This window comes from Neolamprologus multifasciatus, chromosome 16 (assembly GCF_963576455.1).
Source record: "Neolamprologus multifasciatus chromosome 16, fNeoMul1.2, whole genome shotgun sequence".
NCBI classification, from domain to species: Eukaryota; Metazoa; Chordata; class Actinopteri; order Cichliformes; family Cichlidae; genus Neolamprologus; species Neolamprologus multifasciatus.
This window is the reverse complement of record NC_140454.1, coordinates 30,694,190-30,982,547: the sequence shown is the minus strand read 5'-3', so window position 1 is coordinate 30,982,547 and position 288,358 is coordinate 30,694,190. Positions and strand designations below refer to the sequence as shown.

Genomic DNA, 288,358 nt, shown 5'->3' with positions numbered 1-288,358 from the left:
CATGTAATGTAGGTCCTTTGTCTGCCTTAGATAAATCAAGACAATCCTTAGCTGGGCGGTGGCAGCTTTCATTTTCCTTGGGATATCTGTCGCAGCTGCTTTAAGCCAAAAAAAACGTGTGAGGAAAAACAAATCCCCTGGGAGAACTAGAACACACAATTAATACAAATACAGCTCGGCAACCACACATATATTCAGGAGTAAGATAAAAAAAACAAAACAGAGGCTGATTATCTGGGAACCATCTTCTACTATTGTTTACTGTCATTAACATCTTGTTTTTCAGTGAGTACGTGGGGGGACAAAGAGTTCTGCTTGAATCGTTGAGTGTTTGTGGTTCATTACAATCAATTACTGATTCAAATGTAATTTCTCAGATTTGCAATTATATCTTGTGTTTGTATTATTCTTCAGTTTAAAATTGACAGAAGTTCTTGAATAACTGGTTGAACATCAAGTCCACGTCACATGTCCTTTTTCTGCCAGTAACTTACAAAAATAAAATAAAATAAAAACTTGCATATCTGTCTTTTAGCATATGAATCAACTCTCTGAATACCCGAGTGTAAAATAAAAATGAAGAAACCATGTCTGGTGAGCAGAATATTCAACTTTGACTGCCTTCAAACCCAGACTAATGATCTGACCTGATTTTTGCTGAAACCTCTTGAGACCATCTCGCTCTCTTTTCTTCATTTTTTTCTGGTTTTTATTTTAATATGTCCATTTCCATTTAGAGACATTTATGCATTTTTGTTTTGATGATTTTGCTGCAAAAAAACACAGAACCAGAATGTGCACAAGATGTGTAAATAGTACCCTCTCCTTGCTTTTTCTGTGTACTACGTGGGTGAATGAGATGAATGCCCACATTACACACAGAGTGTTGACAAGTTGCAGTAGTTTTGGCAAATGACAATAATGAATCATGCTGCTGTGATAATGATCAGAGGGAGCTGGTGGGGATAGCATTTTGTCAATAATGTGCTTCCTTTATTCTGAAAAGCCTCGTTATGGACATAAATACACACCACTGCTTTTTAATGGGTTAATTAAGACTATATCATTGGCAGCAGATGATACCATGAACACAGCCATCAGTCTAATTTAAATTCTTGAAACCTTGCATTTGCCAGTCTAATCACACCAGTGTTATTGGTTTTTGCAGCATTTCTGCTGAGCACTCCAGTGTTTGTTCTGTTGATGTTTAAATCTTCATCCTCCCATTCTTATTACTGTTTTGGGAATCTATTATTCCAGCCATGGTATACATTTCTGTCAGTTTTATAACCCAATTCAGCATGAGAAGATGAAAATAATTGTGCACCGTAATACAGTCATAAACTGCATCCAAGCTGATATATTGCACTGATTTGGGAGTTGTTTTTCTAAATCCTTTTTCTCCCCTCAAAAAATGCACAGCTTGCTTGACTGCATTTAAGGCAAACAGTAACTCAGTAACTTGGAGAGGGAGAAAAGCAGACAATGTTCCTCATCAGAAAATAAACATTTTATGATGTAGTGCAGATTATTTTTAAAGTGCCTGAATATATCAGTGCACCATGGTGTGGCATGTCACAGTCACACTAAAATATTCTCCATGACATTCTAACAAAATTCAAAAGTTAAAAATTGCATTGCAGCTTTTAATTGTACTGCACTACAGTAAAGCAAGTGTTGATAACATCAGGTTGGTGATTAGTTTTGTCCTGTTAATGACAACAACTTCAATTCAGATGACTTCAGTTAAGAATAACTGCAAACATGGGCATTGCTGCCCGACCAGTACCCTGTTTCAGTTTAACCCAACATTCGTGGCAGATGGCCGCCCCTCTCTGAGCCTGGTGGAAAGGTAAAATACAAAAACTAAATATAAATATTCAAAGGCACTGTAACATTTTGACATGTAACAGCATGGCCATAAGCAGCTATAAGTCTCGGCCTAAGTAACAAATGTGATGAATCAATGTGTGACACTCTAAATGGCTTTTACTTTGAAAAGACTACAGGAAATCTAGGTTATGGCCTACGCTGGGGTGCGAGAAACAAAAACAACAAAAACAGCCGAACTAAAAAATGAAAGCAAAAATCCAAATCAATATTTCAAACAGAAAAAAACAAACAAGACACAACCAAAGAGCCAAAACATGTAGTGTCCACACTTTAACATCCAGAGACATGCATATGTTAAAGAAGAAGAGCACTCAGACAGTGCAACTCCCCTCGCAGAGCAAGGACAATATGCTTGTTATGGCATCATCGTGACTCCGTAGGCTGTTATATTTAAAAATAAAAGGTGTGTTGTACATATATATTATTATATTATGATTTCTTGAAAATCTTTTTCAACTTCGACCTGTGACACTAACAATGAAGGTCGAGGTCAAATTCTTAGCCAACCAAAATACTCATGTTTATACTCACAAGACCTAGTGTATTCTTGTGAAGTGTGAAATTGATGTATGAAAAATTGTGGGTAACATAAAGTTTTTACTGATTTTCACATTTGTTGTTGGTATCTACCATCACACAATATGATATCTTGAAAACTGTGCAGGCTAGACAACTAACGAACACACAGAGAAACAAACAAACGCAACAGGTTACATATTCTCTCCCTTCGGAAATCAGAAAAAAATAAAACAAAAACTCAGCGTTTCAACGTCAAACGCAGGATTTCTGGCAGAAAAGTTATTAAGCCTGGTGGTTGCAACTGGTGATGGAGGCGAAAGGTTAGGGTGGGTTAATGTTTCAGCGCATCCACCCAGTATTGCTTTTGCTAATTGTGTGCTGTAAGTTGAACAGCAGTATAGGTACAGCTGTTTCCACCTCTGTGCAGATACAGTTGGTTAGACACCGGGGAGTGTATTTTTCACTTCTAGCATTAAAGGAGAGGTTATGGGCTATCAGTGAGAGAGCACCAAATTATGTCTCGGTCACATACAGAGATGCATGATTTAAACTACAGTAATTATTAGTCAACATAAATGGTTTGCCAATTTAAATCATGAACATTTTTCTTATTATAATGTCTTTAGCATAACATAACCTTTTTTCATTTTCACCTTCTTCAGTGGTTTGTTCGAGCTGTTATGTATAATTGACTCTAACAGCAAGCTAACAAGATGCATTAGCTTAGTGGTTGTTCATGCTATTTAAAGAAAAGTGGCATAAAATGAAACCCTTCTGTGCAGCATCAAGTAATAAGATTCTTACCGCAAACTCAAACTCAGTCGAGTAAATCATCTTTAACTCGCTCTGTGGAAAATTATCTGTCTTCTTTATTTCTCGAAAGAAAAAATGATACTGTCCAAAATAGGACAAATATACATATCAATAGCTCTCATCTCCCTTCTCTAAGAGTTGCCGAGACTAAAACTCACTTTCAAAGACTTGCAGAATTTTTTATGGATAACTTTTGTGCTCCACCCTTGACTCAACATGCCTTTTTTCTCCTTAAGTAAAATTCACCCAACCTCTGGGAAAGGGCAAAATGAAACTTAGAAAGCTCCAAGTCAAATAGAAGAGGGAGGGAATGAATTGACTGAATTTTGACATGAATATCTTTTTCATTTGCAGACGTCTTCGGAGCATTTAAACAGAGTGTGAACAGAATCTCAAGAAACATCTTCAGTGTTTAGTTTTTTAAGTTAGACAGTCCTTGAGCAGAAAAAAAAAACCCTTTCATCCAGCAAATGTCAAAAGTTGACAGCATTTTCCTCAGCGTTTGACAGGAGGTTACCGTTATGGAGCACAAATGCCCCAAATCCTCACAGAAATATTTGTGATCTCTCTTCCAGCTCTCCTGGTGGGTAAAAAAGCTTCTGGCATTCCACATTCTCTGTGCGGTATTTTGAATAATAACAACACTCTCCACCATCCTGTGGCCATCTGCTCACAGAGGCAAAGAAACAGGTTTTTCTCTGTCCAGGCGGTAAATGCCATTCAATATCAGTTATGACCAAAGAGTGGCAGGTTGAATCCGGTCCTCCCGAGTGACCATGTGCTGGTAATTACATGGAAACTCCAGCCTCTGCGCTCTCAGCTGTGACATTTGCCATGAAAATAATGATGATAATAATACCTTTGTTTGTATCACACTTTCTTTATTTAAACAGTTACAAAGTGCTTCACAGTTTAGATAGAACTTACATTAGAGAAGCGTACATTTACCCCGGTACATACAAACACAGCTAAATCCCTAACATCAAGTCACTGATGTCGGCACTTTACCTGCAGGAATAAGAACAAGGCAATGCTTCCTGTTGTTTTTCATAGTTCTTTTTATTGACACTATTCTTGTGCCTCTTTAAAGCCATATTTACCCCTTGCCATTGAAAATGTAGTTGTATTTCATCTTAAATATACAGCCATCCATTCATTCATACACAGATTTTCCTACACACATTAGATGTGAACTATAGCCAAGATTAATGAGTGAAATGTTCAGGAAAAGCTGAAGAGTTTTCAGCGCCCGTTTAAAATAAAGCACGTATTTAGTCGACCTCATGTGGAAGACTGTTCCAAAGTTTAAGTATTACAAGCTCAAAAGTGTTTTCACATCTGGATTAAAATAAAAGCATGGGACTGTTCAAAGTCCCCGGTCAGACGATTGGAGGGGCCCAATGCTTGAATAACGTCTTAACATGTTTGCTATGTATTTAAAAATAAATGTTATCAGTAAAACTGTTCATATAAAGCTGAAAAGAGTCTTTTCAAACTCTTTCCAAACCAGCTGCTGCTCCCTTCCCTCCTTATTTGAAGCCATCTTTCTTCTAATTGGCTACCACTGGAAAACAGAAGGTTTGAACAGCTGGGTGGGCTTTTTGTGCTCACAGCTGTGTGCCTGAGGTGACCGTGTTGGGGGACATAGAGTCTCACTAATATCATTCAGTACAGAGCCAAAATTAGAAGCAGCTACCCGAAGAAGCACTTTGAAACTTGGGTTTCTGGGTAGTAGAGACTGCTTGTACATACCCCAATTGCCTTCTCTTCTCATTCTTTTGGCAGCTACTGGATGCTAACCAAAGCTACCTTAGCATCCTCCTGCATGTCCTCTAACTTCATTATTTTAAAGGTACGAAAAGCATCATACATTTCTATTCATTTCCTGTTCATTAGTGTTATTTATGCAAGAATTATATATCAAATTTCACTCTTTTAAAACCCATTTTCTAACATTTTGGAGTGGTCCTCCCATGCTCAGCTATCACTGCTAATTGTCTCAACCCCCTGTTGAGAATTTAAATCACCAAATGTCTCCTCTGACACACATGGAGTCACAAGCTGTGAGTTTGACCAGCCAGTGGGGAATTTCACCAAGAAAGTAAAAACACAGGCAGAGTTATTATCCCCCAACCTGCTCTGCACAGCCATGCCCAGTATGAGCCATGAATGAAGCCCTCACTTGGTTCCCACAGGTGAACGCTGTTAGTTGTGTATGAGAGAGCACCAGTAGGAAGAAATGCCCATTGCTAGTGTTTTGACATGCATGCTAATTAATTGTAATGTCTCTTTTGCAGGAAAAAGCAGTATGCTGTGGGTTCTCCGGGCAGTGCTTGGCAATGCTCAGACTGCAGGGAAAGAAAAATTTGGAGCTATTTACCAAGTCCAAATCCTAAGAAAGCTACATTGCGTGCTTAGGATTTGTTTTAAAGTGTGTAACAGCTTGAGCAGCAAAACTACTTTACCAAGAAGAGAATAACTGAAAGAAAACCTTATCACTACAAAGGATGTAACATTTTTAAATGGCAGGTAATTCAAAATGCAACATTTCTTACAGCTCAACAAATATCAGCAAACACACAAACTGTTTCTGTGCAGTCTGGACCACGGTATGTTTGCTGGCTAAAGTTATAGTTGCTTTCATTTCCCAGCGAGATAAAAGAATCAGAGATAACTTCACTTCAAAGATGTAGGAAAAAGAGAAAAATGAGGGAAGATCTTTCTTAAAGGACTGCTCAGTGACCTTTGATAAACTGGAAATTTATAGTTTGCATGTACTGCCATCGTTTTATTTGAGATATTTTAATGTGATATTCCATGAAAATACCAGACTGATTCGTTTGCAGTACTGTGGTGAATTTGCACAGGGTCAGAGCAGATCTGTTCATCAGATCAGTTTGAATTTAAAGCTGATGATGCTTAGATTCATCCACTGAATTCCACCTTTATGCAAACAGTATACTGTACTTGAAATATATGCGCATATCTTGATGAACTGCATGAATACACAAAGAGCAGTAAACCTCAGAGTAGCGGGAGCAGCAGATGTCAATTGATCACAGTCTGTACAGAAAGAAAATCTACTGCAGCTCTCAATAGAAAATATAGTGACTTAATTCTTTCACCCATGCTGCAGCACTAGAACAAATCTTAGGATTCCTACACGTGACAAAAGTCATTTTAAACCATTACAATACTATATGTGGGGTTAAAGTTATGCATTTATGATAAAGGGAACAGCAAATAGAGATAAAAAAATTTTAATCTTAGTTTTTCTCTGTTCATGGTTTATATTAAATATATTCAAGTCAAGTAAATACATTGTAATTCGAATTTTTGGTGGGTAAACATAAAGGCTGCATTCCTGTGAGTCCTGTCAGGCTTTACAAACCAATGGCTCTCTTCCTGGTGGATACATCCATCTTTTATTTTAATTCAAGTTTGATTTCCAAGTTGCTGTCCATATAATATATTTGAAACAACTGCCGTTTGGCTAAAGTTCAGCAGTGATGCAGTGAGTAAAATGTAGTGGTTGTAACTGTATGCTGAACTAACACTCTGCCTTGGAGACACTGAAACATCTTCATTTTAAGAAATGAAGTGTGCAGAGAAGCTCAGAGGGGGTTTTATCCACTCCCAATCTGTAACCCTTGAAAATGTCATCAACTGGCACAGCCTTAAAGGCTCACGGGATGGGGTGTTTTCCTCCAAATAACTGAATAAATGAGTCAACACAGTGTGTCTGTTAGGAATAACACTGAAATATCAGACTTCTGCTAACCATGTGAGAAAGTGAGAGGACATTTAAACATCCTCTCTTGGGCCTGAAACAGAGGAACATGCTCACTCTACAAGGAGTCAAAATGTTTTTGGCTCACACATTTTTGTCATTGTTTTTTCTTGAGCTGGAATAAGAAAACACCTGACAATAGATGGACACTGCTTTCACAAGCCAGGCACAGGCTGTAACCAACTCGTTACAGTATCCAGACCCAAAATCTTTCATTCAGTAACTCTATCCTGAATCATTCCTTCCATTTGTTTTTTGGGGGTTTTATGCATAAGCAATTTTGTTAGAACAATTACTATAGAGGTAGAGTCTTAGCATGCACTCCATAATATGTACTTTATTTAGTTTTGTATGTTTTAGTGCTGTTTACATGCCTTCATCTCCTCATTTCTCACATGTGGCATGTCCTGCTTCAAACAAATAACTGGCTCCAGATTCTGCAGAACTCAGGCTTTCGCCAAAATCCAAGAGAAGTGACTGCATCATAACTGTTTCAGTGTCTTTGTACCATCTTCCAGAGTATTTGAGTGGACTTTAAGAGCTTACTTTTAGGTAATCTACGGCTTGTGTTCATACTATTTGAAATCTGAGTCGAATACAAGCTCATATGTGGCCTGACATCGTCGGGCAGAGGTTTTAAGGAGCTATGAAGCTAAGAAAAGTTGCTTGAGGCAATGAGGTTAACAGAGTCAGTGACCCCTTTCAAATCTTATTTCCTATATACAGCATTTTAATGCTGTTATTTCTCAATTTAAATGCTTCTTCAGATGAATTTTATCGATACTGCTTATCTTCTTCAGGGATACTTTTATGATCTGCTTGTTTGTGGCTTTCATAAAGAACTCCTATGACAGCTAATCATTAAACCAACAATAGATGCCACCTCGGTCACAACCTGTGGTTACAATTCACCATTTTCTGTGATAAATTCTCAAAGTAGTTAACCCCAAAATGCCATACATAGGCTAAGCACTTCCTAATCTCCCAAATTAATCACCGTAATCAGATTCTCTTCTTCTGTGACCCCGGCTTTTATTTTACTCATTGTGCGCTTAACCTTTGTAATTAATTTCACCATAATTTGTCTTGAAATCCTCTCCGACATGCCCTATTTCACTTGCAAATAATTGTCTGCTTGTCAGACTGTGATGGTGAGTCGAACGCTCTCCTTTCTAAAATCTCTCCCTCCTTCTCTGTGTGCATATTATTATGAGGTCCATTTCGTTTTAACTGGCTGATGCTGTCAGCAGACTGCTTTGTGATACACACAAAGTTAAAATTCCCCAAACAGGCTTTGTATTTCAGCATGGAACAAAACAAGTATGACCAACTGGGGTGATAATAACTGTCCAACCGCTTTAGCTTGAGTTGTTTCTGCACTTGGCAAACGGACTCAAACTAATGAGAAGCCAAGTCATTATGTTGGCTAGTTCCAGAATAATGCTAATGAGAGTTTTGAGCAAGGCTGTATTCTAAAAGGTCAGGCACAGGAAAATTGAGGAAAAAAAAGTACATTTAGTGTTAACATCATAAAAAAGTAGGTCTTTTCTCCCAAGATGGGTTATGCTATTCGAACAGGAATGCATCACACCAGTCTGTCAGTCTGCTTGATGTGTTATGATAATGGCGTCTACTCTGAATAGAGATCACACAACTGCATGGTAACAGAGGTCAAAAAATCTTTTTTTTGTTTCAAACAAAGGATGGCCAGCTAATGCTCCAATGTTCTCACCTACAGGGACATTTGTAATGATGTGGACATAAAAAACCTGGAAGATGAAAGATTGTGCTTTCGTGAGCCATATGCCGTGTAATTCCAGTTTAAAACATAACCTTAGTTAATCACGTTCGGAAACCTATTAATGATGTTGGAAATGAATGCAATTACACTCTGACATCTGGTGCAGCTTGCTTTTAACCACCACATACATTTGTCTGGCTGAAATTTGCTCACGGTTACACACGAAAATGAAATGTTACAAAGACCTTATTAGAAATCTGAGCTTCAACGGCACCTCAAGGAGTTTTCTGTTTCAGTTTGCACTTTATAAAATAGAAATGAAAACAAAATCGCACGATGTCACTTGTTGTAAAATCTCTGAACTCTGCTCTAGGCACAAACACTGGTTAAAATTCTCCAAAGACTTCTGTATCTACAAAAAAAAGTCAAGATATTAATTTTTCAGTAAGGTACTGTACCCCTACAAAAAGTGTCTCTCTCTCTCCTTCTATTGAATTAATTTACCAGTATCTCAAGACTGAAGGATCATTTAACAAATCCTCCTTTGATTCTAAGTAGCTCCTTAATGCATTGGTCCTTTCTTGGTGCAGCCATTTCCAATTAATCCTCCTGCATTATGCATGATTACATTAAACAATCCAATAAATTGATATGGACTCTCTGGCTATGGAGGGACTCTGTTAATGGATATTAAATGGAGTCTGGGATAAATTCGTTATTTCACTTATTGTTCCAAAAGGTAACATGCAAGGTCTGGGTGACACTTTATTCTTGCTTGGCCATTTCACCATACACCTCCACCTTTGTGTTTGTGTCCATTAAGACTCAATGGTGGAATTAAATTACATGCATGGTGCACAATGAACTCTATTAACACCATATATATCAATCACGTCAAGCTGTAACGACGTAACCTGTGTAACGATATGTATCAAAGAAAGTTAAACAAGGAAATTACTGATAATGCAATGAAAACTTCAAGACCTACACTATCAGCAGCTGCATCTCTCGAATGCTGATTCATTATCTCCCCAAAGTCATTTCACACTTACTCAGACAGAGAGGGCTGTATAAAAAAGAAATGAAAGGACATGAAAACAGAAGATGTGGCAAGAACTGATGTAAGGACAGCATGGGGCTTTTGATCCCTCTGATAGGGTCTGACTGGACACTCCAAAATTATAATAGGTAATGCTCAGTGGGGTGGTGTTCACTCAACCTTGGGCCACAACTTTGAATGACACATACTTTGACATACTTTTCCTTGTTCATGTTCCCAGAAAACTAAAGGAACAGTTTAGCAACCATCCTTATGGTTTAAAGTTTTTATCATATTGTGAAAAAAAAACCATCATTCCTACTCTGAAAAATAATTATGGTATTACGCACTCCAGAAACAGAAAGCAGAAAGCTTCCATTAAATATTGCCATCATGACTTTATCATGTTAATGATTCATTAAAAATAGTTTTCATCTGTAAAAATTTGTTAATACATAATAAGTAAATCCATGTCTAAATAACAAGGTGATTTAAATGTGTAGCAAGTACAGCATATATATATATATATATATATATATATATATATATATATATATATATATATATATATATATATATATGCAGTTCAAAACTTCAGTTTACAAGAGCCAGCTAATCAGGAAAAAAAAGTTGTTTTAAAGAGGCACTAAAGGTAATAGGTTGTATGAATCAGAAGATGAAGAGAAGGACTGTACCAAAAAACAAACATGGAGCTGCCAATCAACATACTGTTTCTCATTCAAAAGGTCTTGTCACTTGCAGTAGCCTGACACAGTCATAGCTTGTTTATCATACTTTTTTTATGATCATGCCTAACACAGCACTTTGCAATACATTATCATCATCAGCCTGTTTTAGCTATATTTGTATCAAGTATGGCGATGTTGCTATTGACCCATGAATTCAACATAAGAAGTCTGAGAGTGTAGGTGGACTAAAAAAAGAAACAAACAAACCAAAACAAACTAATGACAATGTTCAAGACAACACTAAAAGCAATGGCTTGTCCTATGATTTGAACTCCAAAGGTTAGCAATTTCCAACAGACCTCCATGTTAAAAAGGTAGACTTTACAAAATATAGATAATGTCCTGTTTTATGGCAGTTGTACTAAAAGGGGGGGGGGGGCGGGGAGTTAACCACTGGCATCTATGTCTGTGCCATGAATGGATGCACCTGCTCATCAAGCTGGCTCATTCAAATATGGCCACCTCTAGTTCCAAAACCCCCTAGATGTTAGTAGGAGAAATGTTAAACTCAAGGCTCCAACACATGCACACTAACGGGTAATGTTAAGATTGTCATGTCTATCATTTATTTATTAAAGTCTATGACTTTCACATTGGATATTTCTGGTCCTTCTTTTTTTTTTTTTTTTTTTTTTTCTCTTTTTTTTTTCTTTTTTTTTTTCTTTCTTTTTTTTTTCCTTTTTTTTTTTTTCCATTTCTGGTCCTTCTTAATATCTCGTCTGTTATAACTAGATTAAAAATTATTCCTACTTAACCCCAAAACCTTAATGGTTTGATCCAAACCATGTTTTGTTTTTGTTTTTTTCTTAAACCTAACCAAGACATTTTTGTAAAAAACCTTTAAAAAAGTTTTTTTGGTGCTGATTGAATCCATTAAATCCAGTCCTGTGTTTTGCACTCATATATGAATATTGGGACCAATGGAAAAAGATAAGATAAGATAAGATAAAACTTTATTAATCCCTCAGGTGGGTTCCTCTGGGAAATTCGGTTTCCAAAAGCACAGCACTGACAGAAGTTACAGAGCGTGAGCAGAATATTATATATATACACACACACACATATATAAATACAGAGACATATATAAATAAAATATACGAAGGGGATAAATAGAATAAATAGGAATAAAAATAAAAATACAAGTGAATTGCACATTTAAAGTATTGAGGTCTATTGCACGGTTGACTATTAACAAAAGTTTTGCACAAAAGGTAATTGCACAGTGAAGTGAAGAGGCACTACAGCTTAGTTGTTCCCCCCTCCTTTGTCCTCCTGTTTCCCCTCCCTCTCCCCTCCAGAGAGGCGTTTAACAGTCTGATGGCGTGTGGGACAAAGGAGTTTTTAAGTCTGTTGGTTCTTGTCTTTGGGAGAAGCAACCTGTCACTGAACAGACTCTTCTGGTTGTTTATGGCCGTGTGCAGAGGATGACCAGCATTGTCCATAATGTCCAGCAGTTTTTTTAGTGTCCTTTTCTCTACCACTGTCACCAGAGTGTCCAGCTTCATGCCGACCACAGAGCCAGCCTTCCTGATCAGTTTCTCCAGCCTGAAAAAAAAACAAGTCCTTCCTAAAAGAGAAAAAAAAAGCATATTTTGACTTGTTCTAGCATTAGGATAACAAAAAAACAAACATATTAATTGCTAAATGCTTACAGAAAAAGGTCACAAATGTTCAAATGTTTGTATTGCCGTCAACAACTTTCAGCATGTCACTTATTTATTTCTCACTGTCTTCAGTTGACGTGAACGGAGTCTCATTATACTGTTTTCTTATAAAAACATTATTGTGATATTAACCAAAAAATGCAGAAAGTGTAATAAAATACAGACTGCAACAACTGTGTAGAGACTTGACTAGCACAAAGCCTCCCCTCCAGGCCGTCATCATGAGCACTCCTGCTGTCTCTCCTCTCATTATACAGCCCCTTTCTCTGTCTTCACCCTCTCCGCCTCTTCCTCTAGGATTGTCAATGTCCTCCTTTGTTGCACATAGGCTATTAGGGCCTCATAACTGTCAAGAAACCTGTGGTTTGCCTGGAGCCTTATACAGTGCTGTACCCCTTGTGGTGAATCTAACTCGGTTCCAGCTGCTCTGAAGATATACTGTGAGCAAAAATTTTGAAGGAGAGTCAGTGAGATGGTGCATGAATAACTACTTATACTACAAGTTAGACTCACCAGAGATGGAAAATTGCATCCATGTGAATATAATTCCAAACAAAGCAACAGAACATAGCATGGCCATTCTTTATGGTTATTATTTGTGTATGTGTTTGTGTATCTGAGTGTTGCAGTGTTGTGCCATTACTTTAATACTGTTGTCCTGTTTTATTTTGTTAATTATTTCCTTTGTGCATCTTTGGTTTCTTTTGCCTTCTTGTTTTCCACCATTAGTTTTCCCATCTCCATGACTGCCTGCTCTGTATATGCCCACCCAGATCTTGTCACCCTCCTCCTCCGGTGTGTACATATTGTCCTGTTTCAACCTTTGCTCTCTGTCTATTTACCTTCCTGCTTGTCTCCTACCTGTGTTGGTTTAACTTTTTGATTTAGTCTTGGTTGTTTTTTTGTTTAACTTTATCCTTGTTAGTGGCTTCTGGTCATTTCCTGAGCTCTTCAGAAGCCTTTTGTAAAGACGTTCTCAGGTTAGGCGTTTTCACCATGCAATCATAAATCTAACATAAGAAATTCATTTTACATATCAGGACATAATAAAATTAATCTAGTCTTCACCACGTCTTAAAATTAGGGAAATGCTACTTCAGATGGACAATAAATGGCACATCACACTGTATCATTATTGGTTTAACAATAAACTGAACCTAAATGCAGAAGCAATGAAAAAAGTTTATCCCTTGATTCAGTGGCTTGTAGCACCACTTTTAGTAGAAAAACTTGAAGTACCTTCAGGTCTCTTCGGGTCCCACCACAGTGAGTTGGGGTCTGGACTTGATTGCATCACTGCAACACCTTGATTCCAGTCTTTTTTTAGCCACTTCAGCTAATACTTGGGATCATTGTCTTGCTGCATTGTCCTGACCCAATGTCATATCTGACACAATGGCTGTAATGAACCCAAGTCCTTTCACTGCAGAACACACCCAAATCATCACTTCTCCAACACCAGGCTTTACAGTTGGTGGTGATATCCTGTGTTTGGTCTTCACCACACAGATGGTGTGCATTATAGCCAAACATCTCCACTTTGGTCTTGTCTGTGCAAAGAACATTGTTCCAGATGGATTATGGATTGTTTAGATGCAACTTTGCAAACCTAAGCCAAGCTGCCTTGCTATAAGGAGACTTTCTCCCAGTAACACTTCTAACAAGCCATCGTCTTTTTATAATTGGAACTATAATTGAGAGGGTAAGTAGCAGGCAGGTCCTGCTAACCTTTCTTGCTTGTTGAATATTAAAGGTTCATTTTTTTGGCAGTAAATAATAACAATAACTTCATGTTTTGTAGTTCATCTGAGGTTTTAAGACCTCCTAAGGACCAGATCGACTTTATTATGTCCAGATACGTAAAACCTTAGAACATGACTGTATCTTCATGGCTGATAATGCATATCCAATTCTTCCTGTTCTGTTCACTAGCTGTTGTTTAAGAATGCAAAAAGTTAAACCATAATCAGACAATATCCAGTGGCTTTTCTGATTGCATTCCAACAGCGAGCTCAAACACGACTCCTCAACACTATCAGAGTACAAAGTGTACCGTGGACTACAAATGGACCACATAAAGATTTCTATCCCATAGATCTTGTCCCTTGCATATTGGATATTGGATAGTCATATAGATATTCACATATTTATTTACAGAAATAGCAGCAACCACTGAAATGGGATGGACGAACTGCTTCAAACAGAAAAAAACAAAATATCTGACAACTGACCGTCCACTAACCAAGTCATGAATGACTCAGCCAATTAGTCAGGCACTATGTCACCTCTATCTAAACCTCCAACAACAGCCAGTCTTGAATGTTAAAAAGAATAAGAAGAATAACTGGGCAGCCTGCCTCGGAAAATGTGAAATGTTTGGAACAGCTGATTCCACTGAGAATCAAAAATCCAACCCTGCAGATTGTTCAGCTTTCCGTCTCTTTCATGTCAGTGTTTTGGTGTGTTAGTTGAACTATAAAAGCTCCCATGTACACCAAAAGAAGCAGTTTTAGCACACAACCTCAAAAGCTCTTTGTGACCTACGCTATGTGAAATAACTGTGGGTAAAATGAGATTTAAACTTCAACCAAACCAGGGACCCAGGCATACTTCTCAAACCACAGTGGCTCAAACTGAGGTAAAAAAAATATATATATATATATATAAAGAACATATAAAGTAATTCCCATTAGCATTTCTGCTGATAGTTATAATCATTCACATGCACACACACATACATATTCCCACTTGTCTTCGGTTTTGTGCGCTTTCAATAAGCCCTGAACTGAAGAAAGAATGAAAAGAGTTGCACTTGAATGAGCTGAATGTGGCTTTTAGTGATTCTCAGGAACCCACAGCTCAGTTTTTCTTCAGTGTTACAGCTCAGCACAAGGTTCATGAGCTGGTCAACCATGACAGCCCTGTCCTTTTGTTTCCATCATTTCACAGCTTCTGGAGCTTTATTAAGAAATCATATCAACTGCATCAGTCTACAGTTTTGAATAATAGACAGTGTGCGAAAAAGAGAAATGCAAGGAACAGCTCTCCGTGGCCTGGTTGTGTATTCTGAATGTGTATGAAATATCATCTGACAGTCTCACTCAAATGTCCACACTGAAGGTTTCATTTTGTTTATCTTGTCTGTCTTTGTATTCACTGATCTATCCATCTATCTATGGTTTTAATGGCCTGTCTGAGTATGTTTAGTTAACCATCCATCTGGCCTGACAGGCTGTGATGCACGCGTTTGCGGGTTGATTCATTACTATGCATTTGAAAGATCATGTCCACCTAGATGTGCGCTGAAGGAGAAGTATCAGCGTCAGAGAAAGATGAAACAAAGATGATCTGAAAATGTATATTTTTATAGTTTGTGACTCTTTCTCTCACGTGAAATAAACTGTTCCAAACCTTCCTTTCACATTTTTTTCACACTTTGTATAAATAATGGTCAGATTCAATTATTCAGCCCATGAAAACAGTTTCAGCTGCCTGGGTTTTTCCCTTTTTATTGACTTGAAGCATATCTGGGCTAATTTTTCTCATTAATTTTACACAAAGAGGTCACATGCCATAATTAAAGAATGTAGATTTTAGTCCCATCTGGCACAACACTTAAGATACTTACATGACGTGTGTCCTCAAGGGACTAATCCTTTCAACATGACTTTATTACATTGCTAATTATCCAGTCTGTTTGAGCTGATTTTCACTCCATTATTGCAAAAGAGCATATTGTTATTTATCCTACACTTTGCACAGAATTACTTATGAGATCCTAAAAAAAAACTACCTTTTATCAAATATTTTCACCATGGACAGTCCCAAGCCTGGCTGCAAAAGGAGTAGGGTGGAGTGACTGTTGCTGTTGGGCTCCCATAGCTGAACTCATAGCTGGACTGGCCATTGGGCATACCGGGCATTTGCCCGATGGGCCGATGGTGATTTTTCGTTTTTATGGGCCGATGTTTTTGTTTTGTTTTGTTTTTGTAAAGGTATAAACAATGAAAGATGGTGGATTGGCCAGATGCTGGCCGATGTGCAAAAATAACTCAGTTGTTTGGTGGTTTCTACGGCGGAGCTTCCACAGAGGCCAGCAGGTGGATGAGGGAAAGGGGAGGCAGGAGGAGGAGAGCCCCGAGGCGGCCGCCGGTCCGAGTGTCAGGTGAACTGAACTTCAGGTAATGAGCAGTCTATCTGGGTCAGATATAAACCAAGTTTAGGTGGAGTTTATTTTCATTGTGCTGACTTTTTACAGCCAGTTACAATAACTCGTACTGCGTACTAGCTAGCATGACGGAGTTTCTATACAGCTGGGTGGGTGCTATGATGCTACTGATAGTGAACTTTATTTTATACATAAGTTTAGTTAGTAGAGTTGCCAACCGTCCCATAAAAAACGGAATTGTCCCGTATTCAGAGAAAATATTATGCGTTTCATATTGCGCCGAAAAGGAACAGTTTGTCCCGAACTACAGCTAGAATGGAAAAAGACACAAAACACGCAAGTCCCGTCTCTTTTGCTTGTTTATCGCCCACTTTGCGCCAGAAAGAGGAAACCAGCGGATGTCGCTAAACAACAGCAGCACGTTTAAGCTTGATTAGCTGTTGTTAGAATTTATTTAATATTACTTTCTAGTATCAGCTGATGTTTGCTGGAGCCACAGCTGTAAAAGCTGCTGGTCATGATGTTGGTTTGTATATCTGGTGAGAGGGAAACATGAGGATGAAACCAGGAGATGTCCTTACTGAATCATCAGAGCTGTGATGGAGAAACAGGTTTACCTTTTAGGTGACATGAATGAGTTGAAGGGAAGTTATGAACTGTTTCTGAGACACAGATAACACCAGGGTCCTTTTTTAGGTAGCTGACAGCTGGTAACTGTGCAGGGGCGGGTCTAGCAAAGTTTTGCCAGGGGGGCCAGGTAGGGCATTAACAGGGAAAGGGGGGCACAAAGAAATACTTTTCTGTCTTGTACTCATTTAAAATGTCTCGATTTTAATAGATAACTATCTGAATCTTACAACAAAAGTTTTTATCTGATGTAAAATGTATAGAAATCATACATATACCAACAAGACAGTGTACATCACTGTCACAACAGCGTTTGTTTTCATTCAAAGGCTTTATGGCTTTTCCTACAATAGCTGGTGGGCTGGTCTCTAGTCAAAATGCCTAGGCCGATTTCTTGTCCCAGTCCAGCCCCGAGTGAACTGAATCATTTTACCAGAAGTCATAAAGCTTTTGGCAGTGACTGAAACAATGCAGATGTGCATGAGAACATTAAACACCTTATCCGGACTCCTTCGAGTCAGGCTATAGTGCTTGGACTTTTGCAGAGAGCCTGAGAGTAAAATCTCCTCCAGTCAGGACTCAGTTGAGGTTGGTTTTGGTGTATCCAGGATGTCTCCCTCTCAAGATTTCCTGAAAAATTCCAACTGTGAAAGATCCGAAGCATGCTTGCAGATTATTTCTTGCGGCTTGGCAGTATCTTGTGACCTGGAGTACTTTTGTTCATTCAGCTGACAGCACGACAGCCACCATCACCCAGGCCAAGCAGCAGCAGAAAATGAATGCAGAAGCAAACACCTCATGACACATGCACAGTGTATGAACAGACAGCATCGTTGAACAGGCACCAGCCTTGTTTTCCAAATTTCTACCTGCGTTTCCTCCTTGTTGGACAAATTTGGTAGCATGCAAAGGGCCAAGAGAGCTTCATCTAATCTTTACTGTGTACTGTATATGCATAGTGTGTAAGTATGAGCAATTTAAATGAGGCCATGATGAAGAACCGGTACCAAAAGGTCTGTAAGTTGATTCAGTTGCATAATATAGTCAAAAATATAGCTACAGTTCATATATTAATATTTTTAATATGTGTGAATAACTTGAATATGTCACCAAATAATGTTTTTTTTTATTCAATATGTAAAATGTCAGCTGTGATATCCTGATATCAAAGTTTCGTTTTTTGAGCGAACCTGTGAATCAAGTGAGAAAAGAGCACCTGCCAAAAAGGGGAATTAACATTTCAATTCAGCAACACACAGCAGACTTCTACTTAAGTATATTAATAATAGTAGTAATGTTAATAATGAAAGCGAATTAAATGGGCCCTTAGGATCTGCTTTTGATTACGTGTAATGAATTCTGTGGCATCGGGGCCATTGTTCTGCTTAATGAAAAGAGAATGACTGTGGATGGGCAGGAGCACAGAATAGATTAATAGATCACACAGAATTGAACTCAATTTTGAAAGCCATAATGAGCTGTCAGTTTTCTGTGCAGCACCGTGTGAGAGACTTTTAACTTTTGCATTCAATTCAAGTCGTGGTTGATGGACGAAGGCAGAGGCTAATGGAGAAAAAAGGCAAAAAAGTGACAGGAGAAGACAGAAAATGTCCATCTGGAGGTCAAAATCATTTAATGAGCACTATTGTCAGAATAATAACAACATTTGCGGGCTAATGATGTAACTAGTCATTGAATGTATTTTTACTTTTCCAATTAAAAGATGCATTTGAACTTGTTTTCATTCTTTTATGACCAGTCATAAAATGATGAAGCCAAAAGAATAGGCAGTACTTGTCTTTTTAAAAGCTTTATAAATAAACCACCTGCATTGTCTTTTTTCCCCCTTAGGTAGTTTAGGAAAAGTGAACGTGCAACTAATGAACCAATTTCAGTTTCAGCTACCTTTTTTTAGATTTTATATTAGATTTTCAGAAATGTACAAAGCCATCTTGTTCACTAACATTTGATATATTATCATATTTGATTTACTGTTACACGTACTGGCCATAATAAAGTGACAGTACACTGTTGTCAAGGTATCACTTCATAAAGATGCACACATGCAAGGTATTCATTAATTAATAATAACTGCAATACTCTGAGTACCTGTCCGAAAAGAAGAAGCCCACCTCACGCACTGTGACAGCTGGAATAGCTATCATAGGGACAAGCTTTTTCCCAAAGCATACAGGAGTTAATAAATATAGTATATGACTGCAATACGTGCCATAAAGCATGATGTTATAAAAATAGTGTTTTGTTTTCTTTGTTTTTTCACAGCTTTATGTCAACCGTCTCCTAGACTGACCAACTCCCAGGTTGAATGTATGATACCCTTTCTGCGGTTTGGACTCGTTCCTTCCCCTAAACCACAGTCTTCTTTAGCATAAGCATTGTGTAAAATGAGAATTCACCTCAGACAAGGCCACTGAGCTAAGTACATCATTTATGTAATGCAATTTATCCCTATCACATTCTAGGCATGGCTAATTAAACCACATACCCTCCATTCTGAAAACGAAGAAGGTCAGGGAGAACTCGAAAGTCATCCAAGAATGACTTTTGAAAAAGCAGCATGCTGAATAACTTGAATACCACAGTCCAACACATTTTTCACATGTATACACCTGTCTGCAAAATCCTGATTAGCACCTGTTTATTATAAATGACATTTTCAACCTGAAACTCAAGAAAGTAGAAACAGATGTTCAACAGCTGTTCCAATGTAAAATGTCAGTCTGTTTTTTTCTGAGGTTATGAGAAAAGTTTATTGATGATGTAAGATATTTTGAGCAGCTACATTTAAGTGGATTGAGGCCATCTGTCTGTAGGCTAAGTGTTAAGTTATGAGTCAAGAAACTGCCAGGCATTTATGATGTGGACTTCATGATTCCTTACACAAATGGAAAGCTTTCTACTTTATTGTAAAAGACATATTAAAATATGAAGAAAGCAACAAAAACTGATATATGTGTTGATAACAGTCTCCTCTATTGAACAGATTAAGTGTAAGAGAAAGAATAAGCTGGCCCATGTCAAAGTCTGTGTAATTAAAAGGATGCAACATAAATCCAGGGCAGCGTATGTGTGCGTGGTCCTCTTTTACAGGTCTCATTTATTAAGAGTGTCCATAATCCTGTTTTCGACTGCTCTTTAATCATGAGTTAAACTCTTCCATATTTTGTCATTTGCATATAAAATAGCAAATGATAATGGCGAAAATAACAGCAAGAAAGAGTTATGCTTTCTCTGAATTTAAAGTAAGACACTCATCAGTCAAATGAAGACAAGGAAATGTGTTTTAGTTATCCCAGTTCTGGTATCAGGAACAGAGAAAAAAACAGATGCTATCAATTCTTTAAGTCGAAAAAGGTCACAGGGGTTAAAAAAGACAGTGTCAGTTTTGGCCGGCAATCAAAGGTCCCGTTCCAATAATATGATGCAAGACTGGAATAAAATGTATCCATAGACTGGAAAACTTTATTAAAGAAGGTACAAGTTAACACAGCACAAACACCAACACCACCTAAAAGCAAAATGGCTTCTTTCATTCCCTACCTAATGAGGTAAGCATCCAGACTAGCCCAAGTATGGGGATTAACCAATCAAAATGAAAACATAACCTTCCACACAAACAAACATACAATAACATTCGAACACATAACAAACATATACGTATTTCCAACACATACTATAACAAATCAATAACATAAGCTTCAACCACTACTATCTGAATTAAAAACCCTTCTTAACCATACTCCCCTAACCTGGCACACTGGTTTGCTCCAGGAGCTCATAAGCAAGCGATCGAGCTGCTTTTTCCCTTTTGCTCCACATCCTGCGATAAGCAACCAGGGCAGGTGAGTGCTGTTACAAATTCTCTTTTTACACATACGCAAAGTTTAGGACACAGACAAACGGTTAAATGTGGAAAGCTTTAATTTCGGCTCTTTTCTGACACATGGCCAATCCCCTTGTCTATTCCCCTTTACAAGCTGTCACTTATATCCTAAATCAAATAAACCTAATAAAGAATCCATAAGGACAAATGTCTTTTTTCTTTATTGTATTGTTTTTAATTCCCAGTCATTTAATCAATTAATAAAAATATAAGTAAAGGCACATCCTAATGCATGCAAAAGCAAACCAAAAAAAAGTCTGATAAGAAATATTGACAATCCCATTTTTAAATTATACAACTTCACGAGATTACGCTGTAGAAATGTTTTTGTACAGAGCCTCATGTATACATCTTTATTTTTATTTTATTTTTGCACTAAAAAAAAGTGGGAAACTGACTTCAGCATATCGTCCATGAAATGTACTGTAAACAAAGTCATGTTCACTTACTGTTGTACTGTATGCAGTGGATTAACTTTGAACAGATTTTTGATTTCCAGCCCTGTTTGCAAATACATACTAATTAAAATATGCCACTAAAGTTAAAAGACCAGAAGGGGTGTGTGTCCACTTTGCTTCTCATTCATCTCAGCTCCACCACACAACCAGTAAACCCAATTATATCCCATGATGTCGAAGTGTCACAACAGTCCTGTTTCTTACCCCGCATTGTTATCATATTATATTTTTTTGGTCATAGTAGTCATCTGCACAGAAAATAAATCTCAAGTCAATTAATGGAGGAATGGTACACAGTTCCTTCTCATTTTTCATTTGCAGCACTTTGCTGCAGCAATTAGTAACTCTTATATCCAGAACATTACCGTACCAGCTGCTCTTTGCCATTCTGACAGGCTAATTGGAAGCTCATAGCATATTGTTCAAAGAGACTTTCAAGAAAGACAGTTTCTCCATTTTCTTATAATGATTTCCTCTATATGCGAAGATGTGGGAGCTGCTTTGGGCATATCAAACTTTGAGCAGTTTATCTTATTTAAACCGAGTGCTGTCTCAGCTTTGTTTAATATGTGTTTTTGGGAATAATGGATGTTCGGCAGTTCTAGGCTTTTTCCGTTGATCTTATTGATGACTTTTCTGTGGGTGGTTGTAAACTGTGTTCAGTGAGGAAACATTGCTCTTTTTTTCTTCCTTTATTGGATCAAATGAACCCTTAGCAGGTTTTGGGGAGCAGATTAGTATATTTCTTTTCCACTGGGGATTACCCTAAATGTTCTTAAATTTGGCAGCTATTTAGATAGAGAAGGGCCTATTCTGGTAAGCCTTTTAGATAATCTGCCAAAAATGAAAGAAACAAAGCCAAGGAACAGATTGAGCTATATGTCGTTCGTTTCTTTTGTGGCTTGTGGAGGTTTTAGCGTTTCCATGTTTCGCTTTAAAGAAACATGGAAACACTTTAAAATCATTCATTCATGCATGGATTGTTTCACATCGATTGCTCACAAAAAAGATGCTCTCAAATGCAAATTTCCTATTACTATCATAAATAAAATGTATGAACTGCATTTGTACTTGGGGATTAATGATTAATTAAACTTGTATGATGAACTTTTCTGACATTCAGCAGTTATTTTCTTGCCTCCAGGGATTAGCTCAGACATAGCTGTTTTCAGCGTGATCAATAACAGATGCATCTCACTCCCACACGCCATGGTTTCTGAGTATGACTCAAAGCAATGCATAAGTAAACCTTGGTGTAAGTGTCAAAGACAAGGTTGAGCTCACCGTCATTGTGGCTGTGGGCAGCTCCCTAGCACGTATTTTCTCACTCTCTCTGCTGGTGTCTGTTTAATGTTATCACTCGTATATGTTTATGAGTCATATAGAAATGTTTTATACAAGCCCTACATGTGAGATTTGCTATAGCTTAGATCTGCAGCCTTAGAGAAAGGTGGAATCATTGCTTTTACTTTATCCAACCGACTGGACTTTTTAAAGTCTCATAAAGCGTGGCACTTATAGAGGTCAGACATATTCTCTATACTCAGACAGTGCAAGCCCACTGCAAGTAATAAGTTTCAGACTGTATTGATGTTTCACACTCCAGGAGGTGATATTTAGCACGTATGAGTGGCATATTTCCTTATTTGAGATTTATTGTGCGTGTTGTTTGTGTCATATATTCACAGCTACAATGGTGAATGCTCAGGCTTCAGACTACTCCAAGTGCTTAGTTTTTGACAGTTTTTTTTTTCTACTCTTGAGATTTCTTTGATCTCAATGAGGGATATATCCTCAATATTGTCATCTTCAGCACACAGCTTTGGCTGTGAGCTCAGAAGCCCAATCCACCTGATAGTCTTCTGTTTATGAGAGGCAGCCAGTCAGAAGGAAGTTGTCTTGAATAGATGTTGGCCTTAAAGAAGAACGAGTTAACTTTTTCTTTGAGCGAGTGGAACAACCAAGAGACTGCCTCAAAGTAGTATAACATAAATGGAAAGCTATTCAGACCAAAAATAAACAAATACATCTGGGAACCAAGTTTTACTCTCAGCGAAACAACACTTAGTAGATAGTAGATGCGCTAGCTGATTGGATTTTGTAAATTTTCCATTTATTATCTGCCAAGTTGGAAACGGCAATCATTTACGAACACCTGGTATGTGTTGGCTGCTCTTCCACTATAACCTGCAGCTGTTCATAATAATACTCTCAAAATAAATAAAATCACAAAAGAATTTCTGCCAGTTCTTGAAGTAATTCTTGCCTGTACACACCTTATTGTTGTAAGGTGTTTATGTGATCTGAATCTGAAAGACCACAGTTCTTTCTTCATGAACAAAATGTATCATAACCATACGTTACATATACTGGTAACAAATGATTGTTAGGGAAAGGTATTTATTCAGCGAGTGGTTGCTGGAGGTTGCTGATTGTCGCTGTGAAATCGATTACAAAACCCTTTGTCACACTGGAAGTTGCTAGGTTGAAAGCGGTCACAAAGTGTGATGCACCCAGATCCTCTGGGTAAGTCCTGATTTATTCAGAGGTTTTGGATGCACCAAAAATCTTCTTGCTATTGCTTTGGTTGCTAGCAGGTTGCTGTGCTTGTCACTAGTTCGCGACCCTTCCAACCTCCAGGAAACAACGGATATAAACACATTTTCCCTAGCAAGGTTACCAAGGGGTCACCAGCAGAGATGGGAAGTAACGCGTTACTTGTAACGCGTTACTTCCCATTACAGTAACGCGGATTACAGTAACGCGTTACTTGTAACGCGTTACTGTAATCCGATTACTTTTTTCAAGTAACGAGTAAAGTAAGGGATTACTATTGCAAAAACGGTAATTAGATTACCGTTACTTTCCCGTAGGAACGCTGCGTTACTGCGTTACTAAAACCGTGATTTTCTTGAGAATGTCTCATGACAGTGACGTAAGCGAGTGTGATGTTCCTGACAACAGCTGTGTGCAGATCAACAATGGATCATATATCGAGTGCGGGAGAGAGTATGAGCGTGCAGCGTTTAAAGCGTGGAAGTACTGACCTTATTTTGAGTTTGATTCCGTAAAAAGTGACAAAAACATTAGTGTCCGTTGTGCGTGGGAAGAAAACTTCTTTTTACAGCGAAAAAAAACCCCCTAAACTTCCAAGCAAGCACCGAGTAGCTACGTCGTAATGAGAAACTCACAGAGAAACTGCGGTATCCTTCCACTGACCGCTGCGGCACACCTGCACCAGGATAAACCTCCGCCTACTCTACTCCTGCTTTACAGGTGAAAATAGAGCAAAAGGACCGCTAGTCTTTGACTTTATTTATTTTCTGCTGTGTTTTACTTGCATCTGAAAGAGTGAGTGTAAACACAAAAAATAAATAAATAAATTATATATATATATATAGGTTTAAATATTAAACTAATTTCCTTCAGTCAGAGAATGGTGCATATAATTAAAATTTTGCTTCATGCATAAAGTTAAAAGATTAAAACTAACAAAACAAGTTTTCAAAAGAGACTTTTCCATTTGATTACATTTTGTATGATGGATTATGTAGAAAAAGTAGAATTGGGCTGAAAGATCTATCGCTTTATCACCTATTCAGGTTGTAAATCATGTTTTTAAAAAGTAACTAAGTAATTAATTACTTTTGAAAATAAGTAATCAGTAAAGTAACGGGATTACTTTTTTGGGGAAGTAATCAGTAATTAATTACTGATTACTTTTTTCAAGTAACTTGACCAACACTGGTCACCAGCCAGTCTCTTAGCCTCAGTGATTGAAACCTTAGGGAGGAGGTTGGGGTGTATGATGGGTTGACAAAGAATCAGACTTACCTAACAGGTAAGTTAAAGTTTATTAGTCTTGTGTATCCATGAAGATTTCACCACTGTCTTGTTTGTCTGAGCTCGCAGCCATGATTTTGGAAATCATCTATTTTAGGTAAACTGAAATTTTTCCATCAATATAGTATATTATTTTTATTTTTCATTTATTTTCATTTGTTTTACTCAGTTTCCCATTTAAGTATAAACCTGCCTAAACTTCTACATGCAAATAAAGCTTTACTAAATTAAAAAGGAGACTTTCTTTTTCCAATGTCACCAAAGGCACTTACTCAGTGTGTTTAATAAGGTAATTGAAAATACATTTATTTTTTTGCATTAGCAGTTTGTTTATTGTTGTGACAGACTTTTTGTTTCAACAGTACACAAAAAATAAGAAATAATGTGTGAATATAAAATGTTATATACCAAATCTGAACATGACACTAAAAATTCTGTCACAACATTTCACATATGTCTGTTATAAACAAACCATGTGTGTCAAATCACTTTTTAACCCCCATCATTCCAACTCGGATCTGAAAAGACGGCAGAGGTATATTTTTCATCATATTTCATGGGTTTGTGACTGATTGCTCCTCTAGTACGCTCATTTGTGTGCTATAACTGCCTGTAGTGTGTTATTAGCTCTAGTATTTTTTTCTACTGCCTGTGCAACTGGGTTCACATAACCTCAATCCTGGTAGGTGATGCCCTTTGTCACTGATTCTGTTAACTTTTATGGTCAAAATTTCTAGTTCCAGCCAAGGGGTCAGGGTGGAGGGCAGAGGTTGTCAATCGACTCAAGATCTCATCTCTGCTTTTTACAGATGAAGTGCTTCTTTTGGCTTGCAAACCACCTTCAGTTTACACTGGGGTGGTCTGCTGCAACTGAGTGTGAAGCATCTGGCATGAGAATTAGCACCTCCAAATCTGAGGCCGTGGTTCTCATCCAGAAAAGGGTGGAGTGGTCAGGGATGACTTGTTGCCCCGAGTGGAGGAGTTTAAGCATCTCGGGTTCTTGTTAATGGGTGAGAGGAGAATGGAGGAGAGGGCTGACGGACAGATTGGTGCACGTGCTATACTGCTCTGTTTTGCTAAGAGAGCTCAGCATGAAAGCAAAGCTCTCAATTTAAAAGTTGATTTACATTCTTAAACACACCTATGGTCACAGCTATGGTCACAGTTACTGAAAGAATGAGATACAAGCAAGGGGAATTGGTTTCCTCTGAAGGGTGCCTGTGCTCAGCCTTAGAGTTAGAGTGGTGAGCTTAGTAATTCAGGAGGGGCTCAGAGTAGTGTTGCTGCTGCTCTTCATTGAAAGGAGCCAGCTGAGGTGGTTTGGGCATCTAACCAGGATGCCTCCTAGGTGTGGTGTTCTCAGCATGACCTACCAGGAGGAGGCCCTGGGACACATGGAGAGATTAGGCTCCATCTCTGGGCTGCCTGTTGTTTCTTTTTTGTGTGTGCATTTATTTAAGTGCCTTGTATCAGGTTCAAAATGACCCTTACTGCTTTCATTATATAAATCTGACAAAAATAATGTTCAGTTTAAATTACTGAAAACCCAGCGATACACGGATCAAAGGATGGTTAATAAGCTTGTAAGTAATAATGTGTTTGAACAAGTTATAAGTTGTATTTTAAGATAAATACAAAAAATGTGCAAATTAATTGTAAATCTGCAATAATAACAACAATGCTCTTTTTAGGCTGTAATTGTCCAACTAATTTAACACTGAAAAGAAACAAGTTTTGCTATTATTGTTATTTTGCTATTACATTTGCTCCTAACAGAAATGTATTCTTGTGGTCCCCAGGGACCCCAGCAGGTATTCCATGTACATTAAATGTATTGGTAGGATGAGAGCTGAATTGTGGCTCTCATCTCTATGCTGAGATGTTGCCCACTAGCAGCGTGAGCAATAGCCAGCAGTAAACAAGTCCCATCCCCAGCCAGATAATAGTCTTCCCAGCTGTGTCGATCTTACAGCTTTCGGGAACAGACTCTGTTCCTTGCTGTGCCAGTTGGACTATTCTGCTAGTAGTTTCCTGCTCAAACTCTCCACAGAATCCCAACATTATTCCTTTTGCAAACACATCATCCAACACCCCTGCTGCACAAAACCCCAGCCTGTCTTTTATTCTGCTTACCCACGAGATGCACACGACTGTACTTACCACTACCATTCACAGGAAAAATGATCAGAAACAGCTTCCATAAATACCTCGTTTGCATGTTCACAGTTTTCATTGACTTTTATCTCCTGCTCCACCATCGCACTCTGTTTTTAAAATGAGATTGAAAGGAAAGAGGACTGAGAGCAACAAAGCAATTATGAAAGAGGAAGCAGAATGTCATTCTATCACTCTGTCTCTCTATGTGGAGGCGCCCTACATGCAGTCATATTCACACTCATTCAGACGTCACATAGACAAACATTCTAAGAAAAGTGTTATCCCAATTGCTTGGCTCTTCACTTAATTGTCTGGCTACAGCTTCCGCCTGCATTCATTTTGCTCCTCGTGTTTATGAGAGCTCCCAATGAACTGATGTCACAACGACCTCAATCAGGCTACATTAGGCCAATGGGCCCTCAACACAACTGTTAGAGTCCTGTGAACGTCTGGAAGAATGTGAGAGTGATTATCAAACAGCAGGGGTGGGAGAAGGAACCTCAAAATGATATCAGGATATTTGTAAGGAAATTTGCAATAAAGATATTTTGATGTTGTAGAAAAAAGTGAACACTTTATGAGTGACTGCAGTTTGTAGGCACCAGCATTAAACAACAAAAAAAAATCATTTTCAATCTTTCTTTTTCAGCGAGCCACTGTCACTGATGACAGACTACCTACTTCAAAGTGTGAATCTATTGCCACAATGTGCAAGCAGTAACACCAGCAGCTTTATTAAATTGCAATAGTAGTGACATAGCAATGAATACAATGAAACAACCAAGTCAAACTTGAGCATAAATAGAGCCTCGGTCATACTTTCAGAGGAAATTTCAAGGAAAAGTACAACATTAAATTTTTTACCACAATGGAACATTTTCAATAATTCTCATCCACTGTTTGTTCTTCATATCATATGGCCCAGTGCAGTTAGTGTGCTCCGGAAGCTCAGTTGAGTCATGTTTGAGTCTCTCCACATCACCAACTGTTAGTGTCTCTCCTTTGTAGCTTGGCTGTACTTGCTGGTGTGTTTTGTGCCTCAAGTGGGAAAACAAATTTGAGTTTTCCACCTTTAGCAGGAATATTTTTCATGCATATTTTGCAAAGTATTGTGCTTTGCTTGAAGTTGATGAAGTAGCTGCTTTTTATTACTGAATGGTTGTCAGATGCTGACACACAGCTCTCACTGTCAGTCATGTCTGAGCTTGTCCAGTTAGTGCATGCAGGGAATGTAAATTCTTAATATTGCTATGTCCCTGATATCACGATATGACATGTTTATATAACATAAAAATGTATACAGCTATTATCATGGGCAATATGATATGGCACAGTCCTGTTAAAGAGCAGCCTGGATAAGAAACTGGGAAACACCACATTGCAAAAAGGCAGTGTGTTAGATTGTTCAAGTCTGTTAATCTCTAATTACCAATTACAACAATTAAAGCAGAGATTCATTTTAATTGTTCAAGGCTTTAGATGTACATGATGTGTGTTATCCATGACCCAGAAGAAGATTTTTTTCCCCTCTAATTTGCTGGTAGAAGGTATCAGATGAAGTTAATGCCGTACACCCAAACAATATAACTTACAAACCAAAGAACTATTTAAAAATTGTTTTGAAGAAGAACTTCTTTACCAAATCCATGTATCACTGCACAGTGGTCAAGGAATCACATAGTACTGAAAGTACCAGTGCTCGGTTAGGATCTCGTAATTTTTTTAATGTGCTTCCGAATTCGAATTCGACAGATTGCTCGGGTCATCACTAACCAAGCCGATGTTTCCCTTTTCACCTTCCTTATTCATGCCATAAATGATGGTTTGCTCCTAAAAACAGTGCTAAGGGTGTATGTAAGACTGCAGGTAAGAATGCAGGTTTGTTGCAGAGGATCCGGATGAAATATAATGAAGCTATGAAGTTGACCTACTTTTTCTACTACTACTGTGACTTTAATATCAGTAAAATGCATATATGATTAACTTGATCAGTGAATACAGGGCTCTACACTAGTTTCATGTTATATGATGTGGATGAATAAACAGAAAAAGAGTGTAACCTCTGCTTACTAATTTACATATAATATTATGCAAATTCTTTAATCGTATGCTTTAATATATCTATATACAGCTGTAAAATACATTTGCCAGCACCGTTTTTAACAACAAAAAGTGTGTGACTTCGAGATGGGAGAACATTGTCTTTTTGTCTTTTCATGCCAATAGTCAGCCTGTTTCCTTTTAACCATGACTATGATCTTTCTCCAAGCTTAAAATGTTTGACATTTTTGGGAAACGCACTTGCTGTCTTGCAGAAAATTAGATTTGAAGATCAATACCCTTTTTTTTTTATGTCTGTTGAATAAAAAGCTACAGCCAGCAGCTGGATGGCTTAGCTCGGCAAACACACTGAAAACATGAAGAAAAAGCTAAAGTGTCCAAAAGTAAACAAAAATAGCCCACTATGACTTGTGACGCTCACCTTAATGAGAAATTATATCTTGTTTCATTTTATATTTTTTCAATCTTTCTACAGACTGAAAACTTAATTTAATTTTAAGTTTGGAAATTTCAGGGCTACTTATTTCCTCCTTTATTGGTAAGAACACAAATAAGAATACTTTCCCTCTTTATATTCCTTATAAGATTACATTTATTCTTTTGCTTTGAGTCTGACCATCACTGACTATTATGTAGAACAAGTCTGTGGAGATACTAGCGGGTGGATAGATCTGGAGCTGGCAATATCAGATTTATGAAAGTGGGAATTGACAATTATGGGATGATGATCTTAACAATGCCCCGACCAATTCAATTCAATTGCAATTAAATACAACTTTATTGATTCTGAAGGTTGACCCCGAAGGAAATTGGGTAACCACACTGATTTCAGAACCTTACAGTGGCTTTATGGTTGTTTACACTTTTATTTTTTGACCCTTGTAGAGTAGCTTTGTGTCACCGACAGTCAAAATAATGCTTATTTATCTTACGACTGACACTTGTGCTGTCATGCCAGTTTAAGGCCAACTTTCTTCTGATTGGCTAAACAGCAGGTTGGGGTTTCTGTGCCCCACCCACCCCAACCCCATTTTAGTGACATCATAAAGATGCAAGAGCAGAAAAAGTTGTCTGGAATGGACAATCAGTTTGAGGCCTGATATGTGAATTACTTGCATTGAACTAATTATTTAAAACTGCTGTATAGACAGTTTTACTGTGGTTACAACTTGTATATATGATTTATAACAGAAAATACAGAAAATTATAATAAACATAAAAACACAATCATCCCATAAGAAAGAAAAACATCCCTAAGTGGTGTAGAACCAAATCTACACCACTGTGTTATCACAACACAAAACGTATTGTTTATGTGATACGTAATTGGTTTGGCACTGCCAAATGAAGCTATTCCGCTGATATGGGGTGTCGCGGCAGAAAAGGCTCATATACTTAGCTATCATAGACTTTTTGAGATCTTGTAGTCCTGAAACATTAGATGTGTAACTGACGACCAGAGGCAAAACAAAGAGACATAAAAAAACACACACACCAAAAAAAAGGCACAATGACGACTGATTTTTAAAAGCTAGTGTAGGAGGTGCTGTCAAATGGGTTCACTGGAGCCATCTTAAATAGATTTAATGGAGTGCTTTGTGTTAGAAATGAGACTAAGCTGCATCTTTGTCGCAGCCTGATGTGGTAAACAGAAGGAAAACAGAATGCTTTATATCCCTTACACAACATTTGCATATGAAAGCACGCCATGTTTTTATATCATTATAGTGTTTGAAGTATGCAAGTGTGGTGGGATTATTTCATAAGCAAATCATCGGGACTTTAATTGGAAAAATCTGATGTCAGGTATTTTCGATTTTCTCTGGTCCTAAACACATGTTGCGATGTACATTTGCATCACAATAGCTCCAAATGTCAAACAAAGTGGCTCATTAGAATTCAGGTTGCAAGAGCCAGTTTAGTGGGTGATCATGTGGGGAGATGCTCTTTCAACTCGTAAATAAATAAATCACTGCAAGAATTCACATGGCATTACTAAACCAGCTGAATCAGTGCTGGAATTTGACAGAATCCTTACTGAGGATCAAAAGCGCTACAGTAAGAGCAGTGAATATTTCACTTGTGTGACAGGCATGGTATACCAGCTGCCAAGGGTATTGGTAGATTATCACATATACATGGCTTATCTACACAGCCATGTTTGTGGTTGACACGAAAAAGGAAAGAAAGAGAGATTGTGGTTAAACCAGCTTTCAGTTACATTCTTATTTAACATAATGTATATGTTTGTCTCAAGTGTCTTTTTCCTTAACGTTTTTCATCCCTTTTAAAACTGTATTCCTCAGACTTGTATAATTCTGGCTTGAGAACTTAAGTAAACAAGCCTTTGAGAGTTCACTCAACTCATTATATTAGCATTTAATACTCCCTAGACAGTCATGGGACAAAACTGATGTGAAGACGTAGAAGTGTTGAGATACTATACATTTGGTGAATTTCTGGAAGACATATGATGAGTAAACTAATTTTGGTTTTACTGTTGCTGAGAGGTTAGAGTTCAGACTGGCTCTGAAGTCATTGGGGAGAATGTGAGTGAGTGGACACTAATTGGGGCGATCGTGGCTCAGGGGGTTGGGGAGCGCATCTGTCACCAGAAGGTCGCCGGTCGATCCCCGGGCTCTCTGTCCTGGTCGTTGTGTCCTTGGGCAAGACACTTTACCCTACTGCCTACTGGTGTTGGCCAGAGGGGCCGATGGCAGCCTCGCTTCTGTCAGTCTGCCCCAAGGCAGCTGTGGCTACAACCGTAGCTTGCCTCAACCAGTGTGTGAATGTGAGAGTGAATGAATAATGGCATTGTAAAGCGCTTTGGGTGCCTTGAAAAGCGCTATATAAATCCAATCCATTAATGTAAACAGTGTGAGTAACGGGCACAGTGTGAGCATGGTATGCTTCATGTAAATGCCATAACAGAACTAAGGGAAATAAAATTGCCAAAAGGAGAATGGAGTTATGTCTCGCAGTGTCATTTCGTAAATTAAAGCATGAGTGGAACAGGAATGCAGTATAGAAAATTGTTATCGCTATGGACTTCGGAACATTTTTTTTAAAGGAGATTTGTAAGAATCATAGTTTCTAAGTTGTAAGACCTTTTGTGAGTTTTCAACAAATAAAATGTTAACTTGTCTTTGAAAACCTTGGAGGATGCAACCTAAATTTTAATGGATTGTTAGCATAACCCAAGAATTCATTCAGAACTTTCTGAGCTATCATGTTTGAAGACAGACTGGATGACACACATGCAGAAGCTACCAAAAACATAACCTCTGTATAAGAGATAATACTTTTTAAAATATTTTCTTTACTTTTTAACTTTTCATTGTTGTTGTTGCTTCAGTCTTAAGTTCTTTTCCATTAGTACCTACGCAGATTGACTCGCCACGGTTCACCATGACTCGACTCAGATTGACTGATTTTCAATTAATAATCGAGTACCACTTAATGTACGTGGTCATCGAAATAGCAACGTGTCCCTCGACCCTCGGCCGATATAGGTGACGATATACCTGTTGCTTGGTCTGTGGCTTTTCATCAGACTCAGGGACCACCATGCTGTTTTTTTGTAGTCATTTCCCTCATTACTGGTTTTCAAAAATGGTGGTTTTGATTTTCGTGAACTATACACTCTCATGACTCCTCGAGTGATGCCACTGACCAGCCAATCAGCGGGATGCAGTCTGACGACGTCACATTTTAGCACCTGGTCAGATCGTTTGGAACCCCGTGCGAGAAGGTACTATTTTAATACCTGGTATCAGGTACAATGACCTAATGGAAAACCCTGAAACTCTTGGCGAACCACGGTGAGCTTTCACACATACAGAACAGAACTGGACTGGTTCTTGTACAGGAGATGTGGAAGCAGTTCAGTTAACTTAACTTATATAATTATTTTAATTTCAGAACTTAGAGATGGCTTTGACCTAAGAGTAACAGGTTTGACCTTTTGGTCTAATTAATTGTTCAGGTAATTAATGAATACACACCTACCAGAACTGTTAACCGCTGATTTTCTGTTGGCTGGAATGATCAGTGGCTCTCACGTCACTTTCAGCTTGTGTACTTTGTGTTTTTCTACAGATGGCATTTGAGTTTAGCAGCTTGCAGAAAAAGAATCACAAACTAACAGATAAGTGGACAGACTGCAGGTAATTCACTCAATAATAAGTCAGTGTTATGCCTCTTACAGTAATAATTCATAATCCAGTTGCTAATAACTAGAGTGGGTGGGTTGTTTGCGTCAATTACAGAGCATTATGTTAACACTTAACATTTTAAATTTTCGAAATAACACATGTCTGATGTGAAAACATTATGGTTAAGGTTTGAATGGAGATGCTCAAACAGGACACGGTAAACTTAGTGGTCTTGATCAGAGTCACAAGAAATCAAGAAGCGATGAAAGTGACATTTTGCTTAACAATCCAACCTCTCCAGCAGCTGTAATAATTTCACACTCTTTCCCAGTGCGTTTTCTGCTGTTAACCTTAACATATTATCATTTTTGGGGAACTGATAGATCAACAGAGGCTGTCATTTTACTTGTGATGATTTTGGAAACATTTATACCAGCCAGCAAATTCTGTCTGTTTATTTATTTATTTTATTTTATGCAAACGTCTTGTTCAGGTTTATCTTGCAAAAGAAGTACTGCCTCTGTAGGGCTTACCTGAATGAATAAAAATGGAGTGAAGAAAAAACATAAGCACTAAAATTTGTCCCGTTACACTGCAGAAATTACTTCTTCATATACTGCAGGCACTATTTGCCCTCGGGTCACTGCAGCAAGAACAATACTGCAATTATCAATCTTTTATCTCTTTCTCAACACAAGTTTATTTCTCGAGGCTCGCAGCGATTTTAAATCATGAACTCGGCTGAGATATTTGGCTAAAGCGCCTCTTGGATGTAGGCCAAATGCAGCGGAAATTGAACAGTTATTGAAAAATGTTATGTTCAGCGTGGGAGTTAGAGTGGATTTTTCACTCTCCAGCTTCGGCATGGGTTCACATTCCTTTGATTTGCACCTTGTGAACCAGAATAACAAAGAAGGCCTTGAGTAGAGGCTTTAACAGAGCCCTATTAATTTCACATTGTCTATAAACATTAATTAGGGCTGTGAGCAATTGTGTACAATTACTCAAAGTATCATTTTTCATCCTTGGTTGCGTGGTTTGCACATTGACACACCACTATTAAAGATCAGAGGCCGAATGAGTAAAAACAAGAAAGTTTACCCAGGAAGGTGACACAGCGTAGAAAAAGGTCTAAAATAAATATTTTGGGGGTCTGGAAATGATTTACAGTGATCAACAGAGAGACATGGACAATCTACACCAGCAGAGCCACATAATATGCATTTATACATATATTTGCTCTAAAGCTATGTAATTAAAGTAACTAAAAAAATGAAATGCACCAGGAACACCATATGAAAAACATAGTATGTGTGACTACACATAAAAAGAATTTATTACCTCCCCGTATGCAAAGCCTTTCCATTTCCATTTGCTTCTTGATAGGAGTTTAGGCCAAATGGAGCTCTGATGGGCAGAGGGCACAGACAGCAAACAAGACAGGAGAATGTATATGAGGAATGTCTAATGGGAGTATCTGTAAATAAACCTGGAGGCATGCTTTTTTTTTTTCTGCGGCTCCAGTGAGTAATTTAACCCAGACAGAAATCCATGAACCTGACAGATGAAAAAGCCAAATTTATTTTTTGTATTGATGAAGAATGATGCCTCCACCTCTATTAAAGCCCACGAACTCAAGCCTCTCCATATATCATCATGTTATGAGAAAAAACACAGAAAAGAAAAATGTCCATCAGAGAGAGAGCAGCAGCGTTAGCTAGTTGCAACATTTTAAAATATACACTGGATCTTTTACTTGAAGGCCTGACCCATAAACCCAAAACTACAATTTGTAATTTTTTTTTCTTTTTTGGGTGAAATGCATATCCACAGCTGGCCTTGCTTTAACAAAAGCGAAAGGACCTGGGCCCTGTGCCACTTACCCAGGTTATCGTTCTCTTCTCTGGTTAATTTAACATTGAATCAGAATAAGCGGCCACACGAAGCTGGTCTACTCAACAAGTCATCCCAGGGTTTCCCTTGAAAGAGGTGGTGTTTGCAACATTTGACAGCCACAGTTATGAATAAATGTAATGGCAGCAGAGCAGCAGATTTTCTAAAAGAATATTAGTGTGCATGACAGGAAAGGTTGTACAGCAGGTCAACATTAGAAGAGTTTTATGTATGGGTGAGTGTTTTGCCCAATAGGCTAGGAAAGATCTACTATACTGATAAAAAATTATTTGAAGTATTATTATTTAAGTATTTGAAGCCAGAAAAAAAAAAAAGAAAAAATTCTGTGTTAAGTTAGCAGACTTATCAAATAACACAACTCTGTTTTTAAGACGTGGGAAAATGTGATGGATTCTAATCCATTAAAATAATGTTTGTAGGACAGTTTTAGTTTTTATTCTTTTAACTGTGACCTCAGTGATGTTTAACAGCCTGAGTGGAAAGAATAATTATTTGGCTTGGTCGATAAGGTCAGGAATTATAAGTAGGTGTCTTATATCAATTCTTATGGAAAAATACAAATGTAAAATTATTTGCAGCCAACAGTTGAAAACATGAAGAATAAAGTAGGGTTTTTTTTCTGTATTTTAACACTAAAACTTTACGTGGTACTGAAAAACTTCAGACTGTGCACAGAGGTCCAAGGGGATGCTATTTTTGAGAGAACTAAGGTGGTTCATACCGGTTTGTCTCTAATCTGGAACCTAGCCCAGCGGTCCCCAACTTTTTTTGCGCCACGGACCGGTTTATGCCCGACAATATTTTCATGGACCGGCCTTTAAGGTGTCGCAGATAAATACAACAAAATAAAACTAGTACCGTACCGAAAAAAAGAAGCTTTATTCATAACACACGTGAAAAGACCAAGGAAAACTGAGTAAACGATAACAAAATAACGCTGAAAACCGATAAAACCCCTGAAAACCATACATTTCACACCTGAGCCTCAACTCTCGCGGCCCGGTACCAAACGACTCACGGACCGGTACCGGTCCAAGGCCCGGGGGTTGGGGACCGCTGACCTAGCCTACTCTGGAGAAGTTTATTTACAAAGACTATAGTTTAACTGAAGACTCAGAGCTAACCCTAAAGTTACCTGGATAAGACATAACTCGTAGTACAGTCCTCAGATTACAGTCAAAGTTACAGACAGAAAAGTTCTTCTGCATGGTGCTGTTACATTCAGGAGATACAACTACCAATAACATTTAGATTTTCTGTTACGTTATCTGCAAAGTTGCAACATGTTCACGCTGAGAAAAGGTCATAGTGAAGCCTCCTATTGTTTGTGATGATTATTTGTGCTATGAATGAATGTTAATTAAGCAAAACTCATTCAGTTATGATTGCCTGCCTGTGCAATCATCAAATTTGGATTCTAAAAACATCAGTGATTATTATGCTTGAATAATTAACCAAAACCTTGATTTTTCCCAAATGCTGTCCAAATTGATTATACCTAGCCACATCCAAGTATCAGTGCAGCCCCTCAGTTCATCCTCTTTCTGAAATGAGCTTGTTTAGCTTTGTTCCCCCTCCTCTTAAGCAAGCTTCTTTATTATTGGCAGCAGAAAGTCAAAAACAGAAAGTCTGAAAGTGGCAACCTACAGATCCAAAGGTAGAAAAAACTCTGAGCATTTTTACCATTGACTTTCTGCATGTTTGTATGTAGGTATGTCTGTCTGTATATCCATCTCCATATGTGTGTGTGTGCTGACTTTAACAGTCTGTGGTGTATGTGCGCAGTGTGGTTATAATCCAGGGGCGTCATTTATCAGGAGAATAAATGTAGAATGAGTAGCAGCACTATGAGTAAAACCTGGCAGTACACACAAGAAAACTTGTCTGAACTATAATTTATAGCTGTGCACCACCAGCAGTGATAAATCTAAAGTATTGTAAATGGCTGTGCTCATGTGTAGGCAATCAGTTTTATTTTCCAAGCAAGCACTTTTCACAGACAGGAGTCACAAAGTGCTTTTTAGTAGTCTATGAATTACAACAATTAAAACATTAATAATAAAAAAGAAAGGACATATTAAAGACCAAATGCAATTTAAACAATTGAAATCAGTAATCTACCATCATTCGAAGCTTAAATTGTGCAATGTATAAATCAGACTTTATATAAGAAGCAAAATAAAAACAAAAATGTGCATTTAATGACCGACTCAAGATGGAAAAAATTACTCTTAAAGAGTCATCAGGACAGACATGTGTCAAAGATAACCACAAGACAGAGCACTGAGACTCTTTCTGATAATTTAGGCCCCAAGTTTGGTGACTCAGTAAGAACCTGTGTCTTTTGCAAGTCAGATGTGAGAGGTCCCACTGGAGGCACCACAGGAGATTAAGAAGAATTAGGTACAAGTCTCTAACAGAGAGAGATGTTTCTGAGTCATTCTAATGCTGTACCTAAAATGCATGCCAATTATTTAGATAAACGCAGTTCATATAAAGAATATACTCATGGTCAGAAAATCTGGAGCATAAAGAAGAAAAAAAATATTTCACTGATAGCAAATTGGAGATTAACAACGTACACCGAGGAAGAATTAAGTGATAATTAAGTTCTTTGAACACAAAAAAGAAACTGCATTTACCCGTCACTCAGCCCGCTTTACCAAGCTGAGATTAGCATGCACATTGGCCACGGTACAAGACCAGCTGTGATTTTCACAGTATCATTTGTTGACATTAATTGACAACATCTTATGTGTGTGCAAGCAAAAGTCAAAATTAAAACAAAAACATTGATAGTCATGGACTAAGGGACTCACACACTTATTTGTAACCTCATTAATGTCACATCTCTTTAGTTTTGTTTTGTTTTTTACATAAACTCACTCTGGGTTTAAACAGCGTCACAGTACCGAGACCACGCTATTAAAAGTTTTTAATAACCTCCTTTTAAGTCTGTGAAGGTTCTCAGTCATCCAGGTCATCGTAGTCAAAGGAGCTTGCAAAGAAAAGCGTCTGGACTTCTTTAAGTTACTTGAAGACGTTTCACCTCTCATCCGAGAAGCTTCTTCAGTTCTAAGGTCAAATGGTGGGGAGTCCCAGATATAAACCTAGTGGGAGTTTCCCCCCACAGAGGGACAAAAGGGACAGAGGGATGATCCTCTAATCGCCTGAGCCAAGGTGTGAAACTGGGTGTGGGTCCCAATCAGCCAGAGTTTCGGGTGAGTTCATTGTGAAACCTGGCCCCACCTTATCATGCGAATTCCTGAGGTCAGATGGCCCAGGATGTGAGTGGGCGTTAAGGCGTCTGGGAAGGGATCTCAAAACTAGATTATAGATGGCAGAGAGTTGGTGTCGTAAACCACCGCCTCTGTTCAAAGATGGTCGCTCACAGTGGACATAGATGCTTCTTTCACTCCTCTTTCAAACCATCTGTCCTCTCTGTCCAAAATGTGAACATTGGCATCCTCGAAAGAGTGACCTTTATCCTTAAGATGCAGATGGACAGCTGAGTCTTGTCCTGTGGAGGTGGCTCTTCTGTGTTGTGCCATGCGCTTGTGAAGTGGCTGTTTGGTCTCTCCAATGTAGAGGTCTGGGCATTCCTCGCTGCACTGTACGGCATACACCACATTGTTAAGCCCAGACCTCTACATTGGAGAGACCAAACAGCCACTTCACAAGCGCATGGCACAACACAGAAGAGCCACCTCCACAGGACAAGACTCAGCTGTCCATCTGCATCTTAAGGATAAAGGACACTCTTTCGAGGATGCCAATGTTCACATTTTGGACAGAGAGGACAGATGGTTTGAAAGAGGAGTGAAAGAAGCCATCTATGTCCACTGTGAGCGACCATCTTTGAACAGAGGCGGTGGTTTACGACACCAACTCTTTGCCATCTATAATCTAGTTTTGAGATCCCTTCCCAGACGCCTTAACGCCCACTCACATCCTGGGCCATCTGACCTCAGGAATTTGCATGATAAGGTGGGGCCAGGTTTCACAATAAACTCACCCGAAACTCTGGCTGATTGGGACCCACACCCAGTTCCACACCTTGGCTCAGGCGATTAGAGGATCATCAGGGGGTCCTTTTGTCCCTCTGTGGGGGGACACTCCCACTAGGTTTATATCTGGGACTCTCCACCATTTGACCTTAGAACTGAAGAAGCTTCTCGGATGAGAGGTGAAACGTCTTCAAGTAACTTAAAGAAGTCCAGACGCTTTTCTTTGCAAGCTCCTTTGACGACCTCCTTTTAACTGCTGATTCGGGGCGCTCAGTGGTCCTAGTTTTATTAGACTTATACGGTTGATCATAATATTCTCCTCCAAGGCTAGAACATGTAGTTGGACTTAAAGGTAATGTCCTTTCATGGCTTAAATCATACTTATCCAAGAGGTCTTTGTCCATCACAATGGGGAAATACTCCTCCTCTTTCCGTTGTGTTGTGCCCCAGGGCTTGGTGCTAAGTCCTACGTTATTTTCTTTGTACATGCTGCCCTTGGGAGTCATTTTCAAAAAGCATGACATCTGGTTTCACTGCTATGCTGACGACATCCAAGTCTACTTCCTCCTGAATCAGGATGTCCAGTCCTCATTAGTGCCTTTGTTCAACTATCTGTGGGAAGTTAAAGATTGGCTATTACAAAACTCTCTAACCCTAAATGAAAATAAGACGGAAATTACATTTTTTGACAGTCCCATTCCCCTGGACCAGCTAACTAATACACTGGGGTCCTATGCCAGCCATCTCTCTTATACCGTTAGAAATCTTGGAGTGGTTCTGGACAGCTCGCTCAAGTTAGACAAACAAGTTGCCTCAGTTGTGAAAACAAGTTTTTACCAGCTATGTCAAATCTCCAAGGCAAATCCCGATATTCCACATAAAGACCTTTAAAAGCTTATCCATGCCTTCATTACTTCGAGACTAGACTATTGTAATTCTCTGTACACGGGCCTCCAATTCTCTCTCCTTCAGCGTTTGCAATTAGTTCAAAATGCCGCAGCATGCCTCTTAACTGGCACCAGAAGGCATGAGCACATCACCCCAGTTCTAGCCAATCTACACTGGCTCCCTGTGGTCATTTTTAAAATACATTTGTATGCTTTAAAAATTTTAAGTAACCTGGCACCCAGTTACCTAACAGACCTTCTCAACGTGTATAGCCCCAAGAGAGCACTCAGGTCCTCTAACCAACTGCTCTTAGTGCATCAAAGGCTCGAAAGACTAGAGGGGACCGAGCTTTTGTAATTGCTTTGTTGTAATCTGCTTTGCTACCTTGTGTGACGCACTTTGATGGACACTGTCCTTTTTAAATGTGATATAGAAATAAAATATTGATTGATTGAAAATCCAATTTAATATTGTATTTACAATAAACAGCATTTACCAAAATACATATATTTCAATATGAGTATTTAAGTATTTTCTGCAAAGCAAATTAAAATAAGTATAAGTCAGTGGTTAAACAAGTGGAACAATCCAACTGTGGAATAACACCAGAAATAGATTTTATTTTTTTTACTTTTTTCATCCTGTGTAACATAATTCATTTTTAGCATATTCTAGATGCTAAACAGGGTTTTACTCAATTATACTGTTCGGCTCAAGGAACTCTTGACCCATACTGACTGCTGTGCTCTGGCTAACAGAAGAGAACAGCAGGGCTGGGAACCTGGGATTTAGCAAAGGTCTGAACCCTGAGGCCCCCCAGGCAGCAGCTGGGTCCAGTACCTCCGAGGGTCTCCCTTCAATTAACACCCAGCTGTTTTCCACAGCAGTGTGGGGTTCAAGGCCTCCCTGGTATCTCCACTTATACTACATTACACACTGACACAGCTTAGTTAGACTTTGCAGCGGCATCTATGAAATGGTTCTACGGCTGAATTTGAGTACTCATTAGTGATAGGTAGCATTTCCCCCAAGGAGAAAAATCTGCAAGAAGAGACCACGACAGGAGCCGAACTGGAAACTCTGACCTTCAAAGCGGCTCCGGCAGGTGAGGCAGATTAGATCGTTGCTTTGTAAGACTTGTAGGTACGAAGCTGCAGGCATGCTGTAAGTGCTGAGGAGTGCCTGACGTAAGTGACAGATTTAATACCAATGTATATGCCCCGTTGCCAAGACTAGAAGCTTTCATATCTTCAAGGAGGGTAACAGGCAGAAACGGATGTGAAAAAAAAGTGAAGACTACAATGACTGCACTGATATGAGAGAGAGTGGTATTTCATCAGTTTAAGGCCAAACAAGAATCGCCGCAAAGTTAAAGCTGTTTTATATTATTGCATATCTGTAAAATGTTGAAAAAGAAACCTGTGTTTGTTACAGCTTTTTTATGGGAGCATATTATTCAAAATGCTTGATAAAGTTAACTATAATCTCATGTCATGTTAAAAATTAGCAATATACATTCATATAAGCGTGGTATACCGTCACAGTAAAAAGGATTTGGAAGAGGCAAAACTAGGAGAGGCTAATGCGAATGCTCACCAGTCTGAACAGCTAGATGAATAAACATGTCAATGTTTCTCATATGACTTTAAATGATCAGAATTTTAAATGATCATGATTATGTGTTACATCAGTTATATCAAGAACCTAATTATGCTGCCCCCAGTGCCACAGAAATAAAAAATCCTCTAATTGCTACCCACATGAGGCTCTGAGGCTTTCTTTAGGACCAAGTCAGTCCCTATTGACGCCAATGTAAAAATGCCCGACTGAAAGAAGTAAAAACCAAGTTTACAGCCTGGTACAACAAAAAACCTGTTTGTTTGTTTTTGGGTTTTTTTTAGCTTCCGTTTTTTATAACCACTGTGGAGTTATATTAGTAAGGCATTAGTAAGTTTCAGATTGTTACCGCTGTGATTGGGGGGTGTCCCAACAAAAACGATTAGATGACATCAGGGCAGCTATGTTGGTCTTTTATTTTGAGATTATGTTTTATACCGGTAACAAAAGCTGTTGACAGCATTAAGACACATTTGATAGACAGTGTTTAATATTTGAACCCAGTCCCAGCCAGTGCATGCTCTTCTTTGGCAGCTGTTACAGGTTGGATTTACTGAGATCGTGGGGCGCACACAATAAGACAGGCATGTCACTACAAGCCGGATAAGAAAAGAAAGGAAAGAATAATAATAATAATGGATTGCATTTATATAGCGCCTCAAAGCGCTTTACAATTCCACTATTCATTCACTCTCACATTCACACGCTGGTGGAGGCAGCTACAGTTGTAGCCACAGCTGCCCTGGGGCAGACTGACAGAAGCGAGGCTGCCACATCGCGCCATCGGCCCCTCTGGCCATCACCAGTAGGCGGTAGGGGAAGTGTCTTGCCCAAGGACACAACGACCGAGATTGTCCGAGCCGGGGCTCGAACCGGCAACCTTCCGATTACAAGACAAACTGCCAACTCCTGAGCCACAATCGAACACTGGAGTAGAGAGCAAACCAATACAATTTTAAAGTAAATAAACAAATAAAAACTAACTGATGATGAATAAATAAATGATCCCATTAAGGTCTGGGGTGGTCCAAGGTGTAACGCTCAGCAGTACTTTTGACAGGTTTTTCTGCACTTCATCAAATCCAGGTTGTTTTTATACTTTTGGGGTGGACCTAGCTCTCTTACCCCCTGCTGCCTTCCCCTTGGGCCTGTGTCCTGTAAGGAATCTGCCTGATTATTTGCAGACTTGCGAGTCTCTGCATGCCTTCCTCATCATTATATTTAACTCTTCTTATTGTATTGAAATCACAGTTTTATGCATGTTTGCATGCATCTAAATGTATCATTATTGTCACCGATACCTACAATTCAATCTTATCTTTTTTTACACTGAATCTGTTATTGAAATTGCTCGAACATGTATGCGGGTTTAACATGTGTTAATCAAATATTTACTCTCATTTGAGCATTATGGTGTGGCTGTGGTTATATCTGGCTTATTATTAGCTAAATATTCCCTTATTCCAAAACTGGATGATGTTGGTGTGATAGTTTGTAAATATTCATGTGATCCAAATGTGTCTGAAATTGATTTAGTATTTAATGTTCCAATTATTATTTTGTATTTGTGGCTAGTGAGTAGTGATGGGTCGTTCGCGAACGAAATGGCTCTTAGAGCCGGCTCTTTGAAGTGAACGATGCGAGCCGGCTCCTTATTGGGAGCCGTGAGGTTTTTTTTTTTTTTTCTCTCACCCTCTCTCTCGCCCTTTTTTCCGCTAAACTCCGCATGCGCGGCCTGTACTTTGCGCTGGGCAGAGGGGGGAGGGGCGTTAGTTACACTGGCAGTAGCACAGGAACAGAGCCAAAGAGAAAGAGAGCGAGGGACAACAACGTCACATTAGAAAGGTATAGTAATCATCCACTATTTTCAGTTGCAGATGATAAAGGATTCAGAAATCATGCAGGCCCATATGACAGAGAATGTGCATCTTCTTTTTGTTTTAATATTTTAATTTATATTTAATTGTGTTGTGGTTTGCAGTGTTTTGTGTTGTTTCACGTTAAATTTGTTTAAAAGGAAAAAGCTGAAAATTTAAATAGTTAAAAGTTTAAAATGTAGATTGTTGTTTTTTGTATTATATGATTTATTTATTACATTTTATGTGGAGTGAATAAATAAAGTATATTTATGGTGGACCTTAGAGACAAAGCACGTACAAACTCCAAAACACGTACAAACTCCTAAGCATGTACAAACTCCAAAACGCGTAAAAACTCCAAAACACGTAAAAACACGTAAAAACTCAGAAGCACGTACAAACTCCAAAACACGTAAAAACTCAGAAGCACGTACAAACTCCAAAACACGTAAAAACTCAGAAGCACGTACAAACTCCAAAACACGTAAAAACTCAGAAGCACGTACAAACTCCAAAACATGTAAAAACTCAGAAGCACGTACAAAAGACAACAGAAGTGCTCCAGGTTTCTAGGGCGCAGTGTTGAGCTTTTGTTACCTAGTGGCTACACAAGCCAGGAAGTATCAACAACCGGATTTGGTGTGTGGTAGTAACAGGTAAATGAACTTTTTTTTTTAATTATTTGAATAAATATGAGTGCTTGTCTATAAATACACAAACAATACACACATGTTTTCAATTGTGTAATTTAAGTGATCTGGGTAGCTCTGTTTTGGAAGTTCAGTAAACGCTAGAAATGTGTTTTGGAGTTTGTACGTGCTTTTTGGAGTTTGTATATGCTTTAGAGTTCGTACGTGCTTTGTCTCTAGGGGCCATATATAAACACATATAAATAAAACCACTTTTTTTACATTGGTAATTCCTTTTCTGCATAATTTTATATTATTGTTAATGATTAAATAATTAAAGCAACAAAACAACCTGAAGAGCCGGTTCGGAGCCGAAAGAGCCGGCTCCTTTTAGTGAGCCGAGCCGAAAGAGCCGGATCTCTAAAAAGAGCCGGAAATCCCATCACTACTAGTGAGCATGCTGTACTTTAAAGGAAGCTGCCTATTCTGACTGTGGGAAGTGACACAACTACCTCTAGTGGCACTTTTTCGGGTAAAGGAAAGGCTTTTAGAAGCAGCCTATCTGAAATCGGATTTAAAAGACCACATTCCTTTCTCTTCGTGTCATCCTTGCCTCTTTGTCTCATCTTAACAAGGATCAATAGGCGCTGCAACCGTACCCCAAATACGCTGGCAAATGTCTCGTTGGTAATTTTTAGCACAACCTGAAGATAAATGGGTGATCGTTTTATCACTGATGTCATCGTCAAACAGAAAATCAGCCTTCAGTGAGTTGCGCTGAGAGTTTTGACTGACAGGTGAGCCCAGCAGGGGTTTTGTCCTTAGGGCAGGATCTTTAATGTTCTCTCTAAATCTAGATTGTTCTTTGTTCAGATGCTGAGAGGAGGGAATCGCAGATAAAGGAAAAAAAAAGGCAAAGCACGGGGAAAAGAAATGTGTTCTGCATGACTAAATCCCATTTTGACATTTTTTCTTGACATAATTCTTTAAAATAGATAGCCTCATGTTTGGCTCATGATTGTTCTTAGTCATCTAAGTTGAAGTGTTTATTTGAAAATCATCGCCCAGCAGCTGTCAGAGCTGTGGTTTAGTATGTCATGCCTTTATTCAGTGTGGTTATCCAATTACTTAAGTGGATCCTGCAAATTCACCAGTTAATCACATGCTTCATCCTTAAACTGTAATACATGTTAGTACTTAAAATGAAATATCAACCAAGAAGACACTCTGTCATTACTTTTCACTTTTCAAATCAAACACACCATTAAGCTCTGTCTACAGGCAATAGATAACTTTCAGCAGCTTTTGTCCTTCCAGTGTCCACAAGGAGACAGTCAATGTTGTAGCTAGTGATGCAGGGTCACAAAAGACAAGACAAGTGCACTTTTCCTATTTTCTGCTTTTGCCTTTCTATGCTCCATTGGACAGTGTGGCTCTCACTGCGGAGCCCTGACACAGCTCTCATCCATCATTCTCACTTCATCTTTGACTTGGATCAGATATGCTTCCTTTAGTCTACTGTCCCAGACAGGAGACACCCCTTCCCTTGTCCCCTTTCCTGCTTTCACCTTGTTATTTGAAATGTCTTACTTTCAGGTGAACTTGAGGATTTGAGTTTTGTGTTAACAATCAAATGCCTGATATAAACGAGAAAGAAATATTCACACTCTGTTGGAATGTTTTGATTTTATATCGCTATAATTACAAGTTAAATTGTGAGGCCATTGGTTCACTAGTTTTGAATGTTATCAGCCCAGTGCATACTGCCAGTAGGTGGTCTCCTCCACCCCCTACAAAGTCATTATCACCTCATTCAATTGTGGATATTCCGCCTACCTCAGTGGGGTGGGGGGAGCAGTGGGTGGTATTTTCAGGTTAAAAAAAATTCAAAAACATTTTGCATGTGGAGTGCAGAGGAGTCCCAGAGGGACAGTGATCCTAGACATGCATTTAGATTTTACTTTTGTTTCATTTTGATGTTTACTTTTGGTTGTTTCACACATTTTTCTTGGGTTGTAGGATTACCAATAGAAAAAGGTTTAGATTAAAACATATGTTTTATGGCACAATCTGATGTCTATATATATAAACAATACAAATCATACTCTAACAGAAATTCAGAAATGAAATAACCACATTTGATTTGATCACAGGGTTGTCTTTATGTAATTTTTTTAACTATTCTAGGAACAGTGGGAAGAAACAGAATTACATTAGTTATTTAAATGTCGTAAGACTAAATACTGAATAAGTAAAAATGTGCAAAAAGACAAATTATTATAGTTATTATTAGTTTCACATTCATATCGCTATATAATGTGGGAATTTTGTGAGCAGACGTTGCTGAATCTGCACCCCAAGCAGGCAGAAAGTGTACTTTGAGGTCCCTCGTGTATTTGATTAATTTTGGATTTGGACAGCCTTCAGCACTCATGGGGATTTGCAGGGAATGTGGCCCAACCCGTAAGTTGGTGAATCTGCCATCCTCTGTAATAAGGTGAGATTTGGAAACAGCTACGAGGGCTTTGAAGTGGATCCGGGGGCTCATAGGGAGTTAACAAAGAACAGAGCGTTTATTTTGATATTTATTTATGCATTTTCATGAGCCACTGACTGCAAGGTGTTTCCTTTTGTATTGTGCCCAAGCAATTGCTTAAATAATTGATGTAGTATATAATTGAGTGATATACAATTACATACTGTTCAATCAAGTATTTGAACAAAGTAGTATAGTATACATGTTTAACAGGATGTTGGCCGTTGGTGTAACTTTAAAGTTAATTAAGTAACTAAATATAAACAGAAAACCAGACGTTAAGGCAGCACACCTCTGTTTACTAAGCTTTGAATGGTGGCTTGCGAAGCAGGTAATTGTGTAATAATGTAGCCAATAGCGATAAATATTCAAAATAGCAACTTCAGTCAGTGTTGCTACTTTTGCTTTGTGTCTGGCTCTTTCCCCAGATGCAACAGCTCACACAGTAAAGGTACAATTCAATTCAATTCAATTCAATTTTATTTATATAGCGCCAAATCACAACAAATGTCGCCTCAAGGCGGTTACAAGGATATTATTTATTTAAAAAACACAAAAGTTGTGCTGTCAAATAAATCTGCACCTCTTTTTTTTTTTTCCATTTGGACTTCTGCAAGCAAAACCGATCCATGCTATCACATTTATGCTAATAAGCCAGACTGATTAATTCTTCACCAAAGACGAATGGAAACACATGGATATAGTCGGCATGCTGCATGTGTGACTTATTTTCTCCTGGATATGTCATGCAAACAGTTGTTCCCATTTTTCGGTTAACTGACATCTCAACAGAAAATAACACAAAGCCAGCTGTTGTTGCAAGCAAGCCTTGCATTTACTTGACAACCACCAATAATCATGCAACTGGAACCAAATTTAATTATTCATTCAGTTTTATTTAGAACAAGCTGGAACATGCTGAACCAGTTTTCATGTATTAATTGCTCTGTCTGAAACTTAAACTTATCTCTTGCTTTTTCCTTCAGCAATCATTCCTTTTGGTTGGAACCATTCTGTATTTAGACATGTTAATACATAGTATGACTTACTGAAAGAGTCCCTTTGTCCTAAATTTTTGCTAACCCAGTGAAGGTTGATATAGGATGCATGAGAAATCAGTTTTGGTTATATATCATTAACATGTTGCCAGAAACAATAAAAATCTAACCTTTTAAAGCAAGCAACAGTGTGTGCAGTTGTACTTTTAATAAAGGCACAGCTGATCTTTACACGAGGTAACAATATGTTAGCATCAAGTTTTAAGAGGAAGGACACACAGTGTCACAGAAGAAACTCAGCCCAAAAAAAGAAAACTGTGTCAAGCAGTGTTGAAAACAAGCTGGATGTTGTGTCAGATAAGTCATAGTCCCTTTCCGATTTGGCAGGGACAGAGTTTTAGTGGTTATCTCAAGAATGGCCTGAAACTCTTCAAAGACGACCCCGTGGCCAGGCAGACAGTAATATATTGGCTCCTCGAAAAGAAGCTGACTTCAGACAGAGCGTAAAGAACCTGTCAGCCAAGGGAATGAAGGCCTGATTACACCTACATACCCACACCTGAGCCTTACAGCCTGGTACATACTGTGTAATATGGATAGATGCACACATTCAGACCCATGCTGGCAGAGCCCATGTGCATGGTGCACATGAGCACATATATATAAGATTCTGAAATCCCACCAAAGCATGTAAGCTTTCATGACATCTTTTGTAAAGTAGTCGATTGCTTTACAACCTTTATATATCCGCGCACACACAAATACACACACGTTTCCTCTGGCTTTCTGGAAGACATAATTTAAGATCCTCCGCACTTGCCTGCACACACAACAGTGCAACATTGTAATGTTTTTTTTTTCTCAGATGACGAAGATAATATCTGAAAAGTTTTTTTATTGTGTGCCCAACACAAGCAGCAGTAACTCCATTCGCTTGTCAAGATCTATATTGAATAGCCTGTTCCTGTACCAGGCTGGTGTTGGCATAGTGAATTTACCAATACCCAATTTCTAACACCTCAAGAAAACAAGATAAGTTTGCAGTTTTCCAAGAGCATTGTCTATTGGTACTTCCTGGATTGCACTTTTCTCATACCTGGTTTAAATCACACACTATTAGAGACATATCCTGTGCAGCACTATCAAACTAGAATCCAGAATATTTTTACAGAGGTGTGTAAATGATACACTAGTAGCTTAAGCGACTAAGAGAGAGAAATGTACTCAACCAGAAGATGGGAAGACAGCAACAGAAAAAAAATGTTTCTGTAATTAACAAATATTTCAGTAGGTGACAGTAAAATCACAATACTTCAATTTTTAATTCAAGTCAATTTTATTTATAGAGAACAATATCACAACAACTGTCACCTTAAGTGCTTTATATTGTAGAGTAAAGATACTACAAGAGAAATTCCAACAATCAGATCACCTTCTGTCAATCACTTGGTGACAGTGGAAAGGAAGAAACCTCCAGCTGAACCAGGTTTAGAGAGGGACAACCACCTACTGTGACCAGCTGAGCATGAGAGGTAAGTGAGATAGATATTATAACTGGTGTCATCATCTCATATTTCATGACTTTTCCTAAAATCGGCTCATTCACCTAGCCTTATACATCAAATACTGAATTTTGATGTGAGTGGGATCAAAAGTAAAAAAATATGACCAATTTTACCCAGTACCGCTGACGATGTTATTTTGACCCCCAGAGAAATTAATGTAAAACCACTGCTGTACCACTCCAGGTTGCTTAGCAGCAGGATTGTTTACACAGACTCTGATGTGAAGGGTACTATAAAGGGTACATCTTTTATTTACCCTATAAAGGGTAAATAAAAGATGAAGGATAGGAGGCTGTGCCGAGCAGCAGGAGAACTGTAGCTGAAGTGAATAAAGAGTCTGGTTTGTGGGGAACTAATCCAAGCAAATAAAGAGTGAAGTCTAGACGTGCAGCAGAAAAAAGGTTTCAGGCCTGAGCAGGAGAGCTGAGAGGTGACGCTTCAGACTGAGTTGTTTGGAAGCTGGATGAAAGACTGCATGTTTGCAGAATGTGGACGAGATGATAAATTTTGTTCAGTTCTGCTTTTACAATATTTATTTAAAATGTGTTTCTTACATTTTCATAGCTAGCTGTTTGGTCAGTTTTGAAGTGCAAGCAATCAGCTATTCAATCTGTTTCACAGTAACCATTCTATGTTTATGCTGTCTTTTTTTGAGCACAATTATTACCACACTTTATCCGAGATAATTTTTTACTATATTCATACTGTTAGTCTTATGCAAAAATTACTTGTTTTGGTTCTGGTTACATTCCTGCAGATTAACTAATTCATCTGTGACATCTGACATCATGGATAGATAAATCTGGGTGTCATCTGCATAGCAATGACAATGATGCTTTGTCTTCTAATAATACTGCCTAAGAGAAGCCTATATAACGGGCAGTGGGCTAGTTCTTATATAGCAGTTTTCTACTCTACATGAACACCCAAAGAGATTTATGCAACATGCTTCTTTCGCCCATTAATACCCAGCCATAAAAGCACTTTTTTCTATGCTTAAGTACTTTCTAGCTAATATTCACGCACATTCACACTCCGATAGATGAATCAGAGAGCAATGTGGAGTATAATACAAATACTGCCACCCTAATCGGTCCCATTACAAAACCCTGAGAAACTCCATAATAAACTGCAGTATATGAAGAAGACTCCCCATTTACATGAACAAATTGGAGTCTACTATCTAGGTATGGCTCAAACTACTGCAACGCAGTACCTTAATACCTACATCATCCTCTAGTCTCTATAATGAAATATTATGGTCACCACTACTGAAAACTCCCCTCATGTCTAGCAGGAAACAGAAGTTTGAACAGCAGATGAATAGAGTAGCTGTGTTTACAAACAAGAGTAAACGATAATTATTTGAAACATATTATTTTTATGATTGAACAATACAGCAGACAAAAAAGGAGAGAGAAAGAGGAATGGCCCAGGGCAGACTCAAACCCTAGCCCCTGCAGTTGCCTTTGATCATATGCATTGTCTGCAAACTTATACCAGCCCACAAATTTGGCCATATTTAAATTGAGCATTGCAAATCGCCATTCTAGCAATGCAGATATAATATGCAAAAACAATACAGCTCCATTGTATTATATTTTAAAAATAATACAATAGGGGAGAATACAGTGTTTGGGAATGATCTTAGCATAACTAACCAATGCAGTCAAGCAGTAGCTTCTGTTGGGGTGTGGTAACAAACCTCCCAATTAGATTATTTGTGTATCAGTATATTGGTGGGGACATTTTGAGCACATTTGAATAATTATTGTGGGGTTTAGGCAAAGTTTGATTTGCCAAGGGGTATCCACACATCCATGCCTCTGCTAAATTATTTTTTCTTCCCTGTGGGGATAAAAATGTATCTCCCATTTAAACTCTGCACTTGAAAACAGTCTGCAACAATAAAATCAGAAAATGATTTTCACTTTCAGTGCTCATAATTGTAGAGATGAAACTGTGATAAGGATAGTGTTCTATTCTAACTTTTCAGTATGCCACCCTGCGCGCTGTTTAGTGCAAAACACCGATAGGTGTTTAGTGCAAAACACTGAAAACTACAACTAAATAAATTCAAAATATGAAGGATTTTGAGCCTCAGATTTTATATGGATTCACAAAAACTCAAATATTCCTAATGCATATCAAATATATTTTTTTTTTTATCATTTACAGCTTATTATTTCAACTTGTTAAATCACAGTAATACACCAGGCCTTAACACTGGGGTAGTTAAAGGCTTTCCTGAAGAAATGTTACTCATACAAAATGTGTTAGCTTTAGAACCAATGTAGCAGCCACATTTCTGTTTGAAAATATTAGTCCTAACCTGACCTTCATTAACTGCATCCATCACAAGTAACAGCCTACACTGAAGAAAAATGCAGTGACGGGTGAAACACCACAGAAAGAAGCTCAGTTTGAACAAGAATACTTGACAAGAAAAACCATGTTAGAAACTTTGGTGGAGGAGATAAAGAAGACTGAACTCTAACTTGTTCCTGCTGATTATTGCTATGCTTGACCTGAAGATGTAACCTGTAATTTTTAAAATGACAGAAAATTGAAAGCCTTCAACTTCTGTTTAATTTCTGTGGTCACTTACTGGGGAAACCCCAACAATCAGACAATTGTGATTGCTGGGGGATTATCAGGAATACTATAGGCTCTTTACCTTACAGTACAATGCACTTTGAGGCAACTGTTATTGTGATCAATGTGACACAGCTAAAGAAACATTAGCTGGTGCCCTCCAAGAAGCTCAAATCTGATTTTGTAATCATAAGGTGATAAAGATATTATGATCTACTTATTAGCAGAACATTTGCTATCTGTATTCTGTAGATGAACATAAAGGCCATGACACAGTTTCAGCTGCAGCAGAAAGGAATGAAATGAAGGTAGAGTTTGAGGTAAGTTGACAAAATATCCAGTAGAGAATCCAGGGCCAGGCCCTCTGCTGATGAGAAAAAAAAACAAAACAAGTGGAAAGTTGGAGCAGCTCTCACACACATATGATCATTATGTTTTTTTTTGTTTGTTTGTTTGGTTTTTTTTGCCTCACAGTTACCATTTACAGAGTAAAAACCCATCAAGCATCAACATCTGTCCTCTGAGGTACTTTGAGACACAGGAGCTGTGTCAGAGACCAAAGATGTACTGCAGGACATTTTGTGTGAGAAATGAAGAACCATCACTGTGAGTGATTCAGGTAGAAGTTTTGATTTAAAAACACCAACCCAAGACTCACCCTTGATTCTTCAAATATTCATTTTATTCAAAGCAAGTACACACATTTCTGTTATTATCTAAAGTGAACAAAAATGCAACAATTCTGAATCAACAACAGTCTTACTTCAAGCATCCAGACAGATTCATTAGATGGTATCAGGTTCTGAGTTTAGAGAGTCTGACGGGATGCTGTTACCGGAATGTAGAGTGTAGCGGGGAAAGAATATATGTAGCAGCCCCACATAAGCATATCAGTAGAATAGGAAAAGGGTATGATTGTGTTTTTATTATTTGAGATAACACATTTTGGGCATTAGCTTGTCGGCTAAGCAGTTACAAATTATTGCATATCAGTATCAAAGCTCAGGTCCTCCAGAATAGGAATGTGTTTGGAATATAATGCAGGTACTCTTTTCATCAGCATCCCTGAAAGCATGATTCTCCTCAACAGAGTTTAGTTCACCTCAACTCAGCTGCTCTATGCTAACATTCAGCTTTCTGTTTACTTTTGGGGGGTTACTGCTGACTTCTGTTTACTTAAATGAACTAAATCCATCCAGCCGAGAGATATAATCTCTCCAACGTGTCCTTGATCTGCCTCTGGGCCTCCCCTGGGTGGGACATGCCCAGAACCTTGTCAGATGCCCAAACCACCTCAAATGAGTCCGTTCAATTTGGAGTCTCCTTGATGACCAGACTCCTCACCCTAGCCACCTTTTGGAGAAAGCTCATTTCCACCCCTTGTATCCGCAATTTTATGCTTTCGGTGATTACGCAAAGCTCCTGACCGTAGGTGAGGTTAGGAACATAAATTGACTGGTAAACCGAGAGCTTCTCTTTTACGTTCGACTCTCTCTTCACCACAACAGACTGGCACAGCGTCCGTATCACTGCAGTCGCAGCACCAATCCATCTGTCGATCTCCCGATCCCCTCTCCTCACTTGATCCCAAGATACTTAAACACCTTCACTTGGGGCAGTAACTCGTCCCTGACCATAAGTGGGCACTCTACACTTTTCTGGCTGAGGACCCTGGCCTCAGATATGGAGGTTCTGATTCTGATTCCCACCACTTCAGTGTGAGCTGAAGGCCACCATCCAATGAAGCCAACAGAACTACATCATCTGTGAAAAGCAGAGATTAGATTCTGAGACCTTCTGAAATTCTGTCCATAAAATTATGAATAGAATTGGTGACAAAGGGCAGCCCTGGCGGAGTCTGACACCCACTAGAAATGAATTACTACTCTATGCTGACCAATAGGGATTGAAGACATCCCATACTCCAATAGCACTTTCCACAGAAAACATTGAGGGACATCGTCGAATGCCTTCTCCAAGTGTACAAAACGCGTATAGAGTGGATGGGCAAAATCCCATGCCCCCTCAAGTATCTTGAAGAGAGTAAAGAGCTGGTCAAGTGTTCTGCGACTGGATGAAAAATGCATGGTTCCTCCTGCATCCGAGGTATGACTAATGGACAGACTCTTTTCTAGCATAGACATTCTCAAGGAGGCTAAGGAATGTGATCCCCTCATAGTTGGAGCACGCCTTCCTTCCCCCCTTCTTGAAGATTGGAACCCCTACCCTGATGGGTAGGCTAACTTTTAAAACAAAGGGACTCGTGTAGATGAAAGCCTTCAATCTGAGACAGGTCTGACACAACAAGACCTGCAGCATACAAGCTGGCCGTGTACTGCTAGGTTCATAGACTATATAAAACCGTGATGTTACTCACTGGCTGCTGAAGTCCCGGCTTTAATTCTCACACTGAACATCTTGATTTCCCCATTTTAGTGTTTTGAAACAAGAAGTGACAGCAAAGGGGTACCCACTCTTCATCTCCGAGCAACATTGTAGAGGTGTGTCAACCAAGACAGTCCTACAACATCCAGAGCCTTCAGGAACTCAGGATGAACCTCATACACCACAAGGGCCCTGCCACCAAGGAGTTGTTTAAATGCCTCAGTGACCTCACCCCCAGTGATTGAATAATCATCCCCCTCATCCTTAGATTCTGCTTCCTTGTGTCAGTGGGATTAAGGAAGGGCTCGAAGTATTTGTTCCTGACGCTCATCAATATCCTCAGTTGAAGTCAGCAGAGCTCCATCCAGACTAGATAGTGCAGGGAGAGCACCGCTTGCCCCTCCTGAATCAGCTAAGGGTTTCCCGGAATCTCTTTGAAGTCTGAAAGTCTTTTTCCATGGCCTGTCCAAACTCTCGAAGTAAAACTTTTGTGAGAGTGACACAAAAGGGAAAGCACTTTAGAGGTAACATTTCATTTCACAGAAAATGTGAAATATAAAGTATTTAAGTTTTAACATATAAACTTGACCTCTTTTTTTTGCTAAGCAAATTTAACCAGGGTCATCAATGCAGTTTCTAGATTAAAAAGCACAGATTAAAATACATTTTAAAATGCTAAATAAATGTCAGTAAAGCAGCCATAAAGTAACATCAATACTGTTCATTTTTCAAAAACTGAGCTTTCAGTGTTGTGCTCTAAGTGAGCAGGGTACCTCAAGCCTTTCCGGGTGTTTGTAATTGAGGAGGACAAGAGGAACGGAGTATGGCAGACATCAAGTATCTCTGCAACTCTCAGAAATGAGCAAATGAAATGCACACCCTCCTTTGTCAACACAGTTCGAGACAAGTCTTCTATTTTGAGTCAGGATGTAGTAAAAATGGTAGAAAGGTTATTATGACTGAGATTTGATACTTAGGGGTCATCTGAAGTGCAGTTTGCTTTCATTGCACTTAATTGTTTCTGGAAAGAGAGAAGGGACAAATGTGAGAGAACATTTAGAAAAAAGTAAACTGACAATTGCTACAAAGTACTGGCTTTACTGTGGTGCAAGTTGGTCAACAATAGAAACAGTCTCACAGATGTGTTATCAGTTTTGTGAATCACTTTTGTTGTAAGGTTTAAGGTTTAAGACATAAACCTGGCAAATTGATCCAATTTTGTAGTGGTAGTTGAACATGTTTATACTGTAGATTACACCACCAGGAATGAACAAATGGTGCACACTTCTTACTACCAACTTTTTTGTCTCTGTTTATAATCTGTAAGCACAGTTGGCAAGCAAATACTACACTATATATCTTACAGTACAAATACTTTGTTCCCGTTTTTCTGTAGAATTTTTAGGTACCTGCACTTTGATTCTGTATTTATTTTTCTAACTTTTTATTTTTTGTCCTTACAGGTTAACACAAAAATCTGTATTCTGTGTATCTATCTATGTATCTCTACTCTTTACACTTTTCACATATTGTTAAACGTCTTGTAAAACCAACTGAAGTTGAACATTATTCAAAGGTGGCAGTTTAGTGCAGGATAAACAGATTAGTTTGCTGTACTCTGATAAACTTAAAGTAAAATGCTGCACTTGTGCACGGTGGCTGTGTTGTTCATGGTCAATGTTAAAGTACATCAACTACGACAGAAATTAATCTGAATTTAGGCTGATTGTGCTTAGATTCATTCATTGAATTGAACTTTATACCAACTGTTGTATCATAGTGTTAATGTAGGGAATGAAAATTAGTCAAGGTAGTTTGTGAAACATCTGCTCACATCTTGTAGAATTCAGATGTGTAAATCCACAAAGAGCTGTAAACCTCAGAGCACCAGCAGCACAGGTCAGCTGATTAAAGCTTGAACACAAAGAAAATCTGCTGGAGCTCACAACCGACACGACTGAGTAAAGAACTTTGATTAGTGTATCAGATTTTATATTGTTTTAAACAGGATTATTCAGAGTATTTTTAACACAAATATATGTACTTCTGCTTATAGTAAAGAATTTATGTTTGCCATCTCTGTAGCTATGAGATCTTCAGATCCTCTTTAGGCAGCACAGAATATTTTTAAAGCCTTTTTCTTTCCTGCAGTTTCTAATTTACATAAAGATACCCACTCTGACTCTACACACAGATTCAAGCACACATACAAACAACTAATATTATTAAAGGTAATTGTAAATACACTCTATAAATAATATTCATAGCATTTGAATAAACACTAAAGGATACAAGATGCACACACTTAACACATATCTGTCATTCACACATACTGTGAGGCAATTTAGCCCAACCACACACACCCTCACACACAATCGCCCTACTACTATCTCTGTTGGTGTTCAAAATTCCCGTGGAGTTTATGCTTCCGGAACCCAATTATGCCTCCCTAGCAAATTAGCCACCATTAGCGAGGCACCAGCATGCATCTCCGGGGGAGAAAGAGAGGCCTTTATCTCGTCTTATGGCCTGCTTTCCTGCTCACCAAAATACTGATTAGCTCATAATTCACACTAATGCAAAGGCAATTGCACTTCAACTCTCCACACTCTCATAATAGTCAAGCGAGTGCTGGAGATATTAAGATATTAGATGGCTTACACCATTCTGTGTTGTTTTGGAGCGCGGTCAGTTCTTGAGTTAGCTTTCTTGTACATATATGATCAAGTGTCACATTATTTCAGGTTTTTCGAAATGCATGAGTGGAGTAAGATAGAGAGAGAGCGAGAGAAATAAATTTGTGAATAACTCCAGTGAAATACCTGTATTAGCTGAAGTTAATGTACCATGAATGTACTGAGAATCCACGGGACATTATCAGTATATGGCTATATGTTTGCAAAAAATATCAGATTACAGAAGTAATATTTACCACAAGCGCAATTCCTCTTTAGCTGTGCATGACGGGCCTTTTATAGACAAAAGCATAAATAATTATAGTTTTTTGGAAAAAGCTTTTACACTAATTCTAGATAATATGACACACGGACACGGGGATGCTAATGTCATTTTACTAAAAAGACTAAAAGCTTAGAAATATTTTCTTTGTTGGATTTTTGGGCACTGATAATAGTCTGCAAGACATCAACAAGAGTGTGTTATGCTTCAGTTTAAATGTGGAACCAAAGGCAAAAAGTTGACTTTATTTTAAAGCTAATAATAAAAGTGAAACGCAACAAAGGTGACTGAATCAAAAGGTACAAAACTAAAAGCCTCACAAGGAACAGGAAATGGGGTTATGGAAAGCTGACACAACGAAATACAGTAAAACAAACAGTCCAACGGAGACAAGGAGGAAGACAAAGAAGCAAAAGATACAAGTCAAAACTTCCTAAAGGTAATACAGTGTAACTAAAGCACAACATACTGGAATGACAATAAACCAGAAGCAAATGAAAGAAAGCGCTAATTTAAGGGAAAACCTCGTTCTAAAAAACAAAACCCAAGACTCAACATTTTCACAAGAATAAAATAAAATAATAATAAAATAATAATAAAAATAATAATAAAAAATATATGCCATGAGTGTTTTCAGAAACTTTTAAAACTCTATGCCCGTTCTCAATTACAACTCTTTACTTTGCTTAGTTTAAACAAATGCTTAATGCTTAAATAAATAACAACAAATAATAATAAAAAACAATCTATAGCCTTGCAAAACTAACCAAACCAAATATTTTTATATTCTAAACTTATTAAAAACTTACAAACTTTGGTTAAAATTACTGTGCAAAGCTGTTGTTTCTGTTATTTTGACTGTTCTGTTAAATTCCATAAAGCAAAGGCTCAGTGGCACTATTCCAGGGAGGAGGATTTTGTCAGCAAAAAATGGAATATAAAGCATCAGAGTTTGTGCTGCCAGCAGTGGTAGCTAACACAGCAGCCTAAAGCAGTGTATTGTGTTTTACCATAATTCTTGCTGTCCAGGATTTGCTGAGACTGTTCCTTTTTCTGCACTTTGGGAAGTAGGCTATTTTCCAAAACTGGAAATTCTGTAGTACTTTAGTATGTTGGCAGATCTGTGTCCATCTAACAGACGTGAGTCTAATGTTTACTCTCTTTCTTTGGTCTAGTCTCCACCAAATCAGAGGGAAAAGATGGCTCTTAGGTCGCTATTTGCTCTAATTTTGTGTGGTTTGACACTATGGCCATTCTGGGTAACAGAATTAACTATTAATGTAAAAAATATTAATTAGAACAGCTTTAAGCCAACTTGAAACTGTTAATTAATTTTGCTAAAGTTTTCAAGTTGGATTAATTAAGAAGTGCTGACTCATTTAAGTCATCACCGTTAACTTATTCTGCAAACAACGTGTGGTAATTTCCAAAGTAAGTTCCAAAATGCAACCTTTCTTTGCCTACATAAATATAGAAACAGCTGTACAGGTAGAGTTGACTTTAATCTCAAATGTATAAGGTGGAACAGAAAATACCCTTTCTTTAAATTCTACCATTTTAAGTACCAAGACATAAAATCAAGTCCTTAAAATTAGGTAAGTACAACTTCAGGTGAGCTACAAAAAATTACATATTACACAATGTCATTATTTACTCGACCAAAAGAAGGAAAAAAAAGCCAAAATCCAGAAGCAATATAGGAATAAAGAGGGTAAGTAACAGCTAAAAGCTGCTAATGAGATGCATGTGTTTCACTGATCATCAAGTGCGATCACCTCTACAGGGTGGGCCATTTATATAGATACACAGTAATAACATGGGAATGGTCATGAAAGAATAAAGTTATGTTGAAACCAAGCACACCATTGTTTTTCTTGTGACATTACCAATAAGTTTGATGTGTCACATGGCCCTCTTCCTATTGAAAAAACAAAAGTTGTATCCAAGATGGCCGACTTCTAAATGGACACCATGGTCACCACCCATCTTGAGGAGTTTGCCCCCTCACATATACTAATGTGCCACAAACAGGACTTTAAAATCACCAACCATTCCCATGTTATTACGGTGTATCCATATAAATGGCCCACCCTGTATAAAAGCAGAGGTTTATCAGTTTGCAGGTCAATCTATGGACTTGTTCAAACAATCTTAAGTTCATTATTCTGCAATGAGAAAGAAAAGACAGTCTTACCAGGAGTGAATGTCCCAGCAAAGTGACATGTCAGACCATGCAATGCACAGAGAAATTACAAAAAATCCAAGCTTGCGCTATATCTCAGACTCTACAGGCCTCAGTGAACATATTAAGTGTTGAAGTTGATGACAATAATACATTTAGGAAAAGACCGAACAAGTATGAATTGTTTGGAAAGATTTACAGGAGAATGTTTCTTCTCTCTATCTATAGGTCATGGCAGTGTTAGAGCTGAAAATGATGCTGTTTTTATTATTTTTCTATACACACAATGCAATGTGCTCATAAACGAGTTGGCGCTTTGTGTTTTGAGGGTCAAAAGCCACGTCCAGCGCTATGTTTGGGCTGAAATATTGACGTGGCATGCTTGAGGGTCTTTTTTGCTACGTGCTTACACATCACACTTGATAATGGTTAGAAGGATATTCTCTGGACCAAAGGGAGTCCAAACAGAATGTCCTGAACCAGATATATAGAATCAGTACTAGGATAATATTAAAATAATCAAGGCTAGTCCAGAAGGTGTTTTCATGTCTGTCTTTGGGAAAAAGGAGCAGATAACGAGGTTGGGGGTGAGCGAAGAGGAGACAAAATGGAGACATCAGGCTGGTTCTGGAAGAAGACAGACATAATAATAATTTGTTGTTGTTGGGTTATAAAACCTGTACAGGGTCATCCTTGGTGTGAAGACCGATGGCTGTGTTCACATCGAGGTCCAGCGCTGTAACTTGTAATTTCAACTGCCGAAGCAAGTTAAATCTTTTTAAGTAACCGATATTTCTCCTGTGCTTCCTTCTGAAGAAATGTGAACACAACAGCAGCACACTTTGGGTTTGCAAAATTGCATCTGAACAAACCATAAGACTTTTAAAACAGGGAGCAAAGTGTCAAATGTTTGACATATGGCAAAAAACAAACATAGCACTCCAAACATTTTATACCAGCTGTGAAACATGGAGGACTCTTGATTTAGGCTTGCATTGCAGCCACAGGTCCTGGGCACCTTGCTGTAACTAAGTCAGTCATGGCCTCTGTATACCAAAGTATACTACAATCAAATGTGACGCACTTTCTGTGTCAGTAACTTCAAGTTATTGCAGAAAAAGATGGTTTTCCAAGCTGAGGTGTACAGGTTTTTGGCATTTTCTGTATTTTTGATTCATTTTCTATCCATCCGACCCTAGACAGGGTGGATTAACACCAAAGCCATGTCCATACTAATACATTTTCGTTTGAAAACGCATCTTTTTCTCTCCGTTTTGGCCTTCCGTCCACACTGAGATGGCGTATTTGGTCAAGGAAAGCTGAGCTTTTTGAAAACGCTCTCCAGAGCGGATACATTTGAAAACGTCGCTTTCACGTGGCAGTGTGGACAGCGAAGCTGGAGCCTTTTTGAAAACAATAACTCATTTTAGTCATGTGTTGCAGTCATGTGACCAATTAAACTAAGATTACGGAGGGCATTATACAGCAGTTGTTTTGTTTGCTCTTAATTTTGACAGCCCTATCAAAGATTAATATCAGTTTGTTATATGCTCCACTAGGGCTGTTCGATATAACAATATATATTGGATGACGATATAAAAACGTCTATCGTTTCATTTTACGCTATTGTTTGTTTCGTGGTGTCGCAAAATAAACCGTTTACGGCAATATTTTTTCATTATTTTGATGGTCACTGTAGTGGCTATATTAATTTCTTAAAGTTCTCTCTTTCTCTTATATTTAATATAACCACACTACGGACAGACAAGTGTTTGTTTTTATGTGTTGTCGTTAGCAACAACGACGGTAAAACCACCGCGTGTCTGCTTGTTCCACATAAACCTTTCACAATAAAGCTCAAGATCCTGTTGAGACTTTTCAAAATAAACGGAATCACGTGAAAGATGCAGACTGTTTACGGATGAGAATTAAAAAAGAGCCGCCAGGTGCTAAAAAATAAACCTTAGACTCAAACGTGTAATAAATACTCACAAAGAAAACGGCGGCCGTTACAACTTATGTCTAAAAATGTATCGTTTCATGCATCGGTTAAAACACTCGACTCCAGGTACGCGACGCCCAGCTGGAAACACTTCACGCAAGTCGAGCTGCCCGAGAGTCACAGAATTTACAAAAAATGTTACATTTTTGTGATTTATATCGTTATCGGACGATAGATGTCTTAATATCGGGATATGAGATTTTGGTCATATTGCACAGCCCTATTAAAGATTAATATCAGTTTGTTATATGCTCCACATAGCTTTTCTTCAGATTCTTTAATTCTCACTCACTTTTGCAACTTTATACTTTTGTGTTAATCGCAGCAACAACTCCACCCTAATTGTCAATCCATTCAAAAAACTTGGTGCTTTTCCTCAACATTTTGCCGCAATGTTTCAAAGAGCCGGTGTTGTGCCAAAAAGTGATTGTCTGCCAAAAACTGATTTCCGGTATTTGCCAAAAAGCGATTGCTCATATTTAAAGTGCTATAAGTAACTTGTTGGGCTATAATATGTTAAACATATGTCAAATGCATCCCTTATGGATGACATAAAGTCATCTTGAGCCACAAACAACATTTGTGTAACAAGATAGAAGCCGCAATTAGTTTTTGGCAGTGACTTTTATATAACCTTTATTTAAATCTAATTAACATTAAAAATGTATTTTGTAAGAGTAAGTTGCCCAACAGGACAGCAGAAATGGCAGCAAATATTACAATAGTTCTGTAAAAATATTTTAAGTGGGGATAAAGGACCGGATTGGTTATAATGTAAGTACAAGTTGTAAAGATACTTAAAAAACAGATAATTTTTTAATTCTTTATGTAACCCCTTTGTATCCCCTGTTCACCGAAGTCTATTTACGAACATACGTAAAGATATTATACATAAAAAATACACAGAAACACTGGAAATCAGTTTTTGGCAGACAATCACTTTTTGGCACAACACCGGAAAGTAAATAAATGGCAGACAGAAATGACGCAGGTCTTACACTTCACCCATGCGCGATACAAGAACGTAACGTTTTCGATAGTTTCAGTCTGGATGAACAACTGTTTGGAAAAGCTTGAAAACGATAGTGTGGACGCGGAGTGTTTTTAGATGAAAAATTTCAAATGTATCTGGATTAGTGTAGACGTAGCCCAAGAGGCAGGGAATTGTTTGCACTCACATTCAGACCTATCAGCAATAGCCAATAGTGATGGGTCGTTCGCGAACGAAATGGCTCTTAGAGCCGACTCTTTGACGTGAACGACGCGAGCCGGCTCCTTATCGCGAGCCGTCACGTGGGTTTTCTTTTTTTTCTTTCTCTCAGCCTCTCTCTCGCACTTTTTTTCTGCTTCACTCCGCACGCGAGCCTTGTGCTTTATGCTGGGCAGAGGGGGGAGGGGCGAGGGGCGGTAGTTACACTCAGTAGCACAGGAACAGAGCCAGAGGGAGAGAAAGAAAGCCAGGGACAACAACGTCACATTAGAAAGGTATAGTAATCATCCACAACTATTTTCAGGTGCAGATGATAAAGGATTCAGAAAGTTTATTCATGCGGGCCCATATGACAGAGAATATGCATGTTATTTTTGTTTTCATATTTTAATTTATATTTAATTGTGTTGTGGTTTGCAGGGTTTTGTGTTGTTTCACTTTAAATTTGTAAAAGGAAAAAGCTGAAAATTTAAATAGTTAAAAGTTGAAATGTGAATAGTTGATTTTTTGTATTATATGATTTATTTATTACATTTTATGTGGAGTGAATAAATAAAAGTATATTTACGGTGGCCCCTAGAGACAAAGCACATACAAACTTCAAATCACGTACGAACTCTGAAGCACGTACAAACCCCGAAGCACGTACAAACTCCAAAACACGTAAAAACTCGAAAACATGTAAAAACACGTACAAACTCAGAAGCACATAAAAACTCAAAACACGTACAAAAGTCAACAGAAGTGCTCCAGAATGCTAGGTGCAGTGTTGAGCTTTTGTTACCTATGGCTACACAAGCCAGCAAGTACCAACGACCGGATTTGGTGTGTGGTAGTAACAGGTAAATGAACATTGTTTTTAAATTATTTGAATATATATGAGTGCCTGTGTATAAATACACAAACATGCTTTCAATTGTGTAATTTAAGTGATCTAGTAGCTCTGCTTTGGAAGTTCAGTTCATGCTAGAAATGTGTTTTGGAGTTTGTACATGTTTTGTCTCTAGGGGCCACCGCATATATTTATATATAAACATATATAAATAAAACCACTTTTTTACGTTAGTAATTCCTTTTGTGCATAATTTAATATTATTGTTAATAATAAATTAATTAAAGCAACAAAACAACCTGAAGAGCCGGTTCGGAGCCGAACTGAAAGAGCCGGATCTCTAAAAAGACCCGGAAATCCCATCACTAATAGCCAACCCCATTATCTACATGTCATTGAACTATGGGAGGAAGTTGAAGTACCTGGAGAGATTCCACTGTCAGCCCGTTCTCACTCCCGAGTCGTAACATGCCGACGTTTTGTCACGTCCCGCGGCGTTCCTGAGGAACGCAAAAGGAGACCTTCGGCGGTCTTATGGTACGCGGCGGGTTATGGCTGAAATCCAGTGCAATGATGCTCCCTCGGTAATAGATGTTCCAGCCCTAAACCTAACCTTATCCCTAGCCCTAACAATAACCTTTTTCCTGATCTTATCCAGGACTTTAATGATGTTAAATAGCGTGTTTCTAAGCGATTTGAAGAAAAAGAGCGAACATGTGTAGATTGAGTCCATACGGTTCTCATATTTCCTCATTTTTCCGAGGTCGTCATTTAGGAACGTGGTGGGTAGCCAAAAACGTAATATGTTGACAATTTGTCACCTAGCGTAAAATGTTATGCTTTGGGAGTGAGAACGTGTTGCCACTGTAGTTTTTGCTAAGTAAATAATTACACTGTGTTTTTTGGTCTGAGGCTGAATTTACCCCCTATTAAAGGATGCAAATGACTAGATGTTTTTAATATATTCTGTTATATAGAACCTTAGAATTAAAAGAGAGTATATTTTCTTTTTACCACCTTCTTCTACTCTCTGCTTCTATTATCAGAAATAATTGCCTTCTTTTGAATATAATTAAACTAAATAATATTTACCCTCAAAGCACCAAAAGTATAATAGGGAAACTCAGCAGTGGTGTGTCTCTCCAGAAATCACGACCTGGTAATTCAATAAAATCCAAACACTCTGCAGTGATCAGTTTCTTGTGGGTTTTCACTGTCCACATCTGCCAAAGACGCTCGCAGCTAACTAACTTTGCAGCTCAGTCAGAGGGGGCCCCGCTATTGTTTACATTCCGTTACACCATCACTAACAAGAGCCTCTTGTCACGGGCAGATGCAGAGTGATACAGCTAGTGGGTGTCGTTCAGTAGAAAGAAAATAGTTTCTGCATGAAACTGTTGACAAGGGCTGGCTCTTTTAGGCAGCACTATTGTCTTTTGTTTTGTTTTGTTTTTTCAGTTGCTGCTGAAGGTGTTCATTTTTTCTGGATGCACGCACAGCATGAACTCATAACCTGAGGAGTGGTGATGTACACAACTGACCTCCAATGCTCCTGTCACTCACTGAGGATTCTCCGCGGAGAAGAGACACCCTACTCGTCAGCACTACATGACAGAAAAACGTTAGTCAGAAGGATACAGAAATACTACATTACATTAAGCAGCTGTAAAATCAGCTGTTCCAGACATTTTTTTATAAGCAAGGAACCCAGTTTTTACTCATATACTCTGACAGACTACAAATTAATTACTTGTTAATCAAATTAGTGTTATTTTTGCATTCGATTTTTGATCTTTTATATCGCCATTAATTATGCACATAAACTTTCTCTAGTGCATTTGAATTTCATAGCCTTCACAAATATTCAGCTTGATGTGCAGTGGATTATATAGCAAGCTGTAAAAACCTTGATTTAGAGTAATTCTTTATTTTTCACTGAAGTTTTTGCCTCACAGAAGATAAACTCTCCAAAGCTAAAAATCCACCTCATACTATGCTGAATATTCCTCTGAAACACATCTGTCAGCATATGCGGACGACAGGAGCTCTCCTTTGATCAAGTGTCACGTTGGATGGCACTTGCTGTAATATGAAAATGGAACGAAAATTCAATTATCCGTGGCTTTGTTGTTGCATATTAATTATGCCTCAAAGTGGAAGTGGCAAAGAATTGTATGATGATGGATTTAAATAGATTCCAGAGCTATTGGGTGAATGTATTAAGAGTGCTGAGGGTGTTTGTATGCTTGTTAAGGAAAGTGAGGGTATACACGCATTTGTTTAAACAAAACTATGTATGCAGCCTAATGGAGATCAGTTACTGCGAAGGTCAACAAGGCTCTCAGGGGCTGGCGTCTCTTTGAAATCCAGAAAACATGAAGGGACTGTCATCATTTTAAATATACTACTTCTCTTACTTTAGTTACTGACTGTAATATACTACTTTAAGATAGGCTGTCGTCTCACACAAACCCACATAAAAGCCCTTTGGCTTCAGTGTCTTGACATACCTACTTGTGCCACCTCATCACATATGAATACTTGTGAAGGGACCCTGCGGCATCACATTTAATAAACACACTGGATCTTTTCAACATCCGATTTTTAAATCAAACCAAAATCTTTTCTTGGAATAAACCAAGTTCTAGTCCCCATAACCGAACACGTTGGTGAAACCGAAAGTATCTCTGCAGGGGCAAAATCCTCTAACAGACCACATTTGATATCTTGGCATTAGATTGCAGGGATTTAGAAAGGGGATAATTTAAAGCTATTAGTGAGAAAAAAAAACAGCTATCATGCACACATCTTTTATAGTTTTGTTTGTTTTGTTTAGTAATGACTTTCTGAATTGCATTTCGTCTGCCTGGTGGAACCTCCCTTCTACTGCAACGAAACAAACATTTGTCCCTTTGATACCTCAAGCACAGATACAGCAGATGAGCAAATACCCGCATTCGTCAGTTTTATAACTCTAATTAAATAAGTTACTCAAGGACATGCTCGGGAATAAACATATAAATTAAAACTTTTCATCCAGCTGAAATAAGAGGAAGACTGTTTTCCTGCAAGCTGTTGTCATAAAACTGAAACTAACATTTAGAGCTTCCGACTAATATTATTTGATATTATTGTTTTTCAGTTCCAGGAATTTATCCAATGGAAATTTTCACACTGCTCTCTCAGGAAATGTGCCATATGACCCATGTGAGTTCTATACAAAAGGGCATCAGCTGCAGTTTCTTTGAATTTCTGCAAACTTTCTCATTTGTCAGAGTGTAAGGGTTATGCTGACATACTCTCATTAATCTGAACGGGGATCATCAACAGAAAGCTTTGACAAAACTATCCAAAGGGCTTCTGGCTTGAACTGGCAAAGGTTGTCTTGAATGCTTATCAGATATGACTTTTCACAATATTCCCAGCTCGTATCTTTACAGACAGTTTGGGTTCTTCATGTTAGTTCTTTTGTAGTCCCTTTGAACACCAATTATCTTATTCCTAAAATATAAGAAGCAACACACTCCACTATCAGTCTATCAAGTTACGGTTCAAGTTTCCTAACCCCTATAAAGTTACACCCCAGTTTGCTGACTCTACATGGCTTTAGAAACCACTCATCAACTGTTATCAAAGGGCCTTAAGCATTTTCTCCTTTTTACCACCCACTTGCAGTGCTGTTTAAATTCATTAGATATGATGGAGTCTTTGAAGAGACTTTTCATCACTTTACATTGATGTGCTATTGCTTCCTTCCATAAGCATTTACTGTTCACCCCAGAGCCTTTCATGAGAAGCACACTAATCAATATCTGCTTCTATTCCCTCCCTCTCGCTGCAGATTTCAAGACAAGTTTAGGCTAAGGTGATATCAGGGATGGAACAAAGTCACTTGAAAGTAATTCAAACTTTGCCAGAGGCAACTAAACTGTCTGACATCTCGACTCTATGAAAGAGGCACGCTGCAAAAGAGAAGAAATATGCAGTGTTTCTTTAAGGTTAAAAAAGTAGCTCAAGCTAAACCTTGGTAAGTTTTGCAGTGTTGCATTGAGCAGCTGAGGTGTGCATAGTTCTGTGTCTGTCTGCAGCATTTTATCAGCAGTTTACTGAGATTCCCTTCTGTGCGTTTCTGAATGCATGCTCGACATCATGGTGCTGTGGGGTGTTCTTGCTGTTCCCATGGACCGTCAGGCTTACAAGTTTTAATTACATCCAACTTAACAAGACAAGACTTATGCCAATTGTAATTAGTACCTAACAGAACAGATCACCAAGGAGACGGCGAGTGTTGTAGATGTTAATGATAGAGCGCTTTATCTGCCTAAACACATAGATTGACTGATTAAACAAAAAAATATATATATACATATAAAAAAACCCTCCAACACTAGATGTCAAGCCACCTGACAAATGGCTGTGTTGCTGTTCGGTGGATAGGTTACATACACATGCTGGAATGTAATGCGTAACCCGACCTGCTCCATCGTTCAGATAAACATCGGCAAAAGTCGCGTTGCCTTAGGCTCGACTCCTGTGGAGGTCAGGTCCAGGCCTGCAGCTGTCTGGCTCCTGTGCCTCCTGAAAGTCTCAGTCGTGTGCCAAGATGTGAAAAAGCTGTCTTTCATCTTGTACCACTTAATTCTTTTAGGTTCCCTCCTCTCATTCCTTAAACTAATTTCATGGGTCTTATACTGTACATCTCATCTCACTGCAGAGTCTTTGCAGCCACTTGAGACAGACACGTCATGTCGCAGTTTAATTTGAAAAAGCAGACTCTGCTGAGTTCCAGGCTAACCATGGAAGAGGCAGTTTTTCCCCCTTTAATTCAATCTATTATTGCAATCATTCCAAAGCACAAACATGTGATATTCACTTGTCAACGTTTGGCGGCTGTAGAACTAACCTTATAATCTCTGTACGATTAAAAAGAAGGCATGTTTTACTTTCACTGGAAACAAAAGCCGTTGGTTGGTTGGAAAATATATATCCCAGACTTTTCACATGCTTCTGTGCACCTCAAAGAAGCGTAGTCCTGTCGAATTTTGAGTTCCTCTGTCTTTTGTCATGACTCTTCCATTCATGTTAACCAATCCTTGTGTAACTTTTTAGTCCGGCCTGCAGTCTGCTTTATTATTATACTTAATCATTGTCAATAATGCGTCCCATTCAAATGTGAGGTAAACCAGCAAGATTTCTCATCAACATTTTCTGCTTCACTCAGTATACTACAAGATTTTTCCACATATTAAGTTTGCTATTTCCTCAATGTCATCCCATGTGAAACAATTTTTATATAAACATATTATGGCCCCTGCTTTAAATAAAGGTTGAATTTAAACCAAGGAAGCTCTGTAATTTAGTGAAAGCAAGCTTAATATTATATATGTGGAGCAGGTTGTGTAACACATTTAGACATGCGCAGGCTTCAGTTCCTATTTAGTGGCTTAACAGTCACTGAACACTGTCCAAATACAAAAAAGGAAGTCCATATCAGAAAAGATTTGAATTTTTAAACTTGTTTTGGTGAAATATTTAATGTGGCTACCCAGCAACCACCGCTGTACAGCCAGTTATGCCTTGTAGAGCCCCTCAATTTATCTGTTGTCTGTTCCACTTCCTTTAAGTCATCTTTCTTTTCTGTCAGGAAGTTTGAATGACAGTTGGTAGGGCTTGTTTACTAGAACTGTGTGCTTGAGACAATCACGTTAAGAGAATTGTTTCTCTGACATCACACAGAGCCAGGAGCAGAGAAACAGCTCTTAAAGAGGATGCTAAGAGCACCCTGAAACCTAAGGTTTTTGTTCATAAGTATTAAATGCATATGTACTGACCTCTTTATTTAAAACTTTAAAACATGAACATCTGTAATTGCAACAATAAATGTATGACAGAAGAAAAAGAAAAGCACACTAGGTCTACTTTATTAGGCTTTTTTTTCCCTACAAGCCCCTGCAGTTCACTGGATACTAGAACGTTTGCTATTAGCTATCTGGAGCCTTTTCGCCTCAGATTCTGGTCCATATTGGTTCATTTCTCAAAGGTGCTCTTTTGGATTGATGTATGACGTCTGTGGAGGTCATTTGAGTACAGACAACTCATTGTCATGTTTAAGAAACCAGTTTGAGATGACTTGCCGTTGTGACTTGGGGACGTTTCCCATCAGAAGATGGCTTTATTGTTGTCATAAAGGAACGGGCATGGTCAGAAACAATACTCGAGTAGCATTTGGACTTTAAACAATACTCAGTTTGGCTCAAAGTGTTGCAAGAAAATATCCCCACACCATTATACAACTAACAGTCATAACTAGTCACAAAAAGCATGCCAAATATTGACAAGAGTAAAGAATTTTTCCAATCTTCTGTCATCTAGTTTTGGTGAGCCTGTATGAAGTGTCGGCTTAGTTTCCTGTTCTCAGCTGACAGGAGTGGTCTTCAGCCGCTGTCACCAATCTTCTTTGAGGTTTGATGTGTTGCTCATTCAGAGATGAAGTGGTTATTTGAGTTGCCCATCAGCTGCCTGGACATTCTCCACAATGTATTTTTCCCAAAAGAAGTGTTTTCGTTGGATATTTCCTCTTAAATCACTCACTGTAAAACATAAAGATGGTTTTGTGGCAAACCATCATATCACTAAGTAGATTAGCATTTTCTGAAATACTCAGACATCCAGTCTGGCACCAGCAACCATAACAAGCTCTAAATCCCTTAAATCATCTTTCTTCCTCATTGTGATTCTTAGTTTGAACTTCAGCAGGCTTTGTTCACCATGTGTACATGCTTAGATGCTTTGGGCTGCTGCTATGCTACTGACTAATTAGATATTTGCATTAACAAGCAGGTGAACAGCTCTACCAACTTGAGCATTAATTTAGTTTGTAGAAATGTGTCTTTTTTATTTTGGCAAAAAGAAAATAAGGTACTAAAACACATCCTCACTATATCTCACACAGATGGCTTTTTATAAAACCATGTGCACATTCGCGGGACAGGGGAAGTCCTCTAAACTTATTAGATTTCCTTCTCAATTAGATGCGAAAATTATTTTTATCAAGAATATCATATCACAAGAAACTAAATTGCTGCACTCATCAATCTAAGCTAATTCCTTCACAGTTCTACGTCATCAGTAGAAAGTTGTTTTTAGATTGTTTTCTGGTGGCTGGAAGTCTTATCTTCAAAATGAAAGTTCAATAGCAGACAAAGTAAAAAATGACCAGTACAGTCAACATTAGTGTTTTTTTTTTCTTCAACGAGTCTTTGGAAAAGAAAATGAATGTTAAGTACAAAATGTTTATTCTACTTTCTCATAGTGGTCAGTGTGTTTGCTGCCAAGGTGTCAGAAGAGTGAGAGGGGTTAAACCAGCGTTCAAGACCTCTGACTGCATTCACCCTAGAATCACATGCTGTTTAGCTCAGGAACACTAATTAAATTTAGAATCCAATTACAGGAATGGTAATGAAATTTCCAAATGGGGAAACTCGTAATCTGCTCATTGAGGTGTTTAATTACAAGCGGGTCTGTGCATCGGAGATATGTTACACCTCAGGATTTGGCGGACGGAGACATGGACACGAGTTAGATTGCACGAGCATGTTGAAGTAATGTAGTAGAAGAAATAAAATGTTTGAGCTTGTTATGCAGCTCATATGACCCTGCTTCTCTCTTATGTTCTTAAGATAAGTAACATACCCAGGTTCATCATCTCAGTCTGAGTCATTTGATTCTTAAGAGGTGTTTTTGAGATATTCTGTGTTTTTTCACTCATAATGATTTTTTCCTAAAAGCACTGTAAGTAATTAAACATATTCAATTCAGATAAGTAAACCTATTTTGAAATGAAAGCTCATCAGCGAGTGAGACTGGAATGTGTAAAAGAGTTGTTTAATTACATTTTCTCTGGAATGATACTCTTAGTAATACTGAGAACGGATAATCTATTAAAATTGTTCACATATTTGAGGAAACTTAATTTCAGATCAGTCACATCTTGCTTCGAGTAGATCCCACATGACTGTGATTTATCATAATAAGTGGACATAGTCAAGTTGACATCACATGTGAAGCTGAGAATTTTTTGGATCACAGCTTCAAGGTAGTTAAATGTCCTGGTGTACTGTTCTCCTGGACCCTAATGAGGAAAATGAGGAATAAGCCTAGAATACAGGAACTGACATTATCAACTCATCAGAAAAATGTTTACTGAGGACATGGGTGAAGGATGCTAAGAGCTGTTTTGCTATAGACATCTACACTTCTTTAAGCAATCACAGTTTTCAAACCCTGCTGACAATTAGGAAGAATCCAGGTTTTATGCACATCTGAATTGGCTTCATGTTCACTCTGTGAATGCTTTCGTATATTTTTATGCATCTGCCTTACACACACTCTCATCTGAGGATGATCTGATATCGTCGTGTTGGTGTTGTTCCCAGATCATCATGAAAATGTTGTTCCAGGTTTAACATTGCAAGTGACCAATCACATTGTTGTGACGTTATTCTTTTGCGCGCCAAGCCATTCCTGCATTTATGAAATTCCAATGTTGCAAGGACAATATCAATTCTGCTTACCGTTTATTAAAGGGTCAGGGTCCGTTGATCGGCGGACAGAGGCGGTTTCTCGCAGCTTAAGTACAGTTTTTTGTTTTACGGCGGTTTTTCCCGAAGTCGCAAAAGTATGACGTCACAACATTCTGATTGGTCACTTGCAATGTTGATCCTGGAACAACCTTTAGTATGATGATCTGGGAACAACACCAACACGACGATATCAGATCGTGCCTCATCTGAACATAGGTATGTTCAAATGATATGCTAGGATTTCCATGCTCCCTGGATTTGGTGAGGGTTTGGGTTTTGGAAAACTTAGTTAATTCTATGGAGTCCGATTTTCTCATTTTTCTTTTTTACATTTAAAGTTACTTGTCTCGTTTTACTTACTCCCCTGTGATTGGTTAGATTGTTTTCAACTGTGTCTTGATCCTCTGGCTGTCTTCACTTTCTTGAACACTTCCATTTAATTGATGTCATACTGTCTGTCTTCTCAATGTATTCCTAGTTTTGCTCGGATTCCTGTAAAGGATTTCTGTTTGTTTCTACTTTGGAATTCATATTTGATCTAATTCGTGATTTCTTTTTGCGGGCATTCTGCTTTTGGGTTCTGATGGTTACCTATGACCGTTGCAGTTATAGCTAAACGACTGAGGAAAGAATCAGTAAAATCGATAATAACATAAAAGCAAACTGTGATCTGTCTTGTATCAATGATACTTTTACAGCTTGTTTCTCTTGACTTTATCGCCTCCTTTTTAAACATGTCACTAAAGTAGTTTGTGCTCTAACCGCACTCAACAGTAGGTAAGAAAGCATTCTTTACAGGTACAGATGTAGCACAAAAGCTGCCGCTGCTCTGCTAATATAACACTTTCACAGCCTGTGTAAGAACTGGGTTGCAGCCTACCTTACTGCAAATTGGGTGCACTCTGTCTGATGTTGTCTGATGCTGGTAAGGGATATAAGTTGTAACATGCAGAATCATCTATTATGAGTGTAGTTGTTAAGGCTACTGAGCTGCTTAAACTGTGGCCACTCAAACTTCCACTCTTGTCCCAGTTATGACAAAAGAGCTGTGTATTATAATTACTCTTGTGTGTGTGCTGATAGATGGATGGATGGATAATGTCAGTCTGCCCCAGGGCAGCTGTGGCTGCAACTGTAGCTGCCTCCACCAGTGTGTGAATGTGAGAGTGAATGAATAGTGGAATTGTAAAGCACTTTGAGGGTCTCGAAAAGCGTTATATAAATGCAATCCATTATTATTATTATTATTATTATAGATAGATAGATAGCAGTATCTCTCTGAGCACAACACTCCAGAATCTGGATTTGCCCAGTATAGTTGAGTGAGCTCTGTAATAATCAGGTGTCTTATGTTTGATAGTACTGAGTTACTAACTTCTTTGACTCCTGTGTGATTATTTCTATCTCCTTCAAGTGTTACTCGTAAGCGTCTTAAGTGCAGCTCCAGCCACTACACCACCCTCCTTAGCAGTTCTGCTTGTTTTGGTAGCGGCCATTGGTTTTCATGAGTGGTCTCACTTGTGTTAATACCTGCTGGGTCACTATAAAAGGACCCAATTCAGTGGTGTCCAAACTCTGTCATTTTTTGAGCAACACAACTCTTTGCCTTAAAGCCGTACTGACTAAAATGTCACTTTTCCAACATAAAGCTGGTCCGACTGTCTTGAACTTGTCTCTGGACAGTCAAAGAGTGCGGGTACAAGTCCTTCTCTACACAGAACTCGGTGAAAAACACATAGGATGCACACTGAGACTTTATCTGAAGCAACAAGGTCTCTGCAGATGTGTAACCGTATTCATCCATAGACAACACAGAATTCAATATCTTCAAAGTCATTGTAAAAAAGTACAGAATGTTCTTTCAAGTATGTACTTCAGTCAGTCCATGGTGCCCCCCCTGTATACAGAGGATGAGCTATTTAGCAATTATCCATTGCACTAGCCGTTACTCTCAACACCAATGGGGTACAGAGAGCTACTTCACAATGACAGCCCATTACATCAATTCTGAGTGTGACATAAAACGTCCTGTTCTACAAACAGCACAAAACTAAAAGGGATAAAAGGAATAATAACAGAGACACCCCTAACCGTGATTCTGAAATGGTAGGAGGCACTATTTTATTAAATTAAACTCAACATGCAAGCTTTAACTTGGCTATTAGGGCTTTCACCATGAAGGTCATTGTTATAATGTCAGTACTCAAGAAAGCACTTTTGTACAAATTTGAGTTACTTATACCCGAACTGAATTTACTTTTTGTGCTTCTGCACATGAAAATCCACCAGTAATCCAATAATAATAACCAAACCATACCATATTCAGTGTCTATACTACTACGTTTGTAACACTATAATATCAAAGTGTTTTATAAATTGTGAATATTTTCCATTTTAAGCCATAGTATTTATACTTTAGCTTAAGTAAATGTTCTGAATACTTCTTCTATAGCTGAAAAATGCACATATCTACCATCATCTGAAAACAGTTCTGATCACATGAATGGTGCCTATTGTTAGAGAATGTTAAAAGGTCCCATCTGTTGTGACCTTGACATTATGTATGACATTAAGTATTGTTGACTGTTTTTATGTTAGTAAAGTAACCTGTTGAACAGGATTTTAAATACAGAGTCTATATACACTCATGATCATCAGAAATGCCAAGGCAATATCAGGCTTTCAAGGATTTCTCTTTAACTTGATCTTTTTAATGGGCAGATTTAGTGCATAACATACATCTACACAAGTAAAAAATTAAGCAAACACAAATTGTATTGTTGTGCAAGTCAAAAAAAAAAATTAGGGTCAAACACAAACATAAGTATGCATAACACCTAATATCTGGTTAAATATATTTAGCACCAAGAGTTTGGTATAATCCTGTTTAGGAGTTGGAACAATTTTCTAGGCAGAATTAGCAGCAAAGCAACTACAAAGAAAGATATTATCAATCCTAAGCTTCGTAGCGTGTGTAGTTTTCTTAGCTTTGGATGACTATTCTTTATTCTTCTTAACACACCACTGATTATTGTGTTTAGAAGAGTCAGTTTGTCACATCTGACCATAAAACTTTGATCCAGAAGGCTTTCGTTCTCCATGTTCTCAGATACAGACTTCAGTCAAGCTTGACTGCCTTGATTCTGAAGTACGAAGCATTAGGTTCCAGCTACGGCCAGAATTTTTTATTTATTTTGTGCCAAAATAAATAAAAAATCCCCAAATTCTTGAACTCAAAGAAAGTTTGTTTGTTGTGCAATCATTGAGACTCAGAAAAAAGAATGGCTCACAGAAATAACTGAAAGCCCAGTATAGCCAATATTCATGTCCATGAGGAGTGTGCATAAACTTTTAACTTGAAGTATAGTTATATAATACCGAAGCCCGAGTAATTCTATATTTCTGAGGCTCCTACCAATATCAATATTTGAGAGTTAGAAGCACTTGATATATAAGAATTCTTTGGACAAAACTTCTCACTCGTTCAAAATAGTCACAAACATTTTTTGAGTGTGTGTCAGCTTTCCTTGGATGCAGTTTCTCATTTCTTATCAGTAGGGTAGGGTACCGCATAGGCCAAGATAATTTAATGAGTTTAACTTGGCCAGTAATATTTTGCTTTATCCAAAGGTCCCCCAACTAAGTGGTTACAGCTGTCCAACTGACCTACATCAGTGTTTCCTGAAACAACATAGTGGAGGGTTTCATATTAAAAGGACCAAAAGAAGTCAACATTAGAGGGAAATGAGAAGGCAGAGGCATAAAAATACTTCAAAATGGAAGCGCTCACTGTTTTGCAAAAGGTGCAAAAACTAAAATTTGCATGTTAAAAGGTTAACAGGAGGACATTTTTCATCCAAATAAAATATTACATTTTATAGTCAGAAGCTATATTTCAAATTAGCTTTAAAATGTAGTTTATAATAGGAACATCAAGCATAAAGGACCCATGCTGTTGTATTCTGTGGGAGAACAGTCTTATTTCAATTGGACAAAAATCTGGTGAGTTTCAACTGCATATTTTGGGGAAACAAAATATATTTATTTGTCAAACACATGAGGGAAAGGCTGGTGGAGAGGGTGTGGGGGGGGGGAGAAAAAATGTTGTGAAGAAAATGAAACGGGGAGATGGCTGTGTGAAGTCGGTAGGCGGAGAGGCCGTGATGAGCAAGAGGTAAACATCAAACTGGGGTCGGAACAAAATCATTTGTTCCTTTGTTTCTGTTTTTGTTTCCTGGCCCTGTTAGAGCTCAGTCCTTTGATCACTGCCTCAAAGCTTGTAATAGTGCAAAGCACTGCATATGTCAGATTATTATGGAAGGGCTGCAGGGGCACACTCAGCTCCACTATCCCACAGAGCCAGCCTCAAAGTGTTCAGTTTCCTCTGAGAGATGATCTGTGTCACATTTCTGTCCACTGATTTGCATCTTTATTTTTAGGAGCAAGTGACAGTACGCAGTCTGGTTAAAAGACGTAGTGGCTCAGATCCTAAAAGTGCAAAGGAAAAATTAGCGCCCACGTTACCTCTATAGATTAAGGTGAGTGAGGACTGCAGACCATGTTTGAAAGACTGGAAGGTGAGTCAGAGTACAAGAGTCTCACTCTCTGACAGTCACAGCAGTGAAGAACACAACCCGTTTCGTGTGGTCATAGATTGTCAGCTTGATGAAGATACAAACGGAAGGGTTATTATTAATATTATTATTATTTCCACCAAGTTGTAACTAATTTACTGCACTCTGTTGATGAAAAAGACTCATTTTCAGTAATTGGACAGTGGATTGGTAGTTTTGTTTACCCTTGTTAAAAAGGAAGCTCTGAAATTTTGAAATGCATTTCAATTTATTTTACATCCTTTACAATTTGAAAAGACCAGGGTCTGATGATAACTGATAAATGCATCACATTATTGCTTCAGCCTCTCCATTTGTCACTTTGGCTGCTTAAATATTATGAACTGCGTCGCTTTGAATACACAAATCTCCAATGTAGATATGTATCTAAGCTGAAACTCAACCTGACAGCTACACAGTTAATCATCTTCTGTGAGTCATCTCACTCAACTTACTTGAGATAATTTACACCAAAGATAATCTTTACCTATCTCTTAAAGAGAAGGATTCATAGTATTTTCCCCTTCTGCAAATACTGTATGCCGATCATTCTTTGTGATCGATATCCTTACGTCTGTACACTCACCAGGCTACAGCCAGGGGAGGGTTAGCTTCACATAGATGATTTGATATATCATCAAAAATCCAAAGTGTGGGTTTTGCTTTGCACACCGGTCCTGATAAACTGCACTAATATGTCATCTCCTGGCATAGCATCTTACAAGAAACAAGAAAAGTGATCACATCACTCTGATTTTAACCCTTTAAAACCGGTAGGAGCGGGCATGCTTTGTTTTGCGTAACTACATTTAAATCCAGGTAGCTAGCGCAATAATTTTTTTTGCATATGAAACGGAGGAGTTGTACTTACATCTTATGCCATCAGCTTGTCCTCGATCACGGTTTCCTTCCACATATAACTTTGCAAAAACTGCATAAAAAGTGCTTGCAGCAACAAAAACATAATATTCCAGAAACACGCTTTGCTGATCCGATCAGCTGTTCATAACACTTCCTACGTCGGAATAGACGTCAGCGTGAACTATTGCATGTCCGCCATTACGTGGCTGAAACCGGAAGTGACGTCATTTTCGTGGAAATGTAGTTTTTTACCACCAGGGCCTTATGAGCCTATACTGGTGTTTTTAAAAGTTATGTTTGACTATATGACTTTCTGTGTCGTTTCTGGGATGCTTAGGACTCATATTGCACTGCTGGAAATAGTTTATTTTGATGCATATGCTGCTTTTTTGCAAATTTGCATTATAATATTTATTTTCGTTTTTCCTGTAGTATATAAAAATTGGTGTATTTCAAAAATAAAACTATGAAGACACTCAAAATAAATTTCCTGTGGTGGGAAACTATTTTGTGCAACTTTTTTGTATTTACAGTTTTGAGGGATAAGCCTCTTAAATTTGTCTAACTAGAAATATATGTTAAAAAAACAAAAACGATTTTCAATTTTTTTGTAGTTTATATCACTGTTTTGCAATTTATGTAATTATTATGCACTTAATGCATACATATTATTAAAATTTGGGCTATAATGGTTGTATTGATGTATAGCAACTTGAAATGCTCCCAAAACTGGCTCCACAGCATGTAAAAATATAATATAAGCTCTGGCGGACTTGGTTCTATGGTAGGTCTTAAAGGGTTAATGACCCTATGCTGGACGCCCATTTGTTTAAGAATTGATTTTGAGATTTTACTTATTACTTTTAATGCCCTTCAGGGCCTGAGCCAGAATATATATCCAAACCGCTGTCCACCGGCTAACTGGTGTTCAGCCAGAAGCCTGCTGACATTTCCCATGCTTAAACATGAAAAGGATGAGGTGTTTATCTTACGGTTCCTCCGATGTGGAATGGACTGCCTGAGCAACTCCAGCTCACTACATCTTTTATTTTGAAAGATGTATTTGCATCTGAAGATTTTTTTTTCCTTCTTTTTTTCTTGGCTTGATCACTTAATTCAAGGAGTCTACAGTGGTTGCTTGGGAAGTTTCAGGAAGCGACTCTACCTCAAAATAAATATTTCCACCTCTTAACCCTCCGTAAAATACCAACTTTTCAAACTTGGGATTTCATTGCAAATGAAACAAATGAGGCGGTGTGTTCAGTGAGGTTCAGATGTGCTGTGATTTTTATAGTATTCACCATACAGACGTGAGCAGGGCATGACTGTGACTATAGTGCCAGTTTCAGCAAAATATTTGTTTCCTAAAATCTTTCAAACACAATCAATCAGAACAAGTACTAAATGAACGTCTCCTCATTCATGCCCCAAATCAACTGCACCACCATATACAGCACAACCAAAATTTCTATCTTATTGACTTCTTCTGTGACTTATGGCCATTTCACTTTATGACAGCTTCACCACCCATTAAGCCAACCTGCGGTCACATTATGTCCCATTAGTCTCCTTCGAGCCATTTGTGAAAACTGCATTTAATTCAAGTTTCTAATTACTCTCCCCTCCTATCCCCAGTGGCTAGCCAAATCGGAGAGGAAGCCAAATGAACTCTGCCTAACCAATTAGCCGAGTGGGCTGCTCAAGCAAATGACATGACAGTCTGTGGCTGCTTCACTGCTACAGGAGGCCCTAAGGTCTGCAGGATCCCTCCCTCGCAGATGAGGAGATTTAAGAAAGATTTCAGTTCCTGAGCCAACTGCAGCGTTAATTACTTTAAGGGCCCTGGGAGTATGATGTACCTTCTCCGCCCTCTGGGGCCACAATTGAATTTCTTCAATTGACCTGTAGCAGAACATTTAAAGCAAACTGATGTTAAAAACGAGCACTACCAGAAGAGTTTGAAATGACCATGAGGACTGGCGAGAGATTGAAAAGCTTTTACTTATTGCTATATAATGATGCAATTCAGACTTATAATAGCTGCAATTTAGACCTCTGCTTAAGCACCAAGTAGATGAGCTTATTTCCTTTTATTATGAGATCTCTCCTCTTGCTGTGTTTTTGTAGCAGCCTCAGGTGGAGGGAAAAGTGGTCTCCAGAAGGTTCCAGAAATCAGTGTGAAGTTTGCTGTAAGTGAAGCAGGTGCCATAAAAGTGAAAACGCCAGACAAGTACTTCTGCATGAAAGTAGACTGTAAAGTACTTTTGGTAGATTAAAAATCCAATCAATTTTAGAAATGATCTATGCGCCAAAGATAAAGGATTTTTTTACATTAAATGCATAAATGTTAAGTGCTAAATGCACAATATCCTGGCAAAGACAAAGCTCTGCACATTAGTAACAGGTACCTGTCAGTTGGTTTATATTTAAAAGCAACTTCTAGTAGTAGTGTGATTAATAATGAGGTCACATCAATATTATAGCAGTTTCATTGTATTATAATTCAGTAGCTAATGACCTAACACCACAACATTAAGTTCGGGTATACTACACCACCACTACATGCTGATATTACAGATATTTTATCATGTGGTTGTGCTGCAAGTTTTGTCATTGTGCTCTCTTTTGCAGTTTAGGCTGGGACATTTCCAGATGGCCCGAGAGTCTTTTTGTCCCGTTGTGAACAGTCAGCTTGAACAGTGATAATATGACAGGCAGAAATGAGTTGACGGACCTCTCAGACCCATACGTGACTCTCACGCTCACCATAATGTGTGAAGGCGCCCAATGACACTCATAGGAGTGACTGTAAAGGGTGTCACTGGGCAAAATGAAGTGCACAGTTGCAAGAAAATGTTGAAAAGGCAGCTAAATGCTGCAACAGAAGTCACAGCAAGAGACAAGGTCAGTCAAAAACACTTATTCATACACATGCAATGTGTGTGTGTGAGGAGGGGTCTTTTTTATACTTTTGGCATGCTTGATGCCTTATAAGTGTGCTGTCTTGAGAAAGTGTCTGTATTTCTGTGTGAAACTTTTGAGTTGGAATTTAAAAGCTAAATTGTAGATGAACAAAATGTGGCTTACATGTAAAGTGTTGTCGTTGTTGCTTGAATAAAAGACATGCGCCCACATGTTGGGCACAGTATGAAGGCACCATAGATTTTTCATCCAGGTCCCAAAGGCCACAGAAAACTGGTGAGCAAGGTCTAAGCTTGACTGATGGAGGCTTATTTTCAGAATGACCCAACCTTTAAGCAAACTTGCACACACTGGATGTGTTGTCACTGAAGAATTTGCTCTAGGCCTGAGAGATGATTTCTAGTTTACACAAAATTCAGACTTGACTTCTTTTTTATTAAGCGATCCTTGCTTCCTTTTAAAAAAAATTCAATTATAAGGTTTACAATTAAGCTACTGTCGCAGGGGTTTATCTGGAAAGTGTAGTAAGCAGTGACTAAACACGTGGTCCTTGTGATGTGAACTGGCCGACCTGTTGCCTTTTTGTCGTTCTTTTTTCCTCTCACCTGCACCGAGCGTGGTTATCATTTTCTTCGTCACAAAATACTTCTGCTGCTTCCTTTTCCCAGTTTAAAATCACTTACAAAGTGACAGTAACTTCAGTCATGGTCATGCTGCACACCAGAGAGACCGTGCAATCTCAAATAAGGCCACGCAATTTCAAAGAAAGCAGCACCTACTGACAGCATTCACTTTAAGCCTTAAGGCATAAAAGCAAGTTTGTGTTGCCAAAAACAAATCAACCAGGTCAGCCCAGAAAATTAAGAGAAAATATTTTCCAACAACAGATCTTTCCTGCATCTGTCTGAAATGTAGCCTAGATAATATCTCAATATAGTTCTTTCCGTTGCCATTGGCTATTGCACTAATTTCTCATAACTGCATGCTGTCACTCACAGTGTCTGTGCCCTACAAACCTTATTAGAGAATATGCTGCAATGAAGGTACAACTACAAATCATTTCTAATAAAAACATTATTGTTCTTATTATCAATTTGATGCATTTGACCCAACACTTATTCACACTGCAGTACTCATTTATAACCTCGTCTTTTGCCTAAACAAAGCCAGATAAAGTTATTTTCTAAGTGACAAAACCCTTGTAACTGAAAGTGTCCTCTGTGATCACAGCCACTGGTATTGATTTTTGTTCACTCCTGTCCTCACTGACCTTTCAGGATTTTGTTTCAGAGCTGTGTCGAACGCTGACAAGGTTATCTTGGCAGATAACCAAATTTAAAAGTACAAAAACTCAAAAGTCATCAGTTATACAACCAGTATTTTTACCATTAAAAGCCAGCAACACAACCAGTTTGTTTACTGTCAGAAACCAGGAGGAATTCCCCACTCATAAAATAATTGATCCCACCCACCGTAATCCCCAATTTGTTTGACCTTATCTCTGCAGCCCTGGCATGGATAGCATTAACTGTCAGCACAAATAATTTGTGTCAGATCACTCTGGCAGAAACAGCCAAGGGTCACTTCAGGAGGACAAAGCTTACCTTTATATACATACTAATCTCCGGCATTGTAATTCATGATGAATTCTTCATTTATTGAGTTATTTTTATACAAGCAGACAAAGGTTATCATGATCACATTAACTGCATTAATCACTAAATGAAGGCAAACGTTTACTTGTTTGACAAATTGTTTATTTTTCTTGTAGCACTATAATATAACACAAGGGTAAATAAGCCATTGCCTGCCACAGACCATGTTCACAGCAGACATTTCGACTCATCGCAGCAGGGAAATGCACAGGTGGGTGACGGATCAAGTGTCCCAATAAGCCACGACAGTGAACCAGCATGCTCAAAGGCAGGACCTCTCTGAGTGAAACCCACCTGCGCTTACCCTGCTGAAAGAAGTCAAAACGTTCCTCATGTTTCATTGAGTAATAAAGATGCAAATGAAGAACGCTTTTTGCTTTTCTGTACTTGTTCTTATTGATGCTGAAAAACCACCGACGAAGCCAACAGTTGCATATTTTTGATGTGCTGTGGGGCACATTGATTTTAAGAACAACCAACTGTGGTTTTTATCCCCTCTGTCTTCACATATACACCAGGGTTGTACTTAAAGGCAGGCATTTGTCTCCTGCAGTGCATCGAGATTTACCTTCGGTGTAATTACAGCTGAATGAACTTCACACTCGACTGGATTTTGGACTGATACCGTACAAGCACTTTGCTAATGAATCCTACCATTACGAGTGATTGCGCATCAAATCTCATCATGTACGTTGCGCACACATCGTGTCTTTCCAGTCAGCCTCTCCGTCTCTCACAGGCGCATGCACGCGCAGTGTCAGTATCAGTACGTGCATCATGGCTTTTTGTTTCATTCACTTACCCTCTATGTTGCTTGTGGTTGCGTTTGTGCATCTTGTTGACATTTATCTGCGTTTGTCATGATGTCCTTTAAATTCCCTTTTGTTGCTGAAGAGCAAATCTCAAGCAAACAAATAAGGGCACAGACTGTGAGCTGAGTCTATTCTGCCTCATGGCTCTGATGCTCACACCGGCATTACCAGTGATATTTTCTTATCATACAAAACCACTTTGAGTATTAATGCATGACATTTTGCTTTGTTGTCACCCTTGCAGTTCCCTGACACATCGCAATGATGATTTAACAAATAGCTAGTTCATGAAAGCTTTAATATATACATATACAGTACTGTGCAAAAGTCTTGAGGCACCCCTTATTTCTTTATATATTGTTAGGAAATAGAAAATAGGTGCAGCAATTTATTGAAGCACATAAAAACAAAATAATAATTCATTTCAGTTGTGTTTGTTTTATATGGTGCCAATTCACAACAACAGTCACTACAATGGACTTCATACTGGAAGGTAAAGACTTTATAATCACCAACAATTACCCCCTATGCACAAGCAGATGGCGACAGTGGAAAGAAAAAACTCCCTTTTAACAGGAAGGAAGAAACAGGAAGAAACCTCTGATAGAACCAGGCTCAGGGATGGGCAGCCAACTGCCATGACCAGCTTTGGGGTGTGGGAAAAGAGAGAGATGGCAAAGAAGGCAAACTATAGGAGAGAGAGACAGAGTTTAATGATAACTGATGATTAAAAACATCAGTGATGTATAAACAGACAGATTGAAAAGCGATGAATGAAGAAATAGATGGCAAATGGCCTGTATTTGTATAGCTCCAAAGCGCTTTACACAACCAGTCATCCACACATTCACACACTGGTGATGGCAGCTACATTGTAGCCACAGCCACCCTGGGGCGCACTGACAGAGGCGCCTCTGACCACCACCAGTAGGCAACGGGTGAAGTGTCTTACCCAAGGACACAACGACCGAGACTGTCCAAGCCGGGGCTCGAACCGGCAACCTTCCGATTACAAGACGAACTCCCAACTCTTGAGCCGCGATCGCCCCGTAAATCGTGATGCTCAGTGTAAATGCCGGCAAAGCCACTTTACTTTGCGCTTTTATTGTGAAGAGTACATTAGCACTTCCTCTTTTATTGTGTCAGACTTCCTGTTCTGTTCTCAGCGAAACGACAAACACGTTGCTTCAGAGTGAGTAAAAAAGTTTATTTTTTGAAAATACTCGTGCAAACTATGTATTTTATTTATCTGTCACATGCTATAACTTTGAAAGTTTACTCAATGTGGTTGAATTCGTTTTTTATTGTATATGCATGTCATTTGTTTGTGGTGTGGAAAGACTGGCTAAGAGATGTGCATGGAGGAGGTTGGCTAGCTGGTTCAGCATGATTAGCACCCTTGGAAGCAGAAAGAGGTTGGTTTAATGATGCAAATGATTGTTTATGTATTTAAGAAACAAAGGTTGTTGTTAATTCATTTTATTAAATGCTGTAACATAAATAGTTTAAAAACTATTGATTTATGTCAATGTTACTATTTAAGTTAATCAAAATAATTTTCTATGGTAAAATGTGAACATTTCTGCACTTTTTACTTAAATGTTTAATGGTATTTGTTTGTGCATCTTTATAGTTTTCACGGTGCCATATTGTCGGTGGTTTAAAGAGGAGAGAATAAAGTTGCATCAGTCGAAGCTCTCTGCGTCACGAGTGGTAATTCCAAGTGGGCAGCTACACTCAGTGCATCATGGGAAACCCTCCAGCAGTTTAAGGGATGGTTCTGGGTCACCTGATCCAGGCTGAACTACAAGCTTTATTACAAAGGAAGTAGAGTATACGTGGCAATAATAGAGTTTGTAAAAGCCAAAGAGCTTGGAAGTCAATATTTATTATGACCACCTTTATTTGTTAAAATGAATTTGGGGTTAACACACCTCTGCTTTTCCACTTTTTGTCTGCATGTTTTTGAGAAATTGAGTTATGTTGTTGCTTAAATAAGAAGATTTGAGATCTGGCACCAGGCAAGCTTGGAGCCCAGAGGGATTTTTGACAGCTGCAGTGTTTTGGGGAACAAAGGTGAGCAATCAGATGACGGACTCATAAAAAAGTTCTGTATCTGTCTCTTTTCAGTGACGATACACAGTGATAATGTATTTAGTGTATAGAACTTGTGTGCATCTGCACAGACAGTGATTTATGTACTGAACAAAATTCAAATTCTGTGTTAATCACTTTGCCTCAAAAAAACAAACACAAAATTGTATTTCGCTTAATTGCCAATCAATTCCATCACCGCTTCATTAGCCGCTCCACTGTGTAGTATTGCCTATCAATAAACATTGATTTTTTTAAAAAAATTAAATTATGAAGCTGCTGATTTTCATGGAGTAATGAGTAACCTGATTCTTGCTGAGGAATTATTTCATGAAGATTGAAACTTCCGTCTTTAATTTGTGCGGCGGCTTACCGGTTGTTATTCCAAAGGAATCTGTGGATTCAAACAGAAGGTGACACACACTTGTACACAGATGCGGTGAGGACGGTGGAGAGTGCACGTTTATCCTTCACTTAGAGGAGCATGGCTGTCTGCAATCAGGAGAGACGAGCTGCTTAATGCCTTTTGTTCCGCTTCCCGGCACCTGCTCATTAAAATCGCTGTTCAGAGTGAGAGACACGGCCAGTTTTGGTTTGAGGCGGGCTGGCAGACTTTGTACTCGAGCTCCTGATGCACTAAGCCACATCCACATATGAGCACATCTGTCCTGATGTAATTACTGTGCAGTACATGCACATGCAAACACACCCAAAGATCAAAGATGTCTCAGGTGTAAGTATAATCCGCCCTGATTATATTTTTAAGTTGACCAACATGCACGCAAGCGTTACTTTAAAGTCGCGACTGTCATCTTGTGTATTTGAAGCATTAAAGTCAAACAAACACCAGTTAATGTGAATAAATTAAGGGATGGATATAATTATCATGTTTCTTATGCTGATGCTCGAGGAAACCTGAAAATTGGTGAGGCTCGTGCTTTTTTTTTTTTTGATTCACGCAACTTTTGTCAAGTGAGTTGTACACAGACTCTAAAATATTAAAAAATGATATTTGGAAAGTTAAGGAAAAGTGCAGCTTGTCCACTCACTGCAGGCAACATCAATTATGTGGTATGCACAACTATGTTGGCTGGAACTTATATTGCCAGAAGTGTCTGCACTACCAGTCGTGCCACCCATACTAAAAATGCATAAGAAGACCTGCACAGCTTTAGGTGCAAGTATCCACTAACTGATTCAGCCTCACTGTAAGAACTGTGCTGTAGCTGCATTTCTCCTCTACTGCAGGCTAATATCCTCAGGCTAACTCTATTAGTTCCCATGAGTGGGAAAGAGGAGAACTCTACTTCCTTATTCCCTTCAAAGATCCATCTGACTCAAAACACACTGGGATATTTCTGATGGATATTTTATGGACCGAACGATTTCACATCAGTTATGGATTCAGTCTGTTCTCTATTTATTCGTGCACAGAGTATAATTACTGGGATGAATTAAAGGATGTTTGATATGTTTAAGTTCTTTCTTGTCTGCTTAAACAACCCAAATTAAATTCTGCTCCAAGTGATTATCTCGCTCTCTTATAGAGAACAATGCTTGCCATTGTAGTTTTGGATTGTGCCCTGAAATCGGAAGTTACAGCACGGATGTCAAACATGTATCCCATGGGCCAGAACCTAATCTGTCCCTTTTGACTGGCTTTGGAAAGTGTGAAAATTGCTGTGGATTGGGTTGATTTGGGGGACTTTTTATTCTATTTTGCACCAGAGGCATTGTGCTGGCATTAAGAAGGGATCACGTCACGAGCGCGGTGTCCAAATTGTTAATTTTATCTAAGTCAACAGTCTGCATAATTGTCTGTTTCACATCATCACAGCTAAGTGACAAAGACATTACCCCCTGACCCGTTATACCACACTTAAGGTGGTTAAACCTGGAATCTGTGCTTAATGACAGGAGACTAACAGAAGTGGTCTTTTTTACATGAGACATCTAAACTCATTATCATCTGTTCTTTAAATGCAAACATTTTCAGACTGTTTCATACTTTTGATTAAACCTTAAAGCATATAGTATACGTGGTTATTATAAAATGTTTATTATTTTACTGCTCTGGCCACTTGAGATCACGTATCCCATGAACTAAAATGAATTTGACACCCCTGAGTTATGGTCTTCAGCCAGTGCCCTCAAGCTACTCACTCTCCTGCCAACCATGTCTCCCATTCAGCTAAACCCCATCCTGAATTATGTTTGGAGGGAAAAGTATTTTCTCAAAATACCTTAGAATCTAAAATGGTGACAAAGTCTGCAGGTGTTGGGTAGTGTCAGTCACACAATCCACAATACAAGAGAAACGGGTTACACACAGGTAGTCACAGGTGAGTTATATTAGACCATTTCACAGGTAAAAACATTTGCGCCATTTCCTGGGTTACCACTGTGTGGAGACCAATCCTGCTGAATATATCTTTGGCTGCCTGAGAGAGCAATAGAAGGCAAGCAAATACATGGCAAAAATACTGATTGAGTTTTTAGAGTTCTCTATTGATCCCTTCCATTTCTATGAGGAAAGGTATTCCTCTACCAAATATTTGTCAAAGTAGTGTGCAACAACCAGTGTTGGGGAGTAACGGAATACATGTACCGCCGTTACATATTTAAAATACAAAATATGAGTAACTGTATTCCGTTACAGTTACCGTTTTAAAAGGTGGTATTTAGAATACAGTTACTTTGTTGAAATAAATGGATTACACGGCGGTACTTCCCTGTTTCATATTGTGGCGGGTCAGGACTGTTTGGGTTTTGTTTGACAGCTACGTTCTGTTGTTCCAGGCGGCAGCGTTACGGTTGCCATGGTTACAGGGTGACGCCCTCTCTCTGTGTTTTTCCTGGGTGAGAGAGGCCTTTTTGTTGTTGTTGTTGTGCTAAGCTAATAGGCAGAGTGCTACCGGTATAGCTCTAAAGAATGTAGCATCATAGGCAGTGTAGTCCGTGCTGCAGGGAGAATGGACTGCCATACACGTTATGTGTCTGTGAGCGAGGGAGGGAGAAAAGGGAAAAGTACGAGCTGTCATCGAGCAAAAACGGGAGCTGGAAGCATGTAAATATAATAATAACCACTGCAGCCAAGAAGAGAGCCTGACGAGCCCAGTTGTAAGTAAGCTATTCAGACTCGACTGTTCGTGTTTTCCTCCAAAAACAATAAGTTCCTCTCTCTGTCTCTCGCTAGCAAAGTTGACCCAGACAACAAAGTAAAGCTAGTTTTCGGCTACGAGCCGTATTAGCCAGAAGTCCCTTTACTACGGTTTTGACCTGCGGACCTTCAGTAACAGTAATAAATCACAGCAATAGTACATTCATGTAGTTGTAAACAGCATGATAATATATTAAGTAATCCAAAGTATTCAGAATACGTTACTCTCATTGAGTAACGTAACGGAATACGTTACAGAATACATTTTGAGACATGTATTCTGTAATGGAATACATTTTAAAAGTAACCTTCCCAACACTGGCAACAACCAAACCCAAAAGACACCTCGGTGAAAATCTCCAAGCTGTCAAGTCCCAAATCTACAGGAAAATGTGTTTTGCCACCTGCTGGATGCCGGTTAAATGTCTGTGCAGAATGTAATACTTGAAGAATGAGTCCAAGTGCATTCGTTCAAATTGGCCCGTTTCCTGTAGTCACCATAAATCCCAGTTTTACTTACTGTAAGTTCATTACTTACATTCTTTTAGACCAGCGTGGGAACCCACTGGGTGGCATGGTGGTGCAGTGGTAAACAAGAGTCATGAGAAACATACATATTGAAAAGCAGGCACTTTAACTTCAAAGCTAACTGTTAAACCTATTTTCCTGTCATATATATTACAGTGGATGATACTTGTATTAAACATAGGCAAAGTTTCAAATGAGGTACGCACCAGTAATCCCAATGAGCATAAATCCCCAGGCTCTAGACTGGTCTAAGAGCTCAGTTAGCAATATTTTTAGAAACTCTTGGTTCTGTATGATTTCAAAGATATGAGTTTCCTCAATATCTCAGACACACAGCTCTGGTTATTAGCACAGCATCTCCACCCATCTGCTGTTCAAACATTTTGTTTAGGAGTGGCAGACAGTCAGAAGTAAGTCAGCTTAAGGGAAAAGTGACTTTGAAGGGAGAGGAGCAAAAACAGCTCATTTAAGAAAAAAGATGAACTGATTTCTTGTATGAGGCCAAGGTCCAGTGAGGTATATATGAAGAATTTTTAAGTGTAAGTCATGCAAAACTGCTCCAGGGAAAATACGCAGCTTAAAATTGACATAACGGATCCACTTTACAAAGAGAGTAGACAGAATTCTAAGAATTGCTGTATAACAAATTTGTAGAAACACTATATTAGATAAAAGATTAAACCAATCTGGGTTTCTTTTCCCATCTATGCAGATCAAACTCTCCAAATAAAACCGAAATAATCACAATTTCACAATTAAAGTTTGATAAGCAGAGAAAATCGCACAGAGTTGTGTTTCAATGATTTAAAGAAGAGCTGATTGCTAGTTATAAACACACACATGCACACAAATTCTTGGCAATCATGTCACAGGCTAACACAATTACATACATACACCCCTCTGTGCACTCTAACCTTTCAACTTTTGGTAAGGGTAACATACACCAGCGAATGTTTCCCATGACACAGTCAGGTCCTAGATTTACAAAAGAAATGGATGATTTATTAATACATCAAAGTAATTATGAGGTAAAAATCAATCATCAGATATCCGATACAGGGTTGAGTGTTATTCCAGAATGCTCTCTCAGGAGACGGTGTACATTTCAGCAAGTCAGAAATGTAATTAGCCTTTAGCCCACGGCTAGGCTGTGTTTAGGCCGACCTCCTCCTCACCAAGCCTGCATGGGTGTCACTGATACCACACCAGGTATTCAATCAGACTAATGCGCAGATAAATGAGTCAAAGACAGAGGAGGAAATGTTGTGGAAATTGCTGTTTAGTTGCAGTGCAAATTTTGTTAAAGCTGAGTTAAAACTTGAACTCTGTGTAAATTATGGAGCCAAACCTCAACTCGTGGATGAAACTAAAGAGGACTAAACTTTACCAATATGTTCTAAACTGAGCTGGAAAGACACTGCTCTGCTATTCTACTTTTGTTGGTGGAGCTGTGCTGGATAACAGTTTTGCCTTGAGCTAAACCAGCTGTTATAGACAGTTCATGTGACACCCTCCAAAACCTTGTGGGTAAAGTTTTGCACAAAGTTGGATTCAAGTGGGGCTAATATATATATTTTTTTTATTGGATTGGACTAAAGTGTGCTGTGGCTGCACACACTAGGCTTCTAAGAGAAACTCAAGGAGTTTATAAACAAGATCCTGATGACATATTAAAGAAAAAGAAACATTTGTTCATGCATTTCTTTCTCAAAACTCTGTGCTGGGTGGCCTTTCTGTGATCTGTGCACAGATAGTTTGCAGTGACTACTGGTGTAAATAATTTTCCCTCTAATGTCTGTAGAAAGAAAACTGGGCTGGCCAAAAACAAAGTGAAGCTCTAATCCCAGCACGTAACAAGACCAAACACACCAAATGTTCAGTTGTTTTCCCTGCAAGGACAAGAATGAAGGCCAGGACAAAGTGGGGTCTGGTATAAATTTACTCCTCGAGGAATGAACCAGAAACTGTGCGTGATTCAGTTGATAAATTTGAATTTCCAAGTTCTATTATGAACCCTGAAGTGCTTGTCCTGTCCTGCTTATGTTAGCACCGTCCACTAATCCGAGAGGTTTAAAGTACATGTTGTGTTTTGCTGCCACATCAGAAATAAAGAAATGTCTGCAAAGGTACCTAAGGAAGACAGATAGGTTAGTTGGACTTCAGCGAGAATGATATAGTGTGTGTGACAAATCGTCTGTTGGTCAACCATAAACTGGCCGAAAAAGCACTCTTAGAACTATTCCAGTCAAGACGCAACCTACTGCTGATGGCACAAAACTCTTCAGACAGGCCAGCAGCTAATGCTATTGCTGCCATCACTGTTGTTATTAACTCATCCATCATTGCCTTAGCTAGGTTTGTGAACATGTCTCTCTGGAGTAAAGCTTGCCCGTTTACAGACTCAAACCTGAAACCTGCTTTGTTGATCAGCAGTAAGTTTCACGATCAATTGCAAGAGGCAGAAGCAAAGATCTTTCTTTGGGAAATAGACTAGTGCATACAACATTAACTGTACCATGATATTTACTAGACAAACCAAATTGTTCATACTTTTACATCAGCTCACATTTTGCCAAGCTGTGCTGATATGTGCCACGTGTTAGATATCATGTTAGTCAATTAGGGAAGAGCTGTGTGGTTTGCTAATGGCTGTACTTTTCACTAAAGTCTGTGTTTGGTGTAAAATACTGGGTGGAAAATTATAGTTTTTTGACTTTCACAACATAAAAAATAAAAAAAAAGGGGGCTGAATGATCATTGGCAATTTTGGCATTTTTGCAGATTATATTTGAAAACAAAAATTTTAAAAAATCCAAATATTGTTCATTATGTTTGGAAGACTAGACTGCTTCCTTTTCATAAAACATGTTTTTCAAAACTTTATATTTATGCATATAATAAGAACACATAAATATGTGAATTTCCACTCAAAATATTTCATAAGATTAATTTCACTCTTTAATTAGCTTAAATAAATCAAAGCGGTGTTTTTCACTGCTATAGGTCGTAGACTGGTCTACCAGATGCAGTGTATTAATTACCTGCAAGTTTCTTTAATACAATGAATGATCATATTAAAACATAAGTTGTTTACAAAGACAAAGATTTATTATGAAGAAAACTAACTCATAACATGAAAGCAATAATTTGGGGTTTGACATTCAAGCACATTACTGCTGTACGGAGCTCAATTTCATTCAACAGGTTTTGAGGAAAGTATTGATCATTAGTTGACAGAGTCCTCAAAAATCTCGTGTCTGAAATATGATGTAAACAACCTTATAAGGCAAATATTAATTATTTGGTTTACATTCTCAGAGGTGTTTCTCATACATTGCTTTAGCATTAGCATAGCTTTGGTGGCTATCTGTTTAGCATACTGTTATCATATCAAGCAGCACAAAACAAACTTTAAGGATAGCGTGGTATGGAGAGCATATAAATGATGCGTATGTTTGTTTATGAGATCAATAGATGTGTTTCTGCTGCGTCCACTGATCTTTTGACCTTATCTGGGAGAGATCTGCCTCTCTGTGATTTCCAGGTCTTCCACTCGTGAATGCCACAGCTGAGTAGTATTTCCTTGTTCATGAAGCTGCACATTCAGCACCAAGCGCTCCTTTTTGTTTAATTCCTTGCCAAATCTAACAACCTCTGTTGGGGATTAGATTTAGGCTTACTTAGCATATCTTCAGCATGTTTCTTGCAAATGGCTGGAAAGCCTGTAACCTCTTGGCGGCTCACTACATGTTTTCTTTCATTTTATATTTTAATTACTTTTTTCTGTTTTGTGTCAACCCTCGGGTCAGGTCTAAGGAGTTTAAAAAAGAAATCAACGACACTTCTGCAAGTTTCTTTATGTTTTCGTGACGACGTTCTGTGAAACTTACAAGTCAAGTCACTTTCTTTACGAGCTCCTTAGATCACCAGGGCCTGGCTGATTCACACAGACACCTTGGGTACAGGTTTTGTAGGTTTTCTTGCTGCTTAGTTTTTGTTTCGTTCTTTTTGTCGGAAAGACTGGTTTATTGGTTTTGGCAGCATTGGAAACCCCAAAGCTTATTTGCTTTCTTTGGTTGTAGTTTTTTTTTCAGTTGTAGTTTAGTGAGAAACTTTCTTTTATGATAATTCATGTGCAACCCTGGACTCCAAGTATAAGTAAATCGATTTACTTAAACTGTTAAACAAGCTTTCACATATTGCATAGCAAACAATAGTTCTGTCAAGATCATTTTGTTACATTCATAGTTATATTTAACAAACTATTTACAAACATTTAACTATTTCAAAGCCCAAATCATATCCATCCATCCATCCATCCATCCATTCGCTTCCGCTTATCCTTTTCAGGGTCGCGGGGGGCGCTGGAGCCTATCCCAGCTGTCATAGGGCGAGAGGCGGGGTACACCCTGGACAGGTCGCCAGCCTGTCGCAGGGCCAACACACAGGGACAGACAACCATTCGCACTCACATTCATTCGCACATTCACACCTAGTGACAATTTGGATTATCCAATTAACCTATCCCCACTAAGTGCATGTCTTTGGATGGTGGGAGGAAGCCGGAGTACCCGGAGGGAACCCACGCAAACACGGGGAGAACATGCAAACTCCACACAGAAAGACCCCGGCCTGATGGTGGAATTGAACTCAGGACCTTCTTGCTGTGCGGCAACAGTGCTAACCACCGTGCCACCGTGCTGCCCCCAAATCATTTCCATAAAGCAAAAAATAAAATTGTTCTCTCATGGACATTTTGAATAACTTCAGATCTTTTCTGCACTTATCCCATTATCAATTCTGTAAAAAAAAAACAACAACAATGTATTTTTTCATCAGAGACCACATTTATAAAAGGAGTATTATTCATTAATTTAAAAGAAAAAGTCTAAAGTCTGCTTTTGTGTGTGGCACCACCTCCCGTGCCAGCAGGGCCAGACGCTGTCACAGTGGTCCAAACCCTTTGAGTCATTTTCTAAAAAGATTCCTCTTGGCGTTTTGACTCATCCTTACAGCCTAGCTGAAATTCTAGGCGCTAAAATCCTTTGATGCTTTGTTTATATCCTGCCAACAAAATGAAACTCTGATGAAAGAACCCACTCATATCTAAATCTAACGCCATCCTTACCTTTTCATTATTCACAATTTGATGGTAATAAAAATGTTAAATAGATTCTTAGTGTGTGTGTGTGTGTGTGTGTGTAATTTATGGTGAAAGTAAGTTTCACTATCATTAATGTAACCAAGGTCTACAGCTTCCTCTATAGAGTGTCGCTGTTGAAAAAGCACACACTTCATATGAAGGACTTGCTGTTGCTTTCTGAAAATTAGATCAAAGTGGTTTGACAAGCTCCATTACACTAAAACTGTCACATTTTACCCTTTGACACGTGGATTATATACCAGACCTTACTGGAAAGGAGCAATTGTACAGTGTGCCCGGATGCTCCAGTGAACATATACCGCTGGCAGCAAAATGAAAAGATAGAAACAAACAAAGATCCAAATTAGCTGAACCTGTCTTCATAAAGTCATATTTCTTCCAAACAACAGTCCCTTCCTGATTATGTTTGTAAGGCAACACATATTACCCCAAAATAAATTTAAAAGATGAACAAAATCCATATAAAGAACCTGAGAATTGGTGTTGAAGAATGCAGAAACATGACTCCAAATAAATGCCGGTGTCACTTCACAAACACACTCTGACTGCAATTTGTGAAACAGTCACGAAATGAATTTATTGATTGGTATTCATGATTTTCCTATTGGTTTGTGCAATGATTGCTCCACACTCTGAAAGATGTTTGCGATACACAGAATTGTCTATTAGTTCATTCTTTTGGAAAAAAAAAAGATTTCTGTGCTTATTTGGTGTTTTGAAAGAACAGAGTCCATAGTAGGAGGCAGAAGGTGTTGGCGGTGGCAAGAGTTACTCATTATTCCCTTATGTTTGAGTCCCACAGAGGACCAGTGGTTTTTATGTTTTTCATGCTTTGTATAGAGAACCAAACAATAAAGTGGTTTTCATTCATTTTTTGGTTATGTTTAAGATTCGTGTTGGCCTCGAAGCAAATACATCTTGAACAGTTTTACTGAAACAGAGAAGACTACAGAGCTGACTGAGTCTGCAGAGAAAAACACTGGCATAGTACTGTTGCACTGGAATAATGAGCAAGCGAAATACCATTAAAGCCTATTACAACTAGTTTCACAGTCCTAATCAATATCCTGTGTTTTACGCAGCATATTACTGCCAAACCGACCTTTCGCAGTCGTTGAGGTCTGCGTCGCTTGCTTAAAGTACAACAATTACTACTTGTTACAAACCTGCTTTTCTTTTCACTCACCTGTCCCTCTCAGAGGCACAGAACTCTCTTCAAAAGTTAAATGCGTTAACTGCCCTGAAAAAATGATAACAAGAATGTGTGTTGACAAAGAAACAGATCATTTGGTGACTATTTGGTGTTTTTCTCTTGAGAGCAGGAATGATTTTGCTGAATTACTCACTGTTTGGTAAAACAGCTGTGTTGGAAAAATCCAAAAATATGTGGACTATCTCAATGGCTTAATGGACTGACATCTATACTATCTATGGAGAAAATAACTTATACATTAAGAAATAAACTGGACAAGTTTTGGGCTATATGGTCAAAATTCTACAACTTTCTGGAGAACTGCAACATATACACTGTGGACTTAACAGCCTGAAACTCTAACTTGATTTGTATATCTGTCCTTCCCTTTTGTTATGGTTTGCTTTGTTTTTGTTTCTATTATTATGTTGTTTCTGTTGTTGTTGTGGTTTTGTTTTTGTTTATTTATTTTATTTTTATTTTTTTACTTTATTATTTATTTATTGTTTATTTTTATTTTATTCATTTATTTATTTTTTGCTCACGGTGCACCATGTAAAACCGGTTAAAACCAATAATTAGATTTTTTTTTTTAAAAAAACAGCTGTCAGCCTCAGAGGTCAGAATATGTCAGGTTTGTGTTTGCGGCTTGATTCAGCTGCCCCCTGTGGCCAGTAAAAGTGTTTGCTCATTTTAATATTTCATTTCTGTCTTTATTTATCAGCTTCTTGAGTCATTGTCATTCCCACCGCATCCCACACAGGTGCAGGTATCTGTGAAATAATCCCCTTTGTTTTTTCTTTTTTGTTTTTTTTGTTTTTTCATTGTGATGACCCAGAAGAACCCAAAAGTATCGAAGTTTCTGTATTTTGCATTTTGTTGTTTGTCGCAGATGTTCTTCAAGAAGCCCATCAGCAGAGGAAAAATGTAATGATCTTTAAGTAAGAATGAGGAGTTCATTTGTTTGCAAGCAACTGCAGCGTTCTCCAAATATCATGAAGCCAAACGTCTTCACAACTGTGACAGATCTTAACAGATACCCGCTTTGTTTGCTTTATGGGGCTTTTCCACGCGCGTGGCTTCCAATTTACTCGGTTCAAAGGGTGATCGTTCTCAGCCTGACGCTGGACTTAACCGCTCCAGCAGATGCTGTGCACTTTCTTTCATGACCAAAAGCACGTCAATTACCAGCTCCATTCCGCCCCGCCCTGCGTGACAGCAGTAGCTGCTATCCAAAAATATATGAATACTATTGAGGTCTCTGTGGATCGCCTGGAGGCAGAGACTCAGGAATAGCGTCAGTTTCGTTTCAAAGCGGAGCAATTATCCCAGGCCAGGCTGGACGAATCGATTCCTGCAGACACTAAATGCTCCTGGCCAATTATAAAGGCAGTGTGTCCTCCTTTATGCTGCCTATTCGTGGGGAAGCCATCAGCAAGCACCGGGACAAAGCCCGGACTACTTTGTTGTCTATCTTCATTCATTAAAAAAAAAATCTTTTATTTTCTTCCCTCTGTTATCGCGTGTTTTTATATTTTGCCTTTTCCACCAGTTACCCGTTCTAATTGTTACTGAGGGGCGCCCCCTTCCTCCTCGCATCATGCTCCACGTGATCACAGCCAGCTGCTGCTGAGAAAGCGAGAGAGAAAGAGGGGGAGAGAGAAACACCAACTCGCCGCGACTCTGAACGCACCGCACATACAAACTAAATCGGGAGGACCGCTGCTCGTTTCACCCGTGGATACTATTACACAAGTGCCGTCGTCTCCAAATCCTGCCCGTGGGATACTCTGGCTTCATCCTCTCTGCTGTGCAGTTTTATCACCTCCTTTTATATCACCCTCCTTTTCTCCCCCTTTGCCATCTTTCTCCCCTCTCCTCATCTTTGAGCATCTTCTCCTGCTCGCAAGTCTTCTCGCTTGCGTCGCTAACTTTTTTCCTCCATCCCACACAGCCTCCTCCATCGCCCACCAACCCCTCGGCAGTGCCCCCACTAGACCTCTTTTTCTCCTTCTCGCACTCTCGCTTGGATCGGGCGGAACCTATTTGGCCGGTCTACACGGGGCACTGCTACATGGGGCGCACGGTCTCGCACGGAAAATGTTCTGCTGTAGGTCTCTAGGCGCCCCGCTGAACCTGTTGGGATTGGAGTTGTCGGTGCGCGTCTGCGTCTCTTTCCCACCTCGCGTGTGCGGTCGGGGCCAGTGAGAGATGGGTCTGTCCGTGGCGGCTCAGGCACCTCTCGAGGAGCCCCGACGACCGCGCCGGTGGAGCGGGACAGCGGGGGGCTGGCTCAGGATCACACTCGTCTCGTTTCTCGCCACTTTACCTGTGGAGCAGCTGCGCGCCTTCCCTTCCTCCCTCAGCGACTGCCAGACGCCGACCGGCTGGAACTGCTCCGGTGAGAGTCATTTTATTCAATAGCAGCCTCGCTCCAGGTTATGTGCAGTAAATATCTAGACGCACATCGAAGTTAAACTCATGTGAGACTAGTGTTAGAAACCAGAGACTGAGCAGCACAACCAGATCAAAGTTTAGGAGTGCGCTTGCAACAGACGCCTCGCTGTAGTTTTGTAATTGTGTCCTGTCAGCATGCCCGGGGTCGGTGCTGGAGCCGTGGAGCACTCTGGCTGCAGATACCGACCGCAAAAGCCCGACGATGAGGGGATGCAGAGTTTTGGAGGGTGTTTGCTTGATGTGCATTTAGCCTCGCTGAGTTCGCCTCGGAGCTTGACAGCAAAGCATGCAGCGGCGAACATGTCACCGGGCAGGCGAGCGGGAGGGTCGATGATTTCGATCCGACACGAAGTGGAAGCAGCGACATTAAGGATAATTTTAACGAGAAATAGAGCGGGTGGGGAGGAGTTGGGGTCTGTGGGAAGCTTGTCCACGGAATAAGGCGGCGTGCGCCACAATAACACCAACACGGTTAGTTTGAGGTCGCAGAAATTCCGTTTGAGTTCAAACGGGCTTCTTTCGTGTGGTCTGCGAGTAACCCGAAGCAAAAACACATTCTAGTCAACTCTTGGGTGTTTTACCGCGCTCAGATTGAGCATTAACTTTAACCCAGCAAATTGATCGCAGCAGGAAATTACAGCCTAGTTTTATGGGCTTATTTGGCAGGCAAATTGTTTCATTAATTGACACCTTTAAATAATAATAAACAAAATGCTGTCGTTTCTTTAACAGACCACTGAGCTATAAACGTGTTTTCTCCCTTTTGTGCCCAAAACGATAAAAGAAGCGGAGCGGGCTGCAGAGCGCAGCGCCTCGCCTCCCTTTGTAAATCAGCCGACTGTGCCGCCATATATTTCCCCTGTCGCCTGTCTAAGTCTGAACCCTTAAAATAGCTCTAAGCCGGTTCCACACACTCATGGGCAGTAGCAGTATTGATATTATAGCTCATAACAGCCAGACATCAATATGAGAGTTATGACTGCTGTTTGCTGCTTGAAAAAAGGAGTATCAGTGTAGCCTGCTTGGATGACATCTCAATAAAAAGAAAGGGGAAGTCATAACTAATGCACATGTGACATGTATAGGAATGATATTAAGAAATGCTGCATGATAGATCTATATTTGATTCTACAAACTAGACTGCCAATCAGAAAGGGGGGGGGGGGGTGATGCTTAATTTGGATATGGATAAGTTTTAAAAATGAATTCGATTATGATAATGGGCTGATTAAGTCAGACTTAATTAAGTACACGTAAACAAGAAGCGATTGAACTCTATCGTATTACTGTAACCTGTCGAATGTTGCTGTCTTTATTCTAAGCATCTCTGGTATTCATAGGGTTGAGACCAAAACCGTGATGCAAACATCCGCAACATCAGACTGTGATTCTGTCTTCCTTTACCGTGATACCCATGTTGAAGTGCTAATGTTGAAGGATCACTGAGGTAATGAATGAACTGGAAATACATGAGGATAATTTTATGTCATTGATCCACTAATGACAAGCGATCAGGTGTGTGGTGCAAAGATTTTTTTCCTTGTTTTTGTTTTATTATTCATCCTGTAATAAAAAGCCCAGGTATGAAGTGAAACAGTGACCCAAGAATCTACAGTACATGCAGATGAAGTCATGAATGAGTTCATCTGAACAGTACTCTCCTCTGATCCAGGCTGATAATTGATCATATCTTTATTCAGATTACTGCATTGTAACCTACTGGAGGCTGGTTTTGTGCCGCCGCTGTTGATGGTGGTGATGATTTGCACGTAATCACTGATAATGGTACACATCCTGTCCCAATACACACTCGCCTGCCTCCCCACTTCCTGACACACTCTCATCTGCATTTCAGCGAAAGCTTTTATCCTGCACGCCTTGAGGAGGTTTAAGTGCATATGATAGAACAATGGACATGCACTCACATGCACCCAGCATCAGTTACAATTAATAGAGCACAACAAGTGACATGTAGTCCACCGCGAAAAGATAAGACCCTTTGAAAGATAATAAAAATAAGATAATGATATTAATAAACCCGCAGTAATGGCACAGGGCTTAATTATCCACTTCTTCCTAACAACACCACCAATGTGTGACAGTTTGCAGTGCAGGGAGAATGGCACTGACTGAAAAACAGTTTGGTGATGAGTCCAATGTCACTTCAGTGCTAAGAAACAGATAATTATGGGCAGTAGCATCAAGAAAACGAGTTGCCAGTTTCAACAGCGTCGCCTTTTAAAAAGCAATGAATTCGATTTTGTTTTATGGAATAAAAGGGAGTTAGAAAAAACTTGGTTTGACAAAGACTGCCATTCTGTTTGGCTTGCATCTGTTAATGGCTTGAGGAACTGCCAGCGAGGAGGCAGAACAGCTCAATCTCAATCCTAGAAGGGCACCAAGTGAATGTTTGAGTGCGAGTACAGACATAAAATTGTTCTTCAAATCCCTCGTGTCATCTTGTACTGGAGTATTTGTGAAAAGATTTGAATGTACGAGGTGGCTCTGTGAAGCTGCAGCAGAAAGAAATGTTTTCCACACTTGTTAAGGTCCTATATACTATATATTTCTTTAATTAATTATATTTGAGTTAGGCGCGTGGGAAGCTATAATCATTGCATACATTATGTGCCAAGATTTTTAAAAGGGATAACTGAACTGTGAAATGTTTTTTTAACACTTGCCACCATATTGACGGAGTAATGTTACAGAAAATGAAGAAGTTAACATGTTGACACATCACAATAGGTTAGGAGCAGTACGGTTATCAAGTTAACGAGTGCTGAATTCCATTTAGCTGCTTCAGTTTCTGATGCTGTGCATGTATTGCGCAGACTCCTTGTCACACTGTTATGACTTTCTAGGACACCTGAGTGTAACTGCATCGTTGTTAACGTAATTAAAAACACATGTTTTTTTTTCCTGCCACGACAAGTCATAATGACTGCTATAAAAAGGGCCCATTTGATCTGCGAGTCGGTCGATTTTCTATTGATTTGTGTTTATGCCTGTTGCTGCATCATTATTTGTCCAGTAAAAGGTTATCATTCTCAGGATGTAGAATTAGGGGATTCATTAAAAGCCATAAGAGAAAAGAGGGGATGCTTATTTTTCTTTATTGGTGTTTGTGTCACTTCATGATGACGTGTGAAGTAGTTGTGGCATTCAACAGGGTTCAGTGCTAGGGCCAATACTTTTTACCCTCGACATCCTTCATCTAGGCAATGTTATCAGAAAACAAGCAGTCATATGTAAAGAACACAGAGGTATTTCTAAATTTAAGTGAAACAAATCAGCTAAAATACCAGCACCTATTAAAGACATAAAGGCCCACATGGTATGTAATTTTCTGTCTGTGAAGTTAGACCTGGATTTTGCCCTACTTGCTATTGTAGACAGACTTAAAGATAAGAAAAGAGTAGCAACGACAAACAGACCATGATATGCCGATTAAAATTCAACATGTTATAGTATGACGTATTTGGTAATAACAAGTGAAAAAGAGTTAACAAGGTTTCAGATGTGAACTTGTTGTCTCACTTGGGGGCGTAGGATATGCGGAATATTCACTAGAGACTAAATGTCAGATATGTTAGGACTTGGACGTGGCTTTTGTTACTTTATAGTCATTTTTCCCTTGGAAAGGTCCTTTATCTAACAAATGAAACACACCCGTCTCCTGTTCAGTATCGTCAAAATCAGGAACATCTAGTTCCTAGATAATAGCTTGCTGGACACGGACCTTAAGTTGCACAATTTATTGCTGCCTGATCCTTTGATGATGTCGATCAGTGCAACAAGTTCATTGAGTTTTAAGATCCTAAAAGGCTCCCTATAGCCAAACTGAAGGCTCGCCTCACCTGTCATTTAATATTGCCTTAACACTACAGTAATGTGTTAACGTTACTACTGTCATGTTGGGACTCTTTGAAACAAATTTCTGTACAGATTTGTGCTGGGTAAAATTCTTTCCAGTGACAATTCACCTGCATGCACTCAAAAACTGCTGCTTTATCCAAGATGTCATACTCATCCAACGCAGTTAACTGCTGTTGGGACTGTTGGGTCGTCTCAGCCCAAAATACTTTGCATTTCGAAAGAAAATACTTGTACATAATTTAATTTCCTCATTTTTGATGAATACGGAGAATATTTTAACTGTAATTAGAATTTTGTGTAATTATCTCAATCAAACCTGCAATTTTTGGGCTTGTATTGCTTTAAACAAGCAAGTAACGTCTGTGTTATATACCGACTGCACATCAGCTGGCTGATAGACATCCTTAACAGATGTACTTGCAGACTTTTACACACGACCAGCTCAAAGCTTTCGGCTGTATTTGGTCATATTAAAACAAGTAGTAGAACAACGCATTCATAGGTTGCTGAAAGGAATTCAGTCCAATTCAGTTTTATCTTTATCACACATTTCTACTGTAACAATAAACTGTATGAATGACTGCTCACAATTTAATTATACCTTACATCTCCTGTGGGGACATTTCTGTGATAAAGACAATCTGTTCTTCAGTGAGTACTTTGCTATTGTTAACTTTAAAAGTCCACGTGATGCTTTGAGACTTATAGTGACAGGGATAAGTGTAGAATATGCAAAGCCTCCTGCAAATCCCATCAAGTGGAGGGAATTTAAGAGCATTCAGGGGATAACTGGCCATTTGCTTTCGAGATCTGTCAAGACAGAAGTCAGACATACTTGCATGCAGGTTTACAGCTCTGACAATAAACTGCAATGAGAGATGAATTATGAGATAAGCAATGCTGGCTTGGTTTAATCAAACCAATCTGAAGTTGATAATTGGTTCTATTAAAGTAGTGAAATGAAAGTTGGTCAACTAAGAATGCTTTGTTTTACTTTCTCATTTAAAAAAAAATCTTGAAAATGTGTTTAAAGTTTCAGGATGTTTTCACACCTGCATGGTTTAGACCATTTAAAGCAAAGTCTAGTGTAATTTCCCTCCTTGTTGCAGTTTGTCTGTGCAAACTGAACATAGATCACACTCAAAAACATCTGCATCAACATCCTTTGGAGGAGCTGGTCTCAGTCCAATTGCAAACAACTTCCAGAGCGGTTTGTTTATGACTAGAACGTGATCTTACCTCGAGCCAAGCTAGCTACCCGAAGTACACTGCAAGTTTGTGCTAAACATCTTCCCCTAGCTGTGGTATGTTTTGTATTCTGAGATGCGAAGAAGTACCATAGATGTGCAGAGTACACAAATTGTAACTGCTAGCTGTAAAATGAGCCGAGGTCTCAATAGTCCAGAACACAATACGTTCTTCCTGTATTTACGTTTGTTGCTCCTTCCACAGAAACATCTGGCCAGCAAGCAAACTGAATGCTGTAATGACAAATTTTGGATCACTTCAAGTTTTCTCTGTATAAAAAGAAACCAAACCACAAGAAAGAGCTACAAGTTTACAAACCCATCAGTTGCTTCAGACCAAACAAACTATGACTTGCTTTTGGTGTTCAGCATTCAATAATCTGATATAAAAAGACTAAACTGTAACTTCTCCCCTCACAAACATGTGAAAAAAAAAACCTGTTGCAAAGTTATAAAAAAAAAAGACCTCCAGTACGAGAAAGGTCAGGAGAAGATGTCTCACCACTGTGGTTGTTCAGCCTTCATTATTAATTTAGTCTGTTTAATTATTGATCAGCACAATGCTTAAAACCTGGGTGGAGAACTCTTTATTCTTCTTAGTGCATAGTTCTTAGTGCAGTGAAATTCCAGGTAGGTAGCAGGAGATGCATTTGGCTAACAAGTTCTCTCCTTTAGACAAGTAAGTGCTTCGCTTGGCATCTTAATCGTTAGCATATAAACATTACCTTCTCAATATTTGATGTTTGGCAGCTTGTTTTCGTTAATTATTCAGCTCACTGTAATCTCCTCCTGGAACGACAGGGCAGGAGCAGGAAGTATACGTTTTCCTGGACTCCGACACAGTGCAGCTCGGGCCGTGCGCGGAACTTGTATCAGTCGTGTCCCATTTACATTTGGTTGGGAATGAGGCACGAGAGCATGCAGCACACATAGCGACACATCCAAAGCAAACAATAACAGCTGGAATGATTTTATCATTGCATCTGTTTTCTGTTCTCTCCTTAAAGTTACCTTTGGTAAAGTTGGTGATGCTGGGTTTGGAGCAGGTCTATTTAAAGTTGTGGTTTTCACATTTTTATTGACTCAGTGCATGTTTAGGGAGCCAACAAATCATTGAAGGCTATACACAGCTACAGGAAATTGCTGCGCACAGGAAATGGCACACATCTGCACATTTCTGTTTATAATGTGTTATTTCAGAGTGGCAGTTTTATTAGTAATTGTAGTTTTTTTTTTTTTTTAAACAGTTTGTGAGGTGGTATTTATTTGCAGTAGTTATATGTTTCACTGTTAGGAAGGTTTAGTCTGCTGTGAGAAGCTGCAACATTAGCCCATTAGCAGCAATTTTAGAACCCTGGATTTAAAGTGTAAGGAAGAGAAGTGGTCCTAGCTTTTACAACCTGTGCTTTATGCAAAACATTCAATTTAAATTTTGGGGTAGGACCAGAATTACTCTGGCTCGCCTGCTGATTCATGAGCATTTGTTCTTGCTTGCTAACACATCTGATTTCTTTAGCTAAATGTCCTTAAGATTAGCTAACAGATAGCTAATTATCTGTTAATCAGTTGGTTACCAGATGTGACTAATACTAGACACTTTAATTTGGTCTTCATATCAGTTGGATGGTCTGCTACTGTGCCAAGTGTTAGCCATAACAGTTCTGCACATCAACCAAGCACAAATAAATTATAACAACTTTAACTGCAAATCCAGGCCCACATTTCTTTTGTTATATTCAGGCCTTATGTGCTATTTACCACATGAGCCAATTAAGGGTGACATCCAGACTACACATGTTGAGTGCATAATTTCTTAGCCATGGTGCACATGTAATTTCGGCACTGTTTGCTATTTAACACTTGAGGGTTATATCTTTTTGTTTTTTAGTTTGCCAGATCTATCTATCCATCCATCCATCCATCCAGGCATATATGTTGCGGGTATGAAAACAAAAAGAAAGGAAAAAAAGAAAAATGCTTGGGGGTCATATAAAATTATAAAATGGAATCATCATTTGTCCAGTACACAAGCTGGGCCTTTGTTGCTTACAATACTCAAATAAATGAAGCATAGTCTGCCTCACAGCTGAGCAGACAGTAATGTGGAGTCAAGTAGCACTTTTGCAGTAAGCTTTTAAAATTTCCAAAAATACATTGCTGGAAAGGTAATTAACAGGTCCCCACTTTTCAGTATAACTCGAACATGTAAAGAATCCACTGGTATTTTTTCTTTACTCCCTAAATGTGTTCGGTTCAAAAACGTAACTTCGTCAATGTCAAAACTAGTTTCAGAATTCATATTTTTTTGATCAAACTTGTCCTCTTGAGCTTGGCCAAACCAGGTATGTGAGGTACACTAACCCAAAATACATTTTTCCCCACTTTAGATTGAGCAGCTGTAAAATAGTGAATATATTATTCTGAGGATTCAGTTTTATCCATTTGATCTGATCTTATTCAGAACATCTGGATAAGCCATCAAATTACTTTACTTTACCCCCGTTCATGTGTGCCGCAAAGCAGCAGGAAGCCAGCCAACTCAACAGGAATCCTGGTTACGATTGGTTTAATGTGCTTATGGAGGGAGGACATTTACGAAAGATGTGTAGCTTTCATTTGAAAGAAAATTAGGTGATATCTTGTATTCAGTCATTCTTGATACATATACATTTTTTACAAAGTGTTTATGAGGTAAAGTATGTCACAGAAATGTTTCTGAAGTCTGTATGAACTTTATCAAACCAGTCTCACATTAGTAAAATAGAAATTCAACCTAAATGTTCTGTAAGCTACTGACTTTGAATCACATATTAGGCAATTACAATTATAATAATCCCACAGCATGTTACAATTTGTTTAGCTAATATCCACTGACTGAACATGTAGGTACTTGTACGGGATACTGACAACATTTTTAGTTGATAACAGTAATGCTTATCACTGTAATCCTGTTTCAGGTTCCTTAAAATTGATACATTTCAAACTTCCAACACCTCTATTTTTTTTTTTAATGTTTGCCAAACATGTGGGGTTGAATTTTTGAATTCAAAGCCGCTGCCACATAAGAGAATCTGAAACCAGATTACACCAAAAGGCAAAATGGTTTTATGATTAAAAAACAAAGGTGATGAATACTAACCTGTTGATTCTGTGTCATTTATCATTGTGTAAACAAAGACATTTTTCAAGTACCACCGCAGTAAATACCACTTGTAGGCAATCATTCTCAAATGACTGAGATTGGTGCCGTTTTTCCCTGCAGTCTAAACCCTTTTGGCCCCAGTGTCTCTGAAGATGTAAGAGAAGCAAGTATAAAACATAACATAATTTATGTCACATGATGATTGTTTTTCAGACATTTACAGCTATTACAAAAGCTGATATGCCACTCGCATCCTTGTAAACAGTTCACAGGAACAATCGTCTTTGATTCCAGTAGACGAAGCATCTTCATCTGCAAGTCTTGATTGCACTGTTGTTCATAAGATGATAAGAATGTCTCCAGCAGTAATGAATCCCTGTGAGTTATTGTTTACAAGTGATAGATGTATTCCTCTTGCTTCCTGGCTCCTGGGGATGTCCAAGCTTCGCATCTGTTTCTCGGTAAAGAAGACAGTTTAATGACTTGTGGAGGAGTCACTTTTTTTTTTTCATTTAAAATCGAGTTTCTGCTTTTTCCGCACCTTTGTTTTCCATAAGCCTGTTGCCCAGAGAACCTTGAAAAAAAAAGCTAAAATATCAAACTATGAAATTTGTAGCTTGGACTGATTTCACACACACAGATTTACGCTCACACACAAGAACATTTCCAATCTTTCAAAGACTTTGCTAGCTGGCTTGAAAATTATCTGATATTTTCCAATCATTTGTATGCACGTAGCCAGTTGTATGATTGTCATCCTAACAATGCTTCTCTCCAGTGAGTATCATCAACATGCCAGTTGCCTGGGTGCCAACTTTTTTAAATTTTTTAAATTGTTTTTGCGTGTGGTTTTCCAGACTGTCTTGTATGGCCCTTTTCAGGCTGAGGGCTTTGTTCCATCCGTGCACTCCAAGCTTGGAGACCTCTCAGGCCACTGTTCTTGGCTCAGTGATTGTATGTTTTCACAGAGAGCTTACACTTATGGTCATTCAGGACCTTGGCAAATAGCAGGTTCGTTTTAGCATGGACTTCTATTCCATGGGGTATTATTGCCTGATAGGTTGTTCTATGCCAAGAAGGGCTTTTCGAAGTGGAGAGGGTCACTGGTTATGACACGTTACAGGAGATACTGTGTCCAAGTGTCCATTATAATAAGATATCTATGAATAGAAAATAGCTTTGTAAGATATCTTGCCTGTAACATCCACAGACAGCCAGGCATTATGATGTGTATGAATATCACACGTGTCATTTCACATGGTAACTTTTTGCCGTTTTGTGAGATGAACGAGGCTGGCTCCTTACCTTTAATGCAATGTCGTGATAGCACGTTGGCAGTTTTGTGGTTGATAATGTTTTTTTTGTTTGTTTTTTTGCATACATTTAGTTTACAATGTTGCATTTAATGGAATCTAGTCAAATGACATTTACTTGATTTGGATACATTCACTAATACCAAGCATCTTTTCTCTAATGATTAGATATTTGAATGCATTTCTCTTTGATATTACTCAAAATTATTGCTTTAATTTTTTTAAGTCCACAGAAATAAAAAAAAAAAGAGTTTATTTTACTAATGTGTAGATTTCATCGTTTAAATTGTGTATTTCTTAATGTAGAGTTTGCTTGATTAACTTTTTGGGGGCTGATCGTAAAAGCCAGGCTAAATGAAAGTCAGAACACTCACTGGGGTAGTGGATAGTGTAATGTGCTCCCTGTAGGATGGTGTGGTAATAAAGAATATCTCTGTGAGAAAAGTTAAACACCCAATTAGGACGGTTTTTTTCATGCTCTAATTGTTTGATTAAATAAGGTTGATTAAAATAACCTAAAGTTTAATTTTATTGCTCTTAAGAGACATTTGATCCCAAAGAAATGTGCATTTTCCCTGGGGGCTTTCATAATGGTCGCAGATAAAAGAATATGTATGTGTTTTAATTGTTGTTTAAACCTAAATACTCAGCATCTTCATCGTATACTTGCTTCATCTGTGTCTCGTGTTTAAAAGAAAAAAATAGATAAAACGTCACCCGCCTATTTGCTTTTCCCTTAAGGCTGCAAAGTATAAACTGAGACATAAAAGAACAAAACCCACACTGTTCATCTTTGAACGTCAAATATGAATCCCTTTGATGTTCATATTTAGCTCCGAATTCCGATTTTGCCATGCCTTGTGGACCTTCTAACTGTGTTTTTCTTTTTAATGGTTAATTAAATATTTTAAAAATGCTTGCTAAACGACACTGAACTGCATCTTTTCTCCAGGTTTTAGTCGTGTATATAACGTGCTGTACCTAAATACTGTCATTCCACTAATCTATACTGTGTATGCAGTTCGTGGGAACTTTAGTTGAACTGATTTCCTTCCTTCTGAAAAGGTTTAGATTTATTTTCTTATTGTTAACTATCATGGGAATTCAAAACCACTAACTTCATGCTTTGGATGAAAATAGTCTGCTGCTTAAAATTCATCCTAAAATTTGACAATATCATATGAATTATTTATATTAGTCTGCTTTTTGTTATTTTGTTTTTCTGCCTTCTGTGCGCACCTACAGCTGATAAATGGACTGATAAATGGCGAAATGACATGATACGACTGCCTCCGTGTTTGCATTTGATGTTAAAAAAGTGTTGTGTTCTCATCAGAAAAACAATTATTTTGGCATAAGTCATAAAATCTGCAATCACAGTCTTTTTGTCCTGTTTGGGTGGAGTGGAAACAAGCTGTTCATGCAACCTTTTAAATGGAAACCGTGAAATAATGCGAAAAATGAACAGAGGTCTATTGTTCATTCATCTGGTGTGATGTTTGTGTTCATGACTCTAGATTTAGCATGCACTCTATATTAACTCTGCTTTTGGTCTCTAACAACTGCTCTGTTGATGTTCAGTACTCACCAGGAAAGGTACAGCAGATTATTAAAGCTTAACCTGACTGTTGTGGCTGAAAACAGCGTTAGGACCTCACTCTTTGCAGAGGGAGGATTAATATTCATTTAGTAATTAATGGCTCACAGGGATATTTTGCTAGAAAACACATAATTTCTTGAGAAAAAACATGTATACACCAGTAATATAGTAGACTGGACTTTAAGGGTTAAATGCAAATGTTTAGAGCAGGGGTTGGCAACTTGCGGCTCTTTAGTCCTTACACTGCGGCTCCGCGGGGTTTGGGAAAATAAATTACAAGTATTTAGCTGAAGTGTATTTTTTTTTGTATTAGTTCTTTTTAAACTTGTATTTCTAAATTGAAAGATTATTGTGATATTGAAATATAAAAATAAAATTCTATTTTATTCTTTTTTGTCGCTCAAAATAAGCGTCACACTCGCGGAAGCCGGTATACTCACCGAAACGCCGTGCATTTACCGAGACATTCAACCCCAGGTAGGTCAATTATGGACCTTCGGATCCACATTATGTCAGCAGCTATTCTCCACCGTGAACTATGTTAAAAACAAACACCGCTCCCGCCTCACAGATGACAGCTTACAGTCCTGCGTAAAGATGAAAGTGACTTCACTGTGTAATAAATAAATAAATAAATATTTGTGCAGAATTTTGCAAATATTTATTTTTCATTTTTTTAGTAGCATAGTGCTTTTTTCCAATTTAAAATTCAGGTCAAGGCTCTGCTATGCTCCAAAAGCCCAAAGGCGATATAAAGGTGGCGGCTCACAACAGTTTTTGTTTGCTACATGGATAATTTTAGCTTTGTCTTTCCCTTTTGTTATATTTCTTTAAGAGTTCAAAATGTGTTCATTACATAAATAAAATGTAATTTTCTCTGTAGCACTTCATGGATTTCATAAGCAACACACTTTAGTTGTTCACACACAGCATAAAGGTAGAAAAAAACAATATATACAGTGTTATCTTCATTTTAGATGCCAAAAAGTATTTGCGACTCCCAGTGTTTTCATTTGCGTGGAAATGAACCTTTAACACCCAAATGGCTCTTTGGGTGTTAAAGGTTGCTGACCCCTGGCTTAGAGCAATAGAAAGCAGCCTGTCAGTCATGAATGCAATTTCATTTTGCATATAAGACAATTTACTGACAAGTCTTTGATATGTCATATCTAATATATTCACTGATTCATGATGATGTAATACAATTTATAGCTGAATAAGGATGATAGACATGTCAATATAAACTTCTGTAGTGAGACTACAGTCTGACCTAGGCATCATGGCCATGTTTATATAATTTAGCCATTTGGTTCATAAATATTCTCAGCAAAAAGTTTTCAGATTGGTTTGTCTGACAAATATCTTAAGCTATAAAATTTTATTCAGTGATCTTTCAAAAAAAAGTTCAGCTTTTCAACTTTTAACTTGGAATGCATTAAAATAATCTTTGTGCAAATAGATACTGCACAATTGCCGGGTTTATGTCAGCTGGAATTTGGTGGAATACACTTTAAATGTATTTTGGAAAAAGCTTTCATGCACATGTTACGGCCTTTGTGCCCGTGGCCTTTTTTAAAAGCAGTCACTTCAGGTAAGCTAACAGCCCTGAGCTCAGTCTACAGTCTCAGGCCCATGTGACTCGCTGATTTGATTCAGAAAGCTATGTTGGAGTCATTTGAGCTCCCTAACGCAGCCTGAATCGGATAATAGCCCAGTTTTGCCTCTGCTGGACAACGCCCCAGGAGTTAGTCTTGTTGTACATAAACAAATATTAAAGAGAAATGAATGGGTGGAGAAACAGAACAAATATGTTGTGTAGGACACAAAATTATACGCCATGACCTCAGTAATGAACCTAAATGTCACCTCTATTAAACATCTGAGTGCTTTCTAAAACGATGTATTAAAGAGCACTATCTACCATTCAATATCTCCAGCATCATCAGAACATCATGTAATATACCATCATCAAAAAATCTTTTGTTCACCTTTCAGCAGCGACTACTGCCTTTTCATTTGATCATTCTGGCAGCTAAGGACAAGGATTGCACTAGCATTGTGTTTTTGCACAGTAGACCTATGTGTTCCAAGAGTGCAGCGTGCTGAGGGAGATATGACTAATGGCAGAGGTTCATTAGGAACGACCCTGAATGGGTTTCAGGTTAGAGTTGCTTGAAGGCTCGACAGAAAAGCACTTAGTCACTGTTGTCTCTTGTTGGCTTTGGTCCTCCAGGTTCCGATGACCGGGACACAGACCTGTTCTTGTGCGACACCAACACATGCAAGTTTGATGGGGAATGTCTAAGAATTGGGAACATGGTGACATGCATTTGCGATTTCAAGGTAAGATGTGACGTTTCTGTTACTGTTTCATTGTGTCTTTTTACTACAACGTTTTTCCTTTTCCTTTTCCAACAAAAAATGTAAGGCGGAGGTTTGATTTAATTGTATTATTTATACATTTGAAGAACTGTAATAGTGTCTGCCTTTCCAGCTTTTCCAAAATGTTGCCAATATTTATGCTAACATACAGAATAGTTAGCACATCTGCTAACTAGCTTACTACATATTTCATGCTATATTTTTTTCAGGGATTGTGCCCATTAATTACCATATGTTGACACATGTTGGTTAACTTTCCACTTTTGTCCTTGTCCAGATGGTAGCCATTAAAACAGGCGCTAGTTTCAAGGTTATAGCACCAATGCTACAGTCACACAAGGGAAAACAGTGTTTATAGACTGCGGCACAAACAAAATAATTACAACTCTGTGCAATGAACTTTTAATCTCTTTGAATTTGAAATAGTTGCTTCTAACACAGGGACCAGGTCTGCAACCACTTGTGGTTTTATAGAATGTGTTTATGATGAAACAGCAATTAACTGTAGTAAATCAGCAAAAAACTTGCATATCTGCTGCCTTTTGTACATGAGGACACTCACATTAAAAAGGAATTCACAGTAAAAGCTTAGAGCTGGCCAAAACCCTGTGGCAGATTGGCGAATAACAATTTTGTCCCAAGTAGTTTGCTGTCCTGTTTTGTTGTTTTGTTTTTCTAGCATGACTGAGACATTACCTGGCTGGCGCAATCTATGTTAAATCTATGTTAATTTTGACTATTCATTTTGTTACCGTGTGAATTTGTAGCACTTGAAGAAATGCTTCATTGGAACAAAAAAAAATAGTGTGCACTGTACACTATAATCCCTCAATCCAATTGCTGCATTTTATAAATGCACAAATGATCATTCTAAACATCTGAGTAGTGTTATGTAAAATGATGATTACTAAGCGTCTAAAATCTCAGTTCAGTACAGCTGCAACAGTCGTGAAAACCAGGGCCATTAGTCTAGCCTCCTTTATTTTAATATATTTAACAGTCAAAGGCCAGGAGTGGGTGTGTTTTCTTGCTTTCAGCACAATAAATCTAAATGATTTGAGGATCAAATGCTAAAACTAATTAAAATTGCACTTGTAAAAATGGCACGTATAAAGAAAAATAATAATGAAACACAGCAAAAAACACACTTGTGTTATTGGAAATATACACCTATAATAACTTGAAAGTTAATCTGTGATGCGTCTGAAGAAAGAATTTAAAGATTTATAGAATCGATTGGATCGAAGTCCATTGTCTCTATTAGACGATATTAGGCCCAAGGGGAGGTGCTCGCATACCATGAGCCCTGTTTATAGCTTGCTCTGAAAGTTGACATCGCTATCCTGGTATACTACACTCTCCACATTCATAAACAAGACTGTCACTGATGAGACCAGAGACTGAAAGGCCCTCGTTAACGGCATAAATCTAGGAAATTAGGCTGTTCTTGATAATGACTCATACTTAACTTTATGGCCAGACCTATAATAAAAAAGGAGCAAGCCAGTCAGCAGAGTATTGATTTTTGTATAACGTTTGCAAGCTTTGCCAATGAATATGCTATACAGAGCCCCTGATAATAGAAACCACTGGGATCTGAGGATGTGGCACGTGTTCTCATCTGTCGCTTTTATCAGAACGTCATCAGCGCGAGCAGGCACTAGGCAGGCTGACACTCGATTGGTCACCAGTTTTTATCTCAATTTCGTACTTCCCTGGGAGCAAACGTTAACAGAGGCCTGCAGATAAATGACATTACAGCTCCATTCCTCTTCAAGAGATCTCACACTGATACTGCTGTCGCTGTGCATTCAGGCGCTCTCTGTGCTCTCGGAAAAGAACAGGTCACACCACAATTTCTGCCTTAACATCATGAGTCAGATGGCAACTTCTTATGCATCTTTGTTTTGTTTGTGAGGAGGAGTTCCTGATGTCAGTCTCTTTATTTCATCAGTCAACATAAACATGACCCCCCTAGCCTAGCAGGCGATGCCATGCCCTGAAATAATCAGTCACTACTAATCACTGTCAAATAAATGGATCCAAGATTTTTCTGCTGTTGGCAGTTTGTTCAACCTTTCAGAGGGGAACGTTGCATAAATTCTCATCTTGGATGGATTTCCTTTGTTCCAGAGGAATCTATGTGTGCACACATTCGCGCACAAAAACCTCAAGCAAGAGACATGCAAGGGACTGTGAAAAGGAAGAGAGTTTGATGTGGTTGAATCAATGGATGCTATTCATTGCCAAGATGCATTAGATTCGCCTCACACTGACTCTATAAAGAACCAAGACTTTCTCTCGCTAACCCAAGTCAAACTGCTACACAGCAGCGTGCGCTCTTGTACCTGAAAATGAGTTACGTCTTGTCTTTGCTAATGCAATGCCCTGACTAATCACATAAAGTTTGCCGGTAATTCATCTCACAGCAGCTGCCGGGCAAAGCTATTGTTGCCGGTTTGGTTTTGTTAATGTCAGGTCACAGTGCTGATTCCCAAAGGGGTTGTCCAGTCTAAAAGTATGTGCGCTCACGGTGATGTGAAATACTTCAACTCAAACTGTCCACTAAAGGGTAACTGGAACAATTTATTGTTCTTAGTAATGGTTCTTTTTAACAGAAAAGTTGAGAGTTGCTGGAAAAATATCCAATAACTAGACACATAATTTACATATAGCTGTTCTCAGACTCCGAAAGATATAAGACATCATGAAAGCAAATAAAGGAGGTTTAAATATAGGCAGGAATGTCTGGTTTTTTTTGTTGCTTTGTTATGTTTGATTACTGGGCTTTTTTCCCCCAAAAAAATAATTTAATGAATTTTCATTTTATTTATTTATTTTTTAGTAGTAATTCCAACAGGAAAACACACTTTTAAGTCATCTATCCTAAACTGTCATGGCTAAAGATAAAAGATGGATGTGGCAGGTGATGCTGGAGTAGCCTACTGGGACCTTTGGGACTATTTCCCGTTTTAACTGTTGAGCAAATGAAATTAGATAAACATCAAGTTAATCTGCTTTAAAAGTAAGACTCATATTGCACCTTTTACAGCTTTGATATTGGAGCCTCTGGATGGATGCTATAACCTGAGGGAATCCCCGCCTATATCACTAAAGTTGGTCTAGCACATAAAGGATTAGATCGGTCATTTTATCATTGATATTTTCTCTACAAAAACTGGCAAGAGATTAGGAGTCTTTTAATTATTACTGAATCTCTCTTGTAAAACAAGAAATGCATCAGATAAACTCGAGTTTCGCATGTTAGGGCTATTTGTACAATTGAGTATAAGAAATGGCCAAAAATGTCATTAAAAATAAAAAATGCACTCCTTAAAAATCTTGCAGTTAAAGGTTTTCATATATTTTTGAGCAAGTGCTAATGAAATGTTCTGCTATGAATGAGGATGGTCAAGAAGTTAGTTAGCGAGGAGGACAAGACTGCCTGATAGGATACCGGGAAAAACAATGTTTATGAACCACATTAACTAAGTAGAAAAACCACACAAACCCACAGAGAACATGATAAATGGATCCTGCATGAAATCCAGATGTTCATACGCTTCCCATGTTTACATTGTAGATTGGAAGAAATCTATCACGTAAATTCAAATAAGATTAAAGGCTATTGAGCCAAGTCATCCATATTTTTTACAGCATTTCACATACATAAAGTCAAAGATACAAGCAGAATTATTAAATGAATAATTGATTAAAGTTGTTAAATCAATAGCTTGAAGGTATCCATGAAATTACAGCCGCATTCTGACTTTAATATCAATCAATACTGATGGATTTAATACTGGGGTGGGGGGTTTGCATAACTTAGTGTTGTTTAGGAGACTGATAAGAAACTAAAAGAAAAATTTTTTTAAACTTTTTATTTTGTACTTTTTCCAGTTTTATAGTACATGCAAACAAAAATATGAAAAAAGAACACAAAAGAAACAAACTAAAAGGAATAAAGGACACCTAATCTGTGGAAGAGGAAAAAAACAACAACGAGGAGAGGTCCCTGCCTTATGGGGCTGAGTGAGTCTTATAGGCTATCCATTTTGTCCACTGTTTTCAGTGTTTGTCAGATTTTAGTCTCAAAGTGTAAGTCATTTTCTCCATTATATATATGTCCTCGATTACATCAGTCCATTCTTCCAATTTTAAAGGGTCACTTTTCTTTTTGCTTGACAACAACATAATTTTAAACAAGTAATGGTCCTCCTTTCTTACATTTTCCCATATTCCAAAATACATTACTTGTGCCTCACACGGCACGTCATACCCCAGCACTTTCTTCATTGTTACTGCAATGCTTTCCCAGTAAGGTTTGATATTTTTACACTTCCAAAACACATGAGAATGATTGGCGTTCCCGTCTCCACATAATCTCCAGCATTGTTGGGGTGTTTTCAGCTGCTTGCTTTTGATATAAGGAGTAATAAAGAACCTAATCACATTTTTCCAGCCATATTCTCTCCATCGTCTAGAGCTGGTGGAATTATGCTGTGTGAGACATACGGATCGCCAGTCATCCTCTGACAACTCAAGATGTAATTCAGGTTCCCACTTTTGTTTGATATATAATGTTTCATTCCTATTCAAATTTTGCAGGCCATTATATAATTTCAATAAAATTCTTGATGGAGGATTTTTATATGCACCTGTTATTATTTCTATTATATGGCTTCCTTCTCTAAGGAACTTCTTCCTAATTTCTGTATTGTAAAAATGTCTTAATTGAAAATACCTAAATAAATCTGATTTATCCAGTCCAAATTGTCTCTGTAGATTCTCGAAGGATTTGAATGTTTTCCCGTCTATTATTATGCACATTGCTGTAATTCCTTTATTGACCCATCTTAAAAATGTACTATCCCATTGGCCATTTTGGAATTTTCGAGAATATGCAGGCCAAATCAGCAATTTACAGTCTTCTATAATTCTATATTTCTTCACTATAATCCACCAGAGTTTAATAGTGAATTCAGTAATGAGATTTGTGTTTGTAGACTGGATAGTTTCTTCTCCCAATCTTGCTTGTGGATGACATGATAAGCAATAATTTATCTCCATATGCTTCCATTTTGAGGTGTAATCCAGTGAACACCAGTAAACAATATATCTCAGCTGGGCTGCATAGAAATATTCCTTGAAATTCGGGAGGGCAAGTCCTCCTTTTTCTTTTCTTAATTGGAGTATTTTAAATCTTATTCTTGGCTTTGTCCCTTTCCAAATAAGTCTACTAACTAATTTATCCCATCTACCGAATTGTGCATCTGGTATATGGACTGGCAATGAAGTGAATAGATACAGTAGTCGAGGAAGCACATTAATTTTTATTACCTCTATTCTTGAGCTAAGGTCCATGACAAGTGGAGCCCATTTAATCAAATCTTTTTGGATTGTATTATTAATCTTTACATAATTTGCCTCGTATAGTGTACTTATTTCGCTAGTTAGATAGACACCTACATGTGGTATCGAGGCCAATACCGGTATTGGTGCATCCCTAATAGACACCTAAATATTTGATCTTATTTGAGTCCCATTTTAGTTTATATTCGTTTTGAATTGAATCTTTGGGGAAATAATTCAGACAAAGTACTTTAATCAACCGAGGAAAGGTTGTGTCAGGATCCTGTAGGTATATAATTATATCATCAGCAAAGAGACCTATTCGTTGTTCAATTTTAGAAACTAAAACCCCTTTTAAGTCTGCACTTTGCCGTATATACTGAGCCAAAGGCTTGATATACAGAGCAAAAAGGGCTGGACTCAGGCAGCAACCCTCCCTGGTTCCTCTGAAGAGCTCAAAACTGTCTGTCAGGTCCCCATTTATTTTAACTCTAGCCAATGGCCTGTGGTACAAGGATTGTATACACTCGATGAAGATACAGTTAAACCCCATTCTTTTCAAAACAGCAAAAAGAAATATCCAAGAGACTCTATCAAAGGCCTTTTCAGCATCTAAGCTCACTAAGGCTGTTGGGATTTTCTCTTTATTAACTTCATTAATTATATGCAATGTGCGTCATATATTATCTTGTGTCTGTCGCCCCTTAATGAACCCTGTCTGGTCTTCATCCACCAGATCTGGGAGAAACAGCTCTAAGCGTCTTGTGATTATGGATGTAAATAATTTATAATCCACATTTAAGATTAGATAAGAGGCGATAAGAATCAGTTTTCCTTGTTTTTACCTTCTTTTGGTAAGACTGATATAATCGTCTCTTTCCAAGAGGGTGGAGTTTTAGCGTGTTTTAATGTCCAGTTAAAGGAATCTATCAAAATAGGAGCCAAAACCTCTTTAAAAGTCTTATACCACTCATTGGGATACCCATCACTCCTTGGACTTTTATTAGATTTCAATCTCCTTATTGCCTTATCCAGTTCTTCCTTAGTGATTGGTTTAGTTAAAAATTCATTTTGAGTTGTCCCAATAGAAGGAAGGTCTAACTGATCCAAGTACTCTTCAATTTCTTGTCTGTTTTCTGGTTGGGTTGATTATACAATGTTTTATAATATTTTTGAAAAGCATTTTTTATCTGTTTTGGTTCATATAGTAGTTCCTTGGTGTTTGGATCTCTAATCTTATTAACTGCATTACTTATTTGTATTGATTTTAACAGTTTAGCCAGTACTTTGGTTGCTTTGGAACCAGACTCATAAAATGTTTGTTTTGTGAATCTCAGTTTCTTTTCTATTTCCTCCATAGACAGATCGCTTAGTTGTTTTCTTACATCTTTAATGCTTTCAGCCAAGTCAGCACTCAAATCTGTATGCCGTTTTTTTCTAAATCCCTTAATCGTTGTTCTAATTTGAATTGTGTGAGTTTTTTCATTTTTTTGATATGGGTAGTCCTTGATATCAGATACCCTCGAATTACTGCTTTAACAGTATCCCAAATTATTGTTGGATCCATCTGTTCATCCTTGTTGTCAGCAATACAGAATTGTAATTCTTTTTTAATCTCTTGTACCACAGATTCATTGTTAAGAATACCAGTATTTAATTTCCACAATGATTTCTTATTCTGATTATATAAGTGAATAGTCAAGTGTATGGCATTGTGATCTGACAGATCAGCTATACCGATATTACAATCTATGACTCTATGTTTATCGCTTCTATTTATCAAAAAGACATCTATCCTTGAGTGTACCTTATAGGCTACTGAAAAATGTGTATAGTCCTTCTCCAGAGGGTGTAATTCTCTCCATACATCGCAACGATCCACTTCCTTCATAAGTAAATTAAGAGCCTTGGATTTATTATTTTTTCGTCTTTTTAAGCTTGTAGTATCTTTAGTATGATTTAATACACAGTTCCAGTCACCCCCACATATCACAGTCCCTTCACTAAAACTAATATTTTTTTCAGATAGTTTTTGATAGAATTTTGGGTTGCCCTCTGGAGGGGCATACACATTTATCAGAGATACCACATTATTATTAATCCTCCCTTTAACAGCAATGTATCTACTAGGGATGCACCGATACCGGTATCGGGTATCTGCCTCGATACCACATTTTCTAAAGTACTCGTACTCTTTAAAAGTCCCCCGATACCGGGGATCGATACCACGGTCTGAGACCTGTCTATGTTTGAGCGGCATGTAAGGGGTTAATCACAGGCGCTGAGTGGGCATTTTAAACCGCCTTAGCCTACTCCCGCCTCGAGGACATTCAGGGACAGCTCAACCAGCCAATAAAGAGACTGCAGCAGGACGTACAGACGCGCTGGAACAGCACGTATTATATGCTCCAGTCCCTCATTGAGCAAAAGCGAGTGCTGGGCGTGTCCGAGCATGAACTCCCTGACTATCTCACCGCTCACCAATGGGCTCTTATGGAGACGACTGTTGCCATCCTCACTCCCTTTGAGGAACTAACTAAAAAAGTGAGCAGCTACAACGCACTAGCCTCTGATGTTATCCCAGCTGTGACTGTGCTAGTGAGACTTCTAAACAGAGAAACAGACGAGTAAATACCTCTCAGCCCCATGTAGCAGTGTGGAAAGTGAAAGGCTTTTTAGCTCAGTGTCACACATTATAGATGAAAACAGAAACAGTCTGACTGCTGATAATGCAGAAAAGCTACTTTTCTTTTAAAAAAACCCTGCCACTCACTTTTTCTCTCCATTAAGTGAGTCATCTTAGACTTGATGTTAATACCTACCTCAGTTGCACTGACTGCCACAGTTCTATGTTGGTGGATGTTGTTAGTTTATTCAAATATTGTGCACTAAATAGCAAAGATGTTTATTAATGCCCCTTGTAAACTCTGCCACTTTGGACAACACGATAAACTGAAAACAATACTTGAGTTGCACTGTCACTGTTTAATTTTTTTTTCACAATTATTTATTCTGTAATATGTTGCATACAACATGCTTTTCGTTTTAAATAAATGTTCTTAATTCCAAACCAGTCCCTTGTTTTTTTTTTGGTTTTTTTTTTTGGTTTTTTTGTTAAATTATAGGACTAAAGCTTTTACCTGTAAATTTAAATCATGTTTTTATTAAGTACTCGGTATCGGCGAGTACTGAAATGCAAGTACTCGTACTCGTTTCCAAAAAAGTGGTATCGGTGCATCCCTAGTATCTACCATCCTTGTCACAGACTTCCTCTAACATTTCAAAATTTACCGTATTAGAAATTAAAGTTATAACTCCTCTTTGTCTGCTATTCTTACATGAGCTGTAAAAGTAATTTACATAGCCAAACTTTTTAAATTTTTCATGTTCTTCTTTTGACATATGAGTTTCTTGAATGAATATAATCTGCGCCTTGTGTCGTTTCAATTTAGATAACAACCTACTCCTTTTAACCGGATTCCCCAGACCGTTGATATTGATTGAGATAATGTTTATTTTACCTACACCACTCATGACTTGTACAATGTGCAGTAACCATCCCCTCAGATTTGAAAAAACAAAAAACAATATTACTAAACATAAAACAAAAAATAATCAAAAACTTGCGACTCCCAATTACTAGGAAAAAACAATCTCCCACCATGACCCCGTTGGTAGGTCTAGGGTAAAAACCTCCATAAAGGGAGGGCCCTATAAAAAGTTTGAAAACTGAAAATATTGTTCCCATCTTATAGTCCAACGTATTTACCTCCGGTGTTGCTCGTCCCGTTCTTTGAATTGATGAGGCAACCCTGTGGTATTCTGATCAGTGGAAGGGGAGAGATGTCCCCCGAACTAATCAACATTTCTCTGAAATTCCTCCAGCTTTTTTTTAGCTCTCTGCCCCGGGGAGGTAATTTGCTCTCGACGGGAAATTGGGACCCGTTTCCACTCTCCACACCTTCTAATTAGCGCGTCCTCCTCCTCAGATACCACCGGGATCTGTACATCATATCCCCGCCTCTGCAACTCCAAAGCCGCATCTCGTGCATTGCTGTAGTTTCTGACTCCGTCCTGCCAATGGATCCGCATGCTCATGTAGGGAGTTTGGAAGCGCACACCCGCGTCCTTTAATATCCATTTAACTTCTCTGTATTGTTTGCGCTTTTGGACAATATCTGATGCATAATCATGATCAAAATAAATCGTCTTGCCATTCACCTGGATTTTTCCTGGAAATTGATAAGAATCGGGCGTTGGAATTCTCCAGGGCGGGGTTTCTGTATGGGGATACGATGGGCCCGCTGGATCTTGAGTTCCAGCCCGTCTGGTATAGGTATTTCATGCTGTAGCAACTCCGAAACAAAGTCTTGGACGGATCTCCCCTCGGCACCTTCCTCCACTCCAAACATGCGTATGTTATTTCTGCGGGATCTTGACTCTAGATCCACCAGCTTGTTCTGAATAAATTTCTGTGCTTTCAAACTTTGGAGGAGCGCTTCAGTTAACTCCAATGTCATGTCTTCTATATTTCCCACTCGGCCCTCAGCTTCCCCCACTCTCTCCGACAGAGTTTTTATGTCCTCCTTTATCTTATCGAATGCCCAGTTCCTGCTGTAGCGTGTTGATGTCTTCTCTCAGCCTTTCGTTATCTTGTTTCATTTCAATGATTCGATAGCTTTTAATAGCTCGCCAGCCGAGTCGCTAATTATACTGTTCGGGGCTCGTGCAATCTTGTCCTGTTGCATTGTTAGCATTTGTTTTTGCAGCTTTGTCCTGTCCCCTTGGCATTTTGGCCTCCTTTTGCCTTATTCCTCACCAACTACGTTCGCCTTATTCAGTTGAGTTGTCTGTTAACGAGTTTTCGGTGTTTTCTATTCCTGATTGTAGGGAGCAGCCACCAAATGCGTCCACTCACTGCGCCATGACACCCTAACTTAAAGAAAAGTTTAAACTGAATTGTGCTGTCATTTATCCCGTTTTCTCCACCATAAAAATGGTTTGTAGCTTGAAGCTAGTGGCACATGATGTCTTAATGTATCAGCTCTTACATGTTCAATAGATTCTTAGAAAAATACAGGAATCAGATAAAGTGTTGTTGTTTTTTTTATATCTGTAATCAGATAAAGTTAGAACAAAGTGCTACAGTGTTTGGTAGGTTAGAATAAAATAGGAAATAGTTTTTCCCCACAAGTAATTAATTAATAGTATAAGTATGCATAGCATACCTTCATGAGTCTCTTCCAAACACAATAGCAAGGTTTTTGGGTCAATAATGAATGCAGTAATATTCTTCAGAGAAAGTTCAAAATCTGTCATAGCCTACAGCAGGAACAAATTCAGGAACAGTTATGCTCTTGTTCCTGCTGAAAACAGCGTTAACATTATAGCTACAGCTCTGTAACACTAGCTAACACTACTTGGCTTACACTTTTTGCATTTTGTTTAATTTTCTGCTGGATTCATGCATTTAATCGACAAAAGGTAATGATGGCAAATGAATTTTAATGGCAGCAAAATACTGGTACTTAGGTGCAAATTAGTGCAACAGGTCAATCAATTAATTTAATTTGTGTGAAGGAGAGTGAGCAGAGGAAGCTTTATTTATCTGCAGTGTAATTACACAATGAATTTGTCTCTCACGTTAGAATTTAATAAATGTTTTCTATCAAAGTCAGTGAAATTACCACTAAATGTTTTCAGTGGCTTAGTGTATTAAACAAAATAAGATGACACTTTAAAGGCAAATGTCCTTTCAAAAACATCGGCGACACCAACGTTATCAATTACTGCTTATTAAGCCTGTGTTTATTCAGGTAAGTGAATCAGTAGAAGAATTTGGGAGCAAGTTAAAAATAAAAAATGCAAATGCTAGAAAATTTAATCATTTTTACAAAAATTTTGAGTAAAAAAAGTGTTGACAAAAATCATGACCAAAGCATGTGATAGACTGTGTGCAAGCAAATCTTTGCCAGAAATTCCTTTTGAAAGGCGTTCAAGTCTCAAAGGGCAGAGAGTTGGAAAGCACCGTGAGTAGATCCAACAGCTCTGTTTATGAGTAAGATGTTACATTACAGCTGAATGTGAATGGAATATGTGTAAAATCATTCAAGCATCTCCCGCCGAAGGTGTTGCAGATGAATGAGAGGCAGATGTTAACACAGCAGATGTAAGTAATGTGATGGGTCATTTATCTCGGGATTATGTACTACTCGAGGCTGATGACTACCAGCCCAGAGTCCTTGTAGTGTTCCAGGTAGGTCATGTTTAGTTTATGAAAGTTTCTGCAAATTGCCTGGCACCAGTAACACATTTCCTGAAGCAGTATACTGAATGTTATTGCTGCTCTGGATAGTTTAGCCCTGTTATCTTGAGAAATACTTTTTTTTTCTCTATTTAAGAATCGAATCGCATAAAAGACTCTTGCAGGATTTTATCTGTGTGGCTGTTTATGAGTTTGCCAGAGTGACATTCAACTAGAACTACAACATGAGTGACATGTTTCTGTTTGTCATCCTTTCAGTACAGTGTTCCGCTAGGGTTAGCTATAATGCAGTTCACCTTTCACGGCCTCGCTGTTTATTTTTGTTCAATTTTGCGTGTTTTTTTTTTTCCAGCGCATTGTGTTCTGCGTTTTGATCAGCTGTAAACCGCTGTCAATCAATCTCCTCCATCCATGTCTCCTGTACAGTGCAGAATGCGTTCAGTTTGTGAAATTTACATAAATCTTCAATCACTATCAGTGTGACTCTGAAGTGCTGTATTGTATGTTTGTGTTTTTGAGTTTCATCCCCAACAAAAACATCCATCCATCTTCTTCTGCTTTATCCGAGGCCGGGTCACGGGTGCAGCAGCCTAAGCAGAGAAGCCCAGACTTCCCTCTCCCCAGCCACCTCCTCTAGATTATCCGAGGGAACACCAAGGCATTCCCAGGCCAGCCGAGAGATATAATTTCTCCAGCGTGTCCTGGGTCTGCTCGGGGGCTTCCTCCCAGTGGGACATGCCCAGAACACCTCACCCAAGAGGCGCCCAGGAGGCATCCTTGTCAGATGCCTGAACCACCTCAGCAGTGCGAGCTGGAGGCCATCACCCGATGAAGCCAACAGAACCATATCATACGCGAAAAGCAGAGATGAGATTCTGAGGCCACTGAAGTGAAAGCCCTCCGCCACTTGGCTGCGCCTAGAAATCCTGTCCATAAAAATTATGAACAGAATCGGTGACAAAGGGCAGCCCTGGCGGAACGAGTCCGACTTATTGCCAGCAATGCGCACCAAGCTCTTGCAACGGTTGTATAGGGATCAAATGGCCCGTAGCAGTGGGCCAGACACCCCATACTCCCGCAGCACCTCCCACAGGACACCCCGAGGGACATGGTCGAATGCCTTCTCCAAGTCCACCGCCCAACAATTTTCTCAGTCGAAGTCAGCAGCGCTCCACCAGCACTATACACAGTGCAGGTAGAGCACCGCGTTCCCCTCTTAAGACGCCTGACGGTTTGCCAGAATCTCTTCGAGGCAGTCCAAAAGTCTTTTTCCATGGCCTCTCCGAATTCCTCCCACACCCGAGTTTTTGCTTCAGCCACTGTCCGAGCCGCATTCCGCTTGGCCTATCGGTATCTCTCAGCTGCCTCTGAAGTCCCACAGGCTAACCAAGCCCGATAGGACTCCTTCAGCCTGGTGGCTCCCTTCACCTCTGGTTTCCACCATTTGGTTCGCGGGTTACCACTATGACAGGCACCAACCACCTTGTGGCCGCAGCTCAATGCAGCATCTTCAGCAATGGAGATGCTGAACATGATCCATTCGCACTCAATGTTCCCAGTCTCCCTCGGAATGCTGTTGAAGCTCTGCCGGAGGTGTGCGTTCAAGATCTCACGGACTGGGGCCTCTGCTAGACGGTACCAGCACACCCTCACTACGCGTTTAGGTGCACCGGGTCTGTCCAGTGTCCTCCCCCGCCACCTGATCCAACTGACCACCAGGTGGTGATCAGTTGACAGCTCAGCCCGTCTCTTTACCCGAGTGTCCAGAACGTATGGTCACAGGTCAGGTGATACGATTAGAAAATCGACCTGCGGCCTAGAGCGTCCTGGTGCCACGTGCACTTATGGACACTCTTATGTTCAAACAAGGTGTTCGTTAAACTGTGATTTGCACAGAAGTCCAGTAACAAAACACTGCTCGGGTTCAGATCAGGGAGGCCGTTCCTCCCAATCATTGGAGCACCTTCCAGCACCCCCCCCCCCCCCCCCCCAATGGACTCTAAGAAGGTGGGTACTCTGAACTGCCACTTGGCGCATAAGCTCAGATGACAAACAGGACCCATTCACTGACCCTAAGGCGCAGGGAACAAACCCTCTCATCCACCAAGAAGAACCCCAACGTACAGGCAGCAAGCCGAGGGGATATTAGAATACCCACCCCAGCCCACCGCCTCTCACCAAGCGCAACTCCAGGCTGAGATAGAGTCCAGCCTCTCTCCAGGAGACTGGTTCCAGAGACCAAGCCATCTAGCTGATACCTCTCAACCTCACGCACTAACTCAGGCTCCTTCCCCACCAGAGAGGTGACATCCATGTCCCAATTGCCAGTCTTGGTAGCCAGGGATCAGTCCGCCAGGGCCTCTGCTCCTGGCCCCCACCCGGCACACAATGCACCCAACCCCTATGGCGCCTCCTGCGGGTGGTGGGCCTGCGGGAAGGTGGGCCCATGTCCCCTTTTCGGGCTGTGCCCGGCCGGGCCCCATAGACTAAGGCCCGGCCACCAGACGCTCGCCCTCGGGAACCCTCCCCGGGCAGGATAAACTGTTCCCTCGATGTTTTCTTCATAAGGGTCAACAAAAACAATGTCGACAAAACATTTTGCACCATCAAAGGCACCTGCGGTAGCACCCAAAAGGCAGAGGAAGATGGTAACCATCGCACAAAAAGTTGGACTTCTGGACACGGGTTTCATCTTTGGTTTCATTCTATAATACTGGACTTATTTTTCTACGAAGGTTAGAACTTTGAGAGTTTTTAAACAAGAGAGACAAGCGTGAAAATGTTCATGCCTGTCTGAAAAAAGTGTATAAAGTGTGTAGTGAGGGGTTTTATAGCCCTAAAACCTCTATAATAATTGAAAAAAATAAAGCTGGCTACTTCGCAGATTTCACATTTCACGGGTTATTTTTAGAACGTAACTTCCGCAATAAACGAGGGACCACTGTAATCCTTATAATAAAAGTGCCTTTTAGATTCATAATCATAATCCCACAGTGTGAAAGTGTACGCTTAAAGTTTTATGAATAGGCACTAAAAATCTACAGCTGATTTTCCCTTTAGGCTGCTTTGAAAATACATTGGCTCTGAGGATCTCATTTAATACGGCTTCACAAAGTCTTAATGTTGTCTGTGTGGGTTTAAATAAAAATGTCATAGTAATAAATAAATATAGGAAAAAAGTAGTTGACTTTTTTGTCTGTCTTCGTAAAAGGTTTTGCCCTCTTTATCACCTCTTTGTAACTTTTCATCTTACTGTCTGTTTGAAGATGAAACACTATGCTTAACATATGGAGGACTCTGTGAGTCATTCTACACATGTAAAAATACATTTGGGAGACAAACTCCCTGGTATCACTTTCTGTTGCCAGTAGCAGTAACACTGCTGTGTTTGGGCAATTACCCTGCCACCGACGCTATCAGATGGTTATCAAACAATTGCTGCGCATATTGGATGATTTGACTAAAAAGGAGGTCGTCCAGCCCTATTACATCAATCTTTTATATACCCTTGTATATTCCACAAAAACAACAACATTATTCATTCAAATAGGCAAAACGACCTCTGAGCGCCATGTGTACGTGTTTTCCTCATAAATTACCTTTTGTAGTCATGGAGATAACACATCGTCTGAGACAGAAGTAGTTTAACGTCACAGCAGTGCAAACGCTCTTAGAGAGGAGGTTTAGGGTGGACAGTGTGCTTTGACATGCAGGGGCAGCTGTTCCCATCCTGTCTCCCACTATGACTTGTAACTGCTATTTTATGGTATATTATATGTAATTGAGATCCTTATCTGTGGAAAGCTATTAATATCGCGTTTAAAAATAAGACCAGTTATTAGCTAATAACACAACTGTATACAATCAGGCATATGTAGCACCTTTATTATATAAACTGAAGAAGTTGGGAAGTTCCTGTGGCTTTTGATGGCAGCAAGACATCTCTAATAGAGCTGGGACAGCACCATGTTTACCACTGTGGAGCATCCCCTCTTCAGTCCATAAAAGCTGGTTACTGAGGAGATCAGTTGCTGGGTTTATGGGAGAGATTGTTGCCCCTTTCTTTTCTGATATATGATTCTAACTGCTCAACATTCCTGGGTCTTCTTTGTTGTATTTTTCACTTCATGATGCACCAAGTGTTTTCAGTTGGTGAACGGTCTGGCCTGCAGGCAGGGCAGTTCAGCATGTGGACTCTTCTGCTCTGAAGTCATGCTGTTTAAATAGATACAGTGTTCAGTTTAGCATTGACTTGTTGAATAATGCAGTGCCTTCCCTCCCTGAAAAACATAATGTCTGGATGGGAGCACATGATGCTCTAAAACCTGTATATACCTTGCAGCACTGATGGTGCCTTTCCAGATGTGCAAGCTGCCAATTCCATAGCCACTAATGCATTGCCATATCATCAGAGATGGAGGCTTTTGAAGTGAGTGCTGATGTCAAGCCAGATGGTCCCACTTCTGTTCACTCCAGAGTATCCGGCATCCATGTTTTCCAAATTATTTATATGACCATAGATTACATTTTCATTTTGCCTAAATCAATTTTTAATGAGAATAGAAGGCCCATAGTAGAGAGTGACATTTCTGGATTGGGTTCACATATGGCTTCTTCTTTAAAAGACAGAGATTTTACCTGCTTCTTGGATGATATGCTAAATTGTGTTCACAGACAGTGTTTTCTAGAATTTCTGAGCCCATGCCTTGATTTCTTTCACAGAAGCATAAATGGTTTTAATGTAGTGCTCTACACCTCTAGCATTAATTTTTGACCTTGTCCCTTGCGTACAGTGATTTCTCCAGATTCTATTTTGAGTTTATGAACTGTAGAAGAGGAGTTATTTACAGCCTGTGCATCATTTTGAAATTCGTAGATTGGTGAACTCTGTACACATCTTTACTTCTGAGAAACTCTGTAAGATACTTTTTTGTATCTAATCCTGTCAGCAAGATGTTGCCAATTAACCTAAGTAGTTGTAAAATGTTTCTCCAGCTGTTTCTATTTCACACCACTTACTTTTCCAGCCTTTCGCCACCCCCGTCCCAACTTTTCTGAGATCTGTCACTACTATCAAATTCAATGAAAAATTTTTTTTTCTTAAATGGCAGTTTTTGTAAGTTTGAACATTTGATATGTTTTCGATATACTATTGGAGTGAAATAGGAGTTAATGAGACGTCCAAATCGTTTCATTTTCACAGCTCAACTTTTGCGAAATTTGGGTTGTATAGATTACCTGCCCCCTAGTGGATCGTCGCTGCAATGAGGGAAGGGGAGTGTCATTTTTACCTATTCTACCTACCTATAAGAGAGTTAAAATTTAGCGAGACAAATATTGACTTGAAGTTAGAAAGATATACAGAGCAATACTTCAGGCCAGGGTACACAAATGTTGTGTATGCAGGTAGTGTAGTGTGGTGTAAAATCTGTGCATGCAGGCACTATCCTGTCTGCCCTCTCTAAATGCATCCAACACTGTACATTCAGACTGCAAAGCAAATTTATTGACTTTATATAAAAGAATTTAGGATAATGTTGGCAGCACATTTGGTCCTCAATGTGCTCCCTGCTGGTTGTTTGATGTGGCCACTCCTCGCTGTTATGCCTGACCTCAAATTGCTCTCCCACTTTTCACCGCCGGAAGCCGTCTAATGTTTGGGTTGTGATGGCCAGACTGCTGAAGCTCGCAGCACATCAAAGAGGGATGAGAGCTAATGTGGGTTCATATGATGTTGATGGGAGGGTGTGGAAGGGCATTGCGTCCTTCATATTGCACTAAACAAGAAGCTGTGAAAACGTTTTGACACACACCTTTCAGAAGCACGTACACACAGCAACAAATGCCTGCGTGCACCTTAAACAGCGGAAACACACCTGGCCTTCCCTCTTTCCCCACCTTCCTCCTTCAACAGATTAACACAACACCCCATTCACTTCCACACAAATAAGCTAAAATCATGAAATCCACACACCACCACACAGGCCCAGGTGGTACTGACAGTAGCTTTTGATGTAGACCCCATTCCATATATTTGCATTCATTTATAATCATTTTATCCAGGGCCATGTGTACCTACTGGGAGTGAGCTTTTGAATAATGAGTTTATTTCCTCGAGCTGACCAGTATCACAGTTTTGTCAGTGATCTAGATTTGGCCGTTCGCTGCAGCGAGTGGTCAGCAGTGTGACTTTCTTTCACATCATGGAAATCAGTTGGTGAAATTTGATGGTGGAAAAAGACTGTCGCGGAGAGCTCTCATGTACATATTATGAAGTCATCACTAAAACAATGATTGGATATGATCTACCTTTTAATATAACAGATTTTACAGATATTACAAAATCGCAGTTACATGTGTTTAAGTTACTTTCTTTAACAGCGATGAAGAACAAATTACATTAGTCTTAGCTTGAACTTTTGAGTTTGGTTGAGCAAGCACATCAGTTAAAGCAGCAGCATTTTTGTGGGAGGCATTCCTAAAGAAAATACAAAATACACCCTTGGTTCAAGTGGTTCTGCTCCATGAAGAGACGTTCTGTTATTTCAGCTCAGGTTTTGAACTATTCCTGCTGCAAGTGCAACACAAAAGAGTTGAATGTTGTTGCTCTAAGCATTTTGTTCTGCTTTGAAATGTTTGAAAGTACTTCATAATGAAAAGCAACATTTTTAGATTAGTTTCTGTAAAGATTAGTTTCTGAATTATTATGTTTTAGTTGAGTAGGAGGCTTTGAGACACACAAGTGGAATTCCAATCTTTATATCAGAAAGGACCACTAAAAGAAGATGGTTATTTCCATCTGTAGCAATTTATATTTGGTCTTAGGGTGCTCTTCTGGGACCTCGAGCTCTCGTATACATAGAACACATAGGACAGAGGACACATCCTACCATGAGCATAGAAAGAAAGTATTTGGCTGTTAAGAAAGCAGTAGGCGTCACTGACTTCAAATCGATTAGTCAAACAGGTTGAAAAGAGCTGCTGGTGTGGAGGTGGGTTGCAAAGTGGCTCGCAGATGTGCAACAGCTGTAAGCAGGCTAAAGCAGATTTAACAGTTCACCCTATGTAAAAGTTAGCAAAAGCTGATATCAGATGCTTGACTTATTATGGTAGCAGCAGAAGTATTAGCATTGGCTGTGTCAACATGTCAGCACGGTCAACTAAGCAGGACAAAGCACCATCTGTGGAACAAATATGTCTCTTTAGTTGTTTGGGTCAATTAATTCTTCAGGTTGTTTGATCTTTCCTGTCAAAACTTTAACTCTGCAAGACAAATATACCAATTAATGTCACCAAGAGAAGTTAGCACAGGAGGTGAGTTTCTTTTTTAAAATTTGTTTCAAATGCAACGCCATTCATCACAAACAGGCAGTAATAATGAATGAATTAAAGGTTTCACTTGTACTTTTACTGACAGAATTTTTATTAATAAGCTTGCATGCGCTTTCTTGAAGTCTTGCAAAGCTTTTGAGATTATTATAGAATATTTCCTCTGTTGGTTATACAAACTCTTCTGCAGCCACAACTCTAACAGTTGGGTTAAAATCACAGCAGAGGCTACTTCTCTTAACATGAGCTCTCGTACCCAGATGTAGTGCATGTGATATATATCAGTGACAGCCTAAATATGTTCCTGTTACACTGGGAAGGCAGAGAAGGAAGACACTGGACTCGGGGAGGAATTGCGCTGGGTGTCTCTCCTGAAAAACGGAGGATCTGTGTCAGCTCCTCTGTGGCTCTGGCTGGCCTGTCAGACACTATTACAGAGGAGTCTGTCTCTGGCGACTCGGCTGGGGAGACTCCACAGGGACTGGCAGGCTAGGCCCTAATCAAGAGAAGACTGCGAAGCGGTTAAAGAGCAGAAGCACAAGCCACCTCCCAGTCTTCCTGTATCTCTCTCCATCTTCCTGTTGTCACAGTAACTCCCGTCTCTGTCTCCCTCTCACTTGTCCAAACAACTTGCCCTGCCTTGTTGCCGTCCTGTGCTACTCTGTCTTTGTCTTCTCCTTCATTGTAAAGACTTGACCAGTGTGCGTAAACATTGCAAGGCATCATGGGAAAACAGTTTGTCACTTACCCAGACAGTGCTTGACACTGCTCTATCCAGGAGGTCTGTGGAATACAACACATTGTCAGGCACAGAAAAGATTTGTCACTCTGACAGCACTCCACTGGGATTCATTGTTGTTTTTTTTCCATTCACCTTATATGACATCCACTGTTCTAAGTGTTTGCGATCCGGCTTTGCTAAAGTTTATCTTCAGCAAAATAAAACTTTACTACACTTATGGGACACTGCCTTTGTCAGCAACTCGGCTTTTGGTTGCTGCTAACTTCCGTGGTCTCCATTGTCCCTAGGAATTTTGATATAACTGGATCTGAAATGAAGCTGAGCCCAAGCCTGTCAGTGACCATTACAGATGCAGCAGCCCACACCACACTTTGTTCTTTGTGTGTGAGCCATCGTTAGTGTTTTGGTTGTCTCTTTTTCTTGCATGGATTAAGGTCAGCCCCATGCATGAACCGTATAATCTGATAAATGTTTTTTAGCACAGTGATGCAGCAGAATAGATGTTGTGAATTTTGACTTTGGGACAAACCCGTGCTAATGATTTGATATTAGAGAGTAAATCATATCAGAGAAGGCCTGATATGATTCTTTCTGCAAAAACATTAGATGAATAATTAAACTGTATGCAAAATACATTATTTCTCAGATAAAATAAATGTTTGTGCTGATGTTTAAATAAAACCCAGACATATTTTATCATAGATTTTTCCTGCTATCCCCATGTTGGACAATACGTAATCAATAGAACAGTGAACATGCTGAATTAACAATCTTGAACACTGATTGAGATTAAAGGGTTTATGGAAAGGTTTTGAGCAATTAGTTTGTTTGATTTACAGCCAAATTGTGGATTAACCATTAGAATATGTGCAAAATGTACTTTCTGAAAAAAGCATTTAGAAACACATGTTTTTGAAGTATTTTATTTAAACGATGACACTAAAATAAACCACAGGTAGATTATTTGAATAGTATAATGATTTCACTTGGAATTGCTTCTGCTACCCTTAAACATTTTTCTGAAAATGAAATATGAAAAATTGCTATAATTCTTAATAACAATTCTCAGTGCTTGAATGGATGGATAGAAGCTTTACATCAGGACCTAACGAGCCACAAGTGTGGCCTCTTCCTTTCCCTATTTTCACTGTACAGTCTTGCAATGATTTTTTTAAATGGTCACAACAGCGCATGTATTTAATTTTGTTCATGAACACACAATGTCAGGTATTTGGTTCACGCCAGTAGCTTTTAGAGTCACCTTTAACAGAAATAACCTGAAGTAATCATTTTCTGTAAGACTTTTTCCTTCTCTCACGCCAGTGTGGAGGAATTTAGGTCAGCTCTGCTTTATCACGTTCTCTCAAGGTCCACCCCAGCATTTTAGTCCGGTTGAAGTCTAGACTTTGATTATACCATTGAACCACCTTTTTCAGCTACTCTGTTGTAGATCTGGGATCATTGTTTTGTTGCATTACTCAATTCTGGCCCAGCTTAAGCTGCCTGATATTTGACTAGAATGTTTTAGTATAGAAAGGAGCTTATGAAGAACTCAATAACTGCAAGGCGCCAAGGTCATGAAGTTTAACGTTTAGCATCCAAACTGAGGTCTGTAGAGTCTTTGCAAGTTCTCTGAGCACTGCACGGTCTGGCCTTAGGGAGAATCATCAAGAATCAGTCAAGCCCATGGGAAATTAGAAAATTCACTCCGTCCATTGAAAGTTCATTGCGAAAGTTGGTTTCAGAAACGTTGCAACTTCACTAATTCATTTATTATATTATAATTATTATCATATAATACACCAGGAGGGGGCAATAACATTACAGGCAGACAGTGCCACCCTATGCCCTCTTCAGCCACACCCCTGTTGCCACAAGAAAAGAGCAATTCTAGTCCACATTTCGTGACTATTGGCCCACCTTTAGAGATACAGTGGTACAATTGAAGCTGAAACTGAAAAAGAAAAGGATAATTCTGTGTTTGGCACTAATGTGACAGGAAAGGAGACATGAGTCTCAGGAAGCAAAAGAAAAGCTGAACAGAATGTGTATTTTTTTTAAAAATCGAACATGGTATTTATGCATTATTATATACAGTCATTCCCCCTCTCTGAGCTCCCTTACTACCTCATTTCACTACAAGGTCAAATCACAAATGCTGCAGACATCAATCAACCGACGTCAAGGCAGGCTGATGGAAAGAGGGCGCGTCGCATGCGTGGCGGAATCTCGGACGAGAGCGTCTGTCTCTTGTCATAAGCCACAGGTGCTCTCTGCCATCACCACCACAGGCGCTGAGCCATCTCAGTGAGACTTGATACAGCTTTGATAAGCATAAGTAAAGATTGCACCTGGGGGTCTTCAGCAACTGAAGACAAGTAGTGTGGAAGCAAATGTGGCGTTCAGTAGGGGCCGAGCAGGCAGAGGGTTTCATTAGAAGTAGAATGTGCTGGGCGGTGGCGTTTCCATCCTCTGAGGCTAGCCCTAGTTTCGTGGAGATGTTTATTATTGATAGAGGTGGATGATAGCCTTGGGATGAATTGCATAATCTAGAGCCGCCTCTAATGGATACAGGAAATGGATCAGGCTATCAGTCAGGTCCCTGTGGATGAAGGATGTGTCTGTGTTTGTATGTGTCTCTCTGTGTGCATGCACATGTGTGTATGTGTGTATTCACAGTAAGTCTGTGCAATCGTGTAGAACTGTGAACTGCAGGCGTGTGACAAATTAAAGGGGAACAAAACTGAACCTTTGAGCCCAACAGTTAGAGGATTGTGTGGCGGCGGGCGGGAGGGGGGTGTTCGCCGGCATGCTTTGGTTCCACCTGTCCTACTAGACCGAAGGGTCATTGCAAATGAATATGAAGTTATTCCGTGTGATGATTTTTATCTTTTGTTGAAACATATTTATCCTGAGTGGAGTGGTCTTTTTTAGATTGACCTCTCCTTTAGCACACGATCAGTCATTGAATGGTTTAATGAGTATAAAAATGATATATTATTTCGTTTTTTCCTTAAATTTAAGATATATAGGTCAGACTAAAGCTGGGTGCTTAAAAATAAGTAAATATTAATAATCCCTGTGTAGAAACAGGGAACTTTTTCACATCAGACATGTTGGCTTTAGGAAAAACAATGAAGGAAAAACATAGATAATGATCATCAGAAAACTCTGGTCAACTGCCCATAAAGTTTAAAAAATGTCATGCACCAGGCCTGGCAGATGAAAATAAATTAATAAAACATTAATAATGATAAAAATCTTTGAATTAGTGGTGCAAATTCGAATAATGCATGTCACATGTCTTTGCTAAGATCGTTTTTGAGATACGCTTTTAGGTCTCTGTTATTGTAACCATTTCTGTCTACCTAGTTATAGTAGTTATACTAGTTATAAACAGTTTATTACCATTAATCTCTGGTAACCGTAAGTGGTAATTAGTGTGCTTTTTGAACACACCAAGCAGTGACCATTTGAACCCATTTTCTGTTCAGAGAACCAAAGGTGTCCATGTCAGATAAACAACTTTCCAACTTGACAACAGAACTATCTGGTAAACGTCCTGTTCCAGTGAGCCAACACACACAATATCAGGACTTTCCCCAGTGGAAAATAAAAATCATTGTTTTTTAGCTGCTACAAAATATCAAAATGCCACGGTTCATGAAAGGCATCTGTAGTCATCTTCATCACACCTACATCTTGAGACAAAATAAGAATTAGCTGTTTAGAAATACATTTTTAGAAAGAAAGAAAAAACACATAAGGTTGGAATCTAAATGCACTTAATATGCAACAGATGGAACTTTAATTTAACTTTATTTTGCAAAATAGACCCAACAGTTTTTTCGAGTCAGTTGTTAAGCTGTGCTGTTGTTTGAGTCATGAAGTTTGGGTTTTGTTGTCCACAGTTAAATGACAGAAGAGCTGCTGCTATGGTGAGGAAGTGCAGGAAGGAAGAAAAGGTTCTTATTTTCTAATTAAAAGAAAAGCTGATCATTATAATGCTTCAAACTAAATTTTATAGACTGGACTGTCATGCATGCTTTCTTTGTCCAAGTGATTGCAATGAGCTTATTTTGGAAATGGAAATGAAAACCTCAGCGTTGCACATAATAAACATTTAAAAAGGTGAAAATCTTCCGGCCTATCAGGTGCAACAACGTAAGCAGGTGACTCAGAAAGTTGTCAACTGAGTCACCCACACAGTTGTCAGAATAGTTTAAATCAGGTACAACAAGCAAAAAAACACCTGTGTGGGTGGACTGTGGATGTATCAGATCTTTAGAGAAGGCACTCCAAATAACTGCTAATAATGATTCAGTAAGGAAGCAAAAGCTCCGTTAGAAACAGAAATAACAGAGAGAGTGACCAGCTGAGTGCTCAAGCATGCATATCAAATGGTTCACTGACATCTATAAGAAATATGTGTTAAATGTCAGAACACTAATTATGTCAGTCAGGGCAGTCTTTGTGTTGTAATTAAATTTGTCCTCCCAGGAAGCATGTTATTACGACACATTATTTTTCAGAAGGTTTAAATAAAATCTCATGTTTGTTTTTGTTGTTGAAATTCTGAAAGTCTTGAAGGAAATCAGTTGAGAAACTACAACCTCAGTTCCAAAAAAAGATAAAGCACTATGAATAAAAGCAGAATGCAATGATTTGCAAATCTCATAAACCCATATTTTATTCACAAGAGATTTCATCAAAGATTAAACTGTTTCGTTTTAAGAAAGAAATAAGGTCATTTTGAATTTGTTGGTAGCAACATAGCTCAAAAAAGTGTTTTACTACTGTGTAGCATCCTCTCTACTTTCAACAACAGTCCAGAAACATCTGAGGAGATGAGCTGCTGGACTTTTGGGAGAGGAAAGTTTTTCCATTCTTGTCTTATAGAGGATTCTAGCTGCAGAACAGTCCTGGGTTTTGTCATATTTTTAGTTTTCAGATGTTTTCAGTTGGTGAAAGGTCTGGAGTGCCAAGCCAGTTCAGCACCCAGCCTCTTCTCCGGTATTGTCTTATTCCTCTTTAAACCACAGGACATGTTGTCGGTGTTTTCCAGAAATAATTTTGACCTTTGATTTGTTTGAAATGTTATCCTCCTGGCCTTTCCATATCAAAAAACACATATGGTTCCTTCTTTGCATGATAGAGCTTTAACCTGTGAACTATGTGGAAGTGACCATTAGTATCCAGTATTAATTTTTCAAACTTGTCACTTGCACAAATGGACTTCTCTATAGATTATTTAAATCTTTCAATGACACATAGGACTGTAGATGATGAGATATTCTAAGTGCTTGGAAATTCAAGTTGATGGGCACAGTGTTTTGTAGATTGGTGAACCTCCGCCTCTTTAAGGTGCTCTTTTTATACCCAATGATGTTGCCAGTGAACTTTATGCATTGCAAAATGTTCTTCCACCTGTTTCCTCCCAACCCAACTTTTTTGAGACGTGTTGTTGCCATTAAATTCAAAATAAACAAATATTTTCTTAAATGGTACATTCCAATTACCGTTTTTTTTTTTTTTAAAGGAAAATGTGTCAATTTGATGTTGTTTCTATGTTGTAGGGTTAATAGGATTTTTAAATTATCGGACTACAATATTATCATATATGAACACATAGATATTCATGATAAACTAAAATATTAATTCTGACCAGTCAAAACTCGGTGTTTAGCAAAGCTAGAAACGATACTCGTGTTTAATGTCAACTTTTATTTAGATTTTATCACCCATGTAGCCCGTCTTAAGCTAACCGCACATATCTGGGAATATTTATCGGAAAACAAACCAAAGCAGGGATTTTGTGGTGAGACATAACTGGCATCAGGGTGGTTTGTGAAAAACTTCTAAAAAAAAAAAGTACCAGAGCAGCCAAAAGGAAATGGAAGCATTAAAGCATCTATAAAGAATCAATAGTTACCTGCAGCAGTGCTGTTCACTCAGCATGTGGAGCTATTTTCTGCAGGGCTGTTGCACAGACTGGGACTGTCTGTACATTTTTTTACCCTACAGAAGTGAAGCCAGCAATTAGCCACACTTTAGAGCAATGTCACATTTACCACTGAAAAGAAAATGCAGGACATAATATCCACCCGTTTCCTTCATTACATTTTTAAACACTGCGGGTGCTTCTCATCATCCTAACATATATCATCACTTCCTTGCATCCTCTCCTCAGTGTGCATCTGATGCAGGATACATCGGTTTTTCCTCACTTTCACTTCTCTCTGTTAGTAAATGGTAAATGGACTAGTATTTACGTAGCACATTTCTAGTCTTACTGACCACTCAGTGCACTTTTACACTACAAGCCGCATTCACACTGCACTTAGAAGCTTTTATCTCTCACATACACTCGCATGCCGACGAATGCAATTTCAGGTTCAGTATCTTGCCCAAGGACACTTTGACATCCAACCAGGAGATGACCTGTTCTGCCGCCTGAGCCACTGCCACAGATGTTTCTTGTCTTCACAAGGTGCATTTAAGGGATTGGAACATTCTCAGTGATTCTTATTCTCAGTGGATCGGGAATAATTTCCTGGTTATGCAAGGAGAAAGGATCCAAGGAAGCATAATTTAGCAAACTGAGAAGCAAGCTGTTTCTTTAAATGAATAAATATAACTTCAATGAGCAGACCAGGCGATTCTAGTCTAGTCTATCAAAGTCGCTTCACATACTCAGTCTGACTTTGTCATCATCCATGTATAAGTGGTTTTGTTGTCCTATTCTGTGTTATTGTTTTCACCATTTCCTCCTGTTTTTAATGTTTGTAGTTACTTCCTGTTTCTATAAAACAGTAAGGAAGTATAAAAAGTTTGATGTGTATAATAGAGGCTTATGGTGACCCAGATCACCACTTGTGTATCCAGTTAACTCATAGATAATATACAATGTTCAAAAAGTGTGTTTTTGTTACATCTTGTTACATCTCGTATTTTTGGTTCTGAGAATGCGTGTGGGAAAATGTAACCAAATTTCTGACAGGCAAATTCTTTTCACTGAGGAGGTCTTAATTCCAATGAACTCCAGCTTTTCTTTCAAAGACTCTCTTTCAACTCTGCTCTAATCTCATACTCTCTATCCTCAAGACTCATCCCTTACCAACTACCACACACAAAACCATTCAAGGCAAATACACAAATCTTTGCACTTCTAATGTACACTGCTTGTCTGTCTTTTGCAACTTCTCTAATGCAGCTAAGCATCTACTACTACTCTTTTTTTCTGTTTGTATATACTGCACATGTGTCTGTATGCTTGTTCTATCTCTACTTCCTCCTAAAAATACAGAGAGAGCCATCCTCAAAACATGTATTAGGCTTAATCACTCCAGGTGACCATTGCCACCTTTTAAAAAGGATGGAACAAATGGATCTGCTTTAGGCATTAATGTAGCATTTTTGTACACAACTCATTTTTTCTTTTGATGTCTCTACATCATCTGTTGTAATGTGTTACTGTCCAGATAGCCCAGCTGGTACACTTTAGCCTTGAGGGGTAGATATTTACTGTACTATCTTCAAAACCTTCAGTAAAGCGCTTTTGTAGCATGAGGTTAGCCACTGAATCTATTTTTACTGTTTATAAACTTTTTGTTGCTCATATTTCCACATCATTGGTAATCAGTACTTAGTTTGGTGTCCCAATCTTTATCAAGACAATAAAAAGCACATCACCCACCATACATCATTTGGTGAATCCAAAGAAAATCCAGAGCAAGTTAAAAGAAAGAAAAACTATCTGAAACTTACTTAAAAATGTCCAATGTGTACTTATTAATTGACAGCATCATATGAAAACAAAATACTTGACAGTCAGCTTGGCATGTAGACTCACAGAAATTGTACAAGCAAAACAGAGATCTCATTATTAAAGCAAAAATAAATATTTTCCTCATCAAAATGGTCTTTACAATGATTCCATACCATGGATTTGATGTGATGCAAAATAAACAGTTCTTACAGTACAGTTTGCCTCTGGTTAAAAAAGTTCCATGCAATTACATTTTTATGAGCAGTAATGTTAAAAATACAAAAAGATAGACCGAACCAATCATACAGTCACATAACCTCCTCTGTGAAAAAATCAGTGTTCTGATCTGATCACATGTTATTTAGGGCTCGGTTAGGATTGGGCAACAAAAAAAGTGTTAGGCACTTTCATCTTCAGGGTTGAAGTGATAAATACTTTGTTGAACATTTGTGGTCATTTTAGAAGAAAATACCACGACTGGACCAGAGTTGTCATGACCTTCCCCATAACTCAGTTCAGCTTCATCTAATCCGATTTGTAAAAGTCACAGTTTATGTTATTTATTGTATATGATTGCTGTGTTTTTTGAAACTGAATTCCTCGCTCATGGGCAGATGGGTGGTCCAGGAGGCGAGACTTAGTATGTGAACTGGTTTTAGACCTCTGAATGACTGCCTCATCCCAGATTTACACACTTTCATTTTAGGGTAAACACAATAGCCGTCGAGTCTTATCATGCAAATTTGAGAGGCTGTGAAGGAAACTAGAAAATGTGAGTGTGGATCTGAAAATCAAACAGCCTTCTTAACACAGGCTTTTACAATCTCCGAGACTCTGGTAGAGTTCACAACATGTCTTTGTCTACTTCTTTAAGTGTACTTCAGCGATGCACAAACAGTGTCAGATTTGCTCTCAGATCCATATGTCTCTGTGTCGCTCGTCCGACAGCTTCAGATACACTCAGACATTTCAAAAGAAGTGTCTGAAGGCCATGTAATAAATTATTGTGCAGCACCTCGACTCCCAGCTAGGATCAGTGGACTCCATCCCCTTGAAACAGTTTTCTGCTCCCCAGGAAAATGTCAAAGTTGTCATTGAAATTCATTCTATATGCCACAGATGCTGATGAAGGGAGGGAAGTGTAGCAAAGCATTTCATACCCCTGTTTTATGTTGGGGTAATGCCTGAGATGCCTGCACAGAAAGGTTCCCAAGAGTGTCCTTCCAACAAATGAAATCCCTTCTCAGCAGTTCTGAACCACTGACTCGGTATTTAGGAGGATAGTGAGTGGGCCCACATGCACTGTTGTTCTCTTGAGATGTGAGCATGTGAGTAAAAGTTAAGTTTGCCTTGGTATACTGCTCGCAGTATCGTGTAGGCTGTGGCTTTCCTCTCTGTTGCTGTTGTGCATTTGTAATTGTTTTCCACTGTCAAATTGTCCATAAAAACATCAAATCAACTTAATTTTAAATCACATGGAATTTCTCATCATTTAAAACCAGTCACACCTACAGAACCGTGCAAAAGTCTCGAGTCATTTCTTAGTATTGTTAATATTTTTCTTCCAAGGAGCCAGACTTTATTGTGGGTTTTTGAAAGTGGTCATGAGCAATAATTTTCCAACCTTTCTCAAGTTCTTTCAAAATGTTTCTTTGGCCATTGGTTGCTTTTTCACTTATTTTCAGTTCAGTTGAAGGTTCGTGGTTTGATCCTTTAGTCTTTTTGTTTTGGCATCCACAGTCAAGCGATACCAAACCCCAAACTTCCCCCGAAGCATCCGTGTGAGTGTTTGAATGTTCGGTTAAAACCAGTTGTCTTTGAATGGGCGTAGTAGTAAGAAAGTGCTTCAAGTGCTGGAATAGTCTAGAAAAGAAGATTAAGTACCAGTTCATTTATTACCTACAGTGGCAGTCAGTGGACTCAGGTGGGTTCCTTTGGGCCTTTCCACACTGATGGTAACCGTAAACGTGACATATTCCCACTGCTCTATTTTACACTTTTTCAGCCTTCGGTGGTGCCCTGCTGACCTGGGGCCCCAACCTGTTTTACCTTGCCTGCCTCTGCAAATAATCTAGACTAATAAACAGCATAAATTGGGAATAGCAAAATGATGTGATCTTGATTTGGGGCTGAACTGGCTCTTCAAATTGCATTTATGTAGTGGTTTTGGATGAGAACGGCTAAATTAACCTGCAGTGCCCACCAGCTTTGAGTGTGACTTTGTGTTATGTAACAGAGCAGTGAAGAGGTGTTGTTAACAGGTGATTGCTTTTAGTTTTAGTATTAGCTGGCACTTCTCTTTTTTTATGTGCTTTTAGGAGAGTCATAAAATGCAATTTTTGTTGAGAGTGTCTTGGAATGCTTTACGTGGGGATTTTAATTCAGCAAGGACCTTACATGGATTTACAAGCTGTTTCAGCATGTGAGTGAACGGTCCTAGTTAGGCATTAGTCATTTATGTGATACAGTGAGAGTGGGCGCATCTGTCTAAATGTAAGCTAGCAGTAAGTCCATTGGAGCTAAGGCTTTCTCAGGGAATACTGTTTGCCAGGTTTAGTGCATACACAGCAATCTCTCGCTGTGCTAGCCTGGCAGCAAATTTGCCCAACACAGCCAGTCATATCATTAGCTTATGGAATGGTCTCTGTTGATAGTAGTACAGCTGCTTTCTAAATCTCTTGAAAAGTCATAAGGGCTATGCAAATATCATCATGACAGGAGCATCTGTTTAGTGACACATTGTCATGCTCAGTAGCGGTTTTAGATACGGGCGACACGGGCAGTTGCCCGGGGCGGCATCGTGGTGTGGGCGGCATCACGGCTTGTTCTCATGCTGCCCCGACATCATCCCAGCGCATATTGGGAATGGCATTGGTTTTCTATCGCCCATTTGCTGGGAGTAAGGGCGCCCTCCGTTTGCGAGGTGCGCCTGCTGCTTGCGGCACAGGGAGGAGAGGGTGGGGCGGCGGGGGATGCTCTGGCTGGCTGGAGCAGCAAAAATTACCAACTCACAAACCAACAAACACGAAAACACCAGACATTACAATACAGACTTATAATTTGCACCGATGTTTTTTCAAAATTCTATACGCGAAAAGTGAGCACGAGAGCCCTCGGTGCGCCTGCTTGCTGCTGAAGTCAAAGTAAACTTTATTGTCATCTCCGCTACATATAGTCCAGTATATAGAGAGACGAGACGACGAGGCTCCAGTTACAGCAGTGCAAGTAAACAAACAATATATATAAGAAGAGTAAGAAAATAAATATACACTTTAGGACCAGGAGTAAAGGGATCAATAACAATTTAAAATGTATATTTTATATTTTGTTGATTTAAAGTCTCACACACAACCCGTTTTTAAACTCTAAAAAAAGAGAAAAGAAGAGGAGGAGTAGAAGCCGGGGACTGAGCCTGCCTATTTGCCTGTCAACTTTACGCAATAATGCGAGAGGTGGAATTGCTCCCTTGTTTATTAAAGTGCTTGGAAAGTTTACAGAGCAATGTGATCGGCTCGCGATTCAAACTCTTAAAACATCACAGGCTCTACACTACGACAGACGGACAACGCCCTCTTAATGTCGCCGCTAGCACCCACGTGACTCCCATTACACATCACCATAGCAACCAAACAAATGAAAACCCAGTGATCATTAAAATTCAGTACATTTAATTATGGCTCCTACAAGGAGAAACGAGCAAAAGATACAGGTAAGCAGATGTGTCATTGGATAATGGCAGGTCATGTATCCTAAAACATTAAGAATCAGGATACTTTCTTAATCCCTAAGGAAATTATGTGAGTTACAGTTCCTCCAAGAAGAAATGGTAAAAATAGTAACAGTAACAGACTAAACTCCAAACAATATATACAATGATATAATATTAATTAGTCAGTGTCAATTGTTGATTTGTCCTGTTCTCATTGTATGACGAATTATGATGTCTGTTTAGTAGCCGTTTGCATACAATGCATACTCTGTCTCTCTCTTCATGTGTGTGTGTGTGTGTGGGGGGGGGCGCTAGAGGGGGTGTTCGCCCAGGGCGCCAAACAGGCTAGGACCGCCACTGGTCATGCTTCATCAGGCCACAAAATAGAATGGATCATTTTGAAAGTGTCCCTAAATGTGTCATTATGAGTTATCCATTTCAATATTTTATACTCAAATAGTTGTGTCGTACAAAAACACAAAGAGCTTATCTTTTTAAAATATTTTTTAAACTAATGTTTCAGTATGTTCAAATTTGTATTTGTAGTTGTGATATTTTAACTTTTCACTTCCAACATCAAGAAAACCTGATTAGTAAAAATTTTAGACAAACACTTCTTCACATCTTTTAAGGCCTAAAGCCTACTGCTTAGGAGCTTACTGGTAGAACGCCTGCTGGTAGCTCATAATAGGCCTTTGATGAAGAGTAAATAAGCAGGCAAATAGCAGCTCATGAGTATATCAATGGTGATTACTAACAGGGAGCCTCTGCTGGTTGACATGGTAGCTTATTCCATTGGGCCAACATATTGACTGCTAGGTATCAATGATGTTTTGTCTTTAATCACTGTCCTTTCTGTCTCTGATGTTTAATTTCCACTGGAGAAACTGCACTCAAGTTTGAAATCTAAGTTTAGATGCTGATGTCATGGAATTCAAGGTGGATGTAAGGTCTTAGTTTGTTTCCATCTGCATGTTGAACTCCAACCAAACCTCTAACACGAGGCTGTGGTTTAGCCATGAGTCTTTATGTACAGTGGCAAAACGTGGCAAAATGCCAGCTCTGTGCAAGCTTTGCCAATTTTGAGGTAGCAAACTTGCAGTTATATATCTGCAAAGCAAATGCATAAGCAAAAATTTAATTGAGAAATCTATCAAAACAACAGCCAGGATAGACAGCTTTGATAAATCCAATATCTTTGGTTTTCCTGGTGATTAAATGACTAAATATAAAGTTCTAGATGCTTAAAGGATATAATGATGTTAATGATGATAATATTAATGATAATAAGAAGAATAATGATAGTGATATTAAGGGAAAAGGATGTTATTTAATTGTTGTAGACGCCCTATTGCACTGTATCTCCTACACTGTTATTGTTCCAGTCAGTACTGTTTTCATTAAAACTCCTTGACTTAAAGGACATTTTTCCTTCAGCTCAAGTGTTTAAGGCCAGCATGATCTAGATGAATGAGAGCCTACACAGATATATTTTCATTCACTTAACAAAGACTCAGTGTCACCAGTGGCTGTAAGGTGCTGTATTCAGAGACCAGCACATTTGTCTTGCAGCATGCCCTTTAAATTTCCAAGAAAACACACAAAGTAGTTTTTTTTTCATTGAAGTCATCCATTGTATGGTTGTCATGAGATGGACAGTATTCAAAGAGACCAAAGTCATTTTACAAAAAAAGGGTTTGCTAGGTCTTACTCCCTCTCGGAGTCAGCCTCAAGTGGCCAGTCCATGAACTGCAGTTTTTGCACTGAAGTCCTCTGGCAACCGAAGAGGTCTGACTTGATCCACATTAGGTCACCATCAGTCTCTGTGACTGATAGCTGAAAAAGAAATATTTGTCTTGAATACATGCCCCATAAGGAGTCTCACTGACAACACCCATGTTGCAGTCTTTTTTTCTGCAAATTTGTCAAAATTTAAACAACTGAAACCTACAAAACATGAATTAGGCATTCTGAGAGCCTATAACTAGATTAATAGCATTGCTCAAAGGTAGGGATGGGAAACGAGAACCGCTTCTTGTAAAGAACCAGTTCCTAGTATTTCAGGATTGTTAGTCTGCTTGCCGATTGATTCTACCTATCTGTTCCACTTGTGCTAGTGCAACAATCAGCTGATTTGCATGCTCATTAGGATAGGTATTTGTGTTGGTGCGCAGGACTCTAATATATTTTTTTATATTTTTAAATAGTAATTACGAGACCATGTGTTTCAGGTCTCAACATTTTGCATTACTTTTAAGAAAAGTATTCAGTGTAATATGTGAAATATGCACTTGTTTTTTAGTAACAACCCCAACACTGATCACAACAAAGAAGGGGAAATACCTCCGACATATACAAACATTTGACCACACAGCGTGCGATCAATTTGTACGAATCTTTAATACGCAGCTTAGAGATGATGGTGATTCTCAAAGCAGAACGAATGAGAACCGATAAGGAATCTAAGTGATAATTGATACTGATAATGGAATCCGAATTGCTAAATTCTTACCAATTCCCATCCCTCCACAAAAGGAATTAAGTTGTCGATGGTAGGTCCTTAAATCCGACCGGCTTTCATTGGCATCCTGCTACAAGAATCAGAAAGTGAATACTTGTTAGATAGATGACTTAGTGGTCTCATTCAAATCCATTCAGTTTTATTTCAGCAAATGGAATTCTCAACGGTTGCCTTTGAAGCACAAGAGTGTCAGACATACATACCACTGACCCTGGAGCAGAACATTTGTACAAATTAACTCGGAGAGATTCATGTCGGGAAATCAACATGAAATGCTACAAAACTAAAAGAGATGTGAAAACATCAACAAAGACACAGAGTAAATGAGCTGCCCTCCTCCCACATGAGGATACCAGTCATGCTGGTATACTTATGGCTGCTGCAGAAGATGTTTGAATGCATTTAAGGAGCAATTTTGGTTCAGTGTGTTGCCTAAGGACATACTGGCATGTGCAAAAAAGGAGCTGGGGATTGAACCTTCCATTTAGAGTGGAAGGCCCTGCTAGGCCACCTGCACCTCACCATCCAATCAGATAAACTTTACCATAACGGATTGAATGTTTGCATCTATGTAGGAGGGATGGTGGTGTCTGATATTCCTGTCTTTGATGAGAATGTTTATTTCCAAAAATATCCTCATCTTCAGGCTATTTGGAGACACAGAGGAGCTATAAAATGCTATTATTTAATATTTAAATATTTAAGTTGTGTATTTGGCATTTGTTACACCAAATAAATGAGTGTTTTTTCATACTGGTGGGAAGCCTTGCTGCTACTGGGAGTAGTCAAATGAAGATGATTTAGACTGAGTTTGCTGGTGCAATGGTGACGACTAAAATAATTTACTTTCTTTTGATTAAATAAAATCTGATTCATTTTTTTAATGAAGTAGTCCCACAATATTTTTGCTGATTGTGTTTAGATTAGGTGATGAACTTCTACATGTGTTCTACAGATACTGACACACTTCTTTATTCAGTTCTGGAAACTTTTTTTCACAATTCTTCAGCCCTTATGCCGTAACAGGTGACATTTTTAACCTATACTTGTGTTGGTGTGTCTGCATTGCTGATCATGTTGGACTTGGAGCTTATGAAAATCGTGAAAAAGCAAATTTCCCTGATATGCAGAGTAAGAAATGATGGAGTCTGCACATGGACTATCAGAGCTATGAAAAAAAAATGGCCTATGTCCACACCGGCAGAATACTGAGGATTGTGTTAGCAAGCAAGATAGAATTGCAGACTATTCCATTATCCTTGTGATAATCAATATACCCTGTTTACATGCTACCAAGCAGATCTATTAAAGCTATTGCAGTGTGTGTCCCTGCAATGTGTAGTTACATCTCTGGAAAGGTGCACATCAAGCTTGCTGTGCATAGATTTTGCAGAATAACTCTGGTTTATAAGTTTAACACATAAAAAGAGGGAAAAAAAACAAGCAAAACACTGTGAAACTTTAAGGGCTTAAATGTCTGGGGGTTTTTTGCTGAAATTTTATCTTATTACATTTCAGTGTGGGCTTTCTCCTGTCTTGCGCTACGATTCCCCGTGACTGTAATATTTTAGTACATTTCTGGTTATGTGTTTCATAATATCATCAGAGAAAAATGTCAGTCTATTAAGTTTGTTTTAATGTTTACACACAGTAAGGAGTTTTACCTTAAGAACATAACACTGAGAACATAATAGCCCTGTGATGGACCGGTGTTCTGCTCGTGGTGTACCCTACCTTTCACCTTATCACAGCTAGGATAAGCTCCAGCCTAGCAAGAGAAAAGTGTATTTCCAACATGTAAATGAGTGCATTAGTGGGAAAAATCTTTCATTTTGCCTCAACCTGGACTTCCACTAATCATCAGAATGTAACTGTGTGACCGACAAATGTGTTAGTACGTTAGATTTGCAATGTGGGACTAATTTTTGCTCGTAATGAAGATCATTTTTCAGAATGCGGAGATAGCAGGGTTCAGGCGGAGGGGGGTCTCTGCTGGACGGACGGATGTGTCATTTGTTTTCTCACTTATTGATGCTGATATCCTGTCATGTTTGTTCTTGTTGCATTTTGCAGAGCTCTACCCCTCAAATTGGCACGCTCCTTCCCTCTGCTACATAGTCACGCACCGATGCGTGCACCCGCCTTCACTTTGTATCTCTCCTCTCCTTTGTCTCCCACTCGCGTGGTTTGCTCTCGTGTGGTTTCACTTGTGCGTATCCCTCGCCACTCCCGCACACTGTCCTCCTCGTTCTTTAATTGCAGTCATTGCTATCGCCCTATCATCCACATCTCTTGCACTATTTGTCCTTCCTTTCTTCCTCCATTCTCTTCTCCACATTCACTTCCTGCTTTTTAACTCCGTATTGTGCCTGCTCCTCTCACCCCCTCCTCCTCCCACCACCACCTGTCTTTTTTTCCACCCCTGTCAGCCAGCAGTTATGTCGGATGTATGGTGAAGTGAACACTGGGAGCTGTTATTGAGGCACAGGATGAATGATGATGGTTCTGCTTGTTTTGCTAGGTTGTGTGTTGTGACCTGGTAAGGAGCAGATGCTTTTTTTTTTTTTTAGTACAAAGTGCTCCGATGGTGGATGCATTGGTTGCTTTGCCTGTGTATGTGTGTCTGTGCAGGATCCCAGGCAGGTAGGGAGACAACAGGTCCTGGCTGCAGTCCCAAAGCTTAGCATTTCAAACTCAAATGAGGAGGGCTGAGGCTAGGCAGAACCACAGCAACCCCTGCAGGAGGTTTGTGGAAATTAGATTTACTGTGACAAAATGCAGAACGGGTGCAAATGATATGAAGTGGAAGATTAGAGACTGGTCTACATGTATGCACACATGCTGGATCACATGCTGCAAATGTAACTCTGAAGAGCTATACGTATCATCAAATGCATTTAAGTTCACCCGTGTGGTTGTCTTCCACCTTTCCTGTCAATAAGCCGTTCCCATCCCATATTCTCTCACACACGTAAACAGAACCATTAGCACCTCTTCTGTCGTGGTATTTTCTGTCAAGACACCACACAACTGTCCGGGTTTTGTCAAAGTGGAGCCGCGGGGCAGGGTCTGCGACTTCTGCAAAACTTGAGCCAGTGGGCACATAAGGCTGCGCCATATGGCTCTGGCCACTGGCCCCCACTTCTCTGTCTGCAGAGAATTGCAGAGGATCAAATTTTCTCACCTTCTGTCTCGTTCACCCAATCTCATTAACATAATCGCATCGTTTTTCCTCCTCCACAATCTTCCCTTCGATGGTGCTGTTTTTCAAGCGCACATCGCAGACTTTTCTGACACCTTTGTCTTGTTTTTTTTTGTTGTTGTTGTTGTTTTTTTTCATTTCCATTCCGCTGACAGTAATCTTGCCTGGCATAGAGTTAAGTGCAACAGCTGACAGCTTATATTTGCAGACTGTTAACGTCACACGCTGCTTGTTATCAACACATTAAAGGATGAAAGCTGCAGGGCTCTGACAAGGGCTACGACAAGGATGCCTTTGTCTCCGATGCGGTCATGCGCTGCTTAAAGAAGCGCCGTGTGGAGAAATACGAGTCAGGAAAAAGTTTGAAACCAGTAACCTTAGCTCACTCCCTGCCTCGCTGTCACTTCAAGAGAAGTCCCAGAAGAATAAAAAGAAGTTGGCAGATGAGCGTCAACATTTCTTTTTTCCAACAAGAATAGCTGAGGAAAAGTTGAAAGATTCAGCCAAGATGAAGAAGTCGAACGTTTCACATCTTTTCCCAAATGTCTTACTTTATGTTTGGCAATCTATTTCTGCTCCCTGGCTGTCTTACATATGGTCCGCCTCACCTAAAACACAAGAGATCCGATCCAACATGCTGTAAGGGACCAATAACACGCTCCTCTAAGCCAACACTTGAGTATTTTTTTGGGTGAGACTTTTAATTTGCACACAGCTGCAGCCTCCGTCTTGCACCTCCTCTTAGAGAGATTGAGGTTTTAAATCCTCGCCCCCTCCTCTCATCACTTCTCTCCTTTCCACGGGGGTGAGAGCCAAATACTGAAGAAGATCAAGAGATGGGTTGAGGGAGTTTTCACGGGAAAGAAGGCACTCTTAAAAGATGCCCGCAGGGTTCTGCCGGGCAGCTTTCCCTTCGGTTGCATCACGCCTGGCATGAAGTGAGAGTCCCCAGGTTAAGGACAACCCAAGCCAGATGGGAGAGAGTGTGAGAGTGGTGCTGGTGGTGGTTGGGGGGTTAGGCAGAGGGGAGCGATAGTGGATGGCAAAAGCAGCGCAGGCCCTGCAGTAAGCTATTCCAAGCGCCTTTGTGGGCTTGCCATTTTTTTCATTCTCTCTCGGTCGCCTTTGAGGGGATTTTTTTATCCTTCTCCTTCTCTCAGTCTGTGTCCCCATTTCTTCTCCTCTTTCTTTTTTATTTCATGATGTTCCCTTTTTTCCGTGTATGCCTCAGTTTCTTCAGGCGCTGTGGTTCTTTTTTTATCGTGCCAAGTTTGTTGAGCCAGGGCCCTGTCTTTGCCTCTCCCTTCCTGGCCGTCTGCATCTCATTTCTGTATTTTTACTTTTCTTTCATTACCCCTCAGTCTCCTCCTGTCTCAGCCTCATCCATTTCCACTGACTCTTTCTCCCCGTTAGCCCAATTTCACCCATCGTTTTTGCCTATCGTCTTTTCTACAGCCTCTTTCCTTCCTGCATTCCAATCCCTTTGATCAGAAGCCAGTGTGCAGCTTCACTTTCCCTACTATACTCCCCCCTTTTACTGTCTTTTGTGTGCTTTCTGCCATCTTCTTTACCCCAGCTTGTTAAAAAGTGTTCACACTTGATCATTATCATCCTTCTGGTTTCCTGAATGGATGGTTATTTTTGCTCTTTTCCTTGTGGGTATCAGATGGGCATGTGTGTATCAATTGTCCTTCACACTTAGTTAGCTTAATCTGAAATGCAGTTTATGCCCTCGTGCTGTTTTTCTGGTCCTTTCAGGCATTTCACAATTAAACCTCCTAAACAACAGACTCGCTGAATCCTTTCTGCTTTGTCCCCAAACAGCTAAACTCGTACATGTGGTAAAGCGTGGGGCAGCCAAGTTTCCCTCCTGGGTGCTCTCTGTGCTCATCTTTAGCATGTTTTCAGTACAGAGGCCACTAATGTTGTTAGTCTAAAAGCTTTTCAACGAGGTCACTTTTTCTGGATCATACTGTTTTAAGAGTCGATTATGGTATTTCAAAATCAATTCACTTTGGCAGCCATTTTCAACCAACTCACATGCCTGATTAAGTGTGAACATCATCTTAGCCTGTAGCTACTAGAATGCAGGTTTGATTGGTTAATATTTTCCCGGGTGGGTCAGATGAAGCTGAAGGGCGTCGAAAATGCTAAGTTAAGTTAAAGCTCCAAACACTGCAAGGTAGAGAGAATCAGCTAAATCAGATCTCACACTCTACTTTGCTCTACTCTTGTGCCAGTTTCTTAGTAGAAAGTCTGCATAAAGCCCATGGAGGCAATTGTCTGGAGAATTCCCAGCGAGCATAATCACCACCCCTTACCTAAGCAAATGGGAGTTTCTCTCTAGTTGAGTACACAGGCGCCATGAAGAGTGTCCTTTTGTGCGCTAAATATAATAAAGCACAAGTTCTGACAATGTTCAGACCTCGTTCTACTGATGCTGTACTAAGCAATAAAGAGGAAAATTAATCCAGTCGCAATTCCAGAAATGGCCACTTGAGGCTGATTTCAGAGGTGAGATGCTTGTGTAAACTCACAAGCATCTCACCTTTACAGGATGACTAAACATCATGTAAGATAAGATAAGATAACTCTTTATTATCATTGCAAAGTCATACATAGTACAATAGTACAATGAAATTGGAAAACTGTCCTACGTCGGCACTACATGTAACACAACACGGCATGATACGACACATCACAACGCAACACAAACAACACAACACAGTATAATAACTAAAAAACACACTCATCCACACAGATACACGTAGAAAAAGTAAAAAACAAAACACCCGAACGCGAGGAACAGTGAGCCGCTGCGTCTGTGCGCGCCGCCATCTTAGTGTCAAATAATTTCATTGATCATGACAACTGCCCTACAATTGGATGTGATTTGAAAAACATTATAAGGTTCAGAGTTATGGTTTTCTAAAGGAATGCCTGTTTTCGCTCAGTCTTTGATGCTTAACCTGCTAGCTGGGCCTTTTATTTATATTTGTGTTGTTTTGAATCATTTCCAATGTAATGATCTGATGTATAATGACACATAATCTGTTGTACTGAAAGACCATCCAAGAAGTGTGCACTCAGATGATGCACACATGGTAAATGATGTGGTACTTATATGACACTTTTCTCCTCTAACTGAACATTCAGAGACATTTTAAATGCTAGTCACATTCACCCATTCACAAATATACATTTATACTATTCTCTTATTCTGCCACACTCACACAATAGTTGCATCAGCAGGAATTTGGGGTTTTCTTTCACTTCAGTATGTGGGCTGAAAGAAACCACCAAACGTCCAACTAGTAGAGTACTCTGCTCCTTGAGCCACAGTTGGCCCAATCTAGGGATGCACCTAGCTAACATAGCTAGTCAGCAGTAGCACTAGCTAGCTTTGTATCCAAGCCGAGCAATTCAATATGTAGTTTGCACGTTGTCCCAGAGTGTCTGGCTTCCTCCTGCAGTCCAAAAACAGGCAAGTTAGTTAAATTGGCTGTAAATAGCTGTCGGTCTAAATGTGTTAGCCCTGCGATGGCTTGTTGACCTATCCAGGGTGCACTCTGTCTCCTGCCCTGTGACAACTGGGACAGGCACCGCCATAACCCTGATATGGAAAAGTGGAAAAATATGGCTTTTTCTCACCTGCGGTTTGCTGTTTTCCAGATCTCGAAGGCCTACTCCTTCTAAAAATTAGAATATGCAATGGAGCATATAACAAGTGTTAAAAGCTGGCAGCTTAGCACACCACGACATCTTGCTGTTGACCCCTTTTTTGTTAACCATCTGCCAAAGCGAACCACTGTAACTAGCAGCGGAAAAATATTGAGCTAATGGACAGGTGTGAAGAGGAAGGAGTGAAAAAGTCAGAGCTTCAAGTGTCTTGCTCCAACCAATATTAGACTAAATGGGGGGTTTTACTGTAAGGAAGGAAGAGGATAAAAATATTATTTTTCTCCAACACTAAGCTTTTATAAAGTTGGCTTGACATGTGACCATAAACACAGACGTACTTGAATATGTTGTTAATCCCTGTCTGCGTCTACAAAATGTCCATTTGTGAAAACCACGCAGCGATCCGTGAGGGCACAGAGATGATTTAGTTGTGAGAAAACAGATTTCAGAGCAGTCCATTAGAGACTTAAAGTAAAAAAAAGGAAGTGGAGACAAAGAGCCGTGAGCTCCTTAGCTTCATCCCTGTGGGGAATATCCAGTGAGCCTCTTGTCCTTGCGATGTCACACCCAGCAGGAACACATTTTCACACGTTCCCCATTTTTCAGCACTTTTATATTTAATCAGGTTACGGGCTGTGACTACCGAGCAACAATTTCTCTGGACCTTCTGATAGCTGTTCCTTCTTCCCAGGGAATAGTGGGTAATATTTCTCAATTGAATAATCACGTTTGTTATTCCTACAGTGCGGCAGCAGTGAATCGATTTTCAAATCAAATGCATATCTCTCCTCTACAGCCAAAAAAAAGAAAACTAAGACTCGACCCTCCAGTGCCATCAGTCATCTGAAAAATCTTGACTTACTCCATAGCCAACAAACCATGTGAGGAAAATGAATGAGTAATGTTCTCATGTACCGTAGTAGCTATTTTGCTGAGTGCCCTTGAGCAAGTCACTTAACCTCCTACTGCTCCAGTGGAGCAACAAGAGGTGTGCAGCTTTTCAGAAGTCTGCAGTGTGAATATAATCTATCAACAAAATCCATGGTGCGAGTTGTTTTTAGACTTGTACTGATTTGATGTACGCATCCGTTCATAATTAAACACGATTCAGAGGAGCACGTACCAAGCTATTCTTTCTTTTCGCTTCTTGTTTTTTAACACCTACGCTGGACTGAAGTTTGACCGATTTTTGAATTAGTTTGTAGAATGACAATCTGCCAGATGTGCGATGTGTGATAACATTTTCGCTCACCTACTCCTTTTCTACGCTGGTAAATTACCATTTGGATTTTTTCCTGTTGGACAAAGCATAATATGTTTTGATTCAAGGGCAGTTTCAGATTTTCAATAGACGATGATCATGGCAGAAAGAATACCTAATAATACAAAAGCTAGTCAACGAGCCAAAGTCATTCTTAGCTTTATTTGTTACCATGTTTTGTTAATCTTGAGGTTTAATGCAGGGGTGTGAATGGGGTAGGTGCAAGGTGGTGTTGGTGGCAGCTACAGATGGCTCATTCAAATCAGAGTAAAAAGTGTAAAAAGGGCATTAAGGACTGTGCAGCATATTAACTTTTATATAAAAAGGCACGAGTGTGAGGATCTCAGCTGACTTTGGGGTTTGTGTTGTCTCAAAGTGAGCGAATGAAGTCACCACGGCAACAGGAAAGTCAATGACGTTACCTTTCTTTAGTCACCCGTGAAGTGAGAGCAGTTAAGTAGTTAATGAAAGGGAAGTGAGCCACAGTAAACTGGAACATGTGACTGTAGCTGTGACTAGACTGGTGCTTGTACTGTAATATCTGCTATAATGTGCTAACTTTAATTTTTTCAGGTATCACGGTTAGAATCAGCACCGGTATGTCTTCATCAGGCAGTCTTAAAGAACTTCAAACACCGTATGATCTCGCTAATGTGAGGCTGATATATTTAAGGTTAATTGGGGTTAATTTCCCTTAAAAAGGGTACTGCATGGTTATGTTTCCGGTGCTTAATCGTAATTCTAGCAATGGTGAAGGAGTATAGAAATGTTACACTGAACATGAGGTTTTTTAGCTTTGTGAATACACTCTATCCTAAGCAGTTTAGCTGGTTAACATGCTGTACATACTATGAATTCACCCCTGCTGAGTTCTTCTGGGCAGGGTTTTTTCTTCCTTCCACCCATCTCACTTGAGTTTGTCTTACGTGCATCTGACGCCACACTTTATTACTCGGCTTAAGCAGATGTGGATGTTTTGGAGAACAGCCCTGCTGAAAAATGGGCACACTGACAGAAAACCAGTGTTGAGGAGCAGTGGATGTCAAGATGTTTCTGTTACCTAAACTCTTGAGGGCACTAGTTCTGTGCTGTTTGATGTTTTCTCAATTTTTTCACTTTCTTCCAGTAATAACAATAAATGCTGTTTTTTTTTTTCCAACTGAGTCACACTCTTTTAAATATGCCAGCTTCTTTCAACAACCTGGATAACCATTCATTTTTCTTCGTGTATCCTTACATACGTCAGGGCGTACTCCACTGTCTCTTTGACTTGACATTGGTAACAATGGCTAGTTTCTCAAGCTGGTGTGGCCAATTTGTAATCTGCTTATAATTTCAAACAGGAAGCAGAAGATTCTTATAATATTATCTGACTGTACCACGTTGGGTAAGAACAAAGTGGAGATTTGCACCGTTTTCATGGAAATCTCAATTTAATTTCTTAGCTAACAATGAACCTGCTTTGGTTTGTCCTTGTACAGGAAGCTTTCAGTATAAAGGTGTGCCAAAACCCCTTAACCGAAATACTGAAGAACTTAGTGAGTTTAACAAAGGAGAACGCTGGAATTAAAGAAAAGTATTCCAAGTTGATCATCAGGCTTTTTGAAATATTGGATTTACAAGCAGATCTTTTTTCCTGTTTGTGCGGTTCAGCAGTGGTCTGCACAGTGTTGTTGGTCGCTCCATAAATGTGCAATGTGAGCGATGTAGGCATCAGCTGTTGCTTTAAAGTTCTGGTATTTTATTGCTCTGCCAAGCGGGTTATGTATTTGGTGGCGTTTCCGTACGTGTCATTCTTTTCAGTGCTGAGATTGAAGAGTATTCAAATTGGGAATTGAAGGCAGTGGCTTCCCTGCAGAATTCTGAAGGCTCAAGTGTTTACTTGAGGACACAGACTCACAATATCACTTTGGTTTAACCTTGCCTCTTTTACGTGCTCCTTTCCTTACCTGTTTTCTTCTCTCCTCTCTGCAGTGCAACAATGACTATGTGCCTGTGTGTGGCTCCAACAATAAGAACTACCAGAACGAGTGCTTCCTGCGCAGGGATGCCTGCAAGCAGCAGTCTGAAGTGCTTATTGTGTCAGAAGGCGACTGTCCTGCTGGTATGTATATTTACCTTATGGTGCCTACGCACAAACACAAACCCATACACGCGTGGATCTGGATGCAGAGGAGTTCTGATACCAGCACACTGAACACATGCGCAAGCAGCCGCGTTTGGATTTAAAATATTCAAGAGGTTACACGGCTATCTGTAAGCATGCATATGAGATTCAGCAATAGCAAATATAAAGCTGAAAATGCAATTCCACATGAATTTTAACGTTTTATATGCAGCAGCATAGATTTCACGTTTCCTTATTACTCTCATCAATATTTTAATCTGCATCCAGTAGCTGGGATGCAGTAATTACCAGCGGATCTTTTATTTCGAAGGAGTTGCAAAAACTGCGTAATGAAAATGTGAGAAGCGCAAAAAAAATGATTTCATCACAAGCACGGCACCATCTCTCAAGAAAATGAACACAGCATTTGGCCATAAGGCCTTTTTTAAATTACAGTTTATTAAAAATTAGGTGTGTTTAACAAGAAGCAAAAGAAATCTCGACAGCTTTGACCTTTCGTTACGTAATGTTTAAATAAATGTCAAAAGCCATAGAATGCATTGGCCAAATTGTCATAGGTAGTTACTGTAATGCTGTTGCTACGAGGCATGCTCGACAAAGCAGAAAATGAAATCACTGAATCACACATCATCTTGATGGCCGTTTCCTTTTTTTAACACTTTTTTTTCTGTTAAATGTTATTAGGAGTACTTTCTGTAGCTTTAAGAGAATCATTTAATACTACGTTGAGGGACCGTAACAGTACTAAACCTATTGACATCAACCTCACTGTGCTGTATAGCTACACTGCTTGTTAGCCATACTGTGATAAAAAGTATCTGCCTCAGCAAGTTGTCATTGTGAACACGTTAGCATGCTGACGTTACAGAGAATCCACATTAAACGTGAGATTTGAGTGACGTCTCTATCCTGAGAAGCAGCCGTGTGTCTGAGCTCGGAGGAGAATGGCTGGACTAACAGTCATGTTGACTGACAGCGGATAGATAGAAATAGCTATTCATTTGAATGATTCTGGTCATCGAGGGCTAGTTTCCGACGCATAAATGCTGCATTAAAAACGCTCCTCTTTCAGCTTCGGCATCATGTTATATACATCATGTCCAGTGTATTCCCTTCCACTGACTGAAAAGTAAAAGTGCTTGGCATAATTATCAGACATAACTGGGATTATCGTTTGGTGTTTAAGCTGCTGAGTGGGTGTCTTCATTTGGAAAAGGTCAGGCACTTCATTAGCCATGATGTGGAGACCAGTATTGGTGCTTAGAGCGTGCACTGCTATTTGTGAGGATACCAGTCCCCTGAATGAACGTGAATTATAGACCCGCGCACATGCAAGGTCTAAAAATGCCATATTAACTCTCTCAATGGAAGCAGTGAAAAATCATTCTCCTGCAATCATCAGCTATTTAACACCTTGGGCTAGTGGTTTCACTTGAAATACGCACATTTCTTTATGTATCATATGAATGAAAATACTGCAGTCTGATTTAATGATGAATTAAACTGCATGTTGAGTCTGTAAAATTGTTCTTCACATGCAAATTATATCAGAATATGTCAAATTAGCTTTGGCCAGAGCAACGCGTTTTATCCTATGATGACAAATTTATATAGATGAGCATAAACTTGAAGGAAAAGCAGCAACGCCTACTGAGGATTCTATCAATTAGTGAGTCATGTTCTGAATAATGTGCTTAGTTGTGAATGAGTGAATCCACTGGCAATGTGATGCTGGCTGCTGTTAGGCATGTGTGAATCATTGCTTAAGCCAAGATAGTATTGCTGGCTCAAGTTGAGCAGTTGCTGACTCAGTTAACCTCGCTGACAGAAAGCCGGCACAAGTCCATTAAAGGTCCCCTTGAATGGACACAGCTCAGCAGAGGAAACTTTGAGACCGAGGTGGAAATGTTTGTGCCGTAAGAGCAGTGGTGTCTGTGTGCCAGTAAGTAGGGCTGTGCACAGTCACATGAAATTCCCAGGTCCGCTCTCTAAATTGCTTGTTTGTTGCGTGTGTATGAGGTCCTCTTTTCAAGACATGTGATGGGTGTAAGCCAGTGTGTCTGATATGAATTTCTGTATCTTTTGAAATAGAAAGAGATAAGGACTCTTTTCTTCCACGCAACAGGCAGTACTTTTGAGGACACAATTCACCATTCACACAAGGATTTTGTTGTTGTGCAGACTACTAATAGAGCAGAACAGTGGTTTTATAGTCTTCCCTTCGGTATTTTGTGTTTTGTTTTTATGTATGCTTTGTTGTCATGTCGGTCCAGAACAAGGTCCTAGTAAACAAATAGAGGGTGTCTGAGAAAGTAAAGACTGGAGAAGTCAAATTTTATTCTAAACTGTATGTAAAAGATGAAAATAGTGACAATAACTTCATTGGTCAGCTTGAAAAGGCATTCTAAGGAGCTTTGAAAGAAAAGCGTCTGGACGTCTTTAAATGGCTTGAAGACGTTTCACCTCTCATCCGAGAAGCTTCTTCAGTTCTAAGGTCAAATGGTGGTGAGTCCCCCCAAGAGTGACAATGGACCCCCTAATGATCCTCTACCTAATCACACGAGCCAAGGTGTGAAAACGGGTATGGGTCACAGTCAGCCAAGGCAGGGGTGTCGAACTCCAGGCCTCGAGGGCCGGTGTCCTGCAGGTTTTAGATCTCACACTGGGTCAACACACCTGAATCAAGTGATCAGTTCATTACCAGGCCTCTGGAGAGCTTCAAGACATGTTGAGGAGGTCATTTAGCCATTTAAATCAGCTGTGTTGGATCAAGGACACATCTAAAACCTGCAGGACACCGGCCCTCGAGGCCTGGAGTTCGACACCTGTGAGCCAAGGTTTCAGGTGAGCTCATTGTGAAACCTAGCCCCACCCCTATCATGTGATTTCCCTGAGGTCAAATCTGGGATTCTCCACCATTTGACCCTAGAACTGAAGAAGCTTCTCGGATAAGCTCCTTAGACTATGATGACCTGGATGACTGAGAACCTTCACAGACAACTTGTAAAGGCATGTTTAGTTTTTTTGTTTTTTGGGGGTGGATATGACTAAAAAACAAGGATAGCAGTTTAATCTATCTAGGGACTTAATCGGTTATGTTTTACTCTAAATCAGAGCATAATTTACACAAAGAATATGATGTTCCACTTAATAACATTTAAAACTAGTGACTAAAGCCAAAATCTAATCAGAAAAAAGCTCAGTAAGGTCAGATATTGAGGCAGATGCGGCTCATTTTTCCATAATTGACAAATTAGCTAGCAGCTAAATCAGGTAAAAACCATATATAATTTTGTAAGTGGTCACTGAAAGAAATTAACTGAAACTTATTACAAAATCTCTTCTTTATTCCACCCAAATAAAGTGGTATGACATTTGCTACACTTTCACTCTCAAACTTACGTTTTTGTTTTGGGACTTGAAGCATTTCTGGTGTAATTTGTTGTTCCATGAGGATGAAGAAAACAGATAAATTAAGCAGGAGGCAGTAAAAAGGAAGAATGTAATTTAAAATGATGCAGCGAGTGCTTGAGACAAACAAATAAATTAAAACAAAATTTCACAGAAATTAAAATCTATTCCATTTATACAGCAGCGGCTCAGAGACTAAAATAAAAGACAAATATAATTAGTGAAAGCACACAGGCTGAGTGGAGAGCCTTATCTTTAAAAATATAGTGGCGTGGTTGGCCAGCTGTCTTGGGATATAAAGATTTTAAGAACAAATAAAAGGAAAGCAGGTATGATCCACCTGCATTTGAGTTCATATCCTGGTCAGAACTTTTATTCTGCAGAAACTAAATTCAGACTGAGTTGAGAGATGAGGGTTAATCCTGCATACTGAACATTTTGGGTTTCTATTTACTCAAACATCCAGCCATCCAATTTTCCACTGCTCATTTGAGTCCAGGTCATGCTGGCAGCTGTCTAAGCAAAGATTTCAGCTCGCCCAAGGAGGAGAGTTGTCTCCGAGCCAGCTGAGAGACATTAACTCTCCAGGGTTTGCCCACGAGTCTCCATCACCTGAACCACCCTGACTGGTTCCTTTCAATTCAAAGGAGCAGCGACTTTGCTCTGAGCCTGTTGCTAATGACTGGGCTCCTCATCCCATCTCTAAGAGTGAGCACAGACACCCTTCAGAGGAAGCTCAGTTCTGCCACTTTAGTCTTGTTCTTTCTATTTCCAGTTAAATAAACATTTTTAATTAAGGTAATACAATCTCTTTCCTTTAAGTTCCTGTAAGTGAACCACTTATGCTTAAATAAATAGTCACACCCCAAAGGCCCATTTTGAGCCAGGGAAAAAAAAAAATTTTTTTTACCCAGGTGTTTCATTCTGCATGTGCCTCCAGAGCAGTTACAGTGGCCTTTGGCACACTCTAGGAACTGGGACTCAGAAAACCCAGTCTCACTGGACCTCCTGTTATGGGGTAATTCCATCATGGCTGCTAACTTTGTCTCATCTGCTTTTCCCTTGATAGTTTTTGTCCTGAAGTCTTCGCCATCAATATAAGTGTATTTACCGCGCTTTGAGACTAAATGTCTAAATGTAAGCAAAACGTTAGCTCACTTATAGTGCTAAAGATATAATGTTTTAAAAAGCAGTTTTCAATGTAAGGCTTTGCGGGGGGGTCCTCCCATGTGAAATCCCTATTAAAATTAATTTAGCTACTTCCCTCACCAAGACACGTCTTCTTATATGATTGCTTTTCATGTGATAAAGCATGGTAGGCAGCTGCTTCTGAATAGTTTCTCTCTGCTCTCTTGCATTGTGTTGATACTTTCAGCTTTAAAATCAATTCAGCAGTGAATATGTTAAAATGCTGTGAATATAATACGAGTGATACGGAGAGTAAAAATTCAAGAGCGGCAGCTATCTAACCGTACATCCACTGCAGCGAAGCCTTCTTTTTTTCTCCTCCCGTTCTGTTCCTCTCGCAGTTTCTCCCTGTCCTCCTTTCCATTTCCATCCTCAGAAATCCCATTAGCGGCAACAGTACACTCTATAATGGATATATGTCAACTCGCTGGCACCAATACTTGTTTCCCTTGCTGAGGTGAGAGATATCATGCACCAGACTGCTGGAGAAAAATAAAAGATAAAGTAATGTTATTTTTTTTTGGGGGGAAACAGCTTCACCCCTATAGATGTTTGTTTGTTTGTTTGTTTTCTGGAACTTTCAGTCATATCACAAGATTTTCTTAGCAGACAGAGTTTCAGTTGGTGTCAGTGTTTACAACCATTGCCCATTTAATATCAACGAGACACGAATAAACAATAGAATTGGTCTGATCGTACGTTTCTGGTGGCCTGATAAATCAGTCACACTAGAGTAAAAGTGGGACGTCGATCTCCTTGCCATTAATGGTTGAACTGTGGGCGACCACTTTCGATCACGAGATGATCTCAAAGACAAGAGGCAGCCTGTCTCCAAACAATCCCAGTCCCGTTCAGACTGATTGCAATCATTCTCAGACATGATGGTGCAGGTGAAGGAAGACTGGCAAATAACACAGACAGTTCAGTCTGACTCAAGTTCCACCAATAAGCACAACTCACCCGAGATGTATGTATTATTATGTATTATGTCGCTATGTCGCTATTTTTTTGAGGGAATTCAGAATTTCTGTTTCAAATCGATGACATTTCGGTTGTAGTTAATGTGAATTTCTGTTTGATGAGAATTTGAAACACATTTGCAATTTCTCTTGATCTATCATAAACAGATGGCACATAGTCGCCGACTCGACTTCATTCAATCACAAACTAATAACAGGCTGACTTTGTCTCATTGGACTTTTCTTGCCATCTTGACACACCAATGTTGCTTTGAAGACAGCAGCTGACTGTGAGTTGTCACAGACCTGGTCCCTGTCTTCAAAGGCAATGAGACAACAAATTCATTGCACGAGCTCTTAAAAATTTGGTTGGTCTCCTAGCAAAGTTTTCTCTAGTGTGACTTTCACATTCGTGATTCCTTCAAGTTACGCTTTGGTCTCTAATAAACCCAAAGCCTGTCTCTCTAGACTGTGTGAATCATACAGTCACTGAATGTCTGTTGCTGTTTAGTGCTGTCTTCACAAGGGAAATGGCTTTATTTAAGCTTTATAGCTGAAAACAACCTGCTCTAAGAAATGGCAATGAGGATACTGGTGAGTAGGGATGGGTACCGGTACCGGTTCTGACATAAACGGTAGTAACCAGACCGAAAAGCAGCGCACATTTCGGTGCTTTATTTCGGTGCTTTTTTTCCTGAGCTGTGATTAGGGATGGGTATCGTTTAGGTTTTATCCGATACCGGTGCCAAACCGGTACTTTTGAAACGGTGCCGGTGCTTAAACGGTGCTCAAACCGGTGCTTAAAGAATGGAAAACACAAAAGTGGTCCAAAAACCTCTCATGTTCAGCTGTTTTTTTGTAAAAAGATAACAATGTTAGCCTTTTCTGCAGCTATGGGGCATATATGGTATCACTCTTGGCTGGAAGCAGTGCTTAAACAATGGAAAAAAACACAAACTTTGTCCAAAAACCTCTCATGTTTAACTGTTTTCCACTTTTTCTTTGGTCATTTTAGCCTTTTTGGCCAGGGTGAAGGGAGTATCTGCCATCAAACAAGAAGACAGCTGCATGTAGCTATGATGGTGTTTGCTAGTTCACCTTACATGCATTAATGTAATAACGTGGTTAGCCTACTCAACGTAAATTACACACGAACAACATTAAGCTACTCACGCAGAGAAGAACGGCTGCTGCTGCATCATCATCCGTCATCATTTCTGCTACAGTGGCAGGGCTAGGGGCCAGGACTCTCCTCTTCGGGTTTTTGGGGGATGTTGCTAATTCCGGGTCCGATAACAGGCAACCCACAAGCAGTAGATGTGCTCGGTGTGAGGTCTCGCAGCAAGCTATCAAATACGGCGCATTTCTCGGCTTTAAAAAAAAACACTATGCGTCGCCAGGTGTTTCATCAGATTTGAGGTGTTACCTCCTTTGACAGTATCACAGTATCACCTTAAAGCACTTGTTGCAGCTGCTGAGTTTGCATCTTTTGCTGTGAAGTACAGCCAGACTTTTGACCGCTTCGCCTTGGACATTTTTAATTTGTAGCTCTGCTCTAAAAGAACGTACGTACCTGGACCCGCCTACTATTCTCGGAAACTTAAAATGATTGGCTAGAATCTAAAGTGTATCATTCCATACCAGTTGGTGGCGGTAATGCACCTTTCAGTTGTTTGCCAACCGCCAATACAAATGTAAGGAAGAAGAAAGTGTATCACAGCTCAGGAAAAAAAGCACCGAAATAAAGCACCGAAATGTGCGCTGCTTTTCGGTCTGGTTACTACCGTTTATGTCAGAACCGGTGCCATCATGGCACCGGATACCGGTACCCATCCCTAGCTGTGATACACTTTCTTCTTCCTTACACTTGTATTGGCGGTTGGCAAACAACTGAAAGGTGCATTACCGCCACCAACTGGTATGGAATGATACACTTTAGATTCTAGCCAATCATTTTAAGTTTCCGAGAATAGTAGGCGGGTCCAGGTACGTACGTTCTTTTAGAGCAGAGCTACAAATTAAAAATGTCCAAGGCGAAGCGGTCAAAAGTCTGGCTGTACTTCACAGCAAAAGATGCAAACTCAGCAGCTGCAACAAGTGCTTTAAGCTGATACTGTGATACTGTCAAAGGAGGTAACACCTCAAATCTGATGAAACACCTGGCGACGCATAGTGTTTTTTTTTAAAGCCGAGAAATGCGCCGTATTTGATAGCTTGCTGCGAGACCTCACACCGAGCACATCTACTGCTTGTGGGTTGCCTGTTATCGGACCCGGAATTAGCAACATCCCCCAAAAACCCGAAGAGGAGAGTCCTGGCCCCTAGCCCTGCCAGTGTAGCAGAAATGATGAGGATGATGATGCAGCAGCAGCCGTTCTTCTCTGCGTGAGTAGCTTAATGTTGTTCGTGTGTAATTTACGTTGAGTAGGCTAACCACGCTATTACATTAATGCATGTAAGGTGAACAGCAAACACCATCATAGCTACATGCAGCTGTCTTCTTGTTTGATGGCAGATACTCCCTTCACCCTGGCCAAAAAGGCTAAAATGACCAAAGAAAAAGTGGAAAACAGTTAAACATGAGAGGTTTTTGGACAAAGTTTGTGTTTTTTTCCATTGTTTAAGCACTGCTTCCAGCCAAGAGTGATACCATATATGCCCCATAGCTGCAGAAAAGGCTAACATTGTTATCTTTTTACAAAAAAACAGCTGAACATGAGAGGTTTTTGGACCACTTTTGTGTTTTCCATTCTTTAAGCACCGGTTTGAGCACCGTTTAAGCACCGGCACCGTTTCAAAAGTACCGGTTTGGCACCGGTATCGGATAAAACCTAAACGATACCCATCCCTACTGGTGAGACTGAACAAGAACGTTATAGATGAGTGTTACCACAAGAAACTACGAGCTGAAAGGCGCTAAACATTTTATAAACTGATTAGAATATTACCGTTCTAATTTTTTCATTTTAAAAATGAGATGGCTGATTAAATTCATTACACTGATGAAAGATAAATGTGCTGTACTTGTATCTTAAATCTTGCATTACCATTTTTCTTCTGGTGATATACATAAGCGACGTCCGCGCTTCCCTTGCGCCGAACCCCTTTGATCTTGCCGAGGCCAACAGGGCAGACGTTGGAGTCGGTTGTCGTTCCAAACAGTAAACAAGAGGCCTGCTGAGGTGCCCGTTTCATGCTGTGAGGACACCGAGGCAGAGACAAACATGATTTGATAGTGTTGCCTTCTGTTTTTTGTATATAAATAAAGATGGCACCATTTACTGGTTGCTATAGAAAAGAAGGTGCTGCGTGGTGACCAAATTACAGAGCAAGCGAGGAAGAAGTGGAAGACGTTTATTTTGCTGTTGGGAAGACAAAGTTTGAACAGAAAGCAGGATTTGAGCCGCGATATGGCACCACAGGTTGTGACGTTTTACAATGTGGTTATTTTAGCGTTTAGTTTATCGACTTTTATAGCGTAACATTCGTGAGAAGAAAAAGCTAATTTACACTCTGTTCTGGACTCTATTACCTTTATGTCACCAACAAATAAGGAAGTCCTGATCTAAAATCCGATAGAAGGAAGAGCTCTTAGGATTACAAAGCCAGTGAAAGCTGATTAGAACAGGATGGCACCGCTTTCCTATCCCATCAGGTGCTAGCCCAGCACAGTAAGGAGCAGTTAAGCATTAGCTTAGCAAAGCGAAACAAACCCAGCAGTCTATTTTCCCCAAAGGAGAGAGTCGAGCTAAGGCAAGCAGAAACACTGTATTTCCCACTCAGTTCGTGGAGTGTGCCGCATAACTTCCAGGAAGTCATTAAATGGAAAGGTGAGAGAGCATTTAACTGACACATTGTTAAAATGTCGATGGCATGTTTAATCACCGTTTCGTGTGACTGCGATGCCTGAGCACTGACAGATGACAGGAGCCATATGTTTGGCAAATGATTTAAGGAGCTCTCTCTGTGCGATCAGTAGACATTAGAATCAGTCCAATGGTGTCAGCATAATCTCACACACAGTACAGGAGGAGTCAATGCACTGCTCATTCTTTGTGTACAAAAAAACACTGTCATTTCTAGTTATTTCAGAAGTCTATCTTAATTTAAATTACAATTACATTAAGTAATGATAATCTAATCCATCATTGATCACTGCAGATCTTTCAACTTGCTGCCTCACATCAAGCTGAGAGGCCAAGATGAGCCACAAAGCAGCAGGGATATTTTAACTTGAAGCAGCTCTATCAGGAAGGGTAGGATTCAAGTACTTTATTGTTTCTTTTTTCTAAAATGAGAAGGAACAAACAATTTCAATGTGAGGATACTTTGAATATTGAGGATTTCTAAAGGGAAGAATGTGAAGGAAGGGCGTTGGGGGTGTTGAGCTCTAGCTGAACAATTTTAAGTTTAACCTGAGATTCTGGTGTTTCGGGCAAAATAAAATTATATTTAAAAATCAATTCAGGATTTTTGAATCGATATCATGTTATCCAAGCTAGAATCAATTTTAATCGATAGATCGATCATCAAAACCCACCCCTAATTCATACTACACCAAAGTAAAGGTAATTAAGCAATAGATACGGATTTAAATAACGGTGACGTTTTTTCTTGTTTTTTCACAGTATATGATACAAGACATTGTATTTTATAATTACAGGAAAGTCTGGGCAATGAAATACCAGAACTTTTTCTGTAATTTTACACCATATTTTTTACAGATTTAACCTCCTGACGTCCACATATGTGGACATCACATTTTGGGTTGTATAGAGAAAAATACTAAATTTTGCTCTACAAGGGCCTGATGTGCACCTTCGAGGACATTATACTGCAACTGTTCTCTCGAAATTTAAAATGAATGTCCTCTTATGAAACAAAACTCAGGTAAAAAGAAAAATCTGGTAATTTTTGTTTTTACATTCATCAGGTCCCAATCAGCCCAAATACCAAAGAGAAATTGAAAATGCATGCCGTGAAAGAGTTCAGGTCTAAGGAGGCTAAACCCAAAGTGTTGCGCTGACAGATTTCTTTCATTTACTACAGAAGTAGAAAAACTGACACATGCTGTTGAACATGAACACATCTCAAGCGTATCATGAACATGAAGATATCGCAGCGATTAAATGTTCAGTTAAACTTGTTTACACTGAGAGAAACATTATATTTTAAGTGGTCCAGCCCAAAAAAATGTACTGTATGTGGTCTATAATGTAAGATGAGTCTGACATTCCCGGTGTAAGATCCCGGTCTGCGATGGAACCCTTTCTGCATATTACTTTTGACATGCTACCTGCCCATCTAGGCTCCAGGCCCTCGATTTTCACCTTGTTGCAACAGAATATAATTAGTTTTTAATGATATCTTCTAATTCTCCACCCGCATCACCAAGGACACAGTGTTTCATTTAGTTTCCGTGTGGGAAATCGCAGCAGTGAAGGTGACGGTGTTGTCAGGCGCACAGTAGACACCACAGCGCTGCTCACACTCTGCCTTCTCTGGACACCTCACCCCGGCAAAACTCCGCCACCTGCACATATGGATTGTGTAAATTAGCAAAGTCTGGAAACAAAGCTGCTGACAGCTCTGACAGCAAAATGAACACACTCCATGCCCCGATACTGCAGGCCAAGTTCACAATAACAAAACTCGAATTAATAAATAAATAAAGTTCACATATCATAGTTCCTCACATCTCAGGGGGCCTGATAGCACCGAGTGTTGCAATCATTCTGGAAAGTTGTAAAGCAGTCAGTTTAGCTGCTATAAACATAAATATTTCTGTGACACTCATGTGTAATGCTGCATGATTGATGCACTGGCAGAGATGTGTGGACTGTGATGTATAAATGGAAGCTTGCCTGGAGGTGTGAGTACACACGGTTTTATAAATCTCATTACCTTATTTATGCACATTATTTTCAGCATTTCTGCGTGTACACTTTTAGTATGGATCTTACACACAGCTTTACAAATAAAGTTGCTGGTTTTTCCCTGTATTTTCATCATCAAACTGGAGTTTTGTGCTAATAGTCTTTTTGGATAGCAACTACTTTTTCGCCTGACACACCTCCCATGCAGGTTTGCTTTCCTACTGAGTTGCCTGCACATCCAGTCATGAAAAATTGGGGATTCTGAAGACATCATCTTTTCCTAAAACAGTCTGTCTTTTACAGGTGTAAGCTCATAGGTATCCATTTTTTTTAAATTAACTAAAATAACAGCCAACCCTAGATGTGTGAACACATCCTCTGACATCAACTTGCACCTGTTGATCCTCAGTGGCAATCTTAAGCTATATAATATTTTTCTCTATGGCCACTTTGTCAGATTAGGACAAAGGAGTTGTAGAGTCACAGAAATCTGTCCTTTTCATGACTGACAGTCATGACAGACTACATGTTGCTCCCCGATCAGCCAGTCTCGCTGGCTTTTGCAACAACGGCGTGTGTGATACTGGGTGTCTTGTTCATTTCACACTTTTATCTTGCTAAACTCATTCCTCTTTTGTTTTGCCGTTGTTGCATTGGTGCAGCGCTTGGCAGTAAAGAAAGACTCACTGGCCAGTGCTTCTCTTGATCAACCTCGCAGAAGACAAGGAAATGTCACGTGGGAGACGATATAAAAGTGGCCATCAGGGGGCGACTGCAATAAGACTTGCAGTTGTATTGAAGCCTAAGGGACAACAGCCCTTGGCTCCGTTTCTCTCCCGGTAAACACATTCCTGATTAATTCATTATCTCATTAGCTGGATTCAGGTCTTTTTTATTTCAGTAATTATTAGAAAGGAGGATTATTCATGCTCATTTGCTAACAATGGCAACAGAGAAACTTTTAGCTTGGGGCTTCGCAGCAGAAATTCGCTGACTCGTTTTGTCATGGTTGTGACGTTCATATTCTAAAAGTCTCACGTGCTAGCATTTCTGTAAGGATGTTGTGTAGCAACTTAGATGCAGCGTTAGTTTTTTTTTGCCCACTGTGACACACTTTTTAAGAAGATACATTTGTAACTCCACCCATTTTAATTTACAGCCCCCGTGTCTGGATATAACTGAGTTTATTTTGTTTGGTCTGAACCATACCAACCAGACAGAGCATACTGGATTGCACACAATATTTTAACAGCTCCAATTAAACCTCTGCTCTGTGAGAGAGCGCACTTGTTGGCCACAAACACACAGGTGAGCAGATTCATTGTGTGGCAGAAAAAAAGTACTCCAGTTTTGTGTACTTTGAGGTCCCTCGCGACACGATGATACTGGCCCCAAAATATCCAGTTTGCACATACGAACTCCAAATGTGACTTAGCACTCAGATGTTTAGGATATAAATTTCCTTCCTCATGTGCTGCACGGATGTCAATCAGAATCAGAACTTGCAGTTAATCACTGCAAGTAAGAGAATGGTCACTTACACCACATGTGTTTTTAGGCTCTTTGAAAAGGAGGACATCGTTTGACTTTGACTTTGCTATTTAAAGGGAAAAACGTTTCACACAGGTCGTCTTTGTATATATGCTGATATCTTAGTGTAGTGATTGGAAGGTTTTCCTACAGGTCCATGTCACAGATTGTGTGTTTCGGGGCAAACACTGATGGCATTACTGTAAAGGCAAGCGATTCTTTCTTATTCAACACTAACTTGAAATACTTATTTCCAGTAAAAAGTGGAAAGGTGTGTTTATGTGCAAGGACTGAGGTCTGTGTGTGTGCGTACAGTTTGTGTGCAATGCAGTACAGACTCAGCAGCTCTGTAAGGTTAATAACAGTTTCCCCTAGAAGGTTCCTCTCTTCTTCTTTCTGCTTCGCACCTCTTCCAATCAATTGCCTTAAAACTAGGAAAAAATTCTATCATCTATTGATGCAGTCCTTCTCTGCTCTCTCCCTCACCCTCCAGTGCCTCTCACAAAATAAAATTGTGTGGTATCTCCTCTTTGTGACCCTTCATTTGGCAGACAAATGGGAAGAAATGTAAACTTGTGCCTCTCTCCCCTGCTGTTTTGTTATATTTTCTAATGTCAGTCTTTTTCTCCTCAAACCTTTACCTTGTACAGATACTAAAGGTTTTTATTGATCTCCCATGAACCCCTTCTGACTTCAGCCTGATCCTTAAAGCTAAGCCTTTTCATGAAACACTGCACATTTAGTGTCCCACACACTCCAAGGTCACTGGAATTGTGTAGGGAGAAATGCAGAGGAGTTTTTGTAGAGGCTGTTCAGTTTTTTTAAAAAAAATATTAAAGGTGCCCTGTACAGTTTTCTTGTAAACAAAAAAGAAAGTTTCTAGCAAAGATACTTTTTGAATTTGATAAATATTTTGGATTTGTTTAATACATTTAAGAAGTATTCAGTCTCCGAATGATGTTCATAGATTACAGCAAAAATCTGGCCTTCTGTTTCTCCTTTTGCACACAGACACACAAGTTTGCAAAACTCGTTCTGAGGCTTCACGCGCCTCTGTAAATGTTTTAAAGAGCTGAGGTGAAGTGACTGTGCAGGAAGGTCTTTGAAAATCAGCATTCCTTGGTCTTCTTTGGTTCTCAGGCGGTGCAGTAGGAATCTTTCTACGCAAACATGCAAACCAGAGGCCTGAAGGATCAAGCGCTGCTTGGAGTTCAGTGCAGCTCTCCAGCTCTAGAGCAGCAAATACTGCCAGAATTAAATATTCCCACTACCTCCTGCTTGTCTCCTGTCATACAGTACCACATTCTGTTTACTACCACAAATCTAAAACTGAATTCATCAGCAAAAATAACTTTTTTCCAGTCATCCACTGCGAAGTGCTGATTTGTGTTCTCTCCTGAGAAGTGGTTTAGACGCATTCCTCCTCCTCTGGGACCACAGTGTTGTTTTGACAGGATTTTTACTTGTTAGAGTTTTTGTCTCTTGATTTAGCTAATTACATATCTGCTGTAAAGTTGCTGTAGCATCTTTCTACAAAGCCGATATAGAGATTTACACTTCTGGATACAAGTGATTTCCATAAAGCATGTTAGAGTGCCGTGCACTGACTCCCGTAGGGATCATGTGTCATGCTGTGATTTGATTTGATGCTGAGAAATCCCTTCTTTGCTGAGAACAACAGTTTGACTTCTGACATGTTGAGGGGCCCACTATCTCCATGCTGCTTAGTAAGCAATGTTTGGCTGGAAATGTGAAGACACATATTTATACCAGGTAAAAAATGGCTGCTATTTGATTTATATGGAAAAGCCTCTCAGTTTTTATCCAAAAGATACTTTAGTGGACAACTCACGGGAATCGGACTTTTTATTTGGTTTGCTCCACTGATGAGATTACACTTTACTACTGACATAGAATCAGTGTACCACCCTTGATAGTTCCTTTTTTATGTTTGTTTACATTGTTTCCTTTATTTCCACACCGAAACTCCGTCATATTTTCCATGTGGTTCTAGACAATTTGACTTCACACGTTTTCTTCCTCATGAATTCTCTGTATCCGATTCATTAATATTTATTCATTTAAGTGGTGTTTTTAAAGATTCAGAGCTGGAAGCAAGATGCAAGAAGTGTGGCCTTGTAGGTCAGCAACAAAAGCCAGGGATTTGTGTTTAGCCTTTTGATTTAATGCAGAAATAAGCAATTTTTTTTTAAGTTCAGGATATTTACGGGTTTTCTTCAGCAAGAAAATCTCAACACACTGAAACTTTTAGGATTTTTGAAGTGCAAAGGCAGTTGGAAAAAGCTATACGAGCTACCACATGTATGGTACGTATGCACCAGTCAGGCACGACATTTAACCACCTGCCTAACATTCCCAGCAGAACATTTCCCAAAGCATCTTCCATTGTTCCATGATCCAGTTCTAATGCTCACCTGCCCATTGTTGCCACTTTAAGTGGTGGACGGGGGTCAGCACGGGCACCCTGACTGGTCTGCAGCCCCATATGCAACGATCTGTGATTCACTGTAAATTCTGACACCTTTCTATCACAACTTTTCTGCAATTTGAGCTCATCTCTTGGACAGGACCATACGGGCCAGACTTTATTCCCCTCGGTGATCTTTAGCCCCCCATTATCCTTTTGCTGGTTCATTGTTCCTTCCTTGGACCTTTGATAGATATTGACCACTGCAGGCTGGGAACACCCAACAGAGCTGCAGTCAAATCTAACACATCTGTTTGAACAACCTTGTTCACTTGTTCCCTGATATATCCCACCAACCAACAGTATTCACTTCACCTGTCAGCGGACATAATGTTATGTCTGATTGGTGTATATGTACATGTCATTGTCACTGCCATTGAGCTTGTGTGTTTAGCTTGATCATGTTGAAAGTCCATGACAACTTCTGTACTCTATTGTTAGAAAATGTCTTCTCTGAGACATGAAAAGCTTAGAAATTCACACTTATGTCACAATGTAAAAGAAAACATGAAGAAATGTGTTTATTTCAGGCATCTAACCAAATAACAGATGGTGGAAAAGTGTGCAAATGCTAAGTCATTGTCGGGTTTAGGATTTACGCATGAAGCGCTCTTTCGAATGTGTGTTTGTCTTTGAAGAGTCTTTCTACTCCGCTTTTCTACTCTTCCAGTCATTGTGTTGAGGTTTTACCAAATTTGGTCAGACAATGGCACTACGTCATAAACGACCCCTGTTGTTTCTGATAGTGTATCAGTTTGAAATATTCATTGGCCATTCTCTCACTCTATCTCACAACTGTCCTCAGGGGAACAAATCACTAATGATCCCTTTTTTTTCAGCCCAGTTCACTGCACTGTAATACTGCTTTCAGCTCCCGTTGCTACAGTAATCCTAGTAAACAACCATACACCATTTGTCCCAACATCACCTACACGAAACCTCAGAATCAGGCTGATGGATGTCGATGATTCTAATGAAAATTCGTCCCTACTTGGTTTATTTTGTATCCATTATGTGAGGAGTCATTTTTTTTTAATTAATATTATTATAGCATCATTCCTGATGCTGATGGTGTTCTCACAGTAGATTGTATTTTTAGAAAAGTGTAGCATTTTTGAGGATGATGAATTCTTTCACTCCAGGTTATATCTCTTAGTGAGTTCAACCGGTTGAGGGGTTAAGGCAAGGATTTCAAACTCATTTTACATCGTGGGGCGCACACAGGCTACTTTGATCTTAAGTGAAACTACTACTACCCAACCGTCCCATAGTTATGAAATATAAATTTTAAATTTAAAAAATGCCCATTTTATTTAAATTATTTTGGTGTAGTATGAATAAGAATTGACGGCAGGGGGAAAGCTGCGTGACCTATGAAAATGAAAAGTCTGTGCACTTCTTCACATTTTCAAGACCTGTTCAGTGGCCAGATTAGAGCCTGTTCAATTCTGGCCCCCGGGCCAGGTTAAGGGTTCATAGTGTTCAAAGCATTACTTGATACTGCCTATCTAACTGGTACTAATTCTATGCATAACGGCTTCCAAAATCACCAGTGTGAACGCATAACACAGTACTCACGATTATAACGATGTGAATTATTCAGTGATCATTGAACTCTAGAAAATATCAGTCAAACAAGAGTGTAAAAGTTACTTTCCCCTGACACATCGGAGCGCCTGCTGCTCTGACCTCAGAGAGTCTTGGCAATACCGACTCCCATCAAAAATGTATTTTATTGATCCAAACCTTGTGTCACCAAAGTATCAGTGTCAGCTTGATGGTTAGACTCCATGTGTTCTGGGACTGCAGTTGCCCCATGACGTGCACCTCTTCTTATAAAACCCTCTCACATGGGTGTTCATACGGAGCTGCGCTTTCATCCCCCCTGCAGTCCTCGGAGGGCCTGCGTGTGCTCTGGCACTGTGCGTTTTAGCGGATCACTTTGTGCAGCAGCTCGAGTTACACGGAGCTTCGGAGTGCTCATGAGTATCTCTTTCACAGCTGTATTGTTGAACAGCTCGGTAAGCTCAGTGTGTTTGAAGGGGCTTTACACCGATTCAGTGGGAAAGCCATGAAGAAGGATTCGCTGACACACAAACACATTTGCAACACTGCGCCTTCCCACAGTCCTACCACTGAGAGGTCCACAGTTGGAGGTGTTGTGGTACAGAATGGGGGAGCTGCGTGATGCTCAAAGCATCAGTGCATCCTCCACCTCACTATCATCCTCCTCCCCGGTTTTTCAGCTGTTTTTTTTCTTTGTAGATCTGTCTCTCTGCATCACTTTCTGCACCGTCTTCACAGAAATCTCACCCACACGCACACAGACTCTCTCTTGTGTACATGCACACAATCACAAGCAGATATTCAAATAGGTCCAGACACACACTTACATATGCAGACACACATTATTCAGCTAATGTCTGTGTCTGTGAGAGCCTCTGGTTAATAACTGTTTGTTCTCCTTTGCAGATGCTGGCTCAGGATCAGGAGACGATGGTAAGATTACTCACCTCGTCCTCCTCCACCTCCTCTAACTCCTCACATACTGCTTTTTAATATGCTGCTTTGTACCCACTGTGTTCCACAGCGCTGTATTTATTATTGAGTATGAGGGGCTGACTTCAATGTATTTTAATTTCATAATATGGTAAACCAATTAAAAACATGTTTTCTTAACATCGTTAGCTTCACTTATTATTTTATTCACGCTAACGTTTAATGTAATTGAAAACATGTACTAAAGCAAAACTTTATTTATAAAGCATATTTCATACCAGACAATTTGCTACACAAATGCACTAGTATCAAGACTGTAGCATGAGTATATACATAGAATAAATTAATAGAGAGATAAAACCAAGTGAATTAATAACATCTAAAGATGCAATAGTCAGCTGGTCTGGGATTATAAGCCAATGCACAACACATGCAGAGTAGCATATGCAAATACTTATACACACACACTCACAGCCACATGCTCACATGTTGTTGGCATGGAAATGCTTCGCTGCGAGTGACGACACCGTTCACCAAAGTTCACTAAAATAGACTGGAGGGAGACAATCGCCAAAACATGGACAACAAGAACACTAAACAGCTGAATAACGCTCATACAGGTGAACTGGACATTTTAAAGAAGCTAACAAAGCCAAAGTGGCTAGCTGGTCACTAGCAGCTCATAACTATCAAAATCCTTATGAAACTTCTGTCAGCGATGAAAACCAAACGAGAAAAAGCAACAGCAGTAGCGGTTTTAGATACGGGCGACACGGGCGGTTGCCCGGGGCGGCATCATGGTGGGGGCGGCATCACGGTCATGCTGCCCCGACATCATGCCAGCGCATATTGGGAATGGCATTGGTTTTCTATCGCCCATTTGCTGGGAGTAAGGGCGCCCTCCGTTTGCGAGGTGCGCCTGCTGCTTGCGGCACAGGGAGGAGAGGGCGGGGCGGCGGGGGATGCTCTGGCTGGCTGGAGCAGCAAAAATGACCAACTCGCAAAATAAAACAAATTACAAACAAACCAACAAACACGAAAACACCAGACATCATGATACAGACTTATAATTTGCACCGATGTTTTTTTCAAAATTCTATAAGCGAAAAGTGAGCGCGAGAGCCCTCGGTGCGCCAGCTTGCTGCTGAAGTCAAAGTAAACTTTATTGTCATCTCCGCTACATACTCTCAGTATATAGAGAGACGAGACAACGAGGCTCCAGTTACAGCAGTGCAAGTAAACAAACAATATATATAAGAAGAGTAAGAAAATAAATATACACTTTAGGACTCGGGGTAAAGGGATCAATAACAATTTAAAATGTATATTTTATATTTTGTTGATCTAAAGTCTCACACACAACCCGTTTTTAAACTCTAAAAAAAGAGAAAAGAAGAGGAGGAGCGTAGCGACTTCCACAGTCGCTAGAGGCCGGGGACTGAGCCTGCCTATTTGCCTGTCAACTTTACGCAATAATGCCAGAGGTGGAATTGCTTGCTTGTTTATTAAAGTGCTTGGAAAGTTTACAGAGCAATGTGATCGGCTCGCGATTCAAACTCTTAAAACATCACAGGCTCTAATGCAACAAGGGGAAACTCGTTGTGCTGCGGTCAACAAAAACTACGGCTACCCAGCCCTCCTCTCTGTCAAAATCAAACCAGTGAAAGACAGACTGACAACGCCCTCTTAATGTCGCCGCTAGCACCCACGTGACTCCCATTACACATCACCATAGCAACCAAACAAATGAAAACCCAGTGATCCTTAAAATTCAATACATTTAATTATGACTCCTACAAGGAGAAACGAGCAAAAGATACAGGTAAGCAGATGTGTCATTGGATAATGGCAGGTCATGTATCCTAAAACATTAAGAATCAGGATACTTTCTTAATCCCTAAGGAAATTATGTGGGTTACAGTTCCTCCAAGAAGAAATGGTAAAAATAGTAACAGTAACAGACTAAACTCCAAACAATATATACAATGATATAATATTAATTAGTCAGTGTCAATTGTTGATTTATCCTGTTCTCATTGTATGACGAATTATGATGTCTGTTTAGTAGCCGTTTGCATACAATGCATACTCTGTCTCTCTCTTCATGTGTGTGTGTTCGTGTGTGTGAGGGGGGGGCGCCAGAGGGGGTGTTTGCCCAGGGCGCCAAACAGGCTAGGACCGCCACTGAGCAACAGTAATATGTAAACATCATTAAAAGGCACAAAATTAATAAAATGGTAAATAAAAACCAACAATACAGCAATAAAAATTATTAATAAGACCGGGTACTGAACTACTGCAAGGTCCTAACAAATGTATTGATCAATGCCTGATGAGTAACCAGGTGGTGCGTTCCTGATGACCTGCAGTAACGGGCTTGTCAGAGAGATCCTACATGTAAACATGCAGGGACTATAGTGTTTTATTAATAAACTCTTTGTTAATAATTGTTTCTTGGGAAGCAATTATGGGATATTATAAATGACCATCAATTATTCAATAACTTTCAGCAAACAGGGTCACTTCTGCTGATAAACTTAACAAGGATTAAGTTCCAACTTTGAGCTGCCTCTAGCTTTGTGTAGTGTTTTAGGCTCTTTTAGCTCATTGTTTTGGATTGATGGCTTTGATCTGCACTCGACCTGCTCATCCCTGTTTATTAATTTATTTATTTGATGCAACAAGTGGACAAAACAAGTGAGCATGGAGTCATTTTATTTATTTTTATTTTTAAAATCCAAAGTAAACTTTTACTGGTAATGCATCTTAATCAAATAGCCATTCATGTATGGGAAACTGTGAGTTTACATAACGTGATGGGTGCTAACAACCACAGATAAAGATGAAGGAAGTGCTGTTGCCAGCATGTGTTTTATCTTTTGTCCTTTTGTCAAAACTAGACCTTTGTGAACAGGCTGTTCTCACAGCTGCAGTAAAAGATCATGTGACTGCAGCAGAAAATACATTTAAAAAACAGAACAATTGGAATTGTAACTGATTTTCAATCACAACTGATTTTTTTCAAGTCTCAGCCAGATAAAGATTTGCATAATGTCCTAAAAAACTGGGGATTATTTGAAAAATTGAAAGTGTTTTCTTTAAGCAAAAGCCCAGAAATTACACAATTCACCTTTCTAATCTCACGCTGATTTATTTGGCTACTTTTTTGTGCAAATTCGACAATGAAAGCCAGGATTTGCAGAGACGGCATGCTGGAGAAAGTCCTCATTTAGCTTTGTGTGCCCGTCTTCACAAAGCCGAGTGAAAGGGCGGAATGGTGGCCTGGGCAGCATTACAGCTGATAAACAGTGGAGCTTGGGAAGAGAGTGACAAGTGTGTGAGAGATTGCAATAAGATTGAGATGAGCTTATAGCCATGAGTGACTTTTTTATGAACAACTTTTGTGTAACTAATCACATAAACCCCCACCGTATTAATAACGTGTCTTTGAGCTAAGTCTCTAATTTGTTGCTTAATTGACTAACAAGATTCAACTCTAACATCAGCACAGACAGTAGTCAGGCTCGTCTGTCAAAACACGTTGGTACCCATGCATATATTTACACGCCCCACTCTGCAGCCTCTCTATCCTCCCGTGTGTTTGCCCATGCAGTTACTTCATTAACTCCGATGCATGGAGCTTTCCCAAGTATATATGAGAGGGAGAGAGAGATTGAAAAAGAGATTAGTGCCCCCCCAAAAAGACGGCAGATAGACGGATGAACAAGCGGAAATGAAACTGGTGCTAGGTCAACCAGAGAGAGAAAGCGAGAGAGGGAAAGACAGATAGAGAGGAAAGATGGGGGTGGACAAAGAAATGGCCTGGGGAAAGTCGCAAAATAGATAACAGAGCAGAGGAAACAGACGGCGAGTGGTGTAGAGATTGAGGGAGAGGAGGACAGACAGCCCTAAGAAGCAGGAGGAAGGAGGAGCAAAATGAAACATACATTTTTATGCATGTCCCGTGAACACAATGTGCTTACACTTGCATGGGATTAAAGGGAAAAATGGCACGGCCAGTACCGTCGTGATTTGTTTGTAATGCCATGCATGCTCGGTCTATCTCTGAGCTCCGTTGTATAGACGATCACACTTCCTCGGGCTGTTTTTCGGCATTTCATTGCAAGACACCACCATAAAATCTGCAGTGAAAGAAAGCAGTCACAGGGTTTCTTTTCCCTTAATGCTCTCTGTGCCTTACAAGAACCAAAATAGCACAGAAGAGAATTCAATAACAAAACCGAGAATTTTTAGTCCTATAACGCTAAGAACTCTGAATCTGAAAAGCTGCACTTCAGTGGAAATTGGAAGGAATAGCTTATGTTAGTTTGCTCTAATTTACAGAACCGTCGTTCCACCCAAACCCAGCGCTTGTTTACAGTAGTACATATATTATTTCTAGCCATAAAAGTCAGGTTAAAGGTGGCAAATGTTTTAGTTCACATGCCATTTACAGACCAATTTGATCAAGCTGGTTGGAACAGTAAACCACTGCATAATAACCCATAAAGAAAAGTGTTCGGGTGCAAATTAGCACTTTCTGAAAACATTCGCCTTTAATGACCCGTTTAATTACAAAACAGACTAACAGCATGAGATGTCTCAAGAAAAAAAAGTGCAGTTTCAACAGTATGTTCTAGTTTTCCCAGCCAGCCTGCTGTCATTACTAAGACTCTTTGTAAAGAGAGCAGCTCTTTGGCTTCAGCACCTTATTGTTGCGTAGTATGGCAGGAATGGGTAATGTCTTTTTCAGTAAGAGGCTCTAACCTGACAGCAATTCAGAACTTTGGCTCAGGTTAAATTTACAGTTGAGGCAACCACTCAGATCCACTAATGTATTCTTACACAACACAAAGCTTCCTGGTGCAAAACACAGTGCAAAGTCCACAAAAAGTAATGCTCTCCTTCTGTGAGTTTTTAGACTTTTCAATGAGCCAAATTGGACCCCTTGCTGGTCCAGGTTCTAGCCTGCAGGTCATTTGTTTGACACCTCTGTTGACTAACGTTAGCCTGGAGTTGTGCTACAGGGTGTTTTTCAAAAGCATTTCTCTTGCAATGCCATCAGAGACATGCAGTGTTTGACAATTATATTGTCTGCAGTGAAAAATAACAGCCAGATCCTCCGACTTCTGGATTTTACTTATTTATTCGAGTTTTCGACCAACACATCATGCAAATAATTTGTTAGACGGTTATTTATGTTAGTCTAAAAGTGAAAAGAAAATCTTACCGATGCTGCGTGACATCTGAATAACAAAAAAGGACTGATTTGTTGCAGTTGCAGTCACAGGAGATATGTACAAAGTGTTCTCAATCAGTGACACTTCATATTTAAATGCACTGGTCTGCGTCATCATCATGCAGGTTTAATCTAGCGAGAGGTGAATATTTGAACCCAGATTATGACCTTTTTTATAATTAACCAGATTGTTTTTGGTGCCTATAGCAAACCGAGCAGTGAGTGGAAGCTAAGCAAACAGCAGTGTTCTGGCTGAGCAAACTCTAACTGTGGCCGGTGTATCAAGGTATTAATGCCAAATGACGCCTACTGACTATCTGCAGCTTTAAGCCAAAGAGCAGTGCTGTGATAGCAACAAATAATGGTACAGCAGACTGAGTAGTTTACTTATTTACATGTTTTAACTAAAGTTATTAAGTTAAAAGTATCATAAAGCAGAAAAATAATACTCCACATGCTTCATGTGTCCTTCAAAATAGTTACCCAACAGGACATCACTCCATAACATAGCATGACATACAGACTGCTACAGCGGGCTTTAAAAAGCTAATAAAAAATCTCATAAAATTCATGTGTCGTCATGAAAGAAATAACAGTATCCCAGCCAAAGCTACAGGAATGATTAGTGTAGCATCGGACGATCAAAAGGTGAAAGGTATAGAGTCATCGTTCACATATTTCTTTAAGTGAGACAGATTTTCTCTGAATATCCTCATGAAAGCTCATTAGAAATGTTCACCTTCCAAGACCCCTGGGCGGTTTAAAGTAGAAGCCTGAGAATTGTCCTCACTCTCAAAATGTCAGATAAATCTGACGAATCGATCATTCAGGAGGAAAAGAGACAATTAAGAAAAAATAGCTCAAGGGTGGAGAGGGTATTTGCGCAGTAGAGGAGGAAGAAGGGGAAAGAAGAGGGCAAGGACAGGAGGAGGAGAAACACAAACACACCCTATAAAGATAGAATCATAGCAGAGGTCACAATAGATGGAGAGATACAGTAGGAGAGATGGAGGGGAGGGAGGAGCGGGATCTGCCAGAGGTGGAAGAAGATGCTGGTGTTTTATGAGCAGGGGAGAAGGTTAAAGCAAGCGGTTGTAAAAGACGGCTTGGACTTGTAAGAAGTCAGCAGTAGAGAGCCATCTCAGTGAAAATCAAATATATTTTAATGGCCGATGATAAATCTACACACATAAAACTTGGGTCAGCCAGGAAGTTGCCAGTTTCAGTGGCAATGTGGTGCATGAGTGTGTGTGTGTGTGTGTGTGTAGAATGCAGACCAGTAGCAGTGCAAGCGCGGATGCATTCATGCTCGTCAGTGTGTGTTCTCCTTTGTGTTTGCTGTTTTTTATCTGATAAGTACACAAGTCAACTGTGCAGGGAGATGCCCTCTGGGCACGAGTCGAGTCACATGGCCCCTTTAGTCAGAATCAGCCATTTGTCCAAATCAAATTGCACAGTGGAGAAATTGAATTGGGCTCACATGATCATGCAAGAACAAAGACAGAGCAAAGCCTTGAGCCTGAAAGATTTCGACGCATCTCAACAGTCCAAGTATATTTTTAAAGAAGACAGACTATTTCGCGCTGCTGGCAGATGATCATTTGTTAGAATGTCAAACTGTAAGAGAGATAAAACCTACTCTTGCATGATATCACCTCGAAAAAAGGAGCTGAAGTGTTGTAAAAGGGGGAAAAAAAATACAGTCCTTATTTTTAGAACTGAAGCAGCACCACCTCTTGGATGTCAGTCCACCGCTTTCGTCCACACAAAAATATCTCCGCAAGATTTGGACGGGTTGGCTTGAAATTTCTTGCACGCAGCAGCTGATCACAAAATACCCGTTAGAAGTATTGACAGCTTCAGCAGTGGAGGTGGAGCGAGAGGTGGATTCTGAGATCAGGTTTAGCAGAGGCTGTCTATTCCAAAATGGGTGTTTTTGTGTGTGTGTGCGTGGATGATCAAATGAGTCTGGTGGGCAGGTGCAGTAAAACATGCCCTCTGTCAGGAGGTGGCAGCAAGGAATTGACAAAGATGGTACTTTTCTTCTCTTAAAGGTTGAGAGGCAGTAATTCTCAGCAACAACCAGGAATGTAACAAATAGAAAATATCTATCTGCGCTACAATGTTCTGCCATTTTGCATGCAGGTCATAAATCTTATGGAACCAGGATAAGTCCTTCAGTTCTTCTTCTGAAGGGAAAAGTACTAAAACAAACAGTTTCAGTACTTCTCCCTTTAAGCCACCTGTATTCTGATTAGCCACCTGTAAAAGATGGTTTCAGTGTAATATGGGCAGAGCCATGTGCCCGAGATGATCATTCCCCTGTGAATAACATCCTCCAGAAACAGGAGTACAAAAATGTCCAGAATGACTAATGAAGAAAATGTATTTCCGATTTATTACCTGTCTCATTATTTGAAACTGGGGCCATTTTATTTTAATTGTCCACCGCAATTTTTTTTACATAAAATAAGAAAAATCACAAGTTCCTTTTGATGCATTTTATTAAAAACTCTTTCATTTAATTTAATGTGGGCTAACAAGCAAAGCTTTGACAGACTTAACTGGCATGAAAGCAGCCTTCAGGAACAATGAGTAGCACCCAGCTCAAGTTATATGTTGGTGTTGCTATGACAGATGCCAGCTGTTAGTATACAACCAATAGTAGTAAAATTCCAGTATATGATCATTGTGACTTAAACACTATAAGATGCAGTGGATTCTGTTGCACAGACTTGAGTGTCTCTCTTTGCAGTGCTGTTTGATGTGCTGATGTGACTGGCATGCAGCGTGAATGCAAACTATCTCCATGTTTGAACTTTAATGTTTTTTTTATTCCACAAGTTGCAGCAAACCCGTCATCGGCCAGCATCTGTTGCACTGAAGGAACAGTAGAAAAGCACGTCCTGTCACAGTGTCAGCACTGCTGGCTCTGGCAGAGCTATAAAGACTCAGTGCTCAATACAGTATCTTTGCTAACTGGTCTTCAACACTGCAGCCCAGTCACTGCAAAACACCACAAGATGTCATTGTGCAGTAAAAACACATTGAAATTAGAGTTATTTGCTTGCATAACATTTCTTAACTTTGTCATGAATCAATTTCTGAGAAGCACAAAATATTTCTGTTCTTTTCAGTTTATGTCAAGCAGAAGTCATCTAATGCATCTTCATACAGGGAACGAATTATGTAAAATTGCTACTTTGCCAACTGGTGACTTTAATTATTCATGGTCCTTTTAAAAGACCCAAAAGTACATTAGGTCTATGCTTCACTGTGGCTTCTCCAATCCAATATTAAACAGCGAATTTTTGAAAAGTGTTCTAGTAGAGATAAAATAGTCCTCAGCTGGACCAGCAAGAATACTGGTTAGGAGTCAGCTGGACTCTGCTGCCTCGAGCCGCTAAGTCAAAGATTTAAACGCTGTCATGCTCTGTTAGCCACCGGCATTGTAGTGACCTAATTTCACCGCAGTTTCGAGGGTAACTCTTATCTGAATTAAGTGCTTTGTCAAGGTCAAAACAGTGTCCCATAACTTATCAGAGCCTGTTTTTTTTTCCCAGTTTGAATAGTAAAAAATGACTCCATTATAAGTCCTTAACAGCAGGGAGAGGGCATCAGGGCTGTCAGCACTGTAATTACCAGTATTTATGGGGCATTCTTCGAAGTGTCTCTCCTGCTTTTTTTCACCTACCTGCTTCTTTTGTGTGTCACTCTAATTATTTCCCGAGCTTTGTTTAGGCTCACACTTTAAAAGCACTTGTTCTGGCGGTATCTTAGTAAACTCAGACTAAAACGAACTGAAATAAAATGAAGACAAAGACTGAGATAATAATAATGGATTGCATTTATATAGCGCTTTTCAGGGCCCTCAAAGCGCTTTGCAATTCCACTATTCATTCACACACTGGTGGAGGCAGCTACAGTTGTAGCCACAGCTGCCCTGGGGCAGACTGACAGAAGCGAGGCTGCCACATCGCGCCATCGGCCCCTCTGGCCATCACCAGTAGGCGGCAGGTGAAGTGTCTTGCCCAAGGACACAACGACCGAGACTGTCCGAGCCGGGGCTCGAACCGGCAACCTTCCAGTTACAAGGCGAACTGCCAACTCTTTGAGCCACGATCGCACGAGATGACAGTGTATACTTTCAGTTCTAATAGAAAATACACTGAATGGAAGGTCTGTGTTTTGTAGTTTTTGTCAATTTAGTCAAGTCGCTCAGTACAGCAAGGACTTTTGGTGCTCAGCAAAAATCAGTGGAAGACTGTTTTTGTGAGCTGAAATCGAAACGTTAACCCTAAAAACAGAATTTGAAGTACAATAATGCTGATATACTGAAGTTTGATTTGTATTTCTCTCTCCATAAGTACACGTGCCGAGCCTTGTCTCCACTCTTTGTGTAAAATGTATTTTTCTGAGTGTTGACTAATGAAAAGATAAACACTGCACTTGACTTAATTGAAATACAATAGCCTTATTGGGATAATTAATCTAATGATCAAACCCAAAACACTATGGATTTGCAAGCACTTCATTAATTTGAATTAAAGGCGAGGCTCCACTATAGTGCAATTATGAATTCAATATCAATTGATCTCCCTTAGCCGCTATGCAGCAGTGCACAGAAATGGCAACCCGAGCTGGGACCTCACATGTTTTACCGTTTATCAACCATCCAAATATTTTGCAGCAACATATCTTATTAACATGCGTGCAGGGCTTCTTAAAGTAGCTACAGCACACCCCATTAGGAGAAATGAAGAAGAATGTCTGCTCTGCCGATGTTGTCACTTTTCTCCATGTTGAAGCACACGACCAGAGGATGACCTCGTTTAGAAACACAAGAATAGAACCAAATGAATCGGCGAGCAGCGGAGGTAAAGCCGCCGGCTGACCCGCAGTTCCCCCGGTAATTGTTGCGTCCATTCCTGCTTCAGCAGCCTCCACAGTGACCAACCGCTGCCCTAGTCACACTGCTATTGCTATGGTAACCAAGTTAGAGGTTTAGGGAAGTGAGTAATCTAATCTTCCCACTTTGTGGTGTAGCGATAAGGCTCGCCACCGTTAGCCCACCCGCGTGTGTGTGTCTGTGTATGTGTGTCCTATTCAGTTATTCTGTGCTGCACAGCTTACATGCACAGACTCACACACAGAACCAATATGTTCCACCCTAATAGGCAGGTGAAAGCCAAGGGGCAGATAGGCATCCAGCCTTGTTGAAAAGTCTGACTCTCACTCAAGCTGACATTAAGTGGCATTCATTTATTATGAACCTTGACTATAAACAGGGGAGGTTTTGTTTCACTATTTTTACACCCTGGACATGTCACCAGTCGTTTACATATACATCTATAGACAGTTTATAATGTAAAGAAACTCGTTAACTTAACACACCTTTGTTTGGTTTGGTGGTGGAAGCCAAAGGAACCGCAGGAAATCCGTGCAGGGACATGGAGGGCATGAAGACTCCACACAAAGAGAGCACAGTCGACCAGAAAGGCATGCTGATTTTTTTTTTTCCTGCTGTGTGGAGACAGTGCTAACCACTGCACTGCAGTGCCACCGTAAAGACAAAAGGAAAATAATGGCACAAGATACCATTCGAAGGAAAAAAAATCTCTCTTTTGTCTGAAATTGACACAAATGTGTTGTTTAAGAAGCCCAAAGCTCAAACCTGAACCCGGTGCTATCAGAAAATGTTTTTTGGGGGACAAACAATTTTATTCTGATTAGCACAGATCAAAAATGATTTAGATTTATTTTAGAAGCATTTTACTTTTCCCAAAAGATAGGATTTAGTTTTAAGGTTAGCATTTCTTTTCTCAGTGAGGACTCATTTCTCGTGCTGTCTATTAATCCATCCAGATCACTTCCATAAGGACAGCAGTTTAGGCAAACATGCCCACACCTCCCTCTTCTCAACCATCTCCTTTGGGTGGAGGTGGTCTGATAAGATGCCATAACCTCACCTCTGAGCAAATCACTTACACTATTATAATTTCTGCTGCTTGTATCTGCACTCTCATTCTTTTCTTCACTACCCACAGCTCCTGAGCTCAGGGGAGGGTTTTTGCTGCACTTGTGTGGGCTTCATTCAGGTATTCTGGCTTCCTCCCACAGTCCCACATGTCATGCATGTTTGGATAATTGCTGGTCCTAAATTGGTCATGGATGTGAGGTAGTTAGGTGCTCAAAGTGTAATGAACAGAGTGCTGTACGAGTGGTCAGTAAAACTAGAAAAGTGTTATATATAAATGCCAGTCCATTTCTGTTACCGCTGTACCGTCTGTCAGTGTCTCGCTTCACTCACCGCTCAGTGATGAACGAGACCCTGAGATATTTGAACTCCCACACTTGAGTAACTCGAAGAGAGCAATCCACGCTTTTCGGACTCAAACTTGGATGTGCTAATTCTCCTCCCTGCAAACTCCAGAGTGAGGTGGAGGCTAAAGTGCTGTGTGTGTTTGTGTGTGTGTGTATGCATACAAGCAAAAGAAAACTGATTTCGAAACCATGTTTTAGAGAACAAAGAAGTCTCAAGTTAAAGTCACCCTACTAAAAGAGGCAAATCTAAAAAGTGATCTTTTTGTCAGGGAGTATTTTTGCTTCACTCTGCAAGATTGAATCAGCGTCATCACGCCACAGCCGCTTGCAGTGGATAACGAAATCAAATTTCCCTTTGCAGTCTAATTTATAAATGAGGAAATATTCTTTTTCCCTAGATCTGTATCATACTTGGACTTTGAAGAGACATTTGCCGAGAACTGGGCCTTTCCAGAAGAAAACAACGCGCTCTTTGTTACTGCAGCAGATCAGCACTAATGTGTGGTGACTGCTCTGGTGTGTTGAGGGTGAATTAGAAATAGCAAAGTGGTTCTTGACCAGTCTAAATATAAGAAAATTACAACTTTGTGTATAGAATTCTATTTTTTGTTTTCTGAGAGTACAACCTCACATCATGCATTATTTGAACCACAACGGCTCCAATAAGCTGCTCTAGTTAAATGCCTGAAACATTTTATAGTAATGAAGAGCTGCATATAAACTGCATAAACTGACCACCTCCACACTGACTGGGACTAATCTTCCAGAAATACCATCGAGCACATTTAGTGATCGTTATGGTTTGTTTTAAAGTGCGACTTTCATGTAGTAAATCAGAAAGCACCGCAAGTGAGGTGATAGAACAGAGGCAGGGGAACTCCAGGCCACAAGAGCCGGTGTCCTGCAGGTTTTAGATGTGTCCTTGATTCAACAGCTGATTAAATTACCTCCTTAAGTGTCTCGAAGTTCTCCAGAGGCCTGGTAATGAACTAATCATTTGATTCAGGTGTGTTGACCCAGGGTGACATCTAAAACCTGCAGGACAGCGGCCGTTGAGCCTGGAGTTCCCCACCCCTGGTCTTCAACATTCAACAGGAATCGGTTAATGTTAACAAACCTTATATCATTTCATGTTTCAGAGAGATTTTAAGACCTTAAAATTTTTACATTTAAATGTTTAAGATTAGGCTTAAACCTTACCTTTGTTTTCTCTTACAATATAAAGCACCTTGAAACAACTATTGTTGTTTTTTGTTGATATATAAATAAAATGTAACTGAATTAAACTGAAAGCAGAGCAAATATACATAATATGTACCTTTGTGATCTTTGTGTCTTTCCCAGCTAGTGCAAGCAGTTACCTTCAAATGTTTGGCTCATATATCTCACGGTTTCATGTAAACTGTGTTTACTGTGTGATGTTGTAAACAAATTTTACGAACTGCTTAAATTAGTATTTACATAAACCATCCTTAACCCATGATTTAAAAATGTTAAAGTTATAACCAGCTTCAACAGAGTAATGATCTATGTGCATTAACTGCATAACTGTGCATTAACGACTCTAAATTGCCAACACATTTTTGTCCTGATGTGCAGTTGAACGCAGGCCACTTAAAAAAACGTTTTTTCCTTAAAAGCCGAGGTAGACGCGAACATTTCCACAGCTGTGAACACAGGAAACACGAGATCAATAACAAACTGAAACATTGAAATTAAATTTCAGATTTAACCCTGTGAGGTATCACTTGACTGTTTTCTTTAGAGTCTGGTGGTGCACCGTGAATAAATAGGCTACAACTAATAATAATTTGTGTGTTATGTTATACTATGATGCCGAGGTGTGCTACTTCTGTAGAGAAAATAATGTTTTCACTTGTAGGTAAGTCTCTTTGTAGGACCGTATCGGCATAATATAGTTTACTGATTCAAGTTAATGATGGTAAAACAACGTTAAAAGGTTTTGGACGGCATCCCCATTTCCTACAGTCCACAGCACATTTTTTTTACAGTGTACATGAAGATATTCCCTGTGTTGAAAGAGATCTATTCTTCGGTCTCACGGAGCATACGTTCAGGCAGAGCACACAAGAAAGGCTGGGCTGATAAGCCTTTATTTTGGCACGGGGATAACAGCGTAATCTAGACCGAGAGGGATAGGATCTGCAAATGAGATAGAACCAAAGTTGTTAGATCCCTTCATCCACACACGTTCGCGCTCACTCCTCTTTCCCATTTTCCATCTCTCACCTCTGTGGGTTTGCTTTTCCTTCGTCTCTCCATGGGAACGTATCCAATCATACCACTCTGAAATTATTATTGAAATTTCCCTCGCCTGTGTGTGCGCGCGCATATGTGCGTGCGCAGCAGGGGTTTTGAACGAGATGAATTGGAGTGGGGCGGTGGTGAGGTTCAGACGGTATCTGGTGTGAGGGTGGAATAATGTAAACGGAGAGTGGCAGCCGCCGTGTGGCAGAGCTATCAGTGAAGGTGGAAGGAAAAGTGGAACGGAGGCTGATGAGAGTAACAGGGTCACCTTAGGGCCAGCCCTCGCTCTCAGTGGCATCGGGGATTTTATTGTCATATATTTTTTTGTCATCCTGAAAATAATGGAACGAGGCTGAGATGGAGAGCGGTGCAGGGGGGGAAGATTGCCAAATCAAGGCCTGTGGAAAAGGAGGGACGAGCAGATATCGGGATAGAGAGATGGCAGGACTGGGCTTTTTTCTGTAATGACAGGATTTGACTGGGATTAGGAGAGGGAGCGAGGGAATCAGGTGGACACTTTAGGAAAAAATTTGAGCAGTGTGATGAGTTTGGGATGGAAGCGAGAAAGGAAGAGAGGAGGAGAGAGAAAAAAAATAAAAATGAATGACAGAAGTGGAAAGGAATAAAGGGAGGACGGAAAAGGAAACCCTGAAAGAACAGAAAGAAGGAAGGAAGAGAGTTATTTAAGGAAAGAAGGGGGAAGAACGGAAGAAGGAAACAAATTAAGAAAGGAAGGAGGGGGGAAAGGAAATAAAAAAAGAGGTCACAATAGCGGTTCCTCATGAGGGTCATTGTAGCAGGGAGAAGAACATTTTCTCATTTGCTTGAAGATAATTGCAGCATTCATTATTCTGCTGATGCTCAGTTAAGCACTAAACCAGAGCAGGTCATTTTATATGAGACTTCTATGCACTGCTAAGATGTAATATCTGTTGGACACCCTGTAGCCATTTGTTGGTTTGTCTTTGTCTCATCTTATTGGTTACAGAAGCCATTGTTATAGTAAGGCATGATAGCAGCACCCACAATTATATTAATACAGTCGGTGATTTAACAGTGGGCTGCATTTAGGAGTGCAAAGAATAAAAGTTTTATTCTGGATTAATCTGAGTATTTTCTTTATAAATTTGGGCAATGAAATAGTAAAGTCATAGAGACGCATATGTTCAGATGTCCTTTTTTCATGCAATTGAGAGGGGGAAAAATGATCCTCCCATTTGCTTCTGTTTATCCAAAGTTGAGCTGCAGAGGCAGCAGGTTAGACAGATGGGGTTTCCCGTTCCTCCTTGGGGATCTTCAGGTGTTCCTAAGCCATATAATATTGGTCTGCTCTCAGCTTGGCGTGCCCAGAAACCACCAGGGGAAATGCTGAACTACCTCAGCTGGCTCCTACACCACAATTCCTCCAAATGTCCAAGCTCCTTCTCCTGTCCTTAAGGCTGAACACCACCATACAGAGGAAACTTATTACAGCCTCTTACAGCATCTTCCTCCTCTGCTTCATGCCTAGAGGGGAGAGGTGAAATACACAAATGACAAAGTAAACCAAAAGCTTTACCTTCACACTCAATGCAACTAAATGGCTACATCATGCTCCACCTCTCCATTGGTCATAAATAAGATTCAGATATATTAAAACTGCTTTACACGGTGTGGCATGTCTCCCTAACCCAGAAGGAGCAAGCCACTGTTTTCAGGCAGAGAACCAGACTCCCAGCTTGTATCCACAAACTCATTCCTGCAGCACTACACAGAGCTGTTCAGCATAGGTGAGAGTTGGTATTTAATTCCTCTTCTAAATCAAAAGCCTTGCCTTCTGGCTCAGCTCTTCCCTCTGCCAGTACAACACCCAAAGCAACTCTCACCCAACCCATTGGGAGCAATCCACTGTTTTCTGGCAGAGAATCACTGCTTCAGACTTGGAGGTGCTGACTCTCATTCTGGCCACTTCACACTTGGCTGCAAACCACCCCAGTGCTGAAACGCAGGTTCTAATGAAGCCAAGAGAAGCTAGAAAAAGCTGGGATTCTGCGGTAACTCTCTTTGCCCTGGCCGTTCCTTATCTTTAAGTGCCATAAAAGTAAAAGCAGGGCAACTTTGTCAAAGTCACCCATGGACAACATGCTTGAATTTGTGTGAATTGCAGAGACGCTGATATTACAACAGTTATAAGGAACTGTATGAAGCAAGCGCTATAAAGCTAAATGTAACAGACTTTGTTACATGTCAGACAGAAAACCATCACCAGCGATATCCCAGCATCACCGTTCGAGATGCCGAGACCTGGAGACCTGCTGGAAAAAAGTTCTAAAGAATAAACATGTTTAAAATTCTGTGCACTTCGTTGTTATTTCATCAAAAACTAAAATAAATAACTAAAAATATGAAAATTCCTCCATAAACACTCATTTTTTTTCCTTATCTCTGTAATATTCCTCTCTTAATCCCTCATCATGAACCGACACAGCAATTCCTGATTCTTCTCATCAACAGTGCAAATGAGCTTTCCGCTCATTCTCCGGGGGCCTTCGACGGTGTTGTGCTCCATATGTAAACATCTGAAGGCTGTTTATTTGTGGGCTTCAGCACTCATCTCAGGAGGAGCAGGCAATCCCTCGTGGCGCTAAAGTGGGGTGTGTGTGTGTGGGGGGGGCTCTGGGAAGCCCCACAGTGGCTCGTGGTTTGTTTACATCAGAGAAACTGATCATTTTGATTGTTGTAATGGCAGACTGGCAGAAGGACGGTTGGCTTGTTTATTCACGGAAAATCACTACACACACAAAGTCCTCTAAATATTAAAGTGCATTGCGAGAAAAGCAAAAGCTTTGAGACGCTCACCGACGCATCAGTCGCATGCCGTAAAGAAACAAACAGCTCGACACACTTTTTCTATTGTCCTCGCTAACATACCCAGTGAAGTTATTTCCGTGTACACAGCTAAAATCAATCTAGCGCTTCTCCTCTAAGTCTGCTTTTTTTAATTTAATATTTCCCCAAATACCTTTTAAAATCCTCCCGAGTGTGTGTATTCAGCTGTAATTTGCTGGTGGAGATAATGGCGAGCCTCTGAGTCACATCCTCAAAGACATCTATTTAGGTTTCTCTCAGCGGAGCAACTGGTATATCTGCTCCTACTTTGAATTTCCTCCTGAAGGACGTATATAAAATGTAGCCTCGCTGTAATGTGCTACAGTATTTGAAAATGAAGCCAACTTTCATGCTTTTTTTTCTCCTGCTTTCAGCATGTTACCTTCTTATCACATTCCTAAACAGCTACTTTATAAAAGAACTTGTCAATCACACTGCATTGACAAGTCAATGCAGTGTCAAATCACTTGCATACGTGAGCAGATGCTGGATTTGGAATCAAAACAGGGGGAAATGTATGTCTTTGTGAATGCAGGGACGGTTAGCGGTGTTCAGCGATTAAACAAAAGATTGCACTGATTTTTACGTCTGAATCACTTATAAAAGGGAGCATCACTGTCACGGCTAAACGCAGGGGAAAAAAGAACAGGTCAATTAGCAAATGGCAGGTTTATGAACTTGCTTTCAGGTGTTCTGTTTTTTGTACCTGTAGCTGCCTGTCATGCAGTACAAGCTTCTCAATGCAAGCTGCAAATGGTGTCATGCTAACCTCACCTTTCTCATTACATACTCCACCAGAGTTTCACAAATGAAGAGAATGAAACAGCAAGGAAGTGTCGCGGAGCTGCTGATGACATTTTTTTTAGAGGTGCTGTAAGGCCACCGAGACAATTAACATGTGTTGTAGATTTTTTGCAACATGTAGAGCTGCCTCCATCAACCTTTTAAACTGTAATGTGACCAGTGTTTCTGGTCACAATTTCTACATATGACATATCTATGAGCTTGGAGCCTAGACACCAGACTCTAGCAATATTCTGCCACCGTTGCAAATCATTTTGAACGTGAGCCATCTGACTGAACTCACTTCGATGTCTAAGCTTCTTTTTTCTGTTGGAATATTGTCCTTCCACATTTTTCTTCACTGTTATGGACAACTCAGTCTGGCCATAAGCAGACTGTTATTAGCAAAATGTGCCGGGGTTTTTTTTTAGGGGTTTTTTGGTATCTGGAGAACTCCCATATACTGCAGTTGATGAAGTAAAAATACATTTGCATGTAACACTTTTTAAAATTCAGTTAATAAACCGCTCTACATCTTTATGAAGCTTACTCTGCAGTTCAGGGTTAGATTAAGGAGAAATCCGAGCTTGGTCAACTGACCGATTGAGTGAAGTGTAAGAACACAATTAAAATTATTATGTTTTCATTGTGGGGATAGGTTAATTGGATAATCCAAATTGTCACTAGGTATGAATGTGACTGCGAATGGTTGTTTGTCCCTGTGTGTTGGCCCTGCGACAGACTGGCGACCTGTCCAGGGTGTACCCCGCCTCTCGCCCTATGACAGCTGGGATAGGCTCCAGCGACCCTGAAAACAAGAAGCGGAAGCGAATGGATGGATGGATGTTTTCATTGTCTTTGGATTTTATTGCAGTGCAGTGGTTAAAATAATAAAAAAAACATGCTGAATTTTGTTCATAATGTTAAAAGAAAGAAAAATAGCAGCTGTCCTGTGCATCAAAGTGCCTCAAACCATCCATCCACCCCAACCTCCTCCATATGTTGCTTTTTAATAAAATCTTATCTTTACAAGGCAAAATGATGTGGAAACCTTGAACTCTGATGGTGCCAAGTAACAGATTATTGCTTTATAATCAGGACACGGTTTGCTAACAGACTTGTTTTTGTTGTTAAAATAAGCCAGACTCGTATTCTCCACATCCTGGCATGGCTCTTCCTCCCATGTTTCCAGCTCCTCTCTTCTTACTTGATCTAGTTCCAATTTCCCTCTAGTCCCCATATCTCTCTTTAGCCCAAGCCAATCCTCTCTGGTGGTCCTGTGTCCACAGGATTAGTCATTAACTCTTTCTCCTCCACTCCTAAGATTATACCCCGCCACTGCTCACCCGCCATCGCTGCCCAGGGCTCCAATCCAACTCTCAGCGGCAGGAGATTGGCCTCGCAGGCTGGGGCCGAGATTAGACCTGGCATGGCGGGGCTCGGTGGGCAGCAAGCTGACACTGGTGCAACAGAGAAATAGCAGGCTGGAGCCTGACAGTTCCTGGGATTTTCTGACACTCCTGCATAATTGAGCAAGCAGGTGATGGGGACAGAAGGGGCATTACTATGCCAAAATCACCAATGTCTGTCATTGCCCAAGGACAGAAGTGTCACTAGATGGTGACAGTCTGGCAGGTGTGTTCTCAAAGGTGTTTTTTTGCAGGGTTGCTATTAAAAAGAAAACTAAACACTGTCATGTTGATTATGTTGATTATATCAACGCATAATATGAATTATGCCGACTTCTGATGAGTGTAGTCTATTGAATTACTTACAAACATCTGAACCTGTTTCTTAAAGTTGTGAGGATGTTTTTTTCCTCTCTTGGCTTAAATTTTGTACATCACATTATTATATGAGATGAGATGAGATGATGATGAGATAGCCTTTATTTGTCAGTTGCAGGTCTTTTGCCCACAACCGAGATGACAGACCTTGCCGACCGTACATACAGTACACAAACATCACATTGGGGAGACAGGTCAGGCCAGGTAGCGAGGAAAAAAACATCGAAATGTGTAACACAGAAGGATAATACAGGAATGCACAGATATCAACACACCATAGCACAATAAACACAGACAGCAACATGGGAAAGAGTTCCAGTGTGTACATCTGATCTGGGACCGCTGCAGTCTTTCGACTGCGCCTCCAACTGACCCGATGTCCACATCAGAGGGGAGGTAAGCGTTGGAGGTGGCGTTGGATCCGGGGTAGGGAGGGTGATGCGTGGTGCTTATCAGTATCAGTATATGTATGTGTGTGCGTGTCCATAGTTCAGCTGAGACAGTGTCCTTCGCCCCGCCAGGCTAAGTAAACAGTTTTCCAGCCAACCCAGGTGGCCTTGCATGGAATGGGAAGGAACAGACTCAACACAGTCGTTATCAGGGAGTTTTTGTTCGGCTCCAGCCTTGAGCCCACAGCTGGCGCCAAAGGGGTAGCCGGATTATGATGGTATTTTTTATTTTACTTAAGTGCGAACAGCTCATATGAATTTCAAAGCAGTTCTACAGTCCAACACTGGTCTCTCAATCTCCCGTCGGAGAGCCGCAAGCTTCGCCATACTTGTGTTCAGTGATGTTGTCATTTCTTGTGCTCAAGGAGCCGATTTCTGAGAACTCACGGCAGTGTGCCTCCCCGAGATGTCATCCAATTTGCGCCCAGAGATGTTATTCCGGGCTAGCCCTTCCGAGATGTATCCAGTCTGCAGTCAGAGATGTTATTCTGAGTATTCACAGCAGCCGTAGCCTTTCCAAGATCTTATCTATGCTGCACTCAAAGAGCCCATTTTGAGAAACTCACGCCTCTCCCATCGATCCAATCCCAGCGGGCAGCCTTGTGGGGGTTTGAACAGCCGGTTCCGCTTCCTTAATTCTTCGATAAGTCAGGGCCAAGCCAGCTCCGATCAGCCAGAACCCTGTTACCATGGTTCCGAATAGGTAGATATGTTCAGCACTCAGGCTCACCCAAGCCCAAACTTCTCGTTGAGAAAGGTGTGTCAATTGCATTTAGGGACCAGTTGATCCAATCCATAATTCCTCTTTTAGGTTTTAGAGAACAGACTGTGAGAGAGTGTTCCAGGGAAGTAATACAAAAAAAACACGAGACTAGACAAGGACATAAGCAGGGAAGATAAGGGAGAGAAGAAAAAGTGCGTCCTCCGTCCGAGAGCCAAAGTGTATGACAGCCTACAGCACTGTGCAAAAGTCTTGAGCCAAGGTTTGTGATTTATTAAAACACACACGGAAATGCAGTATATAATGAAAGACACTGTTTTATTCTAACAAGCTTGAGAGTCAATATTTGGTACGACCACCTTTATGCTTGAGCACAGTCTGAACTCTCTTAGGCAGCTTTCTGGTAATTTCTTTGAATAGTCTTCAGGAATAGTTCTCCAGGCTTCTCGAAGGACATTCAAACCTCTTCTTTGGATGTTGACTGCTTTTTGGTCTGTTCTCTGTCAAGATGATCTACATTGTTTCAGTAATGGGGAAGTCTGGGCTCTGGGGTGGCCAATTCAATTCAGTGGCTAAGGTCCGTCAGTTGTTTGATGCTGGACAGGAGATGTGGACAGGTAACACCTATGGCTCCCTAATGAGACTCACCAGGAGAGCGGCTGAGTGAATGAGAGCAGAAAAGTTGCAGACCAGGAAAACTATGACCTGAAAAACATTCAAACCAAAATCAGAAGTGATCTGTAGAGTTTGATGTAATTCAGTGTGGATTTGTTTCTGATTTCAGAAGTTAAAACTGAAAAATAATTTGGTGCATGGAAGCAGAACACAGTAGATTTGGAGTTGCATGTCCAAAGGAATGCCCATCTGCACTGTCTCATCTATTAGATGTGTGATACCACAACAGAAGCACATTTGTTTTTCGAAGTTTCATTTAGATGATCAGTCATGTTACATGAGTGTCATATGACTGGCTCAAAATAGCATTATTGGTGATGTGATTAGCTGTTGGCGCAGTGGAGCTAAAGTCACTCATGTCACACAAATATTTTCCAAGTCCTCAAGAGAAAAGCTGTTGCTCTGCCCACTAAAATGACACTACAGATGTCTTTTCCTGCACTCCGAAAGCCCTGCTGAATGCATATTAGGTTTCTCAGAGTGATGTGCTGAGCAAATTTCTTCAGTTATACGAGTGCCTGAAGTGCTTCTCAATGGGTTAGAGCGGTAAGCAGCAAAATGAAAATGGAGATTGTGAAACATCTGTCTGATGCTGATATTTTTCTGTAAGCACAAAAGGTTTGTAATCGCAGATTCCCACAGAACTGCCTCCTTTCTGATGAGTTGCTTTTGATCATATGTTTATTATATACAGCCACATTAAAACATCTGACTGCTGAAGTGAACGATGTTGATTATCTCGTTACAGTAACACTTGTTGAGGGGTGTGATATATTAGCGAACAAGCCAACAGTCTTTTCTTGAAGCCAATGTGCTTGATGCAGAAAGAAATTGGCGATCTGAGCGACTTTGACGAGGGCTACATTGTGACAGGTAGTGGACTGGGTTAAAGCATCTCTAAAACCCTGGTTTTGTGAGGTGTTCCAGCGTGCAGGCGCCTTGGACCTTGCAAAAGTGTCTCAGGGGGAAGCAAGCAACAAGATCATGAGTTCATTGGTGCATGTCGGGAGCAACAGCTGGCCCGTGTGGCCCAATCCCACAAAGGAGCTACTGTAGCACAAATTGATGAAAACTGCGCACCACTTATTGAGCTGTATAGCCCGCAGAAAGTGCCTACAATCGGCATTTGACTCCATAAAAGAGGAGCAATAAAAAACGATATCCTAGTTTAATGAATCGAGCTTTCTTTTACGTCATATGGACAGCTTGTGTGTTTGTTTGTTTACTTGGGAAAAATTGGCACGCAATATCTGAGTGTAAAAGTGTTGTAATTTGGGCATTATGTAGATCCTTTGTTGAGATGTACCCTAGCTCACTGGAGACTGAAAAAAAGAATACGGTGCCCTACTACTTGTTCAGGTATGGTTGAAAAGCAAAACGTCACTTTCGTGAATTTTAATCAAATATCTGCAGGGTATATTGGGAAAACAAGTTAAAAAAAAACAACAAAGCAAATCCATCCATGAAGCATCACCTTGCACCTTACAGGAATTTAAAAAAATCTGGTGCTAAAGTCTTGATATCGGATACGACAGGAGACCTTCCAAGGTCCTGAATTAGTGTGAAGTTCATGCCTTTAAAGGTCAGAGCTGATTTGGCAGCACGCATGCGACCTACACTATTTTAAGCAGGTTGTTTTAGCAGATGAGCCTATCTGCTAGAAATACAAACACTTAGATGCAATTGTTGCCTGGACAGATGCCAGTATACTGTCAAATCTAGCATGTTTAAACTACATTAATAACCAAGCAACCGAGCCCTTTTAGGGATGGAAGATTTTTAATTTAAGAATGAAGAAGACAGTTATTGTGATTGGGTATGGGTCTGGAAATAACCACTAATACTGCCAAAATGCCCAAAAGAGTTTCTGTAAATTCAGATCTTCTGCAGGGTTACTGGCAGCCATGGGCTGATTAAAAATTCAAACTAAATATTGATGTTTATTAAAATGGTTTGTGATTCAAATCCATTTACTGTCCGTGTCTTTAATTCTATTTATTCTTTGTCTTACCTCCATGACCACGCGACATCATTTACATATATTGTTATAGAGGCTAAAAAGAAGATTTATGTATTTATTCACTGCAGTAAATGTGAGTCAGACTCCTGCTCACAAGCACTGCTTCTAGTAGTCTTGAAGCAGAAACTCCAGTATGTGAAACCTGCTACAGAATGCATGTTTTGATAAGGATATAGATATTCAGTGTCTTACACCATATTTTGCCACACCTATGCTCTATACATAAAAAGGAAAGTGTTGTGTTTGCACTACTTTAGGTGGACCCAATGTTTTTAGGCCCACAGCAGGACTTGGGCTAACCATATATTAAACAAAAGCTCTTGCTGTGTCACTGATGCAAACATAAATCTCAGCCTGGCTCATTTTTCTCCCCGTTAGGAGATTTTGGTCCTCACAGCTGTAGAGATTCACACAAAGTACATGTTGTCTAACTCAGAATATGGTATCCTAGCTCTCTTTTGCTGTCATCTTGGCTTCTTCCCACCCGAGTGACAGCCACAGACAGATTTAAAGTGCAACTTCTGCTGTTTTTTAACATTAATCAGGTAATCCTTTTTAGGGAATTTAAAAAAAAACTCCTTGTAGCATAGCTAAAGGTGTCTAACTACCATACAAGAGTCTAGCACATACTGATATTGTGCTTGAGCATATTTATATCGTGTACTGTCATTATCAGCTACTCAGCAACCGAACAAAAGCTGCTTGTGTTGCTGCAGCCTCAGTAATAACAACAACAAATGACACAGTATATAATTACACTGCTGGTCAAACGCAGCATTAGCTTACAGAAACAGTCATTAGTCAGCTGCTGTCTTGTTGGTTTGCCATGTGGGCTCGCCACTTGCAAGGCAAGAAGCCTGGTGTGTTGCCAGCTGAGTGGCAGGACATGGGTAAGCATTAAAATATGAATGGATTTGTCTCGAGTTCCAGATGGAGCTGGAGGATACCTTTGGTCTAGCTTTTCACCAGGCCAGAGTGTTAGCAGCTCCAGAAAATCGCAGTAGCACTATTAGCTAAGGTGACAGAAACATGCAGTCACAGCTCCGACAGTCAGACAGCTTGTGTTCAGTGGTCTTCTGAGGGGTGCACAACAAAGAAAGTTCAACATAGTCTGGCTTTCTTTGACCTAAAACCACAGTCAGAAATAAAAGGGCATTATGTGTCGGGGTTATCGGCTTTCTTTGTCAACTCTGGCTTCCTGCTTCAGGGTATGTGAACACAGACATGAAAGGGAGCATCTGACATGTCATTTGACTCCTCTTCTGCAAAACATGGACCAACTGAGAGCTGTCTGGTTAGCCAGGAGAAACGCGTCATTAAGATCTCTAAAGAACAAAAACAAGAGATGTTGGTAGAAACGCCTTAATACATGTTAATTCCTGTGGCAAGATGAAGGAAATGTGCATGTGTATTTTTGCACTACAATACCTTTACTGCACTGCTTTGGCTCAATTGGCTGTCCGCAGTCATTTTTAGAGCCTATCATTGGGAATATAATTGGTATAAATTAGCATGAATGGGTCCTTTTAAACTAATCTTAAATGAGAGAGGCTATGGCTCAGCATAACTTGTTTACACACTGATTAAACTTGGCTGTTCGCTTTCTGTAAATGTAAATATGATGCTGGGTTGTGGTCGTTACGCTGCAGTCACATTAGGGACCATGACACAGCCAAAATCATTGTAACCATGTACACTAACTTGCAATCTCATTGACTTTGAAGTAGTTGCTGCAAAGACAGGGACGAGGTCTCTGACCACTTGAAGTCAGTTGACTTTTTCAAAGCAACTTTGGTGCATCAAGGTCACGATTACATGTTAATAAGACAGAGTCAGTCTGCTAGCAGTTTGTGATTGAACATGCTCAAGTTGGTAATTAGACGCAATCTGTTTGTTGATACTGAGATCAACTGTGATAAATTGGGGAAAATCCCAAATCTGTTGCAGAAATTCCTCCAGAAATAGTGAAATCACCCTTAGTGATCCTTTCTTGTGACAAGAACGTAGCTGTCATATTTTACTCCGGTGCAACTGGGCCATTAATGGGTAAAATATCATTCTTTTTTGCTATCATCCGATGCTGCCTAAGGAATTAATTTAAAGGAACAGTGTGACATTTTGAGAAATGTTCTAATTTACTTTCTCTGTGCCTGTCTCTGTATAACATCCCTTCATCTACTGAGGAACATAACTCCCCATTAAGTCACAAATTTAGATTTTTATGCATGGTTTTATAGACATTTTAACATGTGTCTTGTTTGTCTGCAAGCTTAATAGACAGAGACATGCCAGCAGTTTCTTTCCCTGCTGCCACTGCATAGATGAGGCAAACACATGCAAAGACTTTTCATTAAGCGTCACCAAAAATAAATGAAAAAGGGATGAAGTGTACTTGGCCAAATGATTGCCTAATTTAAGCTGCACATGGAAAATGTGCAGGAGCTGTAGTTGTTGTCAGGTTGAATAAAAACATTACAGGATTTTGTATTGCCGAGATGCTTAGAGGCCTCACCCCACAGGTGTTTCCACTTCATATACCTAATTAGATCACTTCTCAGCACTGTGGATGTGTGCACACTGTGCCTGATTGACATGTTTATGCCTGCTTTTCTTAGTTTTGTAGCCCCCTGTCAAGCCAGAATAATGCCTGTCTGTGTTGTTATGAGCTAAGATCTAATTAGCAGACATTTAAAATGTTGCCTTAATATATTTAGGTAACTTTACACCATCACAGTAGGATGAAGTGCGCCACAGTACCTATCCACGGAAGCTTCACTCTGTAGCATTGGTCCAGGTGGGCTACTTGTGTTCCAAACAAGCCGCATAGGACACGATATTTTTGCAGAAGGACCACTCAACAAACCAGAGTGCATCACAATTTTCCACAAGGGTCGGATAGAAAAAGCCAGAGACACAGAGAGAGCGTTACTCGCTGCCAGCTCATTCCTGTATATTCTTCACCTTGTGCAGGGGCTTGAGTGTAAATATGCCAAGGTTAGAGAGGCCTAGCTGCTAGTGCAAGCTGAGAGGGAAATTAATTGAATTTCCAACAAGCATGCTGATGTGAGATATGGCTTGGAAATTCAGAATCCTCGTGGGCTGTGAATATGAGGACAAACAATGGCATGGTGGAGGGAAGTATACACCAAGAAAGAAAATCATTGGCTAAGTAATAGAGACTGCTTGCATATTTGACCCGATGGTGCTAGCTGCCACATTTGAATCAAATTAAATGGAACTGAAATTAAGCAGACACAAAGGCGTGAATGATTTTGTGAGGTTGATTTTTTTTTTTTATTAATCCATTTTTTCACCTTAATAGACAGTAAGTGCTTTGGACCAGAGCTGTTGCTTTGTCATAACGCATTAGTGATAACAAACTTAAAATAGATGGGTGTCCTCTTAAAGAGGGAGCAGTGTGCAGCGCTTTCTCCCTGTCTTATTTAAAGCCCAATGTGACTTGCTTTAGGCTAGTTTAGCATATTTCCGGATTAAAAGCAGAGTCTTGTCTGGGACACAACAAAGGAAGGGGCTGCTCAGAAAAAGGTCGGTGTAAACCGCTGCAAATATGCAGGGAAACGGCACAAAAGCTGATTCCACACTCTGTTGTTGGGGAATCAGTGCAGTGTGAAATAATGCCGAGTTCTTCCAAGTTCTCAGCGTTACTTTATGAATCCTAATTTTATGGTATGTTTCTCTCGTAAGACTGCAGCACGTGCCATTATTATTTGTTCTGTTTAGATGCCTTCAATTAAGTCATAATTCTTTTAATTAGTAAAGAGTTTTAATACCTGTAGGTTTTTGTTGTTGTTGTTTTCCAACCAGCGAATAAAGTGCAATCACTTATATAAAACATACACTAAAGTCCTATGTTAGTAACCTGAATGCACTTTCCCTGAGCTCTGGGTGACTACAGAGACTGTAGGTGACACATCCTGGGCCATTTGGGTGTGAGGGGAACAGAATGCGTGATCTAATCCTCTTAAAGCAGGGAGAGATGGAGTTTTAGAACCATAATTCATATTTTTAATCCACTCATAAAGGCTCTGACCCAGTTGGGAACATTGTTTATGGATTATGTTACATTAACATCCCCTTTGTTATTGCTGATAGAAGTTTTACCTGGCTGACGCTGTGCCTAGCATTTGTGGGATTTAGACAGAGGTCACCGTGTGTGTATTGCACTTTCCATTTTGGCAGGTTTATGTGATGCATGCACATTCACGGACAAAATTCATGGAGTTAAGTCTTACATAACCACGGCACTGTGAGAATGATCTGGCTGACTTGTTTGTCTCTCCCACGACCAGTTAGGCTGACCTCGGTCCAGGATGCAGCAGCAGCTCGAGTCTCATTCGTGGCCGAACTTCGCTCTTGGTTAGGCGAGGAATGGTACTTTGACATGGCGCTGTGGATCTGGGAATTCAGGAATAATCCTTTGTAGATCTTTGCAAACATTCACAGAAAGATTTAAGCAGGCTTTTCTTGTACAGCCTTGCAAAATCTTTGTCAAAACTTGTGTGCAATAAACAAGGATTATTTTGCACTGTGAAAAATCCAAAGCTACTCTAGTAGAGTCCAAGAATAAAAACACATGGATTTGGAAATGAGCATTTCCCTTTAATGATTTCCAGAGTGGCTGCTATAAGGGATTACTGCTACCTCATTTGTTAGCATTAGGGGTGGAACAATTCTGAAACTGAGGCTGAATACAAATCCAAAAATAATACAAACATCAGCAGTTTGGTCTCTTGGTTTCTTAATGCTAATATCGTGAGACCCATGTGGAATTGGCTATGCCTACTTAAAACTGCTTATCTTTTTATTATTTTTCCTTTCTGAAAAAAAAAATCAAACTGTGGTTTTGGAGAAACAACAGGTCAGCGTGCTCACAAAGGTTAAGGTCGAATATTGCAGCTCGTCATATCACAGTCGAGTAGCACTCCTTAGTGAATTCAGAACTCCAGCAACACAACTTTATTACTATACAATGAAATATATCTTCTGTTTCTGTGCTTCTTACAGGATCAAGTGAGAATATGATTCAAATCCTATTTTATCCCATTGTTACAGGGTAGGGCCGGGTTTGTGCATGTTTATCATCTCTTTAATTGCAAATTATTTGCAATTGGATTATAATAATGATAAAACCAGTAGTGAGTCTATCCTGGTGTGGACATTGTCTGACTTATTGTGCGATCAGGTCAGACTCCGGCGAGCAAAATTTGTCGTGGCGAACCCAATGCAGCCCAACAGCACTGCTTCTTCGTTGGTGCATGGATTACTTGCAGTGATAAACAGTCATGTTAACAATCGATCTTTTCTGAAGGAGAAGCCCATTTCTCAAACCAGCTGGAGAACGAGGATCCTTGAACTCCGGCTGGATCAGTTCGAGACTGGAAGTAAATCTTTTCTTTTCTGCTTCCACATGTAAATTATTTGCAAGCAATTTTTTTACCGGCTCGCACTGTCAGTAAAAGAAGCTCCCAGAGCTTAAGAAGAGTTTTGCCTTTTAATTATTTGACTGCCAATAAAATACGCTCATTCACAGCCTTAGAAAATATAGCTTAATGGGTTTTATGTTATGTCACTGTAGTTCACATCATGTGTTTCTGTGTCAATGTCCACCAAACACTCTGATGGTTTCATTATTTATATCACTGCCATTATTGTCCCATGCCTGATTCATTTTGCCATTTGCGTCAGTGGAACAACCGCCCTTGGCTCACATGTTGGAGGAGCTTGGCTTCTCCTCACTGGCCTTATGGCTGACAAATGACTTTGTGAAACGCGATATGGTCTCCCACAGCAAAAAAAAGAATAGAAATTGAATCCTGGCCTCTGTCGGCAGTCTCATCTGTCATCTTTTCAATATTGATGTCCATTATGTTTATGGATTATTTGGCTGTCTTCTGTACTCTGGCCCAGCTCGCCCTGTCAGATCAGCCACTTGGGGCAGTGTCCCCGTAGATAATGTCATTTTGATTGATGGCTTTCATAGTTTAATTGTCAGCACGGTCTAATTTTAATGGAGCTCTCCACACAACAGAGAGATTACATCTTAAATGAGGCAGGGTTCAAACTGTGTGTGAGGGTGCACTGCGATGTTGATACAGTGATACTGTACAATAGATTCTGTATCATCATCCCAGGCCATTATCAGCTACTTAGCTCATGTTCATTGCTTCCTGGATCACTTTTCATGGATCGCATGTCGTTTTACGGGAAGAAAACAGCCCTCGGTTAGATTTATCACACCTGCCAGTAGGCATAATTTTGTTTTGCTGGCATGGTACATGTATTTAGTAGCCTGTACACAGGAAATTTGGTGCACACAGTCCAACTAAGCATTTGGATAAAGCGTAATTCATTAGGTACACATAACTAAAAACATTAATGCACAGCTCTTGATTAAGTTTATGACGTTTACTTTGAAAAATCCTACTTGGCAGAATAATGTCTCAGCTGAAACCTAAACCTGTCCAGTCTGACAGGTCTGGTCTTGGTACCACAGGACTCACACTTACACCTACAATCAATTTATTATCACCAATTAACCTAACCTTAACCACATTCGTTTGAACATCTAAATATAATTAGTAATCAGTCAGCTGTGTCATTTGTCATATGCTTAAAAGTCCAAATGTCAAAACATGGACACTTTAAATAATCAAATGAAACAAGCCCATGTTATTTACAGAGTACAACTACATGTTGATGGCTGAACATAAATAACTTTAACTGACTGTAACTAACAGTTGACATATTACCATTAGTTTGAACCACTAATCAAAGGTTTCCCAACATTCAAACCTTTTATATATTTCATTGTAAGCCAACTTCCCTTATCACTGATTAGGCATTGTCACATTTTCCACAATCATTTTTACTTTTGCAATTTTTCTGCTCTCAATCCTGATTAATTATGTAATATTATATTTTGTTATTACAATATATGGCCAAAACATCCTTCCATCTTAGCCAAATAAACAGGGGGTTTAAATAAATTGCTGTAAACGTGTTAGATCTAAATTCTAGACGCAATTCAATTCAGCTTTATTTACATAGTGCCAAATTACAACAGCAGTCACCTCAAGGTGCTTTATATTGTAAGGTAGAGACCCCACTATAATATAGATGAAACCCCGACAATCAAACAACCCCCTTTGAGCAATTACTTGTCAAAAGTGGGAAGGAAAAAAAAAAAAACATTTAACAGGAAGAAACCTCCAGCAGAACCAGGCTCAGGGAGAGGCAGCCATGTGCTGTGACTGGTTGGGGGGTGATTGGAGGGAGAAAGGACAAAAAGACATGCTGTGGAAGAGACCCAGAGATTAATAATGACTAATGATGTAAAGTGATGTATAAAGATGGGAGTGAAGAAGAAACACCAGCAGCACAGACCTATTGCAGTGTAACTAAGGGAGGATTTAGTGTCACTTGATCCAACACTAACTATCCAAAAGAAAAGTTTTAAGCCTCATTTTGTAAACAGAACCTTTTGAAGAGGCGTTCTGCAGTAACAGCGAAATGTGGGGTCGTCACAGTATGTTTCAGCAGCCACACACAGCCACATGTAGGATATATCAGCCTCCATCGCTCTCTCATCCCTCTCCACCACACTCCATCTCTCCCCAGTGTGTTTGCAACCAAGGTCGTATTGGTCCTGCTCTGTTTTCCAGGGCTGTGTGGGCTTCATTCATCATCCCAACGATGGGCGCGTTGGGTGTGTGTCTTTGCGCGTGCGTGCTTGCGTGTTTGTCTTATTGTTTGTGCAAGCCTGTGCCTGTCTCTTGTTCCCTCTGTACGCTCGCTCAAATCAACGACCCCCACCTCTGTTCTCTCTTAATCTCCTTCTTATTTCACTAATGCATCGACATGAAGAAAGATGCAACTGCACCACACTGTCGCACATGTGGTGGACAATATGCTCGTTCAGGAATAATGGCCTGTATTTGTATAGCGCTTTTCTAGTCTCTAAGGACCCCAAAGCGCTTTACACAACCTGTCATCCACCCATTCACACACACATTCACACACTGGTGATGGCAAGCTGCATTGTAGCCACAGCCACCCTGGGGCGCACTGACAGAGGCGAGGCTGCCGGACACTGGCGCCACCGGGCCCTCTGACCAATGCATGGTTATAAGCTGATATTCAACCAAGGGGGAGAGGAAGAGCATGAGAGGGAGGAAGAAAGAAAATAAGAGCAACAAAGAATACAAAAGTAACACTCACACCACTCCAGTCAATAGTTAGTAGAGGCGCTTTTGGCAGCCGTTACAGCCCTGGGCCAATATCAATAGGTCTCTATCTGCTTGGCACATCTGGACGATGCAATTTGTCCTCTATTTTCGCTTGCCAGAGGACTTGAGCTCTATCAGGGGAGCGTGAAATCTGGATCGGTCTGAGACAGAGATGGTTGTTTTTAAGTCATCACATCCAGATCCAGCGTTACCGCCATAATCTGGGCTGCTGAGTTTTTTTTAAAACCATATAACCCTCTTTCACAGAGTCTCTGCTAAGTCTTCTGGCAAATGCTAGCCTCGTTTTTGATAGGCATAAAGCAATGGCAGGCAAAATCACTCCAGCATTAGCAGGTCCTATCTCAGCTATGAAAGCCTGTAGCTCATTCTGAGCCGATCATTCGTGGACATTTTTGGAGGACGGGCTACTTATCCTCTACTTATATTTGTGCTTTACTATTCAGTGCCTTTGCGTGTTGTTCTGTAGCTCCACTTCAGCCTTTCCTTTGAATGTGTTTAAATTGAGTTCACATGCTAGTTCTCTGATAGGTACTTTAAACACAATTGTGTCACAAGGTGTGTTTAGACTGAATGCAAAGTGAATTTTAGATGTGTCGTCACTGCAAATGAAGCCAACAGAAAGACACACAGCACAAATAGACACATGCAAATTTTCAGCGGCGGATGTGAATTGAAAATGTTTTAACTGAAATGCGTAAAGAACATGTTGTCCTGATCTTTATGACTCCAGTTCATGAACATTTGTAGGTAATAAAAATCAAAAGGAAATGAGCGCGTACTGGTGGGTTATCATTATTATAGATTCGAAAGCGTGTGTGCAGTCGCAGAAACGCACAGTTGCTACATATGTTGGTAGTTAACAGCTACATCTGTGCAGCTGATCTATTTGCTGTTGGCGGTGAATAAACTGTGTTCACATTTGCACCAAAATGTCACCATTAGATTGGACCGCAATGTTCCTTTTGTAATAATATGCTCGTAAAGTCACAATCTGCGTGAGAAATGATTGTGTTTAACTGCTAGACGTCAGTTGCAATTCACCCAGAATTACAAATATGCTTCAGGGACTGCACACTGGATGTCCCTGCTTTTATTTCACAAGTTACAGGAGCCGAACAAATCGACCAGCGCCTGCTTTCAGCACACTGACTCAGGCTGCAGTTAAATGAGCTCCAGGCTTGTCGCTGGTGTCCTCCCTTGCAGCAAACCGTTTTTTCTACGGCAGCCTGAGAATGCATAGCTAGCGCCACCAGTGGAGCGATGAATTCTGCTGTTTTTTTATGTGAATTTCCGTGGATGCATGCATGGCTAATCTCCATACACAGTACTAAGGGGATTAAGAATGCTCTCTAACCCCCGGATGAAGGTCCACAGCACCTTTGTGACTGATCCACCATTTTTTACTCCTCTGTCATTTTATCTCTTATCCTGCTTATCTCCCCTTTAACGCACATTTTTCACTGTGACCTCTTCTTTTCTGCCTAGTAACTTAATCCTAAACGTCCCTTCTCTCTTCTTTCTGTGCCTTCTTCTCTCCTTTTGCTGTAGTCTTGCACAAAATCTACATTTCATGTGTTTATTCAGCCTGAAAGCATTAAAACAAAGGGAACAAAGGGAAGGCAGGTTTTGTTAGAGATGAAGGTGAGGCTATAAGATCTTACTCATAGAGGAGGCCGGTCGGCCGCTCTGGTCCAGGCGTGGATCGATATTAGGTGATGTAGGAGCCGGTGGGGGGTGATCGCGGGGGCAGCAGAGGGGCTAATCATTTCAGTCATTACACAGCCATGTCTCCTGATTCCTGGGATTAGAAACACAGAAACACGGGAGATGTTGTGTTAGTGCTACACGAGACTCTATCGGGGATTTGGAATGTGGAAAATACTGCCTGTCCCAAGTTGCTTTTGGTAATTGTGTCTGCAATACTGAGAATGGGGATCTGAAGTGTGTGAAGTGTTGGCTGCAGTTCTATGGAGAAAAGGACAGAAAGAAGCAGGCATGGAGATAATCCTGGCATCCGTGCCATGTATGCGCGAATACACATGTAAGAAATACAAGCGGGCGATACAGATACATGCATGGGCTCGCTCTCTCTGTCTCCCTCTCCTTCTCCCGTGTGCAATTGTGGGAGAGTAGAGTCGTGGGAGAGCTTACATGCTCGCCTGCCCACAAGCCTTTATTTGAAGCTGATCATTTGACAGAGTACAGAGAGGCTGGAGAGGCTGGCTAGTTCTGATGCCTGCAAGAACTGAAAATTGCTGCAACCTGTGTGTGTGTGAGTGTGTGTGAAAGAGAGAGAGAGAATTTCACACACCAAAACATACATGACAGGTGGAAATAAGGGAAATTACATTCACATCAGTGGTCAAAGAGTCACAACTGGCTAATTCAATCAGCTGGAGTCTCTGTGCTGACAATACGCTAAACTCTGATGTGAGACAAAACCCGAGTCCATATAATTGAACTGCTATGCGCTGTTGAACACTTGAGAACAACACTGACAGAAGTCCTTGGAAGTATATGAATTCACAGACATGGATTTTTTTTCCCCTGTTAATGGGCTTTAAATGGCACGTTAGCAGATTTTATTTCTTTTTTTGTTTACTTGCGATAAAAGCAAGTATTCGACCTCTGATTGATGTTGTGCATTGCATACATCTCATCTTTTCTTTACGTAGATTTATAAGAACACCTCTGACTTACAAACTGAAGAATTTGAACAAGATGGCAATTACCAGAGCAAAGAGGTTATAAAGAAAATATACTATTGAGTTGCATTGTGCAAAGTGAAACTCCTGGAGTGTTGGAGCTTGACTTACCAGAGGGAAGAAGAAATGTGTTAGAAGATAAAAACTTTAATCAATATATTATTTAGCAGCTAAAAACAAGATAAATGTTTACCTTTGAGGGTATAAATTGTAAGTGGTGCATTGACTGGAATTTATATGACACATTTTACTCTTACAGGGCTCTCAACACACTTTTAATTGAATGCAATTTGTAGGCAGGCATCATGTTTTGTCCATTCTGGTTACACTGTATATCTAAGAACAAGATAAATACACTGGAATAAATCAGTAAAACAGCTAAACATTATCACTTTAAAGAGGCAATTTATTTATAGGTCCATATTTTTATTCATGGTTTCTACTAGAGTGCCTTTGGTACATGCATTTATACTTCAAATAATCCTTATTCATCCTGTGTTGAGCCTTGGTGTAGCCCTTAGTTTGTTCAGCCTGAAACAAGCTGTTGTAGCACTCTTTGAGCCAACTTCTGTGCTCACCAACAGAGCTGTGCGTCTGATGTTGTGACTGTACTAAGGATAACCACTCTCACATACATCAAGCTATCATACAGATGCAAGAATACTTTATAAAACATTTCTAAAACTGTGCTTTTAAAGGAGGTTCAGCCACCTTCTGTTCAAATGTTCTGTTTGCAGTGCAGAGCCAATCAGAAGACAAGCCAGAGAGGCTAGGAAGCTAAAACATCTTGTTTCAGACTGTAGACAACCTGTGAGTGTTACACAAAGACCCAGAATACGATAAAGGATGAATATTTTCAAATATGAGCAGATATAGATGAAAAAAAGTGCTTGAGTAATGCTATATAAAGAACCTTTGAGTTCTCAAGTAAAGCAGAAAAGCACTATAAAAGAGCCAGTCCATTTAACCGCACTAAGGTTTGTTTATTAGTTCAAAGTCATCTACTGATTTTTTTTAACTGCAGAATTAGGTGAACAAAACTTTTACAAACAAAATTTCTATGTTTAAAGCATTTATAAAGTAAGCGTGCTATTTGTTGATTAGGCATTTCAAAGTTAACCTAAAGTGGAACTTGAAAGAGGTTTTAAAAAGACAAAGCAAGCAAAAGATTTCTCTGTGCATTCACGTTAAACTCGATGGCTAAACATCAACGCCGTTTCACATTTTGTATTCTTGCCAGCCCTGTGACCTGAAGGTAAAGCGGTGAATTCAAAATGTACATCTTTTCACATGCCTGCAGATGTTCAGCATTCAGAGGACATGCTGCCTCATTGCCATGGCTGCCGTCTAACACCTGCAGCAGCATCAGACGCAGCTTCAAAAGAAAATGGGGGGGGAAAAAACACCGAAAGCAAAGGCAGAGCGTTTGAAAGGAGCTTAACATCCTCAGCAAAAGACGTTTTCACTCTTGTAGGCTGCATTGTGGGATTGGACACAAGCAAAAGGCACGGACAAAGCTGTTGGGATAATCTGACCAATAGCAACAAAATTCAAGCTGAGAGTTATGGATAAGGAACTTCACATGCTAACAGTCAAACAAAGCAGACCTAACTGACTTTGACCTTAAAAGAAGAGTCAAATTCAACTTAAGCCTGAGAGTGGAAAATCAGGTTAAAACCTTTCTACCGGAGTTCTTTCCAATTCAATCCAGCGTGTCGCGAGGGATCACAAGAAATAACAAAAGTTTCTGAAGAGAAAATGAAAGACGTGACACAAGGGAGCAATGCGTGGTGGCAGCAGCGTGGGTGTCTGTGCAAGCGTGTGTGTGTGTTGGGGAGATTAAAGATATGACATGGGGAAATGATGCCAAGTTCCACCTCTTCGTCTTCTTTTCCAAAGTTGTCCCCACGGGCCCTGGTAAGTTTAAAAATAGAGCTTGTCTAATGGAGAAGAGGGCCGAAGGGAAAGGAGAAAAAGCACGAAAGAGCGTGCAGAGTCCTCTGTGGTAGGAGAATGCAATTTGAGATTGGCCAGATTACTTCCCCCCCCCCCCTTTCTTCTCCCCTTCGGCCACTCATGAGGCGTGATATGCACCGGTGGGGTCCCTAAGCCACTATAAGCCTGACGCCAGTACCTACACCGCCGCCAAAGAGTCGTCGCACTCTCAGAGCGAGAAAATCAGCGAGATGAAATAAAAGAGGGACTCTGAAGAGATCAGCGGGGATTTGAGAGAGATAGATGAGAGTCAGGCGAGGGACTCGAAAGGGGTGGAGGAAGGGGATAAGAGTGAATGGATGAAGGAGATAGCTTCGCTGGGATTATGACGGAATATGGCAGAATGTAGATGCACTTGTCTGCTTCTCATGGTCACATTGTGAGAGGTTGGAAAGAGCCTGCTGACTTTTAGACAACAAGTAAGAGAAGAAATGGCAGCAACGAATCAGTCATCGCATGTTTTCCTCTGTTTCTCTCTGTTTCTTGCAGGAGGAGAGGGCTCAGCGGAGACTGGGCTGAAGGAGACGTCCACCTGTGACATTTGCCAGTTTGGGGCAGAGTGCGATGTGGACGCAGAAGATGTATGGTTAGTGTTCCCAACCGAAACGCTTTCATCTACCATTTTTAAAGCCAGTGAGCTCATGTCGGTCCACAGTCCACAAGAATCAGTACTGCTTCTACGGTAGTGGTCACAAGTTAATCAAACTTGCACTCAGTGATCACCTAATGGCTCTTCACCTAAGCTGCGGTCATGGTCAAGGTCACAGTTTGTGCAGTACAGCCAACCACAAGAAAACCTCACTCGTTACAGGTTCACTGGCAAAGGATAGTGAGTCAGATGAGGTACATCGCTGATGTTGTCAAAGCCTTGTCACACAAATCATGTTATTTTCATCATAAATATACCCCTTATGTTTGTTATTTGAGACATTTTAGCAAGTCTGAACAAAAAGAACTCAAATAAGAGCCCTCCTTTATCCTGCAGACGCTCAGTTCTGAACACCCACTGAGGTTTAGTGCATGGCTGACCATTTCATTTAACCTCAATTACTAGAGCAGGGCAGGGAGAGAAAGGAGATTTTCGCTTATTCTGGAAATCCAATTACTATCCTTACAGGACTTGGCAATGTCAGGCCAAAAATGACTTTGACTTACACAAGAAAAACTAGTTCAGTGATGAAATAACGTTTGTCATAGATTTAACCATTTACTGCAGATGAGATGGATGCAGGTAATGTGTTTTTTGGCTCGCCCACACGCATTAGCAAGTAGGCAGCACTAAAAACATCCTCAGGGGTACATAAAAACACACGTGTTCAGAAGCCAATTAGAAGAAGGCTCAACTGTTCCAGCGAAAGCATCAGTGCTTTGTGCAGCATGAATGAGGCTTAAATGAACCGGCGTTACAGATTTGGTGTGGAACACCGTCAGCTGGAATCAGCAAAAAGGAAGGTAGCGCTTCTAAGAAATCCCAGATGTACCACTAGAAATTAGAAGTGCCCTGAGAGTATGACTCTATCAAACTGCTTGGTGTAATGGAAAGATAATGTACCCGGGTGTGCAATAACCGTAATGCCAAGGAACGGCTTCATGATGCATTCTGAGCCCTGTTGCAAATACTGAACAGCTGGAGTCCACGCCTCCTGATGCCTCCCACTTCCACAAATGCACCTTAATATTCTGCTAAAGCACATAAATTGATTTATTGGCAATTTCTTAATATCCAAAGGGAGAATCCATAAGGTCACAACAGCAGAGTGCTGTCAGTGGTTTTGTGCACAGAAAACCAAAAACATTAAAGCAAGAGGAGCCTTGAGCATATTTAGCACAAGCTGAAATAAAGACAATTATACTCTACATAATGCAGGGAGGGAGGAGACAACGGGCGAGAGAGGCAGCGAAAGTCAATAATGCATCTCGTTAAAAAAGCAGTTGACATAAACAGACGTATGAATATTTCAGTGTCCTTTCTTGTAAAAACAGGAACAGCAAGTACCCTTTAATCTTTCAAAAGCCCCAAAGGTGTTTTGATAAGAATGTTTCTGGCGAATAATCAGAAAGGTAATTGCAAACCAACAGCAGGTAATTTTCATCAAACAGCACCCAACAACTGGCATAATATAAGATCATTTTGATTAAAATGACAGGTTATTCCAATCAGGAGACAGCTGAGTTTAATCAAACAAACCATCAGCTGATGAAACAATGAGTGGAGGGAGAAGAAAGTATGGTGAAATACCAGGTGAGGATAAAGTGATGTGATGTGAAATATTTTTCCTATTTTCGCACAAGAAATGCAGATATGAGTAATTAAGGAATAATGTTCCTCTGCAAATTGTTTGCTGCCATGTAAAGCACTGCAACGCTCAGATATATGGGACCTGACGTGGGCTGATAATGAGAATGAAGTGGCGTCTCGTCGTCACTTAATTATTCAGTTTCGTGTTTATTTCTTGTTAATTAGCTAATTAGCGTTAATTAGCTAATTAGCGAGGTTAAGCGGTGTTGGTTGGTAAGAAGATTTTGCCATATTTGGACAGGCCTATGTTAACTGTTTCCTCCTGCTTTCAGTTTTAATCAACTGACAAACTCCCAGCCTAAAAAACGAAGCCCAGGAGAAGTTTCTAAAACTGCACCTCCTTTGATATCCACCTGAAGCTGGCTTCAAAGCTCAACAATCCTCATAGACTTCCATGTTAAAATAATTTATTTAAGAGATGAACACATTTATGAACTATGGTGCATCACACTCACTGTGTGAAGGCTTAGAGTTATGTATTATTGACGTTGATTGATTGATGTTTGAACGCCTCTAACTGTCTACTACATTTACCATCGCACCATCGCTAAGGCATTCGCTGATGCTTTTCAGTGCAGTTATCTCACAAATCATTCGGCCCTCTATGAGAGAGAGACCAGCCAATAAATACTCCACTGTGCTGGGATTCGTTTCAGTTAGTAAAATTCTAATATTACTTTATTTATGCATTAGCACTAGTTTGTGGCTCCACAGTGTAGTGGTTAACACATTTTGCCTTAAATGTGAGTGATCCTCAGTTCAAGACCAGGATGTGACACAAACCCTGTCCCAGTCCTGGAAAACTATTCAAATCCATCAATTGTAGCAACACTTTGGGAAAAGAGAACAAAGAAAGTACCTTTATACATCAGCACTGATCATTCACTACTTGTTTTGTAGAAAAAATTAAGCTCATTGGCAAAATGAAAAAAATACTTTCAGCCACTTTCATGCAAGTTGAATATAACAAAGACATTTTTGTGTTATATGCATATTCCATATCGTTATAGCATATCGGCATATTTTCCCAAACTAATGAAAACAAATGCCTAGTGCCGCTTCATGTTGTGATGTTTCCCTCCTTTTCCTCGATGCATTACAGTCTATGCTTGAACATCAGTACTTTTCGGAAAGCACCGAGGAAGTGCACTACACGAGTACAATCTCATGGCGCACTAACAAATGGTGATTGCAGTTACAACCATTTTCTATGCAATATAACAGTGTTTTCTGTTACAAATGATCACTAGTCCAGAAACAAAGAATATTATGGTGGCTATGTCCATTTGATGTATTTTTAGGTTAAGTTTTCTTACATATTGCTTCATAATTATCAGCCATAAGAGCAGTATCAATCTTGCCACCTAACTGTAATTTGAACTTAATCAGTGGATATTACTATATTGCAGTTTTATATATTATTATATTGCTCCTTTAACTGTCCTGTGGTAAGATAAAGTAATTACAAAGTTGCATTTTTGCTATAAGTTAGCTCGCCAACATCGCTGCAAGACTTCCAGTCAATCACATCCCAACATTGGTGATTAGTTTGGTGCCAGAAACCAAATTTGTCATTTGTTGTTATGCAACGAAGCACTCTGTGTACCGTCATTGGTTTGCACAATGGTAAACCTGATGAGAAAGTGAAAAATTATTTCAATGTGTTATTGTGAATATTGGTCCTGCTACACTATGACACGCTGCAGTGGTTAGAACAAGCAATTGTCCCAATCAATCCGGATGCACAAGGTCTCAACTTGGCAGTATTCCAAACAGCCCATCAGTGCTTGTTTTGTACCAATTTTCCTGTCACAGATTTTTTTGGCTTCGGTACAGGTACACAACTTCCACGTTTGTAATTTCTCGTAAAAAGCGGTGATTGGCTCAGTTGCTTTTCTAACTGCGGTTGCAGCCATTACTGAGTCACAAAACTAAATTTATGTGAAACCCTGATGGAAAAGGGTCTGAAATGTGTGCAGCAATTTAGAGGTCCAGATAAAGGCTATGGTTAAAACTATTCTGGAAGCTGTTTCAAAATAAATCGCTGATGGTGATGACGTGATTTTTTTTTTTTTTTTTTTGCTTTGTTATAAAAGAATTTATCAGTTTGCTATTTGTATCTTTAATGTTTGTTGTTTTAAAACCTGATTATTATTTTTATACATTCTGACAGTATAATAGAATGCATGCCAGCATGTTATAAGCTGTTCAGCTTTTGCTTGGTCAGGATAACATAAAAACTATTTCAGCATTTTTTTCCCTCTTCAACAAAGTTCAGATAATTCCAGTTGTCATCATTTATGATTCATCATCAAATACTCGGTTAAAAATGCCCTTGACCAAGGCTTTTGCTTGCAACTCTCTATTGTTGCCGCATAGGGGCTGCCCACTGGTCTTAGTTTTTGCGATGGGTTAAAGAGAGAGAACATTTTTTTCCTGCAGGAATCAATAAAGTCTACCTCGACTCACCATAAATCAGTCTTCATAAATCAATCTTCTTCTCTTCATTGATTCAGATAGGAAAAATGTGCTTACTCTTTCTGTGTAGTTTGCAAGAACCTCTTTTGGGTAAACTTTACTACACTTGTTCCTGCTGTATCAAAGAGCCTTGGTAGCCTTACTCCACCTCTCTATATTCTGGAGGCAGACAGCAAGCAAAAAAAGACAAATTTGCCCCCGAGGGATCAATACAGTGTCACAAAAAATCCATTTAGATCCATTTGTGGTGTGAAACTGTAATTACCCAGAAAAATCCATGCTTTCAAACCCATCAGTAGCACCCATCGGTGTTGATAGAATTAAGGAAGAGGAGCAGAGAGTGAACCGGTCATGGCAAGGGACACTTGCTGCACGAACACTGGGGTTAGACCTCCTGAGAGGGTTTTTTAAAAGCCAGCACTCATCTCCTCACTGAAACCATTCTGTGGAGAGCAAACTACCCCTCCTGCATGGAAACCAGAGCTTTTTTTTATCATTCATTTGCTATTTCTATATGTTCATTTCTCTTTGTTTTAGTAGTACTTTTATCACTCTAGTTGTTTTACATTTCCTTTTAGTACTTTTTAGACCTGTGTAGTGTTTTGTCATGTGACATTCTTTTAGTTTTAATAGTGTGTTTCTGGATATTTTGAGCCCTTTTTGTAGATATTTTGCATCTCTTTGTAGAAATGTGTGTTTTGTTATTTTATATAAAGTTATTCTAATTTAGTAACTTCACAATAGACTCTTTGGTCTCTGCTTTGCATCCCTTTGTTTAGTTTTTAGACTATTTTTGATAACATTTGTATGTAATGCATAATGTACATTTTTGAACTTTTCATAGGCTTTGTCACTTCTCATCTCTTTGTTCAGTTTCTAAATCCATCTGTTGTGGTTTCACTTGCAGCAATGGTGACCTTGAAAGTTGCTGTAGTATGTCTTTGATGCTGGTTGGCACCTCTTTATAGACGTTTTGAGTCCTTTTCTGGTTTTTCATTTGTTTTACACCCAGTTATTGTAATATAGTAACTTTTAATAGACTCTGTTTTTCTGTTTACAATTTGTAAAATCACATGCCAGCAATTCATTTTCTCAAAGGCTCACATGAGAAACTGCTGCTTGTAAGAGTAGCTGTTACAATCAGGCAGTGAAAATGTGAAATAGGCACTGTTAAAATGCCAATGTGTTATTGCAGTTTAATCAACATTGACAAAAACTGTTGTGAACAAAATGTGCATGTTTTTGCAAATAAAAAAAAGGACTTTAAACTTTATACAAAGTGCTATTGCTATTTTACTTGTAGTTGAATTATATAATCTGCAGTTTTTCAGTCCGTAATTGTTTTTTTATTTTTTCTTCAGTGAGCGAAATCAATGTCTGAGGTAAAAACATGAAGGGCGGTCACATCAACAGCAAATGCAGCATCTGCCTTCTATTCTGCATCTGAGAGCTCTGGAATGTCCTTGCCCTTCTTCTCAAAAAACTCGTATTTCAGCTCTCAGGTTCCACACTCTGTTAGCACTTTGGCCAGGCTGAGCCACCTGACAGCTTTCTCATGCATCTCCTTTAAAAATGCAACAGTTTTTCACAGCCCCAGCTTATCGAAGCATTCATTTCCCCCCATGAACGAATCACTCCTGACGCGGTCCCTTTCACTGAGTGCATTGCTGCCATCCCCTTTGTAATCTCAAACTCTTTAACTGGACTGTGTTGCAAACATTGCAGCTGTCATCGAGGACCAAGAAGAACATTTTAAATTGTCCGCTGTCTGTCAACTGAAGTTCCAGATTTCCCGCAACATCTTGTTGCGGCATAAGAGAGTCCACCAAACAATCGGCTATCAAAGAGTTAATCAGTACAATGCCTAGATGTGGTTTATAGGGGTTTTTCTAACTTTTCATAGACTCTATTTGTCCCTTTGTCATTGTTCTGCATCTTTTTGTGGAGGTGTGAAGTTTTACCTCCACCTGTAGTCATCTTTTAACTTTCTGTGTTTTGATGTAGATTTACATCTCTTTGGAGACCTTTTTGAGGTTATTTGACATCCCTTTGTGAGCACTGGATAACTACTTTACTTTTAGTTAGTTTGTAACTCTTTGTGGTCTCTTTGCATGTACGAATAGACGTTATATTTTACATTACATGTTAACATTGACTTTTGGCCCAGAGATGACTGTACAGACCGAGCAGTGTTATTATTTATCAGTCTGTAGTTTTGCTTTGTTTTTCCCATTCGGCCATGTTCTCCTCCTCATGGGAATATCAGCTGTGTTATCCAGCTCTGCTCTGTCGAGTGACGTCTGCGAGTACATCTCATGAAGATAACACATCGACCTAGATGATGAATGTGTTTATGTCTGTAAATAGCTTTTTCTGCTTTGTGATGATCTTCTGTCTTCAATTTGTTTTTTGATCTAGCACCTGTATAAGTTGTTTGTCTGCGCCCAGTATACCTGTTCAGCAATCCATCAATGATTACTGGACTCATAGCATTTTGTGTCACAGAGCATTGCAATTTATTTTTGCTGTTTGTGCCTGTTGGGTTTTATTGTATATTTTCTCTTCTTTACGTTGCATTGTACCGTTACTGTTTTGCTCTCTCTGTCTCCACATCGCTCTCTCTCTGGCTCTGTTTGTCTATTTGCTTCTCTCGCACAGTTTTTCAAAGGATTACAGTGAAATTTGAGGCTAAGGATTATGAAAATCAATGCTGTGTTCAGTTGCAGTGAGGTTAGCTGCTAAGGATTTGTACACAACATGAGGCAGTCAGTGGATATGTTGTCCTCAGCTGCTGTAAGTGTTGAAATGTGTGTAAAGTGGCCTTTTCAGTTGGGAGCCCGCAGACAGTCTGGAGGTGGGGAGGCTTTGATGGGAGGGAAATCGCCAGAAACTAATCAATACTACACATCCTGCTAGGAAAGTACTCTCTCACACACGTTGTGCACAGACTTGGATATAGTTCGCACATTTGCACACACCCACTACCTTTCATTTAACACTTCTTTACCCCTCTGTACCTCTCAGCAGCATGTGTGAAGGAATGGTTTGGTGTGTGTGAAAAGGAGAATGGGGAAAACAAGGACTACGGCGAAACCATAGCTGTCTTCTTTATGCATATGAGTTTTTGTGCATGGCTGTCTGCGGGTAGCACTAGGATGTGTTGACGCACTGCAGTCTGGTGGTATAGTGCCTATTGTGGAGAAAGTGAGAGGCCTCATTAAAAATGTATGGAGCACAGATATCAACCACCGACCAACTGCGGCCTCTCGGGATGGACAACAGTCTGAAAGTGTTCTACGATGGGAGATGAGTGGTGTGCATGTGCACATGTATACGACCGTGTTGTTAAGCCTATATTATGTTTTTTGGTGATGGATGTCTGGAAACTTGCTCTCAATTCAGAAGCTGGGAAGACTGTGCTTTGATTCTTTGAGTCTTGCTGCTTCCTTTCATGCTGAAACTGTTCCCATTTAGATACTTTTTATGATAACGAGGGCACTATAATTGTAAGCCTAATCTTGTCTTTAGGGCAGCTTTTGCAAAAATTAAAGCCTGTGCTGTATAATCTTTAAAGGTTAACACAAATGACAAAAAAAAAAAAAATTCACTTGCCTCCAGTGGTATCTAGCTATGCAGATAATTTGAGCTTGATTGCTGAGAGTCCTATTTGTAAAATCTGCATCCACCTTAATGCAATGGGATGTGTAATAATCACTGTTTTGATTAGATTGTATATAGAAGACGAACACAAACACTGTGACTACACCCAATTGGCTTGGAAAATCAACACCTTATTTTGTATTGCATTACAAATGTTCCAAAAGGAATCGAACACCAGAAACATGATTAACATGTCCAATCTAATTCAATTCATTTTTATTTATGTAATGCCATACTGCAAATTTTGCAAGTAAATGCACAGCTAGAGTTTTCACAAATTCGGTATAAGCTTTAAATAAAGGTATGTTTTTTTTGTTTTTTTCTAAACAAAAACAAAAAAACTTGAACTTATAGGAAAGAAACAAAGTTTCAATCCTATCACAGTTGGTAACAATACAATCAATAAAGTAGAGGTCTCAAAAACTTGGCATTGACATGAGGGTCTAAGGCAGGGGTGTCCAACTCCAGGCTCAAGGGCCAGTGTCCTGCAGGTTTTAGAAGTGTCCTTGATCCAACACAGTTGATTTAAATGGCTAAATTACCTCCTTAACATGTCTTGAGGTTCTCCAGAGGCCTGGTGATGAACTAATCATTTGATTCAGGATGATATCTAAAACCTGCAGGACACCCGCCCTTGAGCCTGAAATTGGACACCCCTGGTCTAAGGGAATTTACTATAACTTTATATATTGCCTCTGGGCCTGAAAAGTGAAACCTATACGGAAGCACCTTAAACCTGCATTCTTTCTTATGTTTTCTTTATCACATGGCAACTCTCCTGTTTGCAAAAAGAAGTGCAGTTGTGTAGAACTTTATAGAAAAACACTGATTCATTCCCTCACTAAGCACGTTTCCAAGGAGTCTGTGCTTGCAGTTTCAGATCTCACTAAATACAGCATAACACTCATTTTGTAAATGATGGTCTCCATTCGTGTAGAATATGATTTAGGGCAGGCCAGCAAAGTTTGAATGTGTAGTGTCTCTCTCATTATTAAGATCCAGCACAAACTCGTGACACCTGCTTTTAAAAATCTAAGATCACAATGGCCAGAATGTTAAGTTGCCAATCGAGGAAATGCAGTTTTTGCTGTTTCTGTGTCTGCTTTATTTTTCACTCCCAGGGGTTGCTTCTTGATCTTGTCCAGATCCATAGTCCATTATGTGAAAAGTGAAAACTAAACTCAAACTAGGTCAGTATTTCATCAGTTATTTATCAAACATGTATGCTGCTAACGGCATCCTAGCTTGTTTAGCTTGCCATACGATGTAGTTCTTTCGTATTTGACGTCAGTCAGGAAGAGTTTTAAAATAGCATTAGCTGCGTTCGGTTCACACGCATTTCTTAAATGACATGTAGTCGAGTTCTGCTGGTACATTTTTAAAGCTACTCTTCATGTTGCAGGAGGAGAAGTCAGTGTCAGGATTTCAGGCAGTTTAGTGTATGGTACAATGTGACATTTCTTTGTAGTTTTTCTATCTGAAAATGGAGCTAACTAGCAAGAGAAGGTTGCTTGGTGCACACACGCCAACAGCAAAAACAGAGTGAACAGAGAGGGCTTTTTTCATTTTTTTTTTTTTTTTTCACAGCTATATCAAATTGTGTGTCATGTCTGTGGTTGTGCATAGATTCAGAATGTTATTTTTGTACCCCTAATTGGAGACAAAAACTGGCCTTTTTTCTTGTCATTGGTAAGAAATGGTATTTGGAATCACAGCGTTACAGTCTCATTGAGCAGCCCTCAGTAGTGGTGGGTCATTCATAGTTGTGGCAGCTCACCTTCAGTGTCATGTGGGATTTTGGATGTCGGCAGCCTCAACACAAGCGCGTCCTCTCTGATGCATAACGAAGCCTTTCTTCACATCATTCTTAGTTTGCTGATCCATCATTACAACAGTAGCTGAGCGCTGCCACACTCGGCTGCACGGCGTTTCAATCAACATCAATGTCAGCAGTACGAATCATCACGGCTGATTGTCAAGGTGTGTGTGTGAGTGCATGTGTGCGCGCGTGTGTGGGCATCTGTTTATGTGTTGGCGGGCGCCCATGTGGGCGTGTATGTAAATGCTGCTGTAAGACAGCTGAATGCCTGTGCTTTACTGAGAGCTTGGCACCAGGGGAAAATGAAAAGGCCGGGAGAATAATGACAGATTTATAATTACAGAATCTTGCGTTCAGCGCTACTCAGCAACTGTCTGGGGAAGGCAATCTGGCTGTAATTTTTGCTGATCAGGCCTGTCACAGACTTAAGGGTCACACTACACTAATGCCGAAATACACACACACACACAAACACACAAATATGCACATGCACGCAGGTGTGCGCGGCGCTTCGCTCTCGCTGTCATTTATGCAGATGTCAGGCCGGGAGAAGAACGCAAACAGACACACAAACGCAAAACGTCTCGCACTGAAATTTAATCGAAAATTGTGGCACGCCAGCAAATTGCCTGGTTAATTTGCGAGAGCTAAAAGCATCAAGTAAGCTCCAGATTCCTGGAGAAATTGATGGGGTTTTTTTCAGTCTGCCACAAAAACACAGCAGAAACGCCAGCTCGGTGGAAGAAAGCAACAAATTCATTATGTAGAGAAAACAAACTCGACTAATTTTAAAGGTGAAAGATCGGGCATTTAAACTACTTTGCTTCGTTTAAAAAAAATGTAGGTCACACCTTGTGACGCCTGCCTGGAGTCTCGAGCCCATCATTATGATTTTGTGAATTTCTAAGCGGGTTTAAGTTTAGTTGAAGGATGTCATATTACCTTGTTATAAAGCCAGATACAAGAAACAAGCTTTTCTGCATAGTACAATGGATTTTCAACAATGGCATTGGCATATAAGTTGTTATTATTTTACATTTAAGCTATTCTATCTTATCTCCAATAAATTCCACACCCGACAGCTTGAATTGTGTGTGAGTGTGTGCTGTTTTCTCCACAACATTAAAATGCACTGCTTTGTTATCTACAGTTCTTTCATTATTAATTGCTTCCTGCCTTTGTAAGAGAACATCATTTGTCAGTCAAGCCCTAGGTGTAGCTGCTCTTTTTTTTCTTTTGCAGAAGTTAAATACATTTGCTATTGTGTCAAATTGAATGAGCCGAAACCCCAGTTTGAACAGGATTACTATGCATGGTCCAGCATTCTGTCTGAGTGCATATGTAGGGTTTTTCCTGTCTTACCTTTAATCCCCGGATGAATTTGTCTCCGGCAGCCAAACACACAAAGCAGCGTTTCCAGAATAAGAATTCTCTCACTTTTATTAATATTTCTGTTTTCATTATTTTCGATTTTTGACTTTGATAATCAGAAGGTTTGCTGTAACATGGATATTTGTTTTGTTCGTTAGGTGTGTCTGCAACATCGACTGTTCCCACATCAGCTTCAACCCAGTGTGCGCCTCAGATGGTCGTTCCTATGACAACCCCTGCCAGGTGAAGGAGGCATCCTGTCAGAAGCAGGAGCGCATCGAGGTCAAGTACCTGGGCCACTGCCACGGTCAGACTCTCAAACGCACACTAGCACACTGACTCTGAACAGCACAACAACACTTTCACAAACGCAGCGGAAGCCGTCAGTCTACCTCCATGAACAGGTGTCTGCGTCACGTCGGAGTGAAAACACGGAGGCAAATGAGGCATCGTGCAGAGCTAAATGCAGGCGGCGTGATTTTGCATCTCCCTCCAGCTGCAGTTCCAGCCACATTTTATAATTACAGAAAGTTTCACTCAATCAAATTTTGGAATGGTGTGGAAAGATAATCCTCAGAGCCGCTGCTGCTACATATACAGATAATTTTACACAATGTTAATCCCTCCTTTTTTTTTAATGTAGTATCTTTGATTTTGGCGCACTATTTCCGGGGATAAAGTTGTTTTTTTATTAATCTCAGTGCTTTAATCCCTAAACTGAGTTATAATTCTAATACATGTAGAAGACAGAGACACACAAATGTGTTTTTATTTCATTTAATGTCATTTAAGGTTTGTGTGGTTTAAAACCTAAAATCAGTATTATACTACTGAGTATTCTTGACTATAATGGAACTAAATGGTATTCATGTGGAGCTCCAACTAGCAATATATAACTTTAGTTATAGATATGAAAGATTTGAAGCGCCAGATTTCCATGGACCTTTTTTGTCCAAGCTGAATCTGCTCAGCAAGTCATGCCCTTAAAAACACTGTTCCTTTCAGTTTAAAGTTTGTTAGAAAAATCTTTTCAGACTATCACAAAGGTTTGAATTCAACCAGATTTTAACAATTAGCAATTTTGTTGCTATTCTGCTAATTCTGTTGAATAGTTGAAGGTTAAATTTTGTTCAAAATATCAAGTTTAGTAGACTTTAGACAACTGTTGTGATTTGAGGCTATATAAATAAAATTGAATTGAATTTAACTTTTAAATCACAATCAAAATGGCAAATACACATCTTAATACAAAATTTGATTTAACTTTTATTTGGTTGCTTCAAGCAACCCCAGTTACTCAAACCAGTCATTACAACCAAATCCAGAAGATCTCCCCATATTGGACAATAGAAGATAAGGAAAACGTTACCTGGTCCGTTGAGTCTCGACTTCTGCTGTGACTTTTGGATGGCAGGATCAGAACTTGGTGTAAACAACATGAAACGATGGATCCATCCAGCCTTGTATCAGTGATTCAGATTGGTGTTGGTGGTGTAATGGTGTGGGGGATATTTTCTTAGCACTTTATGTCCCTTAGCACCAAGTGACCATCGTTTAAATGTCCATCCATATATGATCACAGTGTTTCATCTATTGCTTCCAGCAGGGTAACACACCATCTCCCAAAGCTTCTTCAGTCTGTGAAGTGAAGAATTAAGGCAAATGTGGGTTCTACCCAGTACTAGCAAGGTGTACCTAATAATGTGTCCAGTGAGTGTATATCCATGGCCTGTAGACGGTCAAAGCTTAGTGTCCTCAGAGGCGAAGGCAGCACAGTGGTGCAGTGCTTAGCACTAACCTCTTAGCCAGAAAGTCTTGTTTTCTGGTCTGCTGGTCATCTGAACACTTTGCAGAGGTGTTGAGGAGAATCAGTGTCAGCCTCACTTTCCAGTTTATTGCGGCTCTCTTCTCATTATGTAACAGACTTGACTGCAGCCTGAGCTTGTCTGCACACTTTGTGGCTGGTCACCACCACCAACACTCACTTTACCATAGTCGCAGCTAATTCCCTCGCACTCTGTGAGAGACTCACTTCCCACAGCGAACCCACTAAGTCAGACCGAGTCACTCACCAGACGCAGTTAGGCTCTGTTAAGATGTTGAGTGAAGCACTGGAGATGGACGGCGCGCTGACGACCTTATTCTTACTTTAATTATGGATTTGTTGTCTGTTGTTTTTATCGCTGCCTTCTGTGGGCTGTATGTACACGTAAGACTGCTTTGCACTGAGAGCATTATGTTTTCCAAAAGTCGACGGAGATGTAAGAACTTTCATTTTGGAATTATTTTAGGCATTTTTCCAGTCTATACAAGAATGCAAGTAGGCAACCTTGTAGCTCAGCTCAGTGCAGAAACATCAGTTTATTGTCACAAAAGCTTCCTTTTGCAGATTGATACACCTGACACATGTCGTTTGGTAGCGGAAAAAAGTTCATACATAAAGTAAATCCTGTTGTGAGTGCTTTTTTTTTTTTAACCAGGTGATGATTTCTAGAAATAGATGCTGAGTTTTTAAATAAAGCTTTTTCAGAGGGTCATTTAGTTCCATTATGTGAAAGAAGAGACAGAAATCTCCCAAACTAGGTGATTTACACCTAAACATTCTAAAAGAAACACTACAGGCTTTGATTCTGGAGTCAAATGCACTTTTTAAGATCTGTAGTTATTTTTTTTAGTGAAAGAGACGATTTGAGAGGTTCTAAGTACACACAGGACAAATAGGTCTTTTGAGAAGTAATGGGAAGTAAAGCAATCATGGCTAACGAGCTCTGGAACACAAACAGAAATCTGTATTCCCTCATGTTATATCCTGTGGGTCAGACCACCCCGTTGGATTCTGTTTCAATCAAGGAAAAAGACGAATAGGATGAAATGGAGGCACTGAGACGACCTCATGTTAGCAAGGACTCACAGTGACACCCCGGCACTTAGATGGCTGATTATGCTCCACTTTCATGCTATTAGGAAACGGCTTCTGCTACAGTGGCGCAACAAAAAGCGCAGATAACCTTGTGAAGATATTGTTGAACCTCAGCTCCGCAGACAAATTTAACCAGATACTCGTTGAATCCACTGGAGCTGCAGTCTGTTGAGCTTGTAGCGTCTCGCCGCTGGCTACGTTTTAAAATTCATTTGTTTTCTTCATTTGATTTTTCTTAAGTGGATGTCACGCATACGGGACTTGAGCTTCTGAACTCACTGAAATCTTTCTGAGTCTCTTTTCTTTTACTGTGCCTCGGGTGTTCTTGTGAATAAAGAAATAAATAAAAGAGGAAAAATAAGAAGTAAATTCAAAGTCACAGATCCAGACACAAGTCTTGCGTCATGAATCTGAAGAACGCTTTCACAGCTTCTGTTTGAGGGAACGATCGTGCTGACCTCTGGAAAAAAAAAAAAGAAAAAATCAATCGCAGTAAAATGATAATGATTTGAAGGTGATTTTGTCTAGCCATTGTGAAAAGTAGAACTCGATGCAGCGTCAATGGGGTGAGCAAAAATGCATTATTCCGTCTGATCTTTTCCACCCGACTCTGCTCCATTCTGGCCTTTGTTCGGTGTAATACATTAGGGGCGGCGGTTTCTGACTTGAAGAGAATGGCTCACATTTATACCCATTAAGCACACAGGCGCACACGGCACATGAACCTTTTGTTGAGATGATAATTCACATTCAGTCCTCTTTACCTGCAGTAGCATCACTGTGCATGAGTAACCTGCGATGGAGCTGTAGGAGAGGTTGCGGTGACCTGAGCTCAGCTTTAATGTGTCTTTGGCCTTTCCAGATGACATAATTGGGAACAAAGGCGGAGATGGACACTTCGCACGGACCGACCCCACGGGTGAGTGCTTCCGTGATGGTGGCAGATAAGCACATAACATGTGCTGTCATTCAAAGATGAATTAGAATTGCTCCCAGACTTTCCTCTGTTCATCATCCTTTCATGTTTCCCACTTGTTATGATTCATCTCTTCCTGAGGGGCAGTGGCAGATTTTAAGGGTCTCGTGTGTTTGTAGGGGAGAAAGAGGAGACCAGGAACGGACTGGCCCGCGGTTTGTCCATCCCCTGTCCAGATCGCTATAAAAACTACTGCGTCCATGGAGAGTGTCAGTTCCCCAGCGTCCTGGCTCAACCTTCTTGCAGGTACACATGCACACACACACACACACACACACACACAGTTGAAGAGAGGTTCATAGGAAGAGGGAAAACAGAATAACGACAACGATATTGCAAAGTGATAATACATGTTTTCGCACATGAACAGCGGACAACGTCAGGAGAATTAAATCAGGAGCTTTTTCGTGCGCTTCCTTTCTCGCATGCAACACCTGCAGGAGATAGTCTGTTTCACAGATGCGTTCTCACTTCTGAGAATTTGATTAATGCTGCAGTCACACCAGTGAAAATAGGCATGACCAAAATCATTGGGTCTGCGTGCAGTGAACTCGGAATCTCTTTGCTTTTGAATTAGCTGCTTCGAAGACCACTCGCAGTCAGCTGCCGTCTTCAAAGCGACTTTGGTGCAGCAACATGACGCTTAAAAGTGGCGGTAAGATGGAGTCCGTCTGCTTTTAGTTTGCACTGAATAGGGTCAAGTTGGCAATTAAAGGCAATCTGTGGGTGATAAAACGGCAATTAAGTGTGATTAAAAAAATAAAAATCGCAAATCTGTTGCCATCTGTTGCAAATCTGTTGCACAGAAATTCACATTAACCGCTTACATTCAGAAGCCAGCCAGAATCCCAAAGATCTGAAGACGTAATAAATTCAGAAATTCTCCACACATGGTCATGTAGTTGCTGCAGGATGGTCATTTAACTGTAAAATAACTTGGTGGGCCTCTGGGTGATCAGTTAACTGCTGCAACTACTTGCAATCGGTCCCTGAATGCAAAAGAAACCCCATAACTTTGTTCAAGTCACAGGTAAGATGTGCAGGATCAGTATACAAGCCAGGCACTCGCCTACCTGCTCTGTTGTTGTATGAGCACAACAGGTCACACAGACAATGCACAGAGCAGGTAAAAGGCTATTTAATTTTTGATGTCAAATGATGATATCTGCACTTGTTTGGTTTCATTTTTGGGCGTTCTTTAGGTTAGTGTCGGTGCCTAACGTAGCTGACTACTGTCTCATTATCTCCGTGAGGGTTTGGCTCCTGGCATCTTGTGTCTTCCCATGACCACGAGATGCCTCCCACATACACTCACTCTCTATCGCTGGTTACCAATGATAACAGGCTTCTGAGCTAGCCAGTGTCTAGTGGAGGACGCCTGTTGGTGGTGTGTTGTGAGACTGACAACAAACGTGGTTTGCGTCTTAAGCAAAGGTACACATGTGACATTTCAAGTTGCAAGTTTGACATTCTGACTTAAAATCTAGCCAGCCCACCGTTGTTTCCTAAATATGATGTACTTTTAGCAGAGTATTCTGGATTGCAGATGGTATTAACTATTATTTATAATGAGAGAAATGGATTTTAAAAATCTTCCTATTACGATCAGAGCGTTGGCCATTTTCTACTTATCAGTCGAGCATACCGTACTCATTAGGTTTCCACTCAAACAAACAAACCCTACACGAAGCGAGACGACTCAGGCCCGTTCTGTTGCTTTTATCACAAATTTGTTGTTCCTCTCTCTCTGTGTGATCTGCAGACACTAACAGGAAGTGTGGAATGTAAGACGGCTAATCAGCTGTAAAATTTAGAAATTGCTTGGCAAGTGCCGGAGCAAATTTATTTTTTAATCAGCCTTGTTTATTTTAAATGAATAAAAGCCAGTGCGCTGAGAGCGAGAAGTGTTTAAGATCCCTCCTGCTGTAATGGTAGGACGGGCTGTTGACCAGTCAAATATGCTGCACTGCTTCAAATTAATCCCATGTTGGGTTTGTTGTTGCTTAATGAGGATGCTGGTGTTTCCATCCCCATGCTTTATGATCTAGGGTCTTATTTTGCAGTGTGCGGTGGGCTTTAGGTCTTGGACCCACAGACTTTGTGCCATCTGCAATCACGCCTTTGACTGTGGTTCACATCCATACAGCACACAGTAAGAGGCTGAAGGGGGATATATACATATCAGAGAGGGTTGTGATTATAGTTTTTAAAAAAAGTGTCAGCTTCTGTCTTCTGCTGTAGCTGTGCTATTCACAGACAGGCAGGGATTTTTCTCAGCTTAGAATGAGCCTTTGGGGAGGTGCACTCCTGAGGATGAGCGAGCCACTTATAATAAAGGCAGTGAGTCTGGTTTACCTCACTGGACAGAAATCAGTGCATTTCCTGCTATTTTTGGTCGTTTGATAAACAAAAACGTATCGAGATTTCACAGTATTGAAAATAATACCCTAGGGCGCTCTAAATATCCTGGTTATTAAGCTTGAGTAAATGGAGCCCAATTAATAAAACGCTTTAGAAAAATAATTTAATTAGAATGCCAGTGATTTTCCTTTGGCTCACAGCGAAAGTGGTTCGAGGGGATAGCCTGCATGTACGAAAAACCCTGAATAGCTTAACAACTCCAAAGACACTTCTCTGGGAAGTCATATTGTTGTCTGCACAGTGCATAGAGGCACAGGCTAAGCCCGCACGGCCACAGAAGTGCAGATGGCGTGTGTTTTATTGGTTTTACTGAATCTGTATAATGATGGCAGGAACTTACAGTAAAAAATTAATTGTAAAAAACAGAGCAATTTGCAGTATACGACCGCATCACTTGTTACATGATGCGATTTGAGTTTTAATTCGACTGCAGCTCACATCATAAATGGTTACATTGTGTCATGAAATGTAACACAGCCATGACTGCTTTGTAACGCACTTAACTTTTACTAAACGAGAGAGTTGGAAAGGAGGTTTTATTTGAAAAATATTGTAATCCAGTATCTGATCATAACCTGAATGAAAAGTCCCAACAGACCAGTTTGCTGTACTGTATGTGGAGCAGTGGTGTAGTCTATTTTACTGTAGTAGGCATACTCCCTCGCATTAATGTATACGCCAATGATGGAGCAGCACCTCGTAAACACCACCAAACTCCCTAACACACAGAATATACAGGCCAAGTGAGATAGATGTTCCACTTTTTCAATAGCTGTAATGATCTGACAGCTGTTGACGTCCAACATATTCTATAACAATTTACGAGTCTGAAAGTCTACAATAACTGGTCGTAAATTAACTATACTCTTATTTGCATATAGTTATTGACTTTCAGTGTGTAATTCCAAATGCTTATATCATATGGGAGAATGCTGCTGTTGTAGAGCACTAAAGAAGCACCAGTTGCAGCATTTTGAAATTATTGGCCGACGATGGCCTCTTATTCTTGGTTCTTTAATGAGCTAGTCTGCAAACTGCCATCTTATGAGAATTGAGGTGGATTACATCTTACAATGTGCCGCTCTAAACAAGTGTAATATATATTTTTTGACTAGAACTAGTCACAAACTGTTCAGTTTTTAATAGTTTAATGACTGCTTGAAAATTGAAGTAAAATAACTGTGTAAATTAGCATAATAGTTAATTCCATTATCATGTTTCTGTTAATTTGCCAAACAAAACAAAATCACTCAAATAAAAGTTCTGTCAAAAGATCCTTCCATCCACCATTTTTCTCAACTGGTTATCCAGTTCAGAGTCGCAGAGGGGAGGAGCCTATTGTAGCTGTCATAGTGTGAGAGACAGAGTGTCACCAGTCATCTTCACATTCACATCCACACCAATTTCAGAATCTCCAATTATAATCTCGCATGCATGTCTTTGGAGTTTGGGAGGAAGCCAGGGCGCCTCGAGACCCCCACAGGTTCAAACCATTTTCTAGGGTGCAGCCAAGGGTTGGAAGGTCTCGGGTACGATGGTCTTGGATCTCATCTCTGCTTTTTGCAGATGATGTCGTTCTGTTGGCTTCATTGACCCATTACCTCCAGATTGCACTGGGCAGTTTGCCGCCAAGTGTGAAGCATCTGGGGTGAAAAATAGCATCTCCAAGTCTGAGGCCATCATTCTCGGCCGGAAAAGGGTGGAGTGCCGACTACTGGTTGCCCTTGAGTTGCTACCCCAAACAGATGAATATCTTATGTAAGTATCTTGGGGTCTTGTTCATGAATGAAGGAAGAATGGAACAAGAGACTGACAGATGAATTAGCACAGTCATCAGTGATGAAGAAGCTGTTCCAGCCTGTTGTGTTGCAGAGCGAGCTGAGCATGAAAACAAAGCCGTCAGTCTATCAGTTGATATATTCCCACCCTCACCTGTGGTCAGGTTATCTGGGTGGTGATGGATGGAATGAGAATGGAAACAAATGGTGGAAGAGAGATTCCTCTGTAAGGTGTAGAAGCTCAACCTAAGAGATCAGACATTCGGGGGGGACTCAGAGTAGAGTTACTACTCTTCCACAACAAAAGGACTCCATCACAATGCTGTGGGCATCTGATCTGGATGCATCCTGGGCACCTCCTAGGTGAAGTGTTTCAGACATATCCTGCTATGAGAAGTCCCTGCACCGACTCAGAACACACTGGCTTGGGAATGGCTTCGTATGCCCCCAGAAGAGCTAGAGAAGCATGAGAGGATGGATGGATGGATGGAGTTGTCACATTGTTATATACAAACATTTTTAGTTTTTAGTTTTCCATCTTTGGGTGTGATCGTACAGCTGAAGCACTCAGTTTTGTAGTTGTTATGCACACAGACTACTCTGTTGCCTGAACTTTGATCAGTACAATGCTCGTGTCTACCTGCCCATTTTCATTGTGACAAAAATATAGCCCAAAAGTAAAGGAAAGGGAGGACATATCCTGGAGCATTTAAAGCAGCTACAGAGAAATCCAGGCATCTTCTTGGTGCAGATGTGGTATAAAGCAGTAAATCATGTAGTACTACACCAGTAATTTGTGGGGATGTGTGGTTACTTTGTAGCATCCTAGTGTCATTTGCATGTAACTGTGTACAAGTGTGCATAATAGCTCGGCGCTCCCGTGTTGCTGTGCTCTAATCACAAACTGCAGATGTATCAACATATCTGTGCCGCTGCCTTCGGATGGCTGCAGGGGATTCATGAACTGAAGCAGAAACTTGAAGCAGCTGCTGATAACAGACACTTTAAGAAACTCTCACATTCAATCATAGATAAATGCAGATGGATTTACTGGCTTTCCTGCGTCATCCATGTTCATTTATGATGTTGATATAAAAGTGATCAATTTAAATGATTTATTATTTTTATTAACCCGGAAAGCCTTATCCTGTTATTACTGCGCATTTGCTGGAATTATTAAATTTGTTATTGTTGATAAAATCTGCAAAGTGACAGCAAAGCAACAGACGCTGCAAGTCATTCTGTGCCAGCTCAGTCAAATCTCTATAAAAAAAACATATTATATGTGGAAGGAGGAAACTATGAGTTATTTAAAGATTTGTGCTGTGTTTGAGATTTTTAAGTTGGTATTTACAGGCAAAAAATGTCATCAAATAAATTGTAATATTAGCAAACATAACTAAAGTAAATACAAAATACAGTTTTCAAATTATGATAGACTTTATTAGTAATTTAAATTTAAAGTAAAAGCCCCCTAAATGAAATAAGTCATCGTGTCACCCTTGACAATTGCAGCTCTTGAGTCTTTAAAATCTCACAGCGATGCCACATTGGAGGTGGTGAAGGTTAAACCAAAGCATCTCCATCCGATTTAAGTCCAAAACCATCATTTTGTTTGTTTGTTTTTTAGTCATTCAGACGGGGAGTTGTGTGTTTCAGATATACATAATCCAAGTTCACTTTAGTTTCAGGGCATGAACTGGTGGCCGGACAGAGAGCAGTTGTGGCAAGTCCTCAAGATCCTGAAGCAGCAAAGCAGCTCGCCAGACCACCACACTACCACCACCATGTTTAACTGTTGGTATGATGTTCTTGTTATGAAGTGCCGCGGTAGTTTTAATGCCATATGTAACGGGACTCAAACCTTCTAATAAGTAAAACTTTTGTCTAAACAGTCCACAGAGTATTTTCCCAAACATATTGGGGATCATCATCGTCTCTTTCTTGTGCTGAATCATGAACTCTGCAGTTCTTGTGACCTCCTGAATGAACAGTAGGCTGCCTGCTCCTGAAAACGTTCACCGCTGTTTCAGATTTCTCCAGTTTTGGATACTCAAAGGAGCTTGCAAAGAAAAGCGTCTGGACTTCTTTAAGTTACTTGAAGACGTTTCACCTCTCATCTGAGAAGCTTCTTCAGTTCTAAGGTCAAATGGTGGAGAGTCCCAGATATAAACCTGGTGGGAGTGTCCCCCCACAGAGGGACAAAATGACCCCCTGATGATCCTCTAATCTCCTGAGCCAAGGTGTGGAACTGGGTGTGGGTCCCAATCAGCCAGAGTTTCGGGTGAGCTCGTTGTGAAACCTGGCCCCACCTTATCATGCGAATTCCTGAGGTCAGATGGCCCAGGATGTGAGTGGGCGTTAAGGCGTCTGGAAAGGGATCTCAAAACTGGATTATAGATGGCAGACAGTTGGTGTCGTAAACCACCGCCTCTGTTCAAAGATGGTCGCTCACAGAGGACATAAATGGCTTCTTTCACTCCTCTTTCAAACCATCTGTCCTCTCTGTCCAAAATGTGAACATTGGCATCCTCGAAAGAGTGTCCTTTATCCTTAAGATGCAGATGGACGGCTGAGTCTTGTCCTGTGGAGGTGGCTCTTCTGTGTTGTGCCATGCGCTTGTGTGCGCCAGTTTTGGATAATGGTTCTCGTCATGGTTCGTTGGAGTCCCAGAGCCTTAGAAATAATTTTGATAGATGTGAGTTTGCTTCTCTGCTATTCTTGAGATCGTAGGACTATGAATTGCTTTTTGAGATGTTTACTTTGAGAGGTTTACTTTGTCAGACGGGTTCTATTTAAGTGACTTCTCGATTCAACAGGTCTGGCAGTGATGAGGCCTGGGTGTAACTATTGAAATTAAACCCAGCTTTGCAAAATATGTGGATAATCACTGTTAATTCATGATTTAACAATGGCAGCAATTAATTTTTCACACAGAGTCGGGTAGTTTTGAAGAGACTTTTTTTCCCTTAATAAATTAAATTATCATTTCAAACATGTATTTTTGTGTTAACTCAGGTTAGCTTTGTCTAAAAATTTAATTTATTTGACGATCTAAAACGTTTAAGTGCGAAGAAATCAGGGAGAGGGCAAATATCTTTTCATGTATGTGTTCAGGTCGTGGCTTATGATACAATATATAATGTACCAAATCAAACATTTGGGTCCATTCAAGAGAGAAGCTGAAAGTATATTATGTCCCATAATGTTTTTTTTACTCAAGCCGTAACCTCCAGGACTGAAAAACGAATCCAATACTCTTAGTTTAAAAAGCTCGCTATCTAGCTGGAAATGAAGTATGATCATTTGTGGCCCTAAATAACAAAACAGTCACAGCTAAAATTATCGAAGCTGTTTGAAAATGGTAGTAGGTGGGTTTAAATACATCCATCTACTATATACAGTCTATGTTTTCCCGTCACAGAAGAAACAGGTCCAATTCTGTACTGAGAGAGAGTGCAGCATTTAGTTGCTTCAGCATTTAACGTTGGAATTATGGACAATTACAAACTTTAGAGCATTTTCCTTTTTTGAAGCTAAATTGATGCTTTCACTGTGTGTATCGAGCTGTCACTCTAAAACCAGAGTTCGTGCGAAACCGTGAATTCTGTGCACCCTTGTGCCCCTCTTTTGCAGATAGACACACCAGCTGAGAATTGGCCACACAGGTGCAAATTTCATATTCATACAGGCACACAGAACACACTTAACACAGGCAGCAGAGATATGCATTTACAAAAAGGCACACTGAGGAATGATATTAAAACCCACCACCCACACACCAAGCCAGTATACATGTGTGATGCTCAGGTCTGCCATCTTTTACAGCCTGATAGTGTAGCAGCCAGGGGGTCTCGGTGTCTCTCGCTGGCGCTATCTCTCTACTTTCTCTCTAACCTCGATCATCCCAGACGTTCTCTTTGCATGCTGAGGGAGGAGTGCGGAGGGTCTCTGCTGCCCCCTGATGGCTGTACGAGGCAAAGTCTGTAAGTCTTAATGTGAAGGAAAGCGCAGCGGTCTCTGTGGGAGTGGTGCATGTCTGTGACTGTGTGTGTGTTTGTGCGGTACACGAGTGTGGAAACCAAGCACAACCCCCGAACAGAACAAGGTTGCAATGTTCATCTCGTACGCTGTCAGGTCGAAGGGATAGAGAATGTGAAGCAGGTTGTGTGTTTGTGTGTGTGCTTTTGTGCCAAACAAGGATGTGCAGGTGTTGGCGGGTAACAACCTCCCCAGAGACAGGAAAAGCAGGTAAAGAGGAGATGGAGGAGAAGGGGAGATTAAAAGGGGGACTGTTTTAGCTCGTCTCTGAGGACAAAGATCATCTCCATTAGTCTTTTGTGTGTGTTTGTGTGTGTGTTTCCCACTCAAGGTCCACACCAAGCTGGCAAAACCTGTAGTATTACGCTGCCGATTGCATCCGTAAAAGACTACATCTAAATACAAAATGCTCTAAATACAAAAGGGTTTTTGTTAACCTGTTTTACCCCACATGTCCTTGTATGGAAGCCAGGCTGTATCTGATACACAAAGGCAACAGTGTAGCCAAGCTCGCAACACCTGTCTTCATTTCTTTTGCATCAGGTTTTTTGGAACTTTCAGGTGAGAGTAACAAGTACAATAAGATGTTTTTTGGGTCATTGTTGTTTGGACTCTAATTTACACTTTTGATATTTGCTGGACTTTTTTAAATTCTGAAATAATTTTGGACTAAACGTAGCAAAACAAACTTGTGGTATGAACCCAGCATTGTTCATTTTGACTTCACTTTTTAGCAGGGTGGTGAAATTTGGGTATTTTTTTGTTTTGTTTTGTCAGATGTCAGAAAATACCCTAGAAATAAGCGCAGAGGTATCAACCATACAGCCAGTGGGCTGGAACCCTCCAGCCAAACGTCTGGCCCACTAGAGAAAGCTGTCAGTCTCGCCTCAGCCTGAGGTCTAGAGCTCTTCACAGCCACGCTAACATGTTTTCAAGTAGGAGCTGGTGTCATTCAAAGCAATATTTGGGACTCAGGGTTTGACACACGTTCAACACCCATATGGAAAAGATTAGTATAAATTAGATATGTTGTAAAATGCACATTGGTTGTGCATGTTTTCAAGTATGTTCTAGCATGTATACATGCTAGAGAGTATGAATCTTTGTGAAATTATGATTTATCATGTAATTAAAATTGCTGCGGCTTTGATTTACCTCTGTAAAACTTTAGATCTGTGATGTGGTATTTCACAGTCACACTTTGCCTCCCAGTAATGCCATTACTGTCTTTTCTTTGAACGTGTCTGGAAAAACACTCTGGACCCAGACTGTTTATACATTTGAAAACTAAGTTAAGAAAAGACAAATGAATAACTCTCTCAAAACTAATTAAATTATATTTCTTTAAAATGTGACAAGGATGCCACCAAACAGGCTTTCTATCCATTGTTTTCAGAGTTTGGTTGTATAAAGATGTCAGATGCCTAATTATAGATAGCAAAGCCCAAACTGTCATACAGTATGAAAAATGAGACAATATCATTGAATACATAGAAACTGAGCTGTGGAAGTGGGTATACTTGCTGCTGTCGTGCTGGCAAAAACCCACACAGGCACACCAGTTCCACACAGAAAGGCGTGTCTTGTCTCCTAACCACTCAACCAACTACGTCATCCAACTTTGCACCACCTAGGTTTTCCATGTGGACTCTCATCCAAGTACTATCCAGCTCACCCGACCATAACCTGCAAGACAAAACTCTGTGTTTGCATCTTTGTTTTTCAATGTGCACATTTGAAAATGCAGATTCTTTAGCCTCCACCAGGGGGCAGCACTCTTAGCAAATTCCTTTGCACAAAGAAAGCGCTACAAACAAATGGCCACGCCAAAGTCAAGTGATGAATCCAAGGAGCAGTTGTTCTTTATAATGACAGGAAATGAACTGAATGTAGAAAAGCTGGGGCCTATTGCTGCTTTTACATCTCTTATTCTGTTGTTACTGATCTTTGTAAGCGGATAGTGTATTAAATATATGTACCTATGTGCTTATTTACATCAAAAAAGGACACATTTTAGATTTTCTCTTTTTAAGATGGTATGTGGCTTTTCTTGAAATGTGGCTCAAGTGGCGTGACCTACTTGGGATGAGCTGAATGACTTTGGCACCCCAGGTAACAAGTAGTTAATATCTATCCACCCCGAAGATCATTTCCTGAGAAGGTTTTCTATAGATTTTCTATTTTCTAAAATAAAATCTGGATTTTATTTTTGTCCTAAGGTGTCAATGACAGCTCGAGCGCCACAGCTCCCCACAGCGAAAGCTTTGATTAATCGTTCAGTGTTTGATTTCACACACTGATACCAGCGCCGCACCACAAGATGGATGTATCATGACCAAATTGCATCATGCTTTAATTATAGTCCCTGCAGTAACTGTTCTTACATTCCATTATTTCCTGAGTGTCTTCCCTATTAATCTCCCGATATCAGAAGCTTGTAAGCGAAGGAGCCCAACCTGACCAATCGCACTACTTGACGTTTTCATCTGGTTGCTTTCAGCACTCCACTGTGGCAGCTACATGTGTATGTTCTGTACAGACACACAGCTTAACACACTATCTATAATGGCAGCATTAGTATGCCCACGGGCCTAGAACAAAGAGAACATTATGCATTTTTATGCCGCTAACCGTTTTCCACCGCAAACCCCATCAGTCATGTTCATCTGAACAGCTACAGCTAAGGAAAAAATAAAGTCACCACGCTGTCACAGAAATGCAGCGTTCCACCGCAATGTCTTTATCAAACACTCGGTGACGTTTCAATTAGAAATGCTAAAAATAATAAACCTGTCACTCCGTGCACAGGCTGACTCGCTTTCTCTCTCACTTTCCCCCCACTCTTGTGCGTCTGTGTGTGCGTGATCTTAGCTGTCACTCGGGTTTTAGGGGCCCCCATTGTGACATCAAGGAGTACAACGTCCTCTATGTGGTGCCAGGCTCCGGCAAACTGCACTATGTCCTCATCGCCTCTATCATCGGAGCACTCCAGGTGGTCATCATCTGTGTGGTGGTGCTCTGCATTACCAGGTGAGTCATGCTCGAACACACACACATATACAAAAACAGCCTACTAATGAGCCTGGGAGCAGTGGTTTCCATGTTGTGTGTATCTGGGAGTTACAGACTCCTGAGCATGGAGGCAACAGCTGAAAGGTCAGCGAGGTTTTCGGCACACATAGGAAGTACTGTCACGTTCTCAGGGGACACACACACACACACACACACACACATATCTGAAAACCTGCAGGTGTGCATGCAAGCACAGAAACCCACACATATCTGTATAGTCCAGCATGCACACACACACACACACAGACACTTGTGTTTTAACATAAGCATTTTGTATTCACTATAAAAACCCACCCACACTCAGAGCCACAAACACACACATTCACATATAGCCTGCAGCTTGTCTGCCTCTGGCTGACCTGAGCAATTTATGACATTTAATAAAAGATTTTAAAGGAGTTTTGACCGAGACAAAACTGCTCCTCCGAGCAAAGGAGGGAGGAGGAGGAGGGGCGAAATGAGAAAGTGGAGCAGGGTGAGAGGGTAAGGAGAGGAGATAAAGAAGCAAAGAGAGAATTTATAACACAAAATCCAGCGACAGCAACACTAATGTGTCCTGCAGCGTAGCGATATCCATTTAACACAAAAACATACTTGAAAATTCTTCTACGAGTCGAAAGGAAGAAACTTCCAAGCGAATCGACGCAGGCGAGCCTTTCAGCGGTTACTGACTCGCTCCGTCTCTGTCAAGCCGATCGAATTTGCGCGTCATTTGTTGCGTTTTATGAATGTTGCTGGAGTTTTATGTGATTTCTGTTTGTTGTAAAGATTTGCCATTCAGTTAAAGGACAAACAGGGAATTGGAAAAGGTCATCCCTATGCGTTGCCTCTTGTGTAAGAGATTTTGTGACATCTTGGAAAAGGTCTGTTCAAAAGGACTTCCCTTCAAAAATACCACGTTTCCACCATTTTATTTATTATTCGTTACTTCTGTCTTATAAAATGAATAAAACAAACAAGGCTTTTATAACTTGAACTTCTTCTGTGGAGCCCAAGCCCTCTGGTTCCTATGAAATTGGTGGCAAAGACAATAGTTTGTTTTTAAAAGATGAAATGTCAGTCATTTCCTACAAATTCAGCATTTTATAAAATGCTATTTTCCTGTTTCTGTTAAAAAAGAAAATCATCTGTCTACAGATTGTCCTCTCATTTTCCCGCTACAAAAGTCTCAAACAGGTGTTCATCTGATTTGTTTTCACATGCTTCTTTTGTTTTTGCAGCAATAAGTTTTGCAAGCAACGCTGAGTATTGCTGAATAGCATGGCTATGTACTCAGAATCACATGGAGTGCTTTGGGTTGTTTGGCACCAGAAAGTCAGGCACAAATCCTTTGGATGCTGTGGGGTTGCTGGGTGGGGCTTCCATGGATCTGTCTTTTTCTGGCGGTCTAATTGGGATCAGAGGTGCTTGAAAGTCCTTCCAATGCCCTGGGATCTTTGTTATGTTCCCCATTTGGAGGTGAATGCAGCATAGATCAGTGTAGCTGCAGTCACACAATCAGACACAGGTGAAACAAATCGCAAAGAGGCTGCTCAGTCTCCAATCGTCTGGGAATACATTTCTCCCTAGCAACCTGTGGTTGCCAGGGGGCCACTAACTGGTCCCTGGCGTGACTGGAGCTTTAACAAATTTCTCAGGGACTGCCAACAACCACTCGCCAATCGATCGCGGAATGCAAACCTCTCCTCAAAGAAGCAGGCACATGAATCCCAAACTCAGACTTATTAACAGTAGGGATGGGTATCGTTTGGGTTTTATCCGATACCGGTGCCAAACCGGTACTTTTGAAACGGTGCCGGTGCTTAAACGGTGCTCAAACCGGTGCTTAAAGAATGGAAAACACAAAAGTGGTCCAAAAACCTCTCATGTTCAGCTGTTTTTTAGTAAAAAGATAACAATGTTAGCCTTTTCTGCAGCTATGGGGCATATATGGTATCATTCTTGGCTGGAAGCAGCTTAAACAATGGAAAAAAACACAAACTTTGTCCAAAAACCTCTCATGTTTAACTGTTTTCCACTTTTTCTTTGGTCATTTTAGCCTTTTTGGCCAGGGTGAAGGGAGTATCTGCCATCAAACAAGAAGACAGCTGCATGTAGCTATGATGGTGTTTGCTGTTCACCTTACATGCATTAATGTAATAACGTGGTGAGCCTACTCAACGTAAATTACACACGAACAACATTAAGCTACTCACGCAGAGAAGAACGGCTGCTGCTGCATCATCATCCTCATCATTTCTGCTACACTGGCAGGGCTAGGGGCCAGGACTCTCCTCTTCGGGTTTTTGGGGGATGTTGCTAATTCCGGGTCCGATAACAGGCAACCCACAAGCAGTAGATGTGCTCGGTGTGAGGTCTCGCAGCAAGCTATCAAATACGGCGCATTTCTCGGCTTTAAAAAAAAACACTATGCGTCGCCAGGTGTTTCATCAGATTTGAGGTGTTACCTCCTTTGACAGTATCACAGTATCACCTTAAAGCACTTGTTGCAGCTGCTGAGTTTGCATCTTTTGCTGTGAAGTACAGCCAGACTTTTGACCGCTTCGCCTTGGACATTTTTAATTTGTAGCTCTGCTCTAAAAGAACGTACGTACCTGGACCCGCCTACTATTCTCGGAAACTTAAAATGATTGGCTAGAATCTAAAGTGTATCATTCCATACCAGTTGGTGGCGGTAATGCACCTTTCAGTTGTTTGCCAACCGCCAATACAAATGTAAGGAAGAAGAAAGTGTATCACAGCTCAGGAAAAAAAGCACCGAAATAAAGCACCGAAATGTGCGCTGCTTTTCGGTCTGGTTACTACCGTTTATGTCAGAACCGGTGCCATCATGGCACCGGATACCGGTACCCATCCCTAATTAACAGTGAACCTGAACATATGCAACATAAAAGAAAGAAGCAGGCTCTAACTGTGATTTACAAATGTGTTTTTCTTCATACTTGTTTAAGGTTACAAATTAAGCTTTACTTTATTTTTAATATTCTTTCTTTAATACTCAATTTGTTGGTGCTGTTACATTCTACACTGTAGTCATTTTTCAGTCATATTGCGTGTATCATGAATTCTTTTGGTCATTATAATCGTGTGCTAACATCTGTGGTTTGGGACCTCTGCTTTAAAGCATCTGCATGTATTAAAGCAGCAGTCTGCCATCCATGTTTCTCCCTTTAAAGTCTGAGTTATTAGATTAATATTAAAACAGTACTTCATCTTCTTCGTGATTTTGTGTTTCAGGAAGTGCCCACGGACCAACAGGATCAACCGGCAGAAGCAGAACAATGTCCACTTCAGTTCAGAGAATACCATGCGCGCCTCCACCCGACTGATCTGAGCCCAGACGCACCAGACAGAGTCCCCCCTCCACATTACGGAGCGCTGTGGCGTTAGATGTTTCTTCCCCGCCCCCAAGTAGGCCAACCCTGAAAATTAGCATCTGCTTCCCATCACTCTTCGCCCTTTCTCCCAGTATGAACTCAAAGAATGTCCATGGAGGATGGTGGCAAAGCAAAGACAGAGCTGGCACACAAGTGAGGTGACGATGATTGCACATTGGAGAAATGCTGTCATCAGTCACCGCCGCCGCCAGCCCCCTACCTCCAGTTGCCCATGTGTCTCCTTGCACCTTTTTATGAAGGTTTTTCCTGAAAAAAACTAAACAAAACACGAACTATGAGGACTCGGGAGGGGGTGCGGAGGATACTGAATGTGTGTGTGTGTGTGAATGTGTATTAGATGTGTGCACTTTGGTAGAGGTGGGCTAGCCGGTGTCTGTTCTTTGTAGATGAGGGGTACAAAGCAAATCGGGGTAGTGCAAAGCAGGGTATCGGGCTTTTAATGAGGTGTGTGTTCAGCCTGGGAGGGGGGGGGGGGGGGGGGGGGGTTTGGGGGCTACACGTGATGCCTTGCACCTTGTGTTATAGGAGACCTTTGACAGAGGGCACAATGTTATTATAGAGCTCTCTGTTCGGTTGTGACGATGACGTCAGCTACTGTATCTTGGGTTCTATTTCCAATAGTTATTACTACGTTGTCTTGATGGGGTAATTTTTCTGTAAATGTAAATAAATAATTTATATCACGAAATGTAACATATTCTGTGTCGGTCTTTGTCTGTATTGAAGCAATGACATGTTGGTAGTGTTTATTAGTGTCATAATCATAATCTGTATCACCATCCATCCATTTTTCTCAGTGTTTTCCTGTTTTTCCTGGGGGATACTGAGCTACGGTGAGTTATTGGTTTACACCAGTGTCCCCCTTCCAGGTGGAAATTCCTGGAAAATCTCCAAGGAGAGAATGCCTGTGGCATCCTGACTGGATTTTGGAATCACCTCACCTGGCTCTTAACGACATGAAGCAACAGTCTAGTTCCACAACTACACATCACTCTTACCTTACCAGACTTAGTTAAAATAGGTCAGTTTAAGTCAATTTTAAAGGATGGATTGGTCATACACATACTGCATATGATCTGGATCTCACTTTTTCTCATGTGACAGTTTCATTTGTGTGATTGTTTTGTGTCAATATGGGATGGATATAGGTGTACCCCACCTCTGGCCCTGTGGTAGCTGAAGTAGACTCTGCACACAGAGCTCATGGCCATCGGTGGAGGCTGGAACTTAGATAATCTCAGAGATTGAAAGCCTCACTTTTTGTCTTAGCTGTTTCTTCATCACAATGATCCGAGTTACTGTTGACATCACACCAATCTGCTCAGTCAGGTAATCAGTATCATCAGGTAATCATCAGTCAGGTAAGGTTGGGAACTCAAACCAGCTGCTTCACACTCAGCTGTACCACATAGAAAAAGTGACACAAAAACCTGTGCTGTGATTGCAGTTCTATCCGATGAGTAAATAGTAATCTGCAGTAACGCAGATCTTGTGTTGGTTTGTTACGATGAACAGAAAGCTGAGCACGAAAGTGAAGCTGTAGCTTCACTATCAGATCAGCACATCTATGGCTGCACGTGGAGGGTAGTGACCAAACAAGTTGACAGGTTGAGGAGCTCAGTGTTTTGAGAGGGAGTCAGAGTAGACTACTCAACAGTGCAAGTTGAAGTGGTTCAATGCATCTGACTAGGATTACCTTCTGGACACCTCCTAGTTGAGCTGTTTTGGGCATCTCCAAATGGGTAAAGGTCCTGGGGTAGATCCAGGACGTGCTGGTGAGATTATGTCTCTCAGGTGGAGTTGGAGAAGGTGGCTGGACAAAGGAGGCCTGGGTATCTCTGTCCCCAAAACCCAGACCGGGAGAAGCAACAGAGGATGGATGGATAAGTTGCCAGTTCATACTGCTTTATATTGCAGGGTAAAGAGGTAAAAACTTTAACATTCTGACGAATCTGAGCATGTGCCTGTCAAATGTGGGGAGGAGGAACTTCTTTTTAAGTTGACCTCTGAACTGAGCTCAGGGAGGAGCAGCTGTCCCTGAGGGGAAAGGGGGGAAATGGCATAGAGAGATTTAGGGTCTGCATGATTTCTTTTGGTTTGGCTTCCTTGTATAAAAGCTTAGATTTCTGTGAGTTATTTCCCTTCCATTATTCAGATGTCACTCAGATGACTGATAACGGTGGTTTTGATCGACTCATCAGAGGCTTATTCGTGCAAATCAGCTTGCAGTCATTATTCATCTACCTCAAGCTTCCAGAAGAGCATTGCTCACTAAGCAGCACTGTGATAGCAGGAAACATCAGAACTACAAGAAAGTGTCAGAAGTCCGATTGTAATTCCAGACTGAAAGTTTCTAACTTGGCAGTGCACAGAACTCTATAACACTGTGGAGACTACATCAGCTCTATCTAAAACACAAGCAGACAGATCAAAAATGAACACACCGACATCAATACATCAAACTCTGATGAGACAGAGAAAAAAGCCATCACACAGAATTAAAGAAAGATGGCAAAACACTGTGAAGTGCTGATGGGTGGCAGGATCTCTAAACTACCTTTCAAGAAAGGAATAAAGACCTGAGGTGGGGTAAAATAAAATGCCATTTCAGCATTAGGATAACTATAGAATGAAAACGGTGTTTTGCTTCTTAGAGCTGAACTCCCATGGGGGGAAGCAACCTTCTGCTTTGCATCTTTGTGAAGGAGGGAATTTAAAAACCCCAAACACAGCTCAAAGCCAAATTTTAACATAAAGCCTTTTAATTTTTTTTTTTACAATTGCACTATAAGTCATATTGGATTTTTTTTGCATTGAATAAATTACATATCTATGACTTTCATAAAATTTTATCCCATGCTATATCTGGTATTATAAACTAATTAAAAAGTTTATTATTTTTTTATTAAGTGAAAACTAGATGATCACAAAGTCAGTTAAACTTCAGGAATATCAGTCTGCTCAGTTAGGAATCAAAACATCTTTGTCTCTGGTGCAGAGTGCCAAATGTGCCCTTTTTGAGGAGGGTATTAATTTACTAAATTACTCTAAAATCTGAGTTTTAATTAAACGCATATGGTAAGAAGGAGAGTAGTAAATTAGGCTCCACCCACCTTATCCAGCTACAACAGTAGTACTATACAGTGCTACATCAGCTACTGACACATGAACATAATTACTAATGGTTTTAATTATTCTAACATGAGTTCCTTTCTGCATTGGATGCTTTTACTTTTGATACGCCAACATTATATTAATATACACTTACAATGAATTCAGTACGAGTTTGCTCAGCTGTTGTTGTTTTACAGTATGGGATTTTTGTCACCTGATTCCTAAAACTAAACTATAAACTAAAACTAGAAGAGAAAAAAAAAATTGTTACTTTTTGTTACTGTGAATATATAAATATTTATTAAGTGTAATTATTATTTATTTATTTTTTTAGTCGTGGTCAGTTTGATCAGAAACTTGGTGAATCTGCTTACTGAGGAGATGACTTTGTTTCACGTGTTGTTGTATTATTGTGAAATTATACAACAACATATTGTGATATATATATTGTGATATTCTCCATTTTTTCCATTGAATCACCAATTAGACAATAAAATAAAACTTGAGTTAAAACGGAGACATGCAGCTTGTGGGGATAGGTTAATTGGATAATTCAAATTGTCACTAGGTGTGAATGTGCGAATGAACGTGAGTGCGAATGGTTGTCTGTCCCTGTGTGTTGGCCCTGCGACAGACTGGCGACCTGTCCAGGGTGTACCCCGCCTCTCGCCCTATGACAGCTGGGATAGGCTCCAGCGCCCCCCGCGACCCTGAAAAGGATAAGCGGAAGCGAATGGATGGATGGAGTTAAAACGGGCTAAAAACTGTTTTAACAGTAACAGGTAACCACAGTGCAACATGTGTCAGCCGCCACCAGATGGCGCTGTATTCACCGGAACTTGACCTCAGCATGCGCCTCTTCTGTACACAGCCGCGTCACAGATGCGGTAACATCACTGAGAAAGTGTGTGTTTGATGAGCTGTACTAAAAAGTGGAATCCCGGACTCATTTGAACTCATGTCTTATATCGAATTTGTATGTGCGGTTGTCGTGGCCGAGTGGTTAAGGCGATGGACTAGAAATCCATTGGGGTCTCCCCGCGCAGGTTCGAATCCTGCCGACAACGGGTTGATGTTTTAAAAACCAGCACTAGGGACGTAGAAATAGAACCGCTATGTTTCTGTCATTGCATCAATTCCACGGCACCTGTGGCACATGAAATAGTATAAAACACTGGCATTACTAATAACCTCATTGTAGGTGCTGTTCTATTTAAGCCCAGAGTTCTAATAAATGTGATTAGTAACACCTGTCTTTATTTATGTCAAAACGTCTGCTGCATGGAAAAAGGTCTGTTCGAGGATTAAAGTTGATTTTCTTTCGACCTGACTCATCCAGTCACGATTAACGTGTAGCCTTCTTGTTGCCTGTACAGATGATTTAACTGTGTCCTCCATATTTGACCACTTCAGTTGTTGCCATCAGTTAACGAATTTACTTTAGAACGCTTTTACAAGTTGGGGTGGGGGAATGAAATTTCATGAAGAAATTTAATAATACTGTTTGCTTAAAGAAAACTTTAACATATTTAAACAATTCCTTCTCTGTGCGGTTAATGAATGGTGAAATACAAATGTCATATAGGCTTTTCCAAGTCAACAAATACAAAAAACAGAGGATGGTTGGTCACCCTATAAGTATTGATTAAACCACCGATTTTTTACAGAATGAGTTACAGAATTACTTTTATTCCTGTGGGGTTGTTGAATGGCGAACTGTAGAATGCACACTTCTTGAAACTTCTTCCAGGCGCCACCTAGTGCATTAAGAACATTAAAGTCACATTATTATGGGAATCAGCAAAAGACTATCCCAAAAAAGGAAAAGTTAACAATCCTAGAATTCTGCTCTGGAAAATCCTGGGTCATTTTGATAGAATTTAAAATGTTCCCAGACTCTTTAATGAACCAATAGGCATTAAGGCACATATGCCTTTTTTCCCCACCCTTTTTTTTTTTAACTTTAAACAATTACATAAGCTATGCAGAGTTTTTTATGGAATATTCAGGAAAGGATACATTTCACATAGCAGTAATTATAAGTATACAAAGAACAACAACATCTAATAGCGCTCACATTTGCCTCCATTTTCCCACTTGCAACAAACTGTACCTCTTTAAACCTATAAGGAAGGGCGAGCAAGGTTGCTGTTGTATCAGTATCTCATAATGGAAATTGTGTAGTGTCACAGTACACACTTTACCCTTCACCCTCACTGAAATTACAAAGTAAAAAGTCGTGGTTTCTTGCAGTTCAGTCATTGGCACACCCACTTATGTGTCTGCACAGAACCTGGCAGGACCCAGTCAGTGTAATCCTGTCAGTTTCCTGTCTTCCCCTGCTGCTTTAGGCTCAGATCCAATGGGCTCTAGGCCAGGGAGGAGCAGGAAGGAAATCTTTGTGAATGTCTGAGTATCTGCTCTCAGCTGAGACCCTGGAGTCTGGCAAATGCTACGGCTGAGAACAAGTTCGCCCTCCAATATTTACACTTCTTCTTGCTCTTGGCATTCACCTGTTGTTCGCTTACACACAGACACAGTGAAAATAAAGAAACTATTTTCTTTGACCTGTGCTCTGTATTGCATGCACTGTCTGTTTTACCACCAGAAGTGATATGAACATTACTTTTATTTCACTGGATGGTAAAGTGCAAACTGCGTCCAGGACAGAACCAGCAGTTTCATACTGATAACACAACTTGGGCTCTTTGCAAGCATTTGCACAGACAGCATGCTAACACAAAGCTAGCCAAGATCCCAGAGTGATGATAAAGCTGAGTATAAGCTGACCCCAGGCCAGCAGACAGAGCCTGAACTTCAGCAGGTAACAAAGGCAGTGATGAGCGGTCAGCATTGCACCAGCATAGCCTCCATTGTTACTTGAATCACTGTGACGATTGCTTTGAAGTTTCTCTGGGTTGGTTTTCATCTCTGCTTTGCATTGTTAGTTTTGTGTTCATACATAAAAACTAAGAGAAAGATGCGTGTTCTCATCGGCACAGAGATTTGTGTTTGTGTGTGGAACTGTAGTCTAAGGTTTGTGTTGCTAACTGGAAGTTATGTGGCAATGTGTAACACAAAAAATAATATAATGAGTAGTGTATCAAATTACTTTTCTGGGGAGTAATTGACCCACTCACCCATAGTGGTCACTACATTGAACAGCTATTCAAAGGCTGTTTTCTTGTATTTGTGTCAGTGTTGATGGTATACTTGCATATAAAGCACCACATTGGACACTGATGTGTCACTCCATACTGTGCCACCCACTGGTCGGCTCATGTTACTATAGATGTATGATTCAATGTAATTATTGTTATTTAACCCTATCATGCATTAATTATGACAACCTCAATCAGGATTTTTTTCTTTAGTATTTTTAGTCATCTTTTCATGCCTAAAGATGAATAATTTTTTTTTTAATCCTGATTGAGGTTGTCATAATTAATGCATGACAGGGTTAAGTAAGGTACTGAATTACTTTTAGGAAAAGTAACTATTGATTCCCATCTGATGAATTTGGCTCGTGGCCACACAAAAACTTCACTCTATGTTTGGTGCGGACACCAACGTCTTATAGCTTTTCTTTGTATTACTGCATCATTTATTGTTGGCTAAAATCCAGGATGATAAAAGTAAGAATGCTAGCTCACAACAGGTTTTTGTCCTCGTAACCGATCAAAGTTCCCTCCAGTGACGCCTTTATTTCTTCAGTTTTAAGATTTCTGTTCGGTAAGATGGGCTTCAGAAGAAAACCTGGGTTTTCTGGAATGGTTGGTAAACAAATGAGTGTAAGCATTAAGTTTTGGTGTTTTGTACTTCTATTGTAAAAAGCCTAGTTATAAAACTAATGATTCTGCTTGATTTCATCTTCTTCAGGAAGATTATGAAGAACAGAACATTTATTTTCCCGCTTCTTTAAACAGTTTGATCCTATTTGCCGTTGACAAGCATTTAAAGGCCTCCTGTTTCTCTTTGCAAGTCAGCAGACTCTGCAGAAGATTTGCAGAGTCTGCTTGTCAGGTCTAGTTTTGTTTTCTCTCACCCGTTACAACCCCTCTGAGCTGCAGTCGTAATAGTGGAGCGGAGGAAGAAGACACTAGCAATTTTTACTGTGGATGCAACTTCAAATTTAATGTGAGTCTGAACAAAGACCCCAAATGGACAATAACACCCACGGTTTGATTCTATGTTCACCTCATAACAACCTGCGCACATCAAAAAGAAACCCTGTAGACCAGAACGCATTCAGGACTGAAATCTGACACCTTTCTTAGAAATGCATGACTCCTCATCTTGCTCCTTTTTTAAACAGCATGTTCAAACATGCAGTCTTGCTTTCCAGGGTAATGAAACACGAATAATCTACATACCACTAAAAAAAATAATAACATATTCTCTGCTTGAAGATCTCCCTCTGGAAAATTACAGGCGGTGCTGAGAGAAGTACCCGTGATGAATTAAAAAGAAAACAGTGAAATCAAACCATTTTGCTGGGAGGCACGTGGCTGTGTTTCAGGAACCCTCACTCGGGGGAAGCACCAAGCTGAATGACTGGGCAAGAGAGCCCTCACATTGATTTTACAATCAACAAACGGCATTTCAACCACTTTTTGCGGGGAAGAATTGGCTCATTGGTTTGAAAATTGATGGTGTTGTACACATGAAAACATGCACACTTGACCAACGAAGAAGTACACAAATGCCAGGCATTCCCTCACATTCTGAGGGCGTGTGTGTAAAGCTCACCACCTTGGAAATTGGTCCATTAGCTCCAGAATTGATAGCATCGCAGAAACACACACCCAAGAAAAAACACGCACACACTCTAGCAACGTACAAGGCCACCTTTAAGTGAGCGTGTGTCTAACACACGCTGGTCTGTGAAAAAGGGTCATTTAAAGATCCATCGCCATCTGTTACGGTCCCAGCATGCCATTTTCTCCTCTGTGGGGGCCTTTGATTTAACGACAAAAGGGTAACATTGCTTCCTTCCTTCCCACTGTGCGACCAGACATCCAGTCATAGCTGGTTATACAAATCAAACACTGCCGGGCATTCATCGCATCATCACAGGTATGCCCACCTGTGAGGGATTGTTGCTGGTAATCACAAACATTAGGGGTCCCATTTAAACACTGATCAGGGACTGTTTGTTGTGGTTCTTGCAAATATCACATAACCAGAGAAAACTAACTATGGAGTTTGAGTAGACAGATGGGTGGTTAGATTTGAAATACAGTTGTTGTTTTTTTTTGCAGATTTGCTGGAAAATCAGTTTTGTGGTTTCCAAAAAATCAAAATCTGTTAATCCAAAATTATGTTTTGGGAGATTTAAAGGCCTCAAAATGCCTAATTATGTCCAACATATGAGTTAGTTCAAAAGCACAAATCTATTGTGTCCTGTTGTGTATTGGTCTTTGTTTCCAACACATGGACAATGTAGAAATTTATCAATTCTGTTTTTGTATCCAAATATCTCAAAGTTGAAATAATCTGTGTCTATGTTAAATTATGGAGACCAAGCAGTTCCTAAAGAATTAAGCCATAAATTCCTACTTTGGTAGGAATTTGGGTCTTTCGTCTTGGTCTTGAGCTTTGGTCTCTATAGCCAATTCCCAAGCTCACCCGTTTAAATTTTGTTAAAGGGTTTAAGGTTTGTCTTCATGAATAACTTGGTGGGACAGCAGGGTTTGACACAGGCAGCTGTAGGTGCAATTTGTCTTCTAGGTCTCACCCCTACTAACTGGACTCCATGATCACTAGCACTCAACTCTGTTGGCGCCCTTTGGAGCAATTTAGATGCAGTTATAGATATAATATGCAAAATTATATCCAATATTTTTAAGCACTAGTTAGACAGTATCTGTCCTGGTGACAAACCTGGAAAGTCTTCCTATCGTCAGCTAATAATTTAATACTGTCTCATGCAGATGTTGTTCTAAAAATCCAACTTGCTGGTAACAAAAATATCCCCCCACCCAACTGTTCTCCTTATCTCTACGCAACTTTTTTTTAGCCTCTTTTTGTTTGTTGTTTTGAATTTAGGACCTGCAAAATCCATTCTCAGTGGGACAGCAAAACCTTGTCTTGGTCACCGAAGTAATTATCGCCAAAATGATGATCAAATGGATTTAGAAAGTCAAGACAAAAAACTGAGCAAATAGAAGAGTGTGTTGTATCTTGCTAATGCTGGAGCAGCTTTTCCTAAAAAGTAGACTGACGTGTATTTACGATGATGAGTAATGTTTTTGTTTAATCCACTGACAAAGGTCCCAGACTTAAACATCACTGTGAATTCAGTATCCATAATGCACATGCAGCAGTTAAATAAAAGCAAAAGATTCACTGAACTATCTGTCAGGAAAGCTTGACACGAGAGCTGAACACTTGACATTTCAGAGCATAATATCTGAGAGTATACAAGAGTCTGTCATTAAATCTGGTACAAATTCTGCCTCAGGGTCTTTCAGTTGCATTCTTGCATCCACAAACATGTCCTGAAACAACATGCAAAGGATGGGCGCCATTTATCAAAGCTGACAAACTGATACAGTTAACAATGACAAGGAAGCACGGTACAAAAAAGCAGGAAGAAAGATTAAAGGTGCTCCATTGTTTGAGAAGCTATCCCTGTCAAAAAGTACAATTTTAAGGTGAAACAAGCTTCTTCTTCTTCTTCTTCTTCTTGTGGCAGAGGTCGCCACAGCAACTCATCTTCCTCCATCTCACCTGATCCGTCCTATTCTATCCTGCAAACCCTCTGCATGTCCTCCTTCACTACATAGATGAATCTTCTCTGCGGTCTTTCTCTTTTCTCCCCGGCAACTCCACATTCAACATCCTTTGTCCAGTATATCCACCTCCTCTTTACATGTCCAAACTATCTCAGTCTTGTCTCTCTAGCTTTGTCTCCAAACCACTTGATCTGAGCTGTCCCTCTCATTTCTAATCCTGTCCATCCTGGTCTCTCCCAGTGAAAATCTTCATCTTAGCCTCCTGTCTTTTTATCATCACGACAGGTGTCACTATCACTATCTTGTAAACTTTCCCTTTTACTCATCTCCACCTGCCCCACCCTGCACTCTCTTCTTCATCTCTTTTCTGCATACATATTTTCTGTCTTACTTCTACTGACTTTCGTTCCACTTCTCCCCAGAGCATACCTCCTCCTCTCTAGGCTGTCTTCCACCCGTCTCCACTATCACTGTGGATTACAGTATTGTCTGCAAACATCAAAGTCAATGTCTGTCACCACTGCAAACAAAAAGGCACATTTTTAATTACCAGTAATCAAACTGGTTAAGTTGCCTTTAGAAAAAGAGGAAAGTGAACCAAAACTGCTGACTTTTTTGCAAAGAGATTCTAAATGATCCCCCATGCATGAAACTGCATGTCAGATTCAATGAAACTAGTTCATCAACTATTCTTGAATGATTAGTCATCCACCCAGATACTTTGCCAGCAGCCAACGGTTACAGCCACTCCCCCTGCTGCTGGTTTTCAAGCAACTACAAGTATGTTTCCCAGGATACAAAGGATACAAAGCTCGTTTAATCAATATAACTTGCAGAGGCTTGTTTGCTCAAAGGATTAGATATTGGGACTATGATTCTTTTCTGCAGTACTTTCAACCACTGCTTGTTTCTGCAGTTAAAAGTTTGATTATGGGAATTTTATTTCATGAAAAACAAGGAAAATACTAACCGAAACTGTACCTTTCAATTCAATAAAAAATGCCCAGTTGTAATGTAGGAAAAACCTTCACTGAATGGTCAGAAATAGGTCATGCACTTGCAGCCTCCAGAGGGCAAATACGTCAAGTTGTATAGATATACTCCCACCAGCTCCAATAAAGACCTCTTTATTGGTTCCATCTTATCTGCAGGAAAGCTAAAGGCAAAAATAAGCAACGCAAAATTCCTTGACATAACAGAGGAAAAGTGTGAAATGTATATTTGACCATAAAGAACACTGGAGGGACTCAGGAAAGCATATTTGTTACAGAGATCACAGAAAAGAGGAAAGGAGGAAAAGTGGGAACAGAGGAAAGGACAGCAACGGAAAGGAAGGGGACAGCTGGAAAAATGACAGAATGGGATTACCATTCCCTTCACTCTGTCCCCTGGGTGAAAGCTAGGAACAAGAGGTCATGCTTTTATGTTGACTAAAGTGTGCATCTCCAAGGGGAAGAGGTGACAGAGAGAGGAGGTAGGAAAAACTGTCCAGAGTTAGATGAGGAGGGAAATTTGTTTGGGCGAGTTGTGTCTAGCGCTTCCACACTGCTCTGAAAGCTCTTAGGCTTATTGGGCAAGTCACCTCGAGAAGAGGTGTTGTTCTTGGATGTTGGCGTGGGAACCTGTCACTTCTGAATGTACTGAAAACAGGGAGCTGGAACAGGAAAATTGAAAACTTTTGTTGTCTTGTAAATAAAGGCAGCAGTCTCTTTTTGAAAGAGCAGAAGTTGTCGAATTTTTAATTTCACATTCAATCTTGAGCAGGGAGCTCAGTATGAAAGATGCAATGAGCAAGCTCTTGGTAACAGTGGGGGGGGGGGGGGGGGGGGGGGGGGTTGCAGTAATGGGATGAGAGGCACTGAATGCCCAGCTGGTCCAAAAATGCTTTCACTGCTGGTGACAATTATTAGCAATTGTTTTGCATAAAGGCAAATATAAGCTGATCAGTTACGGAAGTAAAAGCAGGGCACAGCATGAGTGGCTGTGGAGCCTAATCGCAGGTAAAATCGGTAGTTTTGGCAGCTTCTGAGCTATAGTGCTGTTGGTGGAAGATAGAATCTACAGATTGACTCGGACATTTCAAATAATATGTTAAATGAGTTTATTTGCATGTAGTAGGGATAGATCATACGTGCTAACACAAGATGGATGTGGAGAGGTACTGTTCTCTTGTGAGTGGAACACCCACGATGCACGTTAATGCACGCAATGAATGAGTTCTTGGATGAGCAGACAGATGCCACTCTTCCCTTTGCTTATTATTTGGAGACAGAGTCGACTGAAGCAAACAAAGCGACTTGAAAGCTCACTAATTAGCATACCTCCTTTATGGCCAGGTCACTGCACCTGGTCAAAATATAGTCCACGCTGCAGCCTCGCTCATAAAATCCCATGATGTCATTCTGTACTCTTTGGTTTTAAATAAGCAAACAAATTAGGTGCTAATGGATGATGAATGAATGACGTTTCATGCGCTGATCGGTATATTTTGCAAACACTGGACATGCATTTAACAACTCTATCTTTGTGCTAAGCTAACTGAGCCCTGACTGCAGCTTCTTCTTTACAGAAAAGCACAACACAAGCGGAACCACATGTTCAAATGCAACCCTTACCAACGCAGCAAATAAGCATATTAAAGTAACAGAGGTGTAATAATTGTTATCAAAAACAGAGAGATGACTGTTTTTATGAATGCGATTTGGCGGAGGCCTCTGCCAGCTTTCTTTTTATGCTTGTTTTAAGGTGTGGCTTTTTGCATGAGCTACAGTAGTTGTGGAAAACCTAATCTGAGCTTAGGGGTGGGACACTATTGATCTTAGATGAGACAGTTGAAAACCAAACCAACCAAGCCTTTACTCTATCAGAAAGAATCCAATAAAACTCAGGCGAGGGCTTGACTACCTTGATTTATTAGCTTTGATGTACAGCAGGTTTTCTGTTTGGGGGGGAAACCAATGACTTGGCTGAACACACTTGCTTCTCTGCTCTTATTCAAATTCCTGTCTCTAGTTTTGTGACACATTCTTAATAAATGTGGCATATTTACTTGATACAACATGTTAAGGCAGATTAGGCAATTGTGTTACTGTTAAAGTAAGATTTACAGTCACAGTGACAAAGAGGCTGATTGACACAAAGGCCAGGGCAGCGTGCCAGGCAACAGATGAGCTCACTGTTGAAACAGGGATTTCCACATTTCCATGTCAGTTTGGCCAAAAACAAGAGCAGGGGGCACACGGGGCACTCACACACCAAGTCATACGCCAACATGTAAGGATAGAGACACATGCTTTGGCTTAGACAAAACAATGTATGTGATTTATCACACACATACACACACACACACACACCACCTGAGTGTTGTAAACAATAGTAGCCTTCACAGATATTTTTCAAATGCAGCCAGGCTTGTTCAATGTGGAATGGGTGGCAGTCACACGAAAACACCACACACACACATACACACTGCAACTCTACCTCTATATTGTCAACTGGGCTAGGCCCTCACGGTTACCATAGCAGCCTGGCCCCTCCCTCCTTCCCTGCAGGGGAGGTGTTTTGAAAGTTCACGGCGTGTTTGTGCGTGTGTGGGGTGCAGAGAGAAAGAGGCAAAGGGGCGTGGAGGCCGAGAGAAGTGCAGGAATTAGTTTACACCTCTCTACAGTTCCCAGTTGCAACAAGTGGCAGCAGCAGCAGCATCCGAGAGTCTGCAAAACTTTCCCGTGTGACTCTAAGACACGCAGTCACTGCGGGACCCACGACCACCCGTGAGCCATGGAAGAAGAAGCGCCCCACGCCGAGCCCAGCAGCAGCGCCTCTGGCAGCACCCACACCATCCCGCAGCCCGAGAGCAGCCCACAGCCCGAGAGCAGCCAGCAGTCCGAGAACCCGGAGCTCCTCATCCCGAGCTTCTGCCCGGCGTCCTCCCCGCCCATCTCGTCCTCTCCGACTCCGACCCCGACCGGTACCCTCTCCAGGTTCGGCTTTAAAATGCCAACCAGCCCGGGCGCGGTCGCCCCTGGGAGCCCGGTGGACCGCGGACAGGTGAGCGCGATAACGGTGGTGGCGCTGCTGGACAAGCTGGTAAACATGATGGAGGCGGTGCAGGACAACCAGCAGCGGATGGAGCAGCGGCAGGCCGACCTGGAGAACGCGGTGCAGAGCGTGCAGGGCGACGTGACCCGCTTGACCAAGAACCACCTCACCACCGCCTTAAACGTGGACAAGCTGCTGGAGCGCTCTCGCAAAACCAGCGGGCACTTGAAGGAAGTGAGGGTGCGCCTGGACAAGCAGGCGGTGCAGGTGAAGAAGCTGGAGAACAACCACAGCCACCTGCTGAAGAGGAACCACTTCAAAGTGCTCATCTTCCAGGTGAGGGAAGCACAAAGAAACACTAACTTTGTGTCCAAGACGCACAGACGGCATTCCAGCCAGAATAAACGCCCCTTTGTGCTAATTTTAAAGGCGCAGTCCCCCGAGTTTTATATGAAGCTCGTTTTATTCACAAACTCTAAGTCCAAGTTTGTAAACGCAGCCAGACAGTGGATTTAATTGCATAAGCTGGAATGCTGCACACTCTGAAAATGTAACCCAGGTGGCGTTATAGTGACGTCAGCACGGTCCCTTCACCTGGGTTTAAAACACAGTATCTGAAGCAGACCAAAATATGGCGTTACAAACAGAGACATGATCAGGCAGGGAGACGTAGCACTAAAAGCATCATGAATTCAGCAACAACAAAGATGATTTTGGAAGGAAAATGTCAAAAGAAGGGAAAAAAATCATTTTTATAACTTTATTTTGGGGTAAAGTCGGCAGGTTTCTAAGCACTATTTATCAGATTTGACAAATTTGTGGTTCCTATGCGTGCCATTGTTATGACCTGGTAATATTCCAAAATAACTGCCCAAACAAGCGTCTGGATGCATTTCAAGATGGCGGCAAAGTGGTGAGACCTGCTCCTAGAAGGAAAACGGAGGGAAAAAATGAGAACATCTTCAGTGTAACTCGAGTAACCTTTCAAACTGTTTAAAACTCAGTGTTCAATGGTTGGACTACTGCTTTAAAGTAGATGAGTGAACTTGTGTGTGTGTGTGTGTTGGCTTTATTTGCATTTACATTTGACTGCAGTTTTGGGTGTGTTTGGTTGTGTGCACGCTCGCCATGTGCCTGGTTGGCACTGACACGTGACGAGTCGTAAGTGATTTGCGCCATTTTCATTTTCAGCTCTCCAAAACTTGCAGAGCTGGCTTTTAAACAAACACGTGTGCGTATTAAAAGAAGTCTGAGCAAAAACACCAACGCAAAATATAACCAGATTATTTATGATTTGAGGCTCTTTCGAGTACATTTGAGTCCTGTTAGTGAGGAGAAGGGTGTGTCTGGGAATGGAGCTGCACAGGATAATAGAGGAGGGCTCAGACTCTGACTTTAAGTGGATCTGTTTACACCCCACAGTCATAATTCAGAGAGACAAGTGGTTTCTTTGGATGGATTTCCCACTTTTACTGCCATATCACACCTGTACTCGGGCAAGGAAAAAAAGTTCTCCACTTTCTGTAATTTCAGGAGATGGTTTCGAGTGAGAACTATGACTAATGGTTCTTCACCTGAACCGTCCCTAACTTATCAAGGAACATTAAAAGAACTGAAAATTGTTTTCCATACATTGTTGCACCGACTGATGTTTGCTGCGTGGCTGTGGGAGTCTTCGTGCATGGTTTTTCACGTGTGCGTGGGTACCTGTGAGCATGTGTGTACTAGTTTGTGCCCAGGTAGTGAAAAGGGGGGTGGTGGGAGGGGGCACTGTTGACACAGCCAGAGCCTCGGCAAACTTTTAACCGCTGTTGTTATCTGGTTTCCCAGGTACTGAGGCTCTGTTGTTCAAACGCAGCAGGTGCCAAGATCGTTTAGTATGTATGAGCTAGAAGGGAGTGACTTGTTGCTTTGGCGATAATGAGAGTGGACAGTGCTGCTGGCCTTCGATGCACCGTCAAATTGCATGCGCTCGAGTTTCTCTCACCTAAGCAGCATATAAATGAGCACGAGTAGAGTTTCTGTTGTTATTTTGGGTTCTGCGTAAAATGTTCCTTCATTTTCCCCCCAATTTCACGTCAGGCTAAGAGGTGGAGTGTTTGCAGATGGGTGTAGAAAGACTAGGAATGACCTTAAGGGCGTGTGCGCAAAGCATGTGCATTCTTGCAACTTGCCCAGTGGATGTTACGCTGATATGTTGGGTCAGGTGTATACAGCTCAAGAGCTTGTAAATGACACTAAGAGTGCCCCCAGGGGAGTGGGTAGTAAAAGAAGTTAAATGCAGCCCGTGTTCCTTCACCTGTTTTGACTCTTCCATCGCTTTACCCCTCCCCTAATCTCTCTTATTTGGTACCAGTAGGTCCATATTTTCTCCCTCTAGTGCTGCACTCTGTTTTTTGTCTGATATCTTTTTATCTGCTCTGTTTCACTCCCGGTTTTTGTCTTTTAAACTAAATCCACCTTTTTTCCCCTCTCTCTCTGATCAAACCACCTGTCCTGGTTCCCTGAAACCTCGCTAAAGCACATGCCACACGTCTCACGCTGCTCTTTGATATTTTGCCGCCCACACTAGAGCCAAACTTTCTTCTATTCACCTCCCTGCTCTGCAGAATGGATCCAAAACCCTGTACGTGCTAGATGAGGCAGAAACACAGAGGGCTGTTGGTTAAATGCCCTCAGTTGCACGGAGCAGGGGTCCCATACTAGCTTTGGCCGCGGTCGGTCAGAAATGACAGCGATTTCTGCCGCTCGGCTGCATTCCTGCGCATAACGAGGACTAATGAGGTCTTAATTACTGCTGCTTGGGCTTTGTTTGTTTGTTTTGTGCATCAGTGCTTTTCCTGTCTCCGTACGGCCCTCCCATCTCCAGGCCTTTTGTTGCCGTGTGCGCACACACATGCACACACGCAAAACAGACCGAGTTCCAAGTCATCAGAGATTCCGCTGTGTACAGTGTCAAGACTGTTTTGGTAATTTCTCTTTGGAGAGGTAAAACGTTGGATCGCAGAAATTTATTTTCCTATTATTCGCCACATAGGCGCGCTTCAAAGGCTCATTACCTGAGGGGTCTTGGAGATCTTATAGCTTATCTGAATTTGCATCTCTGTGGCACGCTACATGAAACGCGCTGTATTTGGAATTTAATTTGCTGCGACAGAAAAGTCATTTATTTTAAGTAGATCATAACGCTCCCATCTGTGTTTATTTCACCGTGGAATAGCCTCGCAACAACCACGTCAACCTCTGTGGCAAATTGAATTTGAGCGGCGTGAGGGTTTTATTTGTTCTGTCACTTTGCATGTGTGCAGAGCTTCGCTGTATATTTAGCAGCGAGAGTACAGCTGTGCTTCTTTCCTCGAAGGGATGGGAAAGGGGATGTTCGGCGATTGTCTGGGTTTGCAGGATCGCTAATCGCAGAGAGCCAGTGGGAGCAACAGAAGCCTCTCACACACCGTCACACTAACATGACCTATCAAAGAACCTTCATATCGCTCTGCGAGGAAAGAGAAACAGGCTCTCAGGCCAGAATAAACACACTTACTGTGTTTTGCTGCTGTCAACTGGACAAAACGTTCATGTAGTCATATTCACTCTTTTCGCATCGGCTAGAAACTTCTTTCCCACCTTTTACCATTTGATTGATTGGTTTAGAGTTTGTCATTTTCATTTTGTTTGCTTTGCTACCGGTTGATTTGGAGCCTTTATACAGCGACACAAGATTGTGACTTAATCTCAGCTTTCCAAACAGGAAGAAAATGTTGTTTTCTTTTGCTTTGTTATTCTCTAAAAGGGAGGAAAAACTGGTAACGTTCCAAGCCCTGCACTGTAACTGTACTGGTAGTTCAAAGAAGCTGAATGAGCAGGGTTGGAAAAAAAAAATCAAAATAGTAGTAGTTGTAGTGCACAACTTTAAACTCTTATTCAAGTCCCAAATTGTATGTGACACAGCAGACAAGAAAAAACCTGCAAGCTAAACTCAGGGTGGCTCTCTTATTAGCTTTCCTTATAAAATCTGTTCTCTAACAAGAGTAATTAGATATTTGAATGCAACTGGAGTACGGATTATGTATGTTCACAGTATTTTTACAGGTTGGAGCAGGAAGCTGTCTGCAGGCTACAGTCGAGGTTTGTTGTCCCTCTTTGACGTGGTCGATTTCACCACGTTATGGCTGAAAGCAGTGCTAGCTGTTTCAGTGCATTCAGACCTGCTGTGCATACATGTCGCAGATGTTGAATACAGCAAAGGTGTAGTTAAAGTGAGTAACTAGTTACGTTACTTTATGCAGCCATGGGTAAAGACAAAATCATCGACAGTGCAGGGAAAGGAGGTTGAAGTAATATTTGTCTTTCTTAGTAACTGATAGTGTAAGTTCAGATTTTGTCAGATTGAAGATGGAACCGCAAACGTTCAGTCACAAGATGAGTTCACATCTCGGAACATCCAAGTGATGACATTTTTTGTCCTTTTAGTTTTATTAAGGCCTCAGTCGGGTAGTCCTGTAGACCCCCGTCACACCCCGGGCACGAGTGTATTCTCTGATCGGTTGGCGATTGGTCACAAAGAATGTGCTGGACCTTGTGCTGCAACCGGCGTGCAACTTTAACTTTGAAGACAAATGTTGTTACTTTTTCACATTTCAGTTTTAGTGCCTCTTACCAAATAGTTTGAGTGATTGCAGTTAAATAAGCTTCTTCCATGCAAACTACTGACCAACACACCACTCTGCTAGCAACCCACCAATGCAGCACCATACACCTCTTTGCAACCAATTTCATGCTAGTAACTACCAGCAACCACTCGCATTCCCTAGGAACAGGTGGTTGCCAGATGATCATCAGCACATCTGTAGGCCTTTGTGACTGAGGCCTAAAGTTAACCATTTGCAAACCTGCATTAATGTTTTATTCTGAATCGTACTTGGTTGAAGAATCCGGCTTAAATAGCTGTTGGATGTATTGCGTCCATTATTTGGCTCAGTTCTCAACCAGTTTTCCGGTTTATCCTTTAACTGTACTTTTTTTAATATTAAACCCAACACAATGACTCTGTATGGCTGATTAGTATGACTATCATGAGTTTTGCTGAATAATTATGGTTAATTACTGTAATTACATACACACGTTTCTTGTGCTTTCATAGAATCACTTTAATAAAAAGGCTCGTCAGAAGCTCACTAACACTGAGGATTGTGCTTCAGTGCTTGGCTCACCAGCCGAATATCTGAAGTTATTTACAGAGATGATGGCTGTAATCTAATGTTACATAATACACAAGTAACTATACAATGCATCTTCTCCAAAATGCTCCATTAGTGACTTTATTAGTAATGTTATACATGTACAATGACGATAAAGGGCAATAAAGAGCTATTCTGTTCTATTGTATAATACATTCTCATACTCGACAGTAAGCGAGTAACACAAGTGCAAGTGCACAAGTTTAATTTAAAATCAAAGCCTTATTTTCCCATTTCTTTAAGCAACAGGTGGGTGTGGTGGCTTTGCAGTTGTGGAAAAGCTACTTTAAACAGAACTGATTTTAAATGTGACTTACAGATAAGATCTGTTATCATGTTCCAGTTCAACAGATAGGAAATCTGTTGGCCCTCCCTGAGCCTGGTTCTGCCGGAGGTTTCTTCCTGTTAAAAGGGAGTTTTTCCTTCCCACTGTCGCCAAAGTGCTGCTCATAGGGGGTCATATGATTGTTGGGCTTTTCTCTGTATCTATGAAGCGCCTTGAGGCGACATTTGTTGTGATTTGGCGCTATATAAATAAAATTGAATTGAATTGAATTGAATTGAAATGGATTAATAAAGCTCACGACTCAAATTACATGTGTTTTTTTTTTCTTTCAACATGTGATAATGCATTTTGCACAAAATGTAGATTTTGGTTACAAATCATGTGTAAATTGAATTAGACCACATATACAATGCTGACATTTCTAGAAAGGAATCGTGATCATGAGTAGAACTTGTCCTCTACAGTGAGATTTTTTTTCTCTTAGGAATATTTTTATAAAGTGCTGTTTGAAGCAAGACTCTAAAGAGTAAAACTGGTCTCAGTGATAATAGTCTAAAATGGGTGTGCAGCCTTTAAGGTGTGCTTTCTAGTTGAATAATGAACTATGTTTACAGCATGGCTTCTCGCTTTGTTATCATTCTTTCTTTTCCTTTGGGGTTCATTCCTCAGATAATCCTCTGGCTTTTTCCCGACAGCAAAAAAATAAAAATGGCAGAACTGCGAGTAAGAGATAAATATAGAGTGAAAAATGATAAGAAGTCGGGGGGGGGGGGAAAAAGGCAAAGTGAATACGTGGCCTGCAATTGTCAGTTAATGATAGTATAAGAACGAGTGTGGAGTTTATACAGAAGTTTGTAAATGAGCAAACCCCGTGCATCAGAATGGGGATCTATTACCTTAAGTGCTTGCTTTTATTCCTGATGTAACATTCAGGTTTGACGAGTCGGTTCAACAGTTTCAGCCTCTGAGGCAAAGGCAAGTTTGCAACCGCAGAATGTTTGAGTAAAATACCATCTGTAACAGCTTTGATAACGCAGAAAAGAGGTGGTAACATTAGAGCCTGGATGGGTATCCGCAACTGACTGATACTGTATGACTGATAATCTAGTCTGACTGTTTAATTTATGATATTTTTGCAGTAAAGTCATACTTGCAGACATACAACAAAGGTAGTAGTCTCTCAGTGTATTGCATGATGCAATGCACGTCTTTATTTGGGAAGCGCCGGGAGCATTTTCCATGATATCTCAGATTGTTAATAAGGTAATGAAGCTCAGTGTTTCCACCACCGTGGATTTAGAAGGGTGCCCCATCTTCCCAGTTGGACATCCCTCCAGGAAAGTGAAGGCAAAAAAGTGGATTGTGTGCGCTTCTTGAATTTCTGTGCAGTGTACAGTTTCACTAGTTTTTGTAGTAGTTTTTGTGCTCTTGGTTTCAGTGTGTATATGTCAGTTTCATGATATGCTCTGTTCTGTATTTTTCATATGAAAGAAACTATACTGTGGTGGGGCTTGCTAATTTCTTGTTTTTGATTTATGTATGTTTTGTTTTGCTTTACTTTTGTTTCATATGTTGTTTGTTTAATTTAAGACTAAAAAAAAAAATTAAATGAATGAGAGGTAAAACTTGAGGGGGTAGGGACAAATAAGTAAATACTTCTGCCTACTCCTTTTCAAATAAATAATGGAATAATATTTTGCAATGATTGTGAAGGCTCATGTTTGAAATAAAAATGAACTGAACTGAACTGAACAAGATGCCCATCACCTTCTATCATGTCCGCGTAGAGCAAAGGCGAGACCACTGAAGTGAGGAGGAAGTTACTGGAGTTTAAACTGCCTTTATAATCTCACTGCTAGTGCAGCAAAAGCTTCTCTGCAACTGCTGATCAGTGTAAAACATGGAAAGACTGAAGCTCTTTTACTTAATCGAATTAAAAGGGGAAAAAAACTAAATACAAAAGAAACAGAACATTTTGGTTTGTTAATAATGTTCACTTATTTCATCTATATGGCTGCCAAAGCTGCCACTTGTGTCCTCTGCTCTCTGTTTCACAATATGTGTAAAGCCCCACCCCTGCCCACACATTGAAGTACAGACTAAGGGTAATGCCACCTTTTTGACAAGTTTTGACATGTCACTATATGTCAGCAAAAGTGTGTGTGATGACATTACTGTTGATTTATTTATTTTTTCCAAGAGTAGCTTTAAAGGCAGAGACCACCCTCACTTACTTCCATTGCAAATCCGATAATTGAGTTCAGGAAAGCGCTTGTAGCGTTATTCCTACTAGGCTTTCGAGGGGTAAAGAGTCGTTTGCCGTTTCTGCCTTTAGTGATCTGTCTAATCCCTTCTTTTAGGCCTCTACATTCATGCCCGGAAGAGAGACAACAATAACTATTTTGTTCTCATTCCTCTGCTCTTAAACGGAATGTGAAAATTTGACATGTTAGCATTCCTGTCTGTACTGCGGACACATGTGCCCTTTAACCTTTGTATGGAGTAAACATTGTGACAAATAGAGAGCCTTATCAAAAATGCTCCCGCAGCCCTTATCAAACAATGGTTTTGATACACACGCACACAATGGGAGTAGAGCTTTGTGTGAAGAAGGATCTTGAGAGATTCGAACAAAAAAAGCAAAGGGAGATTAACATAAGAGTGCAAACTAGTGAAGACATTATTTAGCATTCTCTGTTGGATAGATTGTGCTAAACTTTGGAATCTGGTTGATGCAGAGGAAGTGCAATAATCGACAAGGCTTCAGAGATCCAGTCAATAAATGGGTTTGTATAATGGATACGAGGCCACAGGTGAATTCATTAGGACTGAAGAGCTTATGTGACAGAATATGAAACACATCAGCAGCCAAAGTGCACTCACGGTTGTCCTGTAAATAATAGGTTGTGTCAACAGGTTTCCTCAACAACATCATTTATGTCAACAGCAATAATGGCTGCTTCTCTAGACTGCCACAGCTTCCATTCTGCCAGCACGTAAGCATGACATCGTGGCTCAATTGGTTATTGTATTGTGCAATTACACAAGCTCACAGGCCCAGTAAACATGCTGTGTTTTCTTTTGGCGAGGCAGATATGGGAGGGGTGCAAATGCAAAAGAATGCTCCGAGTTGTTTGCAAAGCTCTGTGGGTATTACGCCAAGGGGCAGGATTCAAAATTGGAGCAAAGTCGTTGATGAGATTTTTTTTCTTTTTTTATGGTCATGTTTGTCATAATTGATACATATTTGGAACGACGGGCTACAATACAGTGCTTGTTTCTACATTCAGAAGTGAATGTGTAGAGCACAGTGGTATTTTATCAGGTCTCTTGGTAAAATTACAGTCAGAATAGTAGAATTCAATTTCCTTTTCTTCATTTCCTTCCTTCCTGTGTCCACAGATGGCTCTTCGTTCACACTGGGTTGGAGGGTAGACGGGATGTGAGGTTTTGGAAAAAGCTGGGTAGGGGTGAAAGTGAATGCAAATGTAAGCAATCATGTGAGTTCCAGGTGGACTTAACACTGCTTTTGTTCTGGGAATAGACGAGCGTGGCTGTGGTGTAATGGACAGTGGTACTGTACAGATGGTGAGGATAGGCAAATTTTGAAACAGTGGGAAGATGGAAATCTTTCACAACTTTGTCTTTGACCTTTTGTTTTGACTGTCGAAAAAGGGGGTAAAAAAAATCTCTGAATCTGGAGCTGTCCATTCTGTGCAAGCAGCACAGAGTCGTTCCGCTCTCTCGTCTGTTTATTCTTTTTAAAATAAACTTCCAGATTTCCTCATTCTAAAATTACAAGAGTAACAGGGATTTCTGTGTGAGTGGTGGTGATGCTGTGCCCTCTCATTGCTGCAGTCCCCAGGAGGCCACCTGACTAACTACACCAGCACACCTGCTCCAGCCTCACCTGGTGGAACCCCCGTTCAGCTGAAGAGCCAGGAAAACACACATTTAATTACTGTGTGCTTTGGTGTCCTGAATATTTTATTTCTGTGAGATATTAATGGTGAAGTTTGCCAATAGGTTCTAAAAAGAAACTCCAGTTGAGGTTCATGTGAATGTCGAGAAAGCCCAGGGGGACGGCCTTACGGCGGTGCTCGGTCAGAGGATCGCCAAAGACGGGATTTGTCCTCTGAGGTCCATCCTGTGCTTTCTGAATATGTGAACGGATGTTTGTATTCACGTGCACGCATATGTAAACTAAGAGGAGAGAAGAGATACAAAAGAAACAGTATAGGATGTCATGGTGCATGCGGCGTAAACATGAAGTCACTCATCCAGTAATACGAGCCCAGATCACTTCTTTCACTCAGTTGCAACTCTGCCTTTCCCCACCCTGATCTCTTTATCTGAGTACAGCAAGTGACTCTTGAGGCTTAGCAACATGTTGCATGACTTGCAATTAGATTGTAACTCTACCCTCCAACTTGTCCTGTCACCATTGCTACTTTTGTTAAAAAACATGTCCCAGGAAAAACTGTATTGTTTGATCCAGCGTGAGATTGATATAATGGTAGCATGGGTGACATATTAATGAATTAATACAACCTTTCAAAGAGCAGTGAATTATCAAACATTGCATAGAGAGGGCCTCTGTGGATGCCTGTTCAGTTGTCTCTGGTGGTGAATTAAGAGTTGAATTAAGAAAAACTCCTTCTAATCCACTCCTTGATACCAAAATGTACTGAGTCCTGCTTTTTGACTGGGCAGTTAAAACCTAGCTGCCTTGATAGAGGTAACAAAGACAAAATCAAAATGATGTTTCTTCTTTCCTTTGGCTCTAATGCAAAACAGCAGAGATGTGGAGAGCTCTGTTGAACCCAATCTTTTCAACTTTCTGAGTAGAAACAGGCAGCTGGCAGAGGGAGGGGAAGAAACATGAGCTTTAGGTACTGGCAATGTGTTATCTTCACTTCACCTACTTTGATGTCTCTTCAGCTCCTGTAGGACTTGAGGTTGACTTCAATAGTGAGTCAACATGCTTACCTTACTAACCCCTTGGCATTTAACCCTGTTTGTGCTATTGGTGCCCTTTGACGTATTTTAATGTAATAAGGGAGTCTGTGCTTCAGTTTTGTTAACTGACGTGCAGAATTTTATTCTTAATCTACTACTAGTTTTAAGTCTAGGCTGCACTAATAATAGTGTAAATACAGAGTCCAATTGGTGACATAATGGATAATTCTGTCTTTAGCTCATCTAGCCAAAATACCAATGAGCTCATGTCATAGCAAAGTATCTAGTAATCTGTCCACAGTTCACAAGAATATCTATTCTTTCTACACTTGTACAAAGTGATCACCTAATGGATCATCCAAAATGTGCCCAAGGTCACAGTTGTTGTTTTATAGGCAATATATCCGTGAATTATTCTAGTGTGTGGTGTTCATGTCTGTGGAGGAGCTGTCTGAAAACAAGACTGAAAGGAAGGAGGGAAAAAACATAAGCAGAGCGGGAAGGTATGAGAGAAAAACGTGTCTCGGCATATTCTTTTCCTGTTCATCCCGCGTAGGCGCGGCCCCAACTCGTAGAAGGGTGGTGAAAATCCTGTAGTGCATTGTGGCATCATGTAGGCTAAAAGGCTGCTCGTAATTTGACATAAACAAATGTATGGTCAACAATACGAAGAAAAAAAACGTGTTCATGTGCATATATTCAGTCAATGAAATAATTATCTTGACAGGCCTACATGCAACAGTTACATGGGCTCTTGAACTACATTATATAATTGTTAGTACAAGATATCTTTGAAGTGTGTGCCCTGTAATGTACAGTAAACCGCCTGTCACACTAAATTAACTTTGTTTTGTGGTTGCTTCCAAATATATTTTAATTATAATGATTGGCGTCCTACATGGCTGCACACAAACACTCAAACACACATGCTGTATCGCATTCTTGGGGGCTAATGAGCGATTGGTTTGATGGTGCATTAATTAAGAGGGTTCCCGAGAGCCCTGTACCAGAATGCAAGGTCCACACACACACAGGACACTCATGGGTCAAATGGTATTTAGGGAAATTTTGTTTGTTACCTGCTTGCTAAAACTGTTGGGAGCTAATCTGAGGGCAAGCTAATATCACACTATTTTAATATACTTGGGCAGCCAAACACACCAAAGTTCTAGCTCAAATTTCATCTCTGGTAGTTCTTATGAGGTACTTCATTACGTACATCCATTAATCTGTATTTGAATGCTGGTGTCTAATAAGCCAGTCACATGGCAGCAACTAGGCTCCTGTAGACATGGTCAAGATGACCTGATGAAATTCAGACTGAACAGAATGGGGGAAAAAGAGGTGATTTTAATCATGTTAAACGTGCCATGGTTATTGGTACCAGATTGGTTGGTCTGGGTATTTCAGAAACTGCTGATTTGCTGGGATTTTCTCATACACCCATCTGCAGAATTTCTGGAGACTGGTCTAAAAATACAAAAATTTCACTGAGCTTCTCTGAGCAAAATGCTTTGTTGATGTCAGACTTAAGAAGAGAGTGTCCAAGCTGCTTTGAGCTGGTAGGAAGGCAGCAGTAACTCAAAACAACCATTGACTACAAACAAGGTATGCGGAGGAGGATCTCGAGGAACACGCAACACGTCAAATCTTGAAGCAGATGGGCTACAACGACAGAAAACCACACTAGATGCAGACTAGAGGCTACAGTTTGCACGAGCTCACCAAAACTGGACAACAGAAGATTGTAAAAACGTTGCCTGGTCTGGTTAGTCTTGATTTCTGCTGCGACATTCAGAATGTAAGGTCAGGCCTCTTAGTACATGATCATCTAAATGCTGCAGGCTGTTGCTGACTTGAGGAATCTCTGAGGAATGTTTCAGCACCTTGTTGAATCTGTGCCAAAGGCTGTTTTAAAAGGAGGTCCAACCCAGTGCTAGCAGTGCAAGTAAAGAAGTGGCTTGTGAATGTAAATCCACCCAACTTTCTGCTTTTATGCCCATCTATATTCACAAAGTTTTCCAAATAACATGTAGAGTTATTTAGAAGGTAAAATGTAGACGGTAGTTTCCGATTCATGAAGTAATAAAAAGATCCTTTCTATAAAAATCTACTTCACCTTTATGTGCAGACAAATTGTCCCACAAATCCCAGGTTAAATGATTAGATTAGAAGCACTACAAGCATGTTTACAGCCTGGCACAAACAACTGGATTGTCCTCCATAGGTAGTTTACCCCTTCATAACAACTTTAGTTGTTTTAGATTAGGGGCATGTGTACTCGGTTTGACAGGTTTGCCAACAACAGGCAGTTGTAGCCACTAGTTGTCTTTTGGTAATTAGACTGAACATATCCCTCACACCCTGCTTCTGCTTCTGACTTTAGATTTCTTGATTTTTATTAGTATGTTACATGGCACTAACTGACACTAATAACCAAGCTTACCAGTAGTAACTGAAAGCATGGTACCATGTGATTGGAATATGCTTTCTGGCTCCTCAAAAAAACCCATGTGGACTACAAAACCAATGGGTGCAATCGCACTGGTTATCCTGTTGTTCTCTATAGATAGTCCCATAAATATAGCGCAATGTACATCTCTTGGATTTAAAGCCATCTCCATACATTTTGAGCAATGCATGTCTCAGTTAATAACCGTGTTACTGAACAAACTCTTGTAGATTTAGTCACAGGTGGGCTCAGAACTCAGTCTCTGTGTTTAATTTGCCTCCCACACACTTCAGCACCCACACTGATTACCCCAAACATGTTTGAGCCAAATCACAAAGTCTGTGACGTGCCCAGACTGGTGCAGAGGTGTCAAGATTGAATCTTTAGAAACCTTAACTGCACAGAACAATCAGGGAAGATTAGTGTTTATTACCAGGAAATGCTCCACTGGGGGTCAGAGGCCATATTGGCTCTGATTTTTTTTTTTTCTAATCACAGCTGGTCAGATTTTAGATGGGTGCTTAACCCTTAAGAAATCTCATACATCATGCTGATTAAAACTGCCCAACTCAATCTGAAGTGTACACACACGAACAGAGGAGATAAGCACAAAGCCTGGAGCACCATCATCCTAGAAGTGAGCTTTCTGGCATTTCTCTGTAATCTCTAATGTGTTTGATTTTTTTATTTTATTTATTTTTTTATTTTTTAAAAGCTGTCACCAACAGAGCTCCTGGCTATTCTGATTTGAGTCTGCATGAACATGTTTCTGTGGCGGTCCCGCAGTGTCAGACCAGCAACAAAATAGGGCATTCAGATTCTGCCCATTCACGAACAACAATGAAGTGCCACAGAGAACAAAACTGAAAGGGAGAGATTACAGTTAAACCAACTGAGAGGCAGCGGGTAACCAGAGCTGTTCCCCAAGGTGCCACTCTTTTGTCTTTTTTGGGGGGATTTCAAGCCCCAAATCCAGAGTGCATCACAGTTCCCAATTCGTAGGATGGATGGCAACCCTCATTTGTTTTTGAGGGCACTTTTGGGCTGATATTGTTTTTTTTTTTTTTTAAAGAAACGTTTTGGGTTGTATTGAAAGAATTCTTCTATTAAAATGTAATTTCTAAAATTACAGCATTACATATTGATAAGTAACTGGTTGGAGTTGCGTGATGAAAAGTAAACACTCAAGTGCATATTTCTTGCACAGGTTGGTTACACAGCCAGCAGGTTATCTACTCTACTGTATATTTAACTCTGAGTCTACTGACTTTACCCCATTGCATAGTAAGTTGATATTTATTGCATTTTCTGCACCACATAACCAGCGTCAAGCTTGTTATTTTCCTCAGAGTGACACCTTACTTGGAAATAATTACTAGCATTTAAAAAGTAACTATAACTATTATGTAGAATAACAGTGTTTTGTGAAGGGTTACACCTAACACTGGTTGGTGGTGAATAAAGACTTTCTACATTCTCAGATCCTGATTTCTTTGATATTTTGTATTTCTTAGAAACATCCCAGAAAGAAATTTCATGAGGTGTAATTTCTTTAGAAATTAGCATATGATTTCTGGAAGCTGTTGTAACTGGCTTGCACTTCTGAAATGAATCAGCTTTATCAACTTTACTCTGTCTATATTGCATTTTATATTCTGAAGCTGTAAAACATGCATTGTTCTTTTCCTTCCCCTTAAAAAAATGTGTCCCTTTTCTTGGAGTTTTCTGGGTGTTGTGCTTTATATAACATGCTGACAGATTTATTGGCTTGGCACACCTCGACTGCGAATCACAGCTGCATGTTTCAGATGAAGCTGGAGATATCAGGTGTCTGCAAGGTGGTTAAAAACAGGAGGGCATTACTTACCATTTCACAAAAGCTTTACATAAGTTGTAGTTTAGGTGCTCGGAAAAGCTACGGCAGCAGAACATAGTCTGGATCTTCATCTTTTTCGGAATGTACAGTTCAGGTGAACACTGCTATATTGTTGATCGCTATCTGCCTATTCCTAAAGAAGTTGTCATCTACCGATGACAGAGATTGATGCTTATCTGCTATGGCATGACAGATAAACAGCTGAAAGAATTCACTAAGGCTTCATGAAATTCAATAAATGACAGCAGAGCATGAATACATTTAGAAATGGGCAAATGGTGTGTTTTGGGGTATTTCAGATTTCATGTCACCCAGTTTGGTTGAGTTTGTGCAGAAGATCAGACAAATTCAGAAATGACATTGAAAATGTGAGGAAGTTTTCTTGCAAATAAAGAGTTAAATCTTTTGCATACAAACACTGCAATCACAGTAATTTATATTGTTGCAACTGATTGGGCTTTTTAATTAAGGCAAAATTAATTTATATCATGACTCATTTTATAATTATTATCATTTTGCATCTTTTTTATGCATCAACAAAAGGGCTACAGAATTGTACAGAATGGGGCACTTTTTAGGCATTTCAAAGACCTTGTTGTTGGCCCTGTTCCAGTGTGGTTGGCCCAGTCCACTCCAAAGATGCATGGTGGCATTCAACAACATAAACCATCCTGATGCTTTAAGCGTTCTCATAATACCCAAGAGCTACTATGCATTCTTTAAAGTGTAGTCATATTTGAATGAAGACTCTTTCTTACATGCAAGGTGCAAAGAAAAAGCTAGTGATTTCGTTTTTTATGATAATATGAGTGGTATTTGGCAGTGGGCGAAGTACAAGAAGCTCAGAAGAGGAATTGCAACACAAATACTTGACTGACAGTCTTGTCTTTTTATTGAGTCACACTAGTTGCAATAAAAAAAAATTTGTCAAGGTCTCATCTGGCCCTTTTTTTTTTTTTTTTTTCCTTTCTTTCTTTTTTCTTTTTTTTGGAAAAGAAATGACCAAAACCGACAGACTAGAAAGAAAGGTCTGTATTGTATTTAATGTTGTACTTTTTTTTTCTAGCCAGAGTTTTATTTTTGGCTTAGTTCAGCTTTACTTTTAGTCAGCTATAAAGGTTAATGGCACCTTTACTGGTTATTATAACTGATATATGTAGATGTTAAATGTGCTCCTTCACTATTGATGTGTGACCTCACATTACAGTGACAGATTTCCCACAAAGTTCACATATTCAAAGAAATCGGTCAACTTAATGTACACGTCATTGCTTCTTTTGAGCAGAACGTGGGAGGGGCTTCATGTGGCTGAAATTACCATATAAGGAACTCTGACATCATACAGATCGAGGAGCAGAAAAAAGTGTCTTAAAATATGTTCAGAACACTCTGAAACCTGAGTGTTTGGCTCAGAGGGATTATTTGTGCATATGCTGATTTCATTACTTGTTTAGTGTGTGTGTGTGTGTGTGTGTGTGTGTGTGTGTGTGTGTGTGTGTGTGTGTGTGTGTCACAAAATAAAAGGCACTCAAAACCATAATGGGTCCGCTTCAAGAAATTATAGAAGTTAATTTAGTCAGTCAGCTCATACATCATGTGTTATGGACTGTAAAGCGTTAAAATGCATTTCAAACTTCACACTGTGCTGCATTAAATTAGCTCAAAGATGAGAATACAGTGGCGATATTTAGGCTCTTCCAGGGAGGGTTTGTTTATGAGCATTTCAAATGTGTAGTGGGGTATGTCAACCACTGAAGCTTCACCTTCAGTCTGCATTCACTCCTGGGTGTGAAAGGATAGGGGCAGTGGTGGGTGGGCACTGAGGCTCATAAATCCCCAGTGGAGGAGAACATTGGCTGTGTATGTGTGTGATAGCATGTCTGTGCACAGACGGGTGGGGACGAAGTCAAACGGAGGCGGGGGAGCCCATAGAAAAAGAGAGAGTTGAACAAAATGAATGTCTGCATATGGAAACGATTGCTTATTATTTTACTGGGTTAGTGGTTATCGGTATGTTTATGGATGGGGAGGTCGGCGGTATAAAAGACAGTATGAAGTGTCTGACTACTGCAAAGAAACAGGTGGAATTCCTCAGGCACCTTGAGGAGAAAATCTGGGAGGCATGCAGAGACTCGTTTCTTCAGTCCTCAGCAGGCTGAGAATATTAAACACAGACGTCAGTTTACGATGAATCAGAAACAACTGTGCTTAACCAAAAAGTACACGGTAACGTGTGCTTGAAAGTGCAGTTTGAAGTACACCTTCTGTACTTAAATTGTCAGGATGTAGACTCTGGTAGCAATCATCAGTAGGCTTAAGTATAAACCAGCCATAGCCAATCCAGACAGCATTAGCGCATTGCTTGTCAGACTTGCCCTTATTCATAGTTTTCTTTTACTGATCAAAATGATTGCGCTCTTGATAAACTTCTTTCTATCCTTCTGTTTCTCCACCAGGAAGACAATGAGATCCCTACCACTGTGTCAGTCAAGGACTCCCTCAAGACCCCACAACCAAGCCAGTATGATGCAGAATCCACCCGGCCTGCTCCATCTGTTACAGGCTCCACTGATGGCATCCATACCCAAGATGAGGTCCTCCAGAGCGTTAACCTGTCCTCCGACGATGAGCTTCCAACACACGAGGAACAAGATAGTCTGGATTGTGAAGGTTTAGGGGCCACTTCTGTATTTTATGAGAGAAGGTCTGACAAGTTCAAACGGTCCAGCCTGAAAAAGGTCGACAGCCTCAAGAAGGCCTTCTCACGCCAGAGCATCGAAAAAAAGATGAGCCAGATCACCACCAAGATCGTGCCACCAGAGAAACGTGAGAAGATCAAGAAGAGCTTCACCCCTAACCACCCCAAGAGCCCAACTGCCAAGAGCTCCTCTTTTAAGGTGTCTCCCATGACCTTCAATGTCAAGAAGGTCAGAGACGGGGAGTCTCCTTCACAAGATGTGCCCAAGTCCGTAGGAGGAGCCCACGTAGAGATTCCTCCTTTGGGAAGCATGGATGCCAAGCTCAACCGGGCAGAAGTGCATACCCATGAGGGGGTTGTGGAGGAGATGCTAAGCCCTTCCAGCCCAGAAAGCTTGAAGGCAGAGTTCAATGGAAAAGCATCAAGTGAGATTAATGGTGATCATGTTGCTGGTCTGGCACTTCCAGAGCAAGATGATCTTGGTGTGGATGATGAAGAGGATGAAGAAGAAGAAGAAGAAAAAAAAGAGGAACAGAAAACTCCTGTTGAGACGGCAGCAGATACCCAGATTACCGCAGCGGCAGTTGCTGTGGAGCAAGTTTCTTAATCTGATTGAATTTTGATCATAAGCTCTAGTTGCCCGTTTATTCTTTTCTTTCTCCGATTACTGAGCACACAGCAGGCACGTATCCCTCCACCGCAAACTGTCTCATGTTCTCGTCTTTAGCACCTATTTTCACTAGAAACGTCCTCTCGACCTCTCGAGGTAGTCCACCCCCGAACCTTTCCCACAACACTACCTTTAATTATCACCAGAAAAGTCTAAAAACCCTGATGTGGTCTGCAACCCCGGACAGTACTTGTTGTGAAGAGTTCAGATTGAAGCTTCTAGTGCAACTGCTCCATGAACTCTGTAGTTAAGTTGTCCAAATAAGGCAACGTTGCAGAATTTACTCTCTTCAGCTGGTGCCTACCACTTCAATAGGTGCACATCTCCTGGGCACGGGACTAAATACCTCCCTCCTGCTGTGTTTGTCTGCTCCTGGCCCGCTCTTCCTCACTGACAGATAGCTTCTTTTGTTCTTTGTGTTTTTGTGAAAAATAGTAAATCTTTGCCAACTGTGGTTCTGCCCACAGCCTGGTGAGGCAGTGTGTTGCCAGGTTGTGCAATAGTTGGAATGGGAAGTTTCAGCATTTTTTAGTGAAAAGGTCTTAGGGTGGGTTTTTTTGTTTTGTTTTGTTTTTTTTAAGTAGTGGACTAGAGCTTGTTCACTGAAATCTTAGGCCTATGCTGACCTGATGTAGACTAACAGGTGGCTGTGTCTTGCCTCTTGTCCTTCACTTCGGGTTTTACGCATTGCATATAGTCCCATAGTGAGATCCACTTTCGTCATTCCTAACAATTTAAACATTGACTATCTGAAACACTATTTGAATTACATACCGCTGCCATTTGACTTCTAACAATTAGCTGTTGCATCACATAGAAATTAAATGTAATAGATACATTTTAAAACCCTCAGAACATCCTTAAAAAAATTAAAATATTTTAAAAGAATTGTGGTTATTATGGTTGAATTAAGTTTGAGTTCAGTCACGCTGATGCAAATAAAGCATATGACTGCAGTATAGAAGCTGAGTGTCTATTTTGGAGAAATTATTGTATTTTTCTATGTGAGGCACACTGCTATGCGATAACTGCCTTCAGTACATAAATGTATCTGTGAGATTTCTGTCATTATGTGATACTTGGGTGATTCTAAATTGTTTGTCTTGAAGGCGTTCCTAACTTTCATGGTGAAATGTTTACTGGGATTCATATGTTTAAAATGTAAACACTGTTTCATCACTAAAGCTTGTCTGTCTTGTTGCTGCACAGACATTCACCTGCAGGGTCTTTACCGTGCACCAGCTGGTATAAGGAACTGTAGGCTTGGATTCCTATGCTTTTGTATATATGGGTGATAGTAAACCATCCCGGAAATTCCGTGGAGTTTTTAATTTTTTGAAATTAACTCCATGAGACATTTTAAAGGGGGTGCAAACATCAACTTTGTGTTTGAAAGTCATTCCTTCAAGTTCCTGTAAAGTGACCCTTCTCTTGTTGCTCTTCCTTGGAGCTTTTACCAAGCTGTCCAATGCCATGACTTCCTAAAAATAATTTAGCAAGCCCAACCAAGTGCAGTGGATCCAGAGAGGTCACAGAAGTGGATAAAGGCAGAAGGCAGCATTCCTAGGTTTGACGGATGACTCTTTCTCAGCCCATTTTTCATGCTCTTGGCCTCCTTATTGGGAGTGCAGAGAGAGGATCAGCGTACGTGGAGCCACAGGTGTTATGCCCCGGCAAAGGCTCCTGGGCATGAGCTCGTAGTGGAGGGCGAGGTGAGATGTCTAGGAAAGGACTTGAGCTGTTGGGAAAGATGCTAAAGTTGCCTTTGAGCAACAGTATGTGCATCTTGGTAGGATTGTGTTTAAACTGTGGGAACCAGATGTGTTACACTGCTTCTGATTGAAGTGAGTAATAATGCTTTAGTCTTGATTTAAGTCAAAAAATAAAATCTAAACTATACATTAAAGATCAATTTATTAAAAGTGTGGACACATTCCTAATTATAATAATAGTTGAGCTTAAGATTATCATTCAGGTGACTCGCTTCATATATGTGCCACGTTTTAAAAATAAAAATAAATTTAAAAAAAAAAAATTCTTACACTTGTATTCAGTCTGTATGTTTTATGCAGGAACATATGTATTGTTTTAGCTTCATTTGTGGGAAATCAATGGGAATATTTAACATGGGAACTGCACAGCAATATAAAAAATCTTATGTATACATCAGATATCAGATTAAATAGAGAATTTACTGACAACAGCAAAGCTGTATAGACTGTGTTGTATGTTTACACCACGTGGGGGAAAACCTACTATCCACTGTTGAAATACAACTTAACAAATAAAATATGTTAATTGTTAAATATGCTGTTTAACTAATGTATTGTTGTTACTATGTTTAAGCAGTAATCTAAGGGTATTCATGGCTCTGTTTTTATAAATGGCCTCTGCAGTTTGCTTGCATTTCAGAGCTCAAACATCAAAAATGTTTGTAGGTTGAAGTAAAAGTAAATGATTTTATCTTTCACTAAAATTCAAAGCCAAATAACAGTCCCTGCAAACACAGCACATTTTGGTATTGCAGTATTTGGAGAAAAAAAAGTGCTTTGTGTGTTACAGCAATACTCTGCACTTTTATTGAATAAGATCTGTTAAGAATAAATGCATAAAGCAATTTGATATGTATTCTTTTGAACAACTTGAGTGTGTTTAACCTTTGTTTTTCATTTAAATTTTTCATATAAATCACCCAAGATGAAAATGGATTGAACACTAGGTGTATGTGTACTTTCGGCTTATTCGTGCAAATGTGCTACTTGGTGTTATCTGGTCTGCTTAAAAATAAATGTATACAATGTGTATTTGTTCAAAAGTCTTCTTTTTGTTCTTTGCATTGTTAAATCTACGAGTTATGAGGACCACGGTGTGCTACACACCTTGAGCGCTGTCAGGTAGTGATCTTGTGTTTAACATAATCTTTGTTTTTGCTTCTTAGCTAGCTGACTTAGATAACCACTTAAACCAAAGAAGTTTCCTTCATGGCAGAAGATTACTCATCACTTAAGGGCTTAAATGTGCTCCCCTCACCAATCTTGTAAACATGCTGACCTTTCCTTTGCAGACTTTAGTATTGTATACATTAATTAAACATTTTATAACACTGAAATTGTTTTGTTTTCTTTTAATCTATGTTAAGGTTAAACAACATAATGGTGTCGATCTTACATAGAGGTAGGTAAAGATGATCTATTGTGCTTTTCCTTGTTTTTCTGTCAAACTTGTGTGAATGCACATATAAAATACGACCAATATAGTTGTAAATAATGAGGTATGCAGTGTGTACAAGTAATCCTTGCTCTTAGATCTGTATGAGGTCATTAAAAGCAAGTATTCCTAAATGTTTATAGATATCTCAGGCTTAAAGTTGCCTTTCAAACAACCTGGAGATGGCCATTCAGAAGCAAGCTACCCTTTTTAGCGAGAGAATGTATTAAGGGCCTCCATATGACCCAGTATAAGAGGAATATGCATTATTGTGAATCCTGCAAAGCTAGTAGAGTCCTAGTAGTAAGTGTCCTTTAATTCAATACCTTTGACCTAAAATTGAGTAGAAAACATGTAGGCTAGTTAAGCTTGTTGCTGACAGGGCTGTATGGTTGTTTAGTTTTGTCATAGGGCTGGAATCTAGTACACTTTAGAGCAGGTAGGGCTGTGTATCACCCATATCTGAAAGGAGTGGCGAGGTTACTCAACCCTTATTTACACAGTGTGGATTCATGAAACTGATTAGATCAGATTATTCATTCTTATTCTATATAAACAACAAAATCCTGGTTGGTTGTGGCTTAATGTTGCAGCAGCACCATAGACCAACCTTAACCCCGATCCCTAGCACTAACTATTGACTTTATATATTACCCATTGACTTTATATACACTAGCACTGAGTAGCAAGGTCAGTAATCAGATACTGTAGAAATACAAATTTCCATCTTCCTGTTAATAAGAGGATATCGATACCGGCATTCCCTTTGCCAACAATAAACTTTGGAAGGAAATTTCCACAGCAGTCGTAACCTTACTTTTATTACTGTCTGATACAACGTTTATAAAATCCACAAGAAAAACCTTATTTAAGATCACTATATTTTACGCAGTTCTTTTGCGTACATCGTTAAAACGTCTAATGAGCTTTATTTCTCCGACGTTTGTGAGCGAGTGAGCGGGGTGTTTTGATGGTGTTTGTCTCCCTCCTATGTCCGAAATCAAGCAAACACCCTGCGCTTCTTCCACCGCCCCATCCTTCTTCTCGTTCACTGCATAGTAGTAAGTAGCACGGTAGGAAACGCAACTGTTTGTTTGCACAATTCAGCCAAATATGTATGTAACGTAAACGCTCGGCAGTTTTACTTATGTTTATAGTGAAAAAGATATGTAGGACCTGATTGTATAGTCACGGTGGCCGAGAGGTTAAGGCGTTGGACTCGAAATCCAATGGGGTTTCCCCGCACAGGTTCGAATCCTGTTCGTGACGTTAAACTTTTGATTGCCACAAATTTCCTCTTATAGAACACGCTCACACTCAATCGTTCAGAAACTCGTCAAACTAGACCCAATTTGTTGATTTAATACAATGTGTGTCTCTGAAGGGTTACCCACGATACCTAGTGCTAAATGACGGATTGTACACTCTGAGTGAAATCTGTGTTTAAACTGGGACACCTTGAAGACAAAAACAACGATAAACCGAGATTAGTAAAACGGATGCGACATTATTAAAAATAAATAAATAAGCAAACCACCGTTAGTTTTACGGTTGATAGTAAACTCACATTTCCTCTCGTCTCGCGTTGTTTGTGAATGGAATTCATTTGCTATGGTAAAAACCAACTGCTTTCATTTGCAACTCTAAACAGCTAGGTTTTGTGCCTGTTTATGTTTTTGGATGCAGTATCTTACAAGAATACAACTATACAATTGTTCTCTATATATTGATTTGTCTATATAAAATCACATTAAGATATACTTTTACGAATATACCCCTTCGCCGTGTAGAACAATGGAATCGTCCGGTGGAGATAAAACTGACCGGCAGTACAGCTGACGTAGTTTTTGGGGCATTGTTCAAGAAGGTTAAACCGTGTAGTTTGCAGTGTGTACAGTTTTTTAAAAATAGCGTTTTGGGGGCCGTAGTATTTAGGGATTAATACCTCGGACATTTAACAATAAGTGTTTTTCGAACAACAGCAACGTTACTGGGGATACAGATAGTTAAAAATAGACACACTAGTCGTATAACAAAGCATTTGGCCAGACTGCGCGCTAACAAGGCTAACAGTTCTTTATACTTACAAAAGGCACACAAAGGAAATGCGGTCGATTAGTTTAAAAGCATTAAAAAGAAGTGTCTAAATGATCGAGTGGGTCTACTAAAAAAAGGCTAGAAGTACAGGCAGCACATTAAGCTGTGATGTAACTTGCAGTCAGTGGAGGGGTATTTGTTAAAACAGGAACCTCAGATTGAACTAGCGATTCTGGATTTGTCAGCCTATTAGTATCTGATTTCGAAACATCGTTTTGAGTACTTGACAGCTACTTTGCAACGGATTCTACGTTAGCTAATTTTATGAGAAGAATGAAGCTGACATTATGGCGATAATCGCGAAAAACGAGATATCCAGACACTCGTATTCTGAAACTAAAATAAGGTAGCTAACTGGGAGCTAGCAAACATTTAGCGAATTGTTCCTCAGCGGAGCTATCTTGTCACCCTGCTAGTGTCAGTTAGCTGTGAAGAGTATAGTTGTCCTTCACCACTGTCACAAGCGTTTGTGTTAAGTTTAACGTGGGTTATCTAAGGCGCTGGTCCCCTGTGTGTTTTATGTTATAAACAGTTAAGATACGTGTTAGAAGTAGTAAGGCTGACAGGCTAACTAGTTAGCTAAGCTGAAGCTAACGGTTTTAGCTCCCCATTACATAGTAACGACAGTTATAGCTGCTGAGTTTGAGTGACAGGAAGAGAGACATCACTGGTCTTTTTTTTTCACCCTCGACACTAATAATGGCAGCACCAACAAACGAGGCCTTGTTTTTGATAAAGGATGTGAAGCCTGGCTCGAAAAATTTGAATATCGTGTTCATCGTTTTGGAAATAGGTGAGTAGTTGGGCTGTGAGGCTAAAGCGGTCTCTCCCTACATCAACTCGTGCTCCTTTTTCTTAAAGGGACCGGCAGCAGCTTTGCTATGAAAGCCATGAGAGATACAGCCTAAATACAGTGAGGCTTTGATTTAATACTGTTCTATGTGAAAGTTGAGAGTTGGTCTCTGGTAGAGCTATTTGTACCTTGAGTCTTTGTTTGTTTGGTTTTTTTTGTTTTGTTAGGTCGAGTAACCAAAACGAAAGATGGCCATGAGGTGCGCTCATGCAAGGTGGCAGACAAGAGCGGTAGCATAGCTATCTCCGTTTGGGATGAACTCGGCAGCCTTATTCAGCCAGGAGACATCATCAAGCTAACCAGAGGGTAAGACTGCGGATGTAGAAATCTTCAATTTTGCCAGAGAGATCGGTGTTTGCATATTTTGTGTCTGCACCAGTTTACCCTGGTATTTCTCTGCTAGCTATGCATCTATATGGAAAGGCTGCCTGACCTTATACACTGGAAGAGGAGGAGATCTACAGAAGATTGGAGAGTAAGTAGACGGTCACACACATCTATTTATGTACTGGTAATGCTCCGGTCCCTCTTGGAATTCTGCTTAGCGTATCACTCTGTTCCAGAGTCATGCTTTGTTAAATGTAATGGTAACAGGACAGTTTTAAAACACAGTCAAGCGTTTTAATACATTTCACAAAATATGATTGGAGCATTTTTGAAGTTTATTTCTAAAGCAAATAAAATGTCATTTTATAAGTTTGCACACTGACCTCTACTACAGTGCAGTACATTAGTTTGTGGGTGTTACAGTCTGGCTTTCCCTTGGCTGATAAAGTGTGAATAGTGGGGCTATTCTTCATAAGGATGAGTGCAATACAGCTGATGGCTGAAACAATCATACAAGATGATTAAATGTTCTCTAATATCTTTCCAGATTCTGTATGGTGTATTCAGAAGTGCCCAACTTCAGTGAACCAAACCCAGAGCTGCTAGCCCAAGCAAACCAGCAAAACAAGTCTGTGAGTACTCTTGGAAACTGGCCAGCCGGTGCTGACACCTCAAGAACACTTTGGTTGTCCTGTTCTCACGCACATCTGTGCATTTCCCCAAATAAATCAAGCTAAACCACCTTCTGCAAGCTTTCTGCATGTCTCAGTCTAAGTGAAAATATATTTAAGGCAGCCTTCCTCTTTGTCTACCAGGGGAAGCCTGACCAGAATCAGAGGGGGAACTCTCCACCCAATCAGAATTCAGGTACATCTGCCCCACCAGGTCAGTGTATTTTCCTAATGCAAATTTTGATTTAACCACAAGCTGACTGATGACTTGTGTGCATGTGTTACGTAATGGTACACTTTGATGCTAACATTGGGTTTGTTGTTGTAGTCACCTGCATTTACAAAGCTTTATGTCTGTACTGATGGAGCCTCAAAAACTCAGATTCCAGACAGGGACTGGCATAAGGCGAAGCAGCTAAAAGAAGTTCATCTGTCATCCATTGAATTATTCACAAATGTGCTTAATAATCTTTTAAGGGATGAAAAGGCTGGCATTTCAAGGGTTATGTAATTTTCTCACTTAGTTTAGTTTTAACTAGGGTTAAAACACAACTTGGCGGTAAAATAAAGAAAATACACCAAACAGGAGGTGGCAATCACGAGCTCGCTTCTAACAAATGACTCATGTTGTGATTTAAAAGGAAGAAGGTGACCGGTTAAAACAAAACACACTTCAGTCGCACCCACAAAAGTGAGACAAAAAACAGAAATGCAAACTGAAATGAGTGAGGACTGACTCGTGTTTCTAACCTGCAGGTAACGGTGCCATGCCGCCATATGCCAACAATAATCAACCACCTGGTGCACCCCGTGACCCCACGTTTGGGAACGTCGGGCGGCCCAATGGACGGTCGCCTGGCAACGGTGCCCCTTCGGTTACTGCTGCTGGAGCCCCACCAGCTACAAAGTCCTCAGTTACAATTAGCAACGGCAGGGACCCACGACGTGCCAAAAGATGAAATTGGGGGTTAGAAGGTGCAGGGGAGGGTGGTATGTGAGAAATCTATGGACGTCCCCATTTACCCCCCCTCTTACAGCTTTCCGACCTGTCTGCCCCGTCTTCATCACAGCCTGTGTTGGCTATAAAATGAACAAAAAAACAAAACAAAACAACTGACTACTTGCAGAATTTCTTTCTTTTTTTAATCCAGGCTAACATGATCAGATGTGTCGTCTGTCATCCGTAGTGCAGGTAGTGCTCTCATAAGCAGCACAGTGTGATTATGATCTACCACTTTATGCGTTTTCAGGGCTTCTTAGATAGTCGCGACCTGGTGTGGCTGAGGTGTTGGCAGCTTCCCAGTCTGCACCCTTCTTCTTCAAGTTGCCAGTTCTGTGCCAGTGTTACCCCCAACTCCCAAACAAACACCAACCTGAACCCTTGCCCTCTTCATGTTCTTTAAAACTATACACCCTACTTGAACACTTGATGCACTTTCTTCTCTTAATTTATGTCGAGGCTTAGCTGTCATTTAATTCAGGAAATCAGTTTCTGCTTTATTTAGTTTTTTAGAGGGAAAAAAAGGCCTTAAGTTGTGAAAATAAGTAGTTGAACTGACTGCCCACGTGAAACTCTTCAAACCAAACTGTTTTCTGAAGTGACTGTGTGAAAGGAAAGGTGTTAGTTTTGAGTTTTAATTATTGGTAGGTAGACTGATAGTGAACGGTTTCGTTTTTTCTTTTCAATAAGACATGTTTTGTTGTTTTCTTTCTTTCTCTTTTTTTCTTTGTTGGCCATCAACTGTACCTTTAGGGACCACTTAAATACTGGCAAAAACAGTTCACCAAATAAATTTTAGAGCAATTTTCTGTCACATTTGCTTTTCTGTAGTCTGTTTGAGAGCTTGAGTTACTGGTACTGTCGCTGATATATTCTTACACTGCAGTTTAAAGCCTACGTGAGAAGTGTTCAGGGGCCTGAATGCACATCACCCCAAAAGAGTCATCGTCCTGTAAACATGCTGCCACCTTTATTAAAGCTCCACACTGCCACCAACTGCAAAACAAACCTACTTTCTGCTCATCATTGCACTCTACAGCACCATCTAGTGCCAAGATTGATAAATTATGTTATTTTTGGACGTGCCTTCGCATGATTTGCTTTGCCCAGACAATGGTTACTTTACCGTTTTACTTTTCTTTACTTCAGGTTTTTGGCGAGATCGCTCAAGCAGAAGTGGAACTGGAGTTTAATTGTTTAACTTCCTTTATCACAGTTGGGTTAGGACACTTATGTCTGTACGAATGAAAGCATTTGCATTAAGAATTTTGTTTTGAAGCAATGTGTTGCTTTCGACAAAACCCTGTCTTCATATCCTCTGTTGCACCAAGCACCTAAATGTTATGGCCTCAGGATGGCGCAATTTCCCAGTCTCACTTTTCTGACGCACTTGTGGTTTTTCTCTTTTTTACTTTTTTTTGTTTGGTTCTTATTCTCTATGTCAAAAGGTGAAAGGGCCTTTCACGTTAGTTTACGTACATGTACACTTCACGCTGCACAAAAACACAAGGACACCACCTTTGTCTTCTGTGTGCACAAGTGGAACAAAAGTCTAGTTTCCTGTAGAGGCCAGCTGTTTGACCCGTGTGCTGCTGGGACTACAAGAGATCACCAAAGCAGCTGTAGGAGTGTTTTGGGGTTTTTTTTAGTCTAAACTGTCAAACAGCTGGACTTCACGTCATATTTAAAGTAAGACAAATTTAGGGTATCAAACCTCATTGTAGGGTGAACTTAGATCCTGAGCACCTGCATAAAGATGAATTTAAATATGTCCGTCACCGAATCATCGTCTTTCCACCGAGTGTCTTTATTTTAATTTCAGCAAAGTGGGAAATGCACAAAATCCCCTTTGAATAAGCAGCTCTTAAATACATTAGCACCGCACATCCAACTTGTCTTTACTAAAATTGCAAATTTCATTTGCAAGGTTATTTAAAATCTGTTGAGTTTAAATAACCTTTATTCAAATTTTTAAACTTCTGTTTTTGTGTGACCTTCTTGAAGAAAAAAAGAAGTTTCCAAACACACATAGCACTTGTTCATAATGATTCTGTCTTTGCATCCAGTTCTGTAGTAAAGGAAGATATCTGTCAGCACGACTGTTTGGCCTGTAAGAAGTAAATGTGTGAAATTAAAGAAATTTATCATTTAATTACTTTAGTATAAATGGCCGCTGGGGAGGATTTTATGTGTGGGGAAAACCTGTGATTGGATAGGAATCTTTACCAGGATGATTTTTGGCCCCTGGGCCTTATGTTTGACACCCCTGCAATACACCATGCAAGTTAGATTGCCTCTGTCAGTGCGCCCCAGGGTGGCTACAATGTAGCTTGCCATCACCAGTGTGTGAATGTGTGTGTGAATGGGTGGATGACTGGATGTGTAAAGCGCTTTGGGGTCCTTAGGGACTAGAAAAGCGCTATACAAATACAGGCCATTTAGATTGGCGTGCCAAGTACACTTTGATGTTGCATCTCTGTAATGGGTAACGTTCCTTCCCCCCCATTAAAGTCTTCACAACACAATAAGATCCTGCAAAATACAATCCCGTCTCACAGATGATAAAAGTGAGAATCTGTCTGTCGTGTTTGATATCAGGCAGGTTTTTTTCAGTGTGGCTCAGTGTTCGTGTTAGTGAGTCTAAATTTCTGCTGCACACTCCCACTGTACCTTAGAGCATCTAAGTTGACCTGGTCCAGAATTGCAAAGTAAATCCAATCAAACAACCCATTAGTTTTAACATCCCTACTCCAAAAGATTATTTTTAACAGCTCCCGATACACTAATCCTGTTCTCAATCAGAGGTCGAGGCTCATTTCAAATATTTAAAGCACTGTTTCAGAATTCATTTCTGTGTTGCTCATGTGTTGTAATCACTTGTTCATTGACTGTAACTCTATATTTCTACTTTTATTTACCCAGATGTGTTTTTTTCTTAGTCTTTTTTTTGCAATCATGTCACTGCTGAGCACCTTTCAAAGAACTATTTTTTTAAAGTTATTTTATTATTTTCTCAAAGAACCATATATTCAAAACATGTTTACGATAAAAGCCGAGAGCTTGTGACACTGGAAGTTGACACACACATGAGAAGCGTGGCAGGAAATGTGATCTTAGAAACTCGTGTTGACAAAGAATGTGATGAGCTGGGAACTTCCTCAGTGTTTGATCAGAAGTCTAGTAGCGTCATGTGATTTGTCATATTTTAGATTTGTACCGACAGAAGCCGACATGAGGATTTCAACCTGATACATCAATAAACTTTGAACATATCGACTAATTTAAAAAAATTTTGAACACATACGAAGTCATTTGTATAGGATTCTAAACCGAGTCGGAAAAGGTGGAGCAATGTTGTGGTGTGATTTGCTTCATTTTGTATTTTACCCCTCGGCCTGAAAGGCTATTGTCAAGTTTACTGGAAATCTTTTGAACACAACAGCTCTAGAAGCAGGCCCCGAAGGGTTTTTTAAAGCCACGCCATTGGTTTATTTACAAAGAAGGATCTCTTATCAGCCTCACATACTGACAGCTACACTGCATCTACTGACAATCTCTTTTGGGAATCTGGCAACCCTGATACAACTCATGTATAACCTGTAGCTATACCAGCACCACTGTGCACTCAGGTGCACGACATTCAAGGCTTTTTCCCAATCTGCATTCACTGAATTATCATCATGACGGTAACCCTTCTGCTATCAGATTGCTGCAACTGTTCGTATTTTCAGGCCAGGGCACAGGTTGATGGTTGCGGTAAAAGATGATCTGGCAACTCCTAAAGATCCTACTGTCGACAGGCTGAACGGTACCCCAGCCTTTTTTATTTCTTATTTTCCCATTTTTTCTGTACACGGCTTACACGATCGCGATGCATGGAACGAACCAAAACAAACAGTGTTTTTTTATTTCACAGATTTCACAGACCACATCAATAGGTGGTTTCTGTTTCAATTTTGCCTCCAGTGTGACAGTAATCCCATGACACAGTGATTCACATCATGGGCCTGGGTTTGTTTTGGGGGAAGCACTGTGGTTTAGCAACAACAACAAAACAAAGACTATTAAAAATACTCTGTAATGATGTATTAAAAAGAAAAAACAACAACACATGAAGCTGTAAAAAGAAATAAATGACAGTGGCGTTGTGCTATATGCTTGCAGCTATGTGTAAATGTAAATGGGACTGGAAACAGACTTCCTTCATGTTTGGATTCTTGAGCAAATCAAAGTCTGTGTGTGTGACGCAAACAGGAAAATGGACCTGATGGGAGGGGTCTAGAGGGATACATCATTTGTCTCCTGCCTTCGTGTGACACATTCAGTGCGTCCCGCTGAGAAGACATCACAATGACTGGTGAGTTTTTTCATCCTCGGAGTATGAACTTGAATCTGTTTGGGAAAAGTCTTTGTAATAATTTAATGCTTTCTTTTCTTTTTTACTTTTTTGTCCTCAGAACCAAACTCATCATTGTCCTGGGATTTTGGTGCCATTTACGATGCTCTGAACTTTAGCTATAATTACACAGAGTTTTTCCTTGACCCCGCCACCCAGCCCTGTAGCTTTCACACCATCTCAGATACTGTGATGATCGTTGTCAGTGTCTTTTATGTCCTCATCTTTCTGATGGCACTTCCCGGTAACGTAGTGGTGGGGCTGGTGATCAGCTTAAGCAAGCAACCTTTGACCTCTTCTGACCTCTACCTCCTCCACCTGGCGATCGCAGACCTCTTGCTCGCCATCACCCTCCCGTTCTGGGCCACCTCGGTTACTCAGGGCTGGGTGTTTGGAGAAGCCATGTGCAAAATAGTCACTATCCTCCAAGAGGTGAGCTTCTACTCAACCATTCTCTTCTTGACTTGCATCAGTGTGGACCGGTACAATGTGATTGTGCGCGCCATGGAGGTCCGTCGGACTAATCGACAGATGGTCAGCTGGGGAGTTTGTGCTGCCGTCTGGATTGTCGGAGCGCTTCTGTCCCTCCCGGGCTTGTTCAGCTCCACTTTCACCTCTTACAACTCCAGTCACGTAATGTGTGCTGAAAAATACGACCCCAGCACTGCTGATGAGTGGCGACTGGCCACCAGAATTCTCCGCCACGCTTTGGGTTTTTTCATCCCCCTGGCCATCATGCTGCCCTGCTACGGAATCACCATCCATCGCCTCCTTCACGTCCGTGGGGGGTTTCAACGCCAGCGAGCCATGAAAGTTATCATATTTGTGGTCCTCGCTTTCCTGCTTTGTTGGACGCCGTACCACCTAGTAGTGATAGTGGACACATTTTTCAGGGCAAAGATAGTAGAGTATCAGTGCCCAGCGAGGACAGCAGTGGACCAGGCCATGTTTGTCACCCAGAGTCTGGCCTTGCTTCACAGCTGTTTAAACCCAGTGCTGTACGCTTTCCTGGGAGAGAAATTCAGAAGGAGGCTGCGGCAGTTAATGGCAAAGATAGGAATCGTTGAAAGATCGTCAACGTCAAGAAGCAGCAGATCTTCGCTGTCATCGGAGCTCACGCCTACAATCATGTGAGAACATCAGAGACACTTGAAACTACTCAGATCAGCTGATCAGGGAGATTTAATGCAGGGATTAAAGTGTAGAAAACTGCTAGTTTTGATAATCCTCATATTTGTACTGCAGCTAATATTTGTCAAAGAAAGACTTCAAAATATTTTTAAATAATTTGTGTAATGATATTATTAGTGTACATACTTTTTAAGACTTTAAGATTCTATTTTATTATTATTTAACTTTGATTTGATGCACACACTTTTTTGTTTTTCTTTGAGGTTTGTTAAATTCGCCCCGTCATCTTCAATGACGATTCTGAAGAAAGAGAAAATAAAAAATGCTGCGTTTCAACTCGACATCGCAGCATTACAACATTAACACTGAGCCCTTGCCAGTGAACTCTGAATTGCAACAATTTGGCGGTAGATTGTGAAACATCAGTTCATCAATTGCATAACATTGAGTTATTTTTATAGAAATGCATTCACATTTTTGTATCTGTGTATGGTAGCCATCAACGTCTGTATATATGAGAAATGAATAAAACCATCCACTTTGCTCCTTTGTTTGTGATTGATATGACACCGCAGAGTCATTGGAGGTTTATGTGTTCGTTGATCAGCTGAGACACAACAGTCAAATGATGGGAAACCTCCCCTCCACATGGTTCCCACCATTGGGTTAATGGTGTGAACTTTGCTTGTATAGGGGAGAAAAAGCAGAAGTTTTGATGACTGCAGCCACAGAAATGCAGCCATATTTGAGATCGGAGGAGCGATATCTACTCCCTCTTGATTACAAAATGATCAAAAACATCTAACTTACTTGATAACTGACAAGCATGTTGGTTCAATCCTGGCACTGGCTGTTGGGTTTGCAGAAATAGCGCCAGTTTGGATGATCCACAGAAACTCTTATTTTGCCGGGAAGAACTTGCAGGTGTGGAACTAACCAACTGCTACTGCTGAACTTGTGTCTAATTTTAAATAGTTTTCACAAATCCAGGATGCAAAAGCTATGAAAGTGGATTTTCAAACTTCTTAATCTAACATTTACAGCCCAAAACATTGCTTTCGTGGGTTTGTGCTTTTCCTTTTTTCCTACCAGATGTAAGAGATTAATTAAAAGGTTCATATTTTTCTCACTGCCCAGTTCTTACAAGCTTGTCCTTTTTTACAACAAAACTGCTCCATGCAGGTATTGTATGTCAGGCTTATTTGTTTTCATTGTAGCTGAAGTTTGCATCTTCTTTCAGCATTCAGGTATATTGTAAATCAGAATCAGAGACTTTATTAATCCCAGAGGGAAACTGAGTTGTCATAGCAGCAAATATACCTCAAACATCAGGCACTTGTATAAAATGAGTGTAAAACAGAGATATTGATACATAAATATTAAGCTAAAGAGATAAATATAGAGATATAGGTATAAATATAGATATTAGTATTAGTATAAGTACATGTGCAAAGCTAGCATGCTAGCACTAAATGTGTAGCAATACTGGGAGACAGCAGGTTTTTTGAGCTGTTTTGGGCACAGTTTGTGATAAAAGTACAATTATATACACGATTTATCAACTTAAATTTGGGTTTGTTGATGGAAAGCCACTTCCAGATTCAGTTTTTGTGTCAGTTTTATAAGGTTTAACTTTATTTCCTTGTCTATAGAGTGTTGTTTTACTTGGTGAGGAAAAAGTCTCTCATGTTAAACCTTATTAAGTAAAACATGGGATTAGCTTGATAAACTTCAAACATTAGTAAATAAAATAAAGAAACAAACAAAACAATAAATTCCTTAGGGCTAGGGATGGGTACCGGTGTCCGGTGCCATGATGGCACCGGTTCTGACATAAACGGTAGTAACCAGACCGAAAAGCAGCGCACATTTCGGTGCTTTATTTCGGTGCTTTTTTTTCCTGAGCTGTGATACACTTTAGATTCTAGCCAATCATTTTACGTTTCCGAGGATAGTAGGCGGGGCCAGGTACGTAAGTTCTTTTAGAGCAGAGCTACAGATTAAAAATGCCCAAGGGAAGCAGTCAAAAGTCTGGCTGTACTTCACAGCAAAATATGCAAACTCAGCAGCCTGCAACAAGTGCTTTAAGCTGATACTGTGACACTGTCAAAGGTAACACCTCGAATCCGATGAAACACCTGGCGACGCATAGCGCTTTTTTTTTTAAAGCCGAGAAATGCGCCGTATTTGATAGCTTGCTGCGAGACCTCACACCGTGCACATCTACTGCGGGTGTGGTGCCTGTTATCGGACCCGGAGCCCTGCTAGTGTAGCAGAAATGATGATGGCAGCAGCAGCCGTTCTTCTTTGCGTGAGTAGCTTCATGTTGTTCATGTGTAATTTACGTTCAGTAGGCTAACCACGTTATTACATTAATGCATGTAAGGTGAACTAGCAAACACCGTCATAGCTATATGCGGCTGTCTTCTTGTTTGATGGCAGATACTCCCTTCACCCTGGCCAAAAAGGCTAAAATGACCAAAGAAAAAGTGGAAAACAGCTAAACATGAGAGGTTTTTGGACAAAGTTTATGTTTTTTCCATTGTTTAAGCACTGCTTCCAGCCAAGAGTGATACCATATATGCCCCATAGCTGCAGAAAAGGCTAACATTGTTATCTTTTTACAAAAAAAACAGCTAAACATGAGAGGTTTTTGGACCAATTTTGTGTTCTCCATTCTTTAAGCACCGGTTTGAGCACCGTTTAAGCACCGGCACCGTTTCAAAAGTACCGGTTTGGCACCGGTATCGGATAAAACCTAAACGATACCCATCCCTACTTAGGGCAGTGGTTCCCTAACTTTTCTTGCTAGGCCCCGCTTTGTCTTACAAGAAAAATGTTCGCCCCGCCCCTCGCGCGTGCACGCGCGTACGCACACGTACGCACATATCCTCCAACCACACACACCCATATTTTGCAAAATTGCGGTTTATTTAACACCTCAAACATTTAGTAAACAATTAAGCAAATACAAGTAGTCTGCAATAAATTACGGGTAGAAATAAA

The 288,358-nt window shown here is 40.1% G+C and overlaps 4 protein-coding genes and 2 non-coding genes across 7 annotated transcripts; all 6 read left to right on the top strand.

Annotated features, from left to right (window-relative positions):
* The first annotated feature begins 96,739 nt into the window (after positions 1 to 96,739).
* On the top strand, positions 96,740 to 240,296 carry LOC146501072 (tomoregulin-2-like). Its single transcript, XM_085134664.1, has 10 exons — positions 96,740 to 97,741; positions 111,212 to 111,321; positions 155,165 to 155,294; positions 173,243 to 173,269; positions 209,860 to 209,956; positions 221,156 to 221,304; positions 224,780 to 224,836; positions 225,013 to 225,139; positions 236,005 to 236,163; positions 239,443 to 240,296. Exons 1-10 carry the CDS (start codon positions 97,552 to 97,554, stop codon positions 239,537 to 239,539), a joined length of 1,143 nt encoding a protein of 380 aa, XP_084990790.1. The 5' UTR covers positions 96,740 to 97,551; the 3' UTR covers positions 239,540 to 240,296.
* A 3,406-nt stretch (positions 240,297 to 243,702) lies between these two features.
* Positions 243,703 to 243,784, top strand: trnas-aga (transfer RNA serine (anticodon AGA)). Its single transcript has one exon. It is a non-coding gene; the product is annotated as a tRNA-Ser (tRNA).
* A 9,267-nt stretch (positions 243,785 to 253,051) lies between these two features.
* Positions 253,052 to 274,779, top strand: cavin2a (caveolae associated protein 2a). The gene is made up of 2 exons (XM_085135545.1): positions 253,052 to 253,828; positions 270,759 to 274,779. The coding sequence occupies exons 1-2, from the start codon at positions 253,232 to 253,234 to the stop codon at positions 271,605 to 271,607; spliced, it is 1,446 nt and encodes a 481-aa protein (XP_084991671.1). The 5' UTR covers positions 253,052 to 253,231; the 3' UTR covers positions 271,608 to 274,779.
* A 1,285-nt stretch (positions 274,780 to 276,064) lies between these two features.
* Positions 276,065 to 276,146, top strand: trnas-cga (transfer RNA serine (anticodon CGA)). The gene has a single exon. It is a non-coding gene; the product is annotated as a tRNA-Ser (tRNA).
* Positions 276,147 to 276,705: 559 nt separating this feature from the next.
* On the top strand, positions 276,706 to 279,913 carry LOC146501068 (SOSS complex subunit B2-like). 2 transcript variants are annotated; one of them, XM_085135548.1, is made up of 6 exons: positions 276,706 to 277,767; positions 277,995 to 278,133; positions 278,231 to 278,302; positions 278,702 to 278,786; positions 278,970 to 279,021; positions 279,582 to 279,913. In XM_085135548.1, the coding sequence occupies exons 1-6, from the start codon at positions 277,674 to 277,676 to the stop codon at positions 279,782 to 279,784; spliced, it is 645 nt and encodes a 214-aa protein (XP_084991674.1). In that variant the 5' UTR covers positions 276,706 to 277,673; the 3' UTR covers positions 279,785 to 279,913. The 2 variants fall into 2 exon arrangements, with proteins under 2 accessions (XP_084991674.1, XP_084991673.1); XM_085135547.1 differs by having other exon boundaries at positions 276,708 to 277,767; positions 278,970 to 279,039.
* A 149-nt stretch (positions 279,914 to 280,062) lies between these two features.
* On the top strand, positions 280,063 to 285,895 carry LOC146501067 (C-X-C chemokine receptor type 2-like). The gene is made up of 2 exons (XM_085135546.1): positions 280,063 to 284,182; positions 284,283 to 285,895. Exons 1-2 carry the CDS (start codon positions 284,176 to 284,178, stop codon positions 285,353 to 285,355), a joined length of 1,080 nt encoding a protein of 359 aa, XP_084991672.1. The 5' UTR covers positions 280,063 to 284,175; the 3' UTR covers positions 285,356 to 285,895.
* The last annotated feature ends 2,463 nt before the right edge of the window (positions 285,896 to 288,358 follow it).

Bases quoted from the DNA above. Each gene is read 5' to 3' on its own strand.
- LOC146501072 (XM_085134664.1), top strand. From the start codon at position 97,552: ATGGGTCTGTCCGTGGCGGCTCAGGCACCTCTCGAGGAGCCCCGACGA. The intron at 173,270-209,859 runs GTAAGATTACTC...TGTTTCTTGCAG, and splicing joins CTCAGGATCAGGAGACGATG to GAGGAGAGGGCTCAGCGGAG. The intron at 224,837-225,012 runs GTGAGTGCTTCC...GTGTGTTTGTAG, and splicing joins CGCACGGACCGACCCCACGG to GGGAGAAAGAGGAGACCAGG.
- cavin2a (XM_085135545.1), top strand. From the start codon at position 253,232: ATGGAAGAAGAAGCGCCCCACGCCGAGCCCAGCAGCAGCGCCTCTGGC. The intron at 253,829-270,758 runs GTGAGGGAAGCA...TTTCTCCACCAG, and splicing joins TCAAAGTGCTCATCTTCCAG to GAAGACAATGAGATCCCTAC.
- LOC146501068 (XM_085135547.1), top strand. From the start codon at position 277,674: ATGGCAGCACCAACAAACGAGGCCTTGTTTTTGATAAAGGATGTGAAG. The intron at 278,134-278,230 runs GTAAGACTGCGG...TTTCTCTGCTAG, and splicing joins ATCATCAAGCTAACCAGAGG to CTATGCATCTATATGGAAAG. The intron at 278,303-278,701 runs GTAAGTAGACGG...ATATCTTTCCAG, and splicing joins GATCTACAGAAGATTGGAGA to ATTCTGTATGGTGTATTCAG.